Source organism: Aedes aegypti, chromosome 1, assembly GCF_002204515.2.
Source record: "Aedes aegypti strain LVP_AGWG chromosome 1, AaegL5.0 Primary Assembly, whole genome shotgun sequence".
Classification (NCBI taxonomy): domain Eukaryota; kingdom Metazoa; phylum Arthropoda; class Insecta; order Diptera; family Culicidae; genus Aedes; species Aedes aegypti.
The window spans coordinates 50,855,430-51,143,787 of NC_035107.1; the positions used below are offsets into that span (position 1 = coordinate 50,855,430).

The following is a 288,358-nucleotide window of genomic DNA, read 5'->3' on the forward strand; positions in this document are numbered from 1 at the left end:
AGCAAGTTTTATCAAGAACAATTATTCGTTAGAGTTATTAATCGGATTTATTCATTAACTTTATTTCTTTTAGGATCAGGAGATGAATACGATAATACGGAAATGATATGAATTGAAAAATGTCATCATTTAATGAACATGCTTATTTTAATCCCCAGCAACACACATGTTATAATTGTGTATTATAAACTGAAATATGACCAAAACTAGTCATATATAAGTTGATAATATAAAATCATAACATGTGTGTTACTCGGGATGCTACATTCCTACCAAATCACTCCGGCCCCACAATGGAAGAAATGGTGGATCCTGAGATTTTTCTGGTTTATTATTTTTTTACATGTTCCAATAGCTGCTTACTCACAGCAAAAAATTATGTAATATGGCTCGATGTAATAATGCCAACGTAACGAAAAATCAATGTAATCACAAAATTCAGATGCATAATAACATCATCTGCTGTGTGATATCACATTGTCCTTAAATTACATTGAAACGACATCATCACTCTGCAGTACGTTGGTCTTGTGTAATATTTACATATGAAACATGAACAATATTACACATAAACAGCTGCAACCACATCATTCCGACCTGCTCAAGTGATATTACACAAAACCGATGTTATTTCACATTCAATCTCAATGCGATAATAAATCTCGCAACACTGTCCGCAAGTTGTTGTTGATAGTCGACAAGTGACGGCGCCATTTTCTTGGAGCTGTTCGTGTTCGAATCTTTTTAAGTGATTTTATTAGGAAAATTTAAAACAAAATCGAAAATTTAGGTCTAATGACCATGAAAACGTGTATTAATTGTGGTAAGTATCGATTTCGACGAAAAAAAAAAACCGTAGATCGGAATTTCGATCAACCGGGGGTTAAAATGACAAATGTCCCAGCGGCCGTGGAGCGAAATCCACCAAAAAATAACTTATGGGAATATTTTCTCTCATTCAACAGGACCAGGAAGAAGCTAATACATTCGGTGCTTGGCCCACTACCAACGGTAACTTCAGCAATCCGGACAGGTGCCCATCAATGTGCCCCCGAAGGACATAGTCATTCCGATGCCTCCGCTTTCTCAGACCATTCCGGATCTTCCGCCAGGGGCCAGGGGAATAAACCAAATATATGGAGCTGACAAGACTTTCGAATTGATTGTGTCGGAGAATCAGTTCGGCCAGTTTTGCACCGTCGGTACAGTGATCGGTTCCGATCCGCGCTACAAGATGGTTTAGCCCAGTAGGGCGCCCTGCTCTATGGAGAAGCTGGGCTTGCCGACGGCGATTTTTCCGGCGAAAGGGATGCCAATTTCAAGAAGCTGGAGAAACACGGCGTGATTTGTGATTACCACAGCCCGCGGGACACATTTGCCTATGTGCAAGAGAAATTATCGACCACCAAGGGAGTTGAACTAGAACACTGTTCATCATTATGGGACCATGAAGGACCTTCGTCAGCTTATTTGGTTCGAATGGATCTAATTCCAGCGACGACAGTGAAAAGGGTAATTATTCATATTAATATCTTTTCCAACTTCTGCTTCTATTTAGCGTTAGGTTCCATTTGGATTATACCCTACGTCTCAGCCTAGTGTTCTATGAGCTGTACTTTCCTTGCTAATTATATTTATAAGGCCCATTCACAAATTTCATAACGCTGAAGAGGAAGGATTAACTGTTACAGATCATACAAAATGTGTGGAATATTCATACAAAAAGTGTTACTAGGGATGGGTGGTTGTCAAAAATGGCGTCATTTTCGGCGTTATGAATCTTATGAATAAACCCATATATGTTCTTCTGTCGTATAACGTGATCAACATGAAAATACCTTGAATTTGAAGAAATTTTACAGCTTTTTCAAACGTTTTGATAGTGATTTTTTTACAGAAGCTGAGTGTTCTCTAAAATTTGGAATGATATTTGTGGTTTATTATAAATAGGTATTGCCGAAAATATTTGCTTTACTATTAATTCTCTCAGATTCCAAATGCATTGATTTAAATACAAATTCAGTTAACAGTATTGAATACTCAATTTTCAATAGTTCCAGGGCTGGTAGCATGTCTTTTAAGAGACTTTGTCTCTATTTCACAACAAGTCTCTAAATAGGTTTCTAAAGTCACTTTGGAATTTTAAACAAAATGCTTTAATTTTACATATGTTTAACATTTTTCCTTCGGAGCAGCAACTCTTTATTTTTATACATCTATTCAAAAAACTGCTTCCGCCATTTGGAACACTGACGACAACTACTGGTGCAAGGGAGCAAACTTTGTTATAAATTGAAAAGCTGAAATCTGGCATATCGATCAACCTAGAGGCGATCTACCTACAAAAAAATAGTGCATGTCGTTTTTATCGAAAAATCTACGTTTTGTTCCATACTCCAATCTACTGGTACATTACAACCATTGGTAGCGGCACCCTTTTAATTAAATCTAATACTTTTGGAAGAATGGTTGAAAATTCTATAAATATGTATAGGGATTATTAATTTTCTGAAAATACTTCTAGATCATGGATGAGCGATAAAAACTAAGAATATTTGTCAGTTTGAAATATTGAGAATCATTAAAAATTAATGATGATTACTTGGGACTTCTAGGTGAATATTTGAGCCTACTGTGAAACTCTCCTCCTCGATTTGACAACCCCAAGGAAACTTTTATAATCTTAACTAAGTATGTAGGCAAGTATGTAGGGCTTCCATATTGTCGCATTATGAACATAGCGCACTGTTAAATTTAAAAGTCTCGCGTTCAGTACCATAAGGGCGTAACTGCAATGGTCTATGTCTCTTCATCGATTTTCTCTAAGCTAATTACTTGGTCAAGCGACAGTTTTCGACTGCTATTTTGGAATCAGTAGAAAGAACCCATCGTCCTTTATCATGGTGCATCGTAAAAAGTTACCAATATAGATTAAACTTTTGTACTAATTCAAAAAAGAAAATCGATCACTGCAGATACGCGAGAAATGTTTGTATCTGATTTCTGCCGAATTCATAATATTTGAGTCAAATGCTAGTAAATTATTTTCAAAATTATGAAAATATTTCTGAGTAGTTTAGAGCTTATAGCTTTAAGTTATTAGAGCTTTTGCAAAAATATTCGAAGACAACGACAAACTGAAAATGTTTATGGAATATTTGAAATTCTATGAATATTTATGAACACTCTATGAGTGCTCAGAAGTTGAGTGAATATTTATCAAATCTAAAATGAAGAGGATCAAATTATCTGAATCTATTTATAAATTTCAAAACAATTACTCTCAATCTAAAATGTTTGCAAGCGTTCGTCAGCCACTTACAGACTTCTTCAGTGTCGAGTGCTCGAAAAAAAACCTTAGATTATTGCCGAAGATATCCTACTTATAGATCCATTAACGAATCCATCGCCCAAAAATGGTTTTGTTTTGTTCTGCTGGCAATATTCTGGGCAATATCATTATAATATGTTTTGGCTAAATCTTCTAATGACTGCTTTGCATTGTTTTTTTTATTGATCATGCATCGTTTTTTTTTTTCATTGATCATTAGAAGAAAGCTCCCCTCTATGCTCCTCTAACAACTAATCGGTCTCCTATGTTGCAGATATGTATCATCGTCAAAAATTTTGTAATTCTTAGATGGAATTGACCACATTTCCTCTAAAATTATTCGAGCACAGATTTCAGAAATCTATGAAAAAGAAACGCTCCCCCATGTTAGCACAGGTGATCCGCCGATTTTCGACGAACGTTAACTGAATCGAATTGGTAAGATTAGCTCAATCCCTCGAATACATTGATACGCGCATTTATAAGTAAGTGAAGGCACCATATATTCAATTTAACTAAACATTGATTCCCAAACGTTTATTTTAACTGTCAGGAAAAGGTGCCTAAAATTAGCGTTACACAGATTTTTGAACATTCATTATTCAAAAACTACACGGGAAGAAATTATGTGGTAAAAATAACTATTTTAGCTGACTACTCCCATTCTTAAAACTACCATGGAAATTTAGACCAATTTACTATGTTTACGGTACACCCCATCGCATTACTGGTACATTTGACAGCAATAATTTACAACAATCTGATTCCAACTACAGACATGGTAAAATCAAGCGCATTTCTGGTCTGCTGAAAATTGCCGGTGCGAGCGCTTAAGTTAACCCCTTAAAATGGTAGTTTTTACCGCACAATTTTTTTGTGTGTAGTCATTCGACTTCAAATTTCCTTTCACAGTCATAAAGCTTGACTCTTCAACTAATAGAAAAGAATATTCTACATAGTCGTAGCAAGGAACAAAGAGTTTTAAGGGGGTGTCAAAATATGTCTTCTTAAAAAAAACGTTACAATGGTTCAGAGCACATATCTCAGCCATCCGACAAAAATATTATAACTTCAAGACCAGAAACATTTACCAAACCTATAAAAAAATATTTCTGTGTCGCTATGCAATCGATTTTTGATTTTGTTTCACGATTCGACGCTTCTAGATCTTGAATAGAAAAATACTAAACATGGTCGTAGCTAGAAAAAAACAGTAGTTAGGGGCTTCCATTAAAAAAATTCTCAAACTCTTCCTAAAATCATAACTTTACAATGAACAAAGCGATTTTTGCTTTTCTCTTACCATTTGAATGCTTAATGTTATGTCTTTTAAGGCCAATTTCTTCACCTCTGCTTAAGCCGTGAACCACGTTTACTCATATGCTTAAACCAGGTTTAAGTGCTAAACGGTGGTAAAGAAACCGCTTATTAGAGAAAAATAATATTGCACATAGGGTAGGTGTTCCAGTTATGGACATAGATTTCGCCATACGGGATTACTTTAATGTTTTCACATTTTGAAAGATTTTTTTGTGTTATAGTAGTAAGATTTAAGATATATCTTGATGTTTTAACATTAAAAAAGATTTAAAATGTGAGAGTTCTCGAGTTTTCCCGTATGGCCAAATAGGGAACCACTATGGCCATAACTGGTACACTTTCCCTAGTCGTAGTAAGACATAAGGTTTTTAAGGGGTTTGCCCTATTTATTGGTCCCGTTTGCCTGTAAATCAAAATTCAGAGCGATGGCATGTAATTTTTTCTCAATAAAATTGATTGTAGAAGTCTAGATAATAAATTTCAATAGAGAAATACATTTTTGAAAACACTCAACATTTATTTTACATAAAAACTACCAAAAATCCTAAGAAACTGCTAAAAATCCTATTTTATGAGTCTGTTTGTGTGTAAATCAAAATCCAAAGCAATGTCAAATAGTCATTTTTGGATTGCATTTGCTTATATATATTATGCATGGTTTAGAAGAAATATAAATTTTCTCATGACACTTCAAATTTATTTATCCTAAGAAACAACGAAAACGCGATTTCATGACCCTTGTTTGTTTGCCTGTAAATCTAATTCCAAAGCGATGATACGTGGCTTTCTCGGAATAAATTTACTTAGAGAAGTTGTATGTACCAAAAAAACACTACGTACAACTCTAGTTCATGAACTTATATGCTTGTGGATGAAAATCCATAGTATGTTACTTTTTTAACATTAAATTGTTTATAGAAGTCAAGTAAATATATTTGAGAAGTAATACAAATTTTTGATTAAACTCCAAATTTATTTTACCGTAAAACGGGGTAACTATGATAGTTTTTTCGAAGAAAACTTGAATATTTAAGCATGCTGTTTCAAAGAATTATAATCTATATTTTTAAAACAAGTACTGGTATCCTAACTATCGATTGCAGTTGATAGATTGCCAAAAGATTTATTCTGAATGGATATATAATTTTTCAAATAATCGAAAGTCGGTTTTCTGTTTTGGGGTAACTTTGATAATGGAGTATAAATCGAACAAAATTGAATGCATTACGGAACATTTATAGGGCGTTGCATACTTCTAGGCGTTTAAAGCTATATGGAAATTTCTGACTTAGATTACAAAAATGGTCCCAGTTTGTAAAAATGGTTTTCGCTAAGAGATTTGAGATGGAATTCATGTTCTGCTAATACTCGGCTGTCAAGGATAAGTGACGAACCCATTATGACTTCATAAAATCAGGGCGTCCATTCAAATTCAGTTTTCCAATTCCCGGATTTTTCTGGATGCCCAAAAAACAAATGACATATTGATCAATTTGATATTTTCGTTTTTTTTATACAAAATGGACTAAATTCATGAATTATTTTAATAAATTTATAAAATACTGTCAGAAGTTTTGGACAACAAGATTTGAAATATTTGGTGCAATATCTTAAAGTTCAAAATAAATTCAGAAAGATTTTCAAATTATATAAACAAAGTTCAGCTCTGTGTGTCTAAACTGGGACTATATTTCCGCAAAAAGGCAAAGTTCGATAGCCAACTTTCTAAGAATGCCTTCTTAATTATGCGTTGGACATGGCCCATGGATGGTTTCTGGAGAAATTCTTTATCTGGTGAAACTTATGTTGGATCCAAGGTGAGATTTTTTTTTAACAGAAATCATATCTCAAATACATGTTTTTGTTCAGCTATGAAGCTGACTGAAACTTTAGCCAATCTTCCAAGCAATTTAGGATTTTATCATTTTCAACAAAAATCTGGCCAAGAGTACCTAAAGGATCTTGCTATTTATTTATCCATCAAAGATCTCACCATGAACTTTTAAATGGACTTACAAGAAATTTGTTGGGGATGATTGGAAAAAATCGCTGAAAATTGGAGAAATCCATACAAAATCTCGTCATGGGTCTAGTCAAACTAGTAATCAAGGCCAGGCTGCATCAAGAATCAGTATCATGAACAATCCCAGAAATCCATCATATGGAATGCTTTATGAATCTGTCTAGGATGTCAGTAGATTTCCATAAAATTATGCAAAATATATTGTTTGGCTTAGCTTTTTCCAACCTCTACGAATCTACTAAGAATTTTAGGCAATATCAGCCATGGATCTTTACTAGAATACACTAAAAACCTTATTTGCCATCTACTAATTACCATTTCAGTGATCGCTCAGAAATAATTTTCAAGAAACTGAACAATCATCGGTTCGATTCCCTTTAATATTTCAGCTAAGATCTCATTAAATTGAAAAATTGCCATAAATCTAAATGAAAATCCAACAAGCATCTCGTTAAAACCCTTGCCAGGAATTCCAAAAGTGAAAAAGCATCATTCGCCGTTAAAATCGACAAATTGAAAAAAAAAATAAAAGTACACAGCTGTTTTATTTGCAAAATTTGTAGATTTCAAAGGCGAAAACTGATTTTTCATTTTTGACATTTGCTCCATTTTTCTTTGGGTTCAATACCCTTCTACTAATGGTTCAAGGATTTTAAACGTTAATTATCTCTCTACCAACTAACTAAAAGTTAGTCAAGATGCGAAGTAGGTACGAGTCAGCAGTCGTGCACATCCAAAAAACCCTATTTTTTCATATAGAAATTGAAAAATACGGGAATTACAAATGACCGGGAAATATCCGAAAATTTGGATAACACACCGGGTAAATATGTGATCTGATACTGGTTATCAGATCACATATTTTCCCGGTGTGTTATCCAAATTTTCGGATATTTCCCGGTCATTTGTAATTCCCGTATTTTCCCGCTTTTCCCGGATTTCCCGGATGGATGGACACCCTGTAAAATAGCGATCGTAGAACAGATTTTTTGTGAGCGTTTCAAAAATTAGCATTTTTCATATCTCATAAATTTTTAATATTTGCATATATATCTCAAATGTACTTGATTCTAACGAAAATAGCTTTGACATGAAGTGTCATGTTGTGGGTCTCGCACTATCAAAGTTACCCGCATTATCAAAGTTACCCCGTTTTACGGTACCCAAGAAACTACGTAAAACTCGGATGAATAAACATTTATGTTTGTAAAGAAATATTCAAAGCGATGATATGTTGTTTTTCCAGCATCAAATTGATTGTAGAAGTTGAGTTAACATATAAAATAGATAAGAGAAATTTTTGATTACACTCAAAATTAATGTAACCTAAGAAACTAAGACAAATCCTCTTTCATGAGCGTGTTTGTCTATAAAGTAAAATTTAAAGCGATGACTTTCTGTTTTTTTTTTCGACATAAATTTCTTTATTAGCAGTAAACATGTATGAAAACTTATGTTTTTAATTACACTCAAAAATTATGATTTAAGCTGTTCCGCTCAAGAAAAGTAAAAATTTCTGCGGAAGAAATGGTCAAGAAATTTTCTACAGTGAGCTCCATTTGAAATGACATTTCTTTTTAACTGCGTACTGCGATCAAAGAAAAATGCTTTTCTTGACCATTTCTTGGAAGAAATTTTCCACGCATCGATATAGGCGATTACTTTTCTGTTGAAGTTTAGTCGCTTCAGAATTAATTTATAATGTGATTTTTATAGTATTAAAAATGAAAATCACAATTTTGTACCTTAACCTGAAATAAAAATCTAAAGCAATATGTGATTTTTTTTTAATTGAATTGATTGTAGAAACCAAGTTAACATTTTTGAGTAGAAATAAAATGTTTGGTTAAGCTAAATATGCTGTTTCGCTCAAGAAAAGTAAAGAAATTTCTTGACTGAATGGGTCAAGAAATTTCCTACTGAGAGTCCGCTTTGAAATGACATTTTCGTCTCAACAGCGTACTACGATCAGAAAAATGTGATTTTCTGGACCATTTCTGGGAAGAAATTTCCAATGCATCGAGATAGGCGATTCCTTTTCTTGTCAGTAGCAAACCAACCTTTACACTCAAAATTTATTAATTTATTTTACCACCTCTAAGACATTCTTCTAGTGATTTTCTCAAAGAATTCTTCTGGAATACTTTAACAGACTACTCCATGCATCATTATAGAGATTTGTTACCAATTTTACTAAAAAAATGTCCATAAATTCCTCTAGAGATTTTCAAGGGATTGGTATTTTGAGAATATGCTCCAGAAAATCAACGCAACTTTTTCCAATAATTTTCTCAGGGACTACTGAAGTCACAGTTAGCCTTAAGTGCTAGGAATATTAGTCAAAAAGGTATGCCAGTGATTATTTCAAGAGTTTTTCTAAGAAAGTTCTCGAAGAAATTCGTTTAGTTCTAAACATTTTCCCAGAATTGTATTCGGGATTACTACTGCAGTTATTCTCAACATTTATTGAGTACTTTCTTCAATAAAATTCAATAATATCATCAAATTCAATCCATGGTTTCACACCAGCAAATATTAATTTCCGGAGAGAGTAGAGATAATTTTCATTACATAATGTGATACATTTTCAGGAAAATTGTGATACATTTAGGCGTATTCATTCCACGAAGTGTAATGGTTTAATTCTTTTACCAGTGCATTATTCTGTGTGTTCGGCTGCGTAAATGTTAGCAACGCAACTAACGTTCTAGTGCAGATGTAAACATTCTCGAAGTTTTCTTTATAAGGCTCCATGCTGAGTAAATGTGCTGTACCATCAGTGCACCAGTATCCGCTCATGTTCCAGTAGCCCGCTCACACTCAAAAAAGACAAATTTAAACAAAGTAAATTTTTAAACTTGAGCTGCTAACCATTTCAAATCGACATGTTTAAGCACACTGTTAGCAATGTTTTATGTATTTACTGAGGAAACCTTACTTTTTAAAATCGTGAGCGGGCTACTGGAACATGAGCGGCTACTGGTGCTTTGACGGTACATACGAACGAAAGCTTTTATGCGATTCTTTTACCAGCAAATCTGGTGAATCTACTCAGCTATTTTTAAGCTGTGCTTAAGTCTATTGATCATATTCAATTTATTGTGCAAATGTTTGAAGGCTATCTTTTGAAAAATCCAGATAGAATTTATATAGGAGTGCAGAGTTTAAAAACTAAGCAAGCAATATAATTCTACTAGGAACTTATCCAGAGCTTTTTTAGATATTTTTCCATTTTTAAGCCTGATTTGCTACTGAAAAGGAATCGCTAAAGAAATTTCTAGCCGATTCCTTGCAGAAATTTTCTACAGCGACTCCCATTTGAACTGACATTTCTTTTAAACTGCGTACTGCGATCAGAAAAAAGCGCATTATTGATCGATTCCTTGCAGAAATTTCCCATGCATCAAGATAGGCCGAGAAATTACTTGTCAGCAGCGAATCAGGCTTTACACGATTTTTTTCAGGCGTTATGCTAGAACATCCAAGAGTTTCCACCTTTTTCCGAATAGAAATTTTCATAGTACCTAATGTTAGTATTAGGTACCAGATATGTTTTCCTCAGAATTCCATCAAGAGATTACGAATTTACGACTCCGTCTCATTCATTCCCAATTTGTACATTTTGTTTAGAAAATCTATCATTTCATGATTTTTTTTATTAGAAATAGGTAATTGTGAAATATTTTTCACCGCCTTTTTGGAACAATTCGATATTATCGATCAACACTATCTCCAGCACAGCACTCGTTATAGCATTGTCATTTAAAACAAGCGAGTAATTACTAAATTTAATTAATGCATGGTAAAAATCTTGGTGGAAGTATTAATCTTTGTTACGGTAAAATTTTAAATGTTTTTTGAAAACAATCGTGAAAAAAAATATTAACGAGAACTCCTAAATACAAAGAATGGACTTGAAACTATTTGAGGGATCTGTTTTTCTTTTCAAATTCTCCCAATTATTGCTTCTTATCTATAGTTATTTTTAAAAGATCATTTTAGAATCTTAAGAACGAAAATGTTCATAAATTTCGAAAATCATATTCTGATATGAGAGCAGTTTATACAACATTTTAGAATAAACACCTAGGTTTAGCGAATATTTTAAGCTAAACCTAGGTGTTTATTCTAAAATGTTGTATAAACTTTTCTCAATATTTATGTACATTCTACGAATCTCAAAATTGGCTGTAGATAAATTGATATTAAAAATCATAAAGTAACCGTAACTAATATTTCTTTTTATTTTTTAGGTCCCAAATGAATTAGCCTGGAAATATTTTTGATCCAGCTCAATGAACTCCGTTGCAGAATTTTAGCAGCAATTAAAGTTCTGAGAGTCTGCAAGAAGAAACTTTGTTGGAATTAGTGCATCCGAGTAATCGCTGCAACGTCGCTCAACTGTCGCGTCGCTTAGACTGGCGAGTGCTTTGCAGTATCGATATTGCCTGTGTCGCTCGAGCACTAAAATTAGAAGTTCGCAGGCAAGCTTTTGGTCGCGTGAAGTGATTGAACGAAGTTTGTGTTTTTTCTCGAGTTTGTCTGTACTGACAATATTTCTGGCATTCACGAGCGAGTCATACACAAAATTGGTAGAACCCTGGATGACCGGAAAAGTTTCCGAAGAGCCTCTTAAAAAAATATCTAAAACAAACCCGATTATTGTTGCATGCGCAAGGTCATCATAATTTATTGAAAAGTCTTACGATGTTCTATCCCTCCCCTTGGTTATGCGACCTTGCCGCGATGGGAGGGCACAATCCATTAGCCCATTAGATGGACACCAAAGGCGTAACCTGTAGTGGTGGTATCACATTTTGGCATATTTGCTTAAAGCCGCGTCGTAATTTATATGGCATAGACGCACTAATATCTCGGATGTGATCCAACGGACGTTCTACGTCGTTGATAGCGCTGATGCCCATTTCAAATAATAAATACCTACTATTCGCGACGATCAGTTTGCCGTTTGCTAACCAGAATGATCCGTAGCCACTCTTACTATTAGCTAGCTAGATACATCGTTCTCATATACGAAGTAAGGAATATTACTCTGAGGAAAATGACTAGTAGATTCACTGAGTAGACAATCTTATTTTATTATGGTTTTTACATTACCATAACAAGGAATACCTCTTTTGTAACAACGGTATAAATAATCTAATTCCAGCTTCATTTTCGCAAAATTTACAAGTAGAAACTAGGCGTTGTGAAGCATTGCATTTGCCACCGAAAAGTGAATCTTGTTGGAGACTGTAATAGAAGTCTAAGGTAACTTTACTCTTAAATATTCACTATAATAATGACTATGGGAAGTAAGACGCTGAGATCGATCATTAGGGTACACTTGCTAGTTTCGAGAAATTGTTGAACAGACGAGGAAAGTGTCTTTTTTCTTTAAGGATGTATGAACGTAATGACCAATAAATACTTTTAACAACAAAAAACGAAATTAACTAGAACTACTACTAAACAGCCTAATTTTGTTAAGACTTGACGACAATTGACGTTTAAGACTCTTATCTTACGTAAAAGACAGGAGTAATCAAAATAGTACTTAAATGACAAATTATTCAAAACCATTTCGACTAGACAGTATTAGTAATGACACTACTACACTACTAATTCAAACAAATTCTGATGGAGCTGCTGATTTTCACAATGCTTCCTTTTTCAGAAGCAAGGGAATATTGGTATTTTTCAAAACTACTACGTCACAATACGAATAAAAATCAGTGTTCATGTGGGATAGCCTAGTTCGTCTGAATATTGGTCCTGGTAGAGGGGAAACTTGGCAAAAGCCAGACAGCTCCAACTGAATACCATACAAAAAAAAAGTCTTACGATGTTCTACGTCTTCTTTTCAATAAAACGTTTAAGACATTTTGTAAATAATTGTGTTACCGCATACAATTGTTAAACAAATCTTTTAAAAGCTTCAATATTGATTGATTCTAGGGCAATCCCTATAGAATTCCAGAAGAATTTATAGTGGACGCAAGAGTTTCTTAGCCATTTCATATAAAAAGACGTAAAAATCCAGGTTGAGTTCACGAACAAACACATCCAGAACTTTGTATAGACATTAGTACACGAAACTAGAAGCACTTAAGGTGATTATAAAACGAAGCCAAACTTTGAATTTTCAAGTGCACAAGACGAGAGAATCTGACAACAGTTCGCGTTGAAAACCAATCAAATTGCTTGCTTGCTGGTGGTGACCAATGGGATAGATTTTCTACGCGGAGCGCTGTTTCGTTCTCAAGTCTTGTGCTCTTGAAAATTTGAAGTGTGGCTTCGTTCTATAATCACCTTAAGCATAACTCTTTTGTCTATCAATGTACTTAGGGCAGGTCCGTCCCACTCGGGCTGAGATTGGGTACCACTTCTAGTACTGCATTTGGTCCCTCGGTAGCACAAAAGGTACCCAAGTTTGACAGATCGCAGTACACTTTTCACGGCATTCTAGATTACCTTATGAGCCATAAAATTTTGGGCAATTGCAAGGGACATGGGGGTCTTTAATTTGTCTTTGCTTAGGGCCCATTCACAAATTTCATAACGCTGGAAGGGGTGGGTTGTTTGTCCAAACGATGTTACGGCCCATACAAAAACTGAATAATATTCATACAAAAAGCGTTACAAGGGGGTGGGTGGGTGTCCAAAATAGCCAATTTTAGCGTTATGAAATAAATGAATGAGCCCTTATCTTCAAACACGTGAATGTTATGTTTTATATTCAATTAACATTTTCTCTTTTTGTTTTATTTCTTCATGCCAGGTCAACGAGTTTGGATTTACTGATCGAACTGTACTAGGTAACCGTTACATTGGCTGCTTTTAGGAAATAATCACATTTTGTATTTATCAATACCTTCAGATCTAAAGTTCATCCATCAACGACCTCTTGGGCCATACTTCCATGCCGTATCTATTAATCATGTAAATAGTTATAAAGAAAATAAAGAAAATATAAAAGATCGACGTATTTTCTTCGTTTCAATTATCATGCATCTGATTACATTTGAATTCTATTCAATGGCCGAATGAATTGTTATATATCCTTTTATTACTAAAATACTATTTTAATTCAATAAAAATCGTTTTTACACCTGCAAATGAAATTTATGATCGTAAAATCTCGCGTAAAAGGATAAAAAAGCAATTCAATCAGCCATTGAAAAGAATTCGTGATTGCCTTTTCCGCTTAAATCGCTTAGATTACATAGTTTTCATATTACATCGCACATATTACATCGTATTGTGTACGTTGAATCTATTACATCGGAAGAATTACATCGATTGCATCTATTACACCAATAGCCCGCGAGTACGTCGAGCCGTGTAATATTACACAACCTAGGGAACGACTTGGTTGCAGCGGTTTCGATGTAATATTCAACAACTTTTTTTGCTGTGCTGGAAAAGCTAACAATAGTGATACACAACTTCAGAAGTGATGCATTTAATCAGAATTTCGATCCGATTGGTTTGAATTATGCCTGATGTGAACTTGTTCATGCCAAGATGAAAATTCATTGATAGAGCACATTTTAGGTTAAATATAACAGGAATAGGTACAGATATGTTTCGTCTCACGAAAGGACTTCGAAATAAAGTCGTCATTACACACAATCATGAACTCAACGGTCGCTGAACTAGTCAGCAGAACTATCTATTAAAAACGGGGTTTCCAACACTTTTTATAAACCATTTAAAGGGTGCTCGCAGTAGAAGTCCACGTATTTTAAGTTGTCAGTTCCTTGGAGAAATCAAATTACAGCTTAAGCTAAGTATGCTATTTTGCTCAGGAAAAGTAAAGAAATTCCTTGACTGAATGGGTCAAGAAATTTCCTACAGAGAGCCCCCTTTGAAGTGACATTTCTTCTCAACAGCGTACTGCGATCAGAAAAATTAGATTTTCTTGACCATTTCTTGGAAGAAATTTTCCACGCATCGAGATAGGCGATTCCTTTTCTTGTCAGTAGCAAACCAGCCTTTAGTTGTAAGCCACGTGAATGACTTATTCGAAATCGGTTAGTATCACAGCCATAAGCACTTTTTTTGGTAAACCGTTGTCTGTCAACCTAAAATACCAAAGCGATTAGAATAAATTGTGGGATTTCAAATAAGATCGATTTTCGTTTCCAAAAACTCCAGAATGCATCAGACTTGACTTCTCTATGTCAACACAACTATTTTTTCCTCACCACCAAGCTTGCTTTGATCTAGCTATAAGAATTATAGCGTACGCAAGAAATGTCAGAAGAGGGTGATTCAAAATTTATGGCATGTTAGCGTAAAAAGCTGGATAAATCTATTAACTTGTTTAATGAGGACAAACTGAATCAGTCAAACATACAGGAAAAAAAATATATTGAGTTTGGCGTTCTGCTGTTATAATTCAATTTATTAATGTTTAGCTAAAAACTTGGCTGAAAATCATATTAAGCCTTGCATACGCCTAGTTCCGTGACGGTCGCTAATCGGCTAAGAATGATTTCCATCGTTGAAAGAGCGCTAAACACCAATTTGCCACCATCATTGTACGGTAACACCCTAGGCTGTCACTCCTAACCATGGACTCATGGATCCAAATAGGCTTCCAAGTCTGCCCCCAGCTGCCATTGGTCATACCATGAAACTTGGGTTTCGCTTCATGTAAGAACAAAGGAACATAAAGTTTTAGCCTATTAAATTCACGCTTAGTTTTGTGAACCTAAAATGAAATTTATGATGAAATAAAATATTATTTAATAATATTTAAAATGAAAAATATTTGCCAGATCTGACCGAAGAAATATCTTGATGTCAGTAAACAAAAAAAAATCAAAAACCATGGCTAACTGAGGCTATTTTTTTCCGAATTTTCAGTTCAGTTTTTATAGCAGATGCTATTATCACAGACAAACAGACGTAACACTTCAAACAAATTGCGATCAAAATCATAGTCAAGAGAACATGTGCGCCCAATGCTAAAATCGTTGTGTTTGGCCGATGGGCCAATAGATGGCGGTAGTGTGTAAACATCAAAGGCGAACAAAAACGATACGAGCGTTGCGAGCACTGGATTGACCACCTACAAAATATTTGTATCGACCGTTAAAAAGTTGATCGATGTACAATGATGAGAGTGTGACGCCTGTTTGTCTGTGCTATTATGGTAAACATGTGCCGCGAAGTGTGCTGATGTGCGCCCTATTGGCCGGTACGCTGATCATAAGTACTGTGCAAAAGGATAGGACAAGAAACGGTCAAGGAATGATTCCGCTATCGAAATTACTTGAACTGTACGCTGCTGAGAAGTAGAGGTGATTTCATAACATCGGTAACGCCTGCTGTACAAATCAAATGGAGGTGTCACTTTTCCGTACGGAAAAATGTGCCGCTCAATTATTCCGCAAGTAAAAGTGACATTTCGCTCATACTGGATAAGCTGTCAAAATTACTTCGGTAAAAAGGATAAATTTTTCTTGAGCGCTTTACGTTTCAGGTGCATACTACGCATATGTGCGTAAGGCGCACTGTGTAGAGTGACCACCCCCTTGACACCCACAAACTATGCATACATTGTCAACATAACCATAAAACTTACCGTTATAAACTCGATTTTCAAAACGGCCAATTACCGTTTTTTCCAAATCATTCATTGGTCCCCTGCTTGAAACGGCCAATGATCGGTTCTCGCTCTACCAAAAGGGCTTACAATCGGAAAATTCCGCAAACTGTCATTGGCCTTAGCATGGTGAGAGGCCAATGACTCTCTCTTGCTAATTCATTGAAAACCGAAAAGGCCTAGCATTGGGCCAAGCACGCTAATAAAATTCAATTTTGGCTAATAAAAAAGGCCCATCCCTTGTTGGAAATCGAAAATAGGCCAAGCATATAAATTCATAATTTTTCCACATTTTTGTCAGTTTTCAGAATAAAATCGATTATTAGCGTGGAGAAATAGTAAATCGTCACTCAACTAGCAAGAAATCACATTGATTCAGTATTCAATGAGAAATAGGAATTGAAAATGTGGTGAATAATATTCAAATCGAATTTTCTCAGAGTCAACGAACTGAGGATTGGCCCTTTTGGATTGTTACACGAGAATTTATTCTTGGTTGATTCGTTGCGCGTGATTTCTCGCGTAACAGTTCTAAAGGGCCAATGATCAAATTGTAAACAAATCGGGTTTTGATACCATTCGATAGCATCTCCCAACACCCACAAACTATGCAAACATTGTCAACATAATCATAAAACTTACCGTTATAAACTCGGTTTTCAAAACGGCCAATACCCGCTTTTTTCCAAATCATTCATTGGCCCCCACTCGAAAAGGCCAATGATTGATTCTCGCTCCATCAAGAGGGCCTACAATCGGAAAATTTCGCAAACTGTCATTGGCCTTAGCATGGTGAGAGGCCAATGACTCTCTCTTGCTCATTCATTGACAACCGAAAAGGCCTAGCCTTGGGCCAAGCACGCTAATAAAATTCTATTTTGGCCAATAAAAAAGGCCCATGCCTTGATGAAAATCGAAAATGGGCCAAGCATTTAAACTTATCATTTTTTCCACATTTTTGTCAGTTTTCAGAATAAAATCAATTATTAGCGTGTAGTAATAGTAATTCGTCACTCAACTAGCAAGAAATCACATTGATTGAATTGAATACTGAAAAATAGAAATTGAAAATGTGGTGAATAATATTCAAATCGAATTTTCTCAGAGTCAACGATCTGAGGATTGGCCCTTTTGAATTGTTACGCGAGATTTGAATCAACGTACAACAGATTCTTCAGCAGGAGATTCTCATTTGACACATTCCCGCATGCGCGTCAGTTTGTTTTGATTTAATTTTGATGACAAGTCAGTAAAAAAACATCAACTACTGAATAGTTGGTAATTGTTTTTACTGACTTTTCGGCCTGTTAGGTAATGTTGTAAAATTGGGTCTGACAGCTACCGTAGTTCAGTAAAAATTAAAAATTATCACTGAACCTCAGAAGTTTTCAATCATAAAGCTGAATGTTCGGTATTTTTTTATTTACAATTCGTACCCAGTATAAACATTACCGAACAAGCAAATCGTGATTGAGTGTGTATGGTTGACCGGAACGATGGCCCTCGAGCCGACCCTTTGTTCCAGATGAACATGTCATAGCTGTTTTAGATTTTTTTTCCGTGCAAAATGAACTCTCAAACCTAATGGCCGGTACGCTGATCATAAGTACTGTGCAAAAGGATAGGACAAGAAACGGTCAAGGAATGATTCCGCCACCGAAATTACTTGAGCTGTACGCTGCTGAGAAGTAGAGCTGATTTCATAACATCAGTAACGCCTGCTGTACAAATCAAATGGAGCTGTCACTTTTCCGTATATACGGAAAAATGTGCCGCTCAATTATTCCGCAAGTAAAAGTGACATTTCGCTCATACTGGATCAGCTGTCAAAATTACTTTGGTAAAAAGGAGAAATTTTACTTGAGCCCTTTACGTTTCAGGTGCATACTACGCATAAGCCGTAACGCCTACTGCAGGCGTTACTACCACGCAAAACCAAAGCAAGCTGTCAAACTTCCATTTTGAAAATCGGCGGTTTTTCGTTGATGCTGTTCTTCTGGTTGGACCGTGCTGTGCGATTTAAATAGCGAAAAATGTTTTAATTTTGGTGCTTTGTGGCTTGGTTTTTTGTTACAATTTTAAGCTGGTCTTACAATCAATTGAGTTTTGTTATCGGGAGTGTTTTAGTGCGACGTATTTGTTGTAAAAATTAGATTTGGAAAACGACGATGTCGAATAACAACCCGGCGGCGGATTCGGTGAAGGTGGCGTTACGCATTCGACCGTTGAACCAAAGGGAACGGGACCGTGGCTGTCGGATTGTGGTCGAGCAGCCCACTTGCCGGGAACCGCAAGTGGTGATCGGTAATGGAATCAGCGGTAAACCGGAGGCATTTACGTTCAACTATGTTTTTGCGCCAGAGGATTCCCAGGAGCAGTTGTACGAGAGTTCGGTGCAACCGCTGCTGGAGAAACTTTACGCCGGGTACAATGTGACGATTTTGGCCTATGGCCAGACGGGTTCCGGCAAGACTTATACGATGGGCACGAACTACGATGGAGAGGAGGACGAGACGATGGGAGTGATTCCGAGGGCGATCAATGACATTTTCGATAGGGTTAAGGAGATGGGAGGCGATTCGGAAATCACCATCAACTGTTCCTTTATGGAGCTTTATCAAGAGAATCTGTACGATTTGCTGTCCAACAAGGGAACTCGAGAGGAGCGAGTGGTGGACATCCGAGAAGCAAACAATCAGATTGTGATTCCGGGCCTGACGGAGATTCCCATTCGATCGGCGGAGGAAACATTTGAAGCGCTGATGAGGGGATCCCAGGAAAGGGCCGTTGCTTCCACAGCCATGAATGCCGTTTCCAGTAGAAGTCACGCGATTTTCACACTTAATTTGACCAACCGCATTAAAGGGGACAAGCCAACGGTGACGACCAGCAAGTTCCATTTGGTAGATTTGGCCGGATCGGAACGGCCCAAGAAGACTCAGGCTACCGGGGAACGGTTTAAAGAAGGCGTAAAGATCAATCAGGGTCTATTAGTTCTGGGCAACGTAATTTCGGCTTTGGGATCCTCCGGTGGCCCCCTTGGACATGTCCCATACCGAGAATCCAAGCTAACCAGACTGCTCCAAGACTCCCTCGGCGGCAACTCCCTGACCCTGATGGTAGCTTGTGTCTCGCCGGCGGATTACAACTGTGAAGAGACCATCAACACGCTTCGGTATGCGAATCGGGCCAAGAACATCAAGAACAAGGCCGTGGTCAACCAGGATCCGAACCAGGCGGAGATTCGCCGGTTGAATGCGATCATTCAGGAGTTGCGGTTGGAACTGTTGGCTTATAGCGCAGGGGGGAAGGAGAATGTTCCGGGTGCGGGTAAGTTCCAATCTAGATGGATAGCGTAGATCAGGGTGTCGAGTACCTGGAAAGCTGCCAGGGAATATAATTTGAGGTCAGGGAGAGCAATATATTTATTATCAATTTAATATCAGGTCTGGTAGCAGGGCTATCTTTGGACACTTGACCACTATTTTAATGAAAGTCACCGAAATTTCTTCATTTTTATGGAAGATCACTTAAATTTTGTTTAGCCCTTTCTTTCAAACGGTAGGTTTGGAGCTCCATTGATTTTTGAGGAATGCGAGGCAAACCGAATCAATGATTACTAGAATATTCGTCGAGCTAACCCAAAAGTCAACTCATTGTTTCAATAGTAAAACTATTGATAAACAATCAATTTACTATTGAAAAACAAGCAAAAATATTTATACCGATTACAAAAAATAAGACCAAATGCTACATTGTTTGCTCAAGCATTTTTTATTAAAATGTTTTTTTGATCAAGAAAAAGTTGAACAAAGTTGTGTGAAAGAGAGGGTTGCCAAATGATTCCTCAAGAAATACCTTTAAAGATTTTTGCATCAATAGTGTCCTAAAGCCCTGTCCCAATTTTAGTATCAAACGCTTAAGTTTAGGCCAGAAACACATGTTTACTTAATTTTTGAATGTTTGTCGTTGATTTAAGTACAAACATGCGTTTTTTCCGGTTTTTGAGATTTTGTCACACCCCTCCTTTGATATAAACTCAAATTTTCGGTGTATTTGATGGTCCGTGTTCCTTCCGAAGTGTCATATGGACCGATGCACGAGTTCACTATTTGACGTTTGAGCGGTGCCGTGTTATTTACGCACCATGGCAACGAGTGAATTCAGCACCGCTAAAACGTCAAATTAGTGAACTCGTGCATAGGTCCATACAATCCCAATGCACCAACCCCCTGAAGAAAGTGCTAGTTCTTGAAGCCAGCCACCATTTGTGGGGCGCGGAAGCGACTAATGTCGTATGAGGAAAAAAATATACTATTGATAATCGTTTATCATTGTGCCTAATAAAATGTGGCTTAGTTATCTTGCAATTGCAGAAACTGAATAAAGTAATACGCACTTAACCTTTCGATTGTCGCGCGTATTTTTGTAACGCGAGTAGTCGCGCGTTGTACTGTGTACAACACGCTTGGTTTTGCGAATATTCCAGGAGCCTGACTACTTAGAGAAATGGCGTCTTCGGCAAAGTTGTTCAGTGGCTCAAGGGCTGTCATTGACCGAGTTAGTTGATTCTTAATTTTGCCAACAGGTGACGCTAGTGAGCATGAAACATTTGTTTTGCAGATCTCAGATTCTTGACCACTTAGAAAGATGGCATCTCCAGCAAAGTTGTTCAGTAGCTCAAATGCTTTCTTTGTTTAATCCTTACAGTTCCTGTTTAGCTAAAATAATGATGGTCCTTGAGCTACGCATCAACTTTGTCGAAGATACCATCTTTCTAAAAGGTTAAAAGGTTAGGATCCTGAGCTATCCGCAAAACAAAAGTTTCATGCTCACTAGCGCCACCTGGTGGCAAAGTTTTGAATCAACTAGCTCAAACAATGATAGTTTTTAACTTATTGAACAACTTTGCCGAAGATGCCATCCTTCTAAATGGTCAGGATCCTGAAATATCTGCAGAACAAAAGTAAAAGTTCCATGCCCGCTAGTGCCACCTAGCGGTCAAATTCCGAACTAAACGAGGTACCATCAAATATCGCTACATCTCCAGAACAACTTTTAATGAAGACCCCATGTTTCGAAATTATATGGATTTTGAGATATACCGATTTAAAATGGCGGTCTTCTCATTATTATGCGACTTCTATGTACATTTGTTGATTTTACCGCATTATAAAGAGCTATACTGTAAACAAAAACTGTTGAGTATTAATCTTTAGAAGATTCTTGAGGAATACATTTTGGTTTGGTGTCGATAGATATCTTTATTACAAGGGGACGGACCTGGTGTAGTGGTTAGAACACACGCCTCTCACGCCGAGGACCTGGGATCGAATCCCATCCCCGAGATAGTCACTAAAAATTTCAGTGACGACTTCCTTCGGAAGAGAAGTAAAGCCGTTGGTCCCGAGATGAACTAGTCCAGGGCTAAAAATCTCGTTAATAAAGATAGAAAAAAAAAAAAATCTTTATTACAAAGTACAACAGCGCGACAGCCCGAAGGTTAACACCAGAATGAAACAAACATAATCAAAAGTGTCAAGGTTTAAAATTGGACCATAAAATAAAGTTTCAACATGCTCATCCTGTTATTTAGCTTCTATAAAAAAATTTAGGATCCTATACTATACTCCCAGGAATTTGAAAAAAAAATTGGAGGAATTGATCCAGAGGCTATTTTTAGCAATTTCCACCAATAATGTCTCCAGTTATTGATATAGAAAATCTTCAATTGATTCCTACAGTAATTCTTTCAAGTGAATCCAAGTTCTATTCCACAGTTTTCGACAAAATTTGTTCAAAGATTTTTTTTCCACGATTCAATAAGAATCTCTATCAGAATTTCCAAAGTCATTTTTTTAGTTATTCTTTCAAATACTTCCGTAGGACTTCCTTCCACGGTTTCTCCCAGGAATTGTTTCATGACTGGTGCCGTAGAAGCAAACTGGTAGTAAGCATCGAGAAATGTCAGGTGACTACTTTTCACCGTATTGTCAATCCAATCTTATTCGATTACCATATTGAGGGCAACACTCTTATCAGAGTTTCCAGCGTGAACGATCCGGGGTTTCAGCTAGACTCAAGATTGACATTCGACTTGCACCGTTCATCGATCATAACGAAGGCAGTTAGGATTCATCTCCAAAGTGGCGAGAGATTTTTCGGATCCTCATTGTTGGAAATCGCTATACTGTGCTCTTGTTCGTCCAATTCTTGAAAATGTGTCCGTTGTATTGAATCAAGTAACGTGGAGTCTGAGGATTGAAAGAATTAAAAAAACGATTCGTTCGCTCTGTTTTGAGGAACCTGCTGTGGAGAGATCCTACCAACTTACCACCATATCAAGATAGGTGTAGGCTGCTTGGACTTGATACCCTGGAACATCGACGGAAAATCCAGCAATCGCTGCTTGTTTCCAAAGTGTTGACCGGTGAAATTGGTAGCCCAGATCTTTTGTCGCTGATCAACTTTCGAGTACCGAACACGACGTTGCTGCAGCCAATATTTCATAGGACCGCGTTCGGGTATAATGAGCCTATAACTACCTGTATTCGTGAGTTTACGGCTGTTGAAGATCTGTTCAATTTTGACGAACCAACTGAACGATTTGCAAATCGAATTAGGTCTGTAGTAACTTAGTATAGTTTTTTATTCATTATGACGAAATATTGTCAGATGAATTATTTTAAATACAAATACAAATGAATTATTTCAGGAAATCTATTAAAAGCTTTCTCTGAAATTTCGAAATGTTTCGACGAAAATTCTTCTAAAAAATTCGCAAGTCCTCAATTTCTCAAATAAATTCTCTATGGATTCTTCAATCGTTCATATCCATTTCCTCACCTTCCAATATAATAGCCGGATATTCCTACACAAATTGCCTCAGGATTCCGTTCTATGTTTTTCAGGGATTCCTATACAAAATTCCAAAAAATAAAATCCAGTGATTTGCTTGGGTACATTGTGGAAGTGGAACACGTTTTTGCCTCAAGCACCAAAATAGCGCTATTTACTTACCAACTTACATGAAGGTTTACCAACGCTTAATTTGCCACAGAATTCAAACTTAATACGTGAAACAATACTTTTCAACAAAGTTCGAATTGCTTTCGATGATCAAACGATATTTTTGATGGTTTAGAAAATTTATTTTATAAAAGAGAAATGAAGAGTTTTGTATGGGGACTGGAAGCATGTTGGAAAGTAAATTCAATCTAAACTTAAATTATATGTTAAATGAATGTTTAAATCCTATTTTGCATGCATGCTGAATTTGATGTCAAAAATTGACAAATCATGCTTTAAATTTCATGTGAAAATCATGTAAACCAGTAAGTTTTACATTCTTGGCGACTTGTAGCTCAAAATTGTGACGTGCTGGAACATTCATGACAAAGGCATCAGATTCAGCAACCCCAAATCTACTAGAACCACATAATTTGATCCTTGAGACACGCAAACATGTCATTTATATTACGCTGTGTTATTTTCCTCCAAGGCTTTCTCAAGAGTGGATTTTTCGGAGTTCCTTGCAGGCTCTCACCATGTATTTTAACAAGAGTCCCATCAGAGATTACTTAAGTATTTTCTTTAGGAATAGCGCTCGGATATTTTCGGGAAATTGATAACCGTGCGGTTAGTGTCGGCAGGCAGTTGAGCGCATCGTGCTATGGGGTATGGATTCGATTTCCGCTTCAGCCCTTAAAGCATTACGTCAGGAATGTTTCTCGATTGTACCACTTGTCCGTTGTTTACTGTTAAGTTACAGTCTGTGTGGCTAAATCGCTGAAGACGGTATCTGTGTCTTTTAAAAACTTCTGAAATAAAAAAAAATCAATATTCCCTGGAGCTATGCCTGAAAGGATTCCTAGAAAATTTCTGGAATTCAAGAAAAAAATGAAGTCATTTCTGAAGGCATCTTTAAAGAAATTCATTTCAAACAAGAATGAAAACTACCGTCGATGGGGGTGACAATGGGTCTAGGGGGTGAGATTGGGTCAAAACGGGGAAATATGTTTTGTGAAATATTTCAGCTAATAACGCTGATATCATTGAAATTAATAATTCATATGATAGGGAACATATTATTGCACATAATTAATAACAATATACATTTTTAGAAATAGTAGTTTTTGTTTACTACATCAATAAAATTGCATGTTGAAACTAGATAAAATTTACAACATAAAATTTCTCCTGTACAAAGTATCACGCATGTACTCTAGCCTCTATCGTTGTATTAGTAGAATGTTGAAAGTCTTTTCATTACACATCACAGGTATTTTCCGGAATCTGTTTGATTTTCCCACAAAAAATCATTTTTTTCGGTACGATGTCTAAAACATTGAAAATTGGGGTGAGATTGGGTCAAGCAAGAACGATGGTAAATGAAATTCTAAGTCCACTTTTTTGACATTTTACGGTGCCGGGTACTCTCTTTTTTATTAAGATGTGTTTATTCTTTCTATATACAGCATCTCTAAACATCAAACAAGTCTACTTGAGTATTCCGTGCATTGAATAAGAATATAACGCATTTTGACAACTTCTCAAACCAGCAACTGTGTTTCGTGCGCAGCAACATCGTAAATTTTTATCAAAAGGGTGTTTTTTTTCTAAATTTGATTATTTATCAGTGTTTTCATATTATAGCAACATCCCACGGAAGTACAAATGAGTTGGATCGCTGAAATACTGGGATTATGACGTCAACTTCTGCCTGAAATTTATTGATCGTGGAATGTCGCACCGAAATTTAACTATTTGCGAATGTTAATCACTGTTTCAGAACACCTTTGGGGAAACTGAATGGGCTTTACAGCAATGGGGATGAGACTTTGAAGACAATTTGAGGGAAAAACCAAGAAAATTTATGTAAACTTGACGATAAATGTTGGGTTTACATATTTTTTCTCATAGCTCTTCAATTTTCTGTATAATCTTTCTCTTAAGTGGGTTTATCATACTTGTGAAACATCTTAGATATTTGTTTGTCTTGTTTGCATCGTTTTTTATCAATATTTTTCAGTTGTGAATGGTTTTGAAATCATATTCTCAAAAACAAGTTATTTTAATTACAGTGACCCAATGTCACCCTCTCTATGGGGTGAGATTGGGTCATTTTTCATTCACTTGTGGTGCCACTTTGAATAAATATTTGTCTTTAATTTTTTGAACAGTTGTTAATGTACCATCAAAGTACATACACACCAAATTTGAAGTTTATTGGAGTTAAATTGCGATAGTTATTCAAAAAATAAATCGCACATATCCCTTTTTGACCCATTGTCACCCCCAACGACGGTATAGAGGAAGTTCTAAATCTTGGAAGAAATTCCTGAAAAAATCCTTGAGGAATCTCTAGAAAAATCACTTAGAAAAAATCTAGGAGGAATACTTAGAACGAAGCTCTTGGAGAAATTTCGTAGAAGTTCATGAAAGGCCAGAAAATGATTTAATGATTATAAATCTTCAAGCTATGCATATCTGACCAAGGATACAAACTCTAATGAAATTGAATGATATAGCGCTAAATTCAATTTTCATTTATTTATAGGTATTCTACTAAACGACAGATACGACTTCAACCGTAAGGTTGTCTTCAGTGTCGTATCGTGTACTAGTCGAGTGTCTACATGGATTAGTCTGTTATTAGATTTATTTCTGTTTTCCTGGTTCCTGTATGGTCTCTTTTTTCGACAAGAGATCTCTGAAGTTCCTATTTTTAAAACACTGCAGTCCTGTAATATGTATAATCATGAGCAAAATTATTAAAATTTCCAGCTGAAAGGATATTTTTTTTTTAATTTCAAATTTTATGGAAGTCTAACCATTTTCTATTACTTGATGAAGACTGTATTTCTACAAAAAAGGCAATCATAAATAGTCATCCGTAATTTGTCTTGAAGATGGCTCTGCAATAATTCTCCAAGATTGGCCCTTGGCTGATAACTGTTTTAGACGTTTCCATGTATTTCGCCAGGAATCTGTCAACAAGGACTCTTTTAGAATCTGGCGAGGATGTCAAAAAAAATCCATTTGTTTCTCTAAAAAAAGTCCGCTAGGGAGCTTATCAGCAACCTAACGATGATACAACAATATATTCGCTTAGTGTTTGGCATAAAAATCTATCAAATAACCTAAACATATCAAGAAAATCTTTTAAGGAACCATCAAAGAGTCCATCAAAGACCTTATTAGGTATCCGCTAGTAATCATTTCAGTGATTTGTCAGGGATCTTTCAAGGAGTTCGTCAAGCATCCTGTTAAGATTTCTCCAAACATCTTATAAAGGATCCGTTGGAAATCTTTTTAGAAATTCAACAAGGATCTCATAGAATACTAAACAAGCAATCCGCAATAAGTCTTTTTAGGACATTTGGCATGGATTCCAATGACATTTTCCTAAGATCATATAAGATTTGGCAAGACTTTAGAAAAACTCAGCATTTTTTTAATTTGAAATAAATCTAAAAAATCTGTATGCAAACTGTTTATTAGAGTTTTTAAACAATCTCTGAATTTTTCATCAAACGATAGTATCACAAATGAATTTTAAAGATGTCTTAGTTATATCCTTGAAACCTACTAGTTCGAAAAGATTGCGTTTTACTGAATTTTCAGCAAAAGTTTCGTAGTTTTATTTCATATTGGCCGCATGTATTCTCAATCGAATTTTGGGTATTATTTTGCTTTAGAATATATTTTGTTTTCGGAGTAATAATATAGACTCTAAAAAGGCCTATAATTAGATTTCTAATGATGTAATAAAATATGCTAGGCAAATAATTAGTTATGCTATCGACAAAAACTTTTTGTAAAATGATAACTTGTTGAATCCAATGGAGTAGTGCTTCGTGAAGCCCAAGCAGGACAGTTCGGTTTTGCGTCGTCCGATAGATTTTGCTCACAATTTCGCGCGTGTTTGCGTCGCTAGAATTTTTTTTTTGCGTATCGTTATTTTATACAATCCGATGACTCTGGAGGGAGCAAAAATATTACTGCACTCGACAAGCATTTCGCGAAAGACTATTTATACTAAATAAACTATTATTTTCTCTTTTGATTGCCGGCATTCAAAAGATTAAATTGAGAACACTTAAATAACAAATGTTTATGGTCTATCGCCAGCTTTCTAGGCGAATCCTTACAATATACCTACCCCAACCTCCCAACTCCGTAGCACTTATGAGGGTGTCGCTGAGTCGGTGGCCTCTCATTAAGTAAGTTCTACATCAACATTTCCTTCCCCTGTCCCAAGTTACGGTAAAGATGGGCGTGGCCGGGAACAGTGATATTCATGCTTTTAGTATTCTTGTTTATGATTTGAACAAGGTATACTCCCCTGCCTTGTTCCTGAAAGTAGTCAGAATGAGATTATTAAAAAGAAACATGAATGTTGCTAGTTTCCAATCTACGAAGTATACCGTAACTACGCTAACGCTAACGCTGATGATAACTTGTTGAATGCAATGGTCTGAAAATCATTTTGAAAGTTAAGGAATGCATCTCTTAAAAATGACTCGATACTCTGTAAATGTTCAACTTGACTCTAATTTCTGACTTATCTTTCAGCTAACCGTCCCTCGACGGTCCCAGGTAACAAATCTGGTATCATTCGGTCCAACAGCGATCATCATTTGGTCAACGGATTCATCCCCACCGGTGAAGCCATTCGCCAGGAAAAGGAAATGATGGACAAGATACGCACCTTGCAGCAACAGCTGCAATCGGCCCTTCAGGATATGGCCAACGATCAGCTGCGCACGCTGACGGCGGAAAAAATTGTCGAAGAAATCGAAGCACTCCTGGCGCAAAGTCCCGATTCGGACCTGAAGCAGGGCATACAAGCCATTTTGGACGGGTACAAAGAAGAGACGGCTTCAATCCGAACGGAATCGCAGGTTTCCGATTCCCTGCTGCATTCTGCGGCTGAAGAGTTCCAGAATCGCTCCGACACGCACACCCAAAAGCAAATGAAGATTCGCGACGAGTTGAGACAGCTGAACCGAGAGCTGGAGCTCAAGGAGGAACTCCACCGGAAGTGCTTGGGTAACATTTCCAACTTGACTTTCACCGTTGACGATAGCAGCACAAGCAACGATAGGCTTGAAGAGTATGAAGACAAAATCAAGGAGCTGGAGAAGCAGATCGAAGAGCTTAACGATCAGCTGAACACGACGAAAGTGGTGGACAAGAAGAGCAAATTGGCTGAGGAGCGTCGGAAGAAGGTCCAGCAGTTGGAGGCTGAGCTGGCAGAACTTCGGAAGAAGAGCATCCAGCAGGCAAAGATGTTGCAGCTGAAGGAGAAGGACACTCAGCGGGTGCAGAACTTGAGCAGAGAAATCCAAGCCATGAAGGCAACTCGCGTCAAACTGGTTAAGTCGATGCGAGCCGAAAGCGAAAACTTCCGCCAGTGGAAAATCAATCGAGAGAAAGAGATTTGTCAACTACGAGAGAAGGATCGCAAGCTCAAGAACGAAATGGTTCGTCTGCAGACCGTTCACGACAAGCAGCAGAATGTGCTGAAGCGTAAGGTCGAAGAAGCGGTCGCTGTGAATAAGCGTCTTAAGGAAGCGCTTGAACGGCAGAAAAACGTCCAAGCCATGCGAGCTGCTCGAGCTATTGGTAAACCCGTTCGAGGTGCGGATGTCTCTTCTTGGGTAGACCACGAACTGGAACTGATCCGATCGGTAACGGATGCTTCCGTCACTCTGAAACTCCTGATGGACGATCGTGCCTTACTGAACAGTAAACTCATGGAGATGAAGGGCAACACCGAAGAGCACGGCGAAGACGAGATCAAACAGCAAGAGCATGACCTCGAGCTTCGTAACGCGCAGATCGCTGACCTCCAACAGAAAATCCTCTCCACAGACGTCGATTCCAAGCAGAAGGCCATCCTCGAAGGCATCCCCACACTTCCAGAAGCGAAACAAGTGCTCAAAAAGCTCCTCACGGTTTTCACCGAGACCCAAGAAGAATCGGCCAAAACGCGCCACCAGCTTGTCGATACTCGCCTCTCGGTCGAATGCCTGGAAGAAAACGTCCGACAGTTAACCTCCGAACTGGCCGAAACCAAGCAACGCTTCACCGACGAAACCAACGAACTTGCCAAGATGTACGAAGAGAAACTGTCCATGCTGCTGCTGTCGAAGCAAAAGTATGCCCGTCAATCCAAGGAGATGACCAACACGTGCGATTCGATTCTGCAAGAGGCCAGCGACCGCATGGAGAAGATGCGCCAAGAGCTGGACTCGGTGAAGGAAGCCAACCGGCTGCTCAACAAACAACTGGAAGAGGCCAAAAACAGTCGGGCAGCTCGGAGGACGCGGAACAGCGCCAAGTCCACGGCACCCGCCATCGAGGATGATGAGGAAGAGGAAGAAGATGAACTGGAATCGATCGAGTCGGACCAAGAGGACGATCCGGACTTCAGAGCCACTCCACGCTGGAAGCAGAAAAAGGTAAGTCCTGAACTTTCTATTCCCTTTCGATTCTTGTTTCATCGCATGTCGAACTCCGCCCCAGACGATGAAGATCTTCGAAGCGAGTTGCTCTTCGAATGTTTGAAGCTCACTCAAGTTCCGTTTTTGTAGGCCGGTAAGGGCATCCGGGAGTCGGTCATGAAGAAGGGAGTCACAGCGAAGAAGCGACAAACGGGGGTAGAAGCGGACGGTGGGGAAGATAGCACCAACACGACAAAGTCATCGCACAATACGAGCAACCAGGCGCACTGCAGCTGTGGATCGACCTGTTCTACGAAGCGATGTGGCTGCAAGAAGCAGGGCGAATTCTGCGGCGATCAGTGCCGCTGTCCGCCCGGATGCGTCAACAAGAAGTTTGACGAGAAGTCGCTGAAGGAAGATGAGGAAGATGGTGACCAGGAGATGGCCGATGTCGACCAAGCCGAGGACAAGGAAAACGTGGTGCAGAATGGTGACCGATCGCTGGAGAAGCGCAAATCGCAGGACGATAGCAGCGACGGCAGCGTGGAGAATCAGACGCCGAAGAGGATCAAGTATGTTGCCATGATGGTGAAACGTTTCGATCGATTAATAATGCGTTGATTTGCAGGAACGACATTCTGACTCCGACCTATGTGTACTCGGTCAAGAAGAGGAAACCCCTGCTGGACGATATGTGAGGGAGTGATTGGCGGAGAAGCAGCCGGAGTGAGTAGAATACAAGACTTGATTCGTTTGTATTGTGCGTCAAGCATATTTTTTTTTCGTTAAGCTCATTTGACCATTTAATTGTATTGATTCGAGACCATCTTCATAAACTGTTTAGTTTGTATTTTTTTTATAAATATTTGTATTACACGATTTATTTTACACGCCAGAATGAAAAAAGGGTAGTATATTCATCCGAACTATGTCCATTGAGTAGGGTAATTGGATAGGGACCCGTAAATAAGCATAATCATTGATGGCCGTACAATTCGTAGTTGCTACTCCGTGATTGACTGGAATAATCAAAATTGCACAGAGAAACAACAGAAGTAGCTTGGGAGTAGTATACCATCTTCATGGGTTATATAAGAAAACACGGATAAGCAGAGAATAAATGTTAGTGATTGTTACATGCTTTATTGAAGGCATGCCTACGCTGAATTCATAGAAAGCTTTTTATGCGCAGCTCGAATGCGAGTACGATAGCTGCCCAAGCCACGAAGTCAAGATCATCATAGGAGATCTTAACGCCCAGGTTGGCCAGGAGGAGGAATGCAGACCGACTTTTGGAAAGTTCAGCGTATCACCACAGCAGACAGAATCGCAAATCGACCACGTTCTGATTGATGGTCGGCACTTCTCCGACATTATCGACGTCAGGACCTATCGTGGCGCTAACATCGACTCTGACCACTATCTAGTATTGGTTAAACTGCGCCCAAAACTCTCCGTCGTTAACAACGCACGGTACCGACGGCCGCCCCGGTATGAGCTAGAGCGGCTTAAGGATTCGGATGTCGCAACTGCATACGCGCAGTACCTTGAGGCTGCATTATCGGAATAGGGTGAGCTGGATGAAGCCCCTCTTGAGGACTGCTGGAGAACAGTAAAATCAGCCATCAACAATGCAGCTTAGAGGAACGTCGGGTACGTGGGAAGGAGCGATTGGCTTGACGAGGAATGTAGGCAGATTCTGAAGGAAAAGAATATAGCGCGGGCGGTCATGCTGAAGCAAGGGACCCGGCAGAACATGGAACGTTATAGACGGAAATGACAACAGCAGACCCGCCTCTTTCGGGAGAAAAAACGCCGCCTGGAGTGCGAGGAGATGGAACAGCTGTGCCGGTCTCAAGAAAAACGTAAGTTCTATCAGAAGCTCAACGCATCCCGCAACGGCTTCACCGCGGGCCGAGATGTGCAGTGGTAAGGATGGGAGCATTTTGACGCATGAGCGTGAGGCGATCGAAAGGTGGAAGCAGCACTTCGACGAACACCTGAATGGCGCTGAGAGCACAGGCAATGAAGGACGGGCCAACGGAGGAAATGCCTTCGTCAGTACGACGGACGATGGAAACCAACGGGGGTTTTAGGGAGGTTAAGGATGCCAATCACCAGCTCAAGAACAATAAAGCTGCTGGTAAAGATGGTATCGGACCTGAACTCATAAAGATGGACCCGGAGAGGCTGGCCATTTGTCTGCAACGGCTAATAGGCACAATCTGGAAAACAGAACAACTACCTGAGGAGTGGAAGGAAGGGGTAATATGCCCCATTTACAAGAAAGGCGACAAGTTAGATAGTGAGCACTTTCGAGCGATCAACATTCTAAACGCGGCCTACAAATTATTATCCCAGATCATATTCCGTCATCTGTCACCTGTAGTAAACGAGTTCTATGAGATAAATTCCTACAAGCATCCATTGAAAAACTCCGGAGTAATTTGTGGGAGAATTGATGCAGGAATTTCCAGAGTGATTCCTGGATGAGTCTCTGAATGTAGTCTAGAAGGAATCTCTGAAGAATTTCTTAAAGAACCTGTGGAATAGTCGCGTAATAATATCTAAAATTTTCTTTGGAGCTTCTAGAATACAGTATCAGGATTATCAGCAAGCAGACTAAGGGAAAACAATAACTTTAGAGACCATTTTAATAAAAATAGTTTTTAAAAAGAGACCTGCTACAGGGATTACGGGATTTTGATACATATCTCTCTAAAATTTCTTCATCTACGCGCGGACATGGACAATCGTCATCACTCCCTGAGCAGGAAGATTAATAAAATCTACGATTTTACGACGTTCGTCATTTATTGAAATTCATTCAATTCAGTGAAATGCTTTTAGATTCTAGTTTCTTAATCTAGCAGTGTGATACTTTGTTCGTAAAGCTAAACTATTTACAACGTTGTTATCCGATGAGAATTTCCCAGCATTTAATCTAATCTCTTACTCAAAAACTAAATAACTAAAAACAGTCAATAAGTTATAAATATTACCCTCTGCGGCCGGATCCTCAGTTGGTCACCGTTCCGCTGCCGAGTGACCGCATGAGCTGGTAGCACTCCTGCAGACGCTTCTTATCGCCTATCTTCTCCAGCGTTTTGGCCGCTTCCTGCAGCATACTGGCTCGCTCTCCCGGCGACGAGAGGCACGGTGCCGGTAGATGTTTGCACGCCACGTACAGGGCGGCAGCTCGTTCCCTACCGCCGACCAACTGCCCGCTACGATCCTTGCCACTGCAAATGATCGACGCCCGAGAATAGCGCTGACGCAAACTGTGCCCCAACAGTTGCTGGGTTGGGCCGGGAGCTGCTCCGGCCATCAGCCGACACACGGCTTCGTACAGGAACACTCGCGACTGGGCGTTCTGAGCAAATGAAAAAGGGTATTAGGTTGGATCTAGTTTGATCGGGGAATTGAAAATGACCTACCGGAATTTCATTGGTGACAATGCGCAGCGAGTTCAGGTCCTTCTGGAACTTGGCCAGCACCACACCGGACACGGGCACGTATTCGCCATTCTGGCTCTGGAACTTCTCGTTGTCCGCCTCCCAGAGAGCAGTGCGGGCTTCCAGCAGCCAGTCACAGGCCAGGAGTTGGGCCAGCTGCAAAATTGAAGAAGATGATTACAACGCAATTCTTGCGAAATTGATTTCTGTTCCGAAGTGGTTAAAAACAGTCGATGATTGTGCTCCGATCCACCTGGCTTGCATTGCAGAAGTATTGCACCGTGTTATCGAACGCAAAAGTGCAATGCAACTACAATGCACCCGGGTGGGGAACAAAGCTTTCCCTTAAAAATAGTTTCTCCGCTGAAAGGCTTTCTGTCCATAATCTGAACTTACCATCTTGAGCTTCATCGGTCTCTTGCAGATGTTGGTAGTCAAGCTGTCCTCCAGACATTGACTTCCGACGTTGCAGTTCTGGAACACGTTGACCGAATTGTAGTGGGGCTTGTTCCTGAAATAATGAGATATCAATCAGTCAAGAAATTCTTCTTTAACTCAAGAATAAACCCTTGTGAAATTCCCAAGAAAAAATATTTGGAAGATATCCTAGAGTAACAAATCGGTATAAGAATCTGTGAAGTAAATCCTTTGATAATTTTTGGAGTAGTCCCTGTGAATATTACTGAAGCTATCAGCTTTAGATTGCTTAAGGTTTTCCTCGAGCCAGGGATGGTAGCGACTGGGGGTCTTAAAAATAGGAACCTTAGAGACCTATTTCCTAAAAAAAAGAACCAGGATAACAAGAAGAAACCTAACAGGAATAAGGTGATAGGAGTTTAATTCCTCATAGAATCTGGCCGAACATTTCTCAGAGAATATAAGATATTTTTCTGGGTATTTCTCGTGACATTATGGCAAATACTACTGCTTGTATTACTGTATGCTTACATGATTTTTCAAGAAAATATATATCAGAAAATAACTCAGCAATTTTTCTAAAGTCTTATTCAGATATAACTTCGAAGAACTCTTCAGTAGTTAAATTAATGATGTTCACAGGCTTCCTTAGGAATTGTTCCAAGAAGCGCGTTTTAGATACCTTCAATAACACAACTTGTAATTTTTATAAGAATAATCACAGAAATTATCTTAGAGCTTCCATCAGGAATTCCTCCAAAGATTGTCTCAGAATCTGTCTAAGGTAGTCCTACACTATTGCAACTTTCTCGATATTCCATACAAAATGATCAATTTTGGTACGTTAGATCTCAGTTATTCATGGACCGATTTGAATGAAATTTTCAGAGGATATCAGACGTCGAATTTCAACGTATATTGTTGAGAAATTTCTTCATTCATGAGTTCTAAAGTAATAACGGTTTGACTGAAGTGAAATTTTCGACCAGAAAATCGAATACAAATTAATCTGAAAATCCCAAAGCCCTTCACAAAAACTGTCTGCAGCAAATTTGTTCGACTCGTTAAAACCTACAATTTCACTGAACACACCAAGAAGCTATTCCTTTATTTTTTAATTACACCCCAACCTCTTTTCACGACCGTTATCGGGGGGTCGTAAAATGAATCGCTCGTAAAAAAAATCAGGGTTATAATTATGTTTTTGAAAATTGCAACGTCTAGATGCCATAAAACTGATTCGAGATATTCGGCAAAGTTAAAGCATGGGTTGAAAACTCTCCAAAATGGCCATTCAAGTTTTCATATTTTGGTAATAGCTTGTTATCAAAAGAGCCAATTTTTTGGGGGTGTGATATGCAAATACCGAAAAATTTAAAAGATAACGATACCTAATGTTCATCAAAGTTGAAGGAAGTGCAGGGCTGGTAGCAGTCAGACAGTAAAATAATAGTGACTTTAGTGACCAAAATGATAAAAATAGTGACCAAAAAGTGGCCTAAAAGTGACTTCAAAACTACATGTATTAGTCATAAGAATGACTATAAATTAAAATACGTTCTATGTGGACATTAACCAATCTACATTTTGGGTGCATTTAGAGTGTAGAGAACTGCACTGTCAATGTTTGCATAGTCGACGTAAGCGCCAATATGGTCAAAATTCATATTTTAGTTGCTATGCATTCTTTGCCTAATAACACACTCGTTGGACATGCGAACAGCACTTGCTTGTTAGCACATACACCACCTTATGCGAACATTCACACGGTTTTTCTAGTGTTTGTTCGGATAAACCAGTCTGCTATGATCGCTATGATCATGATTGAAACTTACTGTTTGGTCGCATAAAATACCATGCGAATATGGGCAATGCAGTAGTTAGGGTGTCCGTTTAAAATCAGTTTTTCAAAATCCCGGATGCCCGATTTAAAAAAAGTCTTTAAATTTATTTATTTTTTATATAGACCAGTCAAAATCGGAAGACTTGAGATTAAATTATTTTTGATTAGGGTTCATTCATTTATTTCATAACGCTGAAATTGGCCATTTTGGGCACCCACCCACCCCCTAGTAACGCTTTTTGTATGAATGTTATTCAGTTTTTGTATGGGCCGTAACATCGCTAGGACACCCACCCACCCCCTCTAGCGTTATGAAATTTGTGAATGGGCCCTTAATACTGTGAGCTGAATATGATTTGAATTTCAAAAGAGTTTTGGACAAAACTATATGAACTTATTTGTTAAAATATCTAAAAGCCCAGGGTGGACGGGTGAAGTCATTGAAATTTCAGAGAACTTTTGTAATTATATGAACAAATTTTTGCTCTGTGTAATTTATACTGATTTTTAATTTAAAAACCTGACTTAATCCACCGATGGTGAGACTGAACCCTTCTTACATTTCCATACAGGTATGAGATAATTATTATTCATCATTCATTTGGAACCTTGTACCAGTACAGTGGGGATTCGCTCGTTGGGGTTCCGCTACATGGAATGACTCGATGGTTGGATGTTCGCTGGTTGGAAAATATTCCAACTTAAAGCACTCAAATGTCAACAGAAAATGTCAAACTGACTTTGTCGTCTGAGTATCGTCGCTTTGAAGTCTCCATATATAGAACAAATGCGTATGTATATGTGCGTTTTGTAGCGATTTGCTGTCCAGATGCGTTCGTGTGGAGCATTTTCACCAGCTGTCAGTCTTTCCTACTAACGGGTCGGATTCGCTAGATGGAAGGCAGTCGTGTTCCAACCAGCGAATCCCCGGTGTATAACTAAACTTTAGGATGTTGTGACTATGTTCTATCTGCCCTAATAGTTTAATGGTATGCGAAAAAGTCCAGGAAACTGCACGTCAAAAGGCGGATATCGAACTTTATTAGTTTTCATACGCTTATTATCATAGTTTAAGAGGGTCTATAAACCCATGTTGCCATCCTGTAAAATAATATCGAAAAATGAAAAATTGATGTCCTAAAATGATTTTGCCAGCGATTTTTTTAAGATTTATGTGCAATTTTAAATTAAAAAAAGGGGAATTTTAGAGATTTTTGAAAATAATGATTTTTATCTCTGTTATTCATAATTCGATTGCCATATGGTTGTAAATGATATCCGAGCTTTCAATCGACGAAAGAAGAGCTTAAATTGGATTAAAAATAGCTGAGAAATTGATCAAAATGTAAAAAAATGAATATTTCAGAGAAATTTTTTTTTTCCAGTACTTTAGAAAATTCTTCCAATGATATCTCTGAAACTAGTAATCCGATTTCAATGAAAATTTGAAGGCTTATGATTGAATGTCAGAGCATTCATTAGCCGATAAAAGAACTTAAATCGGTTCAAAAATGGCTGAGATATCGATCAAAATGCAGACAGTTGAAAATATAAGAATATGCTTTTTCTAGTACTTCACGGTACTGTTTGAATCATAACTCTGTAACGAAATGTCCGATCGCAATGAAATTCAATAGCGTTCTATGGGAATGTTGTAGCTTTCTTTTAGAGCTAAAAGTGTTTAAATCGGTTGACAAACGGCTGAGATAATTGAGTGACATTTTTTGTAACACACACACACACATACACACACACATACACACACACATACACACACACATACACACACACATACACACACACGGACATGTGCTCAGTTCGTCGAGCTCTATCGATTGGTATATGAGACTTGGCCCTCCGGGCCTCGGATCAAAAGTCGGTTTTTCAAGCGATCTTTATACCCTTCTTATGGTTGTAAGAAGGGTAAAAAGGGGAATTTTAGAGATTTTTGAAAATAATGATTTTTATCTCTGTAATTTATAATTCAATTGCAATATGGTTGTGAATGATATCCGAGCTTTCAATCGACGAAAAAAGAGCTTAAATTGGATTAAAAATAGCTGAGAAATTGATCAAAATGTAAAAAAATGAATATTTTAGAGAAATTTTTTTCCAGTACTTCAGAAAATTCTTCCAATGATATCTCTGAAACTAGTAATCCGATTTCAATGAAAATTTGAAGGCTTATCATTGAATGTCAGAGCTTTCATTAGCCGATAAAAGAACTTAAATCGGTTCAAAAATGGCTGAGAAATCGATCAAAATGCAGACAGTTGAAAATATTAGAATATGCTTTTTCTAGTACTTCACGATACTGTTTGAATCATAACTCTGTAACGAAATGTCCGATCGCAATGAAATTCAATAGCGTTCTATGGGAATGTTGTAGCTTTCTTTTAGAGCTAAAAGTGTTTAAATCGGTTGACAAACAGCTGAGATAATTGAGTGACATTTTTTGTAACACACACACACACATACACACACACATACACACACACATACACACACACATACACACACACGGACATGTGCTCAGTTCGTCGAGCTCTATCGATTGGTATATGAGACTTGGCCCTCCGGGCCTCGGATCAAAAGTCGGTTTTTCAAGCGATCTTTATACCCTTCTTATGGTTGTAAGAAGGGTAAAAAGGGGAATTTTAGAGATTTTTGAAAATAATGATTTTTATCTCTGTAATTTATAATTCAATTGCAATATGGTTGTGAATGATATCCGAGCTTTCAATCGACGAAAAAAGAGCTTAAATTGGATTAAAAATAGCTGAGAAATTGATCAAAATGTAAAAAAATGAATATTTTAGAGAAATTTTTTTCCAGTACTTCAGAAAATTCTTCCAATGATATCTCTGAAACTAGTAATCCGATTTCAATGAAAATTTGAAGGCTTATCATTGAATGTCAGAGCTTTCATTAGCCGATAAAAGAACTTAAATCGGTTCAAAAATGGCTGAGAAATCGATCAAAATGCAGACAGTTGAAAATATTAGAATATGCTTTTTCTAGTACTTCACGATACTGTTTGAATCATAACTCTGTAACGAAATGTCCGATCGCAATGAAATTCAATAGCGTTCTATGGGAATGTTGTAGCTTTCATTTAGAGCTAAAAGTGTTTAAATCGGTTGACAAACAGCTGAGATAATTGAGTGACATTTTTTGTAACACACACACACATACACACACACATACACACACACATACACACACACGGACATGTGCTCAGTTCGTCGAGCTCTATCGATTGGTATATGAGACTTGGCCCTCCGGGCCTCGGATCAAAAGTCGGTTTTTCAAGCGATCTTTATACCCTTCTTATGGTTGTAAGAAGGGTAAAAAGGGGAATTTTAGAGATTTTTGAAAATAATGATTTTTATCTCTGTAATTTATAATTCAATTGCAATATGGTTGTGAATGATATCCGAGCTTTCAATCGACGAAAAAAGAGCTTAAATTGGATTAAAAATAGCTGAGAAATTGATCAAAATGTAAAAAAATGAATATTTTAGAGAAATTTTTTTCCAGTACTTCAGAAAATTCTTCCAATGATATCTCTGAAACTAGTAATCCGATTTCAATGAAAATTTGAAGGCTTATCATTGAATGTCAGAGCTTTCATTAGCCGATAAAAGAACTTAAATCGGTTCAAAAATGGCTGAGAAATCGATCAAAATGCAGACAGTTGAAAATATTAGAATATGCTTTTTCTAGTACTTCACGATACTGTTTGAATCATAACTCTGTAACGAAATGTCCGATCGCAATGAAATTCAATAGCGTTCTATGGGAATGTTGTAGCTTTCTTTTAGAGCTAAAAGTGTTTAAATCGGTTGACAAACAGCTGAGATAATTGAGTGACATTTTTTGTAACACACACACACACACATACACACACACATACACACACATACACACACACATACACACACACATACACACACACGGACATGTGCTCAGTTCGTCGAGCTCTATCGATTGGTATATGAGACTTGGCCCTCCGGGCCTCGGATCAAAAGTCGGTTTTTCAAGCGATCTTTATACCCTTCTTATGGTTGTAAGAAGGGTAAAAAGGGGAATTTTAGAGATTTTTGAAAATAATGATTTTTATCTCTGTAATTTATAATTCAATTGCAATATGGTTGTGAATGATATCCGAGCTTTCAATCGACGAAAAAAGAGCTTAAATTGGATTAAAAATAGCTGAGAAATTGATCAAAATGTAAAAAAATGAATATTTTAGAGAAATTTTTTTCCAGTACTTCAGAAAATTCTTCCAATGATATCTCTGAAACTAGTAATCCGATTTCAATGAAAATTTGAAGGCTTATCATTGAATGTCAGAGCTTTTATTAGCCGATAAAAGAACTTAAATCGGTTCAAAAATGGCTGAGAAATCGATCAAAATGCAGACAGTTGAAAATATTAGAATATGCTTTTTCTAGTACTTCACGATACTGTTTGAATCATAACTCTGTAACGAAATGTCCGATCGCAATGAAATTCAATAGCGTTCTATGGGAATGTTGTAGCTTTCTTTTAGAGCTAAAAGTGTTTAAATCGGTTGACAAACAGCTGAGATAATTGAGTGACATTTTTTGTAACACACACACACACATACACACACATACACACACATACACACACACATACACACACACATACACACACACGGACATGTGCTCAGTTCGTCGAGCTCTATCGATTGGTATATGAGACTTGGCCCTCCGGGCCTCGGATCAAAAGTCGGTTTTTCAAGCGATCTTTATACCCTTCTTATGGTTGTAAGAAGGGTAAAAATGAATATTTGAGAGAAATTTTTTTTTCAGTACTTTAGAAAATTCTTCCAATGATATCTCTGAAACTAGTAATCCGATTTCAATGAAAATTTGAAGGCTTATGATTGAATGTCAGAGCTTTCATTAGCCGATAAAAGAATTTAAATCGGTTCAAAAATGGCTGAGATATCGATCAAAATGCAGACAGTTGAAAATATTAGAATATGCTTTTTCTAGTACTTCACGATACTGTTTGAATCATAACTCTGTAACGAAATGTCCGATCGCAATGAAATTCAATAGCGTTCTATGGGAATGTTGTAGCTTTCTTTAAGAGCTAAAAGTGTTTAAATCGGTTGACAAACGGCTGAGATAATTGAGTGACATTTTTTGTAACACACACACACACACACATACACACACACATACACACACACATACACACACACATACACACACACATACACATACACACACACGGACATGTGCTCAGTTCGTCGAGCTCTATCGATTGGTATATGAGACTTGGCCCTCCGGGCCTCGGATCAAAAGTCGGTTTTTCAAGCGATCTTTATACCCTTCTTATGGTTGTAAGAAGGGTAAAAAGGGGAATTTTAGAGATTTTTGAAAATAATGATTTTTATCTCTGTAATTTATAATTCAATTGCAATATGGTTGTGAATGATATCCGAGCTTTCAATCGACGAAAAAAGAGCTTAAATTGGATTAAAAATAGCTGAGAAATTGATCAAAATGTAAAAAAATGAATATTTTAGAGAAATTTTTTTCCAGTACTTCAGAAAATTCTTCCAATGATATCTCTGAAACTAGTAATCCGATTTCAATGAAAATTTGAAGGCTTATCATTGAATGTCAGAGCTTTCATTAGCCGATAAAAGAACTTAAATCGGTTCAAAAATGGCTGAGAAATCGATCAAAATGCAGACAGTTGAAAATATTAGAATATGCTTTTTCTAGTACTTCACGATACTGTTTGAATCATAACTCTGTAACGAAATGTCCGATCGCAATGAAATTCAATAGCGTTCTATGGGAATGTTGTAGCTTTCATTTAGAGCTAAAAGTGTTTAAATCGGTTGACAAACAGCTGAGATAATTGAGTGACATTTTTTGTAACACACACACACACATACACACACATACACACACATACACACACACATACACACACACATACACACACACGGACATGTGCTCAGTTCGTCGAGCTCTATCGATTGGTATATGAGACTTGGCCCTCCGGGCCTCGGATCAAAAGTCGGTTTTTCAAGCGATCTTTATACCCTTCTTATGGTTGTAAGAAGGGTAAAAAGGGGAATTTTAGAGATTTTTGAAAATAATGATTTTTATCTCTGTAATTTATAATTCAATTGCAATATGGTTGTGAATGATATCCGAGCTTTCAATCGACGAAAAAAGAGCTTAAATTGGATTAAAAATAGCTGAGAAATTGATCAAAATGTAAAAAAATGAATATTTTAGAGAAATTTTTTTCCAGTACTTCAGAAAATTCTTCCAATGATATCTCTGAAACTAGTAATCCGATTTCAATGAAAATTTGAAGGCTTATCATTGAATGTCAGAGCTTTCATTAGCCGATAAAAGAACTTAAATCGGTTCAAAAATGGCTGAGAAATCGATCAAAATGCAGACAGTTGAAAATATTAGAATATGCTTTTTCTAGTACTTCACGATACTGTTTGAATCATAACTCTGTAACGAAATGTCCGATCGCAATGAAATTCAATAGCGTTCTATGGGAATGTTGTAGCTTTCTTTTAGAGCTAAAAGTGTTTAAATCGGTTGACAAACAGCTGAGATAATTGAGTGACATTTTTTGTAACACACACACACACATACACACACACATACACACACACATACACACACATACACACACACATACACACACACGGACATGTGCTCAGTTCGTCGAGCTCTATCGATTGGTATATGAGACTTGGCCCTCCGGGCCTCGGATCAAAAGTCGGTTTTTCAAGCGATCTTTATACCCTTCTTATGGTTGTAAGAAGGGTAAAAAGGGGAATTTTAGAGATTTTTGAAAATAATGATTTTTATCTCTGTAATTTATAATTCAATTGCAATATGGTTGTGAATGATATCCGAGCTTTCAATCGACGAAAAAAGAGCTTAAATTGGATTAAAAATAGCTGAGAAATTGATCAAAATGTAAAAAAATGAATATTTTAGAGAAATTTTTTTCCAGTACTTCAGAAAATTCTTCCAATGATATCTCTGAAACTAGTAATCCGATTTCAATGAAAATTTGAAGGCTTATCATTGAATGTCAGAGCTTTCATTAGCCGATAAAAGAACTTAAATCGGTTCAAAAATGGCTGAGAAATCGATCAAAATGCAGACAGTTGAAAATATTAGAATATGCTTTTTCTAGTACTTCACGATACTGTTTGAATCATAACTCTGTAACGAAATGTCCGATCGCAATGAAATTCAATAGCGTTCTATGGGAATGTTGTAGCTTTCATTTAGAGCTAAAAGTGTTTAAATCGGTTGACAAACAGCTGAGATAATTGAGTGACATTTTTTGTAACACACACACACACACATACACACACACATACACACACACGGACATGTGCTCAGTTCGTCGAGCTCTATCGATTGGTATATGAGACTTGGCCCTCCGGGCCTCGGATCAAAAGTCGGTTTTTCAAGCGATCTTTATACCCTTCTTATGGTTGTAAGAAGGGTAAAAAGGGGAATTTTAGAGATTTTTGAAAATAATGATTTTTATCTCTGTAATTTATAATTCAATTGCAATATGGTTGTGAATGATATCCGAGCTTTCAATCGACGAAAAAAGAGCTTAAATTGGATTAAAAATAGCTGAGAAATTGATCAAAATGTAAAAAAATGAATATTTTAGAGAAATTTTTTTCCAGTACTTCAGAAAATTCTTCCAATGATATCTCTGAAACTAGTAATCCGATTTCAATGAAAATTTGAAGGCTTATCATTGAATGTCAGAGCTTTCATTAGCCGATAAAAGAACTTAAATCGGTTCAAAAATGGCTGAGAAATCGATCAAAATGCAGACAGTTGAAAATATTAGAATATGCTTTTTCTAGTACTTCACGATACTGTTTGAATCATAACTCTGTAACGAAATGTCCGATCGCAATGAAATTCAATAGCGTTCTATGGGAATGTTGTAGCTTTCTTTTAGAGCTAAAAGTGTTTAAATCGGTTGACAAACAGCTGAGATAATTGAGTGACATTTTTTGTAACACACACACACACATACACACACACATACACACACATACACACACACATACACACACACATACACACACACATACACACACACGGACATGTGCTCAGTTCGTCGAGCTCTATCGATTGGTATATGAGACTTGGCCCTCCGGGCCTCGGATCAAAAGTCGGTTTTTCAAGCGATCTTTATACCCTTCTTATGGTTGTAAGAAGGGTAAAAATGAATATTTGAGAGAAATTTTTTTTTCAGTACTTTAGAAAATTCTTCCAATGATATCTCTGAAACTAGTAATCCGATTTCAATGAAAATTTGAAGGCTTATGATTGAATGTCAGAGCTTTCATTAGCCGATAAAAGAACTTAAATCGGTTCAAAAATGGCTGAGATATCGATCAAAATGCAGACAGTTGAAAATATTAGAATATGCTTTTTCTAGTACTTCACGATACTGTTTGAATCATAACTCTGTAACGAAATGTCCGATCGCAATGAAATTCAATAGCGTTCTATGGGAATGTTGTAGCTTTCTTTAAGAGCTAAAAGTGTTTAAATCGGTTGACAAACGGCTGAGATAATTGAGTGACATTTTTTGTAACACACACACACACATACACACACACATACACACACATACACACACACATACACACACACATACACACACACGGACATGTGCTCAGTTCGTCGAGCTCTATCGATTGGTATATGAGACTTGGCCCTCCGGGCCTCGGATCAAAAGTCGGTTTTTCAAGCGATCTTTATACCCTTCTTATGGTTGTAAGAAGGGTAAAAACTGCAAAGTTCAATAACAAACCTTTTAAGACTGGCTTCGAAATTATGCGTTAGTCATAGGCCATGACTGATTCCTGGACAAATTCTTGATTTGGTGAAACTTATGTTGGATCTTTTTAACAAACGGTATCTTCGAAAACATTTTATTTTCTCCTTTGAAGCTGGCTAGATTTTTGACATAAATCTAAAATTGCATCTTACAAGTAATCTGTCAAAAATTTGGCTGAGAATTGCGTCCAAAACTTAACAAAAATCTGATTAAGATTACCTAAAGGACCTCGCTTTTTGTTTACCTTAAAAGATTTTTCCATTAATACATGAACAATTTTACAAGAAATTTGTTGGGAACAATTGGAAAAATACACTGTAAATCTGCAGAAATCTATACAAAATCTCGTCAGGGGCCTCATAAGAACTTTTTCATAGATCAATGAATAACTAATAGGTAATCCAGACAAGGCTTCATCAAAAATCAGTATCATCTCAGAAATCCGCCAATCGTACTTCTGAATTAATCTGTCCAAGATTTCAGTGGATCTCCCAAGAAATTTGTCAAATATTCATTTGGCTCAGGTTTTCGTAAATGGCAATATTATCAACCATAACTACTTTCTACAACTTATTTTGGTGGTTTGTAGGTTTAGTGCTTGGAGATGTTCGATTAAAATTATTTTCCCGGTGATCATCTCAAATTTCTGGTTTTCCTGTCTTTTTCCCCGGTCCAGCGGCCCTAGAATTATTGAAAACAATTGTATCACTCAGTGACAACTCGTAATCTCCCGTTTTATCTGTTTTACGACCCGTTTTGTATAGAAATAGTTGACCTATGATCATATGATTCCTATCAATATTAATGCTCGATTTTGAAATCATGGACGAGTTTCAAACAAACTCTTTGATTTTTTGTTTGTCATTAAAATCACACTTATTTGTTTTTATAATAATAAATATTTATTTCTTGCTGTTTGTGTTTGAAAAGATAACCCAGCCTTAAATTTCAATACCGTTAGATTACGAAAATAGTGACTTTAGTGACTTTTTGTTGGAAATAGTGACTTTTTAGCGACCAGGTCGAAAAAAGTGACCAAGTCACTAAAAAGTGACTTGCTACCAGCCCTGGAAGTGTTGCGTACCATACAGTCGGCCAAATCATAGCAATACTCTTCAACTGTAATCCAGTTTTTCATGAAGGGTTCACAATTTTGTCTAGCTGGCAACACTGCTTAAGGTGAAACAGTTTGGAATCAACTTCTAAGATTGTACTAAAACCTCAAAGGCACAAATCTCGCGAAAGAAGCATCCAACAACGGTGTACTTTTCATGTTGGCTTTGTGCACTAACCGAAAGCTTAAAATAAGAAGATCAGAAGCGTTTGCCAACTATTTCTTCAGTTAAGTGCCTTTGAAAACGTGAGTAGGGGCACAAGTCAGCCATTTTGCCGGCCATCTTTGGATTCTGAGATGTTTCACCTTAAGTGAAATTGCGCCACCAGGCAGTACAAGTGAGCATGCAACCTTAGAAAGCTGGCGTCTTCCATAAAGTTGTTCAGTAGCTCAAGGACTATCATTATTCTAGCCAAGGGATTCGAGGTTTTGCCATCAGGCGGCGCTAGTTAGCATGAAACTCTTGTTTTGCAAATATCTCAGGATCCTGGCCACTTAGAAAGATGGCGCATTCGGCAAAGTTGTTCGGTAGCTCATCTTTCTAAGTGGCCAGGATCCTGAGATATTCGCAAAACAAGAGTTTCATGCTCACTAGCGTTACCTGGTGGCAAAATTTTGAATCTCATAGCTTTTATAATGATAGTCCTTAACCTAATGAACAACTTTGTCGAAGACGCCATCTTTCTAAGTGGTCAGGATCCTGAGATATCCGCAAAACAAGATTTTCATGCTCACTAGCACCACCTGGTGCCAGAATTCCGTAATTCAATGACCATCATTTGTTAGCCCTTGAACTACTGAACAATTTTGCTGAACATCTTTTTCTTCTTCTTCTTCTTTCTGGCGTTACGTCCCTACTAGGACAGAGCCTGCTTCTCAGCTTAGTGTTCTTATGAGCACTTCCACAGTTATTAACTGAGAGCTTACTATGCCAATGACCATTTTTTGCATGTGTATATCGTATGGCAGGTACGAAGATACTCTATGCCCTGGGAAGTCGAGAAAATTTCCAACCCGAAAAGATCCTCGACCGGTGGGATTCGAACACACGACCCTCAGCTTGGTCTTGCTGAATAGCTGCGCGTTTACCGCTACGGCTATCTGGGCCCCCAGAACATCATGACCCTCTATTTTGAATACTTGTCAAGATATTGATCATTTATAAAAACGGTCGTTTATCTGAATTCCGGTCGTAAAAAAGTGGTCGTAAAAACAACCGTCGGTAAAAAAACGATCGTAAAAAGAGGTTGGAGTTTATGTCAATCATTAAAATTTGTCAATATCTTCACTTTAGCCAAACCATTATTTTTGTTTTTGAACTCGTTGGAAAAATCACTCAAAAATATATGTTAAAATTTAATTTATGTCTGAAGTTCGGCTCTGAACAATTAAAAATTTCGTTCAAATCGATTCATGAATAACTCAGCCCTAACACTTAACAATTTGACAATTTTCTATGGAAAGTAAAAAAAGTTGCAGATGTGTTGTAATTCTACCTTGATTTTATTCAATGATTCTTCTTTTTGTTCCATTTACCCTTTCTTTTCCACGATTTGCAAACGTTCAAGATTTTTCGAAATTCATAAAAGATGGTACCGTAAAGTGCCGTAATTCAGCGCATTTTGGAATATTTACCTATAATGAATTGGAAATGATTGTTGATGATAATGTTATGTGTAATTTTGATGTATTACCGCCAACTACAAATAGGAATGAGGAATGAGGCCAAATGCGCGGAATTAGGGCATAACTTTACGATAACTTAGAACTTTCTTTTAAGTTTCTCCAGGGATATCTTTGGATTTCCTCCAAAATTCTTATTCAAATTTTCTAAACACGCCAAGCTGGAGCTGAAATTTCGCATATAATACCTTAAGCAATTTTTCCCAAGATTCATGCAGAAACTCTTTGAGAAATTTCACAAAAAAATCCAAATTCTTAAAGAACTCCTGCAGGTACTCTTTAGGAAGTCTTTGAGCTTACTAATAAATTGCTAAAAAATCTACACTATACCTGAAGGAAATGCCCGGAAGAATAACTAAAAAATCGGCGTAAAAATTCTTGTAAAGGTTCGAAAATACTTTTTATAGAGTCCCAAACAAATTTTCTTAACCATTCTGAAATGAAACTTTGAGAATTTTCTGGGAAAAACTCAAGCAGGTATATTTGAAAGATTTCCTCAAGTAACAGCTGGAAAAAATCAGTAAAAAAATTAGTGGAAAAATATGTGGAAGAAGTACTGTGAAAACTACAGGAGATAATAGCGTTGGATTTCGTGGAGCAAATTCTGAAGATAATTGATGAAGGTATCTCATCTCTAGAGGAGTTTCTTGAGAAATTCTGGAGTCCTAGAAAGTATTTCTGAAGAAATAAATAAAACAATTCCTGAAGCTTTTCTTCGAGAAATCAGAGAAGGAATTTTTGAAGAACCCATTGAATAGTCGCGTAATAGGATTCTATAACGCTTCTAGCCAACACCAAGATTGAAAAATGACTTAAGATACCATTTTGATTACAATAGAGACTTAAGAGACCTTTCAATAAAATATAGACTTTTTAGAGACTTGCATTAAAATAGTGACCAAGTCTCTAAAAAGAGACCTGCTACCAGCTCTTCAAAGAGTAGATTCTGGAGGAATTCACTTAAGCATTTCTTTAGGAGTCACTGGAAGGTTTTTAAGATGAACCCCTGGGAGAATTGCTAGAGGAATCCTCAAAGAAATTTTTGAAGGAATCCCTGGCGTAGTGTTTGAAGATATTCCCGAACAAAGAAAGAACCCCTGATACTTTTCTTCGAGGATCCTGTGACTGGATTCTTGAAGAATCCAAGGAATAGTCTTTAGATGTAAATCTCTGTAGCCTCAAGAGTTCACACCACGATTGATTGGGAAAATAATGACTTTAGAGACCATTTTGTTTATAAACGCGACTTTAACATTCCATTATAAATATGTAGATATTGTTCAGACATTTCTATTATAAATGTGCCCAAATGTCTCAAAAGAGACCCGCTATCAGCCCTACTAAAGCTCTGAACTTACATTGAAGCGGGCTTGGCCTGGAAGACCAAAGGAGATCTGGAAAGGAATTTATGAGGAAGCCCAAGTCAAATTTATTTAGCAATTCCTAAAACAGTTCATGATAGATTTCCTCAAATAATCGTTGGAAAAGTTTTTGGAGTATCTGTAGATTAAGTCTTGAGGAACCCAAATAAAAATGCCCGGAAGAAAAACTGAAAAAATAGATGTATAAAGTCTTGTTGCATAGACAAACAGACGTAACACTTAGAACAAATCTCAACCAAAACCGTAGTCACGAGGACATGTACACCCAATGCTAAAATGAGTGCGTTTGGCCGACGGGCCAACAGATGACGGTAGTGTGTAAACGTCAAACGCGAAGAGAAACTATGTGAGTGCTGCGAGTAGTGGATTGGCCACCTACCATTTTTTTTTGAATCGACCGTTAAAAAGGTGGCCGATGGACAATGATGAGAGTGTGACGGCTGTTTGTCTCTGAGCTCGTAGGGTTTCAAAACGAATGCTTGTAGGATCCCTGAACGAATATCCTCAAAAACTCTGGAATGAACATTTGTGGATTTTCTTGGGAAAAATCATGTAAGAATTTTTGGAAGATTTTCTAGAATAACAACTACAGGATAAATTGGAAAATTAGTGGGAAATTTACGGGATACTGGGATAGTCTCTGGCAAAATTTTCTGAGTAATCCCTGTGAAAATTTCAGGAAGGTTGGAAGGTTTAGCGACAAGAGGTTGAAAAAAAAGGTATTCTTTCCTTGAAAAGGAAGATTTGGACCTTTAACCCCTGTTTTTTGCTTCTTCGACGTTTTGTCTTTCGACGATTTGTCATGGATTCGCGTTGGTATGCTCAAAGATTTCATGGAGCAAATTTTGGAGATAATTGGTAGAGGTATCTCTAGATTTCTCGATAGATCATTGGAAATGTCTCTGATAGTATTTCAGGTGAAATTTATTGAGAAATCACTAGAAGAGCTTTTCCATAGGGACTCTGAGACGAAATTGCGGGGGAACCCAATGAATAGTCGCGTAAAAAATCTACGAAGGTTTTTCTAGAGCTTCTAGAACTTTACACAAGGATTCACTTCAAGCAGAAAAGGAAAAAAAAGTGACTTAACAGTCTGCTTTGGTTTGGTTAACATAGAGACTTTGGAGACCTTCTGTTTAAAAAAAAAAGGTTTTGAGAGGTCTAGGTCCATTTGACATAACGCCATTTGGCATTACGGTCATTGGTTATGCCAAATGGCCGTTATTTCAAATGACCTGATGCCAAATGACCCGCTTCCTTTTTAGAAACTTCAATTAAAATAGTGACCAAAAGAGACTTGCTTCCCTAGCTCTGCCTAGAGCAAAATTTGGAGAAATTCATCTCAGCATTCCTTTAGGAATAACTGGAAGAATTTTAGGACAAGTTCCTGGGAGAATTGCTGAAGGAAACCTTAGAGCAATTTACTAGGGGAAGACTCTTTGAATGTATTCCTGCACAGAGAGAGAATCCCTAAAGCTTTTCGTGGAGAAATCTGTGAAGAAACCATGGAATAGTCTTGTATGAATCTCTGGAGCCACCAAAATTCCCACCACGATCGATTGTAAGGAGAAATGGAAATATAGTGACCTTGGAGGCCTTCCATTGTAAAAAGAGAATTTTCAGATAATTGCATTACTAGTACCAACCCTGTACTAAAGCTCTCAACTTACATTAAAGCGCGCTTCGCCTGGAAGGCGGCAAACAGTGCCGTCGGCAGTTTATCCTCGCCCTTGACCAACTCCGGCGGCAGGTTCTCGATGTGCAGATAGAGCCGCTCGGCTTCGGAATCCTCGCCGAGCAGCCAGTAGGCAGCGATGCTCAACAAACTGGACCACCAGTGAGCCAAACGATCCTGGCAGCAGTTTCCACTCAGCAGACAGCGATCGAACGTAACCGGTTGGTTCTCCACGCTAAGGATGTCCTTCAGGAGTTGGGTGAAGTGCAGCACGTTGCTAATCTGGCAACCGGAGTATGGGTACGAAGCCGGTGCGGAAGGTTTTCCATTGTCCGATTGGTCATCCTTGAGGGTTTCCTTGGAAGCATTCGCCTCGGCGACTGCCGTTTGGGATTGGGACTGTTGGGCAAAAGCTGCGTTCACGTGCTTCCGGCTGATTTGACCCGATCCGACCAGACATTGGATTGATTTCTGAAGCAGGTTTTCTCGGTAATCTCGCATCATGTACTCCAGCGGGTCGGCCTTATTGCCCAGCATGGTGAACATGGAGTCCGATGTGTCCTCAAACTGACCGGCGTGCGTTGTGAGGAAGCGGAAACCGTACGAGGTGAAGGCCCATGCGAACTTTCCAGGAACCTGATCGCAGTTGTTGCAGACCTCTTTGGCCTTGGCCAAATAGTACCGGCAGAAGTACTGCATGAAACGGGGATAACTTTTCTTGACCCGCAGGGCGGCCGTGATGTAGATCTCGATGGTGTCCTCCGGGGACATGACAGCGGAGGCAACCTCGGCCATATTGACGGCGTATAACGACATCATTAATCCATTCGCTTCCGGTTGGTTCGAAACCAGGTAGAGCTGATTCAGACGGTGGAAGAGCAGAGCCAGTTCCTTAGCCGAGTTCAAAGCGTCCATGCGTTGGGATTCGGGTTTGAAGAGGCCACCGGTGCGGCGGGAGAACCACCGCCCGATGTAGATTCGATGCAGGAACATCCGGACGAACTGCCAGCCTGTGGTGGTGATCGTTTCCAGCCGACTGTTGGGAATCGTGACGCCGAAGGGTGCCAGACAGCGTTTTGCTTCCTGCAGGGACGCAGACGCGTTACCACGTTGAAAATCCAAATCGGATTGCTTCTTGTGCTTCCAGTACTCGGTGAAAGCTTTGGACCGGGATGGAAGAATCGGATCGCCGTAGACGAGCATCTTGACCAGACAGAACAGAAGCAAAGCAATGTTGATCGCGAATATCATAGTCGACGAGATGAAGCCGGACCAGGAGAGGAAGCGTTCGTCAACAGCCAGGATTCGACGGCTGGTTCCGGGATCGAGCTCCTCATCGCCAGCACCAGCATTTCCGGAGAAGAGCAAGTTTCCAAATGGATTGATCACCAGGACGGCTAGCATGAACATGCAGAGGGTAAGTCGCGAATGGGCAGACATTCCCCGGACGCTAGTCATCAGGTCGTCGTCGTTGAGCGATTCTTCCATTCCGGAGGAGGATGTTCCGAAGGGCGACGGTGGCATCGAATTTTCCGAGTTGTGCGATGGGGACAGTGACGGATTGGATTCGTCGCTCCTTGGAGGAGTGATTGGACCGATGACTGGGACCATGTCGTCCTGTACGTTGGTCACCAGAAGATCCTTGAGCGATTGCTTCCGGTTGGTCATCTTCATCTTAAGGTACATGTTCTCCTGCTTGAGGCTATTGTTCTGCTTCTGCAGGTGCCGGATGTGATCGATGGCCTTCCGAAGGATCGCCGATTTGTTCAACTTTGCGTCGACCCCGACAACGATATTCTTAAGCTCCACAATGCAGCTGTTGATCGAAGTCCGGTAGCGACGCTCGATGGCATTGTGAGCCGATCGTTTCACTTCCTTGACTTTGGGAACCGCCGGAGAAGATTGCGAAGATTGGGGCTGTGGCAAACGATTGATCTGCAATTTTCCGGCGTTCTCCGGAGCATCCAAGACGAGTGGGATTCCCGTTGCCAGAATAGGACCATTGGGGGTGTTGACCAAGGTATGGATGTTCTGCGTGTTGGCGGTCATAACGGTGCCTGGATTTGCTTGCAAAAGCACCTGTTTGTCTCCGCTTTGGAAGGTGAACACCTGTTGCATCACCGGAACGGCTGTGGCCGTCGTCACCGGAGTCGGAGCCACCGTTGCTTTCGTCGTTACAAGATTCTGCAATCGAACATTCGCGGAAAGGATGTTCTGAGGGATACTGGTCGTACTCGTCGGAGCACTTGTGGCCGGAGCGATCGCTTTGATGTAGGAATATCCCGTTGGGTTGCGCGTATTCTGAAGCAGAATTGTGGATGTGTTGGCCGCAATGTTCGTTCGGTTCAGAATAATTGGGGTGGCGTTCGTTGTGGCCGGCTGCTGATGAATCATAATCGGTTCCTGCTTGATGGTGGTTGATGTAATCGGCTGCTGCTGCTGCTGTTGAGTCTGCAAAGGCTTTTGGGCTTGACTGCTGCTCACAGAGATCATTGGATCGCTCGAAACCAGGTTGCAGTAAAATTGTTGCTGCTGCTGTTGCTGTTGTTGGCTTGGCATGCTGGAAGTCGACGTGACCGGCAGCAAGGAGGACGGTTCCTCTTTCTTTATGTCCAACGAAGCATTCCTCGAATCGTTCAGCGAGTTCAACATTGACGATGTCGTCGAATCCGGAGAAACTTGATCCATGATGTTGTCCTCGGTCCAGCTGTACTGATTCAGGAACTCCTCGCCCATCAAGTTCATCAGTTTCTCCTCGTTGAGTTGATCTACAAAAGAAGAATTTCATTTAAATATTCAAATTACCAGCAATTACAGAGACACACTCGTACAGGACACTGTTTTAGCATTTAGTTGGTAAAGAACTATCAAATGATATATTGAATTTTAAATACTTTATCAATAATGAAGGTCATACCTAAGTGTCATTCAGAGCTTTCCGAGGAGTGATTCTAGTACAACTTGTAGCTTTTATGAGGGATACGTTGATTGCAGTAGCCAGTTTTTTTTCTATTAGTTGCACTAGCGTTGAAGTGCACAGTGCTTTTATACTCCAACATGCTTCTCACTAAGGCATTGTGGAAGTTCTCTTATGTGGTCCGAAGCCTAAACAACGATCCATTGTAATTGCTAGATATGGATGTGCCCTAACTGTTTCCAGTTTAATACCGTTGATGTATGTGTCCAACTCATTGTTACCATTCTGGAACTGGAATTCTTGCCCTTCTGCACTCCCAATGAATTTGTTAATAGCACTCTGCGCTTTGCTATTGAGCTCTGGTAGATTCTTCGCCGCTACTAGTATCCCGAAGTCATCAACGTATAAGCCATTTTACGAGACGTTTCGGAACAGCTGATCGCCGAAACGACGTCAATTGACAGGAGACCTGGGATTAAATCCAGCGTGATTTTTAACAACGCCTCATCTTACCAAACGAGGACATGAAGAAAATGACAAAAAAGAGATCCAAAAATGTTTGTTACTGCAACTTTACACCTAGTTATTGTATCAGCTACCTCTTTTTCACCTATATTTCACATAAAAAGGCATTTTTGTGATCAGAAATATTTTAATATTTTTTCTCCATTTAAGTTTTCGCCTGTATGAAAAATGCGAAAATGAAATGCGCACAGTCATCAACCATCATCATCGCGAAAACTGACGCCGATGATTGAAAAATCCCAGGTCTCCTGTCATTTAACCAGGCTTCGTAAAATGGCTTATTGAACTAGTTTTACGTTTTCGTCTTGTACTTCATACAGTGGCGTTGTTGTTCTTCACTGGGACAGAGCCTGCTTCTCAGCTTAGTGTTCAATGAGCACTTCCACAGTTATCAACTGAGAGCTTTCTTGCCAAAGTTGTCATTTTCGCATTCGAATAAAGTGTGGCAAGTACGATGATAATCTATATCCAGAGAAGTCAAGAAAATTTCCATTCGAAACATCCTGGACCAACCGGGAATCCAACCCATACACCTTCAGCATCGCTTTGCTTTGTAGCCGCGGACTCTAACCACTCGGCTAAGGAACAGTGGTGTTGTATACACGTTGAATAACGTTGGTGAAAGCACTTTACCTTGTGGGAGACCACGTCAGGTGAGATTTTACCTTCCTAGAGCATTTGCACTGAAATATGTTCTATACTATTTTGTTATGACGATCATGCAACTCAAAGGTAAAGGGAATCTGCAGAAGATTTTTTGCAAATGATGAACTGAATAGAAGATTTATTTTTTTTATCAGTAGGTGAAAATTGAACAAGTCATCGGGGAATCAGTAAGCATCGAAGCGTCCTATATTTTACCTGACTTCTCTACTAGAGAAAGTAGGCTCAAAGCTGTGGGCTTTGCTATCAACTCAGACAAGAATTCACTGCAAAAAGAGAACTACTACCAGCCCTGCATACTATATCAAAACAGTATACAGTGCCCCATAGATGGCACCTATGACTTTCGTTATTGAGAGGGTGTCTCGAAATTGATAGTTTTTTACCAACTTGATGTGAAAATAGTACACTGTACGAATTAAATAGGATTCGAATGAGTCACCGGAAAACTCCGTGTTCAACTTACACATATCGGCAATGTCGTTAATATCCAGCTCATCCCCCTTGAGGACACTGTCTGCGATTTCCATGGCCATTCCGCCTCCGGGCTGGAAGCTATCCCAGCCTCCAACGCCGTCCATAGCGCCGAATTTCACTTTCCTCGTCTAGAGTGTACTTTTACCCACTCCGTCCAACAGTTTTCCACCAACTCCAAACACTATTATCAACCAAAATTTCGGATTTTTCCCCGCAAAATTTTCCTCTTGAAACAGTTTCTGAACGCAAATGAATCAAATTGTGAATGATGAAACGAGAGGCCAACTCACACACCGACACAACGCATCAGATCACCACAAATCCACCAATCAGCGCGCAGCACCGAGTATCGTATGATTTTTCACCAATCCGTGACGTCACTCGCGACAACATAACCTCTTCTGTTCCAGCAAAGCCACGAACGAAAATTGCATCATTCGTTGGCACGACTTCTTTCGATTGATTTTCCACTGTTTTCGATTAGTTTCGTTTCATTGAAATATTCCGTGCCGCCACATTTGTGCTGATTCATCACTCTGTTGTTCTAATATTCTTTATTCCCGTTAGAAGGTCATTGAATTACTGCACTCTGTTTTGCGTATCTGTTGAAGAAATACTAACGAAACCGTTTTCCGAACTCGGACTTCTGCTCATGACGGCGTCAAAACAAAAACTGTGACTGTCTGTCTTGCTTGGCTTTCTTCGTGGTAGAACGACGAGAGGAAACGAAGTCGAGTAAACAAGATTCGGACGGACTCGGAGCACGAAGATGCTCGAAAATTGACACATCTCGCCAGTGCAGTGCTGCCAGCATAGTGCGTACACGGAGAACCGAAACAACTCAAACATAAGATAAAAACTACTCAAAATGAAGTACCTTTCCAACACTACTGTTTTGGATATTATTTTATTCTGACTTTTAAGTACTTTTAACTTAAACTTGAGGTACATTTGAAACTACTTATTTTTGAGTTGTTTGATAGATGTTATTTCTGAAACCGTTCAATTTTTATTTTGTTTTGTTTCGCATTCTGAGAAGGTATCCAAACGCAAGTATTGATACAGTACTTAGTTTTGGATGAAAATTTTATTTGTGCATTATAGTAAGTTTGGTTGTCGGTTGAATGCAGGTGCGATCCGGGTACGTAATTTTTTAACTATTTTATCAATTAAATTCCCATTATAACCACTTAATCATCGATATTGAACAGATGGGTCAAACCCGAGACTGCCACCCTGGCACGCAAGGATCATTTAGGGATCAGTATCGAGTGATCATTGGTACACGGATAAAAAGAAAAATACTAGTTAGTGTGCCTTTTATCACACTCTTGACATATTTGATAAATATACATTCAAAAGCTTACAAAGTATAATTTGTCGTCTTTTATTTTATACTTTATTATGCATTTTTTAATAAAAATATTTTACGTGCATATTTTGCTGCTGATGTTAATCTTGGGACTTCATCTTTATTCAATCTCGCCATGAGCTACAAGTAATGGCTCTCTCGTGAAAAAAATCAAGTTTGTAAATTTTCGTTCGACTGTACAGATTTATTAAAACAAATTTGGATTGGCGGCATGTTTTACAAGGCGAACGGTAAGTTGATAACATATTTTTCTTCAACGACAAGCATTTATAAGGAAATTTTTCATCTTTTTAGTTCCACGGAAGCCAGAAATGGAGTCATCCAAATTCAGCAGAACTCGACGGCCAGCCATCCGATCGTTCAAAATGTGGCTGGCTCTTGGATTGGCCACAATAACAGTTGAAAAACAAGTTGCTGAACTGCCAAAACCGGATCGTTCCCAATCTGAATTCAATACGCAGCCCGGCAGTTTCATCGGCAGATCAAGAATCTACATCTTTGAAGGAGCGCCCTCCAATTCTACCCATGCTTTCAGCTCAAGAGCTTCCAAACCGAGCCAGCCAACGTCTCAGCTTCAGGAGCCCCGTGAAACCAATCACTTACGAAAAACTAGACTGATGTATAAGATCATCGACGGAAGGAGAGGAGTGCACGTAAAATATGATTGTTTATTAGAAAAATAAATATTTCCATCAAATTGTTTCATTTGTGTTCTAGTCTCATTATTATGGATTTGTTTATAAATATAAGTGTGGTTTTTATATGCATGATTGATAATACCGAGCCTTTAATCATAAGACGCATTATTGCCGGATATGCATCAGCTAAAATAAATAATGATTATACTAGCAAAGTATAAAATGCATAAATGCATTCCTTGGGCTGAATAGACCGAATATGGTTTTAGTATGACAAATAAGCTATTTAGAATGTTTATATTTATCCGTGTAAGTTTGTTTTTTCATTTTATCTACGCCACGATATATTTAACCTCAATTTTTCCCAGCAATACAGCCTCCGAACGATGGACGTAAAGAAGGAATGTCCTGCCGGTAGACCCTAAAAACGGAAGCACACGGAGTACCTGGAGCAGATTCGCACAACTGTGCATTTCATCAAGATTGTTGGACATATTTTTTGTAGTTTAATTTAAGAGCAAATAAAGTGTAGTTTGTCAGTGTTGTATATATGTGTAGGGAACAATTAACAACATAAAGAAATCACCTATTTAATTATTTTAAAAAATCAGCTTCTGCACAACTCTCGGTATTGGGTACTTTTAATCCAAAATACAGTCTTTGTAAAACAGTTAAAATCACTCAATTCAATGTATTAGTGGAATGACTCATAATTAGGTACATTGCAAACAACTCAATTTTGAATCATTCCACTTAGCTGTCAAGATGAATGAAAAAGACTTAAATTTGAGTTGTTTCGGTTCTCCGTGTAGAGCTCTTGCGTCACATTTCAAAAGGGGCAAATTCAGGTTGTTGGATTTCTGTGAACACTCAGAAACACGAAAGGGGTTTATTCATATATTTCATAACGCTAAAATTGGCAATTTTGGACACCCACCCATCCCCTCGTGACCAGTGAATCAATTGTCACCCAATCCGCAGCAACAAAGACATTGTCACCTCCAATTTTTGTTGCAACAATTTCATTCCGCAATAACTGATTATCACCACTTGAACAGAATATGACAATGATCGACCACAACAGGCGAAGCGATTTTTTGAGCTTCGCAATGCAATTTTCGGGAACTTTCTCCATGTTGGTAAACATTGACACATTATCAAACAGCATCCATAAAACAAATTTGGTTTTATGTTTAAAATAACTGATAATTCGCGAGTTGAAAAGATTGCAACAATGTTGCGCCCTGTGATTGTCATGACAATTTTGCTCTTGATTGTATCCCAATCCGCAACAGTTAGGACAAACGGTTGTGAGCGAGCTTATTTTGTTGCTTGTTTTTCATCTGTTTTGATGACAATTTGATTCACTGCTCGTGACGCTTTTTGTATTGATAGTCTGCTATTTTTGTATGAGTCGTAACAACGTTGGGACACTGGAGTGGTTCAAAAATCGTTTTTGCTCCACACCGCTCATTCGATTCTAGATCAAATTCTGAGTGTCCTCCCAAAATTTGAGCTCATTTGGATGAAAACTGAGACTGCACAAGTCTAGTGATCCTTTATATGAGAGATACGCGGAAGTAAAATGTAATGATTTGGCAGCAGACCAGCAGTGCTGAGTTTGCTCGCCGTCGAGAATAATATTGTAACACGGACATGACTTCCTCATTGGTAAAAGTGTATTTTGTATCGTTATAAATCTCTGAGCTACATTTTCAAACTAATATACAGCAGAAAAATCAACGACTAAATATCGTATTGACAACACTTCAAAAAAGGAAAATATATCATATATTTTGCTTTATGCAAAACACTTTTTACCGAAAAAATTTCAAGCGGATTACATTACTCCTCAAGGAAATTTCAAAACAAACATAACGCATGTTCGTTTGGCTCACGCTTTGACAACTCTCGCTGTTCGATTGGCTCACACTTTGACAGAAATGTCAGCCTCCGCGAATCTCTGTTATGAAGGATTACTACACAAGTCCTTAATGAATCACCTCGTAGAATCGATAAAGTAGATTATGAACTGCAGTTTTTTGTCGGTTTTTCGTGCGGTGCACGCTTTTTGATGGGCAGTGCTTAAGAGCGACTGATTGTACACGGAGAAATACGAAAATACTAGTTAGGGTACTAATGATTACATCTACTACATTTGAGATTTTTAATCCTTGCTTGTCATATTAGTTTATACTTTCCAACGCATTTTCGTAAATTATTATTGGCGTTACATTTACGTTGACAGATGCTACTCTTTGGACTTGTTTGTTTTTCTCTGTTGCATATTTTATTATATTCTCTCTCTACGAGGAACTATTTTCCCGCGTCTACAAATTTGTCAAATTTTTGTGTGATTCAGTAGTTTTTATTTAGTTTACATAAATAAATCGAATGATTGCTGCTATTGAGCACTTGCGAGACATATTGCAGTGACAAATTGGCTCACCTGCGGGTACATGGTAAGTCAAGAAATAATTTTCAGGCAGCGGCCTACCGAACTTATTATAATCTTTAAGACCAATTTCAGATTTCCCGGTAACTCAGTCGTGGCATCAGGAGAATGCAACCAACAATTGATCCTTGGAGGCTTTACGACTGCTAGCTGAAAACATGGAATAACAACCGAACAGCAGGAGGAGGATGACTCCAAATTGTCCAGGCAGCAGTTTGTGCGGATCGACAAGCTACGCAAAATTTCCGTAAATATTGATATAATGTATCTTTGACCAAATTACTTGATCTAATAAATTATTGTAAATTTTGTTGTTATATTCAATTGCCTTTTCGTATCTTTTTATATTTTTTCTTTGAGATTTTGAACGCAAACAAAAGCATTTGGCAGTATAGAAATAAAAGAGTAATGTGCATTACGATTGATAAACGCCGTTTATACTATGACTGGCTTAATCTTAAGATATGCATCACATTGGATAAATAGATCGAATATCATTTTAGTATGACTATTTAGCTTTCTAGTATGAAATTTTTTAATCGTGTAGAGGAGTTTTGAAAAAGGAATTTGGTAAGTTTGTTCTGATCAGCAGCGTATAATCACAATGCGTAAATATTAAACATTTGCCGGCCAGAGTGTCTACCGAACGTATCCTATGGCACTACCCTTTCCATCAACATTCCACAGCATGTCTTAATTGCTTTGAGAGGTCGTAGAGTTCTCTGCATCTTTCTTAAGTATGTGTTCAAACAACCATGCTTTCCCGTTCCCCAGCTTTCGCAAGGATGTAGCCAGGACAGCTCTCGACTATTGGAGGATGCGTAAATCTTGTCCAAGAGTTAGAAGTTAGTCTCAAATTTCTGACTTTGGTAACGGACGGGAAGGGGCAACCCTCATACAATGGTCTAGGACTTACAAATTTGTGCAAAATGCTTAAGGGTTGATTCACAAATTTCATAACGCCGAAAATGGTCATTTTGGACACCCACCCACCCCCTCGTAACGCTTTTTGTATGAATATTTCTATAATTTTGTATGAGCTGTAACATCATGGGGACACCCCTTCAGCGTTATGAAATTTGTGAATGGGCCCTAATACTAATGCTAATTTGTTCAAAACTACAAGAGACCTTCCTCTGAGAAAAGAATGACCGCAGTTTTGCTCCCTCTTCACTTCATTCTTAAAGCTAAGTATGCTATTCCGCTCAAGAAAAGTAAAAATTTCTGCTGAAGAAATGGTCAAGAAATTTTCTACAGTGAGCTCCATTTGAAATTACATTTCTTTTCAACTGCGTATTGTGCTTTGCTTTGATAAATGGATTATTGGGAAAGTTGTGTATCGCACTTCGAAGGTCACCAAGCAGTGGTTCCAAATATGTTTCCAAGCCAATGGATCCATACCCAAAGTTCCTCTGAAGTGCGGGGTCCAATAAGGTGGGAACTGCGCAATACTACGAAGAAAAATGCTTTTCTTGACCTTAGAAATTTTCTAAGCATCGAGATAGGCGTTAACGTTTCTTTTGAAGTGCATACCTCCCATTATTGTAGATTTATTATCCCTCGCGGGTTTTAGAAATCACTCTCACATTAAGAATACATAAGAGCTAAAATCCAGTGACACGTTTTCCGAACTATGAATCAGCATTTCGTATATCGTATGTCCTCGTGATGTTACGGCTCATACGAAATTTTTAACATATTCATACAGAAAGCGTTACGAGAAGGTGGGTGGGTGACGAAAAAGGCCATTTTTGGCGTAAAGAAATTTGTGGATATACAAATTTCATAACGCCAAAAATGGCCTTTTTCGTCACCCACCCACCTTCTCGTAACGCTTTTTGTATGAATATGTTATAAATTTCGTATGAGCCGTAACATCACGAGGACACCCACCCACCCCATTCAGCATTAATCAATCAAATTACTTCCTTGCTGGTGGTGACCAATAGGATAAATTTTCAACGTGGAGCGCTGTTTGGTTCTCATGTCTACCCGGATAAAAACGTATCATTCAGTGAATGGAATAAACCATTAATGTACAATATAACATATTGGATACAATACAGCGTATTGTAATTGAATGTCGAAGCAATATTATTCATGTTTGGATATACAATTCAAAAACAATATAATATATTGTAACAGAACATTATATTGTTTTTAATTGGTTTTATACCTTACAATTTTGGTCAAATTCCTATTTTCGCGTAAAACAACTGTTGCTTTTTTCTATGTAGCTTTGCTGAAAGAAATAAAAAAAACAAGTTCAAAAAGCAAGAAATGTTGGGTGGAAAATATTCAAAAAGTCAAAATAAGTACTTTTTTAGAAGTCACTTGACATTAGCTGTAACGACGAATGCAACCATGATACAGTTTGTTGAATTGTTTTTGTATTGTACAACAATACACGAATTGCTTATCAAGACAATACATGAACAATATATCGTATTGTATTTTCAAAATGTTTGTATGAGAAAATATCTATATTTGTATTGTTACGATACTTAACCACCCATACATTATATTGCAAAAATCTCATATACCATACAGTGAACTGTTCAAAACAATTTATTGTACTGTAATTGTATTGTCATTTTACAATATACTGTATTGTATTTCCAATATATTGAATGGCACTGTTTCAATACGTTATATTGTTTTTGTATTGTATTTTTTATCCGGGTAGTGCTTTTGAAAATTTGTGTTGTGACTTCGTTCTATAAAATAAAGGTAAAAAACTATTGAGGACGAATGTCGCCGGTGTTCTCTTTGTTCTCGCTCAGAAACATGTTGGGTACATAAGTGTCAAATTGCATATTGCGGCGCTCATTTTAAATCCACATCCAGCGGCGGCGGTAACGCGCAGGAGATATGCGCGCAATTCAATCGCAACGTCAAAATTCAAGTAGGCTTGGATTTTTTCATTCGTCAAGGACGCAAATGTTTCAAATTTACTAAATCTGAAACATTTGGTGATTTTCATAATCACTGCGACGGTATATCGACAATTTCAGATAATCGCATTACGTGGATTTATCTCGCAGAGCACAATACATTTTCTCATTGACATTTATAACCCCGTCTATCTCCGTCAACAAAAGATGTTCCTACAGCGACGCTAGCGACATTCTTCTTCTATGGTTTTTTATTTCTATTTTCAACATTTTCAATTAATTGTTGCAGTCATCCCTCCATGAGTCGATATTGAAGGGACCATCGACTCATGGAAACATCAAGTTATAGAACAGCAATGCTATGGAAAGCTGTTCGAGGAAACCATCATAGTAAATTTGATTTTTAGTATGGTTCCATGAGTCGATATCGAGTAATGGAACATCGACACATAAAGGTTTAACTGTATTTTATTTTAGGTTATTGCAAATTTTTATTCGAGAAATCAAATTTATTACTGAGCACAACGTCTTGGTATTTACTATATGTCTATGGTCTTACTGTTCCACAAATTTTGAGTTCAACCCTGGAAACCCGAGTCTACTCGAATTCCCGAAGATTGTCGTTCGTTGTTCGTCGTCACTGTTTTGATTTCTTCTGTTATCAATCAATGAAATTTAGCGAAAAGGGAGGATTCGTTCCCAAATTTAAAGTACATTCTCGCGTTAACGTTCATAGCAACAACATCGGGAAGTAGAAGCTGGTCTTGTTTGAGCTTGTTTCGCGGACACGCGGTTTTTGGAAAAAAACAGAGAGTTTTAATATTTTTGATTGAAGTGGTGGAATCAAAGACAAATTAAAGACCCCCATGTCCCTTGCAGTTGCCCAAAATTTTATGGCTCATAAGGTAATCTAGAATGCCGTTCAAAGTGTACTGCGATCTGTCAAACTTGGGTACCTTTTGTACTACCGAGGGACCAAATGCAGTACTAGAAGTGGTACCCAATCTGAGCCCGAGTGGGACGGACCTGGTGGAATTGTTCATGATTGAATTGATTATTTGAGTTTCGCGTTTTTTTTTAAACATATCCATTAACTTTTATTATCTTTGAATTCAGAAATCCTAGAGAAAAAAAAATCAGCTAGAATAGGTTAGGTTTAATTTTAGTGATAAGTGGTGTAAATATAGGTTAAGTTTCAGTGGATGAGCTCAAGTGATAGTGAGTTTTTGGGGTTTGAGGACCAATATGGCGTAAACCAGGACTCATTCCCAGGTAAGAACGACATAAAAGACGGATTAATGAAATGTGGAGTTAGACGAAAGTTGGAAGAAATTATCGAAAGTCAAAAAGCAAAAACCTGTAAGGTTGACAAAGGAACGGAAATGGTACAACGAAAAGAAATGACGACCAATCTGACAAACAAAATGAACGTCGATGGGACAGAAGAAAATGAAACAGACAAACTGAATGAAGCAACTGGAATGGAAAACAGAAGGAATATGAAAAAGGACCCGAAAACAAACAAGTACACGACCCGCGAAAACTGGATCAAGAATACGACAGATACAGTTTTCTTCATTGAGAGGGACAATCCAAATGACAAACCAGTGCACACGATGGAAATGGCCAAAATTCTGCATAATATTGGAATAAAAAACTACAAGGAGTTGAAATTCGCAGGACAAGGACGATACAGAATTTCCTTCAATCGACCGAGAGACGCAGAGGATTTGATTAATTCAAGACTACTGACCGAAGAATTCAAATTCAAGACATACGTACCTAACATGCTGAAGGAATCCGTAGGTATCGTTAGGAATGTCCCCCCTTCGCTGACCGACGATGAAATATTAAGCAACATTCAGACTGGAGGCAAAAAGAAAATTACGAAAGTGGAACGAATCAAAAGGATGAAGGACGAAAAATTGATACCGACGTACACAATCAAAATTTTTGTTGCGGGACAAGAACTACCTGAAAATGTTGCTATTTACGGGGTAGCGGCGATGGTGGAAGCTTACATCTTCCCCATAAAAATGTGTAATAAGTGCTGGCGATATGGACACAGACAAAAATCATGTAAGAGTAGGAATGACCGCTGCGAAAACTGTGGTCTTGAACATGACAAGCAGACATGCACGAATCCGACTAATTGCTATCACTGCAAACAGACGCACAGAGTGACGGACAAAAATTGCCCGGAAAGGATTCGCCAAGACAAGATTCGTTACGTTATGGCTAATGAGAGACTGACCTTCATTGAAGCATCAAATAAATTCCCAAAACCACAACAACTACAAGGCAGACTGGAATCATTGACAGAATTTCCCCCCATAACAGGAAACGACTGTAACAACACCCGACCAACAACCCGATCTCAAAACTCACTGACAGGTACAATTCACAAAACAGGATACAATTTGAAACAACCGCAGGAAAAACCGTCCGAAGTAACTACAATCATAAACAAGATAAGCGCAATACAGAAATCCATCCTCAAACACGCAGATAAATCTAAGAACAACAAAGACACTATTGACACCGACATTCTACTGATTAACATAAGCGATCAAATTAAGTCGATAATTGAATCGGAAGTTATGAAAGGTCAGGCCAACCCAGCAAGTACAGCATGGACAGTTACAGGAATTTAAAATTTATGCAACATAACATAACTAGTATTCGTCCCTCTGACACTCGTAAAGTACTGATAAACTTCCTCAATACAAATAGAATTGATATAGCTCTTTTACAAGAAATTTGGATTAAACCTAATGAAGAATATAAATTTGCAGGATTTCAATTTGTTAAATTACTAAGAAATAACGGTTACGGAGGCGTAGGTATACTAGTCCGTAATGAAATAACATTTAAAAAAATTAATTTGCCAGATTTAAGCCCATTGGAAGCAATAGCCATTAAAACATTAAACACAGAAAAGCCTCTTTTAATAATTTCAATATATATACCTCCACTCCCTATAAGAAATCAAGACATTAAAGACCCGTTAACAAAATTACTAGAAATAATTGAAAAATCAGAATTACCAACAATATTAGCTGGAGACTTCAATGCTCATAGCCAAACCTGGAATTTGAAACAAAATAATTGTCCAAGAGGAGAGTTATTAGAAAAACTATTAGAAAATACAGCTTTAGTTAATTTGAATGACGGTTCCCCTACATTAATCAAATCACCAAACACAACTCCATCAACCATTGACTTAACATTTGCATCATCAGATATAGCACATAAAATTGAATGGAATATACACTTTGATGAAATTATGAGTAATCACCGAATTATATCTTTTGAAATATTAAACTCTGCTAAAAAATATAACTATCAAATTGAATGTATTAACAAAACAAAAGCAATCAAAATGATCAATGAAATTGATGTGGAAACAATAACCGATCAACATAAAATTTTACCTATTATAAGAGAAAAAATCGACCAATCTAAATATTTAAAAAACAACAATAGAACTTCCAAAACATGGTGGAATAAAGAGATTGAAGAACAATTAAAAATGAAAAACTTTCTCTTAACAAAATATTTCAGAAATCCAACCTACGAAAATCTGATACAATTCAAAAATGCAAAGGCTAAATTAAAACAACTCATACGAAAAGCTTCAAGAAATAACTGGAACATACTGATTGACTCAATAAAACCTGATATGGACTGTAAAGAACTATGGAATATAATAAAACGAATTGGAGGAGGTTTTCCCACCAAAAACAATAATCACTTACTGAATGATGCAAACTTAGCTAACAAATTTGTTGATATAAATTTTCCAGAAATAATTCAAACTTTAAACTATAATCAATCCCCAAATACATTCACAACTAACATTTCAATTTCAGAAGTACACAAAATTATACATTCCAAGAAAGATAATTCAGCTCCTGGAACTGATGGTATATCATTTCACATCCTTAAAAATCTAAATTCATCATTAATAATTAAAGTAACAGATATGCTTAACGTAGTTCTAAAATCATACGATATTCCTGAAGACTGGAGAGAGATAAAAATAGTTCCCATTTTAAAACCCAACAAAGACCCTCTAAAAGCAGAATCATATAGGCCAATTTCCATGCTTTGTGTTTTCCTTAAACTAATTAATTTTGTGGTAAAAAAACATTTAACAAATTTTCTAATGGAAGAACAATTATTACCGGAATATTCATTTGGATTCAAACAAAAAATGTCAGCAGTAAACTGTGTTAACGCATTAATATCTCATATTAAAGAAGCTAAAAGAGAAAAAGAAATAGTAATAGCAACCTTTTTAGATTTATCTAAAGCCTTTGATAACGTCAACATTGAGAAATTATTAGAAATCCTTAACAATATACAGACTCCCCCCGAAATAATCAATTGGATATACCATTATCTTAGTAAAAGAAAAGTCATCCTAACACTAGCTAATGGAACAAAGATAATAAGAACTACTAACAAAGGACTTCCTCAAGGTTGTCCTTTATCACCTGTGTTATTTAATATTTATACTATGGAATTACATACGTTATCAGGAGAAGATAAGATTTTCTTTCAATTTGCAGATGATTTCACTGCTATACACAGCAAAAAAAGTTGTTGAATATTACATCGAAACTGCTGCAACCAAGTCGTTCCCTCGGTTGTGTAATATTACACAGCCCGACGTACTCGCGGGCTATTGGTGTAATGAAAGCGACCGATGTAATTTTTCCGATGTAATATATTCAACGTACAAAATACGATGTAATCGATGCGATGTAATATAAAATCTATGTAATCATAGCGATCGCAAATTCCCCGTACGAAAAAAAAGCGATCACAAATTCTTCTCAATGGTTGATTAAATTGCTTTTTAATCTTTTTTCGCTTTTAAATAATGGTTATGATGTTAAATTGGGTTTTACCCACAGACTAAGTTATTGAGTCTTATAATTTTTGGAATCGATTTAAGCAATTTAATCAACCATTAAAGGGAATTTTATGGTGGTAAGATAAGATATGTTTCAAACAAAATACAATAAGTTTACATTATTTATTCCATTTTTATTGCTTCAAAAACTTTGAAATAATGCAGCATAACGACTGGAGCACTTCATGTGATAGTCCGAGAACCCGCAGTGGACAGAGATTAAAATCAAGCCTGCAGGCACTTCAGGTAGTGATTAGTTTCTTCCAGCCAAGAGTGAAATGAATCGTAAAGCTCGTTCAAGTTTTTCGTGCCGATCTAAAAAAAAAATAACAAAAGAATATATTATTGAATTATACATAAATATATATAATTTAAGTATACTACAACGGATCGATATATAATGAACATTTGAGGTAGTATTTTAAACGGAATTTCTATTCAAATATTTAACGGAAATATGAGTTTTCATTGTTTTTGCTTTGGGGAAATCTTAGATGCAAAGATTCAACAAACCCGCTTCAGGAAACCCTCTGGTAAATTTAAAAATTCTCCTGGTGCACTGAAAATCCTAGAAACAGATTCCTTGTTTAGAAATACTTGCAGATAATTCGCAAGGGATTTATCTTCTGGACATTTGGTTGAAATCTATTTTAGGTTAATTTTCTCTTAAAAAGCGCTTCGGGAATTCTACTACATTCATCTTCAAGTTCTGCGAAGATTGCTTCTTCTGAAATTCATGTAGCTTAAGGAATTCCTTAATGCTTTTATTTTTAATGGTAGCACAATTATAGTTATAATTTTATGTCTAACAACATTGACGGTAGAACCATTGACAAATCAATCAAATAATTATATTCGAAACAATATTAAATTATATTAAAACAGCAAAACAAAATAGAGAAAAAATAAATAACTAAGCAATTTTTAATTTTTTTTTAGTTTTCTTGATAATTTAAAAATAATTTTAATATTTTTAAAAACTGTCAAAAATTCCTAGAAATCTTTAGTTTTTACCACAAATTTCTAACAACTTCCAATGTTTTAAGAAGACGCAAACGTTACTCCAGAAATACTCAGTCTTCTCGCATGGATCATAAAAGCTTTGAAATTAAAAATATTTTAAATGTTCTAAAATCATTTGAAAGTGTGAAGATACTGGTGTTATTATGGCCCATAAACATATGCCCCTATGCAAAAACGCAATATAATAAACCACCTCAGTTTTTTTATTGGTATTACTTAAAGAGTTGCTTTTATCATAAAGATCATCATAAAGGAATACCTTATAGCTTTTTTTGGGAGATTATTGTATTTTTTCCATGAGTTTCTTATAAAACTACATGAGGATATTTTCCTGACATTATAGAATTCCTGCAATATTTTCCACAAGACTTGCTTTTGACTTTTTCCCGCAATTCCTTTAGAAACGTCTCTAGATGTTCCAAGAGTTTCTCATGTATTTTTAGCGTACTTTTATCAAATTGAATTTATATGAATATTAATTTATGAAACATTTCTGTTATTCATCCAGTGTTTTTTTCTGGATTTAATTATGTAATTCGAACCTATAGTTACTATAGTTCCATTAAATTACCAGTTTTTGATAAATCCAGCAAAAGTTTCTTCTGGAATTTATCTAAAAGTTCTTCATGGAATTGTTCCACATAGAATGAATTGAGCATTTAGAATTTCTTTATTAATTGCTTTTGAGTTTTCTCCATAATATAATAGAGGAGTTATGTTTTAATCCTGTCAAGCGATTCTTTTGGAATCCATCCATACGTTTTTTTTTCTTTTCAGTTTGTTTAGCAATTAAAAAATCACAGATTTTCGTAGCTAGATCGAAAAAACTTTTGACTCAGTTTGTGTTGATGTTCTTTCAGACAAACTCCACGCAAGTGGCCTTTCATCAATTTTGAACAATTTTTTGTACAATTTGTTGTCCGAGAAGCATATGAGTTTTACTCATGGCAACTTGTCAGTTTCACGAATTAGCTACATGGGTCTACCACAGGGCTCATGTCTGAGTCCCCTTCTTTATAATTTTTATGTGAGAGACATTGATGACTGTCTCATGGAAAATTGCTCGTTAAGACAGCTTGCAGACGACTGTGTTGTTTCTGTCACAGGACCAACAGCAGCCGAACTACAAGGACCCTTACAAGATACTCTGGACAATTTGTCTACTTGGGCCTTAAAGCTGGGTATCGAATTCTCTGCGGAGAAAACTGAGATGGTTGTCTTTTCAAAGAAACACAAACCTGCCAAGTTTCCGCTTACACTCATGGGTAAAACAATCACTCATAGCTTATCTTCTAAATATCTTGGGGTCTGGTTCGACGCCAAATGCACCTGGGGAAAACACATTGCGTATCTGACACAGAAATGCCAAAAACGAATCAACTTCATGCGAACTATAACCGGAACATGGTGGGGAGCCCATCCGGAAGATCTGATCAAGCTGTACCAAACAACCATCTTGTCGGTCTTGGAGTACGGTAGCTTTTGTTTTCAATCCGCGGCGAAAACACATATGCTGAAGATACAGCGGATTCAGTACCGTTGTCTTCGCATCGCGCTAGGTTGCATGAACTCGACTCACACAATGAGTTTAGAGGTACTTGCAGGAGTACAGCCTCTGACAGATCGTTTCGCGGAGTTAACACTCAGGTTCCTCATCCGTTGTGAGGTTCTCAATCCATTGGTTATTGACAACTACGAAAAGCTGCTTGAACATAACCCGCAAACTCGTTTCATGAGTGTGTACTACTGGTACATGACGCTGGAGGTTAGCCCATCTTCGGTTAACACCAATCGTGATAACTTCCTAGACTTCGACTGTTCCTCTGTAGTATTTGATTTGTCCATGAAGCAAGATATCCATGGTATACCAGATCACTTTCGTTCAAAGTTTATCCCTCCCATGTTTGCAAGTAAATTCGGGCATGTCAGCGAGAACCGGCAGTTCTTCACTGATGGGTCAAAAATGGATGATATCACTGGTTTCGGTGTTTACAACGTTTTTCATAGCGCCTCCTTCATGCTTCAAAAGCCATGTTCTGTATATGTTGCTGAGCTAGCAGCTATACATTACGCCTTAGAGTATATCAGTTCTCTCCCACCCGAGCACTTCTTCATTTTTTCCGACAGTCTAAGCTCTCTGGAGGCTCTGCGGTCAATGAAGCCGGTGAAGCACTCAGCGTACTTCCCGAATAAAATACGCCAAGCATTGAGTGCTTTGTCAAATCGCTCTTACACTATTACCCTAGCTTGGGTCCCTTCCCATTGCTCCATTCCGGGCAATGAGAAAGCGGACTCTCTGGCTAAGGTAGGCGCTAAAGAAGGCGATGTTTACGAGCGTCAAATCGCCTTCGATGAATTTTTTGCATTGGCCCGTCGGGAGACCTTGATCAGCTGGCAACAGAAATGGAGAGACGGAGAAATGGGTAGATGGCTGCATTCCATATTTCCACAGGTGTCGAAAAAACCATGGTTTAAGGGGTTGGGCATGAGCCGTGATTTCATTCGTGTCATGTGTCGGCTTATGTCCAATCACTATTCGTTAAGCGCGCATACCCACCGTATTGGGCTCTCAGAAAGCAATCTCTGTGTTTGCGGCGTGGCTTACCAGGATATCGAGCATGTTGTGTGGGGATGCAGTGAACATCGTGGCATCAGATCTGAACTGACTGAAACTCTCCGGATCCGAGGAAAACAGCAGAAGCCTGTCAGGGAAGTGTTGGCGGGCCTTGATTTAGAATATATGAATTTTATCTATCTGTTTTTGAAGCGTATCAATGTCCGAGTTTGATTGTCGTTCGTTCCCTGTCTTTCTTTTTCCCCTTCAAATTGTCCTCTTCTCGTCGTGTCTCCCATAAACCGTTTTTGTTTAGACTCGTTACAGATCTGGACATCCTGTCCCTTCAAGCTTCATCAGCATAGTAGTCTAAGTAGCTTAAGATATCCCGAAAAATCCTTTCCTTTCCTGATGTACAAATGTATTCCCTAACCTTAAAACTTTCCCAAACTAACATAGTTTTTAAAATAAATACAAATTTCAAAATGTATATAATGTAAACAAAAAGAAAAGATTTCGGCTCTGTTATGCCATACGGCGCCCGAGCCTGCCAAATAAACGAGATAAGTAAAAAAAAAATAAAAAAAAAAGATCGAAAAAGCACATTTTTCTAAGTACATATAACACAATTTTATTGCTATTCAATATCTTAATTAACACATAATATAGATTAATGATTAATGAAAATTATAATCTTTATACTCAATGACATTTCAATTTTCATGACAGCTCATTCCGTAGAAAATTCGCCGAGGGATGATGCAAACGCAATTTCCATATTAACTTCAAACGTGTTTAAAAAATATTTTCAGAACACTGACAATTATGAAACATTAAGTTTCGGCTCAATTTTTAACATAGAATTAGGGTCTATTCACAAATTTCATTACGCCAAAAATAGTCGTTTTTGACACCCACCCATCCCCTCGTAACGCTTTTTGTATGAACAGTTTTCGAATTTTGTATGTACCGTAACATTTTGAGGATTCCCACCCACCCCCTTCAGCTATATGAAATTTGTGAATGGGCCCTTATAATATGTAAAAAACTAGGTACTCCTAAACAAGCCAATTCTCTGGCTGGTATTTCCAAGCAAAGGAGTTGTTTTAATTCTTCCAGAAGGAACTCTTTGAAGTTTTATCTTTTTTTCCCAAAAGTTTTATATAATTTCTCAAAACTTATTTATGAATTTCCTCCAATATTTCTTTATGATTATTGTAATATGTACTTTATAAAAACGCCTTTGAATAAAATCATAAGAAGACCTGGATATCCTGCAAATGTTTTTTAACAGAAAAAAAACATAAAATTTCATGTAAAACTTTTTCATGAAATTCCTCTAAGATTTCCTTCTGATTGTAATGTCTTATGAAATTGCTTAACCTTTAGACTTTTAGAATTCTTTTTTTTTTCATATCTTTATTAACGAGATTTTTAGCCCTGGGCTAGTTCATCTCGGGACCAACGACTTTACTTCCCTTCCGAAGGAAAACGTCACTGAAATTTTTAGTGACTATTTTGGGGATGGGATTCAATCCCAGGTCCTCGGCGTGAGAGGAGTGTGTTCTAACCACTACAGCAGGTCCGTCCCCCCTTTTTAGAATTCTTAAGAAGCACTTGTACAATGTTCGTTCTCATGCAAATGCTTTTTTTTCATAATATTTCTTTGAAACCAATTTAGGAATTTCATTTTGAGGAATTTTTGTAATACGAATGAAATCGCTCAACTTTTGCATAAGAAGATATTGTACAAATCCTGAGAAAATTGAGTTGTTTATAGTGATTAAAAACTTCTAGATTTTTGTAGCTTGCTCTAAAGATCTTACTATTCTGAATAAGACACAATTTTATTACGCAACAATATTATATAAGTTTGACATTTGAACGATTAAAATAAATTAAATCTGTACACATAATAACATTTAGATTCACATGATTACAGCCATTACATCTCATCACGAAGTGAAATTTGACGAGGTGTGATTCAAAAAGGACTTCCACATCAACGCTTTTCAAAATAGTTTCAGGGCATCAATAATATTAAAATGTTCCAGGAATTGGTTTGAAAATTTCTTTTTAGTAGTAAACTCTCTGGCAACCCTTTATAATAAAAGTTATAATTAAAAAAGATTTTCCTAACAATTAATATAGTAGATTCTACTGGATTTTTTCTTTGAAATTAGTCTAGAAAATTATTTTAATAGTAGTTTCTCTTGAAATTTCTCTGGCAGTTTTCATGAACTCCACAGACACAAATTGTCACCATACTTGAAGGGGGCACGTTGTTAGAGTCAAAAATTTTACAAGGTAATCATCAAATTGAAAGATTGAACATTTTAAATAAATCTATCGACCTCAAATTTGTACTGTACTAACGGTTTGAAATAAGCAAGATGGACGGTATTTTGTTCATAGATTATCCAAATTTGATGGCTTGTTCATTTTTAGACTTTTAAAAAATGGAAAAAGAAATTCGGTTGGTCTTAAATAACAAATAATACACTGAGTAATACATATTTACTGAAAACTGCATGAACTCATTATTGAAAAACCACCAATTTTTTTTTATCAGGAGACTGGCATAGATGAAAGTGAAGAACATCTAACTAACGGCTGTTTCATTGGACTTTGTAAAATAAAGAATCTGAGTCAAGAGATATTTCAGAGTATTTTATTATCATACATGCATAAATTTCTAATATAAATGTGACTTGCAGAAACCCCATTGTAGTTAGTCTTTCAAGATTTTTTCAAACTTGCATTAAACTACAGATTAGAGACAAATATAAGGGTTGTCTCCCAAACTTGGGGTATTCAAAATATGTTTCAAAATGATATATTATGTATTTGTTTATACATTTTTCTTACAAGTAACGCCATGTCTTTAAATTACAAACATTGTACATATTTTGATTCTGATCATGTCCCTGTTACATTTCTACCCAGACAACCAGATATCGCATGAAAGTTCACGTTACATCTCGTGTATTCTTACTAATTACATCAAACCCGCAAAACACCGTGGATAAACTAATCAGATTGATAGGTTTCCTCGCATAAAACATTTTTTTCTGAGTTCATTTGAACATTTTGTTTCGTCCCGTACACTTGTACGAAGTAAGCCGAATCAATCCGTAGCAGCTGTCAAATATACATTTGTTATCATAAGTTAAGTCGCATAGGATCACAAGATAGTTCGGACATGATCTAATTTATTTATGAATTAATTTTAATACAATTAAAAAAAAAAACGGTTTACATTTTAAAAGGGTTATGGACAAAAAGATTTAAAATATTTCTGCACATCTTCATCGATCCTCTCTTCCGCTAATAACTTTGCTAAAATAAATCTGCAATATTTCTTATTAATGAAGAAGATATAGTGATTCTTCATCCTACGACAACAGAATCAGTTTTCTGTAATAACGCAAAGGAAACAACGATGAAGAGAAATCGATGAATGCAGATAGGCCCTTATGAAAAAAACAATGCTGATTTGCTGAAATATCTAAAACACCGTTACCCCCTGGAACTCGTAGGAAGTTCAGAGAAATTATGGAATAATATACTTGTGCATCTAAACTTTCACAAAAGGGCTAAGTTCAATAGCCAACCTATTACCTTCTAAGAATGCCTTAAGAATTATGCGTTAGACATGGCTTATGCCTGATTTATGGAGAAATGATGGATCTGTGATGAATCTCATGTTGGATCCAAGAAAAGATCTTTTAACAAAAACAATATTTCCAAATACATGTTATTGTTCTCCTATGCAGCTGGCTAAAACTTATCACATGAATCCAAGATTGCATCTTCCAAGTAATCTTCAAAAGATTCAATGAACATATTAATAATCTAGTCAAATACTTTACAAGAATACCTAAAGGATCTCTTTATTTATTTATTCATCAAAGAACTAGCCATGACATTTGTTTTGGATTATTGAAAGAATTCGCTGTCAATCTGCAGAAATCTATACAAAATCTCGTCAGAGGCCTTATAAGAACCGTCTAGGCCAGTAGTTCCCAATCTTTTTGGAGCTGTGGCCCCTTTCAAGTTCTACAAATATCCGCGGACCCCTGCAAACAAAAATTGTAGAAATCATTTTTTGTTAAACAAATAAAAACGATTTGATTGGTTTTTAGTATAAGGTGACTTAAATGCAGATCAGAAAAAGGATCATATTCAATTAACTACAATTACAAAAACATATTCTTTTTCGTTTTTCCCAGCATATCTAAATAGATCTCACAAAGGATTAGTCTACTCGCGAGTGCTGTAATCTGTCGATGATAAATCTTTTCGTGTACGTATTCGGAGCTGTTCGAAGTCAATTGGGCTTTTGGTAGAAAAGGCCACTGAGCTTTCTAGACTTCAAGGGACTTTTATTACAAACTTGTAGTTTACTGTCGATTTGATGGATGTACACTTGATTTGTCTGTCAAAACCATAATAAATCTCACCCTGTTTAGTTGCACGCGAGTAAATGTTCACGAACATTTTAATATTTGTCCTGGTATGTTCTCCCGTGCAGGCGGGTGCAAACCTACTCTCATCAAATTTGTTTGCGAGTCTGGCTTGTTTGTTTTGCGTTGGTTTACACGCGTAAGATGCTTCGTGATTTCCACCTTGGCAAGGAACCTAATTAGCGGTTTAGGAAAATCCTTCGAAAAATTTTACATTTATCAATAGATATCCTTGATAGGGTCTCACACATATCACGTCTGCGTTCCATATAATATCTTCTATGATCTTCTGTATGGATCTACTCGTGAAGATATTTTTGCCAGGCAATTTTTGGAAGATATTGTAAGGAATATAGCAAGCAATTTTGGCGGCTTCTGTGAATATTTCAAGACACTTTCCAATGGGTTTCATAGCCCATTGTATACCGTGGGATGAATTTCACCTGGAACTATCAGAAAAGCTAGTCAGATAACCTTCAAGAATCTTCCCAAGAAGTACTGCTGCAGGAATATGTTAAAATCTCACAAGGGATCAAATAGAAATCCAGTTAACTGTATGCGAGTTGCGCCAAGTTGCCCAAGGATTTGGGTACAATAAGTAAAAATCCACCGAGGAAAATCAAAATTATGTCGCATTCCTCAAGAAAATATCTCAGTGTAAATTTTCAATAAAACAATTTTAAATCATATAAATTCGTCTGTTTTTTACCCTTCTTACAACCATAAGAAGGGTATAAAGATCGCTTGAAAAACCGACTTTTGATCCGAGGCCCGGAGGGCCAAGTCTCATATACCAATCAATAGAGCTCGACGAACTGAGCACATGTCCGTGTGTGTGTATGTGTGTGTGTATGTGCGTGTGTATGTGTGTGTGTGTGTGTTACAAAAAATGTCACTCAATTATCTCAGCCGTTTGTCAAACGATTTAAACACTTTTAGCTCTAAAAGAAAGCTACAACATTCCCATAGAACGCTATTGAATTTCATTGCGATCGGACATTTCGTTACAGAGTTATGATTCAAACAGTATCGTGAAGTACTAGAAAAAGCATATTCTAATATTTTCAACTGTCTGCATTTTGATCGATATCTCAGCCATTTTTGAACCGATTTAAGTTCTTTTATCGGCTAATGAAAGCTCTGACATTCAATCATAAGCCTTCAAATTTTCATTGAAATCGGATTACTAGTTTCAGAGATATCATTGGAAGAATTTTCTAAAGTAGGGGGAGATCCCCCAGTACCGGACAGCACCCAATACCGGACAAAGTCAAAATATTGAGAAATCATGGTCCAATCAAGATGGTGTATTAGAAGGAAAGAAAGCTATTATGGAGACTAATGTTTGCGTAGAATAACACAACCTTGAAATATGCATGCCTTTTTAAAAAAGTAGAAAAGTTTGAAAATCTCAAAAAAATTGACGTATCGCCTTAATATTGAGCCTTCTTAGTAATTGTTTTGAATATGAAAAAATACTTTGGATCACGCAAGCATGTTCGAAAATAATCCTAATTTGATAGTATAAATGTATTTTGTACCATAATTGAACCAAATACGGACAAATTACAATTTTGGGTCAAGCACCTCCTGTCCCCCAGTTTCGGACAGCTTGATTTGTTATATGTTATCTTTGTAATTATTGCACCAGTGTCTCAAAATACATTCATTTTTCATGGTTTCCGTCGAACATGGTATCAAACATGCGATAAAATTAAGAAGAATGAACATTCAGAACAACATCGTAAAATGTGATATTTTTCATCATATATGAAAGAGGATTTTGATGGACATCTTGTAAACTAAGAAAAACTCAAATTGTTCTTGTAAATGTTGCAAATGCATTGAATTGGCAATTGTATACTATTCCTACAGTAAACACATTCAATGATGTTCAAATTTACAGAATTCGACGCATTTTCAGATCGTGTCCGGTATTGGGTGCCACGTTTCAAGATCGATCAATTTGGTACTAAAATACATCATCAAAATGCAATGTAAAAATTCATATTTATATTTTCAAATTTATTTTTATACACTATAAAAATGATAATATTTATCATAAATGGGTAACACGAGCTCATAATACCAATATTTTTCGAATTATGAATTTAGTGGCTTAAGTGTCCGGTACTGGGGGATCTCCCCCTACTGGAAAAAAAATTTCTCTGAAATATTCATTTTTTTTACATTTTGATCAATTTTTCAGCTATTTCTAATCCAATTTAAGCTCATTTTTCGTCGATTGAAAGCTCGGACATCATTCACAACCATATTGCAATCGAATTATAAATTACAGAGATAAAAATCATTATTTTGAAAAATCTCTAAAATTCCCCTTTTTACCTTTCTTACAACCATAAGAAGGGTATAAAGATCGCTTGAAAAACCGACTTTTGATCCGAGGCCCGGAGGGCCAAGTCTCATATACCAATCGATAGAGCTCGACGAACTGAGCACATGTTCGTGTGTGTATGTGTGTGTGTGTGTTACAAAAAATGTCACTCAATTATCTCAGCCGTTTGTCAACCGATTTAAACACTTTTAGCTCTAAAAGAAAGCTACAACATTCCCATAGAACGCTATTGAATTTCATTGCGATCGGACATTTCGTTACAGAGTTATGATTCAAACAGTATCGTGAAGTACTAGAAAAAGCATATTCTAATATTTTCAACTGTCTGCATTTTGATCGATATCTCAGTCATTTTTGAACCGATTTAAGTTCTTTTATCGGCTAATGAAAGCTCTGACATTCAATCATAAGCCTTCAAATTTTCATTAAAATCGGATTACTAGTTTCAGAGATATCATTGGAAGAATTTTCTAAAGTACTGGAAAAAAAATTTCTCTGAAATATTCATTTTTTTAACATTTTGATCAATTTCAGCTATTTTTAATCCAATTTAAGCTCATTTTTCGTCGATTGAAAGCTCGGACATCATTCACAACCATATTGCAATCGAATTATAAATTACAGAGATAAAAATCATTATTTTGAAAAATCTCTAAAATTCCCCTTTTTTTAATTAATTTAAACCTGCACATAAATCTTAAAAAAATCGCTGGCAAAATCATTTAAGGACATCAATTTTTCATTTTTCGATATTATTTTACAGGATGGCAAAACTATGATAATAAGCGTATGAAAACTAATAAAGTTCGATATCCGCCTTTTGACGTGCAGTTTCCTGGACTTTTTCGCAAACCATTAAACTATTAGGGCAGATAGAACGTAGTCACAACATCCTAAAGTTTAGTTATACACCGGGGATTCGCTGGTTGGAACACGACTGCCTTCCATCTAGCGAATCCGACCCGTTAGTAGGAAAGCCTGACAGCTGGTGAAAATGCTCCACACGAACGCATCTGGACAGCAAATCGCCACAAAATGCACATATACATACGCATTTGTTCTATATATGGAGACTTCAAAGCGACGATACTCAGACGTCAAAGTCAGTTTGACATTTTCTGTTGACATTTGAGTGCTTTTAGTTGGAATATTTTCCAACCAGCGAACATCCAACCATCATCGAGTCATTCCATGTAGCGGAACCCCAACGAGCGAATCCCCACTGTACTGGTACAAGGTTCCAAATGAATGATGAATAATAATTATCTCATACCTGTATGGAAATGTAAGAAGGGTTCAGTCTCTCCATCGGTGGATTAAGTCAGGTTTTTTTTCTTAAATTCACAATTAATTAATATGATTTTTCTCAGGAAACTGCTATTTAAAAAATATGTATCAGCATTGATGCTGTTTGAATGAACATTTACTATGTGGTTTGTGATTGAAATTTTAAGTAAAAAGAGCTCCTGTGAGAAAAACATTGAACGGATAATATTGAAAAATATATTTTTATCCAAATGTCAGAGGGACATTAACTTCTAAGAATTTAAAACAAAATTAGCCAAGGACCTTTTCTATAATCTACTGAAAATCTTATTAGCAATCTACTAATAAACATTTCAGTGATCTCTCAGAAAGAAATTTTAAATACTGGTCGAATATCGGTTCGATTTTCGTTAGGATTCCCGCAAAGATTTCATATGCCATGATTTCAAATGGAAATCGAACAAGCATCTCGCCAAGAACATTTTCAGAAATCCTTAAGTACCCCTTTAAATTTTTTTCAAGGATCCTAATCGTTAAGTATCTCTCTATCACCTCACCAAAAAATAATCATAATGCGAAGTTCGAAATACAGACGGTGGTGCACCCCTTGTTAAAAATTCTAGTTTTACCCCATAGTACTTAAAATTTAAATAAACCGGTAGTCTTATGTTTTGTTTTCCCGGGGTGTTCACCAAATTCCCGGGTATTTCCCGTATTTTTCCCGGTCCCGGGTTTTCCCGGATTTCCCGGATGGATGGACACCCTGTCAATCCTATCAGTTCCACTTTCAATTATTTTCGAGCCGACTGGAATATATATGAAACGTATATTGACTCTAATCTTGATGTTAACATTTCTTTACAAACAAAACTTGATATTGACAATGCTCTTGAAACTTTAACATATTCCATTGTTGAAGCCAGGAGCATTTCAATTCCAAAATGTGAAGTAAAATTTGAATCCATGATTATAGACGATGATCTTAAACTCTTGACCTTAAAAACGTAAGGAGAAGACAATTTCAACGCATTCGCGATCCTGCTATGAGAATTATATGACAGGATTTGCAAGAAACGTTTTGCACAATTAAGAAACAAAAATTTTGAAAATAAGATTTCTGAAATGGACCCTGGCTCTAAGCCCTTTTGGAAATTATCTAAAATTTTGAAAAAACCTCAGAAGCCAATACCGACATTGAAAGAGGAAAACAAATTATTACTAACTAATTGTGAAAAAGCTTAAAAACATGCTATGCAGTTTGAAAGCGCGCACAATTTTAATTTAGGACTTATTACTCCAATTGAAAACCAAGCTACTACTATTCTCAATCAAGAGAACGTTTTCGAAAATTCTTGGGAGACTGATTTGGAAGAAGAGAGAACTATTATTAAAAAATCAAAAATATGAAAGCTCCTGGCGATGATGGAATTTTCTACATCATCATCACGAAACTACCAGAAAGCTTATCATTTTTAGTTGATATATTTAACAAATATTTTCAATTAGCATATTTTCCTGACAAATGAAAAAATGCTAAGGTTGTTCCAATTTTAAAACCAGACAAAAATCCTGCAGAAGCTTCTAGCTATCGTCCAATCAGTTTGCTTTCCTCTATCAGTAAACTTTTTGAAAAGGTCATTTTGAACAGAATGATGGCCCACATCAATTAAAAATTCAATTTTTGTCAATGAACAGTTCGGATTCCGCCATGGACATTCGACCACTCATCAACTTTTACGTGTAACAAATTTGATCAGTTCCAACAAATCTGAAGGCTGTTCTACTGGTCTTGCTCTTCTAGACATAGAAAAAGCATTCGACAACTTTAACTTTAATTTTTCAGCATACATTGCTAGAGTAATTCAAAATTATCTGTCAAATCGTACACTTCAGGTTAATTATCAGAACTCCAGGTCTGAAAGACTCCCTGTAAGAGCTGGTGTTCTTCAAGGCAGCATTTTAGGACCAATATTATACAATATTTTCTCATCTGACTTACCTGACTTACCTCAGGGAAGTCAAAAAACTTTGTTTGCGGATGACACAGGCCTCTCCGCCAAAGGACGAAGCCTGCGTGTTATCTGTAGTCGATTGCAAAAAAGTTTGGATATTTTTTCTTCATACTTGCAAAAATGGAAGATTTCTCCTAATGCTTCCAAAACTCAACTAATAATATTCCCACACAAACCAAAAGCTCTTTATTTGAAACAAGTAGGCAAGTTGTCACGATGAGAGGGGTTCCAATAAATTGGTCAGATGAAGTTAAGTATCTAGGGCTCATGCTAGATAAGAATTTAACTTTCAAAAATCACATTGAGGGCATTCAAGCCAAATGTAATAAATATGTAAAATGTCTCTATCCCTTTATTAATAGAAAATCAAAACTTTGTCTTAAGAACAAGCTTTTGATATTCAAACAAATTTTCAGGCCAGCCATGTTGTATGCTGTACCAATATGGACTAGCTGTTGTAATACCAGGAAGAAAGCTCTGCAGAGGATTCAAAATAAAATTTTGAAAATGATTCTGAAGCTTCCTCCCTGGTATAGTACAAATGAGTTAAATAGAATATCCAACGTTGAAACATTTGAACAAATGTCAAATAAAATTATTAATAATTTCAGGCAAAAATCGTTACAATCTTCTATTGCCACGATTAATGCGTTATATGTTTAGGTTAAGTTAGGTTAAGTAAATTGAAAACGTGTTTTTCTCTCATAAGCAGGTGAAATCAACTCACCTGTAAAAAATCTGAACTGCTACGGCAAATGAAATGTAATATGTTGTTAACAATATGTCAATACAATCTTAAATTTGTTTTACCAAATTAGGATGATAGTGCTGTCTTATAACACAGAACACCTAGATATAAGAAATTAATGTAATGTTTAGAATGATACTAAAAACAAAGAAATAAAAACATTGAAGTCATACAAAATTCGCTCTTTGCATTCCCTTGATAACAATCCCTGAAACTGATTATAAACCACAAGAAATTTATCCGAAAAAGCGAAAATTATACATTGTAGGACTATCCAACTTTATTGCATGTGAGAAGTTCTTGGTGATATTCTCACAACGGCCATTTAGAATGGTTCGACGGATGTACAGTGCTGTTCTGAATAATAGCAGCGCATGTCGATTTTCATACAAAATGCTCAACTTTGACATGCTGTAGTTTTTTTCCCTTTCAAGCAATCGAGTTGAAATTTTCTCCACAGAACTACAAATATGCCCAATTTTGTAAACACAAAATTTCAAAATTTTCTAAGTCCCTGCCGGAAAGTGAGATACTAGGTGAAATTGTTCGAAAAAATAGCAGTTTTAAAATTTTGAATTTTGGCTTGACATTATAGTTTTAAATTGTATCTCACTTGCCATTGGAACAATCTCCTCCTACTTATCAAACCTACACCTAAACCGAAAATGTTTAAAATATTTGTAGAAGAAAAATTTTGAAATGAAAAACTGCTATTTTTTCGAACAATTTCACCTAGTGTCTCACTTTTCGGCAGGGACTCAGAAAAAACTGAAATTTTGTAGTTACAAAATTGATCATATTTGTAGTTCTGTGGAGAAAATTTCAGCTCGATTGCTTGAAAGGGAACAAAACTACAGCATGTCAAAGTTGAGCATTTTGTATGAAAATTGACATGCGCTGCTATTATTCAGAACAGCACTGTAGGTAAAAGATCATTATGATAAAATTAACGCGGCGGCATGTTAGTAAGCTCAGATCGACTATTGTATTTGCAACTGTTAATTAAATAGTTAAGCTCAGGCACGATTATTGTATTGAATTTTTACAGAAGTAAAAGTAAAGCGTGAACGTGAAGTAATGACCTTCTATCCCATCTTCAAGTGCTCACCACAAGCACAACACTTCATTCTGGCACTTTAGAACGTCCATGTTGAAACTTGTTCACACAAGAAATCTGCCACGACCGAATTGGCAGAACGCGCCTATACCCCTTCCTGAATCGAAGGACAGGGGAGAGGATCAACATTGTTATATATGAAACTAAAAACCTTTCATGTTTTCCTGCCAAACAACGTGTTGTTATGATGATACGGGGGCGTCATGGATAAGTTGATGTTAATGAAAGAAAAATGCATTTGATGTAGATTGATGCACATTAAATGTACACTGGAATAGTGATCCACCCCTTGTTTTTGGCTCTAAATTACTGTAGATATTTCTTCTGTGAAATCTATAAGAGTATGTCTCTGAGGACATTTTAAATTTTTTTCGGAGATTCCATGCGATATTACGCCAATTATTACACTATATATTATTTTGTTTTAGAAACTAACTCAAGCATCTGCTTACAGTTTCCTTTAGGTTTATCCCGAAGATTTCTCCAGGAGTCAATTCAATAGTTCCTTCACGGATTTATCTTTTTTCAAGATTTTCGTTGAGGATACCTTCAAGAATTTAGCCGGGAATTTTCATAAAGGTATTTCCGTAATTGCTCCAAAAATTCTTCATTGTTCAAGCATTTTTCAAGTCATTACCCATACAATTTTCCAGTGATTTTCCATGAATTTTCCTAAGATATTTTTTTCCAGATTTTCGTTTCTTCGAAATTTTTTCCAATAATTCTTATTTTCCCAAATAAATATTCATCCAAAATTTTGTTAGGGTTTTTTCATCATTGGAGAATATTTGCAAAAAAAAAAAAACATTTCAAAGCTACGGGAAAAAAACTAGAGAATTCTGAGATTTTTTTTTTGAACAATTTAGATATACAAAAAGTTATGAGAGAATATTAAAGTCAAACGGGATTGTTTGAAGATTCCGAAAAAAACTGAGATTAATTTAGATTTACTTATGATCATAAAGGCGATATTGAAGAATATTTGTGTCGAATCTAACTGATGAAAGGTTACGGAAAATTCCAAGATAATATCAGAATAATTGATGAATACATAAAAGTTATGACATAATATTTCAGTTCAATGGGATTGATTTAAGATTCTGATTGTTTTAAGAAATCTGAATAATTTGTGAATACAAAAGAGTGGTTGGAGAATATTTGTGACGAATCTCAAAGTGTGAAGAGTACCGTAAGGACGCCATTCATCGCTCATGCTCCATTCACTGCTCTTAGATTTATTTTGAAAAGTCTGAACGAATTTTCGCAATAAAAGTTATCAGCATGTATTAGTATACCAAAATATGATTTTATATTATACATTATTTATAAAAAATAATTCTAGACTGTTCAAGGCGGTAAATATGAGTTTCACAATGATTTTATTATGGTAGATTGAAAAATGCTTCTTAACTGTCTCGGTTCAATATGTTGTCATACTATAGTACAAAGACAACAACCAGCTAATGAAAGGAATTGATTTCTTACTAGTGCTGTATATGGGATTTCTTCTTTTTCTTTTTTTCTACTTTGCGGCCGTTATTGGGCTCCCTTGTGGTGAGGGCCAGTTGCAATGACTAATATAGGACTTCATACTTAGGATGAGCGGTGAATGGAACCCTAAACCTTTATCATTAACATACATGTTATTCGGTACCAATATACATTTTTCACATTCCAACACAAATGTTTTATCTTGCGTCTAGCGCAAAAAGTTGTAAAAATATCGAATAACCGATTTTAGACAGGATTAACATATTGAAATAACTAACAAGCAATTTTTCATGGGTCGCCAAAACTACTTTTCTTTAGAATCCACTTAAAGTCACACTTGATATGCACTATTTTTTTTAGTGATTTCCTAAGAACTTCCAAGTAGCTGGTCAATAATCATAGCGATTCCTGAAGCATTTCATAAAAAATCTTGCTACCGTTATCTATCTCTCTAGCAACTCAGTCGTGCATCCCTTGGCGAAATTTTTAAATGCTTTTTCCCGGTGTGTTCTACAATTTTCCGATTTTTTTTAGTTTTTCCCGTATGGATCAACACCCTGCATATGGAAGACACGAAGATACTCTGTGACCTGGAAATTGAAGAAAATTTCCAACTCGAAATAACTCTCTACCAACGAGATTCGAACCCATCAACCTCAGCATGATCTTGCTGATTAGCTGCGAGTGTATCGCTACGGCCAATCTATCTATCAATCAATCTTCTATAAACTCACAATGTATTTTTGAATTATTGGTCGTTGATCATCATCTGGTCTTTGATAAAAAAAAACGTGTGAGATATGAGCCCAAACATGCTGGCTTATTCAAAAAGGTAAACTTAGGGGTTAAGAGATAAACTAATCTTTATGGAGAAACTGTATTAAATTTTATAGTTACCCGTTTAACTGTAGTCGCCGTTCCAATGCTAGATCGAGTGCTCCCGGATTAGAAGTACCTACCACTCGGTTGCATTGTATTTTGCGGCTGATCTGCTTCATCGATTGCATGTCGTGTATTCGTGGAGGCAGGAGTTTTGGATTTTTTCCACCCATGGACAGCAGGATGAATTGGGTCCATTTGATGACAATCTCCGCTTTCCAGTGCCATCCGAAGAAGGCTTGAGGCTCCGAAGGAACGGCACTTCATTCTACAGGCAAATCCGGTGGTAATACTGGAGCAGGTTCTGGAACAAAAGAAAGACTGTTATTTACATCGCAACATGTGGAGGCCGCCGGAACCAAACTGTTATGGTGCGACTGATTGTAGCACTCACCCAATGATCCTCTTTCCGGATTCCGAGGATTGTGGTCAGGATCACGACTATTGCTGGTCGACGGCAATCGCTGTTTGGCTGAACACTCTTTCGCTGTGAGCCACTTGCCATGAGGAAATTGCAATTGTCCTGGGAGTTGGCTCCGCTTGCTGATGGGCCGTTAAATTTTTATTTCACCATACTACAAAATCGGTTACAAAACTTTTATTAAGTTGTCGGACACAAGCGCACTTGTATAATACTTTGAAAACTTAAGATTCCCAAGATTATCGCGACGATTAATCCGCACAAAGACTTCGCGATCGCGAACTTCTGCCACGGCGGCCATCTTAAGCAACCGACCAAAACAAAGTATGGGCAGTGTTGCGAGATGTATCATTGCATTGGTGTTGGATGCAAAATGACATCGAAATTGTGTATAATATCACTCGAATATGTTGGAACGACTTGGTTGCATCTGTTTCCGTGTAATATTTGTTTAGTTTCAATGTGATTATTACACAAATTCAATGTAATGCAAAATGGTAATGTTGTTTTAGTGTAATTTCAAGGCGATGTAATATAACACCAAAAAGATGCTATATTGCATATGAAATTAGTGGTTACATAGAAGTTTTTATACATCGACATGAATTACATCGATGCAGATTACATAATTTTTTGCTGTGTAGTTAAGGCGAAAACAATACCTGAGGCAGAAGAGAAAATGAATACTTTTTTAAACCAAATTTTAAATATATTTAATAGTTTAGGAATGCAAGTAAACCCCGACAAATGTGCAACAGTAATTTTTACAAATAAATTTCACCCCACTACAAGAATCACAATAAATAATATACCAATAGAAATAAATCCCTTTCACAAATTTTTAGGAATAATTCTAGATCACAGATTAAATTTCAATAAACAGGTGGAATACTCTACTACAAAAGCTAAACGAAAAATAAATATATTAAAAATGATAACAAAAAAGAAAAACGGAGCACATCCGGAAACTGCTCTTAAAATCGCAAAAACGATTGTTCAACCCCATCTTGACTATGGACTTACAATATCAGCAGGAACGTCAAAAACATCATTTACAAAGCTAGAAACTATCCAACACTTGTATATTAGAACGGCAATGAGATACTTAAAATCTACACCGAATCATGTTATTTTAGCCGAAACAGGAGAACTACCGTTAAAGGAAAGAGCAGAATATTTAGCTTTCAAAGAAATATCAAAAAATATTTACCATAATAACACTCCAATAGTTCCCATTCTAAATAAAATGATAGGATTAGAAGAAACACCAAAACACTGTTCATACTTAGAAAACATAGCTAACATTAACAATTTCCATTTACTACAGCTAGCCAAACCTAAACCATTCAACCCTATCAAAAATTTAGTAATTAAATCAGAAATAAAGAATTTAACAAAAAAGAATATTACAAACAAGGTACAAAAGCAAATGGTACTAGAAGTAATTCGATCACAATATACAAATAAATATCTTATATACACTGATGGATCTAAAATACAAGACAGAACTGGATACGGTTTTTATGATAGTAATGAAAAAACGTCATACAGCGGTAGACTTAAAACGCAATTCACCATAATGAATGCTGAACTATCTGCGATACTGAGGGCAATTGAACATATCCTTGAGAAGAATATTAAATATCCAGTGATATTAACAGATTCGAAAAGCGCAACCGAATTATTAAAGAATATTGAACCCACAGAGAATTATTTAATCAACGAAATTTTCCATAAAGTTAATCTATATAACGGCGAAATAATAATACAATGGATCCCAGGACATGTTGGACTTCTAGGAAATGAAAGAGCAGACTTGGCAGCAAAACTAGGAACGAATTTGAATAAGATAGACGATCTGAAAGTAACTAAAAGCGACCTTTTACTAAACGTTAAGAAAGAAAACTACTGTATTTGGAATCAAAGATACAAGACTATTTCTACAGAGAAAGGTAAGCAACATTTTCAAATTCTACAAGACGTAACTTCTAAGCCATGGTTTTACAATTCTAACTTACCCACAGACTTGACTATAATATTATCTAGATTAAGATCAGGACATACAGCAACAAAAGATAGATTACATAGTTGGAAACTTATTGAATCAGATAAATGTGAGCAATGTAATGTAACAGAAAACTTAACACATATTTTGCACCACTGCCCTAAATTTCAATCAGTTAGACAAAAATATCCAATACTATCACAATTTACAGACATTACACTTATTCTAGCTGAAAATAATACTGATAAAATTACCCAGATAGCTGAATTCATTAGAGAAATAAAAGTTAGTGTTTGAATATTAAATCCGTTTTGTTAACTGAATTCCAATAAATAAATAAACTTAAATTGACGTTTGGTCAGAACATACTCCCGGTACTGAAATCAAATATATTTGACTTGCTTATTCGCCTTTTCGTTAAAAAAAATGACATACGATGATGTCAAAATGCAAAACAAGACTTGGCTGAAATGGACCGATAGGTCTGCGCCAAAGCGAGAAGAAGAAAGAAGAAAGAAGAAATTTAAAGTAGTGTTTTCGTAATTTGCCGGTTCAACTGAACACGTTCCGTTGAATAGTTCTCCTGAACCTGTTCCGGGATGTCGCTACTTTACAACACCGGTGATTGGTTCTCGCTAGGCCATGGCAACTCGTACAGGTAACGTGTTTTATTTTCCCAAATGCAAAATAATGACTCATCATCATCGTCGACGGATGTTCCCTCATCGATTTTGATTCCCTCTTCCGGATCACAGGAAAATCGATCTCTACACCATGGACTGGCCCGCCAGTATCAATCTGGAGCACATGACGGTTCACGCCGCTCCGTATGGTGGCCCGATAGCGCTGGTAAAGGATACGAAGCAGTTTCTTAAGCTGTCCGGTGGCGAATCGACCAAACCCGTCATCCGGATTTTTAACTGTTCCGGCCGGCTGATTTCGACGATCAATGTAAGAGAGTCATGTTTGCAACGAACTTTCGAAGAAATTTAATTCCAATTTCTATTTTCAGTGGGATAACGGGAACAGTGGGAACCTGATCTGCATGGGTTGGTCCGATGCGGAAGAATTCCTCGTTGTCCAGGCGGATGGATCCGTGTGGCGCTACGACATGTTCGGAAACTTTTTACACAAGTTCAGCATGGGAGCGGACGTGACGGACGTGCAGGATGCGAAGATTTTCGCTTCCAGTTCGGGCACGGGAATTGCGGTGCTGACGGCCAGCTGGAAGATCTACATCGTGAATAGCGTGATGGATCCGAAGTTGAGGCCCCTGTCGGAACTGTTGTCACTCACTAGGTTTGTACGATTCTGTAACATTGCTCTGGAAACCATTGCCCCGAAAACCATTCCCCAGAAATCGATATCAGGGCTGGTAGACGGTGTCTTTTTATTGATCTGGTCACTTTTTGAATCCGTCTCTAAAAAGTCTATTCTTAATGGAAGGTTTCTTACAAAATAGTCTTAAATGGGGCTTTCCTCAGCCTCTAGGTAAAATCTGCAGCTATAAAGCAAAGTCATGCTAAGGTATTTAGGTTTAATCCCCGGTCGGCCCAGTATCTCTTCGTAATGGAAATTTCCTTAAATTCCTAGGACATAGAGTATCATCGTATTTGTCACATAATATTCAAATGCCAAATTGCAATTTTAGCAAAGAAAGCTCTCAGTTAATAACTAAAAGTGATCATGAGAACACTCAGCTGAGAAGCAGTCTATGTCCAGTGGGGTCGTATTGCCAAGAAGTCACTTAATTATTCGTGCTTGCACTAAATCATGATCTAGAGGTTCCATAAGAGACTTTTAAACGACTATTTTACAAATTCCTCAGGAATTTATTCTCAGATTTCTGAAGCAAAAGCGTCAGTAATTCTTCTAACGATTTCTCCAGAGATATATTTTGCAATACTTTCAGGAATTCCTCCAGAAGTTTCCTATGGTATTCCTACACCAACTTTCGCAGGAATTCGTCCAGCAATTTTTCAAGGGATGCTTGGAGGAATTTCTCCAGAATTTGTTCCAGAAAATCCTTAAGCACTTCAATGCTAGTACCAGTAGTAATTTTTACAGAATATCGCAAGAATTTATCCAGAGATGTTCTACTCTTTCGCAGATTTCTCCAGTTGCTGCTATAGGATAGTATTCAAATCCACAACAGATGATTCCTAGATTTCTCTTAGGTATTCTTTGAGCAATTTTAGTATACCTAGATCTCTTTGAAAATTTATCAATGGTTTCTCCCTGAAACCAATAAGCCATATATTGGGCCAAAATGTTGATATACGATTAATATGGGTCTACTCCGTTTGGCATAATGCCGTATGGCATAATGCCGTTTGGCATATAGTCGTTTGGCATAATAGCTGTTTGGCATAATGCCATTTGGCATAACGGTCGTTTGGCATAATCGCCATTTGGCATAATAGCCGTTTGGCATAATTGTGAAAAACATTGAATTTGATCAAATTCCTTCCATTAAGCAAAGGGGTGTGTATAAACTGCTCACGATCGTACATTCCGTTGTCAGTTAGTGATAGGACATACTTCTAATCATCATTTTTCAAGGAAACCAATATACAATAAAGCTCTTTTGGAATTTCATCATATATGACTTCCGGGGTCATTAAGCCCGGGATATTATGGTGCATTTTTAAGGTGAAGGTGAATCGAAGCCAAACCTCAAATTTTCAAGAGCACGGATTTGAAGAACCGAACATCCGTTCAGGCTGAAAACTTAATCGATTGATCACTAGCTGGTGGTGACCAATTCATTAAGTTTTCAGCTCAAATGGGTGTTCGGTTCTCTAGATCCGTGCTCTTGAAAATTGGAAGTTTGGCTTCGATTCATCTTCACCTTAACAAAAATATATCCAACGCCTAAGTTATTCCATGTCATTTGAAAAAAAAGGAACATGGAATTTGATGACGCATCTTATGGTACGGCATATTACTGTACCACTGCAGTATCATCCTTTTTCAAATTATGCCAAACGACCATTATGCCAAATGACTATTATGCCAAACGACTGTTATGCCAAACGACTGTATGCCAAACGGCATTATGCCAAATGGCATTATGCCAAACGGGGTAGACCCGATTAATATAATGCAAATAAGCTGTTAAATAGCACTACATCAGCCGTATGTAAGGGTTTGGACAGGTCCGTCACACTCGGGCTCAGCTTGGGTACCACTTCTAGTACTACATTTCGTCCCTCGGTAGTACAAAAGGTACCCAAGTTTGACAGATCGCAGTACACTTTTCACGGCATTCTAGATTACCTTATGAGCCATAAAATTTTGGGCAACTGCAAGGGACATGGAGGTCTTTAATTTGTCTTTGGTTTGGACCCGATATACGACATATGGTTACCTGCGTTTTCTTGGAAATGGTACATTCTGAGGATTTATATTCTGGGTATTTGGGGAATGTTATAGAATCGGTCCTGGAAATTGTGTAATGCTAATGATGGATTCTTTTGCAGCGATCTGACCTGCTGGGAGTTAGTTTCTAAAGAACGGAACACGTGCTGCCTTTTAGCTCGGGGAACGGACGTCATCCTAGCGCGCCACGGCGACAGTGCTCCGACAACTCATACCCTGAGCATGAAGAGCGAATACAGCAGCATAATTGCCATGGCAGTTTCCTTCAATCATCGCCATTTGGCAATCTACACCAATACCGGGGCCATTTGGCTGGGATCTGCAGATCTTCGCACCAAATATTGCGAATTTGCTACCGGTCGAACTGAACGTCCGCAGCAGATTGGCTGGTGCTGCGATGAAGATCCCCATCCAGACCGTCAGGCCGTAATCGTTAGCTACGCCTCTATGGTTCAGGTCATCGGAATGACCGGTGATTCCAACATCTATACGTACGATTCGCGAACGGTGTTAATCCCGGAAATGGACGTGGTCCGGGTATTGACCAACACTTCTCACGAGCTCTTTCAGCGAGTGCCGCAATGCACGAGCAAAATTTTCGGAATCACAATCTCCGAGCCGGCCAGTTTCCTATTCGAGGCTCACATGGAATTTCAGAAGCGCAGTCACAAGTCGGACGAGTTCCTGTGCCTGATTCAGGACCGGTTGGCGTCGGCTGTGGGCGAATGTGTGGATGCAGCCGGACAGGAGTTTGATTCGCACACCCAGAAGAGTCTGATTCGGGCGGCTCACTTTGGGAAGAGTTTCCTGCCGGGATACAACCCGGACGGGTACATCGAGATGTGCCGGGTGCTGAGAGTGCTGAATGCGCTGCGGGAACCGATCGTCGGGATGCCGCTGACGCTGAGGCAGTGAGTTGAAATGCTGGAGGAACAGTTTTGTCGGAATGCAATGACACAATTTTTGATCTATTTTCAGATTCAATCATTTGCAGCCGTTGGTCATATTGGATCGGCTGATCTTCCGAAAGCACTACGCGCTAGCGATTCAGATTGCCAAGCATCTGAAGCTGCCGGAGTCGAGGATTCTGGAGCATTGGGCTTTCCATAAAATTGAACATGACAAAAGTAAGTATCATCTTGGTAGAAGAAAAATCTTACTTACAAGGCTCGATAGCAGATTTCTTTTCAGTGACTTGGTCTCTTAAAAATCCCTCTATTTTTAGTGAAAAGTATCTAAAGTCTCTATATTCAGCAAAATGTTCTCTAATGACCCCTTAAGTAATTTTCTTCTTACAGTACATGTAAGTTTTAGATACTCTTAATTCTAGATTTCTAGAAATCCTACAAAATTCTTCAAGGAAAATCTTTAGGATTTTCATAAATTAGGTGAGGACTAGACTGAGACTACTTCATGGTCTCTTCCGGAAACGCTTCACAGAAGCTTCTGCAATTATCCATAATTTAGCTCAGCAATACATTTAGTGGGTACTCCAAAAATTTCTCCGAAAAATCCTCCATAAATTCATCCAGTTAAATTAAATCCTTTGTAAATCCAACGCTGACACCTCCAACAATATCCATAGTCTGTATTTTTAATGAATGGTCTCTAAAGTTTCCATTTATTTTTAGCAAAATGGTCTCTCGAGTAACTTTTTGGCATTTTCTCCTTACAGTAAATTTAGAAATGAATTAAATGTTTGAGACTTTAGATTCCTTTGATACTATTTCATATTTTTTTCGGGAATTCTTTAACAGATTCCTTAAGAAAAAGCTTCAGAAATTGTCCCTTAACTTATTTCGGGAATACATTCAGAGACTCCTCCTGGTATCTTTCCAGAAATTCATCTTCTATCAATCCGACATAAATTAGTCATGAAATTCCTCTAGTGATTTCTCAAGAGAAGCTTGGATGAAATCGTCCAGAATTTGTTCTAGGAAATCCTTCGGCAAACCAACGCAACCTGCCAATAATTTCCACCTCTAGAGCTGGTACAAGGTCTCGTTTCAGAGACTTATCCTCTTCGCCCTTCCATAATTCCAGAGGTTTCAGAAAAAACTTCATAGACTGTTACGCGATTATTCTCCTGGGATTTATTTTCAGGTTTATCAAGGTAATGATGAGGCTATTATGAGCAGTACAGTTATCACAAGAACATCATTTTTGATTTATTCATCGTTTTTTGAAGAAATTCGTCAATGAATTTCCCCAGGATACCCTGCAAGAATTGCTCAAGGGGTTCTTACGCCAAGTTTTCGTGTTTTTCTTCCAGCCATTTTAATGTAGATCCCTTCATAAGTTCATCAACTGTTTGTCGCATGCATTGCTTAATATCTCCTTCAGAAATTATTCCAGCAAAACTCGGCTTTTCCAGGTATTTCTCTATCAATTCGACCAAGAAAATCTAGGGCGTAATCGTAGTGAAATTCATGGAAAGATCACTTAATGCATTCCTGAAGGACTGAGGATTTTCTTGAGAAAATTGTGGAACTAACATTGGAAAAAATTCTTTACGAATTGGTGAAATATCTGCGGTTATATTAAAAACTTCCAGGTTCATTGCTTGATTCAGAAGGTATTGCGAACGAAATTCAAGTAAGAAATCATTAAGAAAGAATAAAAAAGTAAAAGAATCAATAAATGGATTCCTGAAGAAATATTCGGAGTAATACCTGAATGGAACTTCGAGCAAACATCAGAATAAGTTTCTGATTAAATTCCTGGAAAATATTCTAAAATCAGGAATATTCATAGAGGAATGTCAGGCCGGACACTCAGACGCTACCAGCTTTGCACAGGTTTTACTCTAAACATTTTCACATGGATTCTCCTGGGATATCTTGTATTCTTCCTGTTCACGTGCAGTCCATCTCTACACGCTCTGTAGACGTTGTGCACATCCCTTGCCAAATGTCATCATCGAAGCCGCGCGCTGCCAACATTATTCAATTTCCTTTTCCGCTAGAAGAAGATAAAAAAAGCACAATCTGTTGGTCAGATTTTTCTTACCGGTCAAAAAAGCGTGTTTTACTATATAATAAGAATACAGTCCATTTTGAGTTTGAATGTAGTCCGTCGCGTTTTTATTCCGTCCCGTTAGCTCCCTCGCGTACATTTTGGTCCTTCGAGCTGAACATTTTACGAAACCGCTATGGAAGCGATTCGGAAACGCCGCAATGTGCTTTTCGAGCGCATGAAGTGGGAACTGAAAAGTGAAATCGAAGATCAAACTGAAGCGATTGGAGAAATCAGCAGGATTTTCAACCGCCGCTTGGAATTCGAAGAGCTATACTACCAACTGAAGCTGCTCGAGGAACAGAACCCCCACGTAAGCAGTGAAGGATCGTCGAACCAGCGGATGATCTACGAAAGGCAAACAGGTTGCCTCTGGATTCGCAGCGAATCCTAATGACGTCCTAGGCTGCAGCTTCGAACAACGTGTCGCAGTTGGCTGACCGAATCGGGTCCGTAAGTCTTTCCCATTCGGTTGCTGACGCTCAAGCGTCCGGAGGTCAAATTCCGCTCGAAGTACGTTTGCCAACGATTGCCCTCCCTGTCTTCAAAAGCGACCGGAAACACTGGACCTCCTTCAAGGATCTTTACGAAAGCTGCATTCACTCTAAGAACCTCAAAAACTCCGTGAAGCTACAGTACCTGCTTTCCCTCCTGGATGGAGAAGCGAAAAATTTGGTTAGTTCCTTCACTATCCCCGACGCTAACTATGTGGAAGTATGGGAGAGGCTGAATGAGTTTTACGACAAGAAGAAGCACACCGTCGCCGCACTTGTCAAGGAATTTGTGGACCAGCAACGAAGAAGGTGCAGGATCTAAGAATGCATCAAAGCACGAAACCGAGTGAGCAAATTCAAAGCTTCTTTGCAAGCACCCAGCAGCCTTGTCCACAGTGCTCTGAGGCTCTGTATGACAGCTTCAAAAGGATGGCAGCGAATGACCGTCGAGATTTTGTGCAACGAGCCAAGCTTTGCTTCAATTGCCTTAAAGTGACCCACAGTGTAAAGAACTGCACGTCTGCAGTGGTGTGCAAACAATGCAAGAAAAAACATCACTCACTGCTTTGCACAAGTGGTGACAGCTCTGCCTCCGATACCGGCCAGCCCCGTAAAGGACCAGCGGGACCAACAGCAGCAAATGAGCAACATTCAGGTGAAGCGGAACAAGCGGATTCTGTGGCATCACATGCTGCCCAGTGAACTTCCTCAGTTTGCTGCCTACGGCTGTCGTTAAAGTGTTGAGGAAGAAATACGTCTCTCGAGGCACCACTCGCAGACCCAAACTACAACAAGTGCGGTAATATCGATCTTTTATTGGGAATAGAAGCCTTCTTTTCCATTCTAGAACCAGGTAAGCTGTTCGACGGACGAGGCATACCCATTGTGCAAAATTCCGCCTTCGACTACCTGGTTGGTGGTCGCTTCAACACATCGCATGCCACCGAAGATCGTGTGATGTTCGGACTAACAGCAACTATGAATCTGGTTTAAACGCTCCGGAAATTCTGTGAGGTGTAAGAAGTGCATAAATCCAAGCAGCTTACCCCGGACGAGCTGCGCGCTGTTGAGCACTTTCACTCCACCCTCGCTCGGAATGAAACTGGACGATATAAAGTTCGCCTACGCTTCGATAGTTTCAAGCTGGAACTGGTGCAGTTGTGTAAGCTTCTAGAAAGCTATTTTGATGGTAGGATTCTACTGTATGACACAGAGGTACCTCAACATGAGGTATGACACAGAGTACATCAAGGTTCAATCCTGGGCCCGCTGTTATGGAATGCGATGTACGATGACGTACTGAGGCTGCCCCTTCCGACGGGTGTTAAGATTGTTGGCTTCGCCGACGATATCACCCTAGTGGTCTATGGTGAATCGATGGAGGAAGTAGAGTTGACAGCAGCGCACTCTATTTCCCTAGTTGATGAATGGATGAAGTCTAGGAAACTAGGACTGGCCCGTCACAAGACTGAGGTGGTGGTGGTCAACAACCGCAAGTCCGAGCAACGGGCGCTTATCTCGGTAGTTGATTGCACCATAGAGTCCAAGCGATCCCTTAGGCATCTTGGGGTAATGATCGATGACAAGCTAAGCTTCGCTAGCCACGTTGAATATGCCTGTAAAAGGGCATCTACGGCTATAGCGGCGCTTGCGAGGATGATGTCTAACAGCTCTGCTGTAATTGCCAGCAAACGCAAGCTACTGGCAAGCGTGGCGCTATCCATACTAAGGTATGGAGGACCAATCTGGTCAAAAGCGCTTAGAACGAGCAGAAATCTAAAGCGGTTGGAAAGCACGTACAGGATAATGTGCTTAAGTGTAGCAAGTGCATACCGGACGGTATCTGAAGAGGCCGTGTGCATCATAGCCGGGATGACGCCCATCGGGCTCATCATCAAGGAAGATGTTCAATGCTTCAGCCAAAGAGGTACCAGAGGAGTCCGCGATACGTGTAATGAGGAAACGCTTAGAAGCTGGCAGCAGGAATAGGATAACTCCACTAAGGGTAGATGGACCCATCGGCTAATACCAAATGTGTCAGATTGGTATGGCAGAAACCATGGGGAAGTGAACTTCCACCTGACGCAGTTTCTGTCAGGACATGGTCGCCATAGACAGTACCTGCATAGGTTCGGGCACTCAGAATCTCCTGCGTGCCCCAATTGTGCTGGTGTGGAGGAAACAGCGGAGCATGTCGTGTTCGATTGCCCCCGTTTCATTGTTGTGAGAGGTCGCATGCTCACTACATGCGGAGGGGACACGCCCCCGACAATATTATAGAGAGAATGTGTGCGGATGCCGAGTGCTGGAATGCAGTAACTACGGCAGTCACTCACATTATGTTAGAATTGCAGCGTCTATGGCGCGCCGACGAAGAGTTGGCTGAAGAGAATTAGCTCTGTCGAGGCTGGTCCCTTGTAACATTTTCTAAGTCGGCTTGGAGCAGTTTGCCTAGGCTACTTCTGCTACACGTGTTGTGCTATATGTACAGGCCCCTCCCCGAAGAAATATCGGTAGGTGGTTCCGGGGAGATAAGGGTCTGAGGCCAAGGGTAATATCGATGCACTGTTCACCACTTGACCAATTCTAAAAGAATTGCTCAAGCACAGTGCATAGGCTGGTTTTAGCGGGTCGTCGTTGGTGCGTCATCCCCGCATTCCCTGAGTTACCTTCTCAGGGGATCTGTTTGCAGATTTTCCCCTTGTAAAAAACAAAAATAAAAAAGCTGTGGGCGAATAAGCTACCGTTGCCATCCGGTGGTTTAAGGCCACGGAGAGGAAATTCAGCATGGATCCAGAATTACAACAGCACTACCAGCAGTTCATGACTGAGTACGAGGCTCTCGACAAAACTTCGCATCGTTTTCGAAGCCTCGAGCAAGAGTGCTGCCGGGGTGTCACTGAATGATCGACTGCTAGTGGGACCGAACGTGAACGCTCTTCAACGTTTTCACCCGCTGGCGCACCTACAAGATTGCCTTCTGTGCCGATATCGAAAAGATGTATCGGCTATTTCTTGTCGCCAAGAAGGATGTCGATTTCCAGCGAGTAGTGTGGCGCAACCATCCGGAGCAACCTCTGGAACATTATCGTTTGCTGACCGTCACCTGAAATGTGTAGGAAAACACGATTATCATTGATTTTCATAAGCTTCATATGAAAAAATAGCTAAAAAGTGGTTTGGACATATCTTGTAGCAAAGGATAACAAGGAATCTCATCTACGTGGACGATCTGCTCTCTGGGGCAGATTTCATCGAGGAAGCCATGTTTCTTCGCAACGACATCATTCAAGTACTCAACGATGGGGGCTTCGTTCTGCGCAAGTGGAGCTCTAACGATCCGCAGATATTGGAAGGTGATGCGGTACAGGATTAACCCATTCACTTGAAGCTACCCCGAAAAGATGATTCCGTCAAAGCTTTGGGGATCAGATGGAACCCACAAGCAGACTCGTTCTCCTTCAAAATCACGTTAGACATCGATAGCACAAATACCAAACGTCATCTGTTATCCAATTTGTCGAAGTTCTACGATCCATTCGGGTGGATCGCGGCGATTGTCATTCAAATGAAAATACTGTTCCAACACCTATGGCTCTACGACTTTATGGCTCTATGAGTTGGGACGATCCACTCCCTGCTTCCACCCTAGAAGAGTGGATTGCTTTGAAGGAGACGCTGCACCATATCGAGAAAATTCGAATCAGAAGATGGATTCCGCATTCTGGAAGGAATCTACAACTCCACGCACTTGACACTGAAGAAGTCTGTAAGTCGCAGACGAAATAGACCTATCTGTCAAGATGAGCAACATATTAGAGTTTAGCTCGCCTTACTAGTGATTTTTAGTATTCTATTTTTTTTTGCAAAAGTGAAATGAAGTGTTAAAGTTCAATTAGTAGTTTTTTCCTTAAACATACACTAATAATCCCTTCCATAATTAAAAAAAAAGTGTAGTGTAAAGATTTTCAGCCAAGAAGGTTGTCCACTTTCTGGAAGGCAGCTTTTCAGCTTATATGAAGGAACTTCTAACAACTTCTTGAGGAAGCATTTCCCTTTACTGGAAGCAGATTTTCCAGCTACTGGAGGAATATTTCAAATTTTCTGGAGGAAGCTTTGTCCAGCTTCTTGAGGAAGCTTTTCCAAATTCTGGAGGAAATTTTTCCAGCTTATGGAAGAAAGCTTTTCTAGTTTCTGGGAAAAAGCTTTTCCAGCTTTTGGGAAAAATTTTCCCAGCTTCTGGAGGAGAAGATTTCCCAGTTTCTGGGAGGAAGTTTTAGGTGGAAGCTTTTACAGCTTCTGAGAAAAAAGCTTTCCCAGCTTGGGCGGAAGCTATACCATCTTCTGCAGAAGGCTTTTTCTATTCCTGGAAGAAAATTGTTTCCGCTTCTTGAAGGAAGTTTTTCCAGCTTATGGGACGATGCTTTTGAGAGGAAATCTTGTGGGAGAAAGATTTGCTAGCTTCTGGAGGAAGCTAATCCAGCTTCTTGAGAAAGCTTTTACAGCTTATAGAAGTAAGCTTTTTCCAGCTTCTGGATGAAGCTGTTTCATCTTCTGCAGAAAGCTTTTTCTGCTTCTGGGTGGAATTCGTTTCAACTTCTTGATGTAGATCTTTTCCAGCTTATGGGACGGCTTTAAAGAAGAAATCTATTTGCTTTTGGGAGAAAAATTTTCTAGCTTCTGGGAAGAAGCTTTTCCAGCTTATAGTCTCTGCTTGTCCTCTTTTGGTTCCTTTCAAGTCTCTTTTTGGTATCATTTTCAGCCATGTATTTCTATACATCAGATCTATACCTAAGATACAAAACAAAACTTAAACAATTATCTTGTTCTGCAGATGACGAGGAAGTGGCCCGAAAGATCTCCGATAAGTTCCGCCACCACCCGATGGGCGATCGAGAGCGCATATCCTTTGCCAACGTTGCTAAAAAGGCTCAGCAGAAGGGCCGTAACAAACTGGCCATCACCCTTTTAGAACAGGAACCGCGCAAAAGTCTTCGGGTCCCGTTGCTGCTGGAGCTGGATGCCAGTGAAAAAGCCCTAACGGCTGCCACCCAATCGGGCGATACCGACCTGATCTACATGGTGATCCTGAAGATGAAAAGTACGACAGCGCTAAGCAAGTTCCAGATGATCATCCGACGGTTCCCGTTGGCGCACGATCTGTATAAGAAGTACTGCCAGACGAACAGTCTGTCCACATTGAAGGACATCTACTCACAGGAAGATGACTTCCAAGCCCAGGCGGAGCTAGGATTGAGGGAAGCGCTGGAAGTCAACAACGTTGAAGTGTCGATACCGGAAATCAGCGTAAACTACAAGAAAGCCAATCGGATGCTGGAAGCGGATGCCTGTGATGAAGCTAAAAAGCTGATGAAACACCAAAAAGTTCTGGACGAAAAGTACCAGAAACGCCTCTACGGCCTCCCGCTGCACGAAACCATCCGCCAGCTCCTTCTCCTCGGAGACATCAAGTATGCCGATCGATTGAAGAGTGAGTTCAAGGTACCGGAGCGACGCTACTGGTGGCTCCGGATTTCCGTCCTCTCCCAGCAGTTCCAGTGGGATGAGCTGGAAAAGTTTGCCAAATCCAAGAAAAGCCCCATCGGCTATGAACCGTTCGTGGAGGTTTGTCTCAAGCAGAGCAACCTCGAGCAGGCCAAAAAATATCTCCCACGGTGCAGCGAGGAGAACAAGTTCAACTGGTATCTGAAGGCGGGTTGTCTGCTGGAGGCGGCCGCCATCGCGTACGATCAGAAAGACATGGACGGACTGTGGCGGGTCCATGGTCGGTGTACGGCTGATCCGGCTTTGTTGGCTAAGGTGGATAATTTGATCGGGCAGCTGGCGTCGAAGAAGTGAACGTAGGGAGGCGTTTTGGATTTCTTTAGATGAATAAGTTGATCTGCGATGAGGTAAGCTATAATCGAATTCAAATATATGTGTAATGTGTTATGTGTAAATTACCTTTAGTGTTACAAATTTATGGTGGAAGGAAAGAAAGCCTTTTTCTGCTGCTGAACAAACGAGCTAGTCTGAGATTTCTTTTATAGTAAATATTAAGCTATTTCTTCTGGGATTCTTTCAGGAATTCGTTCCGACATTTCGCAAGGTTTTTTTTCGAAAAACTTGTGGAGATTGCTTCACAATCTACTTTAAGATTTTGTTTTATTTTGGCAATGGTTAAACATTCGGCAAAGAATTCCAAGAATTCATTAGTTTTTCTATAGGCACTTCAAGAAATTTCTTCAGTTGTTCCGCCTTGAATTTCACAGAATCTCTATGGACCTATGCACGGGTTCACTATTTGACGTTTAAGGGGGGTCTGTAGCCTTGAGGTTACGCTTTCGCTTCATAATTGAATGAAACGGCTTATCATTTTCTTATAATTATTTTTGTGGGAAATAATAGAAACTACCTAGTTTTTGAACGTGAGCTGAGTGTATGCAAAATTTGAGCGAAGTACACGGCAAAAAAATGTTAAAAAAATGATTCATTTTAAAACAGTTTTAGAAGATAGATTGTGATTTTTCCTAATTAATTTTCTCAAAACCGTATAAAAGTTACTTACGTCGATTTGAAAAAGTAATCGAGATTTGACGTTTTAGCGGTGCCGTGTTATTTACACTCAAAATAATCCAAACGTCATTGTTACACTCAAAAAAATCCAAACGTCATTGCTACGTGAAAAATCACGTAGATCATTCCAAATTCATTTTACCTCCACTTCACCTGACCAAGATAAAGATCACTAAGCCATTCATAACTACCAAACAGTGAGTCGGTAATTGTTACTGAGGTTACCTATCGCACTTACGTGAAATTCACGTAGGTGCCTGAGTTCATTTTGACATCTGCATATCGTATCGCACTTTTCACGTAGCTCTTACGTTAATCATAGGTAGCCCAGAATGAACGCATGAACTTTTGAACTTCGTACATTCCACCGGCGCTACAAGTAAGAGCTACGTGGATTTTCCGGTAGCCCTTACAAAGCGTTTCAATAGGACCTAGATGGTTTTGCATTAAATTAACTAGAATATAGACCAACCTTATCTCTAATAGGCTTTGGAAGAAAACTAATTCCCAATTGGAAAATGTAAACAAATCTAAAAGGTTGTGATAGTTTTATATTCAATCTGAGCATTGTGAATCTTGTTTCCCAATTGTTGTGAGTATGTTCTGTTTTGTTGCAGCCTTCGCGTGCTATAATTGATAGAGGTTATAAATCAGGTGTAAAATATGAAGTAATGCAGGGGTTTTACGGTATTCAAAGCATATTTACCTTAAAATCAATCCAATACAGGGTTTAAAGTTCAGCAGCTTCTGAAGTTCTGCAAAAATCAAGCGGACGCCATCTTAGGATTTGCGTTCAACACCGAATGTACGTACAATATGCAGATGTCGAAATGAACTTAGGTACCTACGTGAATTTCACGTAAGTGCGATAGGTAACCTCAGTAACAATTACCGATTCACTATTTGATGGTTATGAATGGCTTAGTGATCTTTATCTTAGTCAGGTGAAGTGAAGGAAAAATGAATTTGGAATGATCTACGTGATTTTTCACGTAGCAATGACGTTTGGATTTTTTTGAGTGTAACAATGACGTTTGGATTATTTTGAGTGTATGTCACCATGGAAACTAGTGAATTCGGCACCGCTCAGACGTCAAATTAGTGAACTCGTGCATCGGTCCATAATAATTTTTGAAGTACTCTTCACAAAACTTCAAAATTTAGATCACAGTAGCCAGTGCGCGTGAACGGATGGGTAAAAATTGATCTGTAACGTTTTTTATCATCTCCGCAAATGGACCGATGCACGAGTTCACTAATTTGACATTTGAGTGGTGCCATATTCACTCGTTACCATAGGCCAGGGGAAGTGGTTCACCTAGAGTGAATTTCTGTCAAAGAAAAAGTAGATTTTGTATGAGAATTGACAGAAAAATGAATGACAAGTTCATCCACTTCTCCTGGCCTATGGTCACAAAGATAACACGGCACCGCTCAAACGTCAACGGGTGAACTCGTGCACTGATCCATAGCGAAAATAAGTCCTTTTATTAGCACGTGTTCTGCTGGGCAGTGCTTGGTTGAAGCCCAAGTAGAAGGTGAAGATGCATCGAAGCCGGACCTCAAAATTTCAGGATCGCGGGTCTGGAGAGCCGGACAGCGCTGATTACTGATTATCCCATTAAAATCCGTTCTAAACTAAATACATTCTTTCTTGGTTTCTTCCTTCAAGGAAATCTTTGAATTCCAAGCTTCACTACTACTTCAAAGAAATGTTCGAATTTTAAACAATATTCATATAGAAAATGATACACAAGTTTTTGGGGCCTCACTGAAGTTGATTGAAAATTTCCTCTGACGAAACCTCTTCAATGATTTTTCTAAGGATTCCTCGTTTTTTTTTGCTTCCGATGTGATATCACTTTCATTGATTCAATTTTATCCAATAATAACTGTAATGCTGAGTGTAATTAATGAAAAAAGGTGATCACGATTAGTAATCAAAGATTGTGATTAATATTGCATTACTTTATAGTGTAAACATTATTTCTTGCACAATTTTGCGGAAAGTAGGTGCAGTACCATATTGAAAAACAAAGCCATAAAAGCTGCTAAGTTAACAATCCCAGCATAATGAATGAAATGAAACTAGTACTGTCGTAATCTGACGGAAACATATAATGTTCGGCTTCGGATAATTTCCTATGTCCGCAAATTATCCGTACAGCAAAATATTGGAAAGATGATCTCGCATTGAAAACAATGAAAAATCAATGTCCATGTACCTTTTATAATACATCTATATGTTAACACACAATACAAATATAAAAAAAATCGAAATGATTGCTTGTTACTGAGATAGGCAAATTTATTTTTTTCGGAGACGTTTTCCTGAGGGCCGCTAGTCATACTGGAGAGGTGTTATCCCTTAAAGCTAAAAGAGATGAATCCAAATGTCTCATTATTATTTGAAGTAATCTACAGGTTGGTAGCTTCAAGTTAGACTGGAAATAGAACATTGTATGGTTAAAATCCAGTGAGTTCTATGGACATTTCTCTTCCGTCTTGAAACTCGGAAAACAGCTCCCTTTAAGACACCTCAATACATTTGGGTTGGTTTTGCAATTATTTGAAATCGGAAATTTGTCAAACTTACTGCTTAAGAATATAATAAGCCAATGTTTGGAACCATGCAAGAAAATTGAATTTATTATGCTTAATTGTATGGACCAATGGATCAATGCACGAGTTCATTATCTGACGTTTGAGCGGTGCCGTGTTATTTACGTGACCATGGCAACAAGTGAATACGGCACCGCTCAAACGTTAAATTAATGAACTCGTGCATCGGTCCATGCACGAGTTCACTAATTTGACGTTTGAGCGGTGCCGAATTCACTCGTTGCCATGGTCACGTAAATAACACGGCACCGCTCAAACGTCAGATAGTGAACTCGTGCATCGGTCCATAGTACCATGCTTTCAAAGTTTGTACGGATAATTTGCGGACACCCTGTAACTACTCAATAGTTTGTGCTCGAAAATATAAATAACACTAACATCAATTTCTCAGATTAAGGCAGATTAGTTGATTGTATTGTATACGGATCTGTGAAAATCAGCAACACTTCTTTAGATTCTTGGAAAATATTTCCTCGTTTTATTCATCATTTTTCATCACCGTTCATAAAGGTATCTATTTATATTCATGTACAGGGTTGTCTCCGGCTGTTCTTACTTATTTTTCTCTTCATTTCCATATAATTTAAACTGTTACATTTACGCTGAGTCCCCTTTCTTGCATCGTTTCTTTCCGTACACTTCCGCATCGGAAGTTATTTGTTTCATCGAGTTGTACGTGTAAGTGATTTTTGTCTCTTTTTCCGTGTTCTTGAAGTTGTTCGATCATCAATAGGGGATAATGAAGGAATCATAAGTAAATATATCGTCGTTGAAAAATTCATCCACAATTAGACAATAAATGTGAAACTTGATCGTTTTCCAATGCCATACCGCCGTCGGAGGGACGTTTTCTAAACTATCCCCTCTATTTTGTCCTTTGTCTCCCGCTGGTATACTCCACGCAAAAATATGAGTTTTACTTTAACCACTAAGTCCTACAACTATTGCAACAATTAAGTGTTATTCGGTGTGGGCGTACGGCGATGTCTGTATGTGTGTGTTAGTTGTTTTACTACAATGAACGAAACCCTTAGCAAAACTAAATAATGATAGTATGACTCGTTTGCATTTTTTCTATGTAGTTTAACTGTCCTCTGGCTATTGTAAACTGTGTGTAACTATGTTTGAAATTGTCATTTGAATTTGTCAATGAATTTTAATGTGTGAAATCTGCTACGATGTTAACAAAATGTAAATAATTGGTTCTATTGCAGCTGTTTTGTGTGTTTTGTTTCTAAGGGAAATAGATTATAAACTGGCTACTATTTACAATTCAAACGTTTCCTCCCAAAACTGCTCCGAGATTTTAAATTAAATTTTGCCGCCCTTCTCCAATTCCAAAAAAAATATTCGGAAAAAACTAAACACAAATTGCTTTGAAGTATTAATAATAATAGTAGTATTTTGACGATGACCAGAATTGCAATAATATCCAAAAAGACAAGAGTTTAGGAAGTAAATAATTTTCAGATTGTTTGATATTTCTTTTTTTTTCAGCTGTGGCTTCTTTACAAGACATTCCTTCAAGGATTGCTCGATATTGGAAGATTTATCTTCCCTTCTTGTGTCTACCGTGGATCCTCGTCCACAGGGCTGCTACCGCACTACTACAACGTTGTCGTATAAAACATCCATCGAAAAGGGTCTGGGTTACTAGAGCCTCAAAGGTACCTGTGAAAAAAAGGTAGAAGAAAATAGATGATCAATTTTTATATTTATCTTTATTTCAGATAACACGATTGCATGAATGGTTCGATGTCATCAAAGGTAAGAAAGATTTAATCAAACCTTGTATCGATCAATTGTTCACCATCGGTTCATTTCAGAAATGAAGACGTGTCTCCTTCCATCCATGGATTATCGGTATGGAATTGATATTCAAGATTACCGAATTGCAGTGGCGATCTCAGGCCTCTTTTGGTCATGTGATGACAAAAATAGTTGATTTCGACACAGTTGCTGGTAATTTGCTTGTTTGATAAAGACAAGACATTGCAACAGATAACGGAAATATCTGTCTACAGCGTAGAAAAGAAGGTAAGCTATGCAAGATTCTCTTACATTTGTTTAAATATTAGAATATGACATTAAGCTTTTATGAATTCTTTCACTTGATTGAGAAGATCAATCTCGTATCTGCATTGTTCGATTTTTGTTCTTAGCATATCTACTAATTATTGAAGACGAACGAAAGATAATAATAATTCTAATTAAGATCTCTAATCGAGCTCATTAGAGTAAGTAGTTTGACTAGAATTTCGACAGAAATCCGCACAAGGCATCATGGTTTCATTAGGATAGATTGCCAATTATTGCACAGGCTAAAAACGCGCCAATTATTGCACAGCCCTTGCATTTCTTACGAGTGTGCAATAATTGGCGGGTTTTTGGCCTGTGCAATAATTGGCAATCTACCCTATACATTTATTAAGGAGTTGGGAAGGTTTTCATCATGAATCAATAAAGTTTCCATCGGGAATTCACAAGTAATATTATTCCTTGTATGTGTATTCTCTTGAGCTTCATTTAAGAAGTCAAGAATCGCCTTCCTTAAATATTACAGGAACGCGTGCAAGCGCCTTGCAGATTTTTATAATGAGAGTTCTTAATAAATATATTTCAATTTTCAATAATAGGGTTCTAAAGCACTGTTCTAATTTAAGTGTCAAACGCCTAAGTTAAAGCCAGAAACACATGTTTACTAAATTTTCGTTGGTTTAAGTTCAATAAATCATTTATTCTGGTTTTTAAGGTTTTGTCACACCCTGTTGTTTAACCTAAATTTTGAGTGTATTTTGTTTTCCGTGCCCCTCCCGAAATGTCAGATAGGAACAACCACGCTTTATGAAAGAATTACAAATGGATTTTCTGATAAATCTTAAATGAATTTGCTTTAAAGGATTTCATGAGGATAACAGAATTTAAGAGAGATTTTTGGGATAATCCCAGAGAAATTTATGGACATGAAACCGTTTCCCTACGCTTGATACATAGGCAGACTGCTAACCAAAGAGCAAACCTCTCTGCCATGCCCTTCTCCCAACTCATACACTCCCGCATAAACTGGCGTGAACGCAGTGGTATATACGGTTTACGTGGGAGCCAGTTTAATGCATCATCAATCCCCCCCCCTTTCCCTCATTGGTCTGCATTCTGACGTGGCAGGTGCCATTGTTGCCTAAAAATAGAAGATCACCAGCACTTATACACTGAGGGTGTCTGTTAGTCCAAAGCAGTCATTTGGTTGGTTCCTTGTGTAAGTGCAGCTGATCTGGCGATACTGGAGTAGCAACCACGGGCGGTTAATCAAGCTCAACCTCAAGCTCAAGCTTTTGAAAAAGTAAATCCCCAGTGAAAATTTGTCGGCGAAGTGACTCATAACACGCATATAAGAAAAGTTTTTTATGACTTTTGAAACTTGTTTGTATTTTTGAAAATTGTATGCAAAATTGTATTCTTATATGATCTACAAATGCCTGGGGTTCATTTAACGTGTCATATGAAAAATTGTACCTTTTATATTTTTCTACTATCAACTTATCACAGAAGAAGAGCCTGGTGGTATTAGAATGATTTCAATCCTTTGTTTCCGTTAATTACACGAAAAACAAAAATATTTCCAGAAAAATATTAAAAATTTAATATATTTTTGAATACTGTTAAAACTTGAATTTTTATAATTGCCAAAAATCAGTAACAAGAAGAGGCTTCAAGAAAAAATGAAAAAGGATAGGGATGTTCAAAAATAAAAATTATAAAAATCAAAAATTAAAATTCATAGATTTGCGAATAAAAACAAACCATTGCCCAAGACGTGTTTAGAACAATTTTATAGAACTAAAAATGATATTTAGATCGAAAATAATAATTTGGGTGTTAAAGGGTTAAAACAAAATAATAAATCTTTTGTAGATATATGATCCTTCAATGGCCTGGTACAATGTACAATGAAAAGATACATAGAAACTAAACTAATCAGACAAATCAGCAATACAATTTTTTGGGAGGCACATCTAAAATTTGTTTCTGGGATTTCTTGTGACATTACATCATGATTTTCTCCAGAAATTATGAAAGAAATTAGTTCAGTCTAATTTGGTAACAAAAATAAACAGAAGTTTTCTAATGCTCATATGCTGCCGTGAATCGCAAGTCAGTCCCATCTGTAAAAAGTAGGCATTGAGATAATGGACTGTGAAGTTTTCTAACTCGTTTTCCATACGAATATTCAAAAAAATCCAGAGGATTGGAAGATGTTCCAATCATAATGAAACTTTCACAACTTGCTTTTCATTACGATATCTTTCCGAGAAAAATATAAAGATGATCAAAACAAGATACATTTTTGTGTTCCACGGTGCGAAAGTCTGTAGTGGGACTGATATGCGGTTACTTTTCATTATGGGACAATTTGACTTGCTGTTTTTTCCTAATTTTTCCGAATAAAATATATTATTTCATTAGTGTAGCTGAAAGAGCGTTGGAAGAGATGTTGAAAACTGAACTCAACTAAATTTTGACGAAAATGCAGATGGGACTGACTTGCGATTCACGGCAGTATGTTTGTTAAACAATTTTTAGATGCTGTATCCTGATGCGGTTAGCGGCGTCAGTCGTTTAGGCGTATTGTGTCATGAAGTGTGGGTTCGATTCCCGCTCCAGTCGGTGGAAACTTTTCGTCAAACGAAAAATTCATCATTGGGCTACTGGGTGTTTCTTGTTGTCCGTTGCCTAATGTTTGTAATCGTTCAGTCTGTGCAGCCTTGAGCTGAAGACGTACCGAGGGATCATATTTCGCATAACTTATGATCTCTCCCTCAATGCCATTGGTAACGGAGTGTGTAGCTCATTGTTTTTAGGCAAATGAATGGATCAATATAAAAACTATCACCACTAAGAGATGGATGAGGATCCTCTTCATCTTAGCATTGCCAAATAACGTGTAAAACAATTCTATTGCTCAATAACTACTAGCTAAGCACTTAGTTATCAATATAATATATAATCAATATAATAATTTCTTCAAGAATTCATCTAACAATTCTGAGATTTTTCTGCAAGATTTTTAATTAGGACACTTAGAATTCAACCATGAATCTTTTAAAGAAGTTTTTAGTTCAGTATACTGCCGTGAATCGCAAGTCAGTCCCATCTGTAAAAAGTAGGCATAGAGAAAATAGGTAGTGAACAACCTCGTTTTCCATACGAATATTCAAAAAATTCCAGAGTATAGGAACATGATCAAATCTTAATGAAACTTTCCCAACTTTCTTTTCACTACACTATTTTTTAGAGAAAAATATAGAAATGATCAAACAACGGTTCATTTTTATGTTACACGGTGTGGAAATCAGTGGGACTGATATGCGGTTACTTTTCATTATGAAACAATTTGACTTGCTGTGTTTTCTTAATTTTTCCGAATAAATCATAAAACCGTACTAGTGCATCTGAAAGTGTATTGGAAGATATGTTGAAAACTGATCTCAACTCATTTTTGACGAAAATGCAGATGGGACTGACTTGCTATGCACGGCAGTATAAGTTCCTACTAGTAATTCTAGTAATTATTTTATGGATTTTTGTTAAAGATTTCCTAAAGAATCCAACCAATATTTTTTTTAATTTGGTAAAACAAACTCACGGATTCTTCCACGTTTTCCGAAAGGAATTTCACCAGAAATGCATTTAGAAATTTTCTTAAATTCTTAAGATTTCCCAAAACATCCAGAATTTCAATTCCTTAAGAATTTCAGTGAGAAAGTTCTCCAACAATAGCCCCAAGAATTATTCCAGAGATTTTTCTAGGGTTTAAAGATGCTTCCCAAAATTTCTCAATGAATTTATCCAGCATTTTTTTCAAGGAATTGAAGAAGTTCGATGCAGAACGACTATGAAGTTTTTCAGCAACATGCAACTCCAGACAAATTGTATGGGTGACTCAAACGAGTCGATTTTATTGTGAGGGAAATGCTGAATAATACCTAGAAAATCCTAAGTTAAACTCTGATAGAAATTTGGAGAAATACTTGATGAGCTCCTGCAGGAGGCAGCACCTTCAAGGATTCGTGTAGGAACTTCTGGACCCTTGAAAAAGTCTTGTAGGGTTCTCTAGATAAATTGCTGGAATAATTGTTGGAAAAATTACCAATTGAAACCCTGGATGCCAGAGCAACCAATAGTTTGGATTGTACTTAAGCAATGAACTCCATTGTTCACTTTTGGTATAAACATAATTTCAACTTTTTCGATGATTAAGGGAACGGACATTCAAATTGATTGGTTATTGAAAGAGTAGCAACGTACCATTTCTAGGTGATAATCGCATGGGGTACGAGTAATGATTGAAATGATTGCAAAATCTGTTAAATTGCTGGAGGAAATATTTTTTAATGTCTTCATGAAGGAATCGTTGGAAGAATTTCTTAAGCTTCTCTGGATCCCTGAATCATCTAGCATTTAAATTAGGATTCTTCGCAAAAAATATTCCACAAATTGGTGCAAAAAACCCTCTTCAATTTCAAGATGATTTTTCTATGAATTTCCATGAAATTATTCTAGAATTATGTCGAAATGATTTGAAACAGTTTTTTTTAAGAAATTTTCAAAAATTCACAAGCAAATACGTCAATGATATCAGTGTATTGTTTTTGTGGTAATTATAATGCCCAACGGAAATTTCAACAGGAGCTGTAAGGATCAAAAATTCTATGGAAAACTGAGGGATTTTTTGGATTTCTTATACAATCCAATCATCAAACTGACTGCTTAAAAACTGTATTGGAGGCGAAAATTCAAGCCATCCTCGAATGTGGAAAAGCTTGTAGCATCAAGAACGTCAAGCTTGAATCATCAAGAATTTGTATAGATCTATGTTTTCTACAAATGCTGAAGAGCTAAAAAAGCGCACTTCTATGCCATATGAAGTTAACAATGATGGAAATCTACTCAGAAAGTCAGAAATAAAAATAGTCACAGAATTACTAAAGTTTATGCATTAATGACTATTTTTTATCTGCCTCTCTTTTATTCTGCTGTGAATTTCTACACTAAATGTCATTTCGCCTGGGTTGAAGCTTAGCGATGCTTCAACCCAGGCGAATTGACAAACAGGAATAAAATTCCCTGCAGAATGGAAGAGAGGCAGATAGAAAATAGTCATAAATTACTAAAATTTAGTCATTCTGTGACTACCCGTGTTTCTGAGTGTAGTGATCATGACACAATCCATGATGCCTCGCGGTTGTTCTTTATTCTGCGATCATAGCAAACAACGATTAACCTTTTGTCGTCAAGTTATCATAACAAACTACACTCCGCGAATGGGGTGGAGTTCTAGAGTAGTTCAATTCAGTAGTTGTTCATGAATCCTTCTTTGAATTAGTTTCTAGAGTAATTTATTGATTCAGATTTTCGTCTTGAAATAAATTCAAGAATTACTTAAGATGTAATTTGACTCTTTCATAAAATTATTTATAGATTGACCAAAATGCATAGCTTTATATTACAGAGATTCCCTTACCAATTCGCTTAGATGTAAGTTCTTCTAAATTTCATTCATGAATTCCAACATTATCTTCCTTAAATGCTCTAGGAACGTTTCCATGTATCTGAACAGATTTTTTTTATTAGATGCTTCATAAATTTCCCACTCTTTTGAAATTTTCTTTTTGAGCTTGTTTATGTGAATGAAGTCTTGCAGAAAATGTGGAGAAATCGCATAAGAATCCCAAAAGAAGCTTCTACTGCCGTGAATCTCAAGTCAGTCCCATCTGTAAAAAGTAGGCATTGAGAAAACGGACTGAGAAATTTACAATGTTTGAATCTATATAAAACTCACAATTTGCTGTTTACTCAATTAGCTTAGGAGACAATCCGAATTGGTGTTTTTCTCTTGATTTTACCAAACAAAGTGTGTGCAACTGATAGATGATATGAGGATGTTGAAAACTGATATCAACTTAATATCGAAAATGCAGATAAGACAGACTTGCGATTCACGGTTGTCTAGGATTAACATTTAAACTTCTACGGTTCGTCCTACATTTCTACGTTCTTTTTCTTCTCACTGGTACGGAGCATGCTTCGCAGCTTAGTGTTCTATGACACTTCCACAGTTATTAACCAAAAGCTATCTTTGCTAAGGTAGCAGTTTTTGCGTTCGTGTATCGTGTAGCAGGTACGATAAATAGAATATTCCAGGGAACTCATGGAAACCTCCACCAAAACATCCTAGGCCTTCCAAGAATCGATCCAAGACACCTTCAGCATGGCTTGGTTTGAATTCTGGGCGTTACATGAATTACTTCAGAAATGTTTCCATAACTTCTTCCGAGGATTTGTTCAGGAGTTATTCTTCTAGCAATTTTATACAGAAGTTTCTAAAAGATTCCTTGCAGCATAACTAGGAAGAAACTTTTTGGAAATTACATGAAAAAATAAACATAAAATTACGTTTGAAGGTATTTTTGTGAATTACTCGCATAATATCTGGAGGTTTGTTTCCCTTATATAATTCAACATTTGCATACCTTTTCGCGCTCTGGTTTACCATGGGCCTCCCAAAGTCCATATGTTCTAACGAAATACTAGATTGTGAATCAGAAGGCCACATGACACTATGGCTTATCAGGTGGCCAATAATCAAAAAAGTGATGTGCCCCAAATTTCAATTCTTGTTCGCCATTTCATTGTAAACATGTCTGCTAAGAAATCCCCAAAATATTAGGGCATGATTTGCATTGCACACTCAGATATGAGATGCCAAAGTTGAGCCTATGAAGAAAAACTTGTTTTTATTAACAAAAACTATGGTTTACTCAAATAAATATAACTTTTTTTCTATAATACTTACGTAAAATGTTTTTACACCATTTGAAAGCTTACAAAAAAAGCTTCCCAGAAACAATAAAAAAATAACAAAAAGCTTCAAAATAGTGGCTTTTATGATGTTTTTTTATAAAGCAGTTAAAAAAATCGAATAAGCTTATAGTTAACACATCGAGTACTTTTTTGTCCCAAGTTGTCCCAGGCTTAAATTCAGTTCCAAGGGTTCTTTGAGATGTAAACTAAAGGATCGTGAAGAGTTTAGCTGCACAAATTTGCACTTTTTTAATTTAAGGCTTTTTGAATTTTTTCAATATTTTTAACCATTTTCTATTGAAAACAGCTAAAAACTAATTCAGAAAATAACTTAATGACGCTAAATCATTCAAATCATCATTTCTATGTATGTTTTAACATTTATAATGATTTGCACAACGTTAATCGCATAAATGGCATATATGCATTATAAGTAACAAAGTTTAATATTTCGCTATAGGCCCTATTCAAAAGTTAGTCTCGAAAACTTGTGTTTGAAAATAAAACATCAAATTTGTATCATAAAACTCATAAATACGACATGAAATGGAAAAAAATATTTTTGGCCGCCAGTCTGTATGGAAACCGCCCATAGTGCATGAGGATCACCTATGATTTAAACCTAGACTTCTTCAAAGAAGGGTACCTGGACACTTTACTTTGTATGGGAAATATTTCCAAATTTGCCACTTGAAAAGTTCCAATTCGGAGGCTCGTTTTAATAAGCATTTTCTATAGATATTTATGAAACATTAGAATGCCCAATTGCATTGGACGTCTCTCTAATAACTAGATGATTTCGATTAATGATTTGAGTTTTATTATTATAGTTTCATGACCTGTTCGGAATTCGAATAAAAGTGTCCGAAATATGAGACAAAAGTGAGGAAGCGGTGATTTTTGTCCACCATTTTCGTTAAAATTACGTTAAGGGTTTCCGAAGATTGATAACGCTACACGGTGTGCCAGAAACCGTTATTAACGTAAAAAAAATGTTCAAGATTTTGGCACCTACCATTCGAAAGATATAGTATTCAAGCATCTTCTCTGTGAATTTGAAAATATTTTAACGAGGGAATCGAAAGTTATCGTGATTTGAAGGGTTTGAACTGTTTTGGAAAGGATTTTTACATACCGTCAAACGGGGCTTCTTTTGACATTATTTCCACATTCTTCAACTTTGAGGATTTGAAGCTCTAAGAATTATAGATGGATTTCGTTAATTCTTGCATATATCTTAGTTGTATATGTACGTAACAAATGTGCAAAATATGAAGCAAATCCATAAAGAAATAAAAAAATTGTTTGAATAGCGAAAAATATGTGTCCTACTCGACAAAAATGGGGCTACTTTGGACACATTTAGAAAGCAATACGATTTGATAATAAAATGATTATTTTCGCATAAATTTTGAACTGATTCTATAGATTAACGTCTATTTTGACGTTGTTGAACGTTTTTCGTTGATAAACATAATTAAGAAAATTGTAAAGCGCGAAAAAGTACACAAACCTGTATAACACTTTTCAGCAAAATATGGTTTTGTAGTGTTTAATTTCTAGTATGAAATTTTAGTTTCACATTCTTTTAAATTAAACTGTCAGCTACGACTGCTTGATTGTTTAAGTTGACACAATCGAATGATGCAATTACCAAGTACTGCGACGGTTAATAAGGTCTGATTAATAATGATTAACATCTGTTGAAGTTCTTAATGTTATATTTATGATATGTAGAAGGATCTCATCAATTCCTGTAACTAAAAGTAATTTTTATTTAAAGTGTAATGCATGAAGTACAAGAATAATGTTTCGCAAGATCGTAGGCAATTCAAATTTTACATTTGTAATTATTTTGGTTCTCAATAGTTTTGATGTGGCTTAATGATAGTCTATTTATATCAGATGAAGAATGAAATTGTTTTGTACTACGGATTCATGTTAAAATGACCGAGAATTATTTTTTCAAGGAATATGGTTTGAGTTTATTACCAATGCGTAATAAAATATATATATTTGATGACTATTAACTTTCCTGAATCCTTGGTTAATTTTGTTGTTGTTGTAAAATATAGAAACCAACGCTTTAACATAAAATAAAAGTCGTTAAATTAAGACCTTTGATCAATTATTTTTGTAACACAACAATTTTTAACATAAAATTATCACAAATTTTCATGAAACATGACGATTCGATAGTTTTGTGACGCTCCCAATAACTTTCCACGATATGTGAAAAATTCGAACAATGTTTACATAGCAAATGTTTTGTGTCTTGTGAATATGTGTTCGGAATTTTTAAATATATTTTCCTGTTTATCCTGTTATTGTTGATGTTGTTCCGAAAAATTTTCATGTCTGGTTGTAGAGCATGTTTTGGTCAATAAAAGTACTGAAGACACAAAATAGCTCAGATTGATATTTATGCTGCAAATAAATCAAAAACACGAATGTCCAAAGTAGCCCCCGGAATCAAAAGTAGCCCCGTTTGACGGTACTTCACAATTTTCCCCACCTGTACATCATTATCAATTTGTAAATTAGCCAAGTAACCATCAGCTTTGCATTGAGCATTCAAAACATATGATATCCAAGCATCTTCTTTGAAATTTTGAGACAATTTCTTCGAGAAAATCAGAAGTTACAGTGATTTGTATATTTGTACTAAGGGCTTATTTATATGGCTTTGCTATATTGATGCGCATAATTTACAAATAAAAATGTCTATAGGACTGACACTCGGTATCCAAAAGATATAGTACACTCAAAATAATCCAAACGTCATTGTTACGTGAAAACATACGTGATTTTTTTCCATCGCACTTTTCACGTAGCTCTTACGTAAATCATAGGTAGCCCAGAATGAACGCATGAACTTTGGAAGTTCGTCCATTTCACCGTCGCTAAACTTAAGAGCTACGTGGATTTTCCGGTAGCCTTTACGAAGCGTTTCAGTAGGACCTAGATGGTTTTGCATTAAATTTAACTGTAATAAAGACCAATCTTATTTCTAATAGGATTTGGAAGAAAAGTAATTCCCAATTGGAAAATGTAAACAAACCTAAAGATTGTGCTACTTTTATTGTCAATCGGAGTATTTTGAATCCTGTTTCCACAATTTTGTGAGTTTGGTCTGTCTTGTTGTAGCCTTCGCGTGCTATAATTGATAGAGGTAAAAAATCAGGTATAAAATATGAAGTAATGCAGGGATTCTCCGGTATTCAAAGCATATTTACCTTGAAATCAATCTTACACAGTGTTCAAAGCCGCAGCTGCTTCTAAAGTTCTTCAAAAATCAAGCGGGTGCCATCTTAGAATTTGAGCTCAACACCGAATGTACGTACACTATGCGGATGTCAAAATGAACTTAGGCACCTACGTGAATTCCACGTAAGTGCGATAGGTAACCTCAGTAAACATTACCGAGTCACTATTTGGTGGTTATTAGACTGGCCCTTAAACAAAAAAGTTGTAAAACTCAACGGGGCACCCCCTAGATATGAGCCTTAGGGTAAAATAAACGCTCTCTCAAAATTTCAACTCAATTGGTTGCTTCACCAGCTGGCGCATTCGATTTGAAGTTTGTATGGGATATTCGTCTCAAATATATTGAAAATTGATCCTATGTCACTGTTTCGTTCCGTATACTAATTGCTCGCGTTCAAATAAGCCCAGAATGACAAATACACTAGTTGATACCCTAATGAACATAATTGCAGAAGGTTGTATTTGGATTTAATCTCATTTTCATTACTCTTTCAGTTGTTGAAAGTAAGGCTTAGATCAGCACTCCCGTACAGTCACTTATATGCATGCGACATGTGCCTCAGCTCGCCCACGGTCATAGGTGGCTATGATGCGCTTAGTGGCTACCTCCCAGCTATGTTGAAGAAATACAAGCAGTGTTGCATGATATACTTCAGATAGTTAAAACACCAACTTTATTAATTTTGATCATGGTACAATCTTCTACAATATTCTTCGCTATTACATCAAGTAGTGTTTTTGACATTCTGGGTCCAATTGAACGCGATCATCAATTTTCCTGAAACAAACAGTACATGATGTGCTGTTGCTCATATGTTTGAGCTGAAAACCCCATATTAACTTCAATTCAAATGCGCCAGCTCATGGAACGACCAAATGAGCTGAATTTTTCAGAAAGGCTTCGTCTAACCCCAAGAAATAATCCTGGGGGGGTGCCCCGTGGAATCATACAACTTTATTTTTCTCCCATACTGAGCTGGGCCAGTCTAGTGGTTATGAATGGTTTAGTGATTTTTATCTTAGTCAGGTGAAGTGGAGGTAAAATGAATTTGGAATGATCTACGTGATTTTTCACGTAGCAATCACGTTTGGTTTTTTTTGAGTGTAGAATCTTCGCAGTTAGTTTGATAACATTTTATCGAAAGACAACATAACCGGAGTACTTTGAAGGTTTGGACATGTCTTTAGGATTTATTTTCAATCGTCTATAATAATGTGCACCACACGCATTTGATCATTGCGATACAAATTAACTTAACAGATTTGTATTGTCTTTGTGTTGAACTTGTTTTGACTTGTCTTTCATTCAAGAAAGGCAGTGTTTCGTTACAGCATAAGCAAATGTGATCATTTTCGGCGTTTTGCTGGGCAGTGATTCGTTATGGCCCAAATACGCGTATTGGTTAATCTGAATAATTTGAAAATGGTTCTTTGTTGCTCAGTCGAGGATGGATTATCAACTGATATCGTTTTATGCTACTGTTTTAAATGTTCTAAACACGATTGTTCATAATTTATTTGGACAACGTTTATATTTGTTCAAAGAATAGTTCAATAGTTGTTCAAATTAATTCAAATAATAAGTCGGTTTTTGTCGAAATAAACATTGTTTCATGTTTTTCAAATATTTCAATGCAACAAGTCTCATATTCGGATTAGTTTTACATAATAACACAAAATCCTTGAATTGTTAGGTACTATAAATATCGATTTTTCATTTAGATACTGATAGTTTACGTTTTAGATTGATGTTACATGATGATTCGCATCATGCAAAACCTTTGAATGGTTCGTTATCAAAGGTGTCGTCATATGAGTCTCAAGTCAAGTTTTGTACATATGAAAGAATTACTTTTTATTTTATTTTATTTATTATTTTGTTGACATTATTACGCTTGTAGGGAGATGTCACCAGTGAATATGATGCGATGATCTCTAGGACTCTTGTAATTAAGCGTTATGTTTACCAAGACGAATCCTGTAATATAACCTCTTTCCATTTTCCAAACTCCCAATGATTTCTCGTGGAAGTGCAGAGGATCCCAACGGCTTCGTCAGAGATAGCAACACGTAATACATTTATTCCATAACCCAAATTGACCTGTATTTGAACGCAGGCGGCGCTGATATTGCTTAGTACAGGAAATGAGAATTCCATTACTTACACACTGAGGGTGATGCAACAAATCCTAAGTATCATAGCATCCGTTGGTTCCTTATACAAGTATAGTTGCTCTTGTAATGACAAAGAAGCAGCAGAGGGCGGTCAATCACGCTCTTTTATCACATTGACAAGACTTTCTTGGATTTAGTAATAGTAAAACATTGAACATACTAATTAAAAATATTCAAAATTTGCTTTTCCAAAACTTCAAAGTACTCTAGTTATGTTGTCTTTTGATAAAATTTTCTCTAGCTAACTGCGAAGATGCTAGTCAACTAGTGTGTGTAGTTAACTAAATCTTCTGAATGCCGAGTGTCAATCCTATAGACATTTTTATTTGTAAATTATGCGCATCAATATAGCAAAGCCATATAAATAAGCCCTTAGTTAAACTTCATAGAAATAATGGTAAATATACAAATCACTGTAACTTCTGATTTTCTCGAAGAAATTGTCTCAAAATTTCAGAAAAGATGCTTGGATATCATATGTTTTTAATGCTCAATGCAAAGCTGATGGTTACTTGGCTAATTTACAAATTGATAATGATGCACTGGTGGGGAAAATTGTGAAGTATGTAGAAATCTCTCCCAAAACAGTTCAAACCCTTCAAATCACGATAACTTTCGATTCCCTCGTTAAAATATTTTCAAATTCACGGAGAAGATGCTTGAATACTATATTTTTTTTCTATCTTTATTAACGAGATTTTTAGCCCTGGGCTAGTTCATCTCGGGACCAACGGCTTTACTTCCCTTCCGAAGGAAGTCGTCACTGAATTTTTTTTTTTAGTGACTATGTCGGGGATGGGATTCGATCCCAGGTCCTCGGCGTGAGAGGCGAGTGTTCTGTTCTGCTCTATGCAGAGTTACATTTCACTGAAGCCTCAAGTGTCCGTAATATGATTCAAAACGGTAGATCATTTGAAAACCAGTTCTTCTTTTTAAAGTAAGCCATGTTTACGCTCAGGTTCTAATGTATTACAATTCTAAAATAGTGTTGGACCCCGATGTTACCACGATAGCAACGAAAACCCGGAAGTCCGTATACGCAAAATATCAATTTGAACATACCGTCTACTCATTATAACTCGATATTGAAGTCAATCGAGTTAGGGAGATATCGAGTTCTAGAACACAAAACCAATGCAAATGCGATTCAAGGGAGATAGCCATGAAATCAAACTTTTACCATGGTTCTCTAACACGCTATCGAAATACAGTCAAATATCTGAAGAGACTGAATCACGAACAAAGTCATGGTGGCACTGTACTCGACTGAATTGAGTTTTGTGTCGTTTCTTGTTAAATCGCCTTATCTTTGATTCAATACTTATACACACAGTATTCACGCTGTCCCATATTTATGAATCAACGCTTCTATCGAAATGATTGACAGAGAAATGTGGTCATATACTCATTATAACTGCTTGCGATGCTTTAGGTATGTAAAAAATATGATAATTGTATACGGATGATTCTAACGTGTCAACTAATTTCAAGCTTTTATAGAACCAAGTATGTATGTATGTGAGGGTAACCACTCATTGTTGCATGGTACTGCCATTAGAAAGGGGCCCAGATAGCTGTAGCGGTAAACGCGCAGCTATTCAGCATGACCATGCTGAGGGTCGTGGATTCGAATCCCGCTGGTCGAGGATCTTTTCGTAAAGGAAATTTTCTCGATTCCCAGGGCATAGAGTATCTTCGTACCTGCCACACGATATACACATGCAAAAATGGTCAAATCGGCAAAGAAAGCTGTCAGTTAATAACTGTGGAAGTGCTCATAAGAACACTAATCTGCGAAGCAGGCTCTGTCCCAGTTGGGACGTAATCCCAGAAAGAAGAAGAAGAAACCGTTAGAAAGTAGACTGCCTGTTTTATGTGATGTTATCCAGTTGATTGTTTCAGTTCTTTGCTATTATTTAAGGTTTACAAAAATTACGACCTAGATACTGGTCACCGATCTACCGGTCATTTCATCATACAAAAGGATGTCTCAATGAGTGGAGGAGGTTAAGGATAATCCCTCTATCAACAATATGTTAGCGATAAGGAGATGGCATTTCCACTCTCCTCATCCATATTGCTTCAATTGGGTGTCCTGTTTGATGTACACATTATGTAACTTTAATAGAACCAAGTTTAGCAAAAACCCCAACCCTGCCTCAGCGATTACCAAAGCCAATTCTCGTACTCACCATTTCGAAGTAACACCCAGTCGCCTTACAGGTACTTCCGGTAGTTCCTCAAATCTGCGCTACCTCCGTAGCCGGCCCCATTCTCGCCGTTCTCGTTCAGATCCACCGCAGCGGCCACCGATTCGAACGAGGGCGGTTCCACCAGGCTGTCGTTCAGGCTGCTCTCCAACTCCTTCTCGATGGACGAAACCGTTTCCTTCTGGTTGCGCTTCCTGCCCCGTTTGCCGGAACTACCCCCCGGTGGTCGACCTTTTCGGGATGAACCGCCTGGCGATGCCACGGCATCGTAATCTCCGGCAGCGGCTGCCGCCGCTTGACTAGCCTTGGATTTTCTTCCTCCGGCGTTCGAGCGCCTGCTCTTCTTGGTCTTTCGCTTGTACCCGTTCACGTTATAGTCGTAATCCGAGTCTCCGCCTTCCGGGTCGTCCAGATCATCATCATTCAGGGCCATCTCATCGTAGTACCAATCCTTGGGTAGAGGCTCTTCCTTAGGGGCGGGTTGATTCTGGTGGCTATCCTTGCTGTCGGCGTCCATAGTCGCTCCCAGCGAGGATTCCTCCAGAAGTGATGCATTGAAGTCTGGCTCGGTAGTCGCTGCCACCTCTACAGTATCCCCTAGAGGTATGTTGGAGGTTCCGCTTGTTTTAAAATTGCTAAACGGCCGCAGGTTTTGGATTTTGGTCAGATACTGTCGCTTGGACTTTCGCCACCGTGATGATGGATATGTGTAGAGTTGACCTTCCCGGTGCCCGGGCATCCGTCTACAGTGCTTCATGTACAGAGTACTGTGATTCTGCGCTACCCCAGTTTGCGAATCGAAGAATGGTAACCGCATCCTCCGTTCTAGGCATAATCTGGTGTTGAACGATGCACTGACTTCTAACGTTTCCCGATAGGTCGAATCTCGCATATAGTTTTCAATTTTCTGCAGGTTTGGCATCGATACTATTTGAATATCCACTCCACCTGACGAAGCCATCCTGAATAACTCTCCACTTGTTTGCGCTAACGATCTCTCCCTCCTAAAACTAGACTATATCCTACACTGCACTGCACCTTCTTCTAATCACCCAAACGACTATCAATTGCGCTGGAATTCTGATTTTGCCTACGTCTTGCTTTGAAGTGATTATCTCAATGACGGCAATGGCCACTGCGATAGGTTTCTATTTTTCGACTTTTTTTCCTCTGAACTGGCCTGCTTTGATTCGCTTTGCTCTCGCTCTCTCGCGTTAGATCCATTCAGCGGTCCAGCGCTAATAACATCATCATCAGCAGCAGTCTGTGTTGCATTCAAACGCTACGGAGAGTAGGATGAAGGAGGATGCAACGAGAAAGAGAGTACGGTGAGGCACAGGCGTTGTATTGAACAGCCAGCAATAGCGATCTGCGGCGGTGGCGGCGGCGGTAGCAATCCGAGTACCGTTCAAAACATAGAGGTACAATATTTTTTCTCCCTTTTACCGATTTTGCTGGTATTTGTGTGCGGAAAAAAGCAGCAGAAAAATTACCGAGCCGTCGCCACCTTGGATGATTGGTGATAGCTTTTCTTCTGGTTTGAATTCAGGAACTCTCCAACCGGGACTTCACACTCGATCGATGTACCATAGCGGCCGGTTTGCGGTACTTCCGGTGTAAGATAAATATTTTTATCCGATTTTCCTATGAGATCGGTTTCTTCTTGGAACACCACAGCCAAATGCCACTGATACTCACTAACTAAGACAAGACGTGTCAGGTAGAAGTACAAAAACGAAACCAATTGCCTGTCAAAAAAGACCACTCCTTATTGGTCGTTTTGGCAAAGGCCTACTTTCACACCGTTGAGTTGAATTGCAACAGGGCACTTTGTTACTAGCCAGGCCGTGTTGCTAGTTCATTAAATAATGTTTTCACCAAAAGTTTGAACATTTTTCATGAAAACTTTTTGTTTTCAAATCTAATAATATTCGATGTTAATTTTATCGCATGTGTTCCTATAATGCTAAAATAAATTCAAAATACTTTATTAAGTGCAAATTATGGAAAATGTGTCAATTTTCTCCAAAAATGACGTCGGTTTTGAAAATAATCCAGATTTTTAAAAACGCTAGCGTCTACTATTGCATTAAATATATGAGACATGCAAAAACTATCAAAATATGAGCCTTTGTAATCGAATTCGTTCACAAGATTTGCCTAAAAAGGGTTCTGGTAGCACTGGCTTTTGCATCGTCAAGGTTATCGACTAAAAAACAACGGGGTAGTCTTAGTTGAGCTGTCACGTCCTGTCCTAGCTCACTAAGAACGATTGACGGTTCTCTCTCTCGCTTTGAAGTCGCGAAACTCTTCTAGGGACCTTTTTCTTCTACCTATTTTCGTTGGTATTTGACAGATTTGTTGATAGCAAACTGCCTACAGTGAAGGAGCGAAGGCGACGGATGTATAATGCAGATTCTCTGCTGAGAGAAAGTGAAGAAAGTCTAGGTAGGGAGCGAAGAGAAATAACTTCTGTCACGACAGTGGCGGCATCTAGGTAAAAAGATTTCAATCAAGAAGGCGTCGCTTCAGCATCGAAGCAAAAGAGACTTTCAAAATGGCGGTTTGACATTTCGGACCGTTCAAAACAAATTCCACTGGTACTATTTCTTTAATGAAACACAAAACGTACAAATGGCAGCCCTTCCCGTTCCTTCGGAACTGATGCCAGATCCTATCGAATCAAAGGTTTCCAGTCCAAACTCCACGTGTCGCAGCAGAGTTGAGCCTGATCCTCGACTGCACTGGCTACTGTCGCTTGTGCCTTCGCCGTCGCCCTGTTCGTCCCCAAATCCATTTCCGACCAGTTGCGATGGCTGAGCCATCAGACATGGTTGTCGAGTGTTTCCTGAAATTTTTGAACTATTGGTCTAGTTTCCCAAAACAGCAAGGCATTTTTCACTCACCTGTTATCAGTACAGCTATCAGATGAGAGATGTAGCTTTTGGCCAATCGGAGTGTTTCGATTTTGGAAAGCTTGCGATTCTTAGGTTCTGTGGGAATCAACAGTCGTAGATTGTTGAACGCTGAGTTGACACTGGAATTTAGAAATATATACATTTTTTAAAGTTATAGAGTAATTTGAGTGTGTATTATTTCAAGACCTACATTATTTATAACACTAGCATTACACCCTAAAATAAGTTGGAAATGATTCTATTTCAGTTTTTTGTCAGTATAATAATTGATGAAAAATGTTATCATCATATAAAACATGTTTGTGCAAGTTTAGTTAAAATGCATTGAATGTGCGAATATGCGATGCAATAATTCAGAATTATCAATCATTCACAATGTTTCGTATGGTCTGTCTCTTCCTACCACGTCATGTCCACAAGAGCTCATTTACCTTTTTTTTGTTTATGAATATTTGACTTACCCTTCTTTAACTATCAACTCAAACTCGTTATCACGAAAATACAGAAAACCTTTTCTGTTTGCTGCAATTTGTCCAACAATTTTGTAATAATTCGTTTGGATTTTTTTTTGCTGCATTTGCTCAGAGTCCTGAGCAGGATTTGCTTGGATTACTAAGAAAAATATATTTTGTTTGTATCCTGAACCGGACTCGCTTGAGCTTCTGCGATTAAATGCCTCGTAATATTGAGTAGGATGCGTTTAAAAATTTTAGCAGAATTTGCATGGATGCAGGATTTTTTTAGAATTCTAAACTAGATTTGTCGGTATCCTGTCCAAAAAAATGTCTGCTTCTCAGCTTTTCAATTTCGTTATTTTTTACATGTATGTGTACCTATGGCGCCCTGGTTTCAGCGAGAATTGCTCATTAGCTGCATTGCACAAAATTGGAAAATACTTTCAAAGTGTAGATAAAGCTGGTGTGCTACTCTTCCCCGAATGTAGATTCCCCGGATGTCGTTACCTCGAACGGCCTATTTCTCCGAAAAGTTTTTGGCATTTATAATTTATAATTGGCATTGTAATTGTCAATGTGGTGAATGAACTGGCCATCATATAGGCGTCCTTCCCTATTTGATTAGAGGTTCTTTCGAGTTTCTCAGCATTTTGGCAGCATGCAATTGATCACGTTTTTCGGATAAACGAATGTCTGGTTTTCCAAATTTGCTCTCTTGAAAATAAGAGGCATAATTCAATTTCATCTCACAGGGCTGGTAATGGTCAGACAGCAAAATAATAGTGACTTTAATGACCAAAATTATTATAATGGTGACCAAAAAGTAACCTAAAAGTGACTTCAAAACTACAAGTATTAGTCAGAAATATGACTAGAAATGAAAATACGTTCTAGGGTGTGTATTAATCAATCTACATATTATGTGAATTTAGAGCTGCAGTAATTTGAATCTTTTCTTAACAGTTATCTGTCCAGGATAAGAGTTGATTATCATAAATAGTCAAAAAGATGGCGAATCGGAGCATTCAACAATCATTTTTTTAAGAGACGAACATTAGCGTGATATACGTTACTATTTTATGTTTCAGATTTCAGTAAAAATAAAAAGTAAATCATCGCATATAGAGTGTCAATTTACCGGCCATTTTGCTTGTCCCGGGAAATAGTGGGATTTCTAAAATTTTTAATAAAACTAGTATTTTTGTTGAAATTGAAATATAATTTTAACTTTAAAACTCAATTAAAACAGCGAGATTTTTTTTTCAGAACAAACCATTTAAATATAAATCTAATACAACAAATTTAGGGAAATTTACTTGTACGTTTAAATTACCTCAGGGCCCTCAGCCCAAGGCACGGTTGTGAATAAATGCAATAAAAGAGTTTTGCAATCAAACATTTTTTAACATAGAGGTTTTAAACCTTGTAACTAGACTAATAAAAATATGTTTTACTTACTTGGTAATCCAGCCTGTTCATAAAAATAATTACCCATTGATTCTCTTTTCCTTATGATGCTTTTCTATTGCACAATTATATTTGTCTGAGAAAAACAATTGTTTTGCATTGATATTTACAGACTTTCTTCAAATTTTACATTGATCTCGGGGATCCTGGGATTTCCGGGCTGGTATGCTTTATATCCCGGAAAACGGAAAATCCCGAAATATCTCAAATCCCGTTTTTTTTTGTCCCGGGATGGACACTCTAATCACATACATGAACTCCGGAAAACAAACTCGTCATAGTTTTTATTAGCATAATTCCTTCCTTTTTAGCGTAATTGGCAAAAAACACTGAAGAGTTTAAAGTAGAGATACAAACTAAATGAATTATTTGAAGCATATCTTAACAAATCTGTGAAATAAATCAAAGGAAAATTGTTGGTTGTACACAAAATTGTGGCAAAAATCGAGAATGAATTACAGAACGTTCTGATACAAATTCATATTAATTGTGGCAGAATTTCTGTGAAATTAGATTTTTTCTTCTAAATAAATAACTCCAGAATATAATTGACAAATGAGAATGTCGTGCATAAAGAATTAAAAAATGATTTCATGCGTATACTTAAGATATTTGTAATTCAAATGAACGTACGTTTCAATAAATGAATTATTGAAAACAATCATATCACTCAGTGGCGACTCATAACCTCACGTTTTATCTGATATACGACCCTGAAAATGACGAACTTTGCACACATTTGAAATTCATGAACAGGTGGATCTGACGGGGAATAGCCTGATCTTCTTCTTCTTTCTGGCGTTACGTCCCCACTGGGACAGAGCCTGCTTCTCAGCTTAGTGTTCTTATGAGCACTTCCACAGTTATTAACTAAGAGCTTACTATGCCAATGACCATTTTTGCATGTGTATATCGTGTGGCAGGTACGAAGATACTCTATGCCCTGGGAAGTCGAGAAAATTTCCTACCCGAAAAGATCCTCGACCGGTGGGATTCGAACCCACGGCCCTCAGCTTGGTCTTGCTGAATAGCTGCGCGTTTACCGCTACGGCTATCTGGGCCCCCAATAGCCTGATATAACTGATATAACTATTGATGATTTATTATCGTTAAGCAACGTTCGAGCATTCGTAACTTTTTGAAAGGACCTATCTAATATCGAGAAGCTCTCTTTGTTTACTTTCTCTTCAATCAATAACAGAGCCATATTAACCTCTTCTGTTACATTTTTGTATGAAACAATAGCCGAGGACATTGTTTTTTGATCTATTGTGAAAAACTTCCCAAAAGAATTGCACTGTTGTAATCGAAAAAAGAGAGATGGGAGAGAATATCTTTTTGTGACATACGATGTTTAGAAAAGTTCAGCGAACATTATTAAAAAGTGTTTTTTTTGTTTGGAAATAGTTAACCAACGTCGTGTAAAAAAGCAGTGTCAAGGGTTAGTCATTGGAAAAAAAGTATAGTTTATTTGTTGGAATTTCTAATGCAATTTCTGAAATAATTTCTAGCAAAACTAGTACAAGCTCCTGGATGAATTTCTGTAAACACTTTGAATTTAGTTGGTGTTACTTCCTAATGCTTATCTTCCGGAGGACTTTTGATAATGTTCTTTCAGAAGGCAGTATTGAAAGTGTATTAAAATATTTCGGACTAAATATTCATTCCAAAATCGCTTTCCAAGTTTTGCCAGAATCTTATACAAAACTTTTCCCAGAAAATTTGTACAGTTTCCATTGGGAAGAATCTTGACACTTTGATTTCTAAATCACAGTTGTCTTTATAATGCCAAATATCTATTTCTTACTGTTTGTATTTGAAAAGCCAACCCAGTATGAAATTTCTTCATCATCAGATCATCATCAGTGGCTTAAGTGACCATTTTTCTGAAAAAAAAAGTGACTTTGATTACTTTTTGTTTGAAATAGCGACTTTTTAGTGACCATGTTGGTCATTACAACTGCCATTTTGTAAGCCGACCATTATACTGTAGGGTGTTTCTATAAAACCACAACTACTACGCCACTACTGTCACCCCAAAGTTATCAACTAAGGGTAATTTTTCAGAACAAAATATGATTTATAATCATGGTGACGCTGCACAGCACCGTACTGCCCTTCTATCCCGCGGTCCATAACATTTCCATAGAACATGTGGGACAAGTAGGCGTTGTCCCATGTTCTATGGAAACGTTATGGACCGCGGGACAAATATGTGTAGAACGGCAGCGTATTCCCTCCTCCCTGGCACTGTAGACTACACACTTATTTCTTCTTCTTTTTCGCAAAGTATATCAAGAAGCTTAGCAAGCTTGTGAATTTGAAAAAAGACAGCAGGTATAACCACGAAATCAATTTTTTAGCACGTTAAAATTACACACAGATATGTAGGACAAGATGTTAAACACCGCTAGCGCATGACGGCTCACCATAGTAGCATGTCCGAAAGAACTTGAAACTATTGAGAACCAGAGCTACAGGTCCAAAGCCCTGATAAAGGTGGATGTTTGTGATGGCTATGACCGTGGTCATCATGTAAAGAACAAACGGACATTGCTGTATCGTGTCAGTACCGAGGAGGCAGCCCCTCTAGCACGATGTAGGTAGCGCAACCCTGGTTAGGTGGCCTATCGAAAACTCTTCACCAACCAAGAAAGGCAAAAGTAGAGCAAACGGATTGATTTTACGGCAACAGACCCGGCAACGAATAAAGGACAACGATTGGAAAGTTGGATCTTGGAACGTGAGAACTTTGAATGAACCCGCGCGTGTTGGGCTCCTGGCTCGTGAACAGCGGAATGTTGTTGTGAACGTGGCAGCTATCCAGGAAATACGCTGGACGAGAACCTGGAGAACGCGAATTCCGAGCGGTGAACCCCATCGCCAACACTTTATTCAAGTACCACATCTACTACAGCGGTGGCGACAGAGCAGAACGTGGAGTTGGCTTCATAGTGATTGGGAAGCAGATGAAGCGAATTATTCGGTGGAAATCGGTAAGCGACCGAATCTGTGTGTTGAGAATGAAGGGCAAGTTCTTCAACTACAGCCTGATCAGCACATATGCGCCAACGAACGCTAAGCCCGATGACATGAAGGATGAGTTCTAAAAGAGCCTGGATAAGGCCTACGGAGAGTGCCCAAAATAAGACGTCAAGATAGTCATCGGCGACGCAAATGCGCAGATCGGGAAAGAAGATTTCTTCCGACCCGTCATTGGAACGGAAAGCCTTCATTCCGTTACCAACGATAATGGCCTGCGGCTAGTAACCTTCGCTGCTGCTAGAGGGATGGCAATCAGCAGTACCTACTTCGCACTCGGATCATTATCTCGTTGTAGCTAAAATTCGGGCGCGGTTATCCAGCGTCACGAATTCCACAACAAACAGAACGCTGCGCTTCAATATACAACGCTTGTCGACTGATGGGGTAGCTGCGCAATACCGTCAGCAACTAGACGAGCAGTTGGGAAGAATCAACGTTGCTGGAGACGTCGACAGCCTGTGGGACCCTATCCACGAAGCTGTGACAACAACGGCGCGTGAAGTGATCGGCACTGGTCAACGACGAAGACGAAACGACTGGTTCGATGAAGAGTGCCAGAGAGTGACAGACATGAAGAATGTCGCCAGAAGCCGTATGCTTGTGGCCGGTACCCGACAGAACAGAGAGCGGTACAGGGCAGCGAGAGCCGACGAAAAGCGAATCCACCGCAGAAAGAAAATGCATCACGAAGAAAGTGTGGTAGCTGACGCACAAGAAAGCATGAGCCGGAATGATATGCGGAGATTCTATGCAACGGTCAATGGTGCGCGGCACAATACCGTACCAGTGCCCGCCATGTGCAATGATCGAAAAGGGAATTTGCTGACCGATAAAACGGCGGTGGCTGCCAGATGGAAGGAGCACTTTCAGCAATTGTTGAGCGGTGGAAATGGAAATATAGCGAGGAACAGGATGAACATAGATGACGACGATCAAGCTGTGGACCCACCGACCATAGGAGAGATTAAAAAGGCTATCAGCGTGCTGAAGAACTGTAAGGCTGCTGGGAAGGACGAGATCCCGGCCGAGCTTCTCAAGCACGGAAGCGAGCAGCTTTACCAGTCGATCCACCGAGTACTTCTGAAGGTATGGGAGGCTGGTTGAATGGCCTCATCCGCCCTATCTACAAGAAAGGGCACAGACTGGAGTGTGCCAATTACAGAGGAATTACCCTGCTGAATTCGGCGTACAAAATTCTGTCGCGCATCCTGTTTAACAGACTGCGACCGCTCGAGGAGTTCTTCGTCGGCGAATACCAAGCTGGTTTTCGTGAGGGCCGTTCGACAACGTACCAGATGTTTAGCTTGCGAATGATCCTAGACAAATTCCGGGAGTATAACTTGCAGACTCACCATCTGTTTATTGATTTCAAGGCGGCGTACGACTCAGTGAAAAGAAATGAGCTTCGGCAGATAATGTCTGAAAATGGTTTTCCGGCGAAACTAGTTTAGTTTATTTGGCTTTACATCAATTATCTTGATAAAGCCTCGCCAACAATATTTCGCCAATTCCCTCGGTTCATGGCCGCTTCTCTCCATCCTCGACTGAGACCCACGCTCTCCAGGTCCTGGTGTACCTGGTCCATCCACCTAGCTCGCTGCGCCCCACGCCTTCTTGTTCCGACCGGATTCGTGGCGAACACCATCTTTACAGGGTTGTTGTCCGGCATTCTTGCAACATGCCCTGCCCAGCGTATCCTTCCAGCTTTAGCTACCTTCACGATACTGGGTTCGTCCGGCGAAACTAATTAGGCTGATACGTGCTACGCTGGATGGTACGAAATCAAGTGTTCGGATCGCAGACGAGGTGTCAAGGGGCGATCAATTAATTACGTAAGACAATTTTCGGGGTTTTTCATCCCACCCCCCTCCCCCCTTGTAAGATTTTTTGTATGAAAATTAAAAATAAATTGTATGACGCGTAAGAAATCTCAAACCCTCCCTCCCCCCATAAACCCTTACATAATTAATGGACCGCCCCCCACCTCGTTCGTGACGTTAGACGGATTGAAGCAGGGAGACGCACTTTCGAATTTACTGTTCAACATTGCACTGGAAGGTGCTATTAGGAGATCTGACGTGCAGAGAAATGGCACTATTATCACAAGGTCGCACATGCTCCTTGGCTTTGCGGACGATGTAGACCTAATTGGAATTGATCGCAGGTCAGTGGAAGAGGCCTTCGTGCCTCTGAAGAGGGAGACAGCGAGGATAGGCCTGACTATTAATTCTACCAAAACGAAGTACATGGTTGTAGGTAGAGATAGAGTCAGGCATGGTGGTGTAGGTGCTGAGGTAGTGTTTGAAGTTGTTGAAGAATTTGTTTATCTTGGAACACTTGTGACATGTGACAACGACGTTTCCCGCGAAGTGAAATAACGTGTTGCGGCTGCGAATAGGGCCTTTTACGGACTACGTAACCAGCTTAGGTCCCGCAGCTTGCAAACCGAAACAAAATTCGCCCTGTATAAAACATTGATTGTTCCGGTGGCTCTACGGGCACGAAGCGTGGACGTTGAAAGAGTCAGACCGGAAAGCTCTCGGTGTTTTTGAGCGTAAAGTGCTGCGGACAATACTCGGTGGGAAACTCGAAAATGGTGTGTGGCGCAGACGCATGATTCACGAGTTGTATCAAGTGTACAAAGATGCGAATATTATCAATCGTGTAAAATACGGCAGACTTCAGTGGGCTGGTCACTTAGTGCGAATGTCGGAAGAAAGAATTGCGAAAATAATATTCAGCAGGGAACCAGGTAGAGGTCGGCGGCTTCGGGGAAGACCACGAATACGCTGGCTGTACGCAGTGGAAGAGGACCTGGCGACCCTTAACGTTCGGGGCAACTGGAGCAGTTTCGCCCAAGACCGACGAAGATGGAGCTCTACAATACGCCCGGCAATGGCGTGACGCTACGCTGTAGCCATCAAGGTATCAAGGTAGGTATGTTGGACAAGAAGAGCCCTATTTTGTGTAATTTTATTTTATAGAGTAGTTGTTTCATGGAATATACCTCAAAATTAGCAGTTATTCTCGAAAAAGAGTCGATTTCGATAACAATTTCAACCGTTCTCCATCGCACAAATGTGGATTAGTGGAAGAGGAAATTCTTTATGCATCAAACCGACTCATATGATGGATCAGAACACTATAACAGTAATTTATTTGCGAGGTTAATTAATGGAGTGTTAGTGAAAGCCTCATCTTCGATTCATAAATGTGGTATCAAAGACGAAATACCCTTCCAAGCATGAATCAAAGCTTCTAAGAAAATTATAAACATTTTATTTTCCAGGCCTAGATAAAATAGAGGTAGTCATACATAGTTTTTCGTTTCCGAATTCCGTTAGAACGAGGGCATAAAACCGATGATACATGGTCGAGATATAAACTTTACATTTTTAAAAACTGTTCCTTAGGGGCTCAACTGACATGATCGATTTTTCTCCATCGTTCTTTTTTTCTACTAATAGATTGAAGATTGAAGAAATCTTCTATCTATCTATCTATCTATCTATCTATCTATCTATCTTCTATCTTCTCTATATAAATAAATGAAAAATGGTGTTTGTATGTCACGATATCACTTACGAACGGATCAGTGGATCTGAATGATTCTTTCTCCGTTATGTTTGTCACGGGTTCCGACGTGTTTGTGTGTATAAAATTCCAAAGGTTATTCACCGGGAAAGTCGAAAAAACGAGAGTGAACGGAACTGTAATTTTGTATGGGATGAACCATAGTATTTGTCAACAGCCTACTTTATGGCATCCTATAACACGAAAACATGTTACGGAAAGTGAATCAATTTTCTGCGATAATTCAAAGAGAGCAATGATGAAGAACAATCGATGAATGCAGATAAGTCCTAATGAATAATCAGTGTCGATGTCAGCAATAATTGATAGCGCATGTAACTTGAACATCCACATACCTATGCGTCCGGAAGCGCTCCCTTGCATTAGCCTGTGATCGTTGATGATATCCACCGTCTGCCGTGTCTTCCATTTGTGAATCCCTGCCGAATCCCATACCACTTGCAGTGTCACACGCCATCCCCGCCGTCAAATCCGCCGCATCTCCAAAGAGTTCCTCGTACACACTTTGCATCACTTTCTCCACCCGAGCTGCACTACAGGTGGCTCTATTCTTTGCGGTCCTTCGACTTCTAACAGCACTCATCGCGTCAAAGTGTCACCGTACTTTCCAAACTTGAAAACGCATCCTTTCTGTGGCTAACCGCGATCGGAACTGATCGCACATGATCACGCAATCAGGCCAACAAGGCCACACTTAACTCTAACGCTTCGTCTAGTAAGCGAACACTTGTTAAATGAATTAAGTCGTTAATGAGCAATAAGTGATGAGTGGGAAAAGAAGATGCCGCACTACTCTGAGTGAAGTCGTTGCCGAGATCTGGGGAAAGGAAGTTCCTTCACAAATATATGGATCATCACACCAAGCAATCATCATCAGCAGCATCGAAAGCGTGAATGTGAGGAGGCGTTTGTTTGTTTTCTTTGCTGCTTGGCTTCTTCGGGATCGGAGATTCCTTGCAAGTGATACCACTGCTGCCTTGTTCGGTCGATACTCACTCACGGCTGATCGTTGTCTATTTCTGGAGAAAATTTATGACCTCTTTACCGGAGTCGGTTCACAAGTGTCACGTGTTCACAGTTGGGGTGCGGGCAGTTACTAATTTGCGGGTTTGTTATCCTATGTAAACATCGAGGAACGGATGTTTCGTTCTGATTTATTGCTGGTTGAATCGATGGCACGTTAGCTGCACCGCAAAATCGGGTGAAGTTCTTACAAACAGTGTAAAATTGTTGATTTTTCTAAACCTTGTTTATTATGGTGGTGGATGGTAGTCACAAGCTTCTAATTCTAATGTATGGATCAACACATGGTGACAGCCTGAAAGTATAAGCAGGGGTCTAAGACTCTAAGGTGAAGATTAATCGAAGCCAAACCTAAAATTTTCAAGAGCACAAATCTGGAGAACCAAACATCTGATCAAGCTGAAAACTTAATCGATTGGTCACCTTAAAGAGTTCCCGGTGCAGATTTCATCATCAACATTTGTATGAATTTGTTGTTGAGATACACGATTTTCTATTAGGTATCAAGACAATCCGTAGGAAATTGCGTACATTTAGGCGTATATCGTGTAATTGTTGAAATATAATTATTTACATAAGTATTGAAATGGTAAGAATTGTGCACATATTTTTGAATTCGGAGACCTTTAATTTAGCATGTACACACTAAGAACTTTTTACATTATTTAATAATTTTTACAAGCTTTAAACAGCTGAAAAGTTCGATAGAATTTTAGACCTCAAAAGTACATTCATAAATTTCACACAAAACTATCGTTTTCGACTTTCACCGCACCGCCTTTCCTAAATTTGTACTCGAAACGTAGTACAATGAATTACCACTACCTTTCTCTTCAATAAAAAATGGGGTTAATTGCGGCTTAGTTCAGCTTGAAGATGCAGTTGACGGTTTAAAACGGGGGTGACCCATTTCGCATTAAGACGTTTAACATACGGACGTTTGGCATAATGGACGTTTCGCATAAAGCAGTTTCATGCAAGAACAGGTAGCATTTTAAAGAAGGCATACAGGGGATAGGCAAAATGATTGAGATAGGCAAAATTTTGCCCAAATTCAAATGCTTATAACTTTATGAAAAATGGATGAAATTGGATGCATCTGGAAGCAGTCGACGGCAAATTTGGTCCAGTTTTGGGAACTTTCTGGGCCATGCATATTTGCCACTGGACACCGGAGATGTTCCGGATTTTCTGAGGTCATGTCCAAATGTCATTTTTTCTGTCGCTTGTATTTTTGTGTGGTGTAAAGTTAGATAGATGTTTGCAATTTTCCTAGAAACTAGAACTAATAGGAAGTTGAATGCCACCGGACGCATTAAGATTGGTTGGAAATCTTCAGAAATATGACCATTTCCGTAAAACTGGTTCCGGAAAGCATGGTCAGTCATGTTTGTATTTCCAATCATGTAAATACTATCCGGAGCTATATCCAAGTGGACATCAACCTTAAAAATGATGTTTCCTGCAGCGTATTCAGAATTATTAGATGCACAGACCACTCTATAGAAGGTTCCAGGTGCCCTGGGGGAAGTGGTCAATTAGGAACATATCTGGAACCATATCAATATGGGCATCAAACTTCATTATTTTCAAAGGTTATGCTTTCCGAAGCATTCCCAGCATCACCGGCTGCCATGACCACTTTATAGTAGATTCCAGGTGCCCCGGGGATGTGGCCAATTCAAAACATGCCCGAAAACACATCAATATGGGTAAAAACATCAAGATTTTTGAAGGTGATGCTAATAGAAGTATTTACAGCGCAACTTATTTATATGACCACTGTATAGTAGGTTCCATGGGCCCTGGGGGATGAGGTCATGTTTCGAGTTGGCCACATCTCTAAGAGCCCCTGGAATATACTATAGAGTGATTATTATATCTTGTGGTTCTGAAAATGCTCGCCATTTTCCAAATCACATGGATCTTACTGTTCATGGTATAGAATGTGATTCTAAACAGTTGAACGGACATGTTCCGAATTGGCCACATCCCCCGGGGCACCTGGAACCTACTATAAAGTGGTTATGGCAGCCGGTGATGCTGGAAATGCTTCGGAAAGCATAACCTTTGAAAATCATGAAGTTTGATGCCCATATTGATATGGTTCCGGATATGTTCCTAATTGACCACTTCCCCCAGGGCACCTGGAACCTTCTATAGAGTGGTCTGTGCATCTAATAATTCTGAATACGCTGCAGGAAACATCATTTTTAAGGTTGATGTCCACTTGGATATAGCTCCGGATAGTATTTACATGATTGGAAATACAAACATGACTGACCATGCTTTCCGGAACCAGTTTTACGGAAATGGTCATATTTCTGAAGATTTCCAACCAATCTTAATGCGTCCGGTGGCATTCAACTTCCTATTAGTTCTAGTTTCTAGAAAAATTGCAAACATCTATCTAACTTTACACCACACAAAAATACAAGCGACAGAAAAAATGACATTTGGACATGACCTCAGAAAATCCGGAACATCTCCGGTGTCCAGTGGCCAATATGCATGGCCAAGGAAGTTCCTAAAACTGGACCAAATTTGCCGTCGACTGCTTCCAGATGCATCCAATTTCATCCATTTTTCATAAAGTTATAAGCATTTGAATTCGGGCAAAATTTTGCCTATCTCAATCATTTTGCCTATCCCCTGTATAATTCTGATTATGCCGAATGTCCGTATTCGAAACGTCCTTATGCGAAATGTCCCACCCCGTTCAAAACATTTCCGAATAGAAAACAGTCTAAAGATAGCTGAATGTTTCAAAAATTGTATTGCCAATTTCTTACGAAATTTTTCTACAGTCAGCTCCGTTTGAAATGACACTTTTTTTCAAACACGCATTGCTATGAAAAAAATAATCGAATTCTTTATCAATTCTGTGCCTTAATTTTGCAAGATCAGGGCTGGTAGCAGGTTTCATAGATTTTGTCTCTATTTTAATGCAAGTTTCTTGAAAGTGTCTATTTTAAGTGTTGTGTCGCGTCTTATGAGTGGTGGTCTCTGAAGTCTCTCTCTTATTATTCTGACTGCAGTGAATCCTGATGCAAAATTCTATAAAGACAACTACTTAGGAAACTATAATGTGACTGTTCAAAAAGTTCTTCATGAATTTCTCAAATGATAATAAATCGAGCTGTTTAGTGGAATACCTATAAGTAGATGAAAAACTGAATTTAGTACTATACCATTTAAATTCCACTAGTGTTTATATTCTTCGGCAGATACGCGTATTTCGTAAGGCTCTGTAAGGCCGTCTTCAGTGTCCAGTCTAGTACACGACACTGAAGACGGCCTTACAGTTGAGGTCGAAATACGCGGATCTGTCAAAGGATACAAACTTTAGTGGAATTAAATGGTATAGTACTAAATTCTGGTTGGTAAATGGCTGGGCATGGCGTACCATTGGTACCTCGCGTACCTGAAGGAATAAAATAGACCCCTCTGTGCGGTCCTTAGCCTCTTGCCCAGCAACTCCTATCCCTACCTCCTCGCGGTAATGGCTGGGGTACGAGTAACCTTAGGGAAGATCGGGTAACCAACCCCCGGTGGGAACTTTGGTCGTATGCTGACAGGGAAGGGGGGGTTTGCTTTTGCTTTTGCTTCTGCAAACCTTGAGCGTCTGTACTCCATGTTAGGAGCGGCTCACAACAGCGTCTGTTCCCCATGTCAGGGGCGGTCCGAGTGCCAGAGAAGGACTCTAAGCTAAACTGCGCACTATGGCCCTCCGAACATTTAGGGGGAATGGTCCTCTGGAAATCTAGGGGGTTGGTGTCAGGCCCTGCAAGCCAGCCGTAAAAACACATCAGCACAGGAACGTCAACGAGAGAATACGGACCGGAACAATCGGCAAAGACCACAGCGACGGAAATGGACTAACGATTGGAAACTCGGTACGTGGAACTGCAAATCTCTCAACTTCATCGGAAGCACACGCATACTCTCCGATGTACTGAAGATCCGCGGTTTCGACATCGTAGCGCTGCAGGAGGTGTGCTGGAAGGTTCGATGGTGCGAACGTTTAGAGGTAATCATACCATCTACCAGAGCTGCGGCAACACACGTGAGCTGGGAACAGCTTTTATAGTGATGGGTGATATGCAAAGGCGTGTGATCGGGTGGTGGCCAATCAACGAAAGAATGTGCAAGCTGAGGCTCAAAGGCCGGTTCTTCAACTTCAGCATCATAAACGTGCATAGCCCTCACTCCGGAAACACTGATGATGACAAGGACGCATTTTACGCGCAGCTCGAACGCGAGTGCGACCGCTGCCCAAGCCACGACGTCAAGATCATCATAGGAGACTTAAACGCTCAGGTTGGCCAGGAGGAGGAGTTCAGACCGACGATTGGAAGGTTCAGCGCCCACCGGCTGACGAACGAGAACGGCCTACGACTGATAGATTTTGCCGCCTCCAAGAACATGGCCATTCGCAGCACCTACTTCCAGCACAGCCTCCCGTATCGATACACCTGGAGATCACCACTGCAGACGGAATCACAAATCGACCACGTTTTGATCGATGGACGGCACTTCTCCGATAATACCGACGTCAGAACCTATCGTGGCGCTAACATCGACTCTGATCACTATCTAGTGATGGTGAAACTGCGCCAAAAACTATCCGTCATCAACAATGTACGGTATCGACGCCCGCCTCGGTATAACCTAGCGCGACTGGCCCAACCGAACGTCGCTGCCGCATACGCGCAGCATCTCGAGGTAGCGTTGCCGGAAGAGGGCGAGCTTGGCGAAGCCCCTCTTGAGGACTGCTGGAGCAACATAAAAGCAGCCATCAACAACGCAGCCGAGAGCATCGTCGGGTACGTGGAAAGGAGGACATGTAACGATTGGTTCGACGAAGAATGCAGGCAGGTTTTGGAGGAGAAGGATGCAGCGCGGGCTGCAATGCTGCAGCAAGGAACGCGACAAAACGTGGAGCGATATAAAAGAAAACGGAAGCAGCAAACCCGCCTATTCCGGGACAAAAAGCGCCGCCTGGAAGAAGCGGAATGTGAAGAAATGGAACAGCTGCATCGTTCTCAAGAAACGCGAAAGTTCTACGAGAAGCTCAACGCATCCCGAAAAGGCTTCGTGCCGCGAGCCGAAATGTGTAGGGATAAGGACGGAAGCATCTTGACGGACGGACGTGAGGTGATTGAAAGGTGGAAGCAGCACTACGATGAACACCTGAATGGCACGGAGAACACAGGCGACGAGGGTCACGACAGCGGAGGAAGTGACTACGTCAGCACGGCGGATGAAGGAAACCAACCTGCCCCCACATTGAGGGAAGTTAAGGATGCCATCAGCCAGCTCAAGAACAATAAGGCAGCTGGTAAAGATGGTATTGGAGCTGAACTCATCAAAATGGGCCCGGAGAGGTTGGCCGCCTGTCTGCACCGGCTGATTGTCAGAATCTGGGAAACCGAACAGCTGCCGGAGGAGTGGAAGCAAGGGGTCATATGCCCCATCTACAAGAAGGGCGACAAATTGGAATGTGAAAACTATCGTGCGATCACTATCCTGAATGCCGCCTACAAAGTGCTATCCCAGATTATCTTCCGTCGTCTATCACCAATAACAAATGAGTTTGTGGGAAGTTATCAAGCTGGTTTCATCAACGGCCGCTCGACAACGGACCAAATCTTCACTGTACGGCAAATCCTCCAGAAATGCCGTGAATACCAAGTCCCAACGCATCACCTGTTCATCGATTTCAAAGCGGCTTATGATAGCATCGACCGCGAAGAGCTATGGAAAATCATGGACGAGTACAGCTTTCCCGGGAAGCTCACAAGACTAATAAGAGCAACGATGGACGGTGTGCAGAATAGCGTGAAGATTTCGGGCGAACATTCCAGTTCGTTCGAATCCCGCCGGGGACTTCGACAGGGTGATGGACTTTCGTGCCTGCTGTTCAACATCGCGCTAGAAGGTGTCATGCGGAGAGCCGGGTTCAATAACCGAGGTACGATTTTCACAAGATCCAGCCAATTTGTTTGCTTCGCGGATGATATGGATATTGTCGGCAGAACATTTGGAACGGTGGCAGACCTCTACACCCGCCTGAAACGCGAAGCAACAAAAATCGGCCTCGTGGTGAATGCGTCAAAAACAAAGTACATGCTGATAGGCGGAACCGAGCGCGACAGAGCCCGCCTGGGAAGCAGTGTTACGATAGACGGGGATACTTTTGAGGTGGTTGATGAGTTCGTCTACCTCGGATCCTTGTTAACGGCTGATAACAACGTTAGTCGTGAAATACGGAGACGCATCATCAGTGGAAGTCGCGCCTACTATGGGCTCCAGAAGAAGCTGCGATCGAGAAAGATTCACCCCCGCACCAAATGTACCATGTACAAAACGCTTATAAGACCGGTGGTCCTCTATGGACATGAAGCATGGACCATGCTGGAAGAGGACCTGCAAGCACTTGGAGTGTTCGAACGAAGGGTGCTTAGGACGATCTTTGGCGGAGTGCAGGAGAACGGTGTGTGGCGGCGAAGAATGAACCACGAGCTCGCTAGGCTCTACGGCGAACCAAGTATCCAGAAGGTTGCGAAAGCCGGAAGGGTGCGCTGGGCAGGGCATGTTGCAAGACTACCAGACAACAATCCTGCAAAGATGGTGTTCGCGTCGAATCCGGTTGGCACAAGAAGGCGGGGAGCACAGCGAGCGAGGTGGCTTGATCAGGTGCAACAAGATCTGGAGAACGTGGGCCAAAATCGAGGTTGGAGAGACACAGCCTTGGACCGAGTAAATTGGCGTAACATCGTTAACGAGGTTTTATCAAATTAATTGATGTAACACCAACTAAATAAATAAGTACTAAATTCTGGTTTTCATCTACTTACTTCTCCAATTCTTCGAGAAAACGCTTCAGGAATTATCCTAGGGATTTCTCCAGAGATTTAATCTGGAATACGATTCCTACAGGGATCTCTCCAAAATGGATAATGAAGATTCCTTTTCTAATTTTTCCATTTTTTTACAGTGGTTTATCAAAGGATGCTTAATGGATTTTCTCCACAATTTGCTCCAGGAAATCCATGAGTACTTAAACACTTCTACCTCCAATTATTTTGTAAGGAATAAATTTTATTTTTTTTTGTCCAAAGGTCCCCCAAGTGCTGCCTCCAGATCAGTATTTACAAACCCTTTTGATGCTCTGGCCCCCTTTGAAGTTGTCAACATATTTCGCGGATCCCTGAAAATTGATTTTCTTGGAATAGGGTAACCAATATATTTTGGATCCCCTGGGCCATTTTCCTACAAATTTCTCAGTTTAAATCGAAAGACCAACTCAATTCGCAAGTCGTTTGGAAAGATAGGACTAAATATTTTTCCTGTTGACCATTTCTGAATTAATATCGGTAGGCCATATTTGCTGATGAAATATTCTGCATGGGAGAGCGCAATAAGCATTTACAGCACTGGCTAAAAGTACTCAAAAGACGTTGTTGAGGTTTTTGCCGTGAATCATCACAAAAGATTTTCATAAGTTTTCAAAGATTTTCTAGAATGTGCAACGAACTTTTATTTATCCAGAATTTTGTCACTAAGTATAACCGTTTTAAGGCCAACTATTAGCAGTGGCAGATTTAGTCCAAAACATGTCAGCCATGTCCTATAGATACCTTCAGGATTACTGTAAGTTTAATTTTAAGCTCACACAAACATATTTAGGCAATCACACTTTTCTTTCATAGCTTCGTGGACCCCCTGAGATGGCATCAGGGCCCTCTAGGAGTCTGCAGACCACCGGTTGGGAAACCCTGCTCCAGATGCTTTTCCACTAATGCTTTAACCCAGGCCTGCCCAACCTTTTTGAACCACTGGCCAAAACACAGAAATAATTTTGTGTCGTGGGCCACATTTTCAAACGCACAAATATTCGAATGAAGTTTGACAAAAGTTAGCAAATGAAATTCATAAAATCTGACAAAAATCTGAGAATGAAGTAAATTTCATTTTGAGTAATCGAAAAACAGATAATTAATGCTAAGCATTCTATAGGATATTGCGAGAGTTCCTTTCAAAATTAAACAATATTGTAGTTCAGAATATTTTGAAGAAACTATAATTTTGGATCTTGTTTTTCCACAGGATTTTATAAAAATCATACCTCGAATTGTTGATATTTTTCCTCTTCGCGAATCTCTATCAGGTAAAAAGTTCAAAAAAATCCTGCTCAAAATTGTCAAAATTATATAGTTGCTTAAGTTTTTGACAAAAAGTTACAAAGCGTTATATTGTAATCTTGCCCAGAATTTTAGAAAATTATGTGTTGAAGGGGCCCAGATAGCCGTAGCGGTAAATGCGCAGCTATTCAGCAAGACCAAGCTGAGGGTCGTGGGTTCGAATCCCACCGGTCGAGGATCTTTTCGGGTTGGAAATTTTCTCGACTTCCCAGGGCATATCTTCGTACCTGCCACACGATATACGCATGCAAAAATGGTCATTGGCATAGTAAGCTCTCAGTTAATAACTGTGGAAGTGCTCATAAGAACACTAAGCTGAGAAGCAGGCTCTGTCCCAGTAAGGACGTAACGCCAGAAAGAAGAAGATGTGTTGAATTCGTTGAAAATCCTGTCTAAAAGTCCTTGGAATCCTTGTGAAAATTCTGTGATAATCTTGACAATGTTTTCCATCAAATTCGTGTCCAGAATTCTTATTAAAATCCTATTGAAGATTTTGTAAACAACCCGTATTGTTTATAATACTGTCAAGGATTCTGCGTGAATTACGCCCAGGTATTGGTTAAATTCATTCACAGGATTCTGTGAGAATATTAGCCTTTGACTCAGTGAAATTATGTATGAAAATTTAGCCTTTTGTCCATAAGTTTTGTTCAGGCTACATATTTTTTATGTCAAAGAAAATCATGGTATAACATTGTTGAAACACCCAGAATATGAGATTTAGAATTTTAATCATGCATAAAATCAAATATATAAAAAAAAAACAAAACAATTTTAAAAGTCAACGGGCCAAATATGAGGAGAATCTTCGAACCCTCCGGCCGCGGGCCGTATGTTGGGCAGCCCTGCTTTAACCGAAGTCTCCAGTTGTTAGTCCAGGAGATATTCCAAAGATTTGGTAATAAATATGAATAGTAACATAAACATAACAAAATGTGTTTTAATTCTATCGAAAACATATCAAACTAAGTTATAATGTTTGATACAAAGTATCAAAATCATAATACTGTCTTAAATATTACCTCCTTCAGCTTTTTGATAAATTATATGACAATTCAAACGAAGCATGATACTTGGTTGAATGAACAGAAAAATGTATGATTTGATGTAAAACAAGCAATTTAAAGTTGGACTTAAGTTGCAATGAGCTAGTCTTTTATCACATGCAATTAGTCAAAAACTTAATGATGATCATAACATTTTGTGAATCCTTTGATAGTTTGGCAAATCCAAGAGTTTTATTTTCGTTCTTCCCAAATGAAACAAAATAACTCATGTTTATCTTCATTTAGTTAATATTTATAAAAAGGTTACATAATCAGATCAACACCAATACAGATTTAGATTTTTTGTAATTTTGAAAAATGGTGATCAAGGACATACAATCAAGTGTATTTCGCTTTGAAATCAAAAACTTAAGTTGAACGAATTGGACACAATGTTATAATATCAAATAATCGGTGATCTAACAGAGGAACCTGCCCTAAAAAATCCTTGAAGGGTTATTCAAGGAAATTCATTAGAAACTGTCCCAGAAATTTCTCAATAAATTCGACCTCGGATTCATCATAAAGCTCCTCTAGTTTTTTGTAGAAATTTTTGCAGCATTACAATGTTCAAAATTCATCCGAGGTTACTTAGACCAAAAAAACAATACTTGATATTTTCCTGAAGACATTCTTGGAAGATGTTCTGGAAAAATGCCAAAAAAATGATGGAAAAACAAAAGCAATCTGTATTAGTCGCAAACGGCTAAGTAATCCAAAGGCTTTCATTTTTCTTTGTGGAGACTTAACTGAATATGTCGATAAGGTAGTTAACTTAGGATAGGTCTTAAGAAGTGATCATGAATGGAATATTCAGGTTAATCACACTTGTTGTAAAGTTTATGGTAGCTTACATCAATTAAAGTTGTCATCGAGTATGTTAATTAGGGGTATTAAGCTGAAACTCATTAAATCTCTTGTCTTGCCTCATTTCATTTATGGAGCAGAGTTTTTACTAAACGCTTCTGCAAGATGCATCGATCGATTACGGGTTGTTCCAAATGGCTGTGTCAGGTACGTCTTCAATTTTTCACGTTTTTCTAGTGTTAGACATTTACATAATCAGCTGCTAGGAACTGAAAGACTTTGAAAATGCGTACAGTTCTAACAGTTTTCAAAATAATAAATTTTTCGTCTCCCAATTACCTGCATGAGAAATTGCAGCTATTCCGTATTTATAGAGTCAGAAATTTGTTTTTTCACGTTGCAATACATCGCATTATGGAAACATTTTGTCTGTGAGGGGCATTGATATTTGGAACATGTTACCAACCAAAATTCTACATTGCTTGGATTAATGGCTTTTATAGGGTATTAGCTGTATAACAGCTTTATAAGCCCACAAATGCGAATTAGCAGGTTACTAGGCAAAAATCGTTAAAATAGTTCCTGTATATTTTTGGACGAGCTCAAAAATAATTTCCCTAAGAAATTCCGTGAAGAACGTAATTCGTGAAGGAGACGAATTCTCTAATAAAGACTTGTATGTTTTGAAGTAAACATTGCAATTCCTTGCATAATTAACGATCCTTTGTGTCTTAAAAACAATATCTTCTTTTCCTATTGATTTGCGCAAAGGTTTTTGAAGATCTTACTTGTGATTCATTTTGCAAAAATTCTGAGAGTGAGAAACTTCAAAGTACGTTCTGAAACTTTTATGGGTGGGATTTGAGGCAAAAAAATCCTTGCAATAGTCTCAGTAAAAACCCCCGAGAAAAATGCTTTCGAACTCGTAGAAGAATTTGTGAAGATTGCATGGGACATCATTCTGAGAAATTCTGGTTGGATGAATGTGAGACAACTTGCCGTTATGCTTGGAAAGATTCTTGACAGAAACTTCATAATATTTTTTTGATATTATAAATGCAAATTCTGTTATGGATTCTTGATGTAACCTTTGGATGATATCTAGTGAGATCTTTAGATTGAGCAATAACTTTAGGTTGAGAAATAACCAATTCAACCCGAAATTAAGGTACCCTTTTGACTCATATTCCGAATACTTAAGGCAAACAGTGACTTCAAATGCATCTGATAGGCATGAATAAGCTGATATTTGTGAAAATTGCCAATAAAAATGTTTATTGAAACTTGTTTTTTTTTTCACGTGAAAGTGTGGAACAGCATTTTGAATGCCGAACACTGTGTTGGTTCTGTCTCATATTCCGAACAGCACGAATAAATCGTGTTCAAATTAATAATTTCTTAAGTCTTCTCCAGTGTCAGTTACTCGTATCCACGCGTATCTGTTAAAGATAAGCAATTAGGGCGGAATTAAAAGGTACAAGGTACTCCAATCTACTTTTTTGTTTCTCTATTGAGATTCTGCTCAGAGGATTCGAATACATTAAAAATAGCGGTTTTCAAAAACTTGCTATGCAGTTTGAAAGTGCGCACAATTTTAATTTAGGACTTACTAGTCCAATTGAAAATCTAGTTATTCAGGACTTCGAAAATATTCTCAATCAAGAGAACATTTTCGAAAATGCCTGGGAGACTGATTTAGAAGAAGTGAGAACTATTACTAAAAAATTGAAAAATATGAAAGCTCCTGGTGCTGATGGAATTTTCTACATCCTCATCAAGAAACTTCCAGAAAGTAGCTTATCATTTTTAGTTGATGTATTTAACAAATGTTTTCAATTAGCATATTTTCCTGACAAATGGAAAAATGCTAAGGTTGTTCCAATTTTAAAACCAGTCAAAAATCCAGCTGAAGCTTCTAGCTATCGTCCAATCAGTTTGCTTTCCTCCATCAGTTAACTTTTTGAAGAGGTTATTTTGAACAGAATGATGGCCCACATCAACGAAAATTCAATTTTCGCCAACGAACAGTTCGGATTCCGCAATGGACATTCGACCACTCATCAACTTTTACAATATTTTCACATCTGACTTACCTGAGTTACCTCAGGGATGTCAAAAATCTTTGTTTGCGGATGACACAGGCCTCTCCGCCAAAGGACGAAGCCTGCGTGTCATCTGTAGTCGATTGCAAAAAAGTTTGGATATGTTTTCTTCATACTTGCAAAAATGGAAGATTTCTCCTAATGCTTCCAAAACTCAACTAATAATATTCCCACATAAACCAAAAGCTCTTTATTTGAAACCTTCAAGTAGACATGTTGTCACGATGAGAGGGGTTCCAATAAATTGGTCAGATGAAGTTAAGTATCTAGGGCTCATGCTAGATAAGAATTTAACTTTCAAAAATCACATTGAGGGCATTCAAGCTAAATGTAACAAATATGTAAAATGTCTCTATCCCCTTATTAATATAAAATCAAAACTTTGTCTTAAGAACAAGCTTTTGATATTCAAACAAATTTTCAGGCCAGCCATGTTGTATGCTGTACCAATATGGACTAGCTGTTGTAATACCAGGAAGAAAGCTCTGCAGAGAATTCAAAATAAAATTTTGAAAATGATTCTGAGGCTTCCTTCCTGGTATAGTACCAATGAGTTACATAGAATATCCAATGTTGAAACATTGGAACAAATGTCAAATAAAATAATTAATAATTTCAGGCAAAAATCGTTACAATCTTCTATTGCCACGATTAATGCGTTATATGTTTAGGTTAAGTTAGGTTAAGTATATTAAAAACTTTTTTTTTCTCTTATAAACAGGTGAAATCAACTCACCTGTAAAAAATCGGAACTGCTACGGCAAATGAAATGTAATATGTTGTTAACAAAATGTTAATAAATCTTAGATTTGTTTTACCAAATTAGGATGATAGTGTTGTCTAATAACACAGAACACCTAGATATAAGAAATATAAAAAAAGAGCGCTACTTCTTGTACCTAGACTTCTCAAACCTAGACTGCAAGCATAAAAAATACCTGAAAACTTGTGTCATAATCTAGAATACAACTTCTACCAGATTGAAAAATTTCGATTGAAATACCCCAGACGGAGAGCCAATCACGGAAGTAAACGTGGTGAAATTGCTCTGCCGAAAAACATTCGAATAGTCACGTATTGCGGAGGGTGCTGCGCTCAATGTTTGTCCGGTTCTCCTACTAGCCTCTATGTAGATATACAGTACTGGCCAGAATTGAGTACGAATCGAACTTTTTTCCATGCAAAATAGTCACATTTGGAGGTATGGTTTTTGGCTTTTAGTGTTCCGATCGACTTTAAATTTTCACCGTAGTTCGGAAACAACTTGAAATTTGCTCAGATGAAAATTCACAACTTTTCATATAAAAACTTACAATCTATGAAAACACTCCAATTTTGACGAAAATAGCAAAATTTCTTATTACTAATAATTTTGAAATGGATATATTAAGAGTAATATACTTTAATCGTTATAAACCTTAAATATTTTAATAACAGTTTGCAGCAACATTGATTGTTCTCAAAACATTTCGAAAAAAAAGTATTGCTCTTTTTCGCAAAATGTAAGATTTGCAATCACCCAAAATTTTGTACTTGAAATATTGTGAGTTTTGAGCTTTTGACTTTGATACATGATCATTTTAAAGGAAAAAAGGAAAAATGCATACTATATTCTGTCCAGTACTGTAGGCAATCCAATTCCGAGCCATGTTTGCTTGATGTGTGTAATTTGATTGGGACGTTTTACAACTTCCGTTCTAGGGTTGCCGCTCGCCATACGAAATCGGCACGGAAAATTCAAACTCAAATTATCACCGTTTTTTTTCTCTTGCTCAAACCACGAAAAGCATTTGCATGCAAATGTATCGGCTTTATCATGGTCGGCATCGTTTATGCAGACCTGGCTTAGATGCCAATAAACGGGACGTAATCATTTTATCGCCAACGTCTTTTTTTCGTCCACTTCCTTGGTTGGGGGGCTGGAGAGCGCTTATCTCGTTATCATCAAAGTGGCTGATGTGTTCCCAGTACGCTTACAGGGTAGCATTTTCCAAGTGAAGGATAAGCAGGATAATCCTTTCTAAGTGATTGTTTTGTTCCTTATCGCTTTAGGTCGGCGTCGTTCTTCAGTCCGTTCGTCCATTCTTCCCTTTTGTTTGGGTTGTTACTGTTGCAAATAAGGAATCTTGGTTCTTGTTGATGTTTCTGTTGTGCGGACAAGTATCAATTTGATTTTCAGGACTGTGTAGTATAAGTTGACTTTGTTAGAAGCGTGTAGAATCTTTGTATGTACAACAGGCAAATTGTAAAAGGCTAATTTAATTTCTTACACTGCGGAACACATCTCAAGCACCAAAATACCGCTATTTACTTAATTGATGAATCCATTGTTGTTCTCAAAAATATCATAGCACGTCCAGTTTTTGAGATATTGATAGTTGAAAAGGCAAAATTTGACTATTTCATCCAACTTGCATGCAAGTTTACCAACTTGTAAAGCAATATAATTGCCTAATTTGCCACAGAATTCAAGCTTCATTTGTATAACAATACTTATCAACAATGTTCATAATACTTTCGATGCTCAAAAGTTTTTTTTTTGATAGTTTAGAAAAGTCTTGTAATTTTTCATATAAGAGAAACGAAGAATTTTGCATGATGACTGTAATTGAAAAAATCGATTCAATCTAAATTTAATCATGCAATTTCCATCAAATTATATCTGAAATGAAATTTTAAGTCCTATTCTGCATGCTTGGTGGATTAGGCCACAGAAAACTTTGATAAATCATACTCAAATTTGATGTAAACATCAATAAAAACAGTATTTTATACAGCGTACGTTCTGAGTACGGCATCATATACATCATCCCCAAATCTACTAGAGACACATAATTTGATCCTTGAGACATGAAAAATGTCATTTTTGTTTACGCTGTGTTATTGGATAGATAAAAGTAGGTATGCGAAGACTGTTCATTACATAAAATGCATACATTGTGCATGCTATATTTTTATTATCTACTAGTGGGCCCGGCAAACTTCGTCTTGCCATCAAGTAGGCTGTTGAAAAACGCTATGGATCGTCTCATACAAAATGACAGTTCCGTTTACGTTCGTTTTTCCGACTTTCTCGGTGAATATCCAGGGATTTTATACACACAAACACGTCGGAACACTTGACAAACAAAACGAAAGAATAATCATTCGAATCAGTTGACCCGTTCGGAAGCCATTTCGTGACATACAAACACCACTCCATTTTTATTTATATAGATGAATGGAATCGATACCTTTTTTTATATACCTCTACGATGTTGTGGAAATATAAAATCCAACAAAATGCTTTTGGTTGCACAATCAAATTGTTTTTTTTTCACAGCAAAAACCCACATTTAAATGAAAAAAAAAAATGAATATTGGTATTTGGTATCCTTCACTGTTTTACTAAAGATAGAGCTTCAAGGGCCAGGGCTCAGATAGCCGTAGCGGTAAACGCATAGCTACTCGGCAAGACCAAGCTGAGAGTCGTAGGATCGAATCCCACCGGTCGAGTATCTTTTCGTAAGGGAAATTTTCTCGACTTCCCTGGGCATATAGTATCTTCGTACCTGTCACACGATACGAATGCAAAACTGGTTAATTGCCAAAGAAAGGTCTCAGTTAACACTAAGCTGAGAAACCGGCTCTGTCTCAGTTGGGACGTAATGACAAAAAGAAGAAGAAAAGTTTTATGACTGTCAATAAAATTCCACAAATCTCTGACACTAGCTCCCTTTACTGAATCATCCATTCCAGAAAAAAAACAAAAGAATATTTGCATCTCCTAATTTAAACGAAATCGATTGAAATTTGGATCGAAGACTTTTTTAGAATGCTAAATGCTAATCATTATATGAGTGTGAACCTAGAATTGAATTCGAAGAAAAATAAGAGTATCTCTTAATTATTCCTATCTGCAACAAATATGATTCACAGCTTATCAGGAGAACCTGTTTATTATCTATTGCTACTGATCCAAATAGATTGAGTTGCTTACACTTACAATAAATGACCAACTTTGGTAAGCTAGATCTCAGTTATTTATGGACCGATTCGAATGAAATTTTCACAGAACATCAGACATAACAATTTTAGAATATATTTTTGAGTGGTTTTTCTAATTCTTGAGTTCAAAAGCAGTAACGGTTTGACTAAAGTGAATTTTTTGACGATTTTTCATAATTGACAAAATTAAACACATTGAAGGAATAGCTTCAGGGTATCTTCAGCAAAGTTTATTTAGTTATTTATTTATCTTCGATATAAAAAAACATCACCCAGACAAAAGTAACTTATAAACTAATCCTTAACATGAACACATTTTTGGACATTTCAAAATCAAAAATATTAGCTACTTCGTTGAAACGGATACAGCAAACCTCTAGAGGATTGTGCATTCCATATGCAGTACGATGGAAAGGTCGGCGAAAGAAATCAGGTTCACGAGTTGATCTTAGAGGGGCGTTGAAACGGAGTTTACATAGCAAATCGGCACAATCAATGCGATCAGTCAAGATATCGAACACGAGCATGCGCTGGAGAAAGATTCTTCTGCTTGATAAGGTGGGCAAATTTATCAATAAGCATCGATTTTCGTAAGGTGGTAAGTTGGCCCTATCTCTCCAATTCAGACCTCTTAAATCGTACCGCACAAAATGCCTTTGAATCCGTTCTAATCGCTGGATGTGTACTTCATGGTATGGGGCCCACACTTGTACGCCATATTCCAAAACACTACGCACAAGCGAGCAATATAGCGTCTTTAGGCAGTACACATTAGGGTGCCAATGAAAATCGATTTTTCGAATTTCAAAAAATGGTAGTGCTCAAAAGTTTTGTCTCCTCGAAAAAAGCCCCCATGCAAAATTTGAGCTCAATCGGACTTCATTAAGTGGACCCCCAAAGCGGTCAAAGTTTGGCTTTTTTGACCCATGAAAAATCTCCAAAGGGGGGGGGGGTGTTGGGTACATGAAATTTCCGAAATCGAAATTTTTTTTTGATGCCAGATGTCTTAGAAATGCATGAAACGTCGAGATCTGGTGTTATTTGAAAAAAAATTTTTTTGAAAAAATCGACCTTTTGGGACTTAGTAAATTTTTGAGTTGGGGGAGTGAATTGAATTTGAAATGAACGATTTGAATTCAATTGCTGAGAAATTCAAGGCAATAGTATTGAAACATATCCTATATCATTGTTGGCCACTGAAAGCATATTATATGTGATATTTCATTAGGGTGGTTCATTTACTTTCCATTAGGGTGGTCCTTTTTGTAAAAAAATAAAAAATATAATTTTAATTGAATATTGAAGACAATAGTATTCGAACATCTCTCACATTATCGTAAGCCATTTTCTACATTTAACATTGTTTTATTAGGGTGGTTTACTTATTTTCCATTAGGGTGGGCCTTTCTGTCGAAAAATCATAATTTGAATGGGATATTAAAAACAATAGTATTTTATCACCTCTTTCATCAGCGTAGGGCATTTCCTTCATTAGATTCGTGATATTTTATTAGGGTGGTTCACTTATTTTCCATTGGTGTTTGCCGAAAATTAAAAAAAATCAAGAAATTTTGAATTTGATCCTTTTTTAGCACAATAGTATTTTAACACTTCTTTTATAATCGTAGGCCATTGTCTTCATTTTTATTTAGAGAGGCTTTAAATTCCTCTGAATTCATGCGCCTCTAGTTCCATTTGATATGCGACATCATCGTAGGACACTGTTAACATAGTTCATTAGGGATTTCTTTTGGACCTTTGAAATTTAATTCGGAATATTCTTAGAAATTCTTAGGAATTTCTACAGAGTTTTCTTGAGAATTTCCTTACAAATTTGCTTTGGATATTCCATAGAAAATTCCTTAGAAATTTTCTACGAAATTTTCTTTTAACTTCCTTTTTTCATTGGAATTTGCTTCGGGATTTGCTTTGGAATTTTCTTTGGAATTTCCTTAGAAATTCGCTCTTGAATATGCTTTGAATATTTTTCAGAATTGTCGTCGGAATGTCCTTTGGAATGTGCTTCAGAATTTCTTTTAGAATTTTATTCAGTTTTTTTTTCGGGATTTCTCTTATATTTTGAAAGTTTCCATCGAAGTTTCCTTTGGAATTTCTTTTGGAGCTGTGATTTTTTCTTCGAAATTTCCTTAGAAATTCCTTTTTGAATTTCATTCGGAATTTGCTTTGAATTTTTTTATGGAATTTCCTATGGAGTTTTCGGATTTTCCTTTGGAATTTTCATTGGAGTTTTCCACGGAATTTTCTTCGGAGTTTTCTTTGGATTTTTTTCGGAATTTCCTTTGGAATTTTCTACGCAATTTTCAGAATTTCCTCTGAAATTTGCTTCGGAAATTCCGTTGGACTTTTTTTAGTTTCCTTCGGAATTAACTTTGAAGTTTCCGTCGAAATTTCCTTAGGAGCCAACAAATCTGAAGGCTATTCTACTGATCTTGCTCTTCTAGACATAGAAAAAGCATTCGACAGTGTTTGGCATGAAGATTTGAATGTAAAATTGAAAAAAACTTTAATTTTCCAACACACATTGTAGAATAATTCAAAGTTATCTGTGAAATCGTTCACTTCAGGTTAATTATCAGAACTCCAGATCTGAAAGACTTCCTGTAAGAGCTGGTGTTCCTCAAGGCAGCTTTTGGGACCAATATTATACAATATTTTTACATCTGACTTACCTGAGTTACCTAAGGGATGTCAAAAATCTTTGTTTGCGGATGACACTGGCCTCTCCGCCAAAGGACGAAGCCTGCGTGTCATCTGTAGTCGATTGCAAAAAAGTTTGGATATTTTTTCTTCATACTTGCAAAAATGGAAGATTTCTCCTAATGCTTCCAAAACTCAACTAATAATATTCCCACATAAACCAAAAGCTCTTTATTTGAAACCTTCAAGTAGACATGTTGTCACGATGAGAAGGGTTCCAATAAATTGGTCAGATGAAGATACTTAATCTAGGGCTCATGCTAGATAAGAATTTAACTTTCAAAAATGACATTCAGGGTATTCAAGCCAAATTTAATAAATATGTAAAATGTTATTAATAGAAAATCAAAACTTTGTCTTAAGAACAAGCTTTTGATATTCAAACAAATTTTCAGGCCAGCCATGTTGTATGCTGTACCAATATGGACTAGCTGTTGTAAAACCAGGAAGAAAGCTCTGCAGAGAATTCAAAATAAAATTTTGAAAATGATTCTGAGGCTTCCTCCCTGGTATAGTACCAATGAGTTACATAGAATATCCCATGTTGAAACATTGGAACAAATGTCAAATAAAATAATTAATAATTTCAGGCATTAATCGTTACAATCTTCTATTGCCACGATTAATGCGTTATATGTTTAGGTTAAGTTAGCTTAAGTATATTCAAAACGTTTTTTTTTTCTTATAAGCAGGTGAAATCAACTCACCTGTAAAAAATCTGAACTGCTACGGCAAATGAAATGTAATATGTTGTTAACAAAATGTTAATAAAATCTTAGATACGTGTTACCAAATTAGGATGATAGTGTTGTCTAATAACACAGAACACTTAGATATAAGAAATAATGAATGTAATGTTTGGAATGATACTAATAAAGAAAGAATGCCCGGCTGAACTTTGAAACTATTATGTCTTTGTTTTTCAATTCGAGACTACATTGAATTCATATTTTTTCCACAACATTTTAGAATAAAGTATGTTAAATTTTATATGCATAGTAAAGTATATATTGAAACTTTAATGTTGTGATGAAAAAAGGTGTTGGTACGAAAATCAATATTGGACAGTTATGCTTTTTTGGGTAGTAATTATCGTGCTTATTACAGTGATCACTCTGATAGGTGAATTATCCAACTTCTTATAACTGTATGGACCAATCTGGACCGCATGCTTCACCACTGTTCCTGCGGTTCGTTCCAAGCCTCTGTGATCCATCATGCTTTCGGACTTCAATTTTTTCCTCAGTTGCTTACACGTGTGTCCTATGGTCTGTCGGTTTGGACGTTGGCTAACAAACCTAACTATTGGTTGGCGCCGCTCAATAGAACCACCACCAACCGAATAACAACAGTTTTCGCAAACAAACATCCAACCGGATGCTGCCCGTCCCGTACCACCGCCGTCGGGTTTCAGTTCCGGCCTTGTGGCGACGACGTCTCTCGCCATCACGGCAGCAGGCAGAGGAATTTATGGATTATTCAAATTACTGTCATGGATAGTGGCGGTGATCCAATGCGATTCTTTATGCTTGAAGAGAGGTATGGAAATCGTTGAAGGAAAGTTTGAGTTTGCTCATTATTCTTCCCTTTTCAACATGTAATACCAAAGATGAAATAAAGACATAGTAAGTAGATGAAAAAAATCGAATTTAGTACTATACCATTTAATTCCACTAGAGTTTGTATCCTTTGACAGATACGCGTATTTTGACCTCAACTGTAAGGCCGTCTTCAGTGTCGTGTACTAGACTCGACTTGATTTTTAAATTTACTCTATTAACTCAAGTGTCATACATTTTTTTAAACACATGAGCTTCATTATTTTGTTTTAGGTAAAATGGCTACCACTTTTAGTAATCCCTTGGTACTACTCTTGGTATCTAAGTTTGACAGATCGCAAAACACTTTTCACAGTATTCTAGATTTTGATCTATTACCTCATGCGCCATAAAATTTTGGGCAACTGCAAGTGACTTGAAGGCATTTATTTCATCTTTGGTAATTGAACTTGGGACTTTACTTCAATTCATAGAATTGGATACTCTTTTATACACCTTGGTGTGCATTCAAGACAGAATCGTAAAATAGGCAGATTAGGTGAGCTTATAACCATACTACAGTTGAATTAATCCAGCAAAACCGCAACGGTCAATTATTGAATTGAAATAGGGCTCTAAAACTATATCGCACAATCGCTTGAGCTTGCACGAGAATAAATTCCGTTTTAGTTTATTTGCGATTGATTTTCTGGCTTACTGCGATTGGATTTCCTCTACATGCAGGCGCAATACGGCCACAGGAAACAAAGCAACCGATTGTTGTTGGTGGTGGTGGCGCCGATCTGATGGCCGTGCGGCTTTCGCTTTGTAGTGTCCGGCACAGTACAGTGAGCGACCGACAACGCCGCCAATGAATCATTTCGTAATTAAAACAAACGATGGCACAACCCGCCATGACCGAAAACCCACGCGGATGTTTGCCGGCGTTGGTGCTTCCAGTTTGGCAGCCAAATTTAGAAATATTTAAAAAAAGGAAACATTCCATGTTTTATCGAAAAGTAGCCAAAAAATAATCAGATAGAAGCCAACAATATATTTTTACTGGTAAATCGATAAAAGTAATCAATGATCAATTAGAAATTAGCAATAAAAAATCAATTTAACTATGAAAAATTCTAATAATTAGCACTAAATAGTTCAAAAAATCCGTCTAAACTTCTAAAAATTTGATAAACGCCAATCAAAATGTAATAAAAGTAAGCACTAATATATAAATAAGTTTCCAATAAATCGAAATGTATTGCTAGTCATAAAAATGTTGGCGCAAATTTTGTTTTTTTTTCTTTGGAAAATTTATAATATTGTAATACTTATTTTCAGCTTTTTCTTGAAAAATGTATAAGTCTTAAATGCTAATTTTCTACCTTTTATTCCTCAAATGCTCTTATGTTATTTTTATTGGTAGTTTATACTCAATCATTGCTTGTATCGAGTTATTTTATTGGCTGTTTTAGATGAATTTTTGAAGTTTATCCATTTCCTATGACATAATAATATTTTCCCCCTTCCAGTTTCGGTTTGGAGCGCAACTGTTTGGCGGTTTTTTTGCCGGTAGTGATTTGTAGTAGCTTTTGGGGCTTTGTGTTGTCCGCAAAAATGGTTCAAATTTGCACCCAGTTTGTAATCCGATTTAGATTGATACGGTTTCAACATAACTCCACTCAACAACGGGGCAGCGATGAAGCGGTGAACTACCCAGAAAATCCTTATCTCATCAATTTTGTCTCGGCTTCTTTATATATCATCGCAGAGAAGAAAGGGCCCAGCGAGTGAGAGATGCAATATTTCATAACGCTGTTCGTCGCCAGAGGGCCACTTTATCCATTCTCATAGTGTTCTTCTCGTTTATACAGGGCTGGTAGCCTCCAAAAAATCTATATTTTCAATGGAAGGTCTCTAATGCTAGGCTTAGGTTTTTCCATGAATCCAGTCAGACATTTCATTCTGGATATCTCTACTTCTTCTTATTCTTCTACTTGGCATTACGTCCGTACTGTGACAGAGCCTGCTTCACAGATTAGTGTACTTATGAGCACTTGCACAGTTGTTATTAGAGTTCTTTGTCAAAGTTGCCATTTTCGCATTCGTATCTCGTCTGGCAGATACGATGATACTTTATGCCCAGGGAAGTCAAGGAAATTTCCATTACGAAAAGATTCTGGGCCGACCGGGAATCGAACACAGACACCTTCAGCATGGCTTTGCTTTGTAGCCGTGGACTCTAACCACTCGGCTAAGGAAGGCTGGTCACTTAGTGCGAATGCCGGAAGAAAGAATTGCGAAAATTATATTCAGCAGGGAGCCAGGTAGCGGTAGATTTCGTGGAAGACCGCGATTACGTTGACTGTACCCAGTGGAAGAAGACCTGGCGACCCTAAACGTTCGGGGCAACTAGAGAAGTATCGCCCAGGACCGACAAAGACCGACAATACGCTCGGCAAGGGCGTGACGCTACGTTGTAACCATCAAGGTACAATGTAGGTACAAAAGATTTCCCAAGTCCCTATTTACAAGACACTCAGTCGCTACCATCCCCGCTTTCATATGATTCTGTAGCGAAGCAGCTTCCGTATACACACAATCTATTTGAAGATTGGGAAGCATGAAAAATAAACTCAGCGCCAGTTCAAAAGCATCTTCTTGCCGGTCCTTCCCGTTTTTCCATCGGACTAAAAAGACATTGAATTCATGGGCTTCCACATTGGAAGCACGACGAGAGTAAAAAATGAAATATTACTCTACCTTCCGGATTAGAGTTCCGAACCGATCCAGCGCTTCGCAGTAAATCAATTGCCAACCTGTCTCGTGTCGTCTTATGTCTCTAATCGGAATGTATATCGTTTTAAGAAATGTTCGACCCCTTTTGAAACGATTTGAACCCTGAAAAATGTGACATCGTTTCCTGCTGTTCATGGAGAATCCCAGATTCTTTCCGATTCGGACTGCTTTGCGCCTCCAGCCAGGCTGGGATGAGGTTATGTCGCATCCCATAGAGTCGCTTCTTCCTCTTAGCAGCCATCAATTTCCCCACAGAGTTTTTTTGTCTGTTCCAAATCCCCATGAAATTTGCTGCACATTTTGTCTGACGGTAGTAGGGGGACGGAGGTGGTGGCGAAGAAACATAACCTGTACAACATCACCCAACACAGATCTTAATGATGCTGATTATATGTTGGAGAGACAGCAGAACGTCCTTTCGACGTCGACAACGGCACAAACGATGGAAAAAGGAATTCCGGGTGTAATCTAGAATCCTTTTCCAAGCGATTTTACTCCGTTCGGAGGGGTTCGATGTTGTTTCGGTGCGAGGAAGGACGTAAATCGAACGTTATAAAATTCTACGTCAACTTTTCGCAGTAGAAATGTTTCCCGGTAAATATTTGCCCTCGGGGAGGGTAAATATTTTAGAGGAATTTTCGCTGTTTGATACGGTGTAAAGGAAAGTTCGTTACAGAGTTTTGCTGGTGGTGTGAATTTTTGGATCAAGTGAGTTTTGTTACCATAAAACAAGATAACTGTGATGAAAGAATAGAACAAATTGCGAAAAAGCTCAAAAACTTTCAGTTTAAAATCGCGCACAATTTTAAATTAGAACTCACTGGTCTGATTGAGGGGGCCCAGATAGCCGTAGCGGTAAACGCGCAGCTATTCAGCATGACCATGCTGAGGGTCGTGGGTTCGAATCCCACTGGTCGAGGATCTTTTCGTAAAGAAATTTTCTCGACTTCCCAGGGCATAGAGTATCTTCGTACCTGCCACACGATATACACATGCAAAAATGGTCAATCGGCAAAGAAAGCTGTCAGTTAATAACTGTGGAAGTGCTCATAAGAAAACTAATCTGAAAAGCAGGCTTTGTCCCAGTTGGGACGTAACGCCAGTAAAAAGAAAGAAGAAGAAGTCTGATTGAAAATGAAGTTGTTTCCTCTGGTTATTCTACTGTGAAGTTTTTCCACGAATCCATGGGTTGTACTAGAGATTCCACAAGAAATTCTTCCTAGGATTCTATCAGGAATTTTATCAATAATTTCGGTAGAAATATATCCACAGATTCAACCATAAATTTCTCCGGGAAAAAATCTTCAGGTGACTCCTTCCTTCAAAGGTTGCTGTACTAATTACTCAGGTTTTCCACCATTGAATCCTTCAAAGATCAATCCAAAAAATCAAGTGATTCTCAGGGGATTCTTCTAGGAAATCTTCATTAAATTATTTAATAAATTCTTCCAGTGTTTCCTTTAAAGATTCTTCCTTGTATTCCTGAAGGGACCCTACGAGGCTTTCGACGTGGAATTTTTGAATCTACCAGAAATTTCTCCGAGAATTCCTAAAAAAAATATCCATCAATTGCTTCCAGTATTTCTTGAAGGATTTTTTCCAAGGAATCCACCAGGAATTACCTTAGAGAATCCTGTAGGAATTCCTTCAGGGATTGCTTTAAAAATTCTTCCAGAGATATATTAAGGAATTTATCCAGTGATTTCTTTGGCGATTCCTTCAAGGACTTTACAATAAATTGATCCAGAAATTTTACAAAATTCCTGAAGACATTAAGAAAAATGCTTTGCTCAATCCTCTGAGTAAATATCCTTCCTGGTCGATTCTCTCGCGAAAATATTGCTGGTTTTCCACAAAAAAATCTTATCGATTTTTGGAATTTTTTGATTAATTTCCTGGAGGAATTTTTCATAACCCTGAAAATTCTAAGAAGGGAAATTCTAGTAAAACCATTGAAGTATTTTCTGGTGAAACTCTGGTAGATTTGTCTGGTGGAAATGCTAGCGAAACTCTGGTGGTATTCGCAGTTTTAACCCTGAAGCACTCCTGGTAAAATTCCGTAAAAAATTCTCTCTACAAATATTACTGGTGAAATACTTGCTCTCGTTTCGTGCGATTATGACGTCATAGTCTTTACAGAGACTTGGTTGAAAAGCGATATTCTTGACTCGGAGCTAACTACAAACTACAAACTGTATCGATGTGATCGCAATCCCAACACAAGCCAACATCGCCGAGGAGGTGGTGTTTTGATCGGTGTTAAAACTGAATTGAAAAGCTCGGCTGTTGTTTGTTCAGGTGGCGATGCACTGGAGCAAAAAGCAGTTCGCATTGAACTCGAGGATGGAAATGTTTATGTATGTGCAGTTTATCTCTCTCCTAACTCTGATCCTGCGCTTTACGAGATGCATTCTACCTGCATGCAATAGCTAAATATGATGACTGAGGAGCGTGATAAGATTCTAGTTTTGGGTGACTATAATTTACCAAATTTACGCTGGCAATTCGACAACGATTTGAACTGTTTCCTACCTACGAACACATCAACGGAGTCTGAACTATTGTTCAGTAGTAGACGTAGTGTTCTGGAATATGGCGTACAAGTGTGGGCCCCATACCATGAAGTACATCCAGCGATTAGAACGGATTCAAAGGCATTTTGTGCGGTACGCTTTAAGAGGTCTGAATTGGAGAGATAGGGCCAACTTACCACCTTACGAAAATCGATGCTTACTGATAAATTTGCCCACCTTATCAAGCAGAAGAATCTTTCTCCAGCGCATGTTCGATATCTTGACAGATCGCATTGATTGTGCCGATTTGCTATGTAAACTCCGTTTCAACGCCCCTCTAAGATCAACTCGTGAACCTGATTTCTTTCGCCGACCTTTCCATCGTACTGCATATGGAATGCACAATCCTCTAGAGGTTTGCTGTACCCGTTTCAACGAAGTAGCTGATATTTTTGATTTTGAAATGTCCAAAAATGTGTTCAAGTTAAGGATTAGTTCATAAGTTACTTTTGTCTGTGTGATGTATTTTTTATATCGAAGATAAATAAATAAATAAATAATTAGAGAAAATACTGGTGAAGTCTCTGATGGAATTACTGGTGGAAACTTTATAGGAAATTGTGGTCAAATCCCGCAAAAAAAATTGTTATGAGATCCTTGGAGATCATATTGGTGGAACCTGTTCCTGCTTATTGCATCGCAGTAACCAGCTATGTTTATCCCTCTAATACCCAACCCCGCCTTTAGACGGGGTACACTTTGGAATTTTGTGTATTTTTTCGTAGCTCGGAAATCAAAATGATTTTATTTTTGGCTTATACCTTGACTCATAACACGCATATAAGAAAAGTTTTTTATGACTTTTGAAACTTATTTGTATTTTTAGAAATTGTTTAAAAAATTGCATTCTTATATAACCTACAAATGCCTGGGCTTCATTTAACGTGTAATATAAAAAATCGTACCTTTTATATTTTTCTACGATTAACCTATCACAAACGAAGAGCCTGGTGGTTTTAAAATTATTTCAAACCTGTTTTTCCGTTAGTTACACGGAAAATAAAATACGCTCCGAATAAAAATTAAAAATTTAATATTTTTCAAAATACCGTAACAATTAAAATTTTTATTATTGCCAAAAATCAACAACTAGAAAAGGCTTCAAGAAAAAACGAAAAAAGCTAGGGATGTTCAAAAATAAAAATTATAAAAATCAAAAACCAAAATTTAAAAATTTGCGAATAAAAATAAATAAATGCCCAAAACGTGTTTAGAACGATTTTATATAACGAAAAATAATACTTAAATCGATAATAAAAATTTGGGTATTAGAGGGTTATTGTAGCAACCAGCTGTCCTAGTAGTCCAGAAACAACGGAACTAACATCCAAGTTTGCTAAAATACTGCTCCAATTTGTACTAAAGGTCATTGTAATTCAAACCACCAAAGCGAATACATCCAAAGTTAAGACAAACTCAAAATGACTCATTCAATTCATCTCTGCTATCGAACATAATTTGGTCCTTCGAACCGGATCCCAATGAAACCAGAAGCAATTTGAAACCTCTAATTCAGTCCATTCCAACCCTCGAATTCGAAACCCAAAACACTTGCCCTGGTCATTTTGGAATTTTGAATCTAAAAGCCATCAATTCATAGATGAAGTCTAAAGAAACCTTTATCCAAACTGTTCAAAAATCTTTATATAACCTCTCCAATCGAAACACACGATCAAGTATTTTGTCCAACCATTCGTGAAGTCCGTACAATCCACCCAGTCCATCCAGTGCGTCCAATACAGTCAGTTCAGTTTGTCAAGATCATACAGTCCGTCCAGTTCATCCAATCCGCCAAGTTTATACAGTCCGTCCAGTTCATCAAGTCCGTCCAGTCCGTCCAGTCCATCCAGTGCGTCCAATCCGTCCAGTTCATCCAGTTCGTTCAATCCGTCCAGTCCGTCAAGTTCATACAATCTATCCAGTCCGTCAAGTTCATACAGTCCGTCCAATTCGTCCAGTCACTCCAGTCCGTTCAGTCCGTCCAGTCCAGCCAGTCCGTCCAAGGGCGTCCAGTAAGTCTAGTCCGTCTAGTCTGTCAAGTCTATCCATTCAAATCAGCTGACCGTGGTGCACTAACCATATCGCTTGAAAGATGCCAACTAAACGAACGCCTCGTACCAAGAAACCTCCTACTCAAGAACCGCCAATTGCTGTGAGCGAAAATAATGATCAACCCGATGCTATTCCTATGCAATTTGTAGAACCATCAACCCCAATACGTCCAAATTTATTGTCACGAAGTAGCTCCAACTCATTTCATGGTTTCAACACCTGGGAAGAAAATTTAGATGAAATAACGATGAAGCAACTTAGAGGATACTTTCGTCAGCGCAACAAAGTAGAGCAGTCTGTTTTGAAAATACAAAGAATGATAGAAGAAAGAAACTTGATGGGACTACCACAACTAAACGTCACTTCAAAAAATCTCTCAGCTGCCTTTGATGAATTTAACTCAGCACACAACAACGTACTGATCCTCGTACCTGACGAAACTGTTTCCGAACAAAATGAAGTTTTTGTTGCCTTTGAAGAGCTTTACAATTATTGTTCTACCGCCATAGAAGAACTAATTTTTCTCGCCAGAGAAAATAGAAATTCATCTTGGAACCCATCAAATCAAAAAAATCGTTCAACAACAACCTTTAACAGTACCTATTCCAACCTTTGACGAAAGATATGAAAATTGGCCTAAATTTAAAGCTATTTTTCAAGACCTCATGGAGAAATCGCCGGATTCAGATGCAATAAAACTACAGTCGCCTCTCCACATCTCGATATTGAAGGAACCATCGAGATAGGGAGAGATCGAGACAAAGAACACATTTTTATTGAATACTAGATTGAAAAACACTACGTTGCCAAGAAAACAATAAACAATCAGACGTCGTTGCGCGCTCCTAATTTGTTTTGAACCCCAAAAATTTGGTCTAGTAACCTTTGATATTGGTCATATCGACATACAGAGAGAAAATTGGGAACGATAAAGCAACAGGTACACATCGAGATACGGAGATATCGAGATAAGGAGGATATCGAGATGTGGAGAGAGAAATGGTATGCAGAATGAAGGGACCTAAGAAATCATCGACATTGGGAGAGATATCGAGATATAGAACATCGAGATGTGGAGAGTCGACTGTATATCATTTAGATAAAGCTTTACTTGGATCTGCTGCACATGTTCTTGATACAAAAATTATGAGCGAGGGTAATTATAATCAAGCATGGAATATTCCAACGGAAAGTTTTGAAAACCAACGAGTAATCGTGGAAACTCACATACACTCCCGTGCAAAAGTTTGGGTTCATCCCCTCGAAAACATACAAAAGTGTTCTGTCCATATCTCTGTGATTACACGTCCAATTGAAACTCTTTAAGCCGCATTCGAAAGGCAAAGAGTTATTCTTACTTCGTATGTATTTTTCAAAAAACATTTTTTGAATTTTGTATACTAATTTTTTACTTAAAGTTGTGACATTTTTCAAAAAACACACTGAAAAATCATATTTAATTTCCTCAGCATTGGGTCGACCAAAATTTTAAATCAAAGTGTCATTAGAATCGTAATCTTATATTCTTTGAAGAGATCCCACGAAATTTTGGCAGAAAAATCTGGAAAGTATTCAAAATCAATGAAACAGTCAGTCAAGTCATCGTGCAAAAGTTTGGGTTCACCCCTCAGTATGATGCAAATCGTGCAAAAGTTTGGGTTCACCTGAGCCGCACGCACATCATTTTTGTCAATATCTCTGCCATTTTTCAACCGATTTTAATAGTTTAAAGCTTTAGGGCCCTATTTTATAAGTCGAGTCGACCAAAAACGACTCGACTGGAGTCACTGTCGACCACAATTTTTGCTCGACTCGGCTTTGTCACTCGAGTTTATCGACAGTTGTCACTCTATGTGACTGGATTACTATGGGAGTCGACGGGTGACATCTGAAATATGCATGCTTGCTTTGATCGACAATGAATACAGACGAGTCACATGAATCTGCTCGATTTACAAAATAGGCCCCTTATTGAGCGCAAATAATGGCGTGTACATGATTGGTTTGAGATTTCACAGATTTAAGTCAGTTTAGGTGAACCCAAACTTTTGCACGATACACCATACTGAGGGGTGAACCCAAACTTTTGCACGATGACTTGACTGACTGTTTCATTGATTTTGAATACTTTTCAGATTTTTCCGCCAAAATTTCGTGGCGTCTCTTCAAAGAATATAAGTTTACGATTCTAATGACACTTTGATTTAAAATTTTGGTCGACCCAATCCTGAGGAAATTAAATATGATTTTTCAGTGTGTTTTTTGAAAAATGTCATAACTTTAAGTAAAAATTTAGTATACAAAGTTCAAAGAATGTTTTTGGAAAAATACATACGAAGTAAGAATAACTCTTTGCCTTTCGAATGCGACTAAGAGAGTTCTAATTGGACGTGTAATCACAGAGATATGGACAGAACACTTTTGCATGTTTTTTAGGGGGTGAACCCAAACTTATGCACGGGAGTGTACATGGATTACTTACGCTGAAGAAAATATCATCAGAATCATACAAGGATCTTCGCTTGTTGATTGATGAAATCTCAAGTCATGTGGAAAGTTTACGATACCTCAAGCAAGAATTTACAGGAATATCCGAACACATAATCGTTTATCTAATCGTAAATGCTCTGGATAAAGCAACACGAAGAGCTTGGGAGTCAATTCAAAAGAAAGGTGTGCTACCAAAGTATGAACCAACAATAGAATTTCTCAAATCCCGTTGTCAAGTTTTAGAGAATTGTGAAATATCATCCCATTCATCAATTGTTCAAATCAAACAAAGCTCCAATTCATTGAATCCTCAAAATAACTAAATAAAAAAATATAATAACTAAATAAGCAGCAGCGAAAAACTTTACAAACCAGTTCACCTGTGATTTCTGCAATGGAAATTATGCAAACTATCAGTGTTCAAGCTTCCTTGCTTTATCTACTACGGAAAAAATTGAGAAAGCTCGAGCAACTCAAGTTTGCTTCAACTGTCTACAAAAAGGACATGTTTTAAGAGAATGCCCATCAGACAAAAAATGCCGCAAATGTGATAAACGTCATCACATTATCCTCCATGTGAACGATAATGGTAAAATCAAGAAAGATGTAAAATTTAATGTATCGGTTCACAAGCAATACAGGTCTTGTTCTCCAGAATCTGAATATGATCCTAATAATACAGAATCTGATTGGGAAGAAATACATCCAGTATCCACAACTTGTTCTTGTAGTTATGGTCAAACAACAAAAACCGTTTTGCTGCACACTGCTATGGCACATGTCTTCGACAAGAACAATAAGCCTCACTCCTGCCGTGTTTTGTTGGACAGTGGCTCACAAGTTAACTTTATTAGTAAATCAATGGCAAATCGTCTTGGAATCCAAAAGAAACGCACTCATGTCCCAATCACTGGAATAAATGCAGTTTAAAGATTTGCACGTGATAAAGTTGAAGTGAAAATTCGTTCCAGTACAAGTAACTATGAAGCAATTTTTGAATGCTTAGTATCAGAAAATGTGACTGGAATAATTTCAACAACAAAAATGTCAACGAAGAATTGGAAAATTCCCAATGAAATCCAACTAGCAGATCCTGAATTCCATACACCCGATAAGGTAGACATGCTGATTGGAGCAGAACTGTTCTTCGATCTTCTGAAACCTGAATTCATTAAGCTTTGCGAGAATCTTCCACAACTGCGCGATACCCATTTAGGATGGGTAGTAGCTGGAGTATTGCATAAACCAACCAACATTACACTGGAGAATGGGACGTACTTCTGCCGTATACCCAGGAAAGGATGGATCAGTTAGTGTTATTAATGTTTTCAGCAATGGAACTACATTACGTCGACCTATTACCAAACTATCAATACTTCCTTTTGAAGAGATTGTGCAACCACCACTAGCATAAACCATTTCTCGGGCCGAGGTAGTATGTTCCTGCTTATTGCATCGCAGTAACCAACTATGTTTATTGTAGCAACCAACTGTCCTAGTAGTCCAGAAACAACGGAACTAACATCCAACCAAACCACCAAAGCGAATACATCCAAAGTAAAGACAAACTCAAAATGACTCATTCAATTCATCTCTGCTATCGAACAGAACCCTTGTTGGATTTTTATTCAGAATGTTTTGAAAGAACCTCTAGAGCAATTTTGAATTTCCGGCAAAATCGCCGGAAAAATATTGGTGGAGTTTCTGAAAGAATTTCTAGTGTAATCCCTATGAGAATTTCAGCTGAAATCTTTGGTTTTTACTGATGTAAATCATGGAGATCATCTGGGTGAGTTGCAGATGCAATCCATATATGAACCTCTGGTGGAATAGAGAATTCTAGGGGAATTTTTAGATGAAATTTTCTCAAAAATATTTGATGGAATAACTGAAGGAGTCCCCTGAGGAATCCATAAAGGAATTCAATTTTTTGAATCCCAGGATGAACTCCTCATAGATTCATTGGAGGATATACTGGTGGATTCTCAAATTACTTGTGAGATCATCATAAAACATTTTTGGTAAAACTGCTGGAGGAATTCCTAAAACCCCCAAGAAACCCTGGAGATATTCTTCGAACAATTCCTTGAGAAATTCCGGAAGGAATCTCTTGAGTAATTTCAGTAATAAAATCCATATTAGAAATTACTGGTAAAATCCCAGGAGGAATACGTGATAACCCTTGAGGATCCTTGGAGATTTTTGTTTCTTTCTGGCGTTACGTCCCGACTGGGACAGAGCCTGCTTCTCAGATTAGTGTCCATATGAGCACTTCCACAGTTATTAACTGAGAGCTTTCTTTGCCGATTGACCATTTTTTGCATGTGTATATCGTGTGGCAGGTCCGAAGATACTCTATGCCCTGGGAATCGAGAAAATTTCCTTTACGAAAAGATCCTCAACCAGCGGGATTCGAACCAACGACCCTCAGCATGGTCATGCAGAATAGCTGCGCGTTTTCGGCTACGGCTATCTGGGCCTCAATCCTTGGAGATATTAATTGCTTGAAGAATTTTGGGAGGCATCCCTTGGAAATCCTGAGGTAGCATTTAGAAGAATTCCTAATGGAATCGCTGGAGGAACTTCTAATAGAATCTCTGAAGGAAATCCTGACGGTGGTATAAGGAACCCTGTAGGAATACCAGGTGCAATCTCCGAAGGAACTCCTAACGGAATTACTACAGAAACTTTTGATAGAATCCGTGGAGGATTTCTAGGTGGAATAGCAGCGCAAACGACAAATTAGTGCATGTGATTAGGACATACACGTCAATACTGGAACAATGCACTAAGACAGTGAATCTGGAGACAAAAATAAAAGATCACTGCCCATTAGACCTATTCATATTTTCAAAAATGTCTGGAAACTCCCCAGTCAACCAATACTTTGATTTTTCATTGCGAAATGAACTTCTGGCCAAAATTTCACTCAATTTAGAGTAAATTTAGTTGTGCTTCAAATCAATTACGTGTTTTTGGGCTATTTTCAAGCTTTAAAAAATCATAACTACCGAACGAAACATCAAAATTTATCGGAAATACCTCTACATAGTAGGTTATCCAATTCTACGAACTTTTGCCGAACACGATTTTATGATTTCAGCAAGTTTTAACATAGTTTGGTTGAGGTTTGTATCTCGAGGTTCTTGAAAATCTCTTTTTACGGAAATTTTTTTCACTGAACAGCATGCCTGCATGAACATTTCGGAATTTTAATTTCCTGACATGATGACAATGCATATCTTAAAGTCAATCCCGTTCAAAGTAACCATTTATCTTACGAAAATAAATTGTAAAAAATAGGTAATTATGAAGCACATTTGTAAATCCACTGTGGTGGAGCCAAGAGCACCACCGTGAGCTTCAATGAATACAAAAAATGAACACGTTAGCACTGCCTTTTCTCAGTCAATGATGATGATTGTTTTCAAACCGTTCTAAATGATCAGTGAAATGCGGTCAAAACAATCATCACTCGGAAAGAAAAAGCAATGCTAACTTGTTCAATTCATTCGTTTCAGGTACATGTGTCATGAATGATTTAACTATCATCAGGTTGCGATGCGAAGCTCTATCTTTGGGCATTTATTATAATTTATTGCCTTCAGCAACATATAATCTGTTGATGGTCAATGAATTCATAAATGTATTATGTTTGATTCCCGTTGACTAGGGCCTGAAAAAATAATGCCAATTCATGTTTTATATACCATGTATATTGAGAAAACTGTAGTTTCTGGGTACTGCGTAGTACAAATTTGGATTAAACAATGTTAAAACTCAATTTAATCTTATTAGCGTGTTCGACAAACTTTAACAGAATAGAATTAGCTTTCTAATAGTGGTAATAGTAAGTGGTTTTGATTTTCCACATGCTAGTTATGATTTTTCAAACCTAAAAATAAGCCCAAAAACACATTTTCAACTTGAAGCATACTGAAATCTTTATCAAATGAGCTGAAAATTTTAACAGACATTGTTCTTAGCATGAGAATTCCGAATACTGCTTGACCGATAGATTTCCAGACATTTTTTTAAATATGAACAGGTCTACTGCCCATGGATGACCTTCGACCTTCTGAAACTGATTCGCATTAAGGATAACGCACTAAGTAAGCATCGCCGTCATCCTGAAAATGTAGCAGCAAAAGAACTATTGGAACGTGTATCGAAGTTACTTCAACAAAAAAAAGCGCAGTGCAAAAAGGATTATTATTACAAGCAACTAGAAAGAGTTGACACCAAGACCGCGTGGAGATTTATAAATCAAAATTTGGGAAAGCATAAAAAAGATAGCAGAATTTCAAAAATCGAACTTGACGGTCAAGTACTAAACGATACAAACAGCATTTGCGGTGCATTCAATAAATACTTTTGTGAAATTGGCCCTTCTCTTGCGTCAAACATAGTCAGCGATTCCAACATATACAAGTTTGGCACTCTCGTACCACAACAAAATTCTCTTTATCTTTATCCAACCTCCACCAATGAAGTCCTTATTCTTATAAATAAACTGGATATCAAGAAATCATCTGGATCTGATAATATACCGGCAAGTTTCGTTAAAACCCATCATAGGTTCTTCGCACGATTAGTAACAGATGTATTCAATGAAATAATTCACACCGGCCAGTACCCTGAATGCCTCAAGCTCGCTCGTGTTGTTCCAATCTTCAAATCCGGTAGCAACAAAGAACTCACCAATTATCGCCCTGTGTCCTGTTTATCCGTGCTGGACAAGCTTATTGAGAAATTGTTGACTTCGAGGATAATCGAGTTTACACAGCGCTTTAACTTGATATATGCACACCAGTACGGGTTTCGTAGTGGATCAAGCTCGCTAACGGCATGCTGCGACCTTGTCGATAATGTTTATGACTCACTGGACCGCAAAAAGATTGCTGCTGCGCTTTTCATCGACCTCAAAAAGGCTTTCGATACTATAGATCATAGAATGATGGTTGAAAAGTTAGATGTTCTGGGATTCAGAGGAGTTACTAAGTCGTTACTGGAGAGCTACCTAACGGATCGCTATCAATTTGTAGCTATTGGAAATAACAAGAGTCTTCCTGGTGCAGTAAGGACAGGTGTTCCACAAGGTAGTAATTTGGGGCCGATATTATTTTTGTTGTTCATTAACGACGTGTCTAAGCTACGGCTGAATGGGAAGCTGCGACTCTTTGCGGATGATACGTCGTTGGTCTATGAAGCAAACAACGTTGGTGAACTTCTAAACCAAATAAAAGAAGATGTTATACTGCTGAAGAATTATTATGATACAAATTTGTTGTCGCTTAACCTTAATAAGACGAAGTACATAGTGTTTCACTCACCTCGAAAACGGGTCCCTCCTCGAACTGCTTTGGATATTCAGGGGTGCATCATCGAAGAGGTTACGGAATACTCGTTTCTTGGCCTTAAATTGGATTCAACGATGAAATGGAGTGGACACATCAACGATCTCAAAAGCAAATTGAGTTCAATCTGCGGAGTCATGAGAAAACTTAGCAACTTCGTTCCGAGAAATTGGCTAATCAAATTATACCATGCGCTATTCAATAGTCGACTTCAGTATCTTGTCGCATGTTGGGGATCAGCAAATAAATCAACGTTGAAGGAACTTCAGGTTATCCAGAATAGGTGCCTTAAAATCATATACGGTAGACCCTGGTTGTACCCAACAATCATGCTCTATAAGGAATCATCTGATTCAATGCTTCCGATTAAAGCTATGTACGAGTATCAAACACTTGTTCAAGTTTGGAAAATTCTAACCCAGAGCTCAACACATCACAACACAGAACTAAGAAGATTCCCACGTATTCGAGAATCTAGGCAGCACGGTAGTCTTGTTCTAGGACGTCCGCACACAGAATTCGGCCGTAAAAAGTTCTTTTACACCGGAAGTAAACTGTACAATGATCTTCCCCCAGTATGTAAACAGTCTCGAAGCCTCGACTGCTTGAAAGCCAATCTGAGGAAACATTTGAAAGAAAACTTGTCAAAATAAATCTTATAAGGAGTCACCTGCCACTATGTTCCAAAAAATTGTCACTATCAAATCGTTTACTTGCCATGTGTCTGCTCTTTTCTTCTCCACCAGCCGCCTCCCGCCACCACCGCCAACAGCCCACCACCCATCACCCACCGCCCACCGCCAACCGCCCACCGCCTCAACTCATCACAAATCGCCTATCATCAACCTGTATCAACGATTGTTGTTAGATTTTAGAAAGAAATTGTTGTAAAATGATTTTAAGATGCACTTCCTTCAAAGAGAAAATAACATTCTCACTGGAAGTGTCCATGTGTTGTATATTAAGATCGAAAAGAAGAGGAGGTTTTATGCCTCTGGGAGAAGGATCTCGCAAAGAATTTCCACTCCCAGGGGCTTTTCCCTGCTCCAAATAAAGAAAAAAAAAAATATCTAGACGAAATTCTAATAAAATCCTCCTGAAGAAATCCCCAAAAGAACTACTGATGTAATCTTTAGAAGAACTCGTCATGTAATCCCTTGTGATGTAATCCTTGGAGGAGTTCCAGGTGGAATCTCTGAAGAAACTTTTGATGTAATCTCTAGAGGAACATCCGAAGGAATCTATATAGGAACTCCTGATGGATCTTATTATAAGATTCCTGATGGAACTCCTGATAGAAGCCCTAGAGGTACCCGTTATGAAATCCCTAAATGAAATCCTGATTAAATTTCTCGAGGAACATCAGAAATAATCTCTAAAGGAACTCCTGATGGAATCTCTGGGGAAAGTCCAGGTGGAATCTCTGAAGGAACTTTTGATGGAATCCTTGGAGGAATTCCTAACGATATTATTAAAGGAACTACAGATGGAATAATTGGAGGACCTCCTGAAGAAATCCCTTGAAGAGCTCCTGATGGAATCCCTATAGAAACTCCTGATGTAATCCCCGGAGGAATTCCTGAGGAACTCCTGATGGACCCTTATGATATGCCTAGAAGGAATCTTGAAAGAATTCCTCGAGCAACTCCTGATATAATCTCTGGAGGAACTCCTGATGGAATCCCTGGAGGAACTCCTGATGGAATCTCTGGAGGAAGTCCAGGTGGAACCACTGAAGCAACTTTTGATGGAATTCCTTATGAATTCCTCAGAAGAACTCTCAGAGGTACTCCTGATAGAATACCTGGAGAAACTCCTGATGGAATCTTTGGAGGAATTCGTAGAGATATTCTTAAAGGAACTCCGGATGGAATCATTGGAGAACATCTGGTATAATCTCTAGAGGAACTCCTGAAGTAATCTCTATAGGAAATCTCTGGAGCAATTTCTGATAAGATTCCGCATGGAACTCCTAATAGAATCGCTAGAGGAACTTCTTATGATATCCCTAGAAGAAATCCTGATGCAATTTCTCGAAGAACTCCTGATATAATCTCTGGTGGAACTTCTGATAGAATCCATGGAACAATTCAAGGTAGAATCTCTGGAGGAACTCTTGATGGAATTCCTCGAGGAACTCCTGATGACATCCCCAGAAGAACTTTCATGGAAGCCCTAAAGGTATTATTGCTAGAATGCCTATAGGAACTCCTGATGGAATCCCTGGAAGAATTTTTGATAAGATTCCTGATGGAACTCCTGATAAAACCCCTAGAGGATTTTTCTTATGATTCCCTAGAGATGATCCTGATTGAATTTCTCTAAGGACTCCTGATATAATATCTGGAAGAACTCCTGATAAAATCTTTTGAGGAATTCCAGATGAAATCTCAGAAGGAACTTTTGATGGAATCCCTGGGGGAACTCGGATGGAAGCCCTATAGGAACTCCTAATGGAATCCCTGGAGGAATTCCAGCTAGAATTCTTGGAGGAATTTCTAAATATATTCTTGAAGGAACTCCTGATGGAATCATTGGAGGAACTCCTGGAAGAATTACAGGTGGAATCTCTGAAGGAACTCCAGATGGAATCTCTAGAGAAACTACTTATAGGATTGCTAGAGGAACTCCTGATGGAATTCCTGGTAAACCCCCCAGAGGATTTTCCTTATGATTCCCTAGAAATATTCCTGATTGAATTTCTCTAAGGACTCCTGATATAATCTCTGGAAGAACTCCTGATAAAATCTTTTGAGGAATTCCAGATGAAATCTCAGAAGGAACTTTTGATGGAATCCCTGGGAGAACTCTGATAGAATCCTTATAAAAACTCCTAATGGAATCCCTGGAGGAATTCCAGCTAGAATTCTTGAAGGAATTTCTAAATATATTCTTGAAGGACCTCCTAATGGAATTATTGGAGGAACTCCTGGAAGAATTATAGGTGGTATCTCTGAAGGAACTCCAGATGGAATCCCTAGAGAAACTACTTATAGGATTGCTAGAGGAACTCCTGATGGGATTCCTAGAGAATTTTCAGTTGTCATCCCTGAAGGAAATCCTGATGGAATCCCTAGAGGAATTCCAGATGGAATTCCTGAAGGAAATCCTGATGGAATCCCTAGAGGAATTCCAGATGGAATCTCTAGAGGAATTCCAAATGGAATCCCTAGAGGAATTCCAGATGGAATCCCTAGAGGAATTCCAGGCGAAATTCTTGAAGAAGCTCCTCATAGAATCCCTAGAAGAACATCTGATGAAATCCCCAGAAGAACTCATGCTGGAATCCCTAGAGAAACATCCGACGGAATACCTAGAGAAACTCCTAATGGAAACCCTAATGGAACTTATGATTTAAGCTTTTGTGGAACTCATGATTGAATCTTTACAAGTACTCCTAATAAAATTTTCCTGAAGGAATTTTTTTATGGAGTTTCTGTTGGAATATCTGATGAATCCCTCGAAGGACTTTAAAAGGAATCCCATTATCTGGATGAATTATTGTTGAAATTCCTGGTACAATCCCTGGAGGGATTTTGTATTGAACTATTGATAGAATCAGCGATAGAACTGCTGGTGTATTTGCTAAAGAAATATAAATATAAGATATGGGGTTTTTACGCCCTTTTGATTGGACTACAGTTCATGCAAAAGGGCTTTTCCCCATCTTAATCCTCATTAAGACATCGATCAGTTGAGGTATGAAAAATAAATAAATAAATAAATAAATAAATAAATAAATAAATGAAATAAATAAATAAATAAATAAATCAAAATAAATAAATAAATAATAAATAAAATAAATAATAAATAAATAAATAAATAAATAAATAATAAATAAATAAATAATAAATAAATAAATAAATAAATAAATAAATAAATAAATAAATAAATAAATAAATAAATAAATAAATAAATAAATAAATAAATAAATAAATAAATAATAAATAAATAAATAAATAAATAAATAAATAAATAAATAAATAAATAAATAAATAAATAAATAATAAATAAATAAATAAATAAATAAATAAATAAATAAATAAATAAATAAATAAATAAATAAATAAATAAATAAATAAATAAATAAATAAATAATAAATAAATAAATAAATAAATAATAAATAAATAAATAAATAAATAAATAAATAAATAAATAAATAAATAAATAAATAAATAATAAATAAATAAATAAATAAATAAATAAATAAATAAATAAATAAATAAATAAATAAATAAATAAATAAATAAATAAATAAATAAATAAATAAATAAATAAATAAATAAATAAATAAATAAATAAATAAATAAATAAATAAATAAATAAATAAATAAATAAATAAATAAATAAATAATAAATAAATAAATAAATAAATAAATAAATAAATAAATAAATAAATAAATAAATAAATAAATAAATAAATAAATAAATAAATAAATAAATAAATAAATAAATAAATAAATAAATAAATAAATAAATAAATAAATAAATAAATAAATAAATAAATAAATAAATAAATAAATAAATAAATAAATAAATAAATAAATAAATAAATAAATAAATAAATAAATAAATAAATAAATAAATAAATAAATAAATAAATAAATAAATAAATAAATAAATAAATAAATAAATAAATAAATAAATAAATAAATAAATAAATAAATAAATAAATAAATAAATAAATAAATAAATAAATAAATGAATAAATAAATAAATATATTAAAAATTGTGGGAAAACGCCAGTGGAATATATAGAAACAACTTTAGAGCGCACATTTGCTAGATCACCATGTCGTCTACGCTGTGTATATTCATGCATTTTGATCTGTTTGATCGATCTGTTCGTCATACACCGGTGGTTTGAGCCACATCAGTTTCGTTTGATTTTGGCCGATCGATTCGCCAACCGTCAAATCGACTTCTTCTTCTTCTTTCTGGCGTTACGTCCCAACTGGGACAAAGCCTGTTTTCTCAGCTTAGTGTTCTTATGAGCACTTCCACAGTTATTAACTGAGAGCTTTCTATGCCAATTGACCATTTTTTGCATGTGTATATCGTGTGGCAGGTACGAAGATACTCTATGCCCTGGAAGTCGAGAAAATTTCCAACCCGAAAAGATACTCGACCGGTGGGATTCGAACCCACGACCCTCAGCTTGGTCTTGCTGAATAGCTGCGCGTTTACCGCTACGGCTATCTGGGCCCCAGTCAAATCGACTTCACAAACTGTCAAATTGGTTCATCATGCAGCATCACACACAGTCAAACATAGCATCAACATGAGCATCAACCTAGGGACGGAGTCAATGTTGGTCCAACCGTCTGAGCGTCTGTGGGCTATTCCAAGATATACTTCCTCGCATGCATCAATGATCGAATGAACCAACCAATTCAAATGCTCGTTAGCGACGAAAGCACGTTCCAACCTTAACGCAAACATGTTTTTCCATACAACTGTCATCGTTCCAAACAGTCCGTAAGAAAAAGAGGAGAACCATTCGAGCAAGGAACGATGTTCCACCTCCATTGCGGAGGATACCGAAAGCAAAGTTTTCAAATCATCAAATCAAACAATAAGCTCCTCTCCTTTTGCGTTATCCATTGCAAATCGTCCATCAGCCGACGACGGACGCACAGTGGGACGAAACTGAAAATTGACGGTCAAAACCTCTTGAAGGCGTTTTAGCCCATAGGTGTCTTCGGGACATTGTTTTAAATTAGCATCCCGAGTAATAATAAAAAATAATATATATATTAGACTAAATAGAGCACCCGAGCAAAAAATTTTTTTTTGAAAAATTTTTTTTGGGCGGTCATTACTTCAGCACAGTTTTAGTTTTTTTTTATTTTCCACAGCTTTGCTGAACATACTTGATATTTTTGACTTCGTTTTCACGGTTAAATTTTTAAATTTAACCTATTTTACCATAAATATCAGTTTTTTGACCATTTCTATGCTCAATGTGCAATTTACGAACATGACATGTTCTACAAAATTTTATATATTACAAAAATACACAAATTTGCTGAATATACCAAAGCTGTGAAATCTTCACATTCGAAGATATAATGAAATTATGTTAAAATTTATATAATTTTTGACCATTTTTCTAATCAAGTTTCTTCTGAATCGGCACTTTTCGGCAGCCATATTTAGTATACTTTGATGCCTTATTATATCAGTTAAAGCCCCATGGCAACAGAATGATCGGGTCTCACAGGGCTTATTGATTTCAACCATTTTTTGAGAAGCATGGAATTTTATTTTGACATCAGATATATATAAAACTTTTTTGACCTTTTGTACGCTCATAGTGCAATCAATAAACTTGGGATTTTTTATATCACAAATCTTAACAACTATGTCGAAGACATCTATATAAGCTGACAAGCTATCAAAAAACAATGTTTTATTAAAATAAATACTATTTTTGTGAATTTACTAGGTAGGTTTCTCATCTATCAGCAATTTCGGATACAAGTTCACTTCGGCCGGCACAACGAAATGGTTGAAAATGATAATGGTTGGAAAATGAAAGGAATTGTGTTTGACAGGCGAAATTATGTTTTACTCTCAATATTTTTTGCTTTTCATCATAAAATACATATGATCGGTGTTCAGACAGCCTGGACCAAATGATATTTTGGTGTCATAAAGATATGTTGGTAACACGATTTTTTATTTTTCTGATGGTATTTTCACACAGACATATCATCAAAAAGATAAGTTCCATCATCACAACAAATAATGGAAATGTTTTGATATTTTGAATGCCTGGCGTTTTCCTACAATCATTAAAAAAAAACACAAGTCTGTTCAGCAAAGCTGTGGAAAATAAAAAGAATTAAAACTTTGCTGAAGTAATGATTGCCCAAAAAAAATTTTTTCAAAAAATATTTTTGCTCGGGTGCCTTATTTAGTCTAATTTAAAAATTATTTTTTATTATTACTCGGGATGCTAATTCAAAACAATGTCCCGAAGACACCTATGGGCTAAAACACCTCTAAGAGGTTTTGACCGTCAATTTTCAGTTTCGTCCCACTGTGGGACGGAAGCCGGAACCATGTCCAATCCTCCCGCCGCCGCGCCGATGTGGTGCAAGCAAATGGGAAAATATTTGCTCAAAGAATTGTTTTCCTATGGCTGGTGCATCGCCTCCGCATTCTTTTTTAGCATCCTTGTTTGACATGGCCGTATGCACGAAATGTTGTTTGCTCAACGCTGCTGGGGAGCGATTCAAATCGGAATGGAAATAATTTCTGTAATAACCTGATGCATTATCTGAATTGAAATGTGGAATGTGTAATTGCATTCTGAAGAAGTTTTTTTTGCGGTTCTAAATCTAGTTGACTCTGTCGAGACCAAGGATCCCAGATGATTTTTCGAATTTCACTGATAAATGTCTTTGTCTTTAATATTTGAACTGTTACTTCAATTTACAAACTTGATCGGAGGTTCGTAAATTGAATCAGTATATCGAGCATATTATTGATTTATTTTGTTCTTAATCAGGCTAAAATGTGTGCAAGTTAAGATTTTCCAAGTATTCCTTGGAGTTCGGGAGTGTGATTTTATATGAATAAATGAAGATCAATTGGTCGGCGTTAAGTCAGAGTGGACCCCTCTGACTTAACGCCGACCAATTTATCAATTTATAAGAATATCTCACAATCCTAGGTTTCTAGAAGATTGTTATATTTTATAGAACCATTTGTATCGTCAAGATACCAATTTTGGTAACTATGTAAGTACAACAGGTGTTCTAGTTCATCCAAATTCTTCCTGGAATAAATGCCTTCAATCTACTGATGTGATAAGCAATATTTTGATGGTTTTTAATAGGGCACAAACCCCTCACCGTTCATATAAATTAACAGGGCATTGTATGGATAAGTACCGATGATCGTGGTCCTCAAAGGCCTCAATGGAATACATGCCTAAGAATCTACAAATATAAGCAGGTGATGGTTTTTAATAATGGTACACGCTTTTAACCCTTCATATAACTAAACGGAGCATTGCATTAATTTGTACGGATTAGACCTGTGCGCCGAAAAAAAAAAATCACCGGCGGCATTTTTAAACTGGCGGCGGCGTCAGTAGCGTCAGTGTCGTCACGCTGTTTACAAGTTTCGGCGGCGGCAACGGTGGCGTACATCGTCGTGGAGGTATCAATTTTCTTATTTTTTTTCCGGCGTTAAGTTCCTACTGGGACAGAGCCGACTTTTCACCCTAGTTTTCTACAAGCACTTCCACAGTTAATACCTGAGAGCTTTCTTTGCCAGAGTTGCCATTTTCGCGTACGTGTCTCGTGTTTTTTTGTTTTTTACAAGGGGGAAATCTGCAAACAGATCCCCTGAGAAGATAACTCAGGGAATGCGGGGATGACGCACCAACGACGACCCGCTAAAACCAGCCTATGCACTGTGCATGAGCAATTCATTTAGAATTGCTCAAGTGGTGAACAGTGCATCGACATGACCCTTGGACTCAGACCCTCATCTCCCCGGAACCACCTTACGGTATTTCTTCGGGAAGGGACCAGTGCATATAGCACAACACGTGTAGCAGAAGTAGCCTAGGCAAACTGCTTCTCCTAGCCGTGTCTCGTGTAGCTGGTACGATGGTGCTTTTTGCTCTAGGAAGGCTTGGAAATTTCCTGTTATACGCAAAGATCTTGAGCTGGTCGGGAATCGAACCCAAACGTCTTCAAATTGTTTTTCTTTGTAAAACATTAGTGAAAATTACGAACAAAAAGCCTCGAGCGGTGGGATTCGCACTCACAATCCAACAACCAAGATCATACCGAATGTTTTCGCGGTTAGCGCTACGGAAGTTTGGGCATATACCATAATTCAAATAATACAGTGATTGATATTGTTGTCAAGTATTCGTTTATCAGATATAAACTTTGAAAGATCCTGAAAACCTTGGAAAATTACTGCCAGAGCTTTGTTTATGGCTGACTCTCTTCAAGGTCGACCTGATTGGAGCAAATCAACATAAATGTTGCACCCCGTACACTGCGCAACAACCTCATGCTCCGCTTACCGTTGAGACGAACCAATTATAGCATGCACGGAGCTATCAATGGTCTGCAAAGAACATTTAATCTGATAGCCTCAGAATTTGACTTTGACAGTCCCCGACGCACCCTCCGCCGACGTTTTTCAAGTTTTTTTTTTTGCAAACGCCGCTGGTGATAGTTGAATGTTTTGTGAAGTATTGACTTGTGTTCACTTTAAGTTTAATTTTGACCTTTTGTTAGTATTAAGACTAGAATTAAGTTGAAATCATTGGGGCTTGGATTGCCTGTTGATGTATTAAAGAATAAATAAATAAATAAATAAATAAAATCTAAAAAAAAATCCAAGTTTGTGGTGAAATTTTTGCAAGAAAACGCATGGAAATATTCTTGGTAACAAATTCCTAAAGTATCTCCTGATGGAATACCAACAGAGTATATTTGAAAAATTTATTTTTTTATAATCTCTAGACAAGTTCTAAATACAGTTCCTTGACGAATCCTTGGAAAATAATGAAGAACCAGATAGGAATATTTGTAGAAATTACCCCGGAAATGTGTGTATAATTTCTCAAAAGAAGTGTTCAATAAGAATCTTTGAAATTTTTTTGCTGGACTCTTGGGAGAACTCTTCGAAGAATCCTTGCACGATGTTTGAACAAATTCTCAAAGCAATCCTTAAGAACCAAGAATCTTTGAAAATTCTAGCAGCAATATATGTGATTATAAAGACTTGCTTGGAAGACGTTCTGGAGAAAACTTTAGAGGAACTTCTTCAGAAGAACAAGACAAACATCTTGGGAGTTTTAATAAAGGAGTTCTTCCTTACTGGAGAATTCTGTTAAATAAACATGGAACAATCCTTAAAGTTTTTTTTGTGGAAAAAAAATTGGATGAACAGTTGTCGGGAGCCTAAAAAATATCTTTGGTAAGGACTGTTCATTTTATAAAGTGGACACTTTGTTCATGCTACAGTATCGGACATATAAAATGTACCAAAGCCGTATTCCCATACAAAATAGTCAACTTCAGAGAGCTATATCTCCGCCGTTTCTCAACCGATATTTTTCATTTTTTCTGTGACGAACTACAAATTACCTCCATTTTTGATAACTATTGAAAAAGTTGTCTGAAAACTATTGGTTCAAAAGTTACAGATAGGTTGAATTTTGACATAAAAAATGCACCAAGACAAAAAGTGATGTATCAGACCTACTATGCGTCGTATCCTTTCGCTGTCTTCAGCGCATTTGGTCCTTATCATTCAATGAACAAATGCGCTGAAGACATCAAGATGCTACGACGCGTAGTTTTGTTGCTACATCACTTTGAGTCTTTGTGCATTTTTATGTCAAAATTCAATCTATCTGTAACTTTTCAATCAATAGATTCGCACAATTTTTACAATAGTTTTCAAAAATTGAGGAAATTTGTAGTTCATCACAGAAAAAATGAAAAATATCGGTTGAGAAACAACGGAGATATAGCTCTCTGAAGTGGACCATTTTGTATGAGGAAACGGCTTTGGTGCATTTTATATGTCCGATACTGTATATCTTTTTAATTTATTGATAAAATCGTAATCGGTTTTCTGTGCATCGTTCAACTATTATTCTACAACGCTAGGAAAATATAAGATCTTACAAAATGCTTTTGGTTGAAGAGCTAAATAGTTTTTTAAAAACTCCTAAGAAAAGCTGTTCGTCAAAGTTCAACACTATTTTTCGCAAAACAAAATTCCTAATTTTTATGAAAAAATTGTATTTTTGTATATTTTACTATTCTACTAATAGTGTAGCTTTAAAGAAATTAATTATGTTCCAACATTCTCTGACATTAGGTAACTTTAGTGATTTATGCATTTTGTCCACACACCCCCACATTATTACTAAGCACTTCCGCCAGGACGTACCTTAAACCAAAAAAAAAAAAAAACTTCTCCTATCAGTTCCCTTCAAATTTGAAATATTTTTCTCTAAAAATATCGGGGAAAAATGATTTTATTATATCTGTAAAATTGTTGCTCCAAAAATAACTAGATTTTTTGCATCAGGCTTCTGATTGATGATGCTTTCGAAGAACAAGCCTTTTTTGAAAATAAGAAATATAGATTGTCAAATTTTCCAGCCAATTTCTAACAATCATTGATTTTGATAACCTCCAAAAATCGACCGTTCTAATCGTTGTTCCATATTCGTGTGAAATTTAATAATTTTGGAGAATATGTTATTATCACAACATTGTACAATATTAGTCGAACGATGTACAGAAAACCGATTGAAATTTCATTGAATAATTAAAAAGATACAGCATGCACAAGAGGTCCACTTTATAAAATGAACAGTCCTTAGTATTCCGGAAGATGTCGATGGAGGATATCCATTTAAAAATTTCTGGGGAAAATCTAGGAGATTGGATCTTCCTTATAAATTTCACGAGTAATTCTTAACGGATTACCTATTCATACATTTGTTGAAGAAATGTAGGTATCATATTTCCATGCAATCCTTTGAAAAATTTCAGAGAATCTGCTGGCAGCATTCTTGAAGGAATCCTTGCAATTTTCTCGATGAAGCCTTATAACAAAGTTCGGAGTAATAACTAATGGGATTTAAAAAGCGATCATTAGATAAATAATTCCTGCAGAAACATATGAAAAAATCCGGGATGGGATTTTTTAGGTTTATACACAATTTTATGCAGTTTTTTTTTGAAGATATCGAGACATGACAAATAGCAATTTGAAAGCACTACACGGTGTGCCAGAAACCGTTATTAACAGAAAAAAATGTCCATGAATTCTGCACCTACCATTCGAAAGATATAGTATTCAAGCATTTTCTCCGTGAATTTGAAAATATTCTAACGAGGGAATCGAAAGTTATAGTGATTTGAAGGTTTTAAGCCATTTTGCATGGGATATTCACATGCTTATAAATATTCCTTAACGGTGCATCATTATTAACTTGTGAGCAGTGCGCATCGTACCTTCGTGCTGTGCGTACACGAATTCTCTCTGCTCTTGGAAGTTTTCTTAAAAACTACCTAAAGCAATAAAACAGTACTTTTCAGTGCTACAAAAACAGTACTTTTCAGTGCTAAAATTAAAAACGGTACTTTTCAGTGCTACTAAAACAGTACTTTTCAGTACTATTTTTCTACTATTGATCCCTTTACGATCCTTGTTTGGACCCGTGCCTTCGATTTTTCGTTGGACCCGTTGGCGAAAGCTAGCGGTGGTAATCCTTCTTGGACACCGTCTTGGGAAAAAACCTTTCGAAGGTCACGTCTTCTTTCGTTTATTAATTAAACATGGTATCAACAACAAACAAAAGGAAGGGTGAATCTCTGAATTCACTACTTCCTTCCAAAAAAGTGGGTTTTAAAACTGTCACTACACGTGGCAAGAATGGAAGAAATGACGTTTCTCCGGAATGCGAACTTTCTTCCAAGGGTGAAATGAATAATTGTATCGAAATGAGCAATCAGTTCGATGCTCTAGACAAATTTTCCGAACACCAAATCGAAGCAGCCTCTAGCCCAGGCTCTTTGATTCAAGTGAGGAAGCAAAGAGTGCCGCCTATCGTGGTCAGTTGTTCCGAATTTGGGGGATTTAGGCAGGAGATCTTGAACTCCATTAGGGGAATCAAGGTTTCCTTCCAAATCGCAAAGAAAGGAGACTGTCGCGTTTTGCCGGAAACTCTTAAAGATCGCGAACTTCTTCTCAGACATCTTGAAGAGAAGAAGCACAAATTTTTTACTTATGACGACAAAACTGAACGTTTGTTCAAAGTTGTCTTGAAAGGTCTCTCAAGTGACTATAAATCACCTGAAGAGATCAAAAATGGAATAAATGATTTACTTGGATTTTCCCCAGTCCAAGTAATCATTATGAAAAAGAGAACCCAATCTGGCACTGTTCGGAAAGGGCTTTCTCAAGAATTTTATTTAGTTCACTTTAACAAAAAAGAACTAAATAATATTAAAGCTTTAGAAAAAGCAAAACTTTTGTTTGATGTCCGTGTGACATGGGAACATTTCCAGAAACCTGGAGGAAATTACCAGAACCCCACTCAGTGCCGTCGGTGCCAAAAGTGGGGTCATGGTACAAAAAATTGTCGCATGGATGTTAAATGCATGATTTGCGGAGGTTCTTCTCACGCCAAAGACGTCTATCCAGTGAAGGAAGATACCACCAAATTCATATGTTGTAATTGCGGGGCTAACCATAAGTCCAATTTTTGGAATTGTCCTTCACGCAAAAAGGTCATTGAGGCTCGTGCCAGGCAGATGAAAGATAATATCCGTTACGATAACGGTCGTTTCCGGAATTTGCCTGGTAGAGTATCGAACAATGCTCATTTTTCAGTTAACGATCGCTTGATCATGAATCATACCCATCAGGAAGATCATAATCATGCTCATTCACAAACAAATTTTAATCCGTCGGGTAGCCGTTCGAATCTTTCTATTTCGAATGTATCTACCCACGGTAAATCCTTTGCCGATATCGTAGCAGGAAATTCGAACTCCTCTTCTGTTCGATCCATGGGTACCCATTCCACTTGTTTCAAATCAAATGGAAAAAACCCTACCGCCACAGGTAACTCCGCTTCTTCGTCTACCGGAAATTCCAATGGGAAATCACATGACATGTCTGCCTCTGATTTTAATTTTCTAACTGAACAATTGAATCTAATGATTGATGCAATGTTCAAAGCCACCACTATGACTGAAGCAGTCCGAGTAGGTGTAAAATTTACAAATCAAATTGTTATTGGATTACGTTTTTCTAATGGATCCAAATAATAATTTAAATATTTTAAATTGGAATGCTCGTTCTCTGAATGGTAAAGAGGACGAGCTGTTTAATTTTCTTACGGTTAATAACGTGCATATAGCAGTTATTACCGAAACGTATTTAAAACCTGGATCTAAACTCAAAAGAGATCCTAACTTTTTTGTTTATCGTAACGATCGACTTGATGGGGCATGTGGGGGAGTTGCAATCATCATTCATAGGCGTATAAAACATCAACTGTTTTCATCATTTGAAACTAAAGTTTTTGAAACTTTAGGTGTTTCTGTTGAAACACAGTTTGGTAAATATACTTTCATAGCTGCCTATTTGCCTTTTCAATGCTCTGGGCAGCAAGTTAATTTGCTCCAAACTGACTTGCGTAAATTGACTCGCAATAAGTCAAAATTTTTTGTCATTGGTGACTTTAATGCCAAACATCGGTCATGGAATAATTTTCAAAGTAATTCCAACGGCAGAATTTTATTTGATGAGTGCTCTTCAGGATATTTCTCAATTCAATACTCTGATAGCCCCACCTGTTTTTCCTCTTCTAGAAATCCATCTACGATTGATTTGGTCTTAACCGACTCTAGTCATCTTTGTAGCCAACTGATTACTCATGCTGATTTTGATTCTGATCATGTCCCTGTTACATTTCAAATATCCCAAGAAGCGATTATCAATCCTATCAGCTCCACTTTCAATTATTTTCGAGCCGACTGGAATATATATAAAACGTATGTTGACTCCAATCTTGATGTTAACATTTCTTTAGAAACTAAACTTGATATTGACAATGCTCTTGAAACTTTAACAAATTCCATTGTTGAAGCCCGGAGCATTGCAATTCCAAAATGTGAAGTAAAATTTGAATCCGTGATTATAGACGATGATCTTAAACTCTTGATCCGTCTTAAAAACGTGAGGAGAAGGCAATTTCAACGCACTCGCGATCCTGATATGAAAATTATATGGCAGGATTTGCAGAAAGAAATCAAGAAACGTTTTGCTCAATTAAGAAACAAAAATTTTGAAAATAAAATTTCTAAATTGGACCCTGGCTCTAAGCCCTTTTGGAAATTATCTAAAATCTTGAAAAAACCTCAGAAGCCAATACCGGCATTCAAAGAGGAAAACAAATTATTACTAACTAATTGCGAAAAAGCTCAAAAACTTGCTATGCAGTTTGAAAGTGCGCACAATTTTAATTTAGGACTTACTAGTCCAATTGAAAATGAAGTTACTCAGGAGTTCGAAAATATTCTCAATCAAGAGAACGTTTTCGAAAATGCCTGGGAGACTGATTTGGAAGAAGTGAGAACTATTATTAAAAAATTCAAAAATATGAAAGCTCCTGGCGATGATGGAATTTTCTACATCCTCATCAAGAAACTTCCAGAAAGTAGCTTATCATTTTTAGTTGATATATTTAACAAATGTTTTCAATTAGCATATTTTCCTGACAAATGGAAAAATGCTAAGGTTGTTCCAATTTTAAAACCAGACAAAAATCCTGCAGAAGCTTCTAGCTATCGTCCAATCAGTTTGCTTTCCTCCATCAGTAAACTTTTTGAAAAGGTTATTTTGAACAGAATGATGGCCCACATCAACGAAAATTCAATTTTTGCCAATGAACAGTTCGGATTCCGCCATGGACATTCGACCACTCATCAACTTTTACGTGTAACAAATTTGATCCGTTCCAACAAATCTGAAGGCTATTCTACTGGTCTTGCTCTTCTAGACATAGAAAAAGCATTCGACAGTGTTTGGCATGAAGGTTTGATTGTAAAATTAAAAAACTTTAATTTTCCAACATACATTGTTAGAATAATTCAAAGTTATCTGTCAAATCGTACACTTCAGGTTAATTATCAGAACTCCAGATCTGAAAGACTTCCTGTAAGAGCTGGTGTTCCTCAAGGCAGCATTTTGGGACCAATATTATACAATATTTTCACATCTGACTTACCTGAGTTACCTCAGGGATGTCAAAAATCTTTGTTTGCGGATGACACAGGCCTCTCCGCCAAAGGACGAAGCCTGCGTGTCATCTGTAGTCGATTGCAAAAAAGTTTGGATATTTTTTCTTCATACCTGCAAAAATGGAAGATTTCTCCTAATGCTTCCAAAACTCAACTAATAATATTCCCACATAAACCAAAAGCTCTTTATTTGAAACCTTCAAGTAGACATGTTATCACGATGAGAGGGGTTCCAATAAATTGGTCAGATGAAGTTAAGTATCTAGGGCTCATGCTAGATAAGAATTTAACTTTCAAAAATCACATTGAGGGCATTCAAGCCAAATGTAATAAATATGTAAAATGTCTCTATCCCCTTATTAATAGAAAATCAAAACTTTGTCTTAAGAACAAGCTGTTGATATTCAAACAAATTTTCAGGCCAGCCATGTTGTATGCTGTACCAATATGGACTAGCTGTTGTAATACCAGGAAGAAAGCTCTGCAGAGAATTCAAAATAAAATTTTGAAAATGATTCTGAGGCTTCCTCCCTGGTATAGTACCAATGAGTTACATAGAATATCCAATGTTGAAACATTGGAACAAATGTCAAATACAATCATTAATAATTTCAGGCAAAAATCGTTACAATCTTCTATTGCCACGATTAATGCGTTATATGTTTAGGTTAAGTTAGGTTAAGTATATTAAAAACATTTTTTTTCTCTTATAAGCAGGTGAAATCAACTCACCTGTAAAAAAAAAACTGAACTGCTACGGCAAATGAAATGTAATATGTTGTTAACAAAATGTTAATTAAATCTTAAATTTGTTTTACCAAATTAGGATGATAGTGTTGTCAAATAACACAGAACACCTAGATATAAGAAATGAATGTAATGTTTGGAATGATACTAATAAAAAAAAAAAAAAAAAAAAAAAAAAAAAAAAAAAAAAAAAAAAAAAAAAAAAAAAAAATTAACTTGTGAAAAAGCCAAGTAACCATCAGTTTAGCATTAAGCATTCAAAACATGTGATATCCAAGCATCTTCCCTGTAAATTTGAAATCATTACGTCGAGAAAATCAGAAGTTATAGTGATTTGTATATTTACCATTATTTCTAAAAAGTCTAAATTAGAGCTTTTTTATGGCTTTTTTATATTAGTGCACAGAATTTACAAATAAAAATGTCCATATGACTGACACTCGGCATTTAAAAGATGATTATTCAAGCATCTTCACAGCTAGTTTGAGAATACTTTAGCAAGAGACAACACAACTAAAGTACTTTGATGTTTTGGACCTATAATAAAGTAAATTTTGAGTATTAAATTACCACGTTCAATGTTTTTACCACTACTAATTGTAACAAATTCTTATCAATATGTTGATCAATGTGATGTAATAGCGTGATTGACCGCCTCCTGTTGCTTCTCCGTTATTACAAGAGCAACTATACATGCACAAGGAACCAACGGATGTTACTTAGGATTAGCCGCAGCACTCTCAGTGTGTAAGTAATGGAATTCTCATTCCTTGTACTAAGCAATACCGCGTCCTGCTGTGTCCTAATACATGTAAATTGGGGTTATTGAGAAATATTTACGTGATACTATCTTTGAAGAAGCCGTTGGAATCCTCTGCACTTCCACGAGAAGTCAATGGGAGTTTGGTAGATTGGAAGTGGTTATATTACAGATTCGTCTTGGTAAACAAAACGCCTAACTACAATAGTCCTAGGGATCGTCACATCATTTTCACTGGTTATACCCTGCTATACCTCTCTTAAAACATAATGAAGTCATCAACCTAAGGAATAAAAAAAAGTAGTCCTTTTATATGCACAAAGCATGACTGAATCATTATGACGATACCTTTGATGACGAACTATTCAAAAATTTCGCATGATGCAAACCATGTAGCATCAATCTAAAAAGTAATCTATCAGTATCCAAGGGAAAAGCCGACGCTTATAGTATCCAATAATTCTAGGAACTTAACAAAATATAAGGCTTGTAGCATTTGCATATTTTGCAAAACATGAAACAAGTTTAATTTCTACAAAAAACTCCAACTAACTATTATTTGAACAAACACATATATAAACGTATCCCTTTCGCTGTCATGAATAAAAAGTGAACCATCATATTTAACTTGTTTAAAACACTAGCATAAAACGATATCACTAGGTGATAATCCAACCTCGACTGAGCAACACAGTGCCACTTTCAAATTGTTCAGGTCCACCAATATGCTTATTTGGGCCATAACGAAACACTGCTCCGCAAAACGCGCAGAAATGAAACAAAATTCACAAAAACGAACCTATTTGCTTGTGATTTAACGAAACACTGCATTTCTTCAATGTAAGATGTGAATATCCCATGCAAAATAGCTCAACATGTTCAAATCACTATAACTTTCGATTTTGGACATTTTTTTCTGTTAATAACGGTTCTTGACACACCGTGCACTAGCAACGGATAGAGAAAAACTTAAAAAGAAAGCAGAAGAAATTTATAAGGACAGCAATAGTGAAATTCCGGATGAAGAAGATAGCGAGTAGATATGTGATGACAGGAAGCATTGTTAGAAAAGAAGACGATATACAATAATAAATGTAGAGTAACATAAATAATTAAATGTGATTTAACTTACTGCCAAGAACCAAACAGTAAAATTTAATATGATATACCGCTGACCACGGATGATGGATCTAAATACGAAGCCAACGAACATGGGTGCAAAGAGGTAAGATACTTTAATAACACTATTGGGTATTGGGGAGGGGTAGCCTAAGGGAGTTAATAGAACTGTTGACTGCATGAAAGTGTGTGGGGTCGCCAGCCTTTTGTCATGAGAAAACAGCCTTAGTGTTGTCTTCCAAAGGTCTTCACAGATATTAACTAGCTCTGCTACAACAAACCATCAGGTAGATCATTCCATCCCGGTATGATTCTGCAGCCATAGGTAATCCTTGCGCTGATGGTGGCTAAAAATCATCATCATCATCATCATCATCATCATCATCAATTTTATGCAGTTTTTTTTAACAAATCCCTGGATTAATTTTAATTACACAATTATTTTCGAAACTGACTGCAGGGAGATCCTCTCAACTAAGGACTGTTCATTTTATAAAGTGGACACCTTGTACATGCAACATATTTTTAATTTATCAATGAAATCGCAATCGGTTTCTGTACATCGTTCCACTAATGTCGCACAATGTTGTGGTTATAAAAAATCACCAAAATAATTAAATTTCACACTTATAAGGTACAACGTTCAGAACGGTCGATTTTTGAAGGTTTTTAAAATCAATGATTATTAGAAATTGGCTAGAAAATTCGACAATCTATATTTTCTATTTTCAAAAAAGGGTTGTTCTTCTAAAACATCATCAATTAGAAGTCCGCTAAAATATATCAAGTTATTTTTGGAGCAACAATTTTCCAGATATTAAAAAAAAATTTTACACCGATTTTTTTTTTAGAGAAAAATATTTCAAATTTGAATGGAACTAATATGAGTAGAATATTAAGGTTTAAAGTACGTCCTGATGGATAATATAGTATAGTTTTAATATGAAAAATTAATGAATATTGATTATATCATGGATCGCATCACCAAACATTGGTGACTCCCAGATCTCTACACAGAAAGAAAAATCCATGTAAATTTCAGCGTAAAATCATGCACATGAAGGGAAAGCCAGATATGTCACAAATTTACAAGTCATATCGTGTAAAATTACAATAACATTATGTAAGTTTCCGCTATACATCGTGTAATCTAGCATGGGCTCTAACCGATAATTCGCATAAATTTACATGATGTTGATGTAATTTAACACGATGTGTTATGTAAATTTGCGACACATCTGGCCCTCCCTTTATGTGCATGATGTTACGCTGAAATTTACATGGATTTTTCTTTCTGTTTAGAGATCTGGGAGTCACCAATGTTTGGTGATGCGATCCATGATACAATCACGCCTAACCAGATTCGCGAAATAATTCGGCAATCGCATTGTACGCCGAACAAGTGTTCGTCACTCGCCCACGCAAGAGCAAGCGACGCGATCAATAGATCAAACACTACTAACGATCCGCGGCGCTTTTTCATTTCTCTGAGCGAACGACGCGCGACAAGTTTGATCCTGCCCTCATTACCCACTCCCGCAGGCAGTGTTGTAAGCAATCACGGTAGTCGACACGTTTTAGCTGATATTCGGCAGCGCTTCCCTTAAACATTCACAACACGAGCGATCAAACGAATGTCGAAAAGAAAAATGTCGATTGAATGCCTCTGACCACGATAGCTTCGCTAGGAAGCATTACGGTTTTGTTTGTTTTATTCTGCTTTCACTGTATGTGTGTCACATTCGTCAAAACAGACACGATCAATATATTCATGTTGTTTATGATCCGATGTCTGAATTCTATGCAAAACTTATGATTTATGCAAATGTCATCGTATCAGACGACATTCAATCGACACTTTTTTGTATTTGTTGACGTTCATTCTAACGCTCGTGCTGTGACTGCTGACCATGGCAACGAAACGAACGTCGCGCAAAGTGTCGAATGTTTACAGCACTGCCCGCAGGAGTAAGCGTCATGGTCGAAGGATCAAACTCTACTCGCTCGTTGATTTGAAGTACTTTATTTCAAAAAGTTTTTGGATGAATGAACATTTTTTAAGGGTACTCTTTTTAAATATAATGAAACATACTTCATTGAATTACTGATAGTGTGTACCGCATCAACGGTCGTCTATGCACATTATATGTAGATTGTAAGAACTATATATCAAGAAGTCCTTGGATGTCCCAGAACATCTCTTAAATGCAACACAAAAATAAAATAACAAAATAAAAGCAATATATTGCTCTGAACTTCTCTGCATATGCAAAGATTACAAAGGTTCACGCGTATAGATCTGGATATTATATACCAAAATATTCTGAAGCTTAGGACAGGTACTTAGGGCCCATTCACAAAATTCATAACGCTGAAGGGGGTGGGTGGGTGTCCTTGAAATGTTACAGCTCATACAAAATTAGAAAAATATTCATACAAAATGCGTTACGAGGGGGTGGGTGGGTATCGAAAATGGCTATTTTTGGCGTTATGATATTTGTGAATAAACCCTGTTTTAATGAATCAGAGAATAAACATGTCTGAACTAAGCTACAAAGCATAAGTTTACATGTCTGAATATTTCTGCGTCACTCATCATTTCAATAAATAATTTCCAATCTAATTGCCTATAGTCAATTTACGCCCTTAATAAAAAAAATCACGTGAGGACTGTTCATTTTATAGAGCGGACACATTGTTTATGCTTCATATTTTTACTAGTGGTTCCGGCAAACGTCGTCTTAAAAAAGCCATCAAGTAGGCTGTTAAAAAAATAGCATGCAATCTCCCATACAAAATGACAGATTAGTTTTTTCCCATTTTTCCTACTAAATCGAAGATCATCCTATTTTTTTTCAGCGCACGAAAACGTCGCAGCCCTTAAAAAAGGTAAATGTGAATGAATTGTTTGAGTTTGACGACCCGTTTTTACGCTATTTCGTAACGTACAAACACCATCCCATTTTTATTTATATACATTTACTAATGCAATCGTAGTTTTCTGTGCATCGTTCAACTACGATGTTATGAAAATATAAGATCTAACAAAATGCTTCTGGTTAAAGAACCAAAGAGTTTTTCCAAACACAGAAGTTGTTCTGCAGAGTAAAATTTTTTTTTCGTATAATAAAACCCCTATTTTTCATGAACACATTAGACGTTGGTATTCTTTACTATTTTACTGAAGCTTGAAAACCATCAATTATATTCCACAAATCTCAGACACTAGGTCTCTGTAGTGATCTATCCATTCATGGCCAAATTTGATGAAATACCATCCTTTAACTCCCAGCAAAAAAGTAAAATTGAATACGTGTTTCAAATAAATGATTACTAATGTAAGTATATTTCTTTAATAGTAAGCTAAATCTTGAGTTTAAAACGCATTTTGTAGTACAAATTTCAAACTTTATGGTCTGTTTATTGAAAAATCTCATACTTTCAAAAACGAGTACGCATATTCCCCGATCTTCATCAATAGGGTAACGACTGTTTATATCGTTAGCAATCGCTAACAGTTGGCGCTAGCGGCAAAAAGTACAGACAACATCCTTTCGAACATTCAGTTTCTTACACTGGTCACCGAGCGACGACACTGTTGTTTGTATATCTCCTACTGATCGCGCTACGCTGGATTCTCAAATTTCTCAAACTTTCAACACAAGCGCATGGAAGAATGGTAGTCGGAGAACTGTCAAAACGTATGGAAAATAATGCAAAACGTAAATTACTTGCAATTAGGAAACTGGATCAAAAAAGTAGTGATTAGAAATCAAGTGTAAAGTGAATACATAACTTTTTGTGTTTAGTTCATCTTCCGTGGTGTTTTTTTTGCTTCAGGATTTCGTTTTTACTACCACTGAAAAAGAGCCATCTATTGCCTTTTCAGTTTTGAATATCGCCCTATTTTTAAACAATTTGCTCAAAATATTTCGATTAGTAACCTCAACATAACAGATAATGAATATAATAAATGGAAAATAAAAACGATATAATTACAGCAGTGTTGCCAATTTGGATGATTTGAAAAAAAATCTGAAATTTTTATTTCATAAACAGTTGGATTTTTGAATAAATGCAGGTAATTTCAGAAAGGAGCAGGTAGTATTAATAATGCAGAAGTGTTATAATTTGATTTAATTTTATAATGGTTTTTGAATGGATGTTTGGGTCTTATTAAAAATACAAACATATAGTGATTCAGGAATTTATCCACTGATTTTAGATATTTCTACAATTCTCCATAGATTTTGCTATTTTTTTCAGGAATGCTCTATTGTCATTAATAGGTCACTTTAGAAATCGCTTAATAATAGTTTCTTGAAAAAAGTCTAGGAGTTATCCCATCAAACACTTTTCTAGGAAGTAATCTTCCTAGAACTCCTTCAATCCATCTTCTTCAGTAATCTTTCCAGCAATTTCTAAAATAATCTCTCCAGTGAGTTTCCATTGCAAGAGATCTTCGAGAAATACCTCCAGGGATTTCGATATTTGTTGTTAGAATTTGACCACGATTTTTTAAGGTTTTTCAGGAAACGTTTCATTTTTTACAATGATACGTCATGAAATTCCACTTATGATACTTCCATGCCTTATTCTAGGGATTCTTAAAAACATTTCTCTAGGAATCTTCCCTTGTATTATTTTTTTTCGAAAGTTTGCAAGGATTCCTCGAATTATTGACCTTTTTTTTGAATTGTGTCCCAAAAGTTTTCTTGACAGTTCCTCTTTCATTAACTTCATTGATTGCGAAATACGTACAATTTCTTAAAAAAAAAGAAATTATCCAAAAAAATATATATTCTCGGAGAATTTCACCAATATTTGAGAAATGCTTGCAATCCCATGAATCGTTTTGTGCTTAATTTAGAATAAACTTAGAATGAAAGCAAATCGTAGAATCCTTAAAAACTGATTCCTGTTAAAATCCTTGATGGATTGGTAAGTCTTTCTAATAATTCAAGCTTTCTCTCCTGGAAAATTGTAGAAGCTTTATTTAAGTGATTTTCGTCCCAAGTCAGCTACCATTTCAATTTTCCGGCAAAAAATGCGTCAAAAACTCTCAGAAAAAGTTTTGCAATTGAAGGAAAATTTGTCGACAATGAATTAGAAAACTAAGAATTGATGGCAGAATCTCATGATTTTTTCGAGAGTATTTCCATAAGAAATATCTTGATCAGTTATTGAAGGGTGTTCGGGGAAGCTTCGGAATATTTATTGGAATAATTCCTGAAAATTCCTTGGCAGTATTACTAAACATTCCCTAGAAGAGTTATGGAATAATTCGAGAGGAAATGCCTGAATTAATTTCATGAAAAATCTCTAGAGAAATTATCAGAACAAGAAATTGTTTCCTTTCGCTTCAATGCATCCAGAATTATAACACGCCTCTGCTTACGCCTGATACATAGGCAATCTGCTAGCCAAAAGCTAGCCTCTCTGCCATAAAAAATACCTTACCTCCTACACCTTCTCGCCTGAACTGGCGTAGATGCAGGGATATATCCGGTCTAGTTTTAAATGCGACATCAATTTCTCCCCCTTCCCCTTAATTCCTAAGAGACGTTCTGCAAAAATACTTGAAGCAATTTGCAAGAAATATCTGAAACTATTAGAAAGGCTGTTGTTTGTTCAAACAAGTGCAATGAAATTCGTTTAAGGTAAGTTTGTTACTTTAAATTCAACAACGAAATTCATCAGCTTTAACTTCTCTTAATCGTTTCATTTTGTCATATGTAGCGTTGGAACATATAATTTTCAATTCAAACTCGATGTTTGGCATCAGTTCTGAACATATCTTGCGTGTTAATTACATCACTTCGTCACCGGAAACTTTGCCCCACACCAGCTTCTTTCACCCAAACCCCGGTGCCGGAGATAATCCAGTTCAAAGTTCCGTATTTAACTTTTCATCCAGGCCCCGGAGCAGATCTTTACCTTCTGGTTGTAAAGGAGTAACTTAAACTAATCCCGTCTGGCAGAATTCTACCTGGCTCCCACACTGAACCAAAACTTCACACAGTAGGTACATTAAGACTAAGTGCATCATCATCGTCGTCGTCGTCGCAGTTTGCCATCATCTGCTTTTGTTCGCTGGAAGGAACGATACGCATTCCGACATTGCTGCAAACTGACTGCCGAGATGCGGAACGAACATAACTTCCGCAAACTATTGAGCAACACACATTCGTGCATTTTGCAAGCAATCCGAGCAGCAGACGATAAACTTCCTCCAGACCCGGTGGGTTGACTTGTCTGTGATAAATTATATTTACACCGTACAAATATTTAAACCACCACGCCATCCTCCGGGCTGTCCCTGTCTTTTGAGTGCTGCAGAATCACCTTAGGAATTAACCTTGGCTATTCTATCAGTTCTTCGGATGAAAGCTGAAGTGGAATAATATGTGCTTCACTCCTAGTGTCAATTGTGGTGCCATCAACAAAGTGGTATTTGGAAAGCAAACTTTGATGATATGTCCGGTGATTTAGTATTAAATTGATTAGATTGTATATTTTAATAAAATTTTGAATATTTGAATTAACGTGAGTATGTGCATAAGCATAAGCGCGAATAAATACACAATACGTAGTCGTAATCCGTAATTGACTCAAGATTCAACGAATATGCACAGCCATTCAATGTACAATCTTTCATGTGATTAGGATACAATTGTAACCACTGATCATTGTAACTGTGCATTTCTCGGAGATCTCATTATTTCAGGACCAATCCCGTTGTTAGCAGCTAGGAGCTAGGAGTTTTTAACGTTGTGCTTAGAACCATTATTGACAGTGTATATGTAAATGGTGTATGCAGGAAAAGAATAAATCTCAAGTTGACTTATATTTATAATAGCTACCTAAAGTAATGATTATGCTAACCCTACTGCACTGCAAGCTACTTGGAGTGAGCCATTTTGCATGAAGACGTTTCGCAAAATTTTAAGCGTGTAAGGGGTAATTGACATTCGGTATAATGATTATTAATTTTCTCCTCCAAAATGCTACTTATTCTTGTATATAACTGCTTCATGCGAAACGTTTATTATACCAAACGTCTTTATTCTAAATGACCATATGCGATATGACTTTACGTGAAACGGGTAACCCCCGAGTTACACCATGAGAAAGGTACTGAGGCTGTAATATCCATGATAGTAGGAACAGTAATGACCGTTGACCTATTCCTCGCCTGATCCATTCCTTCGTACTAAATGGAAAAATCCTAAACAATAGAAATAAATTTTCATCTCCTCGCCCTCAATCCATACTAGAACGAGTCCAGCCAAATCAAAACAGATAGACAATCTCGGAGCTCATTCATTACATGACTCAGAAGATCGGTCCGAATGCTTTGCAGACCGTTCCCCTCAGTGGGAGACTATCCATCGCTTTCCACATCTTCTTCCTCTTTGTGGTGTTACGTTCCCATTGGGAGGATAGAGCCTGCTTTCTCAGCTTACAATGTACTTTTGAGCTTTTTCACAGTTATCAATAGAGAGCTTGCTTTGTCAATTGACCAATTTTGCATTCGTACATCGTGTGGCAGGTACAAAGAAACTCTATGCCCTGAAAAATCGAAAAAAATTTCATAGATTCGAACCCACGACCCTCAGCTTAGTCTTGCCGACTAACTGCGCGTTTACCGCTTCGACTATCTGGGCCCCTACTCGTCTTCTACATGCAAAAAGCGAAAATTAACATTCAAATGGAAACAGAAACCAGCAGCACTCAACCGAACTGAGACGAGAGTGAAAATTATCCCGAAACCATCCTGCTTTGTATCGTCCTTTTCCATTCCTTCCACATCTAGATTCCGAGTGGCCGGCATGCAATCAATCGTTTTCGTGATGACAGACCACATGCCGGACTCATCCGTAGCTGTACCTACAGAGCAGCTACCAATCACCATTCATCCCCATCATCATCGTTGTCATATTCGAATCGGCATGAGCTAGCGGTGGTCCTGGGTGGCAGCTCGATCGCTGTAATTAGAATTCTCCTGTGGGGGATTGCTGGGTGTATGACCGATGCTTCTTAGGGTGGCCCATAATGATCATTTTTTCATTTGGACCCCCCCCCAGAAGCTATTGTGAAAGTTTGAGCGGAATCAGTCAACTCTAAGGTGGTGCTAAATGGGTGTAAAGTTAGTATGGAAAATATCGACCAAACGTGGGGAGGTGCCTTAGAATCGAACAATACCCAATACTGGACATCGTCAATACATTGAGTTGTCATTGTTTTTGACGATTCCTGCATAAAACATGCAACAAATACGAAAAGAACAACATCGTAGAAGGTGAATTTCATTTAACCCACCGTCGGTCGCCCTAGTGTACTGAGTACACGCACTTTGCGATAAGTCGAAAAACACGTTGAAAATCCCTTCAAATTGATCCGGGTGTTGGTCCTATTCCAAGATCTACTCTTCTTCTTGCTTGTAGAGAAGAAATTTTTCGAAAAAATCAACGAAAAGTATTCGAAAACATCGTGTTTCCAACTTAAGTTTTTACGCGTGTACTCAGTACACCAGTGCGACCGCTCGTGTAATTTATTTTTTACCGGGCCCGTCACACGAGCGGTCGCATCGTGTACTTAGTACACGCGGAGCAATTTTGATTGTACATCCAAAGCTAGGCAAGATAGAATATGGATGTCTTCGGCAAATTTCTTCAGTCCAACGGTACCAATTGGTCAGTGGACAAAAAACACTTTGGAAACATCCTCAACTTCCTGTGGTCATCGGATTGTGCCCTGGGGGAACCGATGTAGTGGACATTTCGCAATGCAACATCTCGAACACAAATATCTCAGGATCTAGATTTTTTAGCAAGATGGTATCTTCGGCAAAGTTGTTCAGTAGGTCAAGGGCTAACATGTGATAGGCTGCTTGTTTCGAAATTCTGCCACCAGATGGTGCTAGTGAGCATTTAATTTTTCAAACACCGATATCTCAAGATCCTGATTACCTAGAAAGATGATGTCTTCGACAAAGTTGTTTAGTAGGTCAAGGACTAACATATGATAAGCTACCTAACAAGAAAAACTGCCACAAGATGGCGCTAGTGAGCATGCAATATTTGAATCACGAAAATCTCAGGATCCCGATTATTTAGAAAGATGGTGTTTTCGGCAAAATTGTTCAGTAGTTTAAGGGCTACCATGTAATAATCTTCTTGATTCGGAATTCTTTCAATAGATGGCGCTAGTGAGCATGATATTTTTCAAACACATATATCTCAGGATCATGGTAACCTACAAAGTTGACGTCTTCGACAAAAGTGTTAAATAGGTCAAGGTCTAGCATGTAATATGCAACCCAACATGAAATTCTACCACCATATGGCACTAGTGATCATGCTGTATATTGATCGCGAATATCTCAGGATAACGATATTTTAGCAAGATGGTGTTTAGTAGACTAAGGACTAAATATGTGATGTCCCTTTTGATTCGGATTTCTTCGACAAAACGACGCTAAAGATGCAATTTTTAGATCGCTTAGAAAAATGATCCTGAGATATTTTCATTACTAAGAAATATTTCCCCTTCGGCAAGGTTGTTCATAAGATGAAGGCCTAATGCAAGGAATCTCAAGTTTTAAAATTCTTTCAACTGGTGGCGCTTGTGAGCATGCAGATTTTGATTGCTAATATCTGAGGATATAAATATAATATAATATAACGTTCTCGGCTCAAAAGTACAGTAAGTCAAGTACAAACTTGTGATGGGCCATACTTGTTTGGGAATTCTTCCAGTAGATGGTGCTACTGAGTATGCTATATTTTCAACCCAAATATCTAGGATCGTGATTGCTTAATCATAAAAATGACGTCTTCAACTAAGTTGTTTATTCTGTCCAAGACTGAAGCATGTACAACATGTAATAAACCGTTTGATTCGAAAACGATGCTCTTCAACATGAAAATCCCATTAGAATGTACTTCAGAATTTCAAGTACAGTCAAATTTCCAGTTGATACTCAAAAGATCATCGACTCATGGAACAGATATTCTTTAGAAAGCTGATAAAAGGGAGCTTATAGTAATTATGATTTATTGTTTTAAGTATGGTTTCATGAATCGATATCGAACTATGGAACATCGACTAATACAGGTTTGACTATATTTAAAAATATGACGATCAAAATCATTGCCGCGAAAACGTGTAAACCCAATGCTAAAATGACTTTGTTTGGACTAAAGAGTCTAAATTACAAAGAGACGAAATCTGATCATATTCAAAATAAATCAGCTAGCAACTATGCCAACACTATTAGGCAGCACTGCCAATGTTGAATTCCAGTCAAAGGTTTCATGTGTTGAATTTTCACAGGTTTGGATAACGAATGAAAAATTGACTGAATGTAAGGAAAACCAATGTAATGAGTAGAGCATTCTTTATGCAAAGCATGAAAATTGCAACCGACACTCGTGTATTCAGAAAATATGCTACTTCAGAAGAAGCAACATTTTCGTGGGCGGTAACATTTTTGTGTGAGCCGTTTTCAGCTTGTGTGAAAAAGTGTTTGACAAGTCTCCTGCTCGATTGGAATGACATTGACAGTAAATTTGGAATTCCAATTGGAACATTTCGCTTCTTTGCATATAGTTTCTTTAGTTTGGACGATGGGCCAATAGGTGGCGGTCAAACACGAATGAAAACGACGCGAGCGATGCAGCCTGCAGTTGGGACACCGATGAGAGTGTGACGCCTTTTTGTCTGTGCTGAGATCAAAGAACTGTCAATGGTGGTTACAATAAAGCAATAGGCCTTTTCACGAGACGTCTCAAATCAAAATAACGATCAAATAATGATAAGGCGTAATCGGTTTTCTAGAAAACATCTATTCTGTGAATTCAACTGAATTTTCGTATAAAATTGTCAATAGCATACTGCAGTAGCACGCAGTATTTTTCTGGTTTCAAAGAGTATATTTCAAGCACAATGATTGGTTTAAATAATGCGAATAATAGCCTTAAAACTGGTGCTAGACTTGGTACACGCGGCTTTTCAATTTTACTTTCATTTGACACTCGCTCTTCATCCTTAGTAATCACCGGTCCTCCACCGATAGAAACGAATGCAACATGGACCTGTCCCATAAAAAGGCCTATCTAATATCTAATGAGCCTATGCATGCTATAAAACGTTTGACTTTTACTGTGCGCGCTGTTTTCAAGTTGCCCGTGAGAGTGAGCGAGACAGCACCAACACACGGCGCACAGTAAAAGTCAAAAGAACCCAAAAAATATGGCATGTACAGAGGCTCCATTTGGCAGAAAGCTGTTACACAAAAACGAAGATGGATGTATGTTAGTGCAAAGTGATATGAGAAACTCGGTCTCTCATGGCCACTCACGGGATGGCACGCACACTACAACATTGTTCGAATCACCTCGAAGGGATAGTCATTGCCTGTGTTGTTTACAAATCAATTCAAAGTGCTCTTTGTGCTAGTATAACCATATGAACAGTTACTTAGTTAGTTAGTTACTAATTTACAATAACGTCACGCTGCTTCTTCCACCGGGAAGAAAACCTTTTACCGCGGGCCGTGTTTGCAAAAAATGAACGATTTCGTTATGTATTCATCCACTTCATGTTCATCCGGTGAACATTCGTTGTCCGGATGTCTTTTAATGTAAACATTACCCGCATTTAGAACAGAAAAGAAAAAGAAAGTGGAGGATAAAAGAAGACCGTGGATAAGTCCATAAGCCTCTGTATGTACCATATTTTTTTTTTGTTCTTTTGACTTTTACTGTGCGCCGTGTGTTGTCTCGCTCTCTCACGGGCAACTTGAAAACAGAGCGCACAGTAAAAGTCAAACGTTTTATGGCATGCAAAGGCTCATTATGATTATACTAGCACTAAGAGCACTTTGCATTTATTTGTAAACAACCAGGGAGTGAAATTATCGGTCACGGCTATAATCATAAGCCTATCGCTCAAGGTGATTTTCCGGAGGAAAAAGACGTCCCATATTATTAATCCCGACCAGTACTGCGAGAGTGTGCTCTCACGAGATGTGCAGCAACGAATTTAGATTATCATCAGCAACGAGAAGTTTGCGTCCTACTTTTCTACTAAATATAAAAATAATATTATTCAATTTGAATCTAGAATTTGAAGTAGAATGAACCCTATATGTTTAATTTTGTTTTGTGCCTCTCTATTAATTTACTGGTAGTGAAATATTTTAACATTCGACAAAACGTGTATTGATGTGCTCAAATGATCAGTATCATAAGATGTTCAGAAAATTGAATGCTAACTGGCGCAGGGTTACATAATTCCAAATATAATTGCAAATAACATGTGAGCACTTTCATCACCTAATAAATTTGATGAAGACGTCAAGTTTTAAAATAATCGGGAACTTGAGATTCTATATTTGAAAAAAAAAAAAATAAACCAGGTGCTCTTTCTCTAGCCTGATGGAAGTATTTTAAATCTAGCAGCCCATTGCATTTTGAATTGAATGTGGAAGATTTTAGAGTAGGTATATTATACACTTAACACGTTGGCCTGTGATATACAGAACAACTTAATCAAATACACCATGTTTGTAATCTAATTTTATTTTCCTAATCAGGATCCTGAAATACTTGCATTCGAAAATTTCGTTTTGTGGAAGAATTTCGAATCAAACTGCATATCACATGTTTAGTCCTTGATCTACTAAACATCTTTGTCGAAAACACCATCTTGCTAATATATGTTACCATTTGTAACAATAAGACTGTAAGTTTGTAAGTTTTTGTTTTTCCTATTATTATTATTTGCATGTCATCCGTTTTCAAATTTAAATTAAACATACTGCCGTGAATCGCAAGTCGGTCCCATCTGCATTTTTGTCAAAATTGAGTTGAGTTCAGTTTTCTACATTTCTTCCGATGCCCTTTCAGCTACACTAATAATACAATATATTTTGTTTGGGAAAAATAAGAAAAAACAGCAAGTCAAATTATCCCATAATGAAAAGTAACCGCATATCAGTCACACCACTGAATTCCGCAACATGTACCAAATTTATGAACCGTATTCTGATCATCTTCATTCTTCTTCTTTCTGGCGTTACGTCCCAACTGGGACAAAGCCTGCTTCTCAGATTAGCGTTCTTATGAGCACTTCCACAGTTTTTAACTGAGAGCTTTCTTTGCCGATTGACCATTTTTGCATGTGTATATCGTGTGGCAGGTACGAAGATACTCTATGCCCTGGGAATCGAGAAAATTTCCTTTACGAAAAGATCCTCGACCAGTGGGATTCGAACCCACGACCCTCAGCATGGTCATTCTGAATAGCTGCGCGTTTACCGCTACGGCTATCTGGGCCCTGATCATCTTCATATTTTTCTTGAATAGATATTATAGTGAAAAGCAAATTGTGAAAATTTCATTCAGATTGGAACATGTTCAAATCTTCTGGAATTTTTTTAAATATTCGTATGGAAAACGAATTTGTGAACTTCAAAGTCTCAATGCCTACTTTTTACAGATGGGACTGACTTGCGATTCATGGCAGCATAATGCCTTACACATACCCCTAGATTTAGTACACTACATTACCACAGTACACTACACGAAAATCTGCTGGAAGAAATAGGACAGTTAGAGTTCAGTAGAAGAGAGAGAAAATAAGAGGAAAAGAGGAGAGTTTGTTAGACCTATTCAACGATAGAGGGAGCAGTAGGCGCTAAGGAAATGAATCGTTCTACTTTTGAAGAAGACCTCAGCCAAAGCAGTCGTTAAACAAGATTAAAGTTTATTGAAGGAAAAAAGTTTGAAGTGAAGCATGTATGAAGAAGTTTAAGGACATTGGAGAAGTTCTTGAAAAATAGGAAGATATACGAATCAGGTATGCAAAGCCCGTGATCCCTCAAAAAGTAAGTTAGGTCTACAGACGAGTGTTTCCTATGTTTAGGAAGTGCAGCCTGGAGTTCCGTTACGTATTCACGGTCGTACGGACACATTTTCGGCGTGGAATCTAACCCAACCTCCCCTCAGAACAGGTCCAGCGACCTAGAGTACCCTGAAGAATCAACACTGACTCCAGAACTGATATGCTCCAAGTTTTCTAGCGGAGACCGGTCGGTATACAAGAATAGTGCAAGTATAACACACCACACTCACCCACACAGCACTGTAAAGTTTAGGGAATAAAAGTTGAAATTGTACCCCACTAGTTTAATTAGTTACACCCCCCCACATATCCGAGGCCTGATAAGCCAAGTAGGTCCACTCCAGCCGATCTTGAGACCGTAGAAGTGCTCCAGGTCGAGCTAGCCGTAAAAGAGGTCGTTGAAGAACCCAGTCTCACACGGTAGGCCGTTGCTTAGCCAAGCTTGCCGAGGTAGTTGTCCTGGTAACCCACGTGTTGCCCAACCTAGCAGTAACATATATCATTATCTTTCTTGGAGGTACGACTGTTATGTTGATGTTTGAGGTTATGGCTTTCAGTCTTAAATAAAACTCAAAAACGGATTTTTGCTTACATCCGACGTTTCGGACACATGTATTGTGCCTTGTATGTATTGTAATCCTTGAAAAAGGCACAATACATGTGTCGGAAACGTCGGATGTAAGCAAAAATCCGTTTTTGAGTTTTATTTAAGACTGAAAGCCATAACCTCAAACATATATCATTATCTTAAGATATTCGCGATCAATATACAGCATGATCACTAGTGCTACATGGTGGTAGAATTTCAAGTTGGGTGGCATATTACATGCTAGACCTTGACCTATTCAACACTTTTGTCGAAGACGTCAACTTTGTAGGTTACCATAATCCTGAGATATATGTGTTTGAAAAATATCATGCTCACTAGCGCCATCTATTGAAAGAATTCCGAATCAAGGAGATCATCACATGGTAGCCCTTGAACTACTGAACAACTTTGCCGAAAACACCATCTTTCTAAATAATCGGGATCCTGAGATTTTCGTGATTCAAATATTGCATGCTCACTAGCGCCATCTTGTGGCAGTTTTTCTTGTTAGGTAGCTTATCATATGTTAGTCCTTGACCTACTAAACAACTTTGTCGAAGACATCATCTTTCTAGGTAATCAGGATCTTGAGATATCGGTGTTTGAAAAATTAAATGCTCACTAGCACCATCTGGTGGCAGAATTTCGAAACAAGCAGCCTATCACATGTTAGCCCTTGGCCTACTGAACAACTTTGCCGAAGATACCATCTTGCTAAAAAATCTAGATCCTGAGATATTTGTGTTCGAGATGTTGCATTGCGAAATGTCCACTACATCGGTTCCCCCAGGGCACAATCCGATGGCCACAGGAAGTTGAGGATGTTTCCAAAGTGTTTTTTGTCCACTGACAAATTGGTACCGTTGGACTGAAGAAATTAGCCGAAGACATCAATATTATATCTTGCCTAGCTTTGGATGTACAATCAAAATTGCTCCGCGTGTACTCAGTACACGATGCGACCGATGGTGTAACTTTTTTTTGAGCGACTGACGGAAGGTTAAGTATTTTTCTAAGAGTACTTGAATTTTAACATATATTTTAGAGCGATTTTTCCAATCACAAGTTCAAAAGCAGTAACGGTTTGACTAAAGTGAAATTTTTGACGATTGCTTATAAATGACATAGCTAAACATATTGATGAAATAGCTTCATGGTATCTTCAGCAAAATTGTAGATTTTAACGAGATAGATAAGTTTGCTGAAGACAGTTTTTGTGTAGGGTTATCAGATTTTGAGATGAATAGTTTTGAATTTTTCGACGACAATTACACTTTAAAACTAATTAGTTAAATTTGGGCTTCGCCGCGAAATTCAGGAAATCCCACGAAATGTCGCGAAAATGGTTAAATTTGAAGAATTTGTATGATAATCAAGGTAAATTCCAATTTATTGCTTCTGAAAATGGTTTATTCATCTTGGAGTCGAAATTCCATAAAAAATTATAACTGTTTAGTTTTAACTTCGACGTTGTCCTGCTAGTTATTTTCGTTTTAAATTTTGCAAAAACCACCCTTATTTCAAACATATAATCTAAATTTAAAAAAAAAACAATTGATTGAAGTTCCATGAAATTTACACATATAAAGGCTTTTTCTTTTACTGAAAATGTGTATTTTTGTGTAAAGTATGGTCAAAAATACGGGGCCGCGACAAAGCCGCGAAATTTGAAATTTATCGCCTGAGTCACTCGCGAAATTTCAAGAATTTTGCCGCGAATTTCCATTGTCCCTAGTTATCACTTATAAACTCGTGATTGGAAAATATATTCAAAAATATATGTTAAAATTCAAGTTATATCTGATGTTCTGCGAAAATTTAATTCAAATCGATCCATAAATGACTAGCTGACCAAAGTTGGTTATTTTGTATGGAAAATCGAAAAAGTTGCAAATTTTTTGTCCAATACGGTACTTATTTGGCTTTACATCAATTATCTTATCTTATCTTATCGCCAACAATATTTCGCCAATTCACTCGATTCATGGCTGCTTCTCTCCTTCCTCGACTGTGACCCACGCTCTCTAGGTCCTGGTGCACCTGGTCAATCCACCTAGCTCGCTGCGCCCCACGCCTTCTTGTACCGACCGGATTCGTAGCGAACACCATCTTTACAGGGTTGTTGTCTGGCATTCTTGCAACATGCCCTGCCCAGTGTATCCTTCCAGCTTTAGCTACCTTCACGATACTGGGTTCGTCGTAGAGTTGAGCGAGCTCGTAATTCATCCTTCGCCGCCACACGCCGTTCTCCTGTACGCCGCCGAAGATCGTCCTTAACACTCGGCGTTCGAAAACCCCAAGAGCTTGCAAGTCCTCCTCGAGCATAGTCCACGCCTCATGCCCATAGAGGACTACCGGTCTTATGAGCGTTTTGTACATCGTGCATTTGGTGCGGGGGTGAATCTTTCTTGACCGCAGTTTCTTCTGGAGCCCATAGTAGGCACGACTTCCGCTGATGATGCGCCTTCGTATTTCCCGACTAACATTGTTGTCAGCCGTCAACAAGGATCCGAGGTAGACGAACTCGTCCACCACCTCGAAGGTATCCCCGTCTTTTTGTTTTCGTCCGGCTCTCCGCATGACACCTTCAAGCGCAATATTGAACAACAGGCACGAAAGTCCGTCGCCCTGTCGTAGTCCCCACCGAGACTCGAACGAACTGGAGTGTTCGCTCGAGATCTTCACGAAGTTTTGCACACCGTCCATCGTTGCTCTGATCAATCTTGTGAGCTTCCCGGGAAAGCTGTTCTCGTCCATGATTTTCCATAGCTCTACGCGGTCGATACTATCGTATGCCGCCTTGAAATCGATGAACAAATGGTGCGTGGGGACCTGGTACTCTCGGCATTTCTGGAGGATTTGCCGCACGGAAAAGATCTGGTCCGTTGTCGAGCGGCCGTCGATGAAACCTTCTTGATAACTTCTCACGAACTCGTTTGCTATAGGTGATAGACGACGGAAGAGAATCTGGGATAGCACTTTGTAGGCGGCGTTTAAGATGGTGATTGTACGATAGTTTTCAAACTCCAGTTTGTCGCCCTTTTTGTAGATAGGGCATATAACGCCTTGCTTCCACTTCTCCGGTTGCTGTTCCGTTTCCCAGATTCTGACTATCAGCCGATGCAGACAAGCGGCCAACCTGTCCGGGCCCATCTTGATGAGTTCGGCTCCGATACCATCCTTGCCAGCGGCCTTGTTGTTCTTGAGCTGTTGAATGGCATCCTTAACTTCCCCCATCGTGGGAGCTGGTTGATTTCCACTGTCCGCTGTGCTGACGTTGCCATCGCTTTCGCTGTCTTGACCTTGTGTGCATGTGTTCTCTGTGCCATTCAGGTGTTCATCGTAGTGCTGCTTCCATTTCAATTACCTCGCGTCTGTCCGTCAAGATGCTCCCATCCTTATCCCGGCACATCTCAGCTCGCGGCACGAAGCCTTTGCGGGATATGTTGAGCTTCTGATAGAAATTCCGCGTTTCTTGAGAACGATACAGCAACTCCGTCACTTGGCATTCCACCTCTTCCAGGCGGCGATTTTTGTCCCGGAATAGGCGAGTTTGCTGTTTTCGCTTCAGTCTGTATCGTTCCACGTTTTGCCGCGTACCATGCTGCAGCATTGCAGCCCGCGCTGCATTCTTCTCCTCTAAAACCTCCTGGCACTCCTCGTCGAACCAATCGTTTCTTGAGCTCCGTTCCACATATCCGACAACGCTTTCGGCAGCGTCGTTAATGGCTGCTTTGACTGTCCTCCAGCAGTCCTCAAGAGGGGCCCAATCGAGCTCGCCCTCATCCGGCAACGCTGCCTCAAAATGCTGCGTGTACGTATTGGCGACATCCGGTTGTTGCAGCCGCTCGAGATTGTACCGGGGCGGGCGTCGGTACCGTACATCATTGATGACGGAAAATTTTGGGCGCAGTTTCACCATCACCATACTCTATGCCCAAGGAAGTCAAAGAAATTTCTATAACGAAAAGATCCTGGACCGACCGGGAATCGAACCCAGACACCTTCAGCATGGCTTTGCTTTGTTGCCGTGGACTCTACCACTCGGTTAAGGGAGGCCCTTTTAAAACTTACTTTAGAATATATTGAGCATGGGCATGAAAATGAGCATGAGCATAGATGACCGTACAATTCGTAGTTGCTACTCCGTGATTGGCCAGAGCAATCGAAGCTGCACAGAGATTTAATGAATGGGGCTTGGGATTAGCTTACGGTTTCCAATGTGCACAAATCGAGAGCTCAAATTTTAAAAGTCAATAACGGCGCTGGCCACGTCCTTACGGTCATCGGGGAAGGGAAGAAATGTTAGTTAGACAACCAGTTAGAGACCGAAGAATCTTCTGCATCTGCACAGTTGTCATGGGGAGGATATTGGGTTAGTAGGGTAAGGCAAAGATCTGGGAGTCACCTTTAGTTGGTGATGCGATCCATGATATATTAACGCCTAGCCGGATTCGCGATATTATTCGATAAACGCATTGTATGCCGAACCTAGTGTTCATCGTTCGCCCTCGCAAGAGCAAGCGATACGATCAAACACTACTAACGCAAGTTGCGATCCGAAACACTATTATATCGTGCTACGCGAGCGAAGCACAAAGAAGACTCTGGAGCAATTGCTGAAGGTATCTTCAGTGAAATCTTTAGTAATTTTATGGCTTTCTCAGTCTAATAAATCAAAACGGCTTGTTTGGCTAAGCCCGACGTTTCGGTCCCGTGTATTGGACCTTTTTTTTTACACATTACAATACACGGGACCGAAACGTCGGGCTTAGCCAAACAAGCCGTTTTAATTTATTAGACTGAGAAAGCCATAAAATTACAATTGTCCTCCCAGTCGCAACACCATCACTGAAATCTTTAGTTCAAAACATAGAAAATTCCTAGGAATTACTAGAGGCGTTTCTGGAGAAGTTATTGATTGAATTTAAGAAGCTGTTTTGCCCATGAATCTTGGAGAATGTCCCAAGGAAATCAATGTCTTGGAGTTGTTAGGACTTTTGAAAAAAATCTTATAGAATTTTCAGAGAAATTCCGAAGATTCAAATCTTAGAAAAAATTCCATTTCTGTGGTACTCCCTGGGGAAATACTTGGAGAAATTTCATAGGAATATTCATGGAGAAATTCTTTGGGGAATAATTACTACCTGAGGTAATTTCTGATGGAATTCCTAGAAAAGATCATGAAAAAACACTCAATACGAGCAGTAATATTTGTCGTAATGTCACGAGGAATTCTCAAAGAATGAGTCTTAGATAAATATGTTCTCTGACGGTATGAAAAATTAAGCTCTTACATCCTTGATTTCGGTTCAGCCTCTTTTTGATTCCTTTTTGGTCTATTCTTTCTGGCAAGCGGCCTCTAATTTTCTATTGTTTAGGTCCTCAGTAAAGACAAAAAACGTTCTTAGTCTTGAGGTAACGACTGGCAGTCTTTGCGTTTGAGCCCCTTAAATATAGTGTGGGGTTAGAGAGCACCAACTCGAGACAGCAAACGCAGAAATTAGGGTTTTTTAGCTTCAAGCTACAATAATGGAATTTTTTAGAGTTCTGTATGCATTGAAATATAACATAAACTCACAAATTTGGTGACCGTTACTTAGAAATTAGCAAGACTGAATCACGATTCCTAGCGTGGCATACACCGTATTGACAAATAATCATATATAAGAAGTACAACTCGTTTGTCCACAACGACGGAGTAATATTGAGATTCTACTTACGAGCAAATATTCAGAGATATTGCTTGTTTTTGCTTAACAATTATCGCGAATTCAATAAGATTCTTAAGAAAATAGTTTCATGAAATTTCACACTTTCACAAAGCCTAGATGACGAAGGGTATTTTGGTTGAACTCCCAATAGCCGTTTGTCATTTTATCGGTAACGTAATTTGTCATCTACGTCAGGTTAGGTAGCGCTGTTGTGGTGAAGGTTGTCTAAACGAGGGGTCTTGTCGGCTCGTATAGTAAACTTCAATTTCCAGCCTAGTATTCCATAGAGTTAAGGTGCGAGAAAAAATGAGGCAAACGGCGAAAATGAAAAAGGAGTTTTCGCCCTTGAAATCAACAAATCGGAAATATAAGAACACACAGCCTTTTTATTTTGCAAATAAAACAGCTGTATGTTTTTATTTTTTTCGATTTGTCGATTTTAACGCCGAAAACTGCTTTTTCACTTTTGACATTTGCTCCATTTTTACTCGGGCCTTAAAAATTGTCTTTGCTTCACTGCGCACAAAATATTTGATAACGTTACGTTATAACGTTATTTTCCATTTCCCGATTGATTTCCCGAAAATTTTAACCAAATGTCAAAAAACCACCAGACCAGATAAAAAAAAATGTAATTCCTATTCCTATTATGCAATCCAAATTTGAAATTAGTTTGTCGCTGTAATAAACTGTAAAATTGGTAGGTTCTAACTAAAATTTATTTGCGTTTACAATTTATTTCTTTTTGCGTAAAACAAAAATCTAACACCTTCTTTTAGATCACTAAAATAGTCCAAGAAGATTATCCATGGAATTTATCTTAGATAATGTTCTTGGAATTGCTTTAAGTCTAAGTTTCTACATAAATTTAAATATGTTTTCTTACAGAATCCTTCGATAAACACACCAAAAATTCTTTCAGGACTCCTGACTTATGTCCTGGATTTCTTCTAATAACATCCCTGGAAGAAACTTGTGCAATTTCTCCCGAATATTTCAAGAACTCATCCAAGGAATATGTCATTTTTTTTATCTAAGAACATAGTTACATGTGAGATCAACAAGCGATTTGTTGAGAAATTTCCATTCCAGAGATATTTACAGATAAATGATGGTAAAACCTAACGTACAGTCACCCCACAGTTATGGATCAACTAAGGGTCATTTTTCAGAACTAAATATGATTGAAAATCATGGTGACGTTGTACAAATTCAGATAACTTTCCTGACACTGCAGACTATATTTGGTTTTGAGAATACAGCTTGAAATTCGCGGTTATTTACCAAAAACTGTCGATTTCATGAAAAATTCCAAACAATGTCCACTCCACAGATGTGGATCAGTGAGAGAGGATGATCCTTATTATGGATCAAAACACTATAACAACAATTTATCTGCGAGGTAAACAAATGGTGTGTTAAATAAAAAGCATACGTTTTGGCGTTTGTTTCGGAATCGTCTTATCTTTGATTCTTAACTGTGGTACGGGTTTCAATGCCCCACAGTTATGAATCAACGCTTCTTGGAATATGGTTGACATTTTATTTGCTACGGACGGAAAAAATATACTTAAGCATATTTTGATCGATTGCGAAGTTGTACAGATTTATGGTTCATGTAGGTAAATTGTGTTCTGCTAAATTGCACCTGTATTTGACGAGATATTCCCGTTTTAATCCAACTCTGATCCATATCTGTGTGCCATCCATAACTGTGGGGTGACTGTAGCATTAGATGAATTTCCTTAAAAAACCTCAATTCCTAGAATTAATTCTAGGAAAAATCTCTTATGCAATCTCAAAGAATTACCTGTTTCTGTGGAAATAGCCATAGAATTTTTAAAAATCGGTATACCACTACCCGCACAGCTAAGAACAAATATTCGTATTAAATTGGCAGCGGCACTATTTTAACGTCATCTGAAAGCTTTATATCCTGTTTTTGGGGGAAAATGTGAAAACAACGAAAAATACTGTTTTTGTATTTAATATCGCTTGTGCCACTAACACATGTGCATATAGTAGTACTACATATTTATAATTTCTGTTCCTATAATAGCACTAGCGGCGTAGGCAAAACACAAATCATAATCGTATTTTTACAAAACTTTTATATTTCCTTTTTTTCTTTTTAAGAATGGATCAAAAGCTTTCGATTGATGTAAAAAAGTTCTTAATTTTTGCTTTATTTTGTTAACAAATAGTTTCTCCAAGTCGTGCTGGAATAATTGCACGCCGCTGTTGCTATGGTGAAAAATTCTTAACCTTAGTAAGGACCTTGGGTCTTTTTCAACCTATTTCAAAATTCAAATCAATGTAACTTTTGTTTGAAATAACCTAGCAATTTGAAACTTTCTGACAATTATTTTTTGACTTTGTTACGCTTTGACTTGGTAACGCTGTGCAATTAATTAATTGGGACAAAAATGTAAAATCACTTCCTTAGGGGGTCCAAAATACGACCGTTACCCTATTTCGTCGTGTACATATAAGCTTCAAAACGTAAAATCCTTATAATAGCAATCTAAGACTATTAAGAAAAATTAAATAGAAAAATCAATGGAGCATTTTTTATGGAAACCCTGCCTTAGGCAATGTTTGGAGATATTCCTAGTAAAATTCCTAATCTAATTCTCAGAAAAAAAATCTAGAATGATTTCAGTAGGAATCTTTCAATAATCTTAGCAGTTTCAGGTGGCATTGCTCAGAATGATCTTAAAAAATAATTGAAATTCCGTAGAAACTCCAAAAGGACAATTAGTGGAATTTCAGGAAGAATCTCTAAAATAGTTTTTAGTGGAATTCCAGGAAGAATCTCTGAAATAGTTCTTGGGGTATTTATCAGAGGTATTCTTGAACATTTTTTAAGATTAGTTCAAAGTTGCACTTTATCCAGAGTAAATTTCAAAAACAACGAATTTTGAAGAGATCCCTGAAGAAGTTTATGGATCCAAAAGAGCACCAAAAAATCAATTTTTGAAGGGACAGAAGTTATTAATATTATAAAAATATCCAATGAACAAAAAAGCTAGATGAAATTCACATGGAATAATAGCGAAATTTCGAGTTAAACTCATGACCGAGTTCAATAAAAGATGCATGAAAAAAATATCTGGAAAAATAAGCAGGTGCTATCTTTGGCGATTACTTGAGAGAATCTCCAACTTCTCAGTAGTATCTGTGCTAGAACTAGTTTAAAGTAGGCGACTGATTCGTTGGAGATATTCGAGATACTCCGATGAACGGTTTGGAAAAAACTCTGGAGTGATCATTGAAGAAATTATTTGACGAATAAAAAGAAAAAAAAGAAGAAAAGGTGGTGTTCGAGCGGTAACGAACTAGGGGAGGAAATAATTTCACTAGAGTAGATACGTTTGAATTCACGGTTTATTTCAGACTGACTTGACCTTTGCCAACTGGGTGCTATTTATACTACTCATTTACAATAAGCGTGTGGAAATTTCCATTCGTTAAATACTCTATTGTTGCCCTACTTATTATTAGCGTGCTTGCGAAAGCAAAGTGTAACCTAGCCTGAATCTTCGAACATTCTAGCATACTGTCAAAGCAATCAAAAGCAAAACAAAAACAATAGGCAGTTCTAGTGTGTTCTGACGGCATAAAGGTAAGTATTATTTCATAATAGCTTCTAATGTTCTTCTATTTTAGGTCTTTCTAGATGAATCCAGGTGAAAACGTGGTGAGTATGTGGTGTTGTGGTGTGTTTGTGAGGCTGCCGGCATGAGGCATGATCGTCCGCCTGTGTGGTGTAAGAAAACACCCCGGCGGCTTGCTAGTGGCCTCAACAGGTGGTTTACCTCAAAGAATCAAAGTAGGAATTCCTGTTAAATATACTGAAACTTAAGATTTTTACAGTTTATTTATTCATAAAAATGGGCCACCCTAATGCTGCTGCTGCTTCTTTGCAACCGAAACCTCTGATCTGGCTAACTGCGTATCATTCGGTTCGGTTTCAACCCCCGTCGGTGAGACTGCGGGACATCCATCCTGTAGAGGTATTCGCATCCGTCCACTTCATCAATTTACAATTAACAATTGTGTCAATTGCATTATCGGATTGTATCCGTCGCCGATGGGCAGCGCCACCCACGGTTACCGGGTTTCTTTCTCGATGTGGGGTGGAATCTATGATAGGGATTGGCGGGTGTAGTTTTCAGTCGAATGTCCGGGGTGGATGATGATGAGATCTTGTCAAATTGGGAATTGATGGGGATAATTATAGGGGACTTCCGGCTGGTTGTGTGTCCGTCACTCTGTTTGCAGGATTAATGATTACTTTTTTGCGGTGATATTTATAATTGATATGCTTTTACTTTTATGTGTTATATGGGTGAGTAACCCATTAGGTAACGGATCCATCAATTTATTGTTTCATATTTAGAAAAGCCATAATGCTTTTCTTGTGTAGGTACCATTATGATTGGTTGGTTGTTGGTTTTTGTTATGAGGGGGGGCAAGCGAACCTTAATAGGGGCGAGTAAACCACCCAAATTTTTCACAACGCTGGATAAATATTTATCAACTATACTAACCATGCGAGAATTTTAACAACGTCCTCACTGAGACAGAGCCTGCTTCTCAGCTTAGTGTTCTTATGAGCACTTCCACAGTTATTAACTGAGAGCTTTCTATGCCAAAGTTGCCATTTTTGCATTCGTATATCGTGTGGCAGGTACGATTATACTCTATGCCCAGGGAAGGCAAGGAAATTTCCATTACGAAAAGATCCTGGACCGACCGGGAATCGAGCCCAGACACCTTCAGCATGGCTTTGCTTTGTAGCCGCGGACTCTAATCACTCGGCTAAGGAAGGGGTTACATGAACATATTGAAGTGAAATTTGCGAAAAAGTTACATGTTTTGGTGAGGATCGAACTCACGACTCCCTGCTAACTAAACAGGGAACGCTACCGCTACGCCATGGGAAGACTCATGAACGCATAAGTTACCCTGAATTCAATTTCAACTTAATAATCATGTGGGCCTCTTTCCCAAAGCGCTTCTCTCTTTTTGTAAGTACATTCTGGTTGTCTGGTAATATTGCACTAGACGAAGCACATGGTTGCAGAGAGAGATAGAGGTGCATCACAAACAATTTTCTATTTTCAGAAAGTCATAAAAGCTAACCACAAATATGCACAACATCATCATATCCAATCTCGATAAATTTCAATTTTCGCCTTCTAAAAGTGGCTTCATCATCGTCGCAATATTCATCGTCACACATAATACCGCTATCACTTCATCCCGTCAGGCGCGAAAATTCAAATCTCTTACTCCGCCACACACCTTCATCATCTCCGACGAGCAACGAGAAGTACCTAGTTTGTTACTGAAACTCAATTTCGGTGCACTCTTCGGTGATCGAATTTTGTGGCTTCCCAGCTTATCCCGGGCTGATCGATTGCCGGCCTCAAAGTACATTACGAAAAATGAGATTCTGCTGAAGATTGAATTGCACCAGGCAGATCAGGGAGGTTTCCTCCGAACACACAATTGAACTACAACAATTGAGTTTCAGTTGCTCCCGAGAGGCACGATTTGACCATCCAAACTTCAGCAGAAGCCATTCCCATAATCAGAAAAGTTTTATCCATCTGGAAACTGGAGAAGCCGGCAAAAAATGGAAAGGAAAGGGTCCGGACGGACCGGTTCTTCCGGGTTCCGGTGACCAACGGCGCCGACTGAAAATATGGTCATAATATTAGTGCGAAAAAGTTTATCCCCCTTTTCGGTCCCCGCCGGTCTTCAATTCACACATTGTTTCCGTTGGTACCGTGAAACGGGGTAACTTTGGTAGAGCGGGCCCCATAACATACTAAATAGAATAGCTTAATTTCTGTTGTTCAGCTTAGTAAAACGAATGCAAAGAATATTAGTATGATACTTCATATCAAAGTTATTTTCGTTAAAACCAAATAGGTACATTTTAGGCTTTTTATTCAAAAATGTATGAGATTGTAGCATTTTTGGAACGCTTACAAACAAATTGATTGATTGATTGATGAAGTGTTTTAAAGAGTTCGTCACAAATCCTTGACAACCCAGTTAGAGTAGAACTTGAATTCGGTCTCAAATCTCTTAATGAAAAGCATTTGTACAAATTGTAGTCATTTTTGCAATACAAGTAAGAAATTTGCATACAACATTAAACGCCTAAAGGTATGCAACGCCCTATACGCTTTACATAATTCATTGATTTTGTTCGAAATATACTTATTTTCATTGCAAAAACAATGTCGAAACATGATGGTTAATCATTAACATTTCAGAATTCAAATAATTTCACTTCGCTTCAATTTCTTATAGACTTATGATAGTGTATGTCGCGTTTCCTCCAACTTCAAACACTTTTGTATTCCTTTTTTTCTATGGATTCTGAAATTTAATGTTTACAATCCAATCCACATTCTCCAATCCAATTTCAACTACAATAATGTCAAACAACAGTTTAGTTGTAAATTTTTAATGTGTTCACATAGACATTATCAAAGCTACTCAACCGAAAATCGACTTTTGATTACATGAAAATTTATTGGTGTTTTGAAAAAAAAAAAAAAAATGTCAAGCAATCTTTCAACTGATCAATTGTTTTAAAATATAAAATAAATATCTTTAAGGCGGAGTTTTTTTTTCTATCTTTTTTAACGAGATTTTTAGCCCTGGGCTAGTTCATCTCGGGACCAACGGCTTTACTTCCCTTCCGAAGGGAGTCGTCACTAAAATTTTTAGTGACTATCTCGGGGATGGGGGATTCGATCCCAGGTCCTCGGCGTGAGAGGCGTGTGTTCTAACCACTACACCAGGTCCGTCCCCTATAAGGCATAGTTCAGAAATCATCTGATTTTCTATCAAACAATTATCAAAGCTCCACCGTTTCACGGTACCGTTTCCCTCGCTTCTTCCGCTGAAATCGAATGCCGAATATGAACTTTTGAATAGCAACCCGTCGCCAGTTGGATTGTAGAACTTGTAATGCCATTCCGGGGGAGGTGACGATGACCATCATCATCATCAAGTCCAGCACCCGACAAGCCGGCGTTGTTCTCGCCTATTATATGGATCATCTTCAGCTTTGGTTGGGGGGTCGGCAAACTGCATGCATTGAACTCTCCAACAAAGGCGAGATAGCAGTAAGGGCATAAAAAGAAAAGTTTGCCCACGTTCTTTTGATCGTTACTTTTGTATGATTTCCTTTCGGATTCATACTTCCGGGTGGGAGGAAGCTTGGCCCAGAAGAGGGTTTCGGCTTGAGTTGCAAAAATTGTGGAAATTTCGTGAGAAGTGCTATCCTGTAAATGCAAAAGTTTGGAATTGAATTTCCGTCACGATGGGGCTGGCAAATTGAAAAGTGCGCATTCATTTGTAACGAATGCGTACAAAAGGTGTTTTTTTTGCAAAGCAATGGACTAAAGAGAATAAGCTCATTTTTGGGGTTTATATATTATTCCTATTTTTGACATCAAGTGTTAGCTACACTACTATTTATACATAGAATGCTGCTTATGGAATTATAGAACAAGAATTGCATGAGAACAACGAATGTGCACCCTTAAATCAAAAGATTTTTTCAAAACAATTCCGTTTTGAAGGAAACTATATTTATGTTCAGTGATGATAGCACTCAAATTCCCAAGAGAATGTTGAATTATTTCACTATATAATAAAAGAGACAAAAAAAAAACAATAATTTCATTTAAATCAAATAAAAATAGCGTAATGTCAGGTGAAATTGGTTACTTTTCACGGTTTTTCTGATTTGTTTGCCATGATGTTGCCGTAAAATCTTTCAATTCTTTAATCTTTCAATCCTTCAATCCTTCAATATTTCATTCCTTCAATCCTTCAATCCTTCAATCCTTCAATCCTTCAATCCTTCAATCCTTCAATCCTTCAATCCTCCAATCTTTCAATCCATCAATCCTTCAATCCTTCAATCCTCCAATCCTTCAATCCTTCAATCTTCCAATCCATCAATTCATCAATCCTTCAATCCTTCAATACTTCAATCCTTCAATCCTCCAATCCTTCAATCTTTCAATCCTTCAATCCTTCAACCCTCCAATCCTTCAATCTTTCAATCCCTCAATCCTTCAATATTTCAATCCTTCAATCTTTCAATCCATCAATCCTTCAATCCTTCAATCCTTCAATCCATCAATCCATCAATCCTTCAATCCTTCAATCCTTCAGCCTTCAATCCTTCAATCCTTCAATCCTTCAATCTTTCAGTCCTTCAATCCTTCAATCCTTCAATCCTTCAATCCTTCAATCCTTCAATCCTTCAATGTTTCAATCCTTCAATCCTTCAATCCTTCAATGCTTCAACCGTTCAAATTTTTCAATCCTTCAAACCCTCAATCATTCAACCCTTCAATGCTTCAATCGTTCATATTTTTCAGTCCTTCAATCCTTCAATCGTTCAATGCTTTAATTGATCTGGGAAGGTTTGGACAAGGCTCTGGAAAGCCTTCGTCAAGCTTCTAGACGAATTCCATCCAGAATGAGTCGAAAAAAATAAAAATCGTGCTCGATAGTTTTCGATTTGGATTAAATTTTGCGCATGTTTTCGGTATGATACAATAAGTGTTTTCCATAGAAAAATTTATCATTTTGACTCAAGAATAATTTTTGAAAATGGCCTATAAATGTTTGCATGCAACATATTTGAAAAATTCTAACTCCGTAACTGTTGATTTTAGAGAAAAATGTTCTAGGAAGAAGTTGTAGTGAACCGTTTGGACTATGAGAAAAAATATACACTGAAAAACTATTTTATGTATTTTCTTGAAAAATTCAAAAATAAAATTTAAATTTTCAATAACTCAGAAACCCCATTTTAGATATTATTTTAATTTTCACCATAGGATCTTGATAGTATACAGATGTTTGGGACAAATTTTCATAATGGAGAAATTTTTAATAAAAAAGTTTTTCTAAGAACAACTTTTGGCCGATCTTTTAAAATTTTATTTTTGTCAAAATTAATACGTTCTGATGATACAATAAAAATCTTGAAATGATTCTGAACCATAATGGTTATATGAATAATTGCTCTAGAAGTAGCCATTTTAGAATTATATCGAGTTAAATGCAAACAATATTATTTAAGTATTAAAATAGGCCATTTTTATTAGTTATTCGCGATTCTCCATCAATAATAATGCGTTTTCTTGAGTAAATACCTTATTTCTTTACACTTACTTTTTTTTCCTTGATGGAGAAGCGCGAATAACTAATAAAAATGGCCTATTTTAATTTTAAGTATTAAAATAGGCCATTTTTATTAATTATTCGCGATTTTCCAGCAAGGAAAATAAGTAAGTGGAAAGAAATAAGGTATTTACTCAAGAAAACGCATTATTATTGATGGAGAATCGCGAATAATTAATGAAAATGACCTATTTTAATATTTTAATATTATTTTTTGCATTAAACTCGATATAATTCGAACATGGGTACTTCTAGAGAAATTATTCATATAATCATTATGGTTCAGAATCATTTCAAGTTTCTTATTGTATCATCAAAACCTGTTTATTTGACAAAAAAACCAAAATTTTGAAAATCTACCAAAAGTTGTTATTAGAAAAACTTTTTTATCAATAGTTTCTCCATCATGAAACTTTGTCCCAAACATGTGTTTACTATCAAGATTCTATGGTGAAAATTTTGGGTTTTGAAATAATTTAAAATTTAAGTTTTATTTTTGAATTTTTCATGAAAAAATACAAAATATTTTTTCAGTGTACATTAGTTTCTAGTAGGCCAAACGGTTCACTACAACTTCTTCATAGCACATTTTTCTCTAAAATTAACAGTTGCAGAGAAGAATTTTTCAAATAAGTTGCATGCCAAAATGTATAGGCCATTTTCATAAGTTATTCTCGAGTCAAAATGATTGATTTTTCTAAGGAAATCACTTATTGTATCATACCAATAACATGTGCAAAATTTACTGCAAATCGAAGATGGTCGAGTTCTGTGACAGACCGATTTGACATGGAATTCGTCTCCAGGAAGCTGTCGTTAAGTTCTGGAAAGTTTAGAGCTTCTTCGAACCAATGTTTCCAGCAGAGATGGCTACCCGGTCTTCCTTAAGGTTGCTCGTGCCCCGGCCTGCATTTGACAAACCCCCTTATTTTTTTCGGAAGCTCCATAAGTGCCTCGGTGGCAGAGCAATTAGTGTGCTGGTCCATATCTCTCCCCAAAAGCCGGCAAGGCAAAATCATTAGTTCTACTCTGCTCGGGAAAGGTAATAATTTTCAAAATTAATTTCTACAATTTACCCACAATTTACAAGCTCCAGTCGGTCGACTCCAAGCGAATCTAGCGCAAGAAAGTGTTACTAAGGCTGCAGAAGACTTCCCAAGAAGAAAATTGCCAACTGATGCGCCTACTTAGATATACGTAATATACGTCTTACCCACGTATGGTTGCTGCCGCAAAAACAAATGAAATTGCACAAAAACTATAGTTTCTCGCCTGAAATGAGCTTCCTCCGCCGTCCCGGGATGAGAGACGGTTAAAATGTATGGTTTTGCACCAGGAAAAAGAAAGGCAAGGATGAGGCTCATTCGTGTGTTTTAGTTGGGCTTGGTACGACCTTCGACTTTTGCAGAAACAATTTATATGCCGATTTGATAAAAATAAATTACTAAGGAACTACAGTGGTCCAATTTCATATTCGTACAGGATACTGTTTCCACATCAAGTTAGTAAAAAAATATTAAATGATGTATTGAGCTACAAATACTTTATCCACATTGAAGGTAACAGGTGTCATCTATTGTTTGCCAATCACAAAATGTTTCCATTTACATTCATCTTTGGATTAATAGAAAAGTATTAAATTGATGTCTAAAATTCACCCAATTCCATATTCGTACACCTACCAAAATTCATACGCTCAACGTTCAAAACTAAATTTAGAAGCTCTATTGCTTTATTATGATGTTCAGATGTAGTGAAATACATTTGGACAATTTATTAGTGGACATATATGAAATTTAGGTAAAGTTATGAGAAATGCCAGTTTTCCAATGATTTTTGCTATTAAATCCTATAATTCGAACAATAACGTTTATTTTTGTCATTGGATACAATCTATAGATTATACTCGTTAGCTCTGATAGAAATTTAGTTGAAATATATATAGTTTACAGAAATCATAAACAGTTTTTATCCCTTTTGAGTTCAGAAAATTGTTGTGCCATAAGTTCATAAACCTTCTAAAATGATATTTTTAATCAATGTAAACCAAATTTTCATTCTAAATAACAGGTAAATGTTAATTTTGAATTTGTCTGTAAAAATAATTTGAACTACGAACTTCGTTTTACAATAAAGTACCCTAAACTACGCTGTACATACCTCCACATAATTGATGTCATCGGAATATTCAATTATCTTTGAAATAATATTCAAATTATACTCAAAATTGCACCCTATTTTGCAATTTGTTGATTTTATAAGAAAAATACAAAATAACTTGAATGAGCAGAGAGCATTGATATACTTTTTAATAGAATATATCCTGTTGTTTTCATCATTTTAAAAAACGTTTGTGTTGCGGTTATGGCAATAATATTTATTCTTGAAATCTCTATAATCATGTTTGGTAGTAAAATGTAAATTAAAAATGATAATTACGCAATGTTTTGATAGGAACATTAACTATGGATTATGTATATACATTTAGGAGCCAAACATAAAGAAATTGACTAAAATTTTTGGTTTTGGATTTGTTATAAATGTTATACTACCTAAGATTCAAAAGTATAAGTTGTCGATATCCACTCCTAGCTACTCTAAAACTGATTATAATTTTTTGAAATTTGTGCAATATTCGCAGTTATCATTCTTAAGGAAGTGATGTTGAAAAAAAAAATGCAATTTATTGTTCGACTTACCGAATATTTTAGCAAAAAACATGGGAAAACTGGTATTTTTCTTAAATTTACTTAAGTTTCAAATATGTCCGCTTTTAAATTTTCCAAATGTATTCTACTGCATCTGAACAACACAACGAAGAGCTTAAGTAATCATCTAGTCCATTAAAAAATAGTTTTGAATGCTGTATATTTCTTTTTTGTTAGGTGTACGAATATGGAATTGGGTCAATTATAGACACAATCTCAATACTTTTCCATTATTCCAAAGATTTAAGCAAATGAATACAGTTTGTCATTTCCAAACAATAGATGACACCTATAACCTTCATTATTGATAAAGTATATCGAAGTCCATGCACCATTTAATAGATTTATAGCAACTTGATATGAAAACAGTGCCCCGTACGAAAATGAGATTGAGCCACTGTAGGCTTCCGAGCAGGTTGGTGGGTTGCTACAACAGCCCGCCTGCTCGGATGGTGAAATTTAACCACATTTTCGCGTGGCTTCCGATCGTTTTACTTTCCACTGACACACACACACAAAGTAGGCGGATGTGGGAGTGGGTGGATTCTGACTTCTTGATTTTTATGGGCTATTTTTTATGGCTTTTTCAGAACCGGGACACGGGATTGTCTGCGAAAGGAACAAGCGTCGGGGTAACGTTTTAATTATCTGGTTCTTTTGCGAGCAGAGTCTTCTTCTGACATTTTGCTGTCCGAAGAAGTTCATTGCGATGGAAGATTTACGAACGAAGAAAAAAACCCAACGAGGATGATTTTTCTGAGCTGCTAAATTGAATTAAATTACACGTGAACACTAGGAGATGTTCTGAATTAGCTTTTGCGATGCCGTAGTCGTAAAGAAGACGTAATTGGACTCTGGACAGCATTAAGCGAAGATGCCACACAGTGCTGGAAAGAACGAGTTGTAATGAGACTGTAATACGAACCGTTTTGTGCAATTCACAACTGGGCAGGGGTAAGACAATGTTCACACTTTTTTATGATTGCGACACAATCGTCGTTTTTATACCCCCCGTTGGAAAGTGACAAAAGTAGTTTTATCTTTAATGACTTTGACTCACAGCAAGCGCAGAAACTTGTTATGGAAAAATGACGTGCTAGAAATGTTTTCAACCATTTCGTACGGCAGTTTCATTTTCTCATCTGTAATGACTCACGTTCAAGTTTCGTTCTTTTCCGTAATTTTTGATTGTCATCGGATTATGGTTGGCAGTGATGCCAGAGATATGGTTTTCATTTCAGTTGCCTGCATTGACGAATTTTCAACTCATTGTTTGTGATTGTATAATGTGGGGACCTTGCACATACATATTTTTAAATTTAGCAATGAAAACGCACTCGGTTTTTTATATTGAACGCTGTAGTGTGTATAAAATCGCTACCAAAAGAATTGAATTTTATGTGTTCAGAACTGTCTATTTTTTAAGATAATCAAAATCATTTATAATGCGGTCCTAATTTTTTTTATAAAATCTTATTCCTATTCGAACCAGCAATTAGCATCTTGAAAAAAAAAAAAAAAAAAAAATAGTGCCACTCGTAATTTTGCCCCACTTTACTCTAACATGAAAATGTGTTCACTGTATTCTATACTCCTACCGATAAACGTAACTGAATTAAGCGCGAAAGTTGTTTTTTTATGAGATTATTCTATGTGCCAGTAGAAGAATATGCATTTTAACAGAACTGACAACACTGATAAGATGCTTTATTTTTTGCCACAAATAAGTAGCAAAAAAGAACTTCGACGAACTAGTTGCACAATTCGTAGCAATAAACGGGAAAAGAAATGGGAGACACTGTGAATGGGAAAACTTTCTTCAATTGAGTCAGTTATTTACCCTACGATGCAGGGCTCCCAGAAAGGCATTGTTTTTGGATGAAAGCCATCGCCAAGCCAAGCCATCGATGGTCACCCCAATCCAGTTGACAATAAAAATAATAATTTAAAGTTTCATTACGTTTTATGATTCATCTGCTGGCCATTATGCGAGCAATTATGGTTTCCATTTTGAGTCCATAATGGGCTGCATCGGAATATTCCGATAGCTCGTTTTAAAGCTATATACCTTTAAACATTCCACTCATCGTCCAACCACGCCACGCCAAAGAAATATCCCGAAAAACCAAGTCGGTTTGGCCTTAGAATTCTTGCATAGCATTTCCAACTAAGCTGCACCCCGAGTCATATTGTATCCAACCGCACTTTTCGGGTACTTAGAAACTCCATCTCTCACCATCCTTTTGCACCTCTTGCGTTCTACATGTTTCGAAATGGAATTCAAAGGGAGTCTACACGTTCAAATATGCAGCGCACGGCAAATAGCGTTGCTCCTGTCTGGGACCCGAAAAGCTCTAATGAGAGAGATAGAGAGGGGTTGTTGAATTAAATTCATTGCAAATGCAGTTTTCATGTCGCACCTAACGCTAACCACAATTCCCTCCCTGCTTTTCAGTTGAAAGAAAAGGCTTTTTGGAATTGCTTTAAAGGTGAAACTTTTGAAGGATCTGGAGCTGTGGAGAGAAATAAATTGAAAAATGAAGGTCAATCTTAAACTGATACATATACAAATTCCAGATCTCCAATTGTCTTCAATATCCAATCACGTTCTTCGATCACAACTTTCAACACATGCTTCCAGTTATGTAAAATTTTAATGAAAATCTCGAAATAAAATTCCCAGTTCTGAGAGAAGCTTTCCAAGCTTCGGAGAGAAGCTTTCCAAGCTTCGGAGAGAAGCTTTCCAAGCTTCGGAGAGAAGCTTTCCAAGCTTCGGAGAGAAGCTTTCCAAGCTTTGAAGAGAAGCTTTCCAAGCTTCGGAGAGAAGCTTTCCAAGCTTCGGAGAGAAGCTTTCCAAGCTTCGGAGAGAAGCTTTCCAAGTTTCGGAGAGAAGCTTTCCAAGTTTTGGAGAGAAGCTTTCCAAGCTTCGGAGAGAAGCTTTCCAAGCTTCGGAGAGAAGCTTTCCAAGCTTCGGAGAGAAGCTTTCCAAGCTTCGGAGAAAAGCTTTTCAAGCTTCGGAGAGAAGCTTTCCAAGCTTCGGAGAGAAGCTTTCCAAGCTTCGGAGAGAAGCTTTCCAAGCTTCGGAGAGAAGCTTTCCAAGCTTCGGAGAGAAGCTTTCCAAGCTTCGGAGAGAAGCTTTCCAAGCTTCGGAGAGAAGCTTTCCAAGCTTCCAGAAACTTTTGAAGGATCTGGAGCTGTGGAGAGAAATAAATTGAAAAATGAAGGTCAATCTTAAACTGATACATATACAAATTCCAGATCTCCAATTGTCTTCAATATCCAATCACGTTCTTCGATCACAACTTTCAACACATGCTTCCAGTTATGTAAAATTTTAATGAAAATCTCGAAATAAAATTCCCAGTTCTGAGAGAAGCTTTCCAAGCTTCGGAGAGAAGCTTTCCAAGCTTCGGAGAGAAGCTTTCCAAGCTTCGGAGAGAAGCTTTCCAAGCTTCGGAGAGAAGCTTTCCAAGCTTTGAAGAGAAGCTTTCCAAGCTTCGGAGAGAAGCTTTCCAAGCTTCGGAGAGAAGCTTTCCAAGCTTCGGAGAGAAGCTTTCCAAGTTTCGGAGAGAAGCTTTCCAAGTTTTGGAGAGAAGCTTTCCAAGCTTCGGAGAGAAGCTTTCCAAGCTTCGGAGAGAAGCTTTCCAAGCTTCGGAGAGAAGCTTTCCAAGCTTCGGAGAGAAGCTTTCCAAGCTTCGGAGAGAAGCTTTCCAAGCTTCGGAGAAAAGCTTTTCAAGCTTCGGAGAGAAGCTTTCCAAGCTTCGGAGAGAAGCTTTCCAAGCTTCGGAGAGAAGCTTTCCAAGCTTCGGAGAGAAGCTTTCCAAGCTTCGGAGAGAAGCTTTCCAAGCTTCGGAGAGAAGCTTTCCAAGCTTCGGAGAGAAGCTTTCCAAGCTTCCAGAAACTTTTGAAGGATCTGGAGCTGTGGAGAGAAATAAATTGAAAAATGAAGGTCAATCTTAAACTGATACATATACAAATTCCAGATCTCCAATTGTCTTCAATATCCAATCACGTTCTTCGATCACAACTTTCAACACATGCTTCCAGTTATGTAAAATTTTAATGAAAATCTCGAAATAAAATTCCCAGTTCTGAGAGAAGCTTTCCAAGCTTCGGAGAGAAGCTTTCAAAACTTCTGAGATAAATTTTCCAAGCTTCTAACAGAAGTAGAGTGTCCATCTCGGGACATCCAAAGACAAAAAATCTCATGATTTGACTTTGTAATAGGAAACTGAAATCTAAACCTGAAAAATAAATTGAAAATTCAAATCGGAATTTAAAAACTAAAACCTTAATCGAAATCAAATCCGAAATTTCAATCTAAATTGAAAAAATGATATCGAATTCTTAATGAAAACTGAAATTGAATTCGAAGACTGAATCAAAAACTGAAATTGAGAAATTTAAATTACAAACTAAACCAAAATTTTCGAGAACTGAAATCAAACTAAAACTAAAATCGAAATTGATACAGTAAACAAAATCGAGAGCTAAAGGTCCAAGTCCAAGTCCAAGTCCAAGTCCAAGTCCAAGTCCAAGTCCAAGTCCAAGTCCAAGTCCAAATCGAGAAAATTCCATTTCCATCCAATTTTAATTCAAAAACTGATATCTAAAACGAAAATGTTAACTAGAAAAGAAAGTGTTAACTAGAATATAAACTTCTGTTGGGTTTTGATGATCAGAAAAAAGTTTTAATCAGAATCGAGAACATAAATCTGAAATACTTAAAATATTAATCAAAAATATTAAATTTAAATCAAAAAGTAAAATCGAATATGAAAAACTGGAATCGAATTTGAAATCTAAAACTGAAGACGAAATCGAAATCGAAAACTGAAATTAAAGTTAAATTAAAATCTAAAACCGAAAATTAAAAACTAAAAACGAAATTGAAATCAAAACTGAAATTGGAAGCAAAAATTCAAATCGGAATAGAACTGACGTTGAAATCAAAACAGAAAAATGTATCGAAATCCAGAAGCATGAAAATTCCAAGTCAAAGTCTACAATACACATCTCAATTACATAAAATACAATCTTCCAGTCTAATCCACATTTGGTACCAAAACTACCATCCAAGGTTTAAATCTATTTAAATATCAAATTAGGAAGTAAAAGAGTGAAATTGAAATTGAAATACGTGAACAAGCTATATCGATTTCTCGCATTATTCACATAATTGATAACGACTACACAAATGACTCCTAGGAGGACCTTGTCAATGAAAGCAATGATTTCCTCGTCTCGATAACTGATAAATCTACTACATCAGTGTTTCTCAATCTATACGTCTTGCACGTTAATCTTTTTTTTTATTATTTGCAGATATTCTTAGGTAAATATCACAATACAATTGGATGGAGTTCTCGCAATTGGTAGGCTCTTGCGCCATGAAGCATAATGGAACCCAAATCAATTATACTTACAGTTTGCGATTCTCTAACATTTTTGTCCATTTAGGTTATCTAAGTACTCACGGTTTATTTGAAGATTCCTCAATAATCTTCTCTTCTATATAAATAAAAATGGAATGGTTTTCGTATGACACGAAATAACTTGAGAACGGGTCAACGGATTTTCTCAGTTCTTTTGCTGTTGCATACAAAAAGGGGTGCGACGTGTTCGTGCGTAGGAAAAGTTCAGGAAAGTCTTCGGAATAGTCATTAAAACGGGAGAAAACTAATGTGTCATTTTGTAAGGGGGATTGCATGTCATTTTTCATCAGCCTACTTGATGGCAAGACGAAGTTTGCCGGGACCACTAGTACAACATAAAAGGCAAGAGTTATTTTTCTATATACAGCCATTCCATGAAAAACCGATCTAGTGGGTCACCGAATTCCGTGAAAATTTGCTATTTTGTTCCTTATCCGATATAAGGATACACGTGTTTTTGGATAGGGTGACCAGAAAAATCGCGATTTTGCAAAATTTTTATTCTAAAGAAACTTATAACTTTTAAACCGTTCAACCGATTTTCAATCTTTTTGGACGAAATGAAAGCTAAAAATTTTGACTTTTCAGGAAATTTAGCAAAAAATGTTTTTTACATGAAAATAAAAACATTAATTTCCGTTTTTTCGTGTTTTGAAGGCCTCGGGATCAAAGGGGCTATTGCTATTCTCATTTTTTCTTGAAAGTTCAAAAAATTTTACGTTCACTGTCAAATTTTCAGCGATGCATGTTTTTTAATTTCTTAGATATATTTTTTTGAAAATAAAAAATCAGTCATTTTCCATCGGCACACACTGTAGGTCTCAGTGCATTACTTTTGAACAGCTCAACCGGTTTCCAATCTTTTCTTATGGAATGAAAGCTTAAGATTTCAACTTAATCAAAATATCCAAATACACGTGTATCCTTATTTCGGAGAAGGAACAAAATACCAAATTTTCACGGAATTCGGTGACCCACTAGATCGGTTTTTCATGGAATGGCTATATAGGTAGTACACTTTATATAGTACTCAAACCACACTGTCAGTAGTGGATCTTGATCTTCAAGCAATTGAACTTTTTTGTCAAATTTCTTTAAGAAATTGGGAACCATTGTCCGGCATTGCTGTTCATACTTGCGAAATTGAACTGCACATCGCGGTAGCGACTGCATTACCGAGGAAAACCTACATTATAATAGCTCTCGTAGTCGTCGTCGTCGTCGTTATCGACGGCATTCAATGTGAGTTGCCTTCGGTGAACTTCTGTGGAAACCATCGACAACCCCAACCAAATTATTACACTATCGAAAGGCAACCAACAAGATCCGTTTTTTTTCTCTGGTGGAAAAATATCGAAACCATGTGTGGGAAAACAGAGCACTTTAAAGAAAACGAATGAGGCAAAACGGGCTCATAACGAGACCATTATGTGTGTTCCCTTTTGTATATTGCTTCAAGTAAATATGGATAGAATGGAAATTGTTCTCAACGAGAAGAGGTTTCTATATGGATTGTTATTGAAGCGAAGCTATCGGTCGCGTTGTTGTGTCACTCTAAATTGCAACGCGATTCACAGATATAGCATTTTATTTGAAATTTAACTAATATTTAAGATAGCAAATTATATCATTGTCATGTCTTAATAAAGCAGTAGAACAATGTTGAAAAATTTAGATGCGAAGCAATCAGTTATTCTTCTAAATTGCACATAACAGTATATAAACACTGAGGTGAGCAGGAATTTCAATTCCCAATATCACAGCTCATTTCACATCTTCGTGTGCTGAGAACGTCTTCCTCACCAGTAGATAGTGCATCGTTGTTGGTTGCAGAGGTTAATGTTATGTTGAGCAGGTTCATCATCATGCCATGTTTCCGTTCGTTTGCCATTCCAGATAGACACAACAAGCGTAAAACGAGAGTTGTGCACAACTCAATTATTGATTAATTGAGCGTATCAGGATTGGGATACGTGTGCAATACACACTGTGCATGTGCAAGATCGAGAATAGTTTGGATTGTGATTTGTACATTTTGACTGTGAATTACGGCTTGTATTGCAATCTTGGTTGTTTGATGTTTAAAATTGTGCCAAAAAGATTTAACTTTTTCTTTCAAATTTCGAAGGCTTATGTTTGAGCACTTTATTTCATTTGAAGGGAAAATGTCATTAGATTTGCAAATTAAATAAACATTTTTAGTTTTTTTTTTAACTTATTTTAGACAGCTGGAATGGCCACTACTAAAACTAGCTATTTTGAAGAAAAAGAAGCATGACAAAGTGGTAACAGCATTGCCGAAAGTCTATTCCATTGAAGGTTTTGTGGTTGATCGTTCGACGCAGCTGTTCTCAGAAGAACAATTGAGATTGTCCGACATTTTCCCGATTTTCTCCCGAAAACCATTTCCCCGAAAGCTTTCTGCAAACACATTTTTCATTTTTTTTTTTCAACTATCAGAGTAATAGACTGAATTCAGTTAGTCAGGTAATCGCTTCAAACTAATGATTCTCTTATTAATCGAGAAACGACAGACGAGATATTTGGATTGAAAATCGATGACAGTTTTTATTGGAAGCCCTGCTTTTAAAAATATGTTAAACATTAAGTTCAGTACAGTGGGATTCCGTTTTTGGCAACAAAATCGAAATTTTCAGTTGCCAAAAACGGAACCGTGCCAAAATTGGAACCCATTTTTTCAAATTTCAGGAACATGATTTGGCCGTTATTACATCATCATTTAGGATCCAAATGATGGCCAGACTTCCAAATGGTTCATTTCGAAGCAGATTTCCGTAGGAGAGGGCTATGCTATAAATTTATAGACCTTTCATATTAATTGTGACAAACGCTCCACACGCTTTTGATTGCTGTGTTAATTTAAATGATGTTCTATGAGCTTTATGTATACTATTTGTATACACAGGCCGTGTAAAACAATAATAGCATAAAATACCTTTATTCTGGAACTGGACAATTCCACAAAATAGTGTAAGAATACAAAAATACAATACTTTTCATTAGAAACGTATTTATAAAAAATGTTCTAGGTGTTACAAAACATAATGATTTTTCTAATTCAATGAAAATTTCATCTTTTAGGTCCAAGTATCAAATTTTATAATGATGGGGTTGGTGGTCTAATGGCTGCTGTCAAATTTGACAATATTCGATCAATTGAAAATGGCTCTTCAAAATTATGAACAGCTGAAATCAATCGGAATTTACAGAAACTATGATATTTTTCGAAAAAGAAAATTGACTGAGCATTCATTTGGATTTTCCACAGAAATGGAAAATTCCTCCAGAAATAATTGAAAAATGGTACAGAACAGTGATGCTCAACATGCGTCCCACAAGTCGCTTGAGAACCTGTGACCCACAATTTTGTAGAATACACAAATAAGTTTCTCATCACTTCAAATGAGTTTTGTTTGAATTATAGAAGTTGAGCAAGTATATTTTAAATCAACCATAAGATTCCAACAGATTTTCGCTATGAAACCCTTACAGACCGATAAGAATCTTCAGGTGTCCGTTAAGAATCCACAGAGATCCGCTAGGACTCTGACGTAGCTCGCTAGAATTCGACAGGATCTTGCCTAGAAGTCAAGAGCCCAAGACCCAAAAGCTTGCTAGAAGTTTTGAAGACATTGCTCAGAATTTTAAGTTTCCGCTGCGATATTGCTGAAGATTCTCAAAAGTTTATAAGTACTTCCCGGACTACCAATAGCAATCTCTATATTCCGCCGGAAACCTATTCAGAATCTTCAAGATTTTGCTAGAAATATTCAAAATACAACTATAAAATCACAGCATGCCACTAGAAACTTACAGGACGTCTGAGATCTTACTAATTATATCTCTTCAGGATCCCGCAAGCAATCCCTAATGTCCGATAGGAATACCCAGATTTCGCTCAGTATTTTCAAGAATCCGCTGAAAATTCTCAGAAACTCAGTAGAAGAACATAGGATCCCGTAAGTATTCTTCAGAATCCAGTTAGAAAACTCTTAGATGTAGCTAAGGATCACCAGGATATCGTTAGGAACATTTTGATTCATGCGGCACACATGCTTAATTAAGATCTTAATATGGCACGCTTACTCCAGCCTGAAAAACATTGGATTTTTTTTTTCAAATGTTCAACATTATACAGAGTCTCTATCGTTTTCATTGCAGTTTAGTTACGACTGTGTTTTCATGGTGACGAAACAGCGTATAGAAGCAGCTTGTGAGCCATTTATTTATCTAGGTATTATTAAAGTTATACATTATATGTAGACACATCTAAAATTTACTTGAATACGAATTTGCTTGAAATACGCAATTTATTTTATGAAATTCCATAAAAAACTAAGAGACCCGACTCTTTGCTTGGTTTGCTTCTATTGTTATTGATGCTTTTACATACGCTATGCATGTAATTCCACAATAAAAGGAACAGTGAGCTTAAGAGGCGAGACTAAGAAACTCATAGACTGTTTGTTGCTCTTGTGTCGATGATTGTGCTTTGTTCAAATGAGCTTTTCCAAATTCAAAGAAAATGTGTATTACCTACCGGCATACTGAAGTGGGCTGGTCATTAGCCTAGGACACGGTTATATGAAAAACAAAAATAAAATAGATTATCGCTCCAGTCCACTTTTTGGACTCCGTTTGTGTCCCATAACAACTGTGCAAAATTTCAGCTCGATCGGTGTAACTATATTTTAGCGCCAACCGTTCAAAGTTTGTATGGGATTTACTGTGGGAATACTTACTTTTGCAAATAAAAATCGCCAGAGGTCGCCCATTGTCCTCTATAAAAATTATGAACGCAGACCTAGATAGGTATTTTTACGATGAACAACATTGTCAAAGACCGCAAAGCAATCCGATGCTTGTGAAAAAAAGTTATTGAGCACAGACTTTTCGAAAAATTTGCCCAATTTTGTTGTTATTGTTATTCCTTTACGTGTTAATCATCGTAGCCTTGCCTATAGGTTTTCATTGAATAACTTTCTTCAGAAGTGTCGAATTGTTTCGCGGCCTTCGGCAATATTCTTCATGGTGAAATTACCTATCGAAGTCTGCGTTCGGAATTTTTATAGAGGTCAATGGGCGACCTCTGGCGATTTTTATTTGCAAAAGTAAGTTTTCCCACAGTAAATCCCATACAAACTTTGAACGGCTGGCGCTAAAATATTGTTTCACTGATCGAGCTGAAATTTTGCACATTTGTTATGGGACCCAAATGCAATCCAAAATGTGTACTGGAGCGAGAATCTAAACTTTGTCCCACACTACTGGTCATACAGCGTGAATGCCTGAGAAAAAATATTGGAACTCTAGTTGAGATACTCATAGAGATTAATGACTTTATGAAACGTTGCAAACACACGACCATTTAGAAGTAAATAGGCGCGTACGGTAATACTTGCAGTTGGTGCAATTCGGGGGAATATCAACAAAAAATGAGCTCTGGAATGCGGCAAGCACGAAGCTGACTTACTTTTCAAATAACTAACACAAAAAAAAAACACACACAGATATTTACAAAATTTTACAAATTTAAATGGTTTTCAAAACTGTTGCCAAAAACGGATCCATTTTATTGCCAAAATCGGGGGGTGCCAAAAATGGAGCATGTCAAAAACGGAATCCCACTGTATCAAAATTTAGGGTGCAGGTCGCTAGGCCAAATGCTGTTAGGCCGAATGTCTTTAGGCCTAAGGCCATTCGGCCGAAAGGGTCGTTAGTGTAATATTTGATCATTTACTTTTATTTTATAAGGCTAACACATTCATCAGTGTTTTTTCCTACTTTTAATCAAAGGCTGTTCTTTATAGGTATATTTCTCAGCGGATATTGTGGGCTTCAAGGTAATGCAAATTATCCTGATCGAAAACTAACAATCCATTCGACCTTACAATTTATTCGGCGGTTTCTAGGTAACACAAATAAGCCTGAACAATCCCTGTTAGTTATCCATTCTCTTTCGTCCTAACGGCATTCGGCCTAATGACAATCGGCCTAACGACATTTGGCCTAACAAAATTCGGACCCAACGGGATAGAACCCAAAATTTTATTATGCTAAGAATAGCAATAAAAATGAAGAAAATGTAGAAGGTGGGTTTTGGAAGATTATCCAAGAGGTGAGCAAATCTGATGCCTTATGTCGTTTGTCCGGACATTATTTATCTTAATGACATCTGGCTGAACGGGCATCGGCAAAATTAATCAATAAAGTTTTACTGATGGAAAACTTTGTGTAGGATTCAAAGGCGTGACCCAAAAAAGACATCTTGAACTTCACTGCTTAAGAATTTTAAAAGAAAAAATGATTCGATAAATTTGTTCGGGACGCATCTGACAGATTAGTGCATCGTTTCGATGCTATTATTCGATCATTGCTTCCGCATTAGTAGTTTGTGTCCCATGAAGCGTAGGCAAAAGTTCTACAGTCGACTCTCCATAACTCGATATTCAAGGGACCATCGACTTACAGAATTATCGAGTTATAGAACATACCGATTACAAAAAGTTTAAAATCAAAGGCTTAAATATCTATATTTCCTATACTTTTATGATCACTTCTGCAAGCAGACAATACCATTTTGTTGATAGCATTTTGAAAAAAATATAATTGGACACTTTTTTTCAAAATATTCGAAAAATTCTTTATTTTTACTAAAAATTATTATATTTTTATTTGTATGTTTTAAAACTTTTATTGCAACTTGCAAGTCCTTTATTCATTGCCAAACCAGAAATGCTCCATGTTTCCCTATATAAAAATGGATTTTTAGGTGGATATCGAGTTATGGAGGGCCAATTTTCCTCCCATGTGGCATCGACTAGTGGAGACATCGAGTTATAGAAATATCGACTTATGGAGAGCATAATGTATGGGAATTTGAAGGGACCGCAAAATTCATCGAGTTATAAAATATATCGAGTTATAGAACATCGAGTTGTGGAGAGTCGACTGTATTTTTTTCTGTAACAATAAATTGATACCATAAAAGTTGCTTGTTTTAAATTTTGTAAATATTCCTTCTTTAAACATAGACTGTTATTCTTTATTTTACTGCTCTAACAATCCTTTACTTCTCTTCTGTTAGGAACACAAACCACTGCGACCAATATTTGATCTATTGTAGTATTTCGCATGCCCTTTGTTTAGTGCATGTCGTATTGCTTTGTCACAATCTTTATCCCATAATGCACCACGAAAAGGTGATAATTTTAAAGCAACAGGAATTTTCCCTCCTTTAATAAGAAGGCAATTCTTCGTAGATAAATATATCAATAAAAAAATACAGTGCTACTGAAATTTGAAGCAAATTTTGTTCTGGTAACTATTTGCCATTTCTTCAATTTTTATTGTTAAAGTAAATATTACGGATTCTAATGTATTGAACCATTTTCAACATTTTCAATGCTTCCGATCAACCCTTGGTAAGAAGGAAAAATCGATGTCTAGTTATGTAGGGCAAGATATAATAGATTCTTTAATTAGCCTACCGTACTAAAGCCTGGCTTATTGTAGTTACAGTCCTCTATGGCACGGTAAGTATTAGGAAAGAATAATCGTTTGTCTAAATGAATAAATCGCAAAAGAACATTTAACCGAATAATGGATCTTTGCGAAATATTCCATACAATTTGAAAGAACAGCCTATCATTAAAAGAAGGGAAAATTCAAATTGAAATATTATCAGCTAATTGCCATTAATTATTGGAACAGTTTAAATAAAATAATAGCCCATAATTCTAAGAAGGCATAACTCCGCCAAATGTCCATAAGCCAAACAGTCATAGGCTAATCATACCGCTTACAATGAAACTGCATATCATGAGTTTTTTTTTCATGTAAAGCTATCACATGAGCGATTTTTAAGTGGCTTTGAGTATAATGCACGTACACACGCCCATAATTTTGAACACCAGTTACTTCAGACACATGGATTTTATAAAAAATATCATCTAACCTTACATCAGCTAGCAGCACGTTAAACACCTTTTGGCAGCAGGATTATGAATATCTTCAAATATGTAGTTAACATTAAGATTTTTTCGGGGAAATGGTACATTCGGAAAAAAAAGGTTTCAGGGAAGTGGTTCATTCGGAAAAACGTCATTCGGGGAAATTGCATTCGGAGAAATGGTTTTCGGGGAAATGTCGGACAATCACAATTGATACTTCTCAATAAGGGATTTACATATGCGGTTACCACGAAACCAGATATTTAACAGACTATAATCGATGTTGAAACCGCCATCACACATACAAAACCAATACAGTTACCAGAAACAGCTAGAAATGAAATTAAAGAGTTTTTAGAAGGCAAAAAATTTCCATCAAAAGGTCAGAATAGTGCAAAGGAAAAAGTGTTGAGAGATTTTCAAGGTAATCTAGTATGGGAAGGGCAATGCAATAGTTATTTTGAATAAAGAGGATTATGATAATCAAATGAATGGAAAAACAATCACTGGTCCCTACAGGCATTTTAGAGTCGATCAACTTTCCCCAATTCTCACCATTGTAGAAAAAAAACTTTAAAATAATGTAAGGCGCTACTTGGAGATTACACTAGCCGTCTCAAAGTTTCTAATCCAAGAATTAAAGGCTTACCAAAAATCTATAAACCTGGCAATGAAATAAAGCTAGCAGAAGGGTCTCCTAAACACAAACTTGCAAAGCGGCTGGTTAAGGAACTCCAATCCATACCCAAACCTTTTGAAAGCCGTTCAGTGAACAATTCTCAGGAGTTTTCAAGCCAACTTCAGGCTTCTGGGGATATTCAAGACGATGAAATTATGGTTTCTTTTAACGTTAAAGCATTATATCCTAATGTGCCAGTTGAAGAAACCATAAACCTTTTGGATGAATGGCTAGTAGACTGGCCCTTAAACGAAAAAGTTGTAAAACTCAACGGGGCACCCCTAGATATGAGCCTTAGGGTAAGAAAAACGCTCTCTCAGTATTTCAATTCAATTGATAGCTCCACCAGCTGGCGCATTCGATTTGAAGTTTGTATGGGATATTCGTCTCAAATATATTGAAAATTGATCCATGTCACTGTTTCGTTCCGTATACTAATTGTTCGCGTTCAAATAAGCCCAGAATGACAAATTCACTAGTTGATACCCTAATGAACATAGTTTCAGAAGGTTGTATCTGGATTTAATATCATTTTCTTTAATCTTTCAGTTGTTGAAAGTTAGGCTTAGATCAGCACTCCCGTACAGTCACTTATATGCATGCGACATGTGCCTCAGCTCGCCCAGCGTCATAGGTGGCTATGATGCGTTTAGTGGCTACCTCCGAGCTATGTTGAAGAAATGCAAGCAGTATTGCATGATATACTTCAGATGGTTAAAATACCAACTTTATTAATTTTGATCATGGTACAATCTTCCACAATATTATTCGCTATTACATCAAGCAGTGTTTTTGACATTCTGGGTCCAATTGAACGTGATCATCAATTTTCCTGAACCAAACAGTAGATGATGTGCTGTTGCTCATATGTTTGAGCTGAAAATCCCATATTAACTTCAATTCAAATGCGCCAGCTCATGAAACGACCAAATGAGCTGAATTTTTCAGAAAGGCTTCCTCTAAGCCCCGTGGAATCATACAATTTTATTTTTCTCCAATACTGAGCTGGGCCAGTCTAATGGCTAGTTAACCAACAGAATGAGTCAAATTGGAAAAACAAAGTTCGGTATTATATCAAATTAACCCGGCCTCGTATGGAAGAAACTGTTTTAGCTTCCGTGGTAATTTTTGTAAACAAAAGGTGCACCTATGGGTAATACATAGTCTCCTTTTTTGAGCGAGTTGTTTATGACCAATTTTGAAAGCAATCATGGTGATATTCCAGACGGAAATCCATAAGGAGTTCCTGAGAAAATATCAAAATGAACTTCGCACATTACCTAGCATGATCTGCGAAGTTCATGATAGTTTAGAAAAAAAGATCTTGAATATTTCATGTAGAACTTCCAAAACGTTTCCCAGAAGAAATCTTTAAGGAATTCCCCTCTACAGTAAATATAAATAGACATATCTGGCGGAATCCACGAAGAATTTGAGAGTTTTACAGTGCATACTGGCATGCTAAAATCGACATTTCATAAGATTCGTCAATTGGGACATTCTACAAGAATTATTATTAATTTTTAAACGAGCTGGCCATACTTTTCTATGTAAGATTGATGTAAGTTACAATCCACATTACTTCGATTAAAATCCATCTTATTTGCTTTCTCCTGCTAATTCTTCAAGTTGACGTGTCATAATTATCATTAGTGCTAAATTATTCAAGCAATATTCACAAAACTACACCTAACATCACTTCAATTCCATTATCCACTTAACACCTCGTTCGTAGCAAGCTAATTGGCCTTAACAGGAGAACGTATTCGCAAGTTCTGAATATTAATTAGGCGAAAGGTACGGTCTCATTACGAACAGGCACTGACTCTACCGCGCTCGCACACCTTTTGCCTGTAATTTAGGGTAATTACAACACTTTGAAACCCTTGCTCCCGGGAACAACTATCCCCTCTTCCACGTGACTTGTCGACACGGCTTGTGTGAGGCAAATCAACGAACGGATACAAATTCTGTGATTCAACAAGTGGCTTCGGTACCATGTTGCCTTTCTTCTTGCTGCGAAAAAGGGGGGGTGGGGGCGAACAGCAATCAAACTGTAATTAAAGTTGATACAAATTTTGCTCCCTATCAAAGCATCCCGAAGGCCCTCCCACCACCAACGACGAGGACGACCCCGCAATGATAAGATTATCGCAAGGATCTTTTGAACTTATCAGCGCATAACTTTGAATCATCATCGTTCACGGATGGAGAAATATTTGTTTTCGGTCCGCGCCGTCCTCACCCTGCCCCTTCGAGAGCGGGATTTGCTCACCTTATCTGTCTGCTTTTGCTACCAAGCGACGACGATGGGGAACGGAATCGGTTACCACCGACAACCGAACTGTCTGCTCGACAGACAGTCAGACAAACGAGAACCGAGTAAGGGTATGCGAATTTTCTAGGAGACATCATACTGAAACTTATTTGAAACCTGGATCCCAACTGAAAAGAGATCTGAACTTTTTTGTGTATTGAAATGATCGCCTGATTGGAGCATGTGATGGAGTTGCTATCACCATTCATGAGCGTTTAAAACATCAAGATTTTTTGTCATTTGAAACCAAAGTTTTTGCAACTGTGGGTGTTTCTGTTGAAACACAGCTTGGTAAATATACTTTCATGTTTGCCTTTTCAATGCACTTGATTTGCTCGCAATATGTCAATTCTTTTGTCATTGGTGACTTTGATGCCAAACATCGTGGTGAACAATTTGCAAAGCAATATCAACGGAAGGGTTTTGTTAGATAAGTGCTCTTGCTCTACACGATATTTCTCAGTTGAATACCCTGAAAGCCCTACTTATTTTTCCTCTTTTAGTCACCCTTCTACGGTTGATTTGGTCCTAACCGACTCTAGTAACATTTGTAGCCAGCTGATTTTGATTCTGATCATGTCCTTGTTACATTTCAAATATCCCATGAAGCGATCCTCAATCCTATCAGCTCCACTTTCAATTATTTGTGAGCCGACTGGAATACATATGAAACATAAATCCATAGTAATCTTGATGTTAACATTTCTTTGCAAACTAAACTTGATGCTTAAGACAGACCCCCTTCCCCTTCCCCCATAAATGGCCACGTGCTTTATGAATGACCCCTCTACAGTCAAAATTCTAAAAGTGAGTGTTTCAGAGATACTACTTGATTTTTTTCATTTAAATATAGTAGGCAAATTCCTGGAAGAGGCGGTCAAGTAATTCTTAAAGAAAACATACAAGGGAAGCAATACTTGGCAAGATCCATGACGGCTTTTCTTGGAAAATCCCTACCAAGAGAAATGCTTAAAGCTGTTCTTAGTAAATTCCTGATTCAAGCCTTAAAAAAGTAATGTATCGTTACGTTTCGTATCAACGTGAAAAAAATGCATATCGCATACCCTTAGCATCGAAAAGGCGGAAACTCTGTTCGCATCTCACATTTGCTTTTCTCTCCTCCACACCTTCCCTTAGCATACCCTCACCCCGGGAAAAGAAGCTGTGAAATGTACTCCGATGCGAGATGTTTCCGGCCGCCGCCAAACGAAATGCTCCTAGCCTGGAAGAAACCATGGAAATTCCAGAGGTGCGCTGGCGGTAAGGGAACAAATTAAATTTCAATTCAAATTCATTTCGCAGTCGTTGGTAAGTTTTTGAACTTGCTCCTCCTATGTTGTCTTGAGTCAGTCGTTGGTTGGGGGGTTTCCGGTTCAATGTGGAATGCCATGCGATGGGATGTGGCAGATGTCTGACACGAGAAGACGTCTAGGGGGAGTGTAGGGGTTTAGTTGCGTTGAGTTTTCATGACATCCAGACGTCGTTGGCTTTCACGCTCTTTTACCTTTGGCAAATATGTCGTACATAGCGAAGAAGGTGGTAAAGAGCTTGATTTTGTGGAACTTAGAACGGAATGAGATTAGAACTGGCGGCAGAAGAGATTACACGTCTAGAACTTAGTTTGATGAACATTCAAACTGTTAGTAATTATTTGAATCGAATCAAGATTCGGGATTCATTGTCATGCACATCTGTCAGGTATCAGAAGGTCGGCTCCAGAGGCACGTTCCCCGCCAGTTAGAATATTTTACCCAACGCCATCATTTGAGCCTATTTCATCATTTACTCGATGGGAAAGAGGAAGAAAGAGAAAATTATCAGAACTCCCAGTCTGAAAGGCTTCCTGCAAGAGCTGATGTTCCTCAAGGCAGCATTCTGGCACCAATTCATACAATGTTTTCACTTATGACTTACCTGAGTTACCCCAGGGATGTCAAAAATCTTCGTATGTGGATGGCACAGGACTTTCCTCCAAAGGACGAAGCCTACGTGTCATCTGTAGTAGATTGCGAAAAAAGATTGAACATATATTCTTCATACTTGTAAAAATGGAAGATTTCTCCTAATGTTTCCAGAACTAAACTAATAATATTCCCACATAAACCAAAAGCTCCTTATTTGAAGCCTTCATGTAGACAAGTTGTCACGTCGAGAGAGGTTCCAATAAATTGTTCAGATCTGGGATGGAGAAACGGATACCAAATTTATGTACAGGTGAGCCGAGATTCTACTGTCACGAACTGTCACTGTGAGCCGGGATCTGAAAGAATGGACAGACAAGATAAAAGTGCGTAATTGATCAAAACATATTTTTGCATTTCAACAAAGTTGACAACCAATTCCTGTACACTCAAAAGCAATGTGACTGTACACTCAAAAGCAATTTGATCGAATATAAAGTATTAAAACACCCTTCTTTCACTCTTCTCCAATCAAAATCAAAATTAAAGGCACATAAAACTATGGCCCTTTTTACATGTTTGTCCTGAAAGATCTAAGGTACACAACGAAAGAAAACTAGCGATTTTTTCCAAGCCTGCCTTGATTGTCGATGGTGAGCGAGAGTTTTCTTGCAATTTGGAAAAGTTTTGTTTCATATTTCGTGTGTAGTATCTGTGCCTCCCTGTGGGGCCCACATAGCCGTAGCGGTAAACGCGCAGCTATTCAGCAAGACCAAGCTGAGGGTCGTGGGTTCGAATCCCATCGGTCGAGGATCTTTTCGGGTTGGAAATTTTCGCGACTTCCCAGTATCTTCGTACCTGCCACACTATATACACATACAAAAATGGTCATTGGCATAGTAGTAAGCTCTCAGTTAATAACTGTGGAAGTGCTCATAAGAACACTAAGCTGAGAAGCAGGCTCTGTCCCAGTAGGGACGTAACGCCAGAAAGAAGAAATCTGTGCCTCCCTCCCAGGTTCAGACTAAGTTTAATTTGTTTACCGGCATATCGGTCTATTTTGCTCGAAGTAAGAGGGATCATGGAGAAGAAAGCAATGAATACTTGATGGATAGTAGACTAGCCCTAAAACAAAAAAAGTTGTAAAACTCAACAGGGCACCCCCTAGATATCCCTTTCGGGACGGACCACACTTAAGTGATTATTTCAGAATATACCTTATAAACTCATCATCTCGTAGAACAAAACTTTTTTTTATTTTGGCTATTCTAACAATCCATGAACTTTTTTGGGTCAAATTCAGACCAGCACAATTGTGCTGGTCCGTCCCCAAAGCGGTCGATGTTCGAAAAAAAAAATTTTTTTTGTATTTTTAAAATATTGTTCCAGCCATACCTTTTTGAAAAATTTTGGACCCGTATTTTTTTATTTCGTCATTAGGGTGCTCTTTCGCGAGATAGGGTGACCCAAAAATTCAGAAATATATTTGTTTTAAATATTTTAATTTATGTTTTTTTTTATAATTGGATCAAAAACAATGTGCGAGAGATAAAAACACTTCATATTATCTCTAAGATTCAAAGCATTAGGTGACGATGACGTTTATCGCTATAATTCTAGAACTAGTCTACGTCATAGAAAAATGGGTACACATACATGTGTGAATAACTTGAAAATTAATTGTCTCAACCAAACCATCTTGGTTTTGCTATGTTTGTTTATATCCTGAAAAATTATGTAAGATTTTTTTCTCGAAAATAATTTATGGAATAAAAATCAAAATTGAAAAAAAAAATAAACCTTCGTATACTTTAGTGGAATACCTATAAATAAATTAAAACCGAATTCAGCACTGTACCATTTCACTCCACTAGAGTTTGTAGAGTTAATTTTTTAGAGACCACCTCCAACCTCTTTCGCTCACTTTACCTAACATATACACTATCACTTTTGAAATCACATAGTCCTCCTTCAAATGACACTTAAAAGATTTTTTTGTAAAGGTTGGTAACATGGAACTGATAAATTTTCAATTACTCATTTTATTCCTAGAATTTAAATGGAAACATCAAAACATTCAGTCTGCGTAAGCAGCTTCCCTAAAAAATTCATGTAAATTTACGTTATATGTGCTCGACAGCTTGGACGATAATAAACAAGAATGACGCATTTTTAAGCGCAAATAATTACCATCAAATTTCTTTTTCTTCTTTCTGACGTAACAGAAGCCTGCTTCTCAACTTCGCATGAGCACTTCCACAGTTATTAACTGACAGCTCTCTTTTTCAATCTACCAATTTTGCATGTGTATATCGTGTGACAGGTACGATCATACTCTACGCTCAGGGAAGTCGAGAAAATTTCCTTTACGAAAAGATCCTGGACAAGCTGGACTCTAACCTACGACCCTCAGCATGGTCTTGCTGAGTATTTGCACGTTTACCGTTATGGCTATTTGGCCCCCAAAATCAAATTTACTTTATTTTATTTTTACATAGAGTACAGTCACCCCACGCAGTTGAATCACCCACAATTTATGAATCAGCTGACTTCAAAAGACATTTTTTTATTAAACTTGTCACAAAACATCACAGAATTACTTTTACTGATAAGAAACTATGTGTAAAAAATAATTCTGTGATGTTTTGTGACAAGTTTGATAATAATTTTGTCTTTTGAAATCAGCGAATTCATAAATTGTGGGCAAGGATGGAAAAAAATCGTCTCTAGCGACAAAAAACACAGTATTTGAACGATCTAAGAGGGCCGTCGTTCTTACAGCAGCATGATGTCAACAGCTCACTACGCGCGCCTAGAACGGATATATGAAGAATCCGATGCACTGTTTGTCATGGGACAAAGAGTTTATCGGATGTTGTTACAAGTCGCGATCAATTTTGATCATGCCGCATTCGCGCTATTATTTTTCACTCAAACAATGTACGAATGGTTTTAGAATCACAAACAGCATGTCCAGACTTAAATCAATAAGCAAAAGTAGAAAAATCTTTAAAACAATAGAACTTTGATTCGCGAACAATTAATCGCTAGCATACATGCAACACGATGCATTATTCGGGGAGCGTAGTTTGTTGTGATGACTTGACGACAAAAGATTAATCGTTGTTTGCTTTGATCGCAGGATAAAGAAAACCGCGATGAATCATGTATTTTGTCATGATCACTAGATTTCCATCCTTGATTGTGGGTGATTCAACTGCGTGGGGTCACTGTATTTTGCTTAAAATTATTGAATTTACGTCATTATATTATTAGTTTTTAGTAGTTTGTAGGACGATTATCGCAATACGAACGCTTTATGTATCGTTTCAGCATCACTCTACACCAAGGCGTCGATAGGCACTGGGTGTACGCACGAGCCTATCGATCGTAAGGTCCTTGGTTCGATTCCAAGTTGCCGCGATAACTATTTTTGTTTTCAAATTTCGATTTCATAAGGCAAATTTATGAATTTGAACCCGATTCCTTGTGGCGAATTTTCATAAGGGGTTCCTATGTTTATCGATAGTCCATTTGCCTGAGTGGTCTTGTGCACTTGAAAATTCACAGTTTGGCTTCATTTTATAATCACCTTAACCATACTAAAGCATGAATTTGCTTTTTGAAATTGTTACATATATTCCAGCTTTTTGAAAAATTACATAAAACAATCAAATTTTGTTTCAAATGTATTTAAATATTTGGAAACTATCAAATTTGAAAATGAAGACACTGACAATCCATAAGACAGCTGCGATCAGCAGGCTTTTTGGTTTGCCATGAGTTTTTAAAGTTTCGCAAACGGTGTGATCATTAGAGTACAAAGGAAAATGTTAATCTCTGGACATACTCGTAAGTTTTGTTTTCCCTTCCGTTTCGATTGCATGGGCACTTTCAGTTGTCAACCCTACCGTGGAAAGTTTCCTGGAAAGCATTATGTACGATTATGATTTTTGTAAGGAGCATCACACGAATCAACAGACTAGCAAGCAACGCCAAATGACACAGTCGTAATACGTTCATGACGAAAAAAAACACTGTAGCGGGAATTGAACCTACACTTCTTTGATCGATACAGCTAGTTACCTTGCACGGCAATGACGTCCAGATTTTAATTTTTAATATATCAGTCTCAAAATTCAAGATTTGGAAAATATATTTTTTAAGGTAAAAGAAACGAAGCGATAGGGGAATTGGGGGTAAAATGAACACCATAAGCAATTTTCGTGTTTTCTTACTTATGAAGCTGTCAGATTCGTTTTAAGTTGCTCGAATTTGATGAAGGATGTTTATGTCATGTCTTCTTCTTGGCATTAACGTCCCCACTGGGACAGAGCCGACTACTCAGCTTAGTGTTCTTATGAGCACTTCCACAGTTATTAACTGAGAGCATTCTTTGCCAAAGTTGCCATTTTCGCATTCGTATATCGTGTGGCAGGTATGATGATACTATATGCCCAGGGAAGTCAAGGAAATTTCCATTACGAAAAGATCCTGGACCGACCGGGAATCGAACCCAGACACCTGGCTTTGCTTTGTAGCCGCGGATTCTAACCACTCGGCTGAGGAAGGCCCCTAATGTCATGTAACGAGTTGAAAAATAATGTGAGGGAAATAGAATTTTATCAACATTATTATAATATTGAAAATTTCTCTCCATAGAGTCAATGTTTCAAACATGTAGGTAAAATGAACTTGCACCGGGGGTAATATGAACGTATATTTGGGAGTTAAATGAACATGTAATGGGGGTAATATGAACATACGTTGGGGGATTCTACCCCATTACCCCGAATGACATTTCCCCGAATGCCATCACCCCGAATTCCATTACCCCGAATATACCATTACCCCGAATTCCATCACCCCGAATGCTATTTCCCCGAATTCACAATTATCTTGACATGATGATATTGATGACATTTCTCCATGATATTGGAATTCGGTGTAATGTCATTCGGGGTGATGGGTCGTTCGGGGTTTTGGAATTCGGAGTAATGGCGTTCGGGTTAATGGCATTCGGGGTAATGGGATTCGGGGTAATGGGGTAGAATCACGTTGGGGGTAATATGAACATGCAGTGGGGGTAAAATGAGCATCATTCAAATTGAACGGGTTGCGGCATGATTTTCGGAATCTGGTACATGATTATTACAGATTTCTCAGACATTCTACAATCGATGGAAAGTATAGCCGCAACCATTTAAATGGCTGTCCTTGTCTGTCTTTGTATTTTTCTCGGGTGTACTCTACACATCTGGAATAAAATCCGGTAGTATACGCCCTGCCTCGGTGCTCATATTACCCTAAGGTGTCCAGACGTCCAATTTTCAACATGAGATTACAGCGTCGAATTTAATTCTTTGACTGAATAGAGCATTTAGATTACACAGTTCAAACGAAACCTGTAAATTTCTGAGACATATAATGCACATAATTGGAGCGTGGTATATCATGTATATTTACATGATATGTCATGTAAACTTCAATTAAATGTCATGTATTGCAGCAGAATCCTGAGTGATTACGTGACATATAACACATATTAACATGATTCCAGACTTAAATTTACATGACGTCATGTTTACATCGCATATATAAAGTTTACATGACGTGTAATCATCATTATTTTTAACTGTGTATGACTTAGGCTAGAAATGAGTGTAGAATACACATCTTATAAAAATAATGTTCGATTGGCAACTAGGTCTGACGGGGTGTCCCGCTTTTTGCGTTTTTCAAAAAAGTCGAAATTTAGCGTGACATAATTTGTGTACCATCCCTTAGTAGTTTAGTTGAGTATTTTAAAGTACTGCAAAAGTTTTTTGAGTTTCCCAGTTTAAAACGCATTTCGTTCATCAACATCATAAACAACATTTAAAATGGAGCAATTCCAGCATGGGCTGCATACTGTATGCCATTTTAAAGACTCTGTAGTTCAGAAGCAAATAGTAAGTAAAGGTTTTTAGCTCCAGTTGTCTAACTTCATAAATATTACAGCAGATATTGAACCAGCATGCATTGTAGAACACCAAAATGGATTATCGTTTCAACATGATATTGACAGATTATCAAAGCAAGGGGACATTCAAATATTACGTCCATTGTTTTTAAGGCGAAGTAGGCCGTCATTGAAATTTGTACGCGACGTTGATGATTGTTGCTTATTCATCTCACGATTTCCAATCAAAGAAAATCCGTTGGTTTTGCACTGACACAGCTGAAAAAGTATCAGCATACTTTATGCATGTAAGCGCGTACAGTGATATTTTTTCAAGTCAGTATAAACTATCGAGACTGAGTTTTATCACTTTGAAATGCAAGCTGAAAAGTCATCATTGTTGCCAAAACGAATGACGGGCTACTTAGCCTTAAGTCTATCTAAATCCTTCCTATGCTCACTATCACGTTTTTTTTTTCCAAGCCCCTAGTACATGCACTATCCCACTTTTGTACACCTCCATTCCCCTAAATGATTGACGTAATTTTTGAACGTTCCCCAAACATTTTACTGTTTCTCAATGTTTAAAAATATAAGAGATTTAAGACACTATATGTGATTTCCAATCTATTTCAGATATGGACTTATAAAAAAAAGTTTGAAACCAAAGCTATGAGTGTCTGTTACATAGTTTTTGTATGGTACATAATTTTTATGATTCGTATTTAATCACTCATTCATGTTTTAATGCAATACTATGCACTGTTGTGGACATTGTAACCAGATTCAGCCGCTTAACTTGATCAAAATACTGAAAATGAAAATTGGTAGTCCACAACGAACATCGACCGGGTAAGTGCCGGCACCAGCACAATTGTGCTGGTCCCACTTTGTCCCTCCAGAAATCTTTGCTGTGTGAATCAATTCTCATTTGGTCTTCACCATTTCAAAGAATGACTCTTTCACTCTCGATTCACACCTGTGCATACCTAGAAAAAACGAATAGTTGAAAAGTTGCGACAGATAAAACTTTTTCAATTCTTACGATGTTTGTTTACATTTTGTTTACCCTGAGCTGGTGTTTTATAAACACGATGTAAACAAAAGCTTTTGTGCTTGATTACAAGTACCGTAAAACGGGGTAACTTTGATAGTTTTTTCGAAGAAAACTTGAATATTTATGCATGCTGTTTCAAAGAATTATAATTTATATTTTTAAAACAAGTACTGGCATCCTTCCTATCGATTGCTGTTGATAGATTGCCAAAAGATTTATTTTGAATGGATATATAATTTTTCATATAATCAAAAGTCGGTTTTCTGTTTTGGGGTAACTTTGATAATGGAGTATGCATCGAACAAAATTGAATGAATTACTAACATTTGTAGGGCATTGCATACCTATAGGCGTTTAACGTTATATGGAATTTTCTGACTTAGATTACAAAAATGGTCCCAGTTTGTGAAAATGCTTTTCGCTAAGAGATTTGAGACCGTATTCAAGTTCTATGATAACTAGGCTGCCAAATATAAGTGGCCAACTATTCAAGAGTACATCAAATAGTGATCGTAGAACAGATTGTTTGTAAGCGTTTCAAAAATGCTAAAATTGTGTCAATTTTTAATATTCGTGTAAAAAGCCTCAAATGGTCTCGATTCAAATGAAAACAGCTTTTATATGGAGTGTCATACTAATATTCTTCAGTTTTACATTCGTTTTTCTTAACCGATTAACAGAAATTATGATATTTCGTTCAGTATGTGGTGGGTTACGCACTATCAAAGTTACCCGCATTATCAAAGATACCCCGTTTTACGGTATCAATGATTATTCAATAATCGAATTCAAAAAAGTTTAGTAGAATAATGATTTATTGGCTAAAAGAATCATTCAATGTCATGGGTGCCGAACAGCACAATTGTGCTGGTTCGTCCCGAAAGGGATATGCGAAAAATGTGCTTTTGTAAGGTTCCAATTTGCGCGTAGCTTCAACGTGGCATTACGTTTGGTAGAATTTGAATTCAAACGGCTGTTTTGGTGTTATGAAATAGGAGTGGGCGTTTTGCCCCCAGAGTTGATTAAAGTTTAGGTCCTTCAGTAAGCTTTTTAAGGACAAATTTAACATATTTTTTGCATGTTATAAAAACTATGACAGTGCACAAGCTGACTGTCGTCGAAAGTTTCAGAAACTTGATTATTTTTCGACCTAAAAAATGGTATTGAAAAACGCACAAAATTGCAACGAAAACAGCGAAACATGTTTTCACACGTTTTTCTTTAGAAAAACACATAAAAATATATTAAGAGAAGCATTTCTATCAATTTACTACAATCTAGGGTGGCGCGTTTTGCCCCATATGGGCAAATTACCCCCAGTTCCCCTACTTTTCGTTATAAAAATAATTTGTACATTCATTGCGCTTCTTGAATTTTGAAGGATTAAATGAAATTTAATCATGTTCAGTACCTCCACTATTGGAACATTTACTCTATAACATGGGTTCTTCAGTGAAACATACGAGTTCAAGCAGTGCAACGTTTTCATGGAATACCTACAACAAAATCGGGTGATATGCACTTGGTAAATAGTTTGAGACGTTGCTCAGTCACAGGGGAAACATGCAAAATCTAATGTAATATGAAATGACAGTCAGCTGAAGGTTGGCATGCAGCAGGTGATACCAACAAATTTCCATAAGTAGTCCACGTTGCATGACATGTTAATTTTTAGGTCACAAAGAAAGTTTGTATTTACAATTAGCTGCGTTGAGTTGACACGGAATCATATCAAGTGTGATATTAATCAAGTGGTGATGATTATTAGCTTTACCATGTACAGTCAACTTTCCATATCTCGATATCGAGTTACAGAACCATACTAAAAGTTGGTTTTCATTGCTACTTTGATAGTCCTTCAATCCTCAGTTGAACATTAAGGTGAAGATGAATCGAAGCCAAACCTCAAATTTCCAAGAGCACAAATCTGGAGAACCGAACACCCATTTGAACTGAAAATTTAATCGATTGGTCACCACCAGCTAGTGATCAATCGATTGTGTTTTCAGCTTAAACGGATGTTTAGTTCTCCAGATTTATGCTCTTGAAAATATGAGGTTTGGCTTCGATTCATCTTTACCTTAACTTGATTCCTCTCTGACTCTAAGGACCCTTAAATTATGAGTAATGGAACGATGACTGCAATTATTCGGTCTTCAAACTGATTGACAGCAATAAATAAGAACTTTGCTTGGTTTCCATTGCACAATAGTCGGAAAAAAGTGAAGTTTGGCCAAAACTTTTTTTATCGCCTTAATCGATGAAATATGTAACCTTAATATGTTATTTGGCGTTTTTGTTGTTTCAGAAGGGGTTATTCACAAATTACGTTACTTTGAAAAAAAAAAAATTATAAATTAAAATTGTTATCAAACTGGGCTGAAAGCACAAATTTTGTTTATATTTGATTGAGTTTGATCAAAATGTGTATGAATAGTGGTTAAATATATTTTAAATAAACTTTGTATGAAAAATATCGTCAAAATATATGTAAAATATTGAATTAGTCAAATGGCTCTAACTTGCAAATCAGCAAATTTCTGCAAAAATTTTAAAGGTTTTTTGTAAGATCTAAGGATGCTTTTTGATGTGCAATATTCGAAATGGCGGCGACATGACGCGACAAGAGTTGTTTTTCATATTCAAAATCACCAAAATTACTAAAGTGTAATATTGAATACTATTAAAACTTAAACCAAATATTTTTTTCCATCCTCATGCTCGATAAAAGTATTGAACCATACGCTTTCAGATAGTGGGTAATTTTGAAGAAATATTGCATTCCTGAATTATAAATTTTGTGCTTTATTTTATTGTTACATTTTACAATTTTTTGACTTCAACCAGTTTGCCGTCATAAAAATCATAGAAATATAAATTTTAGTTCAATTCCAATAAAGGATCATAATAATATAACACATGAGGTATATTTTAAAATTAAAAAAATCATAAAAATCTCAAAAAAGTTTTTGGTAGTTTTGGCCGCCCCTTTATATGGTGCCCGACCATTGTGCATTGCTTAGATACAACTACAAATGAGCATCCAAAAGCAATCAATCTCGACAGAAAAATACGCATAAATGGCACTATAAAAACCCAACAAAAGAAGCGAAGAAAAGTGCAATCATAATCCTCATTAGAAAAGAAAAGTCTTCCATAATTAACTTTTCCTTCTGTTATTCGGAGAATGCAAATTGAAAATGGAAATTTTTCATCGGACATCTCGCTGCTGCTCGCGGAAACCTTTCCGTTTTGCATTATAATCCCATCCCGTGGCACCACAATACCGGCCCGGAGTACGGTGTTCCCTTTGATGATGGATTGCCCAAAGGACGACGACGACGGACAATTTCCTGCCCGGTCGAGTGTCCTTACCTAGGCTGGCGACGACGACGATACCGGTGCACAGTGCATCTAGAACACTAAATTCGTCATTGAAAGAGGTAAACAAATTATTACTAACTAATTGCGAAAAATCTCAAAAATTTGCTATGCAGTTTGAAAGCTCGCATAATTTTAATTTAGGACTCTCTAGTTCAATTGCAAATCAAATTGCTCAGGATTTTGGAAGCATTCTCAACCAAGATAGCGTTTACAAAAATTTTTGGGAGACTGATTTGGAAGAAGTGAGAACTATTATCAAAAAATGAGAAAGGCAATGATGGAATTTTCTACATCCCCATCAAGAAACTTCTAGAGAGTAGCTTATCATTCTTAATTGATATATTTAACAAATATTTTCATTTGGGATATTTTTCTTACAAATGGAAAAATGCCAAGGTTGTACCAATTTTAAAACCGAAAAAAAACCTACCTAACCTTCCAGCTATCTTCAAATCAGCTTGCTTTCCTCCATCAGTGAGCTTTTCGAAAATATAATTATGAACAGCATGATGGCTCACATCGACGGCAATTCAATTTTTGCATTCCGACATGAACATACGACCATTCATGATTTTTTACGTGTAACAAATTGTATTCATTCCAACAAATCTGAAGGCTTTTCTACTTGTCTTGCTCTTCTAGACATAGATAAAACATTCGCCAATTTTTGGCATGAAGGCTTGTTCGTAAAATTAAAAAACTTTAATTTTCCAACATACATTGTAAGAATAATCCAAAGTTATCTGTCAAATCGCACACTTCAGGTTTATTATCAGAGCTCTAAGTCTGCAAGATTTCCTGAAAGAGCTGTAGATTGCAAAAAAGTTTGGATATTTTTTCATCATATTTTAAAAACAGAGGATTGCTCCTAATGCTTCCAAAACTCAACTAATAATATTCCCACATAAACCAAAAGCTCTTTATTCGAAACCCTCAAGTAGACATGTTTTCACGTTGAGAGGAATTCCAATAAATTGGTCAGATGCAGTTAGGTATCAAGGGCTCATGTTAGAAAAAAAAATCCTAATAAAATTTTTTTTTCAATGAATTACGACTTTTGAACATTTAGAGTTTGATTGGAGATTTTGGCCAGTGCGGCCGCTGTGCGACGATACCGGTGTTGTTCCATTTTATCCCGGTCAAATTGTGGGAGCAAAAAAAAACCTGTAGGAAGGAAAATCCTCCTCGTTCGCTCCATCCGGTCGGTGTGGATGGGGGAGAGATAATGCGGGCTTAAGTAGAGCCAGGGCTTGAGCAAAAAACTTAATTAAACTTACGGAAGCTGCTGGCACTATGGCTATATTTTGCGTGGGAAGGGGTGTGCCGGTAGCTGCTTTTGATGCTGCTACAACTAGATTGATTTCATCTGATCAAGAGGATTATTTGAGATTCACTGTATTTGCGTTGCGGAAGGTGCCTCCGGTTAGTTGAAGATTGCGGAAATCAGCTATTGAAATGAAGTTTAAATAAAATGAAAAAACTAATTTGGAATAACCACTGATGTGTTATATCTATTTCTAATTTAAAATACCTTGCAAGAGCATGATTTTATACTAATCGACCAGTAGATTATAATAAAATTGTATCTTAATTACATCAAAATTAGTTACAAATAACAACTTTTTTTTAAAGAAGACTGCAAGTGGTAGTCGAAATACGCGTATCTGTCAAAGATAAACATTTAGGGCGGAATTTAAAGGTACAAGGTACTCCAATCTACTTTTTAGCTTCTCTAGTGAGATTCTGCTCAGAGGCAGTGCCGTAGCGTGCGGTTGGCCAGGTTGGCACCCGCCAAGGGCGCCAGCCCTCAGGGGGCGCCAAAATGCGTGACGCACTTGGCAAACTTTTGGAAAAGACATACTCTATAAGTTTCATTTTCAAGGTGGAAAATTTAAGACATTTGTTATAGTTGTTGAAAGTATTTCAGAAGATTTCAATATTCATAACTTGAAGATTCCTGACAAGAGTTCTTAAAATTATAAAGTGCATAAATTTATTTCGAAATTTGCTAGTTGTTGTTTGAAATTTATTTCTAATTTTCTGTTTTTTAAAACTAGTATACGAGTATGTTTAGCAGCCAGATTCTAAGTACTTTATAAATTAGGAAAAATATAAGCATCACAAGATACGCTTTCTCTCCCATGCTTTTTAAGTTGTTTGGAAGCAAAACTGTATTTCTAATAAACCTGGAGAAAAACTGTTCAGCGAAGTTCATCAAACAAAACTAATAAAATCCAGGAAGAACACTCTGAGAAAATATTTCTTTGTGAATAGGGTACCGTTAAGTAGATGAAAAAACCGAATTTAGTACTATACCATTTAATTCCACTAGAGTTTGTATCCTTTGACAGATACGCGTATTTCGACCTCAACTGTAAGGCCGTCTTCAGTGTCGTGTACTAGACTCGACTCGAGTCTAGTACACGACACTGAAGACGGCCTTACAGTTGAGGTCGAAATACGCGTATCTGTCAAAGGATACAAACTCTAGTGGAATTAAATGGTATAGTACTAAATTCGGTTTTTTCATCTACTTATAGGTATTCTACTAAACAGCTCGAAGATTTATTATCATCAAGGGTACCGTTGTTATACAATCTTAAATAGCGGATTCCACAGAATTCATAGACAGGATTCACACATAATTGGGGTTTTAGAAGAACCAGTGTATTTTCTGCAGTTTTTACTATTTGTAATGAAATGTTTTTGGTTGTCAAACATTCTGAGATTTGGCTGCATGATATATTTTTGTGAGAAGAAATATTATACGAAATTTAGAGCTTCATTTCAACAATAATAAAGCTGTTGAATATATCATATCTGTTATCACAGGAAATCGTGGACATATCTCTGGATTTTAACATAATAGTTGGTGTCGTTTTGCTTGAACACTAGCCAGTATAATTTTGATTGCATTCTGAGTATATTTCTATGAAATTCATCACTGCAATGATCATATTGTCTTGGGTACAATTTTTAAAGAATTCCCTGACAGTGTCGTAGATAAAACCTTTATAGGGACCTGACAAGTTCATTTTCAGAATCCTTGTTTACACCAATTTTCATTTAAAGAAATATGGAATAAAAATGACTTATTCGGACGAACTTATCAAAAACACTATTCAAAAAATTAAACTTCATAGTACTGTCTGTTTTCTTTCATGTTGACAAACTGAATGCAGGAAAAAAAAGTATGGCGGTGAGTTTTCTGAAAAATTCAACTTCAGTGTTAAAAATCATCTCTAAAATAAAAAATCGAGGGACCCCTTTTTGGGGTGAAATTGATCACTTGTCAATGCGATTATTGTTAGTTTTTGAAACAACTGTACAAAATAAATATGAGTTCCCTGAATCCAAATCTGCTTTCTCAATTCTTAACAATACAATATTTATGGAAATATAGAATAGTTAACTTTCAACAACTACGCGGAAAACTCCTATATGTAGGCATTCACCAAAGGAATTCACTTATGTCTACAAGCATTTCAATTATTTCAAGCGAATGAGTAAATTTGTACAATTTTGGATGACAAAATATGGTTTGAGAATATATTTTGAGTCTCACAAACTTTCAGGTTGCTACCATGTTCAAATCCTTGTCTATAACTAGAAGTTTATGGATGTTCGTCAAAACTACACCGTATATGATTCTGAATTTTTACATTATTTTCATAGAAATTACCATTTTTCAACGCAAAAATCTTCAAAACACACAATTGGACAATAAGTACGACAAACAAAGTTCATTCAATGCAGGTTACAATGATATTAGAACTCCATTAGGAAGAAATTAAATCGTATACGATTATCAATTTCACCGTACTGATCAATTTCACCCGAATTTACGATATGCTAAAATATTAAAAGCTTATTACTTTTCTGCCGATTTCTTACATGCCAATATCAAGGAATTTCATCAACAAATGTATTAAAATACAATTCTCAGACAGTTTATCTTGAAACGAATTTTAGAGTTTCGTTTGAGATCAATCAACAGTTCATGTATTTCAAATATAAGTGAACACTTAAGCTTTAACTTGACATTTCTTCTGTGTTTTTGAAGATTAGTTCATACAGAAGTTGCTAAAAATTTCAAAAATAAAACTTTCAAAATTTGTATGGTAAGTTTAACGTAAACTTGTTTCATAAGAAAAAAAAAGTTGAATTTTTACTTTGACTAGGGGCGCACAAATAGAGGTTCGCCAAGGGCGCCATGAGGCAACGCTACGGCTCTGCTCAGAGGATTCAATTTGGGCCCAGATAGCCGTAGCGGTAAACGCGCAGCTATTCAGCATGACCATGCTGAGGGTCGTGGGTTCGAATCCCGCTGGTCGAGGATCTTTTCGTAAAGGAAATTTTCTCGATTCCCAGGGCATAGAGTATCTTCTTACCTGCCACACGATATACACATTCAAAAATGGTCAATCGGCAAATTAAGCTCTCAGTTAATAACTGTGGAAGTGCTCATAAGAACACTAATCTGAGAAGCAGGCTTTGTCCCAGTTGGGACGTTACGCCAGAGAGAAGAAGAACCCTTAAAATCCTGGGACGAATGTTGAATTTCCAAATAGTGAGAATTCGAAAACCAGTAGATCAATTTTTTTTTTGATTTTTTTTTTATTATAAATGCAGTTGGTGAGTCCTGCAATCATTACACAATGGTGGTTCAGAAGAATTTACTTACATAATTCGGAATAGTACGGAATCTTGGAACAGATAGTTTTAACCGCTAATTTGTATGAAGACCGTCTATTATACATTGAACATTGGTCCAAAAGCCATACCTAGGAAGACAAAAACTTTTTCAATGATGTTTAATTCGGCTAGCCCTCAGGTTCAAAAATTCAGAATATAATCTTTTTTGCTGATGCATTTGTAACCAGTACCAGTGATGCATTTGTAACCAGTACCAGAGGTTTTGAGAGAAAAAAAAATATTCTAACTTTTTGATTATTTTGAGCAGAAAAATATTATGCTTTTCAAAAATACACAGAACGATTTATGGCTTCGGCACCATTTGACAATTATCGGCAACCAAATTTCAAACGCCAAATAAACAATATTTTTCTATCTAAACACACCAATGAAAACATTCTGATGATTCTTTGTTCTGTCAGCTTCTCACTGACAGGATTTCCGAGACGGAACAAGCAATTCCGCCAAATTGTGATCAATTTAAATTAATTCGCCTGCACAGATTCACCTGCACTTTTTATGGGAAAGCTGCCGAAGTAAACGAGGCTGCCGATAATAGTCACACTGACAACACCTGTTTGAAGCGTTGTCAAAACGTTTCCAAAAAGCTTTTAACAATTCTGCCCGTGTAAATCGATAGAGGATTTAACAGCGCATAAATACTAAAATAAAAATACTAAAACCCTTACCATTCAGCGAATACTTAACGGATGCAAATAATTTTTTGTCAGTATACTGGCCTACATATCTAGTTTCTAGAAGTGGCCAGAGGAACTCGGGAATACTCCTGTAGCCGGAGCTATTGCGGTGGGTTACTGGGTCAAGTCGGGTAGAAAAAGGCGATTTTTTGGGACATGCAAAGTTATCTTTGTTTATTTCCAATGGCAATCATTTTAATTTGCAGAAATCAGTAAGATCGAATATTCTACATTATAAATAAATAGTTTTGCACCGTTTAGAGTGTACCAGATGCGGCCACTCGGATTTAATTCCCTGAAAAACCGGCTCTAGATTTGTTAGGTATTAAACCGTTTCAAATCACTATAAGTGTAGATCGAACATAATAGTTCAATAAAATGCGTTCCCATAAGCTTGACACATATGTAAAGATACAAATTGTGCACTTTATCATAAATTTGAGGCATCTTGGGGACCCAAAAATGGTCATTCATAGGATCAATCAAATGCAGTTGACATGATTATTCAATTTGATTGATTATCAGAAGGTTCACGCTGATGCGTTTTTCTTAAAACTCCTTGATATAGTGCCCACATAATAGCCGGTTCTTGAAATTATCAGTGACTTGAAAATTGCCTACCTCCAGGGGTACAGAAGAACAGAACCCTTGTCACCCGACCTGACCCAGTGATCCACCGCAATAATTCCGGCCACACAAACATTTCCGATATCTTTTGGCCACTTTTAGAAACTAGATATGTGTGCCAGTATACTGACAAAAAATAATTTAAATCCGTTGAGTACTCGCTAAGCGGTGAGATTTTAAGTAATTTCTCGTTCACTCAGGCCTATACGGGTTAAAAACTTAATTTGTAAGCTGATGTCCGAGATTGCAAAAACAGCCTAAGAAAACCCCTATTTCATTCAATTAAATTTGCATTAAGATTAAACTTATGAGAACAAGTCTAAGATTTATCTTCATAATTCTCATTAGGCTAATGATTATTATAAACTAACAATTGAGAGCCTAAGTTAGTCTTAAGGTTTGTATAATACGTTTTGTTTTTGTAATATAACTAATACTGTTCTCGTCAGCACTTTTCTTCGCAGCACACATTGGAGATCGCAGTAAATCGTGCGCGCGGGCGGCTGCGTTTCGAATTTTTCTGTTACGTTTACATCGGTTCCACTTTTATTTTTTCAATTTGGGTGGCGAAAAATAGAATTGGCTGATGGTGGTATGACAATTGAAAATTTTCTATGGACAAATGTGTTATAAAATGATACACAAAGTTTAAAATTATATGGTTCGGCCAGACACTCGCGAGTAACATTTTGGCAGGTGTTTTTTCACACTCGTTTTTGTGATTCTGCTTGAACTATGCAACCGGGATTAAGATAAATAAATCTCGGAATCTCAATATGGCCGGTACAAAGGCCGACCTTTGACCCCCTTCTCATGTTTTTAAAGGCACTAAACTGGAGAAATAGTTGGAAAACGTTTCTGATCTTCTTATTTCAAGCTTTCAGCAGTTGGATGCCTTTTTCGCTAGATTTATGCCTTTACAGTTTTAGTGCAATATTCAAAGTCGATTCCAAACTGTTTCGCCTTAAATGAAAAGAGTAGTACAGTCGACTCTGCACAACTCGATATTCTATAACTCGATATACTCTATAACTCGATGGATTTTTCGGTCCCTTCAAATTCCCATACATCATGCTCTCCATAAGTCGATATTCTTATAACTCGATATCTCCACTAGTCGATGTCACGTGTGAGGCAAATTTCCCTCCATAATTCGATATCTAGCTAAAATTCTTTTTATACATTTATTATTTAAACATTGATCACTTCTGGTTTTGAAATGGGAAAAGACTTGCAAGTTGTGATGAATGTTAAAAATCATGAAAATAAAAATAACAATTTTTGTTAGAAAAAAAAAAGTGATTTCTCGAGAATTTCAAAAACGTGTGGAAATATATTTTTTAAAATGCCATCAACAAAATCATGTTGCTTTCTTACAAAAGTGATCATTAAAGTATTGGAAATACAGAAATATGTTCCTTTAATTTTTTTTGTGTCACTATGTTTTATAACTCGATAATTCTATAAGTCGAAAGTCCCTTGAATATCGAGATATGGAGAGTCAACTGTATTTCGCATCGGACGTGGTCAATTTATTCGTTTTTTACGTTTTAATTGCATAGCAGCGAGAGGATGGTGGAATCGCCAGTGCTTTGCGGCAGTTAGAAACAACCAGTCTTCCACGCGTCGTCGGTACGCGTGTGAGAGACAAGCAATGATTTACTGAGGGAATTTGTAGAAAAAAAAAATGGTGAATTTGTTCCTATATGTCAGTGGTTCTCAACCTTTTTGGTGCTGCGACCCCCTTTGAAGCTTTACAAACGTCTCACGGACCCCTAAAGATGGATGTTCTTAAAATCAATGTTTATGGAAATACCGAATCTCTCCAATATTTTTTCCTTCCGTTCGCCACGCAGTTGACCATTGCCAGAAGCACCAAGCTGTGGTTGTGATCGAAAAGCGAGGTTTTCTCAACTATGCTTTACAACATATACAATGAACAATCTATCTGATGTACTGAACAGGCACTCCTACAAATCATGTCTGTAATCCACAACAAATTCTAATGGAGAAATCGTCAATATAAGAATCCTGCTGTAATCATTTGGAGGAGTCCACTATGAATTGAGCCAGGAATTTACCTTGTATTTTCAAACAGGAACTTCCATAAGGCATCTTGACAAAATTCAACAATTCATGAAGGCCAAGAATGATAAACCACTGTGAGTTTTTTCATCATCCAATTGTCTGAAACAAAACACTAAGCTACATTTATGTATGGTTCAGAATTAACTAAAAAATTTTGACACTTACACTTGGTAATAAGAATATATTGTGATCAGTAGTTTGAAAACAAATACCCTGTCGAAGTGAATGAGGAGTGCAAAGAATAAAATATTTCACATGGAATAACTCCGAATTTCGCCAACAAATCGCCAAAAATTTTGCCAAGAGTTAATTGCAGATTTCATGTGGTGTAAGGAACCGTAGGGGAAATTCTCAAAAAATCGTCATGAAATCTCCGAAAACCTTGGATCTTGCCAGTAAGCTAGCAAAATCTACTAAGGATTAATCTTCAAATATTTCAGATACTTTTTATTAATACCTCCAGAAATTATCTTGGGTTTTCAAGATCACACTGGATAAAATTTGCATGGCTGTGCGTTGAATAACTATAGCTGACTTGCAACCCTTAACTGACAGGATCATATTGATGATATTTGTCAGTATTTTCAGAGTTTATTGGGGGTTGCAGCTGGAAGTTGAAGCGTAAATTTTTGATTGTCGGCTATCTCAGATTAAGACTGAGGTAGTCGACAACCAAGAATTTACGTTGGAAGGAAGAAAATAGGTTTCAGACAGGTCATATATTTGCAACTCGGTAAAAATGTTCTCTTGAGACCAAACTGTATTAATGCCCAAGCAAAAATGAAGCAAATGCCAAAAGTGAAAAAGCAGTTAAAATCAACTATTCGTAAAAAAAATAAAAAATAAAAACACACAGCTGTTTTACTTGCAAAATAAAGAGGCTCTGTGTTTTTATTTTCTTTGATTGGTTGATATAAACGGCGAAAAATTACATTTTATCCATTTTTACTTGGGCCTTAAAGACCCATCACATTTTTCGCATTAAAATTCTAAAAGGCCAATGATCCAATTGTAAAAAAAAATCGGGCTTTCATACAGTTCGATTGTATCTCCCAACAAACAAACTATACATACATTGTCAACATAATCATAAAACTCGTTATAAGCTCGATTTGCAAAGCAGCCAATACTCGCTTTTTTCAAGTAATTCATTGGTCCACTGCTCAAAACGGCCGACGATCGGAAAAATTCGCAAACTGTCGTGGGCCTATCCTTGGGAAACGGCACGCTAACAAAACTCATAAATAGGTCAATGTCTGCTTGAAAATCAAAAATGAGTAAAACAGTTTTCATAATAATATCTCTTATTAACGTATTGAAATAGTAAAATGCAATCAACGAGCACGATATCATATAGATGAATTGAATACAGAGAAATAGGAATTGAAAATGTAGTGATCAATATTCACATCAAATTTTCTCTGATTCAATGATCTGAGGATCGGCCCTTTTCAATTTTTACGCGAGACTTATTCATCAGTTAGGAGAACCGACACTTGTTCTCAATGGCTTCGCGGACCCCCTGGAAACTCTTCACGGCCCCTTAGGGGTCCGCGGACCACCGGTTGAGAAACCCTGCTATATGTGGACAATGTGCCAGTATCATTCACTTGTTTGCCATAACGTGTACCGAACGTATGGCTTTACCCTAAACTGGGAGGGAGAAACCAATACAAAATTTCTGTACGTCAAGGTGAGCCGGGATTCCGCTGTCATGAACTGTCAATGTGAGCCCAGATCTCAAACATTGGACTAACATGGAAAAAGCGCGTAACTGATTAAAACACATTTTCGCATTTCATCAAAAGTGACAAAAATCGAATGAAAATCAATTCATGCACATAATGTCACGTGAGCACCTTTCAATCTGATTAAATATAAAGCATTGAAAACGCAGCGTTTTACTTTTTCCAATGAAAATGAATATTTAGTGCATAGAAAACTGTGGCCCTTTTTCCATGTTTGTCAGGGAAGATCGAAAGTACACAACAAAAGAAAACTAGCGATTTTCCCAGGCTTGGTTGTTGCAGGCAAGCTGGAGTTTTCTTGCAAACAAACGTTGTTTTATATTTCATGTGTAGAATCTGTGCCTTCCTCCCAGACCCTAACCATTAACATTCCGCAATTTTTCGTAATCATAATTTTTGGAAAAAATAAAATAAAATAAAAGTAAGCAGTGATACCTAACGGTTGTGTTCTCCGTCCGTCTGTCAAGTTTTTGCTCGTGGAATATTAAAGAGAAAATGACAGTTTTGAATGTTTTGTTCCATTTTATCAGTGGTTTGATAAAATGGAAATGCGATTACATGTGTGTTAACTGTAGTTTCAAGTGATGTTTGAACTGCTGGTTGCTAAAACGTGTGATTGTGCATCTAGAAGTTTATTTCTTTAGAGGGTGTTGAGTGTGTTCCTGCTGTTCCTGCATAAGCAATTATCGAGGGATTTATTAGCGGAATCACAATCTGTACAGTTTAATTTCAGCCATGCCGTGGACAAATTTGGTGAGATATTTCCTTTTTTTCTATATCATTTCTGTGGCTAATTGACGAGCGACTTATCGCAAATTTGCTTCTATCACGAGTGTTCTTGATTGTAGGTTTCTAAAGTTTGAGCCTTTGGGCTAATATTCAACTGTTCAATATCGGCAGGAAGAGATATGTTTGCCAAATTGAATTGTGGTAACATTGTGCTAAAAAAGTATGTAGCCGGCGGGACTTGAACCCACAATTTCCATTCTGTACACGGACGCATTACCAATTATACTACAGCTACGCTACGGTAAACTGAAGTTCTTGGCTAATGACCTTTGTAGAATCCCCAAGCTCCACAGTCTTACTAGCCTAATAACATACTTCTCCCTCACCATATCTATATCTGCCGGCATTGAATACAGTCGGTGTGAGAAAAAACGCAACACTATTGTACCTACATCCCCATATGATCGCACGGGTTGATCCCCATATTGATTGACTGCAAAAGTCGTAATAAAAAGAGAATTAAGTCGTTTTTAACAAATTTTAGCCATTTTTACCATTTTAAGTAATGCAAGTAATTTTAAACCGTTTCGATTAATTTTAAGCTACACAGAAAGGAATGCCAGAGTTGTCACAAATTTACATGACACATCGTGTAAATGACAATGACAACATGTGAATTTCCTCTTTACATCGTGTAATCTAACATGGACCCTAACCGATTACACGACAATTCGTATAAATTTACATGATGTTAATGTATTTTTGCACGATGTGTCATGTAAATTTGCGACAAATCTGGCATTCCCTTTTATGTGCATGTTTTTACGTTCAGTGGTGAATGAACTGCGTGGTTTAAAACCTCTATAGTTAACAAAAAAAGTTTTTACGATAAAATTTAAATGCATTTTTCTTTCTGTGAATTTTATGCCTTTTCAAGTCATTTTAAGAAATTTTAAACCCTTTAAGAGCCATTTCAAGCCTTTTTAAGCCGTTTTAAGCAGTTCAAAGCCGTTTTAAGAAATTTGAAGCCGTATTATGGCAGTTTATACTTTTCTAAGCAATATAGTTCCATTTTAAGCAATTCAAGCCTTTTCTAGCCGCTGAAAGCCATTCCATGCAAATTCATGCCATATCTCGCATAACTTGTGATCTTGCCCTAAAAGCCATTGGTAATCGAGTGTGTAGCTTGTTGTTACCGAGCAAACGAATAGATTTATACGTTCTTCAACAATGCTACGATAAAGATAAGATCCTTCTCTATCTCCCAGACACACTCGGTTATAAAACCAAGGGCTTTTAGGGCGAGATCACAAGTTATGCAAGATATTAAGCCATTGTAAACCTCTTTTAAAAATTTTAAGCCATTTGAGCCTTTTTAAGCCGTTTAACCCTCTAATACCCAATTATTTATTTTTATTTGCAAATTTTTAAATTTTGGTTTTTGATTTTTATAATTTTTATTTTTGAACATCCCTAGCTTTATTAAATTTTTTCTTGAAGCCTTTTCTAGTTGTTGATTTTTGGGAATAATAAAAAATTTAAATTTTTACGGTGCTTTTAAAAACATTAAATTTTTAATTATTTTTCGGAGCGTATTTTATTTTCCGTGTAACTAACGGAAAAACAGGTTTGAAATTATATTAATACCATCATGCTCTTCTTTTGTGATAGGTTGATCGTAGAAAAATATAAAAGGTACGATTTTTTATATTACACGTTAAATGAACCCCAGGCATTTGTAGGTTATATAAGAATGCAATTTTTCAAACAATTTTTAAAAATACGAAAAAGTTTCAAAAGTCATAAAAAACTTTTTTTATATGCGTGTTATGAGTCAAGGTATAAGCCAAAAATAAAATCATTTTGATTTCCGAGCTACGAAAAAATACATAAAATTCCAAAGTGTACCCCGTCTAAAGGCGGGGTTGGGTATTAGAGGGTTAAGATCTTCTTCTTCCTGGCGTTACGTCCCCACTGGGACAAAGCCTGCTTCTCAGCTTAGTGTTCTTATGAGCACTTCCACAGTTATTAACTGAGAGTTTACTATGCCAATGACCATTTTTGCATGTGTATATCGTGTGGCAGGTACGAAGATACTTTATGCCCTGGGAAGTCGAGAAAATTTCCAACCCGAAAAGATCCTCGACCGGTGGGATTCGAACCCACGACCCTCAGCTTGGTCTAGCTGAATAGCTGCGCGTTTACCGCTACGGCTATCTGGGTTAAGATGTTGTAAGCTATTTTTGCCGCCACACTGTTTTAGCCATCTAAGTCATTTTTCCGCACAGAACGAGTCATGTTGACGTAAAATGTCCCGAATCAGGCCCCTTCTCGATTCACTCTGACTACGCCACAGAGTCCACGAGTATTAAAAGTGAGCGTGAATACCACGCGAGTAGCCAAGTGTCGTGAGTTCCCTATGAGTGAGTGTATTCCCAACGAGAGTTCCGGCAGTGAGTGCCAGCTGTTCCAGACCTTTCGAGAATAAGAACCTTTTGAGCTATTGGGTCCTCAAGTAGCTCATTAGCTTAGATTGTATAGCACTTTTCTACCAAACAAGAGTCTTGGTTTCGAATCCAGTCTGAGAACGTGATTTTTTTTATTGTGCGTGGAATGAGTCAATAAATGTAGAAATCGGGAAAAATAAACCAAACTACACAGAAACAATATTCAAATTTCAAGTGTAAAATGTTGACTTCTGCAGAAAATAAATTAATGTCATGTGATTTTACACGACCATGCAAGTGGTGTTCAAATGTATGTTTGGTGAATCACTCAATGGTTTGACACATGATCATTGAGGTACTAAACTTAGTATCAATATTTGTTACAATGTTGTTTTAATTCGCTGGATGAGGAGTCTAGTTTTAAAGTTATTTGCAAATCAGAGCTTCAAATCCTGCTGCCTACATTATCCTCAACAAAAGATCAATCATTCCAAGAACGGAAACGTAATAACAAAAGTCACATCCAAGTCGACTAATGTTTTCACAGCTCTTGCAACTCATTTCACGCCACGTGATATTCCGTTGAATTGTTCGTTGCTATATTGCCGCCGCAGCAGCATACCGCACTGGAGGGGCCAATGAGAAACAATAAAAAATCGCTCGGTGGAAAAAGGACAATCGCTCGGGTAGCGGACCAGAAGAAGGTTGGGAATCAACGTGTTTATTGCGGCTTAATTAAAAGAAATTAAAAGCAACATCACCACCACCACCAGAGAGCATGGACGAAGGATATTGAGGTGGATGAAGGAAGGGGTCTTGTTGTTTCTTCCGGGAAATGTTTAATGTCCTGCCAAGCACCAACAACACATTGTGGAAGAGGCGACGTTGGGGCCCAGATAGCCTTAGCGGTAAACGCGTTGCTATTTAGCATGACCAAAATGAGGATCGTGGGTTCGAATCTTACTGGTTGAGGATCTTTTCGTGAGGGAACATTTTATTTATTTTATTATCAGATGTTTTTTTTTCAAAGTGGGCTCCAAAATCAATTTTTTAATAGATTAAAATTAAAATAATGAATCCGGACAACATAGCATTGAAAAACTCATCTATGTTCATTTAGACAACTTGTATTTTGACGCATTATGATCTATTTTGTCATTTGTAAACATACTGTGCACGATAAACCACAACCAATCATTTTTTTTGGTAAAAAGAGAGCTGTCATCATGTTATCCACCTGTAAATTACCGAAATTTTATTTTTTTGGTTTTCATTGATTTTTCGTGATTTAGATGAGCGAAAAATCTGAGAACTATACTGTTGTGTTCAGAAAACGTTAAGTCATCATGTCATCACTTTAGAAAAAAAATAAAAACCTAATTTGCAAAGAAAGCTTTCAGTTAATAATGGTAAAAGTGCTCAAAGGAACACTATAAGAAGCAGACTCTGTCCCATTTGGGACGTAACTCCAGAAAAAAGAAGATGTGACGGTGTTGAGAACGAACGGCCAAGCCGCTCTTTCGGGTTTCCGTTCGGCGGTCGGTGTGATGTGGCTCGCTTGGTTCAGGACCCCCGCGGGAGCTTTTTATGGTGTTTTAATGATTTCAAATATTCCCACCCGAAGGTGATGGCTTTTTAAGTGACCGTAAATTCCCGCACAATCATGATTATACGCGGTTGTTGCCCCTTGATGGCGATGGTACGACATTATTGGCTACGGTCCTGGTTATGAACGTTTGCGTTGATGAGCAGCCGTAGAAGGCTGCGTCGTTGTCACGTGACGAAGCATGGTGACTGCGATTTAGCACCTTGTCATCAAATTGTTGAAGGGCTGCTAACAGAAATCAATATTTCATCGTTTCATGAAGTTTGTTGCTAGCCTAGATTTATGCTTTGCATTAATTACCACTTCAAAGAAAATTTCCTTTCATAGATTTGGCACAAAATATCGTTGATTTTCTATTTCTCCTCCTATTCCTATTCCTATTGCCATTCCTATTCCTATTCCTATTATTATTCCTATTCCTATTCCTATTCTTATTCCTATTCCTATTTCTATTGTTATTGCTTTTGCAATTCCTATTCCTTTCCTTCTCAGTTACTTTAATTCTCTGATTCTCTGATTCTCTGATTCTCTGATTCTCTGATTCTCTGATTCTCTGTTTCTCTGATTCTCTGATTCTCTGAATTCTCTGATTATCTGATTCTCTGATTCTCCGATTCTCTGATTCTCTGATTCCCTGATTCTCTGATTATCTGATTCTCTGATTCTCCGATTCTCTGATTCTCCGATTCTCTGATTCTCTGATTCTCTGATTCTCTGATTCTCTGATTCTCTGATTCTCTGATTCTCTGATTCTCTGATTCTCTGATTCTCTGATTCTCTGATTCTCTGATTCTCTGATTCTCTGATTCTCTGATTCTCTGATTCTCTGATTCTCTGATTCTCTGATTCATCGGATTCTCTGATTCTCTGATTCTCTGATTCTCTGATTCTCTGATTCTCTGATTCTCTGATTCTCTGATTCTCTGATTCTCTGATTCTCTGATTCTCTGATTCTCTGATTCTCTGATTCTCTGATTCTCTGATTCTCTGATTCTCTGATTCTCTGATTCTCTGATTCTCTGATTCTCTGATTCTCTGTTTCTCTGATTCTCTGATTCTCTGATTCTCTGATTCTCTGATTCTCTGATTCTCTGATTCTCTGATTCTCTGATTCTCTGATTTTCTGATTCTCTGATTCGCTGATTCTCTGATACTATGAGTCTCTGATTTTCTGTTTCTCCGCTACTGATTCTAATCTGATTCTGATCTGATACTGATCTGATTCTGATCTGATTCTGATCTGATTCTGATCTGATTCTGATCTGATTCTGATCTGATTCTCTGATTCTGATATGATTCTGATCTGATTCTGATCTGATTCTGATCTGATTCTGATCTGATTCTGATCTGATTCTGATCTGATTCTGATCTGATTCTGATCTGATTCTGATCTGATTCTGATCTGATTCTGATCTGATTCTGATCTGATTCTGATCTGATTCTGATCTGATTCTGATCTGATTCTGATCTGATTCTGATCTGATTCTGATCTGATTCTGATCTGATTCTGATCTGATTCTGATCTGATTCTGATCTGATTCTGATCTGATTCTGATCTGATTCTGATCTGATTCTGATCTGATTCTGATCTGATTCTGATCTGATTCTGATCTGATTCTGATCTGATTCTGATCTGATTCTGATCTGATTCTGATCTGATTCTGATCTGATTCTGATCTGATTCTGATCTGATTCTGATCTGATTCTGATCTGATTCTGATCTGATTCTGATCTGATTCTGATCTGATTCTGATCTGATTCTGATCTGATTCTGATTCTGATCTGATTCTGATTCTGATTTGATTCTGATCTGATTCTGATCTGATTCTGATCTGATTCTGATTTGATTCTGATCTGATTTTGATCTGATTCTGATCTGATTTTGATCTGATTCTGAACTGATTCTGATCTGATTTTGATTGAGTCTTTCAAATACTTTCAGTGCCTTTCAGAGTTTTTCAGAGTCTTTTAGAATCTTCAAGAGTCTTTCAGAATCTTTCAGAATCTTTCAGAGTCTCTCAAAATCGTTCAGTAGCTTTCACAGTCTTTCAAACTTTTCCAGATTCTTTCAGAGTCTTTCTGAATCTTTCAGAATCTTGCATAGTCTTTCAGAGTCTTTCAGAGTCTTTTAGAGTCTTTCAGAGTCTTTCAGAGTCTTTCAGAGTCTTTCAGAGTCTTTCAGAGTCTTTCAGAGTCCTTCAGAATCTTTCAGAGTCTTTCAGAGTCTTTCAAAGTCTTTCAGAGGCCTGCAAAGTCTTTCAGAGGCTTTCAGATTCCTTCGGAGTCTTTCAAAACTTTTACCGAATTTTTCAGAATCTTTAAAAGTTTTAAGAGTATTTCTGATTTTTTGGATTCTCGGATTCTCGGATTCTCGGATTCTCGGATTCTCGGATTCTCGGATTCTCGGATTCTCGGATTCTCGGATTCTCGGATTCTCGGATTCTCGGATTCTCGGATTCTCGGATTCTCGGATTCTCGGATTCTCGGATTCTCGGATTCTCGGATTCTCGGATTCTCGGATTCTCGGATTCTCGGATTCTCGGATTCTCGGATTCTCGGATTCTCGGATTCTCGGATTCTCGGATTCTCGGATTCTCGGATTCTCGGATTCTCGGATTCTCGGATTCTCGGATTCTCGGATTCTCGGATTCTTGTCTTCTTGTCTTCTTGTCTTCTTGTCTTCTTGTCTTCTTGTCTTCTTGTCTTCTTGTCTTCTTGTCTTCTTGTCTTCTTGTCTTCTTGTCTTCTTGTCTTCTTGTCTTCTTGTCTTCTTGTCTTCTTGTCTTCTTGTTTTCAGAATCTTTAAAAGTTTTAAGAGTATTTCTGATTTTTTGGATTCTCGGATTCTCGGATTCTCGGATTCTCGGATTCTCGGATTCTCGGATTCTCGGATTCTCGGATTCTCGGATTCTCGGATTCTCGGATTCTCGGATTCTCGGATTCTCGGATTCTCGGATTCTCGGATTCTCGGATTCTCGGATTCTCTGATTCTCTGATTCTCTGATTCTCTGATTCTCTGATTCTCTGATTCTCTGATTCTCTGTTTCTCTGATTCTCTGATTCTCTGATTCTCTGATTCTCTGATTCTCTGATTCTCTGATTCTCTGATTCTCTGATTCTCTGATTCTCTGATTCTCTGATTTTCTGATTCTCTGATTCGCTGATTCTCTGATACTATGAGTCTCTGATTTTCTGTTTCTCCGCTACTGATTCTAATCTGATTCTGATCTGATTTCTGATCTGATCTGATTCTGATCTGATTCTGATCTGATTCTGATCTGATTCTGATCTGATTCTGATCTGATTCTGATCTGATTCTGATCTGATTCTGATCTGATTCTGATCTGATTCGATCTGATTCTGATCTGATTCTGATCTGATTCTGATCTGATTCTGATCTGATTCTGATCTGATTCTGATCTGATTCTGATCTGATTCTGATCTGATTCTGATCTGATTCTGATCTGATTCTGATCTGATTCTGATCTGATTGACTGATTCTGATCTGATTGATCTGATTCGATCTGATTGATCTGATTCTGATCTGATTCTGATCTGATTCTGCAACTGATTCTGATCTGATTCTGATCTGATTCTGATCTGATTCTGATCTGATTCTGATCTGATTCTGATCTGATTCTGATCTGATTCTGATCTGATTCTGATCTGATTCTGATCTGATTCTGATCTGATTCTGATCTGATTCTGATCTGATTCTGATCTGATTGATTCTGATCTGATTCTGATCTGATTCTGATCTGATTCTGATCTGATTCTGATCTGATTCTGATCTGATTCTGATCTGATTCTGATCTGATTCTGATCTGATTCTGATCTGATTCTGATCTGATTCTGATCTGATTCTGATCTGATTCTGATCTGATTCTGATCTGATTCTGATCTGATTCTGATCTGATTCTGATCTGATCTGATCTGATTCTGATCTGATTCTGATCTGATTCTGATCTGATTCTGATCTGATTCTGATCTGATTCTGATCTGATTCTGATCTGATTCTGATCTGATTCTGATCTGATTCTGATCTGATTCTGATCTGATTCTGATCTGATTCTGATCTGATTCTGATCTGATTCTGATCTGATTCTGATCTGATTCTGATCTGATTCTGATCTGATTCTGATCTGATTCTGATCTGATCTGATTCTGATCTGATTCTGATCTGATTCTGATCTGATTCTGATCTGATTCTGATCTGATTCTGATCTGATTCTGATCTGATTCTGATCTGATTCTGATCTGATTCTGATCTGATTCTGATCTGATTCTGATCTGATTCTGATCTGATTCTGAATCTGATTCTGATCTGATTCTGATCTGATTCTGATCTGATTCTGATCTGATTCTGATCTGATTCTGATCTGATTCTGATCTGATTCTGATCTGATTCTGATCTGATTCTGATCTGATTCTGATCTGATTCTGATCTGATTCTGATTGATTCTGATCTGATTCTGATCTGATTCTGATCTGATTCTGATCTGATTCTGATCTGATTCTGATCTGATTCTGATCTGATTCTGATCTGATTCTGATCTGATTCTGATCTGATTCTGATCTGATTCTGATCTGATTCTGATCTGATTCTGATCTGATTCTGATCTGATTCTGATCTGATTCTGATCTGATTCTGATCTGATTCTGATCTGATTCTGATCTGATTCTGATCTGATTCTGATCTGATTCTGATCTGATTCTGATCTGATTCTGATCTGATTCTGATCTGATTCTGATCTGATTCTGATCTGATTCTGATCTGATTCTGATCTGATTCTGATCTGATTCTGATCTGATTCTGATCTGATCTGATTGATTCTGATCTGATTCTGATCTGATTCTGATTCTGATCTGATTCTGATCTGATTCTGATTTGATTCTGATCTGATTCTGATCTGATTTTGATCTGATTCTGAACTGATTCTGATCTGATTTTGATTGAGTCTTTCAAATACTTTCAGTGCCTTTCAGAGTTTTTCAGAGTCTTTTAGAATCTTCAAGAGTCCTTTCAGAATCTTTCAGAATCTTTCAGAGTCTCTCAAAATCGTTCAGTAGCTTTCACAGTCTTTCAAACTTTTCCAGATTCTTTCAGAGTCTTTCTGAATCTTTCAGAATCTTGCATAGTCTTTCAGAGTCTTTCAGAGTCTTTTAGAGTCTTTCAGAGTCTTTCAGAGTCTTTCAGAGTCTTTCAGAGTCTTTCAGAGTCTTTCAGAGTCTTTCAGAGTCTTTCAAAGTCTTTCAGAGGCCTGCAAAGTCTTTCAGAGGCTTTCAGATTCCTTCGGAGTCTTTCAAAACTTTTACCGAATTTTTCAGAATCTTTAAAAGTTTTAAGAGTATTTCTGATTTTTTGGATTCTCGGATTCTCGGATTCTCGGATTCTCGGATTCTCGGATTCTCGGATTCTCGGATTCTCGGATTCTCGGATTCTCGGATTCTCGGATTCTCGGATTCTCGGATTCTCGGATTCTCGGATTCTCGATTCTCGGATTCTCGGATTCTCGGATTCTCGGATTCTCGGATTCTCGGATTCTCGGATTCTCGGATTCTCGGATTTCTCGGATTCTCGGATTCTCGGATTCTCGGATTCTCGGATTCTCGGATTCTCGGATTCTCGGATTCTCGGATTCTCGGATTCTCGGATTCTCGGATTCTCGGATTCTCGGATTCTCGGATTCTCGGATTCTCGGATTCTCGGATTCTCGGATTCTCGGATTCTCGGATTCTCGGATTCTCGGATTCTCGGATTCTCGGATTCTCGGATTCTCGGATTCTCGGATTCTCGGATTCTCGGATTCTCGGATTCTTGTCTTCTTGTCTTCTTGTCTTCTTGTCTTCTTGTCTTCTTGTCTTCTTGTCTTCTTGTCTTCTTGTCTTCTTGTCTTCTTGTCTTCTTGTCTTCTTGTTTTCAGAATCTTTAAAAGTTTTAAGAGTATTTCTGATTTTTTGGATTCTCGGATTCTCGGATTCTCGGATTCTCGGATTCTCGGATTCTCGGATTCTCGGATTCTCGGATTCTCGGATTCTCGGATTCTCGGATTCTCGGATTCTCGGATTCTCGGATTCTCGGATTCTCGGATTCTCGGATTCTCGGATTCTCGGATTCTCGGATTCTCGGATTCTCGGATTCTCGGATTCTCGGATTCTCGGATTCTCGGATTCTCGGATTCTCGGATTCTCGGATTCTCGGATTCTCGGATTCTCGGATTCTCGGATTCTCGGATTCTCGGATTCTCGGATTCTCGGATTCTCGGATTCTCGGATTCTCGGATTCTCGGATTCTCGGATTCTCGGATTCTCGGATTCTCGGATTCTCGGATTCTCGGATTCTCGGATTCTCGGATTCTCGGATTCTCGGATTCTCGGATTCTCGGATTCTCGGATTCTCGGATTCTCGGATTCTCGGATTCTCGGATTCTCGGATTCTCGGATTCTCGGATTCTCGGATTCTCGGATTCGATTCTCGTCTTGTCTTCTTGTCTTCTTGTCTTCTTGTCTTCTTGTCTTCTTGTCTTCTTGTCTTCTTGTCTTCTTGTCTTCTTGTCTTCTTGTCTTCTTGTCTTCTTGTCTTCTTGTCTTTTTTTGTCTTCTTGTCTTACTGTCTCCGGCTTGAAACTGCTTCTTTGTGGAACTAATGAAAACATGAAACTAATATTTTAAAGTATGTATCCCAAAAGAACTGAAATTACCCCAAAATCATCGAACCTATAACGATATGCAGCAACTCCTTCAATTCGAAGCGATTAATCGTTAATTATTCATAAATCTCTCCATGGCGTTGCGATTATCAAATCCGCGTGAGGTTTGTTGTCCTGCCAAGCGTGATCTTTTGATGTCAAAATCTCATCAGAAAACTTTAATTACTTTTCCGCCATCAAATGCCTGGGATAACGAATATCTTCCTGGTTCGCGGTCTCCAACACCGAGAGATGTAAGTATAAACACAATTCCAACCGGGGAAGTTTTTGATTAGGCGCAATATGGCGCCCGATGCCTGCTGTGGTTATGCCTTGCTCTTTGATGCTGAGCCGAAGATTCTGCAAACGGGGCCATCTAATTAGATTAACATCTCAACTTTTGCACGCAATACTTGATTTAGTTATTTCACGCGCCTTGATTTCTGGTTTCGCAGTGGGGATTCAATGGGTGATGGGATTATCGCCAATAGTGTTAATTTGATCTCTTGAAAATTCTGGCTAAATGCCTGTTTGTGCTACTCGTGATACAACCTGTAAAAAAAAAATTAGCATTAAAACCAATTTGCCATCAATTTGATCTTCATAAAATCCTGTGCAAACTGTAAGCAATTTAAAAATATACGATACTGTTGTGTTTATCTATGAAAAACATTATATATTCGAATTTCCTTTTGTGAATTTATGAATTTTTCTTAAGGTTTTATCAAGGTCAGAATGGTCTTAATTTGGTTTTATCACTAATTACAAGCCCTTATAAAACTTAATTAAAGCTTTGATTGTTAGCTATTGATTTTTCTACATCAAATCTTGTAAATTTCTCTGTATAGCTTTTTTCAAAGACCAATCCCTTCGTGTCAATCACTTCATCTCAACTTTCACTTTCGCATTTACCAGTACTTACTACCAATTTCGGGATACACTACAATCCCCCCTTCCCCTTTTCCAGTCCCAACAAACCCATCAACCTAATTGGAAAACTGAATTGGTTTGTCCCGCAAGTGCATCCTACTGCTACTACTACTCGGATCTGGTAATGGTGAAGGACGTGGTGGTCAACCTCTAAAGTTCACAACCATTGGCCATCGGTTGGACGGTCGGTTGGTTGGTTAGCTGACTGGATAAATATTTAATCAGATGGTCGACCAGACAGAAAATCAAAATTGTATTTTTCTACGCTGTGCACCACCAGCATTACCGACTGACGGTTTCAGTTTTGTTCCACATTCTAGTCAGTCAGCAGTCGAGAAGGATTTTCGTGAGCTGAATCTCTGATGTCATACTAGCTATCACAGACGGTCGGAATGACAGTAGGGTGTGGGAAGCTTTTTTATGGCATTCGTTGGTTGGTTTTATGGCAGTTTTCCAACACTCCCTCTCTAAGAGTTAGCCGATTCAGATGCTTTCAGTCTACTCTGAGTTTTCACCGCGAGCGGACGACTTTTCGTTTCGTCGAACTTCCCTCCTTCATCTAGTCGTCTCTTTTGTTTTTCCCCCGAACCCCACCAAACTAAGGAACGAACAACTCAATCCGGCTCCCGACGAAGAGTGGGCCCTTGGGGGAAGCAACTTTTCAGCGGCAATAAAGAAATAAGTCAGCTCGTTGATTACATAATCGTTTTATTTGCCGTCCCCTGCCCTTCGTCTCGAACGTGAGCTCCCCTCGTTATTTTCCCGAGGAAAACAGTTTTGCATGTTTTGTCACAGGGAATTTCCCGTTCCCCCCTCGAATGGGGACACGCCAAGCGATGCGTGATAAAATCCGTGTGAAATCCGATTTATGCTTTAATTTTTCTACGAAAGCTTACATTTGACTAACTGCTGCTGACACGGTACTTCCCAGATCGTTTTAATCTAGAAATATAACGCATTTGTGGCAAAAGAAGATTGCAACGATTTTTGCCTAAAATTAATAATAATTTTATTCAACATTTGTTCCAATGTATCAACATTGGATATTCTATGTGACTCATTGGTACTATACCAGGGAGGGAGCTTCAGAATCATTTTTATAAAAAAATTGGATCTTATGCAGAGCTTTCTTCCTGGTTTTACAACAGCTAGTCCATATTGATGCAGCATACAACATTAGACTGGCCCTTAAACAAAAAAGTTGTAAAATTCAACGGGGCACCCCCTAGATATGTGCCTTAGGATAAGAAAAAAGCTCTCTCAAAATTTCAACTCGATTGGTTGCTCCCCCAGCTGGCGCATTCAATTCGAAGTTTGTATGGAATATTCGTCTCAAGTATATTGAAAATTGACCCTATGTCACTGTTTCGTTCCGTATACTAATTAATCACATTCAATTGAGCCCAGAATGACAAATTCACTAGTTGATACCCTGATGAACATACTTGCAGAAGGTTGTATCTGGATTTAGGCTCATTTTCATTAACCTTTCAGTTGTTGAAAGTTAGGCTTAGATCAGCACTCCCGTACAATCACATTTGTGCATGCACCTTGTTCCGCAGCTCACCCAGCGTCATAGGTGGCTTTGATGCGCTTAGTGGCTACCACCCAGCTAAGTTGAAGAAATATTAAGCAATATTGCAAATCAACTGCAGATAGTTAAAACACCAACTTTCTCAATTTTAATCATCATACAACCTTCTACAATATTGTTCGCTATGGTATCAAGTAGTGTTTTTGACATTATGGGTTCAATTGAACGAGATCAAAAATTTTCCTGACTCAAACAGGAGATGATGTGCTGTTTCCCATATGTTTGAGCTGAAAATCCCATATTAACTTCAATTCAAATGCGCCAGCTCATGAAACGACCAAATGAGCTGAAATTTTCATGAAGGCTTCCTCTAACCCTAAGGAATATTCCTTGGGGGTGCCCCGTAGAATTATACAACTTTATTTTTCTCCCATACTGAGCTGGGCCAGTCTAATACAACATGGTTGGCCTGAAAATTTGTTTGAAGATCAAAAGCTCAAAAGATGGTTCTTAAGACAAAGTTTTGATTTTCTGTTAATAAGTGCTTAAAAAATGAACATATTTTTACATGGCATTCAACACCAATGTGATTTTTGACAGTTCATTTCTTATCTAGCATGAGGTACCGTGAACGGAATTATTAAAACCCCTCTCATCGTGACAACATGTCTACTTGAAGGTTTCAAATAAAGAGCTGTTGGTTTATGTGGGAATATTATAAGTTGAGTTTTTGAAGCATAAGTTTGAAGATTTTTCTCTGATAATAACGATCTGGGAAGCACTGTGGCTGCTACTTTATTTGGTAGCCTGATCCAGACATCGAACTCGCCCCCGCCGCATCGGTCTTAACCAGTCACACTTAATCACACCAATTAATCGCATAACCACGCAACAATCACTTCATTTATTTAGGAGGGCTGATTGCAGCCGGCTTCCTGTGCCTACTCGAAGTAAAGCTGACTGACAGGCGGGGAAATACCCTCGTCAACCGCAGCCCAAGACACTTCAAATCCTTTCCCATGCCACTTTGTACGTAGTAGTGATATGTCGGTCGGATGCTGTTTAGCCGAACTATTTGTCTCTTCTCGAGCGAACCCATGATGTGTGTGCGATGCCCTCAAAATGAGATGGTAAAGTCACAGACAATCAGACGTAACATTAGAATTATTTTCATCGTAAAGAAAAATGGCACTCAATTTTACGCAACTTGGGTTGGCATGTCTGTTACGACTCAAACCACCCGAAATTTTTTTTTTGAAAAAAAAACTTTTTGAACAAATTGAGATGTAAAATTGTGAAAAATAATGGAATCGTTCAGGTGGGTTTCGATCCCACGACTGCCAACAAGCTAGACTGGGCGCGTTAACCAACTACGCCACAGAACGGGTAGCGATTCTGCAGCGCCGTCGGCCAACCTGAAATCAAAGCTGAAGTTCAATTTTAGTTTTTTTTTTTTGTAGTTGGCTGTGGGCACATTCGCGGCGCACGTATAGTTTTTGTTCGTGTTTGACATTTGTACTCTTTTGCCACCTAGTTAACAGGTAGCATAACATACTGTTTTTAGAAAAATGATCGATGAAATCCTGTTTTTATTTAATAACACAATGGAGCATGTTCTTGCAACTACTCAGGCAATTTTTCCTGCTCAAAATCGGTGATATTTCAAACCTTGACACTTACGGTAGTCTTTAGCGTTCACTTCGCTGACAAAATCCCACCATTAATTTGCTTTTTGTCACTAGGGTCGTTCCTATCTGACATTTCTGAAGGTATACGAAAAATACAATTCACCAAAAATCTTAACTAAAATATGGGGGTTTTCGAACGAACCAATACAAAACATTAGAAAGTTGAGTAAACGTGCATTTCTCGCGTAAGAATAAGCTTTTAGTACAACAATTGAGATACTGTACTGAGCATTATTGCTCGCGTCACTATATTTCAAATTTATAATTCTCTAGCTGTTACGTTTGTTCATCTGTGGTAAAGCCTACTATCTACCGCACAAATAGGCTCAGACACAACGACGTGGAACAATCCTAGCAAGCCACTTCATCATCTCCTTTGCGCGCGTTGGTTTCGGTGTGGTTGATGGAAGCTCGGGGCTTTTAGTCACACCATGTCACGTCATGTAAAGTTAGTAATGATCAACTTACTTGAATCGTGCAACGAACATTAGTAGGTACTCATATAGGTACTCCACTTTACATTGCACATTCGGCTGCAAGATTTGAAACAACAGTGTTGCATATAATCAAAGCATAATCGTTTTTGTTTTTTCGTTTCTGAAGCACTGGAAATACATTGGTATAAAGAAAATGTCCAAACAGCTAGTTAATTTTCTCACAAATTGTAGGTGATTTTATTTATTTAGTTACCATTTAAACAGACAACAGATTTGACCACCTTTTGAATACTGGGTTCGCCGAAGAATTGGGCGAGCTCGTGGTTCATCTTTCGCCGCCACCCACCGTTTTCCTGCACACCGCCAAAGATCGTCCTAAGCACAGAATGTTCGAAGACTCCAAGTGCTTGCAAGTCCTCCTCGAGCATAGAGGTCTGCCGGCCAGTGGCGTAGCTAGGGTTTTTGGGGCCTGGTGCGGTGTTCCATTTAGGGGCCCTCAAGAAAGTAATGTGAACGCCGTTCAAATGCGAACGCTAATGTGAAATCAACTGTTGAAATAAACGATGACCAAATAGATTTTACAAAATTATGACTAAAATGATGGAACTTATGTTGATAATATGTTGATAATGTTGCTGTAGTCGTTAAATGACACGCGCGGTAAATGGCTGGGCATGGCGTACCATTGGTACCTCGCGTACCTACGGGAATAAAATAGACCCCTTTGTGCGGTCCTTAGCCTCTTGCCCAGCAACTCCTATCCCTACCTCCTCGTGGTACTGGCCGGGGTACGAGTAACCTTGGGGAAGATCGGGTAACCAACCCCGGTGGGAACTTTGGTCGTATGCTGACAGGGAAGGGGGGTTTGCTTTTGCTTTTGCAAACCTTGAGCGTCTGTACTCCATGTTAGGAGCGGCTCACAACAGCGTCTGTTCCACATGTCAGGGGCGGCTGATCATCGTCCGAGTGCCAGAGAAGGACTCTAAGCTAAACTGCGCACTATGGCCCTCCGAACATTTAGGGGGAATGGTCCTCCGGAAATCTAGGGGGTTGGTGTCAGGCCCTGCAAGCCAACCGTAAAAACACATCAGCACAGGAACGTCAACGAGAGAATACGGACCGGAACAATCGGAAAAGACCACAGCGACGAAAAAGGACTAGCGATTGGAAACTCGGTACGTGGAACTGCAAATCTCTCAACTTCATTGGAAGTACTCGCATACTCTCCGATGTACTGAAGACCCGTGGTTTCGACATCGTAACGCTGCAGGAGGTGTGCTGGACAGAAGCATTGGTGCGAACGTTTAGAGGTAATCATACCATCTACCAGAGCTGCGGCAACACACGCGAGCTGGGAACAGCTTTCATAGTGATGGGTGATATGCAAAGGCGCGTGATCGGGTGGTGGCCGATCAATGAACGAATGTGCTAGTTAAGAATCAAAGGCCGATTCTTTAACTTCAGCATAATCAACGTGCATAGCCCACACTCCGGAAGCACTGATGATGACAAGGACGCATTTTACGCGCAGCTCGAACGCGAGTACGACCGCTGCCCAAGCCACGACGTCAAGATCATCATAGGAAATTTGAACGCTCAGGTTGGCCAGGAGGAGGAGACCGACGATTGGAAAGTTCAGCGCCCACCAGCTGACGAACGTGCCTACGACTGATAGATTTTGCCGCCTCCAAGAATATGGCCATTCGTAGCACCTATTTCCAGCACAGCCTCCCGTATCGGTACACCTGGAGATCACCTCAGCAGACAGAATCGAAAATCGACCACGTTTTGATCGATGGACGGCACTTCTCCGACATAACCGACGTCAGAACCTATCGTGGCGCTAACATTGACTCCGACCACTACCTGGTGATGGTGAAACTGCGCCCAAAACTATCCGTCATCAATGATGTACGGTACCGACGCCCGCCCCGGTACAATCTCGAGCGACTGAAACAACCGAATGTCGCAAATGCGTACGCGCAGCATCTTGAGGCAGCGTTGCCGGATAAGGGCGAGCTCGATAGGGCCCCTCTTGAGGACTGCTGGAGGACAGTCAAAGCAGCCATTAACGACGCTGCCGAAAGCATTGTCGGATATGTGGAACGGAGCTCAAGAAACGATTGGTTCGACGAGGAGTGCCAGGAGGTTTTAGAGGAGAAGAATGCAGCGCGGGCTGCAATGCTGCAGCATGGTACGCGGCAAAACGTGGAACGATACAGACTGAAGTGGAAACAGCAAACCCGCCTATTTCGGGACAAAAAGCGCTGCCTGGAAGAGGTGGAATGCCAAGAGATGGAGTTGCTGTAACGTTCTCAAGAAACGCGTAAGTTCTATCAGAAGCTCAACACATCCCGCAAAGGCTTCGTGCCGCGAGCCGAGATGTGCCGGGATAAGGATGGGAGCATCTTGACGGACGGACGCGAGGTGATCGAAAGGTGGAAGCAGCACTACGATGAACACCTGAATGGCGCAGAGAACACAGGCACAGAAGGTCAGGACAACTAAGGCGATGGCTACGTCAGCACAGCGGACAGCGGAGACCAACCAGCTCCCTCGATGGGGGAAGTTAAGGATGCCATTCAACAGCTCAAGAACAACAAGGTCGCTGGCAAGGATGGTATCGGAGCCGATCTCATCAAGATGGGCCCGGACAGGTTGGCCGCTTGTCTGAATCGGCTGATAGTCAGAATCTGGGAAACGGAACAACTACCGGAGGAGTGGAAGCAAGGCGTTATATGCCCTATCTTCGGCTATTCGGCCTCAATGGAAGTTGATCCTCAATATCAGCTTCTATATTCGAATAGCCTAGATAGCCGTGTAGTGTCGGTAGCCGATTGCAACAAGGCTAGAAATAACACTACGGATTGCCTGTTCCGGTGGTATAAGTCCATCATACAGGTGGCCCCTAATTCATGGTGTCATGCGGCTAAAAGCATACCGTGCCTAGGAATGAATGGTTAGGGGGGTCAAAAGAAACCTAACCGTGAACGGTGCCTGTGGAGTACCAGGGCACCCTCCACAGTATTATGCCCTTACTGTGCTACCCGGAGCAATGGCGCAGTTGACCTTGTACTTCTCCGAAAAAAATCGGCTACTCATATTTAGCCTCAAATCAGAGGCTTGATACGAGTGGGAGCATGTTAATGTAATATGAATCGAATCAAAATTATCCAGGTGAACCTTCATCATGCAAAGGGCGCATCAGCAGTGCTCAGCAGAAGGTTCACCAAGGAAAATATCAATGTGGGACTAATTCAAGAGCCCTGGGTAAATAATGGAAGGGTACTTGGTTGCCCTTCGAGCAGTTGTAGAGTTTTGTACGACGAAACTCAGTCCAAACCACGGACGGCTATTCTTGTAAATAGGGACACAAAATTTGTCCCAATTACAGAATTTATCCGTAGAGACATTGTTGCGATCAAAGTAGAGGTGCCAACTATCCGTGGGAAAACGGAGGTATGTATTGCTTCTGCTTACTTTCCTGGAGATGTTGAAGATGTGCCTCCATGCTCTGTCGTTCATTTTGTCAACTACTGTAAGAAAATTAATGCCCAATTTATAATAGGGTGCGATGCAAATGCCCATCATACAATTTGTAGCAGCACCGATATTAATAAAAGAGGAGAAGATCTTTTAAACTACATGTCGTCTAACAACATAGACATATGTAATAGAGGTGATTCTCCTACTTTTGTAAACTCTATCCGACAAGAGGTTCTTGATCTCACGATCTGTAGCGACTTGTTATCGGAGAAGATTGTGAACTGGCATGTTTCTGATGAAGAATAATTGTCAAATCATAAACAAATCCGGTTCGATTTTAAAGCTGGATCAGAAATAACAGAAAGCTATAGAAACCCGAAGAAAACCAATTGGGATCTCTATCGTTTTCATTTAACGAATAAGAATTCGTATAACGGTGAACAGTTCACGACTGTTTCACAACTGGAAAATGCCTCTGATGGGATCATTGAGTAAATGGTCTCATCTTATCATGCTAGCTGTCCTATTCAACAAAGGTCATCTAACAGGGATGTGCCTTGGTGGAATGACAAGCTGGCAGGATTGAGGAAGAAATCCAGGCGGTTGTTCAATAGAGCAAAGATCACTTTAGATTGGGTTGAATACAAAAAAGCCCTAACAGAATACAACAGAGAACTAAGGCACGCCAAACGTAAGGACTGGAGAAGGGTATGTGAAACCATCAACAACGCTCCTGCAGCTGCAAGGCTGCACAAAGTCCTTTCAAAAGACCATTCAAATGGTCTAGGTTGCCTTAAAAAAGAAGACGGCAGTTATACTGTTGACTCTTCTGAAACACTGGAAGTAATGATGAGAACTCATTTCCCTGAATCGATCCCATATTCGGATGAAGAACAGGTCTCAGATGAGGCAAGACATGTATGGTCGGAAAATGCCTATCAGAAAGCTTGTGAAATCTTCACGCCTTCGATGGTCGAATGGGCATTGAGTTCTTTTCAGCCTTTCAAATCTGCCGGGAAAGATGATATTTTCCCAGCCTTACTGCAACAAGGAAAAGAGACGCTTTGTCCGCTCTTAACCGAAATATTCAAAGCAAGTGTTGCGCTTTCATATATTCCAAAAGCGTGGCAAAAGGTTCGAGTTGTCTTCATTCCAAAAGCTGGAAGAAAGGATAAAACAACTCCCAAAGCCTTTAGACCTATAAGCCTTTCCTCTGTTCTTTTAAAGACAATGGAAAAAATAATTGATGACTTCATCAAGTCAACAAGTTTAATAGAAATGCCTCTTTGTAAATACCAATTTGCGTATCAATCAGGTAAATCTACCATTACGGCGCTGCAGTCGCTGGTAAATAAAATCGAGAAATCTCTTGAAGCCAAAGAAATAGCCGTGGTTGCTTTTCTCGATATTGAAGGAGCATTCGATAATGCATCCTATAGCTCTATGAGTTCAGCCATGGAAGCAAGGGGCTTGGATAAAAGTGTTATCGAATGGGTTATGACCATGCTCAAGGGTCGCACAATTTCTGCTGATCTAGGAGGTGCGCAAATATCTATAAGATCTACGAAGGGATGTCCTCAAGGAGGAGTGTTATCGCCCTTACTGTGGTCTCTTGTAGTAGACGAACTCCTTAGAAATTTAATAGATCAAGGTTTTGAGGTAATTGGATATGCCGACGATGTGGCCATCTTAGTTCGTGGAAAGTTTGATAACACGATTTCCGATCGGTTGCAAACTGCGTTAAACATTACTCTCAAATGGTGTAGGAAAGAGGGGTTAAACGTAAACCCTTCAAAAACTACTATCGTGCCTTTTACCAGAAGGAAAAAGGTAAAGCTTCTACAGCCTTCTTTGAATGGAGTTCAAATTCAATTTTCGGAAGAAGTTAAACACCTTGGTGTTACTTTGGATAAGAAATTGAACTGGAACTCTCATCTGAGCAAGGTCATAAGTAAGGGTACTAATGCCCTATGGGTCTGCAATAAAGCCCTAGGAAAAACTTGGGGACTGCGACCTAATATGGTAAACTGGATTTATTCAGCAATAGTCCGACCAAAAATTAGTTATGCTTCACTGGTATGGTGGCCCAAGACAAATGAGGTAACCGCTCAGAAGAAGCTGGCTAAGTTGCAGAGACTTGCTTGTATATCAATGACAGGGGCAATGAAAAGTACACCATCGGTTGCCTTGGATGCCCTTCTTAATATACTGCCTTTGCATCAATTCATTAAACTGCAAGCTGCAAAAAATGCTTGCAGTTTATTCGTTATAATAAAATACTAGATGGTGATTTGATTGGTCACATGAAAATCATCAAGGAATTCAATTTGAGTTCAGATAACAAAACAATAGAAGATTGGATGACAACGAAGACCAACTATGATGTTCCCTTTAAAGTGGTTAAACCAAGCCGCTATACTTGGGATTCTGGTGGGCCAAGTTTACGTGCAGGTTCTATTGTGTTTTATACCGACGGGTCAAAGATGGGCGACAATACCGGAGCTGGAGTTTTCGGCCCTGGTATCAGCAAGGTAATCGCTATGGGGCGCAGTCCCACTGTGTTCCAAGCTGAAATACAAGCCATCATTGACTGTACAAATGTTTGTCTCAAAAGAAACTATAGGTTTGCAAAGATCTGTATTTTCTCAGACAGTCAAGCAGCTTTGAATGCTCTAAAGGCATTCACATGTAGATCAAAGTTAGTGTGGGAATGCATTCTTTCTTTGAAGCAATTGGCCAGTAGGAACGAAGTTACATTGTACTGGGTGCCCGGCCATTGTGGAATTGAGGGGAATGAAATCGCCGACAATCTAGCAAGACAGGGTGCAGCTTCGAGCTTTGTCGGCCCTGAACCGTTCTGTGGTATTCCTGAGTGCACTCTCAGGATGAAACTGAAAAATTGGGAAATGTCCATGGTAGAATCCAATTGGAACGCCACGGATACATCCAAGCAAGCGAAAAGATTCATAAAACCCAGTCTAGCTAAAGCCCGGGCTATACTGAATCTTAATAAAGGAAATCTTAGGGTAATAACTGGCCTGATGATCGGTCACTGCCCAAGTAGGTATCATCTTAAAAATATAGGAAAAATACAATCCTCTGAGTGTCGTTTTTGTCAAGCTGAAGACGAAACTGCTGAGCATTTACTCTGCAACTGCGGAGCATTGCTTAATCAAAGAACGTTAACATTTGGAAAAGGGTTATTAGAGCCCTTGGAAATTTGGCAAGGTAGTCCTAATAGGGTAATAGACTTTATAAAACGAGTTGTGCCCAGTTGGGACAGTGTGACACATCAACCAATGTCTATCACATCTCAATTGTGAAAGGATATTTGATGAGCACCAAATAAAATATGGGTCATACCACAATATTCCTAAATAATGGAAGCAGTGGTTAAAAGGCTCTACAGATGAGGGGAAAAAAAAAGAATCGAATGAGCGGTGTGGAGCAAAAGTGAATGTTTGAACCACTATCCACATTATCGAAAAATAGTCGAGTTTATATACCTCAGTTTGGTAGGTGATTACGACCAAAATGAGTCAATAAGGGCTGTGCCGCCAACTATCACTTATTTGATTTCAATTACTCGAAAAATGTTTCTAAACCGCGTATTGGTAGTGTATAAGAGTTTTTGATTTTTTTTTCCTGTGAACAGAATGTTATCCAATGGAATATGGTTACAATTATAAACGCATACATAGATCTGAGATACATTTTCAAACATATTTTGTAGGTCTGGTCAAAATAGGAGCATCTGCTCTACATTAGACTGGCCCAGCTCAGTATGGGAGAAAAATAAAGTTGTATGATTCCACGGGGCACCCCGCAGGATTATTTCTTGGGGTTAGACGAAGCCTTTCTGAAAAATTCAGCTCATTTGGTCGTTCCATGATCTGGCGCATTTGAATTGAAGTTAATATGGGATTTTCAGCTCAAACATATGAGCAACAGCACATCATATACTGTTTGGTTCAGGAAAATTGATGATTGCGTTCAATTGGACCCAGAATGTCAAAAACACTACTTGATGTAATAGCGAAGAATATTGTAGAAGATTGTACCATGATCAAAATTAATAAAGTTGGTGTTTTAACTATCTGAAGTATATCATGCAACACTGCTTGTATTTATTCAACATAGCTTGGAGGTACCCACTAAGCGCATCATAGCCACCTATGACCGTGGGCGAGCTGAGGCACATGTCGCATGTATATAAGTGACTGTACGGGAGTGCTGATCTAAGCCTAACTTTCAACAACTGAAAGAGTAATGAAAATGAGATCAAATCCAGCTACAACCTTCTGCAATTATGTTCATTAGGGTATCAACTAGTGTATTTGTCATTCTGGGCTTATTTAAACGCGAGCAATTAGTATACGGAACGAAACAGTAACATAGGATCAATTTTCAATATATTTGAGACGAATATCCCATACAAACTTCAAATCGAATGCGCCAGCTGGTGAAGCAACCAATTGAGTTGAAATTTTGAGAGAGCGTTTTTCTGACCCTAAGGCTCATATCTAAAGGGTGCCCCGTTGAGTTTTACAACTTTTTTGTTTAAGGGCCAGTCTACTCTACATTGGCGTAGCTAGGATTTTTGTCTGGAGGGGGCCTAGGGGGGGCCTAACATATATATATACCTGTTTTTACAGATGTATTATTATTATTATCTCTATTAGGGAGATTTTCAGCCCGCGGCTGGTTCATCTCCAATTTACAGATGTAATGTCGATCGCAATAATCACAATTTTCACAACTTTCGTATTTTTAACTGATTTGTATTGATTTAAATAATTTGTGATTTATGAGACTGGTCATCGATAACAATCATCGCGGCACATCAGTTTCATTTGTAGTTTAAATGTACAAATTCATTCTTTTTGTAATCCTTCAAGAATTCTAGCGAAAAAATCACAAGGAATGTCCTTTGTGATTCTTCCACGGTTTTTTCAAAGATTCAATCATGTCCTTGAAGAGATTCCTCTTAGAATTCCTAAAGATATTTCGTTATGAATTGTTTTCATAATTTTCAGTGCTTTCATCAAAAACTCTTTAACCAGTTTTCATGAAGTTCGTCCTGGACTTTCCACAGAAAATCATACCCAGACTCTCTGATCTCACCAGAAAAATTCTCGAAGAATCTGTATTGAATTACTTAAACAATCTCTTGAAGAATTCGGCCAGAAAATGTATTAAAAATTCTTTAAATCATTTCTTTTGGAAGGTCCTCTACGTACTTATTATATATAAACTGTTAGTTTGAAGTGTCCTCCAGTTGCTCATTAATAATTTGTTTAGGATTTTAATCAGAAAAACACCAAAAATGTCTTCAAGATCACCAAGCAAGGATTCATTTCAAGAATTCCTCAGAACAGTTTGCTTTTGAAGCCCTACAGTGCTGTTTGAAAATAGTCACAACAAAAATTATCCACACTTCCCGCAAAAAAATCTTCTGGGTGATACTCTAAATGTTCCTCGTAATATTCCACAAAAATGTTATGATCAATTAGAAAGAATTCAATTGGGAAATTGTTATTCTCATGATTTCTCAAAGAAGTTCTCCGCCTATCTATCTGGAAGGAAGAACAGTTAAAATTGAGTCTCTGAAGAAGGTCCCAAACGGAGTGAAACGTTGGCCAAAATAAAATAACAGTTTTTTTTTAATTTTGTCAGGACTGAAAAGCCAATCTATCATCAACGCAGATCTACCTGCATTTTTTATATTTCTCTAAAATCAAGGAGCAATATCCCCCATTCCTTCAAAACTTCCTCGGAATTTTTGTTTTATTTTCTTTGCTTTGCTTAACTAAGAAATGTTTAAAAAATTCTAACATTTTTATAAAGTTCCTAGCGGAAACCGTTGAACTGTTCTTTCAAAAACTCTTCCACGAAAATACTCAAAGATTTCCAGAGTAATTTGTTCAGGTATGTCTGAGAGAATTGAATTATTGCTTCCATAAGATTCTCGTGAACAAAATACCAGAGATGCATCTAAGTATTTTCCAGAGATTTTTTTTCTTCAAACCGCACTGACAAAATTCCCAAAAAAAAAAATCCTCCAAAAATTCCCGAAAGAACTTTTTTGAAGAAATTTTTCATCGATTTACTAAGATTTCGCAATTCATTCTTGAACTTCTCAATAAAAATCTCCAGAAATTCCATCAAGTATTATTTCAGGTTCTAGAAATCATTCCATTTTTTTATTGATTATCTCATGATTCTTTCATAAATAACATTTAAAAATTTATCCACTCTCCATACTTTGGTTCAAAAACTACTCCCTGAATATCTCAATACTTCTAGGAATTGCTTTACAAATTCCTTTACGAATCACTCCATTTCAGATTTCTAGAGTAACACATACAAAAAAGGATTGAAAGAACTTTGTAGGTAATTTTTTAATAATTACAGCTGACATATAATTCGGAAAAATTTACTACATTCCTGTCGTAAAATTCTTAATCGTCTTTTATAATAAAAAATTATAGGTGTTAAAACGTAGTTTTACTGAAAGTAAAATAAAATCAAAATCTTAGATAATATTTTGTATGAACTTTGAATTGTCATGATACTATATTGTGAACATATAGATGTAGTAAAAACCATTTTTTCATACCTTTAGAAATATCAAACAAACTAACTTGAATAGTCTATTATCGATTATTTTGTAGTACCTACAGTAGAAGTTAAACGTTGAAATATTGCTGGTTTTTTTTAAGAACATTACCAAAGATGTATTGTACATTACTTTGAAAATTTGTTGATGATTTTTCAGAAATCAGGAACCATACTTTTAAGAATTGAAATTTTTCAAAACTCCTACAATTTACCTTTTTTAAGATTCCATCAGAATCATCTTTAATTATCCTTGAAATCTATCCTTCTTTGACTTCTGGTTTTCTAGGATTCTGCCAGAAAGCCTCTAAAAATTCCGGCCAAAAATATAGGAATTTGGAATCAGATAGTAATTGGTAAAATTATTTCCAAGGAAGTGTTTTAGGAAAGATCAATAAACATTTCTTTATGAATATCTTAAAATATCCTTTCCCTCTTCCTAGTTATTTTACTACATGTTTCTTTACAAATTCCTTTTCCGCTGTGCTAACTTTGGAAGCTAAAGTATTTCACCTGGAAAGTATTTCAACAAATTTCTTTTGAAGATTCGAAGACAAGAGATGTTTCAAATAAAATTTTCTTTCCAATTCATGAATCAACCGGAGATTTGAAGCAAAATTTCTAGAAAAAAAGCAAAGAAGAATTTGACGCAACTTGTGGAAACATTTCTTAAGGATCATTGATGAGCGACGCAAAAGAATTTGTAATAAAATTTTTATGAAATACTGAAAGAAATTCACAGAATAATTTCTAGTAGAACTTTCAGTGAAATATCCCAGCATTAGATTTGACAGAAGTAACATTTTTTTGGCAAATCTGGGAACGTATTCCGGAATCAACTTGCTAATAAAAAGTAGACATAGAAGGAATGGATGTCCACCAGGAAGAATTCGCTTTGAAGGTATGAACAATATTATTTGATTAAGTTCCATGAGATTTGCTAATGATCTGAAGCCACCCTTCAGTATTCCTTGAGGAATTTGATAATAATATTCTATGAATAATATCGAAAAGTTATTTGAAAATAATTTGCTACAAATCTGTTGGAAATTAATCAAATAATTTATGAAACAATAAGTTTTCTTGAAATAATATAGTTAAAGCAATAAATTTATTCATGCTAATACTTAAAACATTGAATCAAAATCAAATAAAGAATTTATTGCTGGAATAACACTATGGCCGATTTTGTTACATTGTTTCAACCATTAATCTGATAAAAAGTTTCCCATGCTGAAATTCCTTGAAAGTTAAACCTTAATTTTCGTAGTAGTATTTTTAGTAATTTTGTGACAAAATTTGTGTCTGTTTTTTCAATTATTATATTTTTTTTTAGTGAATTCTCATATGGGAAATCAATCGGACGGTTAAGCTTTCGATTGTCGCACGATTCGCCGAAGTCAGAACAGCCGCGCTGATGCTGTGTAACGTAAACGAGGTTTTCTCAATATAGTTGTACAACATTACATAATGTAACTACTGAAGCGATTTTTTTGTTAATAACAAGAGCCATGTACATAATTCCAGAAGAATTTGCGTCATCTTAAATCGGTTTTGTTTTTTTTTATTGTCATCGAAAATTCTGGTGGGGGGCCTGGATGATTCTGGAGGGGGCCAGGCCCCCCTGGCCCCCCCTGTTCCTACGCCAATGCTGCTCTATAGTTCTCTCTATATAGATGTGTGTAGAAGATTCGGATTGACGTAGTAGGTAATTTCCGCTAATATCCTATAAAATTCAACCGAAATACGAATAGATTTGCTTCCAAAAGATTCAATTGCAATAAAAAAAATGCAGGGTCGAACACAAAATGCACTAAACCGACGTCATCGTTTACCGGAATTGAATTATTATACCGTATACCCTAGAAAAGGTAAGAAACGCAAGCCCGAGTACCTCCTTTTCGGTGTCGTAAACCAATTTGGAGCAAAGTATACGAATCTCGCGTTGCAATTCCCGTTCAAAGAACAGCGCACAGCACAAGGATACAGCCAGGAGGCCAGTCACTAGTAGTGGTTGTGAAGAAAAATGTTTCTTTTGTCTTTTGCTGCTGCCACTATTCCGATCGTTGAAACCCTCATTTGAGTAGAGGTAAGACAGGTGGAGAGATCCTCGTAGGGGAGATGGATCAAAACGCAACCTTTGACTAAGATAAACTCATGGATCAAATGGCTAGTAGGGGCATCATGAAGATATTTTAGCTTTAGAATATATGCTTTGCTTTACAGATACGTCGTTATGATACATAATGTGATATTTCATTCCTTTTGTATACTAATATCTCTCCAATATTGTAGAAATACTGTCAGCAAAATGTTGATTTTTGTACGGAGAATTATAGACAACATTCAAATTGATATTTTAAACCAATTTCCCCTACCTCGAGAGAGGGAAATTGCCCGGAAGCTTGATTTAATATTCGTTACCGTCGTCGTCGTTTGCAAGTGGTAGCGGAAAGCTCGAGGAAATGAGAATATAAAAATGTTTGGTCTTTGTGCTTTCCTTCGGTTGGCAGATGGATGAATGGACGAATGGATGGATAGCTATAGGACGGGTCGGAAGGAAATGTCGAGGATCCACGTGCAATGGGAGCACTTCTTTGATGTGAAATGAAAAAGGTTTGCTAAGGAATATTTTCACGCATAATTAGGAAAGGAAAATTATTTTTCTTCTGCTCACTATTGGGAATGAGATTGATATTTAAATTTTATCTGGGCAGATTTAAAATGCAGTTGATCATGCATTTGCAGTGTAGTGCCATAGAGTCAACCAAAACACTATATTCATTAGCATATCATTGTGGTATGTAATTTTTCTCGAGAACATAGAATTTTACTTCGGAATTCGACATCTGGGATGTAATAACATCAAGCATGAACTGAATCACTCTATTGAGTATAGGATGATCTGGCTCGTCTGAAGAATCGATTGTGCTTCATGAGTATCTGGTTCTTCTCTCTTTCTATTTCTTAGTGTTATGTCCTTACTGGGCCAGAATCTGCTCTTCATCTTAGTGTCCTTATACACACTTCTACATTTATGTCCTGAGAGCATTCTTTGCAAATGTGTATATTGGGAAGTAGCTACGAAAATACTCTATGCCCTGGGAAGTCGAGAAATTTCCTTTACGAAAAGCTCTTCGACTGGCAGGATTCGAACCCACGACCATCAACATGGTCTAGCTGTGCGTTTACCGCTACAGCTATCCGGGCCTTTGATGCTACACGTTACTGCTCTTTAACTCTTAGAAACATGCAATCAAAACTGTACAAAACGTCAGTACTACATAATGGCATTGGCAAAGTACACCATCATTATAGAAATGTGCTCTTATTTCCCTATTGGCCATTGCTCGTCCAATAAAATGACATTCCTACGTTTGTCACTCCGTTCCACCAACAAGAAAAATGCCTATCTAAATCTCATCATTGTCATCGCAGTGCTACGTGATTTTCCTGGCATCACTCGTAGAAGCACCCATTGACACTTATTCATACAAAGCAATTGGAATGCCATCACCAACGCTAACGTCAACTCCCAACAAGAGCGTCGTCGTCACATCCAGTAATAATATGGAACGTGTTTTCTCACACTGCTCTGCTCCCACACCATTCCTGGATTCCTAGATTCCGACACGCCATCGAGCTGAAGATACAGATGTCCTGATTCTGTTGTCTGCTGGTTAACCGACAACCCTATCATTGGTCTATCTTTTTCTTCTGAATCCCTCGTGATGTGGCTCTATAGCGTACGACATGATTCCTCATCCCTGCTGGTGGCGCCCTGCGAAGGAATGAAAAGATTTTCATTTAGCTTTATTACCCATCAATACCGGTTTTCATTCCGAAGCAATGCTCTCTCTTCCCATCGCCGCGAGGAAGGTATTGGAAGGTTGGAAGGCCTGTTGCTTTTGAGTGGCCTCAACCAAATCGGTGAGGAAGGGGTATCCCTTTTTGGCTTGGATCAAATCAATTATTCAATAAAAACGTGGATCCTTTTCGCCTTTGGTTTGAACCGAACAGTGTTTCTCAAATTGAAGTACATTGGTATCATGTTTCTAAGCTTGCATTACTCACATTAAATGCATGGAAATATTGTGCCTGGAATATTGTACGTTTTCATACTGAAATGCATAACATTACTGAGATCTTGATAATTTACTAGTTGACTCTTAAAATGTTTGAATTTCTAAATCTTACTCTTTAGAACATTGAGTCACCTAGGGTCAGAAATATGCGTCAATCATAGAGGACCAAGTAAAAATCTTGAGTACCGGCCAAAGTATACAGGTCCAATGAGCCCCTCGATGTGAACCAGCCACGGGCTGAAAGTCACGTTAATAAAGACAATAATGATAAGAATAATAAGAATAAAGGTCCAATAGGCGGGTTTTAGGGCAATACATACAAATGCCAAATAACTACCAAAAACTTCTATTGGACTTAAAAAATGCGAATTTAGTACTATACCATTTAATTCCACTAGAGTTTGTATCCTAAAAATTCTTTATCCCTGGGAAGTCGTGAAAATTTCCATTACGAAAAGGTCCTCGACCAGTGGGAATCGAACCCGCGACCTGGGTCTTGCTGAATAGCTGCGGGTTTACCACTACGGCTATCTGGGCCTTTTCGTTTGGATTAAAATATATTGTGGCGGTAATTTTGAATTCAATTAGATAATCCGTTTTTTCACCATTTGCACACCGCATTTTAGGCATCCATCAGAAAGCAAAGAAAACACTGAGTAAGTGCATAGGAAAAGAAAAATAAATATTGGCTGACGTTATTTTTTGGCTATGTATCAATAATCGAATGTGAGTGAGTTCGATCACATTCATTTTACGATTATATTCCCT

General features: G+C 37.6%; 5 protein-coding genes and 2 long non-coding RNA genes across 10 annotated transcripts; 3 read left to right on the forward strand and 4 right to left on the reverse strand.

The window, feature by feature from the left end:
* The first annotated feature begins 978 nt into the window (after positions 1–978).
* LOC110674415 lies at positions 979–13,631 on the forward strand. The gene is made up of 3 exons (XR_002498843.1): positions 979–1,512; positions 13,456–13,492; positions 13,555–13,631. It is a non-coding gene; the product is annotated as an uncharacterized LOC110674415 (long non-coding RNA).
* A 4,594-nt stretch (positions 13,632–18,225) lies between these two features.
* On the forward strand, positions 18,226–30,647 carry LOC5573522 (chromosome-associated kinesin KIF4A). Its single transcript, XM_021848038.1, has 4 exons — positions 18,226–19,620; positions 27,868–29,759; positions 29,892–30,313; positions 30,370–30,647. Exons 1-4 carry the CDS (start codon positions 18,459–18,461, stop codon positions 30,437–30,439), a joined length of 3,546 nt encoding a protein of 1,181 aa, XP_021703730.1. The 5' UTR covers positions 18,226–18,458; the 3' UTR covers positions 30,440–30,647.
* A 1,884-nt stretch (positions 30,648–32,531) lies between these two features.
* LOC5573523 (sterol regulatory element-binding protein 1) lies at positions 32,532–55,474 on the reverse strand. The gene is made up of 5 exons (XM_001660866.2): positions 54,792–55,474; positions 50,216–52,988; positions 33,593–33,707; positions 33,179–33,352; positions 32,532–33,114 (listed from the first exon to the last, which is right to left on the reverse strand). Exons 1-5 carry the CDS (start codon positions 54,904–54,906, stop codon positions 32,761–32,763), a joined length of 3,531 nt encoding a protein of 1,176 aa, XP_001660916.2. The 5' UTR covers positions 54,907–55,474; the 3' UTR covers positions 32,532–32,760.
* Positions 55,475–62,765: 7,291 nt separating this feature from the next.
* Positions 62,766–105,604, forward strand: LOC5573512 (vacuolar protein sorting-associated protein 16 homolog). Of its 2 annotated transcripts, XR_002501025.1 has the most exons (10): positions 62,766–62,864; positions 87,942–88,078; positions 88,176–88,371; positions 88,433–88,719; positions 90,903–91,712; positions 91,780–91,928; positions 99,145–100,222; positions 105,006–105,175; positions 105,239–105,275; positions 105,335–105,604. XR_002501025.1 is itself a non-coding variant. In XM_001660865.2 (7 exons), exons 2-7 carry the CDS (start codon positions 88,020–88,022, stop codon positions 100,167–100,169), a joined length of 2,526 nt encoding a protein of 841 aa, XP_001660915.1. In that variant the 5' UTR covers positions 62,766–62,864; positions 87,942–88,019; the 3' UTR covers positions 100,170–100,227. The 2 variants fall into 2 exon arrangements, 1 of the variants encoding a protein (XP_001660915.1); XM_001660865.2 differs by lacking the exons at positions 105,006–105,175; positions 105,239–105,275; positions 105,335–105,604 and having other exon boundaries at positions 99,145–100,227.
* Positions 67,196–85,766, reverse strand: LOC110677249. 3 transcript variants are annotated; one of them, XR_002501070.1, is made up of 4 exons: positions 85,631–85,763; positions 85,389–85,569; positions 85,013–85,298; positions 67,196–67,397 (listed from the first exon to the last, which is right to left on the reverse strand). It is a non-coding gene; the product is annotated as an uncharacterized LOC110677249 (long non-coding RNA). The 3 variants fall into 3 exon arrangements; XR_002501082.1 differs by having other exon boundaries at positions 85,013–85,315; positions 85,389–85,766; XR_002501058.1 differs by having other exon boundaries at positions 85,389–85,748.
* On the reverse strand, positions 103,958–121,722 carry LOC5573515 (zinc finger protein ubi-d4). Its single transcript, XM_001660863.2, has 2 exons — positions 120,005–121,722; positions 103,958–105,179 (listed from the first exon to the last, which is right to left on the reverse strand). The coding sequence occupies exon 1, from the start codon at positions 120,981–120,983 to the stop codon at positions 120,030–120,032; it is 954 nt and encodes a 317-aa protein (XP_001660913.1). The 5' UTR covers positions 120,984–121,722; the 3' UTR covers positions 103,958–105,179; positions 120,005–120,029.
* Positions 121,723–122,618: 896 nt separating this feature from the next.
* Positions 122,619–132,226, reverse strand: LOC5573519 (basic helix-loop-helix transcription factor scleraxis). The gene is made up of 3 exons (XM_001660862.2): positions 131,837–132,226; positions 122,929–123,059; positions 122,619–122,870 (listed from the first exon to the last, which is right to left on the reverse strand). The coding sequence occupies exons 1-3, from the start codon at positions 132,082–132,084 to the stop codon at positions 122,626–122,628; spliced, it is 624 nt and encodes a 207-aa protein (XP_001660912.2). The 5' UTR covers positions 132,085–132,226; the 3' UTR covers positions 122,619–122,625.
* Positions 132,227–288,358: the final 156,132 nt, after the last annotated feature.

Coding starts and splice junctions, on each gene's coding strand:
- LOC5573522 (XM_021848038.1), top strand. CDS start 18,459: ATGTCGAATAACAACCCGGCGGCGGATTCGGTGAAGGTGGCGTTACGC. Junction 19,621..27,867: donor GGAGAATGTTCCGGGTGCGG/GTAAGTTCCAAT, acceptor CTTATCTTTCAG/CTAACCGTCCCTCGACGGTC. Junction 29,760..29,891: donor CACGCTGGAAGCAGAAAAAG/GTAAGTCCTGAA, acceptor CCGTTTTTGTAG/GCCGGTAAGGGCATCCGGGA.
- LOC5573523 (XM_001660866.2), bottom strand. CDS start 54,906: ATGGACGGCGTTGGAGGCTGGGATAGCTTCCAGCCCGGAGGCGGAATG. Junction 33,708..50,215: donor CAGGCGAAGCGCGCTTTAAT/GTAAGTTGAGAG, acceptor TCATTATTTCAG/GAACAAGCCCCACTACAATT. Junction 33,353..33,592: donor GACCGATGAAGCTCAAGATG/GTAAGTTCAGAT, acceptor TCAATTTTGCAG/CTGGCCCAACTCCTGGCCTG.
- LOC5573512 (XM_001660865.2), top strand. CDS start 88,020: ATGTCGCTACTTTACAACACCGGTGATTGGTTCTCGCTAGGCCATGGC. Junction 88,372..88,432: donor GGCTGATTTCGACGATCAAT/GTAAGAGAGTCA, acceptor TTCTATTTTCAG/TGGGATAACGGGAACAGTGG. Junction 88,720..90,902: donor GAACTGTTGTCACTCACTAG/GTTTGTACGATT, acceptor ATTCTTTTGCAG/CGATCTGACCTGCTGGGAGT.
- LOC5573515 (XM_001660863.2), bottom strand. CDS start 120,983: ATGGCTTCGTCAGGTGGAGTGGATATTCAAATAGTATCGATGCCAAAC.
- LOC5573519 (XM_001660862.2), bottom strand. CDS start 132,084: ATGAGTGCTGTTAGAAGTCGAAGGACCGCAAAGAATAGAGCCACCTGT. Junction 123,060..131,836: donor GAGCGCTTCCGGACGCATAG/GTATGTGGATGT, acceptor TCTAAATTCCAG/TGTCAACTCAGCGTTCAACA. Junction 122,871..122,928: donor GATAGCTGTACTGATAACAG/GTGAGTGAAAAA, acceptor CAAAAATTTCAG/GAAACACTCGACAACCATGT.